This window comes from Malaclemys terrapin, chromosome 16, assembly GCF_027887155.1.
Source record: "Malaclemys terrapin pileata isolate rMalTer1 chromosome 16, rMalTer1.hap1, whole genome shotgun sequence".
NCBI classification, from domain to species: domain Eukaryota; kingdom Metazoa; phylum Chordata; order Testudines; family Emydidae; genus Malaclemys; species Malaclemys terrapin.
The window spans coordinates 31,344,117-31,624,603 of record NC_071520.1 but is presented as its reverse complement, the minus strand read 5'-3'; the positions used below and the strand labels follow the sequence as shown (position 1 = coordinate 31,624,603).

The following is a 280,487-nucleotide window of genomic DNA, read 5'->3' as shown; positions in this document are numbered from 1 at the left end:
ACTCCCTGCTGGACATTTGACATGTTCACTCCAAGCACATGCCAACCTCATATTAGTGTCATTTCCTGCTGATAGCTCGGGAGTGACCAAAGGCCCAAAATGTGGCACCTGAGCTTTGATTCAGAGGCAGCTACAACGGGTGAAATGTGCACAAAAGCAGGAGCAAGAGGCAAGGTCCAACCTTTCCTCTGTCTTCCTAGAGCTGCCCGGTCCAGTCCTGGAGCTCACTGAGCCAGCCTCGCAGCGCGAGCCACGGGGTACGTCTTGTCTCGCAGCGTGAGCCACGGGGTATGTCTTGCCTCGCAGCGCGAGCCACGCGGGTATGTCTTGCCTCGCAGCGTGAGCCACGCGGGTATGTCTTGCCTCGCAGCGTGAGCCACGCGGGTATGTCTTGCCTCGCAGCGTGAGCCACGCGGGTATGTCTTGCCTCGCAGCGCGAGCCACGCGGGTATGTCTTGCCTCGCAGCGTGAGCCACGGGGTATGTCTTGCCTCGCAGCGTGAGCCACGGGGTATGTCTTGCCTCGCAGCGTGAGCCATGGGGTATGTCTTGCCTCGCAGCGCGAGCCACGGGGTATGTCTTGCCTCGCAGCGTGAGCCACGGGGTATGTCTTGCCTCGCAGCGCGAGCCACGCGGGTATGTCTTGCCTCGCAGCGTGAGCCACGGGGTACGTCTTGCCTCGCAGCGCGAGCCACGCGGGTACGTCTTGCCTCGCAGCGTGAGCCACGGGGTACGTCTTGCCTCGCAGCGCGAGCCACGCGGGTATGTCTTGCCTCGCAGCGCGAGCCACGCGGGTATGTCTTGCCTCGCAGCGTGAGCCACGCGGGTATGTCTTGCCTCGCAGCGTGAGCCACGCGGGTATGTCTTGCCTCGCAGCGCGAGCCACGGGGTATGTCTTGCCGCGCAGCGCGAGCCACGGGGTATGTCTTGCCTCGCAGCGTGAGCCACGGGGTATGTCTTGCCTCGCAGCGCGAGCCACGGGGTATGTCTTGCCTCGCAGCGTGAGCCACGGGGTATGTCTTGTCTCGCAGCGTGAGCCACGCGGGTATGTCTTGCCTCGCAGCGTGAGCCATGGGGGATGGCTTGCCTCGCAGCGCGAGCCACGCGGGTACGTCTTGCCTCGCAGCGTGAGCCACGGGGTATGTCTTGCCTCGCAGCGTGAGCCACGCGGGTATGTCTTGCCTCGCAGCGTGAGCCACGTGGGTATGTCTTGCCTCGCAGCGTGAGCCACGCGGGTATGTCTTGCCTCGCAGCGTGAGCCACGCGGGTATGTCTTGCGCAGTAGCTGCAGGGTTTGGCCTCTGGCTGTGATGTAGGGTTTTGAACAAAGAGTGGCAGTGTTAGACCTGTCCAGTGAGTGCCTCACTCTCCGATATGCACTAGTGTAACACATGCTTGGTGCTGGCAGAGTGACTGTTTTAGGGCTCCATACACTTCCAGGATACATTGTAATGATCATTACTGATGCCATTGCTAAATAGAATTTGGAGGAAATTGAGTCCTCTTACTTCTATGAATTCTTATAAATTATAGGAAGATGAGAATATTTTAATATAAACCAGAGTATTTCAAGTACAAAGAGCTGTTCTAGAAATGTATTGAATATTTTTCACTGATGTTAGTGTCTGTAAGGTTCCTCGGGGAGCTTACAACAAGTGGAATACTTAAGGATATAGTGCCATAGGTTCTTTCAGTATTTTCTTTTCAAGGAAAGTAACCTCTGAATTATCTAGGAAGTACACGAACAACATGAAAGGAAGATTATGCACAGAAAGAAAAAAAATATGCAGAGAATTCAATTATGCAAAAAAAGTGATGTGCTTTGCTTAATTCCCCAAACACCTCCCGCGCTAGAGCCAAGACAGCAGAGCGGAATGCATGCAGACAAGGTTTTCAGGTCACCCTTCCCAGCTCTTTCTGATCATTTCTTGTTACTGTTGCTCCTCTACTGTGGGTGTAAAGAACCTGTTCTAATATCCGGGTTCGTTTCTGTTTCGTTTATTCGCTATTGCCAGGGCTGCCGACCTGTTGAGATACCAAATCCCTGAGAGAATTGCAGTGAAAACTCCTGGGCATTTTGGTGCTGTTGACCCAGAAGCACAGCACTGTTTTCAGGGCTGATGGAGACCATGAGTCCAGCATCCTCGTTCAGCGAGGAATGAAATGACTGCCGCAGCTGCCATTCATCTCCCCTGTCAGCTTCCAGCCAGCAGTGCTGCTCCATTCGCACCCAGATATGACCCTGTGTAATAGAGATATAAGAGGTTCAGATCAGCCTTGGTAACCAGGTTAAAGCGTCTTGGATCACAGGCCTTGAGGAGGTGAGAAGAGAGACACTTTAGCACTTTGGTTTCCCTTTCTAACTAACCACTTATTATTTTCCACAGACACACACTTTCCAAACCCGTCATAGGCATGTTTGCTTCTTAAAGACACTATTTACCATACAGCGAATCTACCATTTGCTCTTTAGCCTTTAATCACATTCAGTCACTGACTGTGTGTTCCCCGTAGCATACTGAAAAGTTGGATAAAACACACCACATTCTAAGATTAACTCTCTTCATCCCTTGGAGAATCTCCCTGTTAACCCATTTTCTCTGTACTCTTGTCTTGCCTGTTGGAGAAATGCTTTTCTGGAATGGTTACAAATCTCTCCTTGGACCCAAACTGATGCAGAAATTAAAGACTTTAATCTCACTGCTTTTACCCAACTTTTCACAAAATGTGAGAGGGCAAAGGAAGGATAATATAAACATGTGGTCTTCAGCAACCATTATGGGGATTCAGATGGAGGCCTTACCTGCCAGCCAGAGCCTGCTGCCTACCATTCAGGTACACCTGGAAAGTCAATGCCACCTGGGCTTTGTAGGTATGGAGACACTTCAGGTCAGATTTTCAAAAGTTTGTATGCACCTAAGGATGCAGACAGGCATGTCGGTGATTTTCAGAAGCGCCTAAGCAGGTGAGGTGCCTACGGCCTATTGATTTCAAGAAGGAAGAAGGAGACAATTCAGTTGGCCAGTTTGAATGAGTGTTGCCTGTAAGATTACATGAAATACAGGGTTTGATCCCTGACCACAACACAAATATATTCTATCTGCTAAGTTCACCTCAGGCACAATTTTAAAAAATTCCTAGTGACACCAACAATCAAGCGCAGCAAGGTTGTTTATAACCTCGAACTCTGCCTGTTGCTCCTAATTCCATTAACCTCTAAATAAATATTTCCTCAGAATTTGTTCTATGAAATTTACTATTGACTGGATTTATGAGATAGTAATTACCAGGATCTAGTTTCTGTCTGGTTTTATTTTTTCTGGCTCTTCGCCGGGTGTCAGTAAGATCATTAGCTGATGCCCGTAGTACCCTAGAACATATGTCACCTGTTCTTGATGTTCCTATGGATCAGTACTTGGTTTTAGAATGTATTCCTTTACGAATGTCTCAGACTGCTTTCCTCTCCTCGGACTGTGCGGCAGACACTGCCCCATGCAGTATTGTTGCACCGCAGCTGCTATTCCTCATCACCAAATGCAGTTCTCTCATCTGCTGTAAATGACCTAGCAGCTTAGCAGTTGTGCTAGATACCCTACATGGTATTCGCTTCTACTGGATTTCCCAGGCCACCTTGTGCAGTGGTAGTGCCCTGCATACACATGCAGTAGGCACTACCTGCACCCTCTTGCGGCTGCTGCAAATCATGGAGACCACTGACGAATGTTGCTGAATCTTTCACTCCAGCTCCACTACAAGCCTTTCCGACAGCATTGGAAGATGGTTGCTCTCTCTGCAGCGGCAAGGTCCTGCTCCAAACTCCCAGACATGGTCATCTCCTGGTGGACATAGTCTTTAATTAAGAAACTTCTGCAGCCCTAGGTCACTGGGGGGGTTGCGTTGGCTTTTCTTTTTTTTCATTTCCCTCTTTACTAGCAATAGCGACCAGGGCATTTCCTGGGGGTTAACGACCAAACGGGATTCCTCAGCTGCACGTCATGCCAACACCTCCTCTCGGCCTGTCATTGGTCCTAGGATCGCCTGTGCCAAGGAGGTTGTTGCTAACGTATTTTTCTCATCGATATAACCAAGGTTGAGCTGCAGTTGCGCCCGGCTTTTACTGTGCCACCTTGAACGTTCCAAACCAAACCACACACGCACCGCTAAACGCACCCCGTTACTCTGCAGCAAGCCCTGCGGGAGCTGTTCAGTTGAGCGGGTTGAACTGGTCATTGTAAGTGAATTATCCAAGGAGTTTAGCCCCTTTTTTCTTGATTACAAAAACGAACCCCGAGTTCTGCACATGGAAGCATTTGTCGGTACTTGCAGAATGATTTATGCCGATGTCAGACTACAAGACGTTCCCAGGCCATTCACTGCAGCTATTTGTTATTTGTGGGCTGCGACTGTTCACCGAAGTCACATGGTATCGTTTCTGTTCCTGGACTCGATAACTGAAGCTTTTCAAACAGGTGGGTATGGGAAAAAATGATTGAATGGTGACTAATGACTAGCAAATACGCTTCTTTGTGTGCCAATCCCCTTATTTGCACACACATAACACAACCAGTGCCTAACTTCCCTGCAAACACCAGCCTGCAGGTGTGTGTGTTTGCGAATCAGGAAGCAGAAGGTGCACACACGGTCCGGCAGAGCTGCCTGTTCACATAGGAAATGGTGGCGAACACCCTTTTCAGCACTCAGCCAGCTCTGCTCTTTGGTCTGAAAGTGCCTAGTTGCCATTTGTTCTTGAAGGTGTTGCCCTGTAGTTCAACACACCAGCTGTGCACATTCTGCAGTCTCCTTGTTGCCTTCAGTGCGTTTCCCCAGATGACCCCCTTGCTAGAGAGTTTAGTTTTGTAACCCTGAAGAAGACATCCTCTTTGACACTGGAGCTGGCAGAGTGCAACAAGCCACTTCTCTAAACTCAGCCCAGATTCTGTCCAATTCACATCACTACTATGTTTGTTCCTGTGAATGGCCAGAAAGTCTCTGGGGAGGCAAGTGGAGCTGGCACCACAACCGTGTCAGGGAGGGAAGATCTTCAGTTTCTCCACACACGATGAGAAGATGGTTAAAATTAGCTCATGAGAACAGCAGGAAATGCTCAGTTCAGGTTTCTCCCTCATGGATCCCTTATAGGAACATTGGTGTCGCGCAAAAAACTAAACTCCAGATTACGGAAATCAGGTGATGCACAATTAAGTTTAGCATCTGAATGCCCCGGTACACAAACTCTAGAAGAGCAGCTAGGTCATGGTATAAGATACTTTCAGAAGTAATCCCCTGGCAGTTTTATTTCTTCACGTCCGCTCCTAAAGTGTTGTGTAATCTCACTGAGCCCTGGTAAGCAGCTGTTGTGTTCCACCCCAGCAGTGGCAGATGAATTCTGTATGGATAGCACACACCATCAGCTAGCAAATGTGTTCTGTGCCTGGGCCCCCTCATGATGAAAGGCGTTAGCACATCCTGCTGCTTTTCATGTTCAGCAACTAACATGCGTGTTGCAGAGACTCCTGTGTCCAGCTCAGCACCCGTCCCTCTCAATGCTCCCTTCAGCCAGGTCTGCTTTCAACTAAATTCGGAGGCAATTCACCCCTCTGCTCTGGGCTCTGCATCTTCCCCTAGATTCATTCACTGCACAAATTGGGCTTTTTTTCTGTCTCCGCATGTCAAAAACTTTTCCATTAAAGAAATTATTTGAATGTTTCTATTATTTTGGGGGCGGGGGGAGCCATTTAATGACTTCATGGCTCTTTAGAAAACTTTTCAGACTTCTTTCACTCGGCAGCGTCTGGATCCTTTTCTGAACTACTTGTCTCCCACGTAGCTAACGACACTCCCACGGTGGCTTTCTTGTAATCTTCGGAAGCAATATTGCAAGTACAGTCCATGTCCCTGGATGCCCTGCGCTCAGACCTCATCTCCTGCAGACACCTCTCTGATGGGAGCTTCAGCTGCAGCTGCCCACATCTGGAATGCAAACCTTATCTTGACGTACTTTCTTTACCCAAAAGAGCCCATGGCTGCAACTTAGCTCACCCTGGCTAGCAGCATTTTCGCACCAATGGCGTAGATATTTACCTTCCTACAGTGCGTGCCCAGTTGCTGCCCCCAGCCCAGAAACTCTTCCCACAGCCATGCTGCCCTTGAGGTCACTAGGCTGCACTGCCAGGAGCCACGAGGCAATGGACGGCCTGGCACAAAGAGCTGCCTGGCTGCAGGAGATCATGATCCCCCAAATTCTGCCTGTGTGCGGATGCAGAAGAAAGTCAGCCCTGTCAACCACAGTCCAAAGGGAGGGGGGTCAGGGCCCAGGTGTTTATAAACAGGAAACCTGAGTCTGAAGAGTCTCGGAGAGAAATGCCAGCTCAGGTGAGAGAGGAAAATACTGACGAGATTATTGGAGGAGGCTGTTTAAAGCAGTGTCGGTCCTGCCTAGTAATAAACCCTGCCGCTGAGCAAGGCTCCAGGTCGGCCTCATTCCAGAGTCCCGCAGCTGAGACCCGGGTGAGTGGGCGTCCAGGGGAGGGGCAGAGCAGACGACTCGGGATCATATCTAGCCCCACTGCACACACGTGACTCTCCTAGAATGTGGAAGGGTTCGTGCCTGGCTGTTGGCTGCTGGCTATGGCTTTGAATCCTGGTGCAAGGCTGCCCTCACTCAGCGCTGCTGCTGACTGATTCTGCTCCACAAATGAGAGAGAGGCACCGAGTTGAGAGGCCAGGTCTGTATATTGCACGTGATACCGTATATTGCCCACAGGGCTGCTGCGACTAGTAGGCTCAGCTGAACAAACATGTGCCCTGAGAATAGCATCAATCAGCATCTCTCCACTGGAGTCAAAGGGGCCAGATCCCAGCTGGTGTAACTTGGCCGTCGCTCCATTGGAATCAAAGGGGCCAGATCCCTAACTGGCCAGACGGGCACAACTCAGCTGAAGGCAGCGGAGCCCCACAGATTGACACCAGCCGAGGCTCTATCCATTCCCTCTCTGCCCCGAGGCACGGGAGTGCCACCGGCCTTTGTGGAGATGAAGGCCCTGAGCATTCCCGCTGATGCTGCCTACGTGTGGAGAGCCGACAAGTCTGATGCCGTGGGCGGCTTGCCAGCGCTTCCTCCCAGAGCCACACTGAAGGGAGCTCCCTGCCATTAGTCGTTTTCTCATGTGGTCCCTGCAGAGGCTGGAACCCAGCGTGTTAATATTACAAGGGGAAAAGGAGTCAGCTAACCTGCTAGGCCACGGTGGATGCTTTCCCTGGGACTCGGGCTGGTCGGCGCCATTGCTACCGTTTGCAGAGATTGCTTGTTTCCCTGCACTGAGCTCACCAAACAAATCAACATTCGCCGCTTTGTTGCAAATAGTTTCAATAACGGGAGGATGCTATTTGTTTATTTATTTATTTATGTTCCCATTAGCTGATACATTTGCACTGAGTACTGGGGAAAAAAATGTGTTTTCTCTGAATTGAATGACATGAGTTATTTCGACCTAACTTACTAATTAAGACCTCATTAGCAGTCCAAATTTGTGATAGATCAGCAGTGGACTTGGCACTGTGGTTTAATTTAATGATTTCTTGCATTACTTTGTTAATCATCTTTAGTCTGATTTAATTTATGCCAATGTGACTATCCTAATTTCTAATTAAGGCACTGATGGCAGGGACACCACCATAGCATACGAATTGCAATCAGGGATAATACAAAAGCAGATCCTAGTTCTTACTTCTTGATGGATAGTAATTTGGTGGCTTGCTCTTTTCACCAAGGTTCTTGCTGCTGGCGTGGAGGCTGGTTTCCTCGCTGACAGGCACTTCTCTGCTATAAACGTACATTTCTGTGGGTTTCATCTGGAAAAGCGCTGCAGGGACTGGAGAGCTCATGGCATCGGCCGCGATGTCACATCCATCCCTGTGCTAAAGTGACCAAAAGTCATCACCATCAGATGGCTCTTTGGTGGCAAGTGTGTGAAATGAGCTCCCGGCAGACAGGTGACCAAATCACACTGGGGCGTCTCAGCAAACCGTGGAGACTGAGTGCCCTGTGCCCCTCCAGCTCTGCGCAAGGCAGCATGGGAACTGCTCGCCAAGGGGGAGCCTGCTCTGGGAATTGGGAGCGAACGTCCCGCTCCTGCGCTCTCAACCTTGCACTGAACTCACTTGTAGAAGTGGTCTCAGTGAAGGGCTTTGCACGACGATGGGGCACACTGGGAGTCTATGTTCACTCAGGCAGATTTCCTGGCCTTCCATGGAAAACCCTGGTTCAGGATTTCTGGATGGAGCCCAGATCTCAGGAGATGCCTGCTGCCAGGTGAGAGTCCTCAGCAAACCACTTAACTCCACTATGGATTCCTCCCAGGCAGCCTCAGCTGCAGGGAGAGGGACCTGGTCCCAGAGCTCATTCTGCGCTCTCTCCCTTGAGGAAAGAAGGGGTGTCTGAGATGGGAGCTGTCCAGAAGGAAGAGATGAGGTGGTGACTAGACTGGATGCAATACAACTCTATTTTACTTTGCCTTATTCTGAGTTCATTTAATCCTCTTCCACTCTTCTTCCAGAATAAGAGCATCCACACATGTAGTTAATCTGAATTAATTTCCCCTGTGTACACAAGCCCTTAGAGGAAGAGCCCTGGTGAGATGTGCTAATGAAGCTGTTTAGCATCTGGTCTGTGAATGAATGAACTCTTTGAAATGATCCCCTGGGTGTCCCTGCAGAGAGGGCTACAGACTCAGGGGCAAAAATCCTGCAGATTTTGGAAAAACGTTCATAATTTCAAAATGAAGATGCAGTAATTTGCCTTCTCTGCGTTGGACATGGGTCTGAGAGCAGAGTGGAGCCTAAAAAGCAACTAGAGTTGGCCTACAGACAGGACTCATTTCATTTCTACGTTGGAAGTCACCACCTTCTTTGTCTTGGGGTGGCACTCCAGAGATGTCACGAAAGGGGCCCCTCGGATGCCCAAGTCAGTAGCTGCTAATTCCTTCAGCACAACACATGATTCGTACTCGACTAAATGCTGTTTGATGCTGTGTGTTTGAGAAAGGAATCATCCGTCCAGAATCAGTCATGGAAAATTAGAGAGTTTGAAGGAACGTACATCTGTTAATTCCAAACATTTATGTTAGTCAATATGCATTTATTTAGCGTAATAAACGACATAATTGAATTTTTATTTCCTTAATATATTTTACTGAAATAACTAATATTTTGAGTATCCTTAGCCTACAGATGTCTTTCAGAGGAACATATTTCCTGTATTATTACTCGTGTATAAAACTGACATTTAAATAGTTTAATAAATGAGCAGTTGTTTGACTTGTTTCAGTTTCAATACATTCGGCTATATTAATAAAATATATTTCATAAGGCAGCTCAATAGACCATGCCATAAAAATTCAGTGATTTATTAGAGATACGTTTGCTATTAGTCGGGACAGATATTCAAAATGTCATTAAGGTTAAAATAATAATCAATCAAACTAATTAGACCCTATTTTTCATATGCAAATATAATTAAGCATACATTTCTCAATAACTTTAAAGAGAATTATTGAAGCTGCACAAAGTGCGTTAAGTCCTCACTTGAGCTAATGAAATGACAGTGTCTCAACTTGCATATGCAAACAAAATTGATTAGCCACTTTGTGCTTTGCCTAATAACTCAAAGCCATGCAGTGTAACTGGTGGAAAAGCCAGGCAGAAAGAGTAGCCAATAGCCGTGTGAAAATCAGCCCTCTCAAAAGACTCTTTTGTCTGTCTCAATCAGAAATGTTTGGGCTGGAACCACTAAGTTGTGTTGTCCAGCCTTGTACCTTGGGCTGGTTCTGCAGCTACCTCTAGGGCTGAACATGGACGCTGTTGCACAGTGCGCAGGGTGGAACATCACAGAGCTGTTTGGGCCCGGAAGTGATGGGTACTATATTTAATTGAGAATTTAGAGAGGCAGATGGAATTACCTGACTTAGAATTTGGTCAGCTGCTGGAATCTACCAGGGGGAAGTGCCGTGGGATTGCTAACAATAAAATAGCTTCAATCTAATTTGTATTTTAAGATTTGTAATTCGAACACCTCAGCGCCATGACAACAAGTGTAGTAGAAATGAGTAAATCCATAAATTGAGATAATTGCTCAGGGCCTTGCTTTCACACCATACCTGAAAGGTTTCTTTGCTGAAAGGGAAAATAATTGACTGGAATAGCAGAAACCCGGCATAGCAGTTCTGCTGCATGGGCATGTGGGAGGAGGGAGCATTTGTTTAAATACAACAATTACAGATAATTAGTATAAGAGTCAAAGCAGTTATGAAAAGCACTGGACAGAAATGTATTGTTATTTATTTGTATTGCAGCAGGGCCTGGAGACTGCAATAAGCAATCCCGGCCCTGTTGTGCCTGGTGCTGTAAAGTTTCACAACCCTGGTCCCATTGTTATAGGTGCTGTAGTGTTTCACAATCCCAGGCCCACTGTGCTACCACTGTGTGGTCCCACAGGCTGGACATATTTTCAAGTCTTTCTGTAATCTAGATCGCCCACTCCCCCTCCATCCCGACTTCTCAGGAATATATCAATGCAAGTCGTCTGGCAGATGGGAACAGCTACTGAAATCTTCTGTTCATTCCAGCTACAGGCAGATCCAACGAGGTAGGAGATGGATGTTTCTCACCGGGGATTGTCAGACCGTAAAAGATCTGCTCTCATTCCAGTGGAAGGATTGGAGTTGATGCAGGAATCGCTGGGTTGGGTTCTCAGGCAGGGAGGGAGGTCAGCCTGGATGTTCATAATGCTCCCTTCTTGCCTCAGAATCTATGGACCTTTGCCCAGCAGGCTCTGCGCTAGCAGGGCCAGTCTGTGATTGGGATACAGGCCACCTATTCTAACAACCAAAGCTGAGACCTTGCAACTTGTTTCACTTGTCAGCCGAACAGGAATTCACGTTGTTTTCCACTCTCACCACCCTGTTCGGCCGCCAATCTTCCCCTTCCCCCACTAGTGTGCTGAATGAAGAGGATTTTTGAGCTAACCGTTTCAGAAATGACTCTATCTTTGTGTAATTAACACGCTGGCTTTGCAGGTACTAAAACCGTTAGCTAGAAATGGTTTGTAGTTGTTTGCTGATGCTTTCTCTGGCAAATCATCGTGACTGTTCATTCCAGGAAAAAGCCCTTTTTGTTACGAGAAGGGTTAATAAGAGATGTTTATTTATGAAGTTGGCATATTACTGTTGCGTAATTTGAATACAGTGCCTATGAGCTTTTTTTATTGCATGCTATAATTTCATTTTTAAAGCTTTCCCTATGCCATACTTTAAAAATGATATCGCAAACAAGAAATAAATTCTGTTGTGCAGCTGTGCTAACTATATTTACCCAGGGGATGCACTATTTTGTCCTTGACATAAATCCCTTGGGATTTCACTCAGAATTACTTTGGCATGCCAGATTCACTACATTGGATACTGTATACCAAGGCGATCACCCGCTGAGCTCTAGTACTGGTGCTGAAGAGAAGAGGCACTTGTTTCGCACATTACCATGAAAATCAGTCAACTTGCCTATTAGTGATTGTGGAGCAATCCAGGGAAATGCAATAAGGGGAATAATCAGGGATTAAAAAACCCTGTGGAACTCCCAAGCAGTCGTGGTGTAGGTGAACCTGGAGGTCTGATCTCTCTCTGTGTCTCAGCTAGGTGTACACCAGCTAGAGGGGAGGGTATTGGTGAATTCACCAGTGCACCTCAGTGGTGATTTCTGGCTTTCAAAATAACATTGTTACCAGTTTGCATTTTTTTTAATTTTCCCTTTTTATATTTTCACCTGATCTAAGCACAGGCATGGGAGCCAAGAAGTCGTGAGGGCTCCTTCTCGCTCTGTCATGGATGGCCTTATACTGGTCTAACATTGCTTATATCAGAGAGCTTGGCAGGCAGGAGGCAAACTAATATGAACCAGGTTTGAGCCAGGACTGGAGTGTCCATACAGAGTTGTAAGCTGGGCTCAAATCACAACTTTCGTTATCCCGGTACACCTTTGTGTGTAGACAAGTCCTAGGGAGCCTTGGGCAGATCACTTAGCCATGGCCTCAGCTTCCCCTCAGTGGAAGAGCAATAATACTTCTCTGGCAGGGTGTGCGGGGGATTAGCTAGGTTAGGTATGCAGTGCAGACGGAAGATGAAAAGCACTAAGTGTGAAGCTGTCTTAGCCATCAGACAGTGGGGAGAAAGCCAGCTGAAATGAAACCCACCGGGGGGGATGAGAATGGAATGAGCCTTCGCACTGCTTCACTTCTACATCCCCAGAGCCAGCTGTTCAGAGAGCCTGGGCCAGCGCTGCTCTGCCAGGCAAGCCTATGGCAAGACAACCCCAGCAACCAAGTGTCTCCTCTGGGTGGGGGACGTTTCGCCTTCTCAGAGACGCTGGGCGCAGGGGGATGGCCTGCACTGTGTACATAATACAGCTGCTCAAAAGCTTTCTGTGCAAACTCTTTTTCAGGGGAAAATTGGGTAAAAGAAAATGTTTGTGGAAAGTGTCGGTTTTGGGGGCCCCCCCATCCCACCCCCCAGTTTTCAGCAGGAAAAAAAAATCAGTTTACAGTTGCCAAAAGGTGGGGAGGAAACACTGGTTTGCAGGTCGGGTTTTTTAATGAAAAGTCAGAATTTCCCCCAGAACCACCCCGGCCCACGCGGCTCTAGGCCACCACACTAGTGTTTGTTTTCATAGCTCAGCAAACCAACCAGTTCTGACCTGAATGGCGTGGGCCCTCCTCCCCCTGAGCAAACGCACCTGGAAAGATGGTCCCCTGGCATCAGTACCCAGCTGGGGAAGAGAGCACAAGCTGCATCCTCCTGGGATGGCGGTGCCTTTACCAGCTCCACAGAGCCCCGTTAAAAACACTGCAGGAGGAGACAGTGCCTCATTCCCTGTTCAGCTTGAAGGGCAGATGATGGTGAGGTTCTAGATCGGTCAGGAAAGTGCCGTGTGACACTGCGGTCACACTTTCTATCAAACCAAAATAGAGGAAAATGGAGACGTGTAGCTTGATTCTATGGTGGTCAACCCTCCAGGAATTAAAGATTAATCTTTAATGAAAGCTAATGTTGTGTGATGAAACCTCCAGGAATTCATCCAATCAGACCCCACTTGATCCCGAGCTCTGCTCACCTCAGGAGTACACGGCTCGGGTAGGGCCTGACCCAGAGCCTGTTGAAGTGAACGCAAAGCCCTGCACTGATGTCAGCTGCACCTTCATTCATAGAGAAGCCCTGATGGTCCCAGCCCACACCCAGGGGAACTGCAGCACCAGGAATTGCAGTGGAAATGGGAGTGCTTTGTGCCTGTCCCCAGCAGGAACTGGTGGTGGGGACGTTTCACGTCCTAGGCTCGTAAAGCTGCAAAGCAGAAAGCAGTGGCTCGGGGAGCTGGTGGCAGCAGACTCAGGCGTTCACATGAGCAGCCCATCCCGTGGCACCTTGGGATCCAGGGTGGCTGTTGCCACACCCATGATTTGCTAAAGCCATCTGTCCCCTGGTGCAGGGGGCTGCTCAAGTCTCCACAGGGTAGCACTGGTGTCTGTGTGCACCCATGTGTCCTCACTGGTAACCTTTGGGTCTTGCTGCTGGGCTGGCCTGGCTGCTGTGTGCGAAGGTTGCTTCTGGAGACGTTGCACCTACTCTGCCTGGGCAACGCTCGCTCTGCCATTTGGGCATTAGTGAGAACTTCCCGCCTTCTCCAGCAGGCCCGCCTGACTTTCCTTTGGCTGGATAAAAGGACCTTAGGACACCCCCCCCCCCCATATTGTTCCTCCTCTGTTTGGGAATGCACAAACTCTGCTCCATCATGCCCTGGGACCCACTAACTTTTCTTTCTGAGGCCCTTTGTCCTGCACATGCTGTCTGCAGGTGCTGGTCTAGTTGTCTGCTCTGAATGTGTCATACTGGAATACACAGCAAAGAGATCACCATGGGCATGTCTACAGTGCAATATAAGCCCAGGTTTGAGGTCAGGCTCAAGGCTAACCCGCCCCCCCCCCACACTTCCATCTACACCAGTGGTTCTTAACCTGGGGTGCACGCACCCCCTGGGGGGTGAGATGCCCTTTCTGGGGGTGCGAGACATGCCAGATTTTTTTAGAAGGTAAATCATCAAAAACACAAATTAAGCACAGGAACGTAAGTACAACTACTTTGTTTCATCAAACCTTTGTATTTATTAACATTATACATTTTTTAATGATTACTGTAATATACAAACAAAAAATATATCTAGGTTTAAAGAACTGACCTACTTCAATTATTTTTGAGAAGGGGTGCGAGAACATATTTTGAGAACCAAAGGGGTGCAGGCTGCAGTAAAGGTTAAGAACCACTGGTCTACATACAAATCATGCTAACCTTGGGCTCAGACCCAGGGTCCCAGGACCCCACGGGGGTGGAGGGTCTGAGCCTGAGTCAAGCCAGGGCCCAGGGTTCAAGCCCTGTTGCTTTTCAGTGTAGATGCAGCCCCACTGGACTTGTATTACACACTCCATGGGCCAATTTTCTTTGTCCACTGGACAGTCAAGTTTTCCCACACTGGACTATGAACAAAGGGCTAGAGCGGCCACATTTTGGGAGGGCGCTAGGAAGTCTGGGATATGGGTGGTTGGACTCCAAGTGCAGTGTAGACGCTGGCATCCCAGGTTGGGACCCAGGGTTCAACAATTCCTAACTTGGGGTTGCAAATGAGCGGAGATAGTCCAGGCCTGGGGAACAGACCCAGCAGCTGTTAACTCGAGTTCTGCTGACCCTAGACTGACACTGCAGTGGAAACAGCCCCCATGAGAACTCGGGGGTGGGAAAGGGTTCTCTCCATTATTCCATAGTTGCCCAATTCTTTAACTTACCACCCGGGCGGAAGCAAAGGAAGAAGGGTTGAACATATGGCTTGCTCTGTTCCCCCAATGCTCACCCCTCCGTATTGGTGCAACATTCCCATGTTTTGTGTTGCTACGTGTGACTGGTGTGCCCTGTGCATGGGGTGTGAGCTGGGGAGCTCCAGTTCGTGTGCGTATGGCTGGCCTTGTGCCAGCATTCACAGTTACTGGGCTTTTCACACCAGTGTTCACAATGCAAATAACAAGGCAGTCAAGCCCAGGATGGCTAAAGATTTGAAAATCTGAGGGAGAATCAGTAAGTAATTCAGATATCTGGCAACCCTACAAATCTGCTCTTTTACAACCCAAAGCTGCTAAAGCCACCTCTGAATAAGAATATTTCTTTTAGTTCGAGGCCTCATTGTATGCAGGTGTCAGGCTCCGGGACATCAGATTTAACGAAATTCAACTTTCTCTCTCACATATGCAGAGGCAGACACAGGGGCTGCCACGAACGAGGGCTTTGCCTTTTGCTCGTGGTGCAAATAGGGAGCGGATATGACAATGTCAGTGCCTCTCCAGGGACAAGCACATTTTTGTCGATCATGTAGCATCAGGTTCTCGTGTCACTGCATTATGGAGCTTGATGGCACTTAATGCGCCATGACAAGGTGTAACATCAAAAAATGCAACACAAAATGAGATCAAAGAGAATTGCAATCCCCAGCGGGCTCTGATCAAATCTGAGTTATGGAAATTTGAAGGAAAAAAATGCAAACTTCCCCTCCATCTTTTGAATCCCATTATTATGGGCAGCAAACAGTCAACTTGAATTTCACTTTATAAACAGTGAGTTATGGTTACTGGCAAAGCAGCCGTTTCACTGGCATCCAGTACCGGAGAGCCCCGTGCCCCAGGCCTCCAGCCCCTGCACCCCAGCGGGAATCCCTTTCTTCCCCTGCTGTCTAGCCTTTTTTGTACCTGGGAAGGGGCCACCGTGTTCTGGGGGACACTGCCATACCGAGGGGACTTGGCCTCTGCTGTCATTGCCTTTGTGAGCTTGTTTACATCACAGGGATTAGCTCACTGACTGAAAATAACAGCCCCCGAAGAGACGTCACCCTAGACCTTCCCGTCCCGTTTGCCCTCCCGGGGCTGACTGATAACAGGAAGGGGCGCAGGCAGTGCTGCCTGGCTGGTCTCCGTCCCCATCTCTCCAGAGTGAGGTGCTGAACAGCCAACTGACCTGCCACCGGAGCAGCAGTGAAGGAGATAGGGCATCGCTTTCCTTCCAGGCCCAACGGACTCTGTTCCCAGAGACCAACGATGCCTGGGGATGGGGGGTGGCTCCTGTACCTCTCAGCCCTTTGAAACGCTTGTGTGGCCTTCGTACACCAAACTTTCCTTGGAGCTTCAGGGGAGATTGGCAGGGAGGGCGGTATCCTTAATGGGAGGAGGGGTCTTGTCCTTACATTGAGTCTTTGTGTCAGGAGGTGCATGCTACAAAGCAGGAGATTGGTGAGAGTAGAAGCAACTTACAGGCCGAGGGGACAGAACTAGGAAAATGCAAGGGGCCTGCTCTACCTTATGCCCGTCACTGGGCTGCGCTTCCTTGCTACAGCCCGGCCTTCCGCCCCCACCCCAGAGTCTATCTCCCACCACCGTTTACACGAGGTGGCCCCTGACCCCGGTCCAGGAGCTCTACTTGAGAGGATTCTTTACAAGTGCGTTTTCCCCACAGAGCCTGGAGAAAACCCATCAGAAAGGAATCCGGAGCACTGAACACACCATAAAGGACACGTGAGCACTTGAATTGCACGCCCATGGCACTGGTCAGCTGGGTGTCACGCCTGACCAGCACCAGGGCTCTGCTGCGGAAACGGATCAAAACCAGAGTGGCTGTAAAGGAGACTAAGACTGATGGGGGACACTGGGAAGGAGGGGGGAGGGGGAGTGAGGATGAGTCTAATTTTACAACGATGCCATTCTAAGCGATGGAGCTGTGTGGGCCGAGGTATTTCCAACAAGAGCATCAAACAAACAGCATCACATTTATCATCCGTATCTCTGGGACCAAGACCTTTCTCCTGGGAGATGGACAGCTCCCACTCTAAGCCTTCCTAACTATTTGCAGAAATGGTTTCAGAGGCTGAAGGGTAATAAATATGCAATGTGTGGGCTGGAGGAGTGTCTAACACAATGCCGAGGAGCTGTGAGCCCCTCTTCAAGGCTGCATGCGGACGGCGTATCCATGTTACCAATGGCACTAGAAGAAAGTGCAGCAGGGCCCATCTGGAAGCTCTGGGTATACAGATCCCAGCAATATTTTAATTGTCCCACCTGGGAGCCTCCTGCCATTCACATCCTGGGTCAGCAGGCCAGCTCCTCCACTGGGGTAGATGGGTCTATCCCCAATAACTGTACACAGCAATTTCATTAGACCAGGGAATCCTCAGTAAAACTGGGTGACATTTTTTGGATGAAACTTTTTTTGCTGAAAAATGCAGATTCAAGTCAACCGAAAACTGACACAACTTTGCACCAAATTCACCTACTTGTTTCACATGGAAAACAACGAAACAATGAAACAAAACAAAAAATAATTTCAAAAAGTTTCATTTTAACAATTGACATTTTAATGTGAAGTGGATTTTTGTTTCAAAGTTTATATCACTTTTATTACAAAAAATAATGTAAAAAGTGAAAAACTGCAAAGGAAAAGAACAGGAAGGGAAAGGAAAGAACGGGAAGGGAAAGGAAAGGAAAGGAAAGAACGGGAAGGGAAAGGAAAGGAAAGAAAAGAACGGGAAGGGAAAGGAAAGGAAAGGAAAGGAAAAGGAAAGGAAAGGAAAGAAAAGAACGGGAAGGGAAAGGAAAGGAAAGGAAAGGAAAGAACGGGAAGGGAAAGGAAAGGAAAGAAAGGGAAAGGAAAGGGAAGAACGGGAAGGAAAAGGAAAGAACGGGAAGGGAAAGGGAAGAACGGGAAGGGAAGAACGGGAAGGGAAAGGAAGGGAAAGGGAAGAACGGGAAGGGAAAGGGAAGAACGGGAAGGGAAAGGAAGGGAAAGGGAAGAACGGGAAGGGAAAGGGAAGAACGGGAAGGGAAAGGAAGGGAAAGGGAAGAACGGGAAGGGAAAGGGAAGAACGGGAAGGGAAAGGAAGGGAAAGGGAAGAACGGGAAGGGAAAGGAAGGGAAAGGGAAGAACGGGAAGGGAAAGGGAAGAAAGAGAAGAACGGGAAGGGAAAGGGAAGAACGGGAAGGGAAAGGAAGGGAAAGGGAAGAACGGGAAGGGAAAGGGAAGAACGGGAAGGGAAAGGAAGGGAAAGGGAAGAACGGGAAGGGAAAGGGAAGAAAGAGAAGAACGGGAAGGGAAAGGGAAGAACGGGAAGGGAAAGGGAAGAACGGGAAGGGAAAGGGAAGAACGGGACGGGAAAGGTTTCATTCCACACAAAATGATTTGTTTTTAATTCTTCAGTTCCATGGCCAAGCTGAGTAATTGGCTCTTCTTGCAGCTCGGTGCCTTTCTGCGGGGGATTGCGGCTGCTGCTCACATGTCTGTAGACGTTTATTGGCAGGGGATACGTACGTCCCATTATAGCAAGCGGTGCAGATTCCCGGCAGATTTACTGATTGGAGATTCCTTTGTGTTTAATTGCAGGGGCAGAGGAGGCGCTTGCTGCATTCTCTTTGGCAAATGGAGGATGATTGGACTACTCCCATTGCCCTCCGCCAGCCTGCCTGTGTTTGCTGGGTCTGGATCTTTTGATAGAGAAAAATCTCTTCCCTCCCCCCAACCCCTCCGGGAGCACACACTTGTTTTCTATGGGTTTGGATATCAAGTGGACTCTCCAACCCTTCCCGCAGCCCTGGGCTCAGTTTAACCTGATCAATCATTATTGATTGTGCTGCGTTAAGCTAAGAGCAGGAGGCGGCGGCGGCGAGCGGACAGGCCTGATTTAAACCCAGCACTCCAGCGGCCTCTTGTTCTTTCCTCAGAATCAGGAAGAGTTAACACCCAGCAGCCAGGAACTGTACTTCTTCCCCAGCAGCTGCTGGTCTTGTCTCATTCCCATGGTTCAGCGGGGCCTGGGGACCGACTGACAGGGAGCGTGAGGCCTGCGCATCTGCCTAGACTAGTTCCAACTGGTTCGTTCCAGCAGCAACTTTCCAAAAGGGGAAGGGGCAGTGGGGGGGGGGCGGGGTCCAAGGCATCGCAGATTTGGTATCATTACCTTAGAAAATGCAGATAGGGGCTGAAAAGCTGCAAAGATTTTCCCACGAAGGTGATGCAGATTGGCCTATTGATCTCTGAGTTTAATAAGTTTTAATCACTTTACCTTGCCAATTAGCTGAGCAAATAAAGGCTGCGCTGGCCAGCAGAGCGGAGCTGTGCGGAGCTGGGTAACTTGCCTGCTCAGCGAGAGTCTCCTTTGCATTCTGTTTGAAAGCTCTCCAGAGCCACCCGCAAAGGGAAGGTCAGAAAACACGGCCAGAGCGACTCACCCTCCTTTTTGGGGGACTCGGGCCACAAAGGAGAAGCTTTGAGTTGCCAGGTAGATTTTAGTGATGAGTGAAACTCAACAGAACCAGAGGGTCGGGAGGCAGTGGGGTTGGCTCAGTTCAGCGCTGAGAGGTTCTGTTCATCCCCACATGAGGCTGGAGGGGTGCTTGAGATGCGTGGGTGGGAAATGCCACCAGAAGAGCCTCTCCTGCCATTTCCCCCCAGCATCCAGGAAGGACAGAGACATGGAAGTGGAGGCAAAGGGCAGAATGGGCCATGGAGCCTGAGCTCCCCCTTCCACCCCAGGGCAGTTCCTCCAGGTCAGAGCACTGCCTGTGAGTGCAGCTGTGCGTCGGCAGTGCTTAGACCCCACATGGATACATGCCTGAGAAACACCGTAGAGAGAGACTGATCCTGTCCGGCAAATGGGCCTGATTCTGAACTCACACTGGGGTGATTCTCTTGTCTCGTCACTGGCCATCAGGCCCTGTCCCAGGGTGCTTGCCTCCTTTATGGGGAAATGGGGTCACAGGTGAGGCTGTGACAAGACCAGCTCACCTCTCCAGGTGGGAAAGGATGAAATAGGTCATGCGGGGAGATAACAGAGGAAGGGGCAGAGTCCTGGGGAAGAGAGTTTGAGTAGGAGCCTCACTCCAGCCGGGCAGAGTTGGGGGTACCAGGAAGGACAGAAGCCTTCGGAAGCTGCAGCTGGTCTGAGAAAGCAGCTGCAGGGAGCAAGACCGGCTCCTGCAGGCATCAGAGGGTGTGTTTGATTATAACCCAGCTCCTCAAAGGAGGGCCGAGGCTTTGGGGCTCCTTGTTCCGGGAGAGAGGAGAGTAAGGAGCTTGAGTGACAACCAGAAGCCAAAGCAGGGCAGGCCTGGCCTTGTGTCTTCTCCAGTGGCTCAGAGAGAGTCCCTCAGGGGCTGGGCCTATCTGGACTCCAGATGGAAGAGAGAGACTTTATTTTTGAGTTTGTTTAGACTTAGACAAGATGGAAACCCAGCAGGGGGTGTCTGTCTTATACCTTTTTGATTGTGTGGCATTCTGAAAGAGCTGTAAGAAGAAGGGGAAACTGAGGCAGGGTGTTGCAAAGTCACCATTGGCCCTGAGGCAGTTGACCCTGTTAAGGCCCCATAGGCTACCGCCACACAAGAAAAGACTTGTATTTTTAACATGTATGTGGAAATGTGTTTGATAAACAGGTAGATAAAAAGATTGTGAAAAAATTTACAATGAAAATGATCAATTCTTACAAAGCTGACAGTTTTTCATGACATTTTTCATTTTTTAAAACAGACTGTATTTCAACCACAAGCAAAAACTTTTCTTTTGAAATTTTTTTGCCTGCTTTACATAAAATGAGCATCTTTAACGAATTAGTGCCCTTAATTTGTACTTAGCCCACATCCAAGGAAAGTTTGAAAACTACTGTGGGTGAAAGAGTTAACACCAAAACCCTAACCATTTATATATATATATATATAATCAATCACACACTGTGGTGAACCGCATGATTTCAAACAGATACTTGCAGTTCTCAGAAAGGGGTTTCCTTCATCCAGTCGTTGTGTTCAGGTGCCAGGCTCCTGCCCCGGGGTTCTGCTGAGGGTAATTTCACAGTTGCATCGAAAGGGTTGAAGTTCCAACACAGCCAAGCATTGACACAACACTAACAGTGCCCTGGCTGCCCACAATCCTTCTGGGCACCCCTGCTCCACCCTATTCTGCTGCACACCCAGTAAAACTGTGTTCTGACTAGCTCTGAAATGCCTGTCCAGTAAAGGACAAATTGTACATTGGCACCCTTCCACCGGGGTCCCATTGCCCCTCTATCTTACAAACCCACTCGCTCCCCTATGCTCCTCCGAGATGCATTTGGAAATGGGCCAAAGGGCACTTAGCTTTGGTTGCAAAACAAAGGGTGATTCAAATCTGGGTCCAGTTTAATCAGAACCCCCCAAAGTTTGCAGGGGTTCAAATAAAGGAATGATCCCAGTTTGGGCCCATATCTGTATAAATCTGCCCCAGGGTCCCTGTGCCACACACTGTCATTTCTGCTTTCTAATAGAAGGGTATTGGGGCCATTTTATTCTGCCAGACGCTGATCCCAAGGGCAGAATATGGGAACTAACCTGCACACAGCTCAGCGTCTCAGCCTGGACTCCCCTTTCAGTTAAACAGGACCCAGCTGCCACATATGCTCCAAGTTCACAGAAGGAAGGAGCCACAGATCTGTTAGTACACAATGAAAATCTGAATAAAGCATGTACCTTTAGTGCCAGTATCACCAACATTCATGTCATCATATTAAATGCCAGGCATGCTCACCAACAGCAAATTAACGTTGTCATATCAGCACTAAATCTTTATTACAACATGTGGGCCAAAGTCATCCAGGGAGCAATTCACTCATTGACTTCAGTGCAGTTACAGCAGGGGATACATTCTAGCTTAGCAGCAAACCTGTTTCCATTGGAATCTTACCACACAATGAATATTGCCCTGTCCCCAGGATGCATTTCATGATTACTAGACTAGAGTATTTAGCACAATATACACATCCGTTCCTTGGTCCTTTACCAGCTATTTTAAGGGGAGCTGGGCAGGGAATTGTGGAGATTCTTGGACTGGTCCATACAGTAGCTGTTCTGCAGAGAGTGGAGTTAGCAGCCCCATAGGAAGGACGTTCATAATAATTACTTTTACTTTTTCAATGTCCTCATTCCCCTTCCCCAGAGCTTCCCCAGCCCAATGTCTGTCGGATCCTGGGGGGCAGGAACTGGTTTTTATCTCTGGGGATTGCTGTGCCAAGCCCACTGCTGATGCTAGGTAAATAACAGTCCTAATCAACTCCGTTTCCTTGCAGCCCCCTTCTTGGGACACATTAGCAACTCACCCCCTTCAACCCCAGTGACATTTCTCTTGCCAGAGGGATTTAATCTAGGCCCACACCAGACTAGAGCATTTTAGTTCAAGGTAGCCTGACCTGCTCTCAGCCTGGGGCTAACCTAAGGGCTCCAGAGCTCTCAGGTGAGATTAAAGGCAGGTGATAATCAAGGCCACTGCAGATCTGTTTGCATTCAAAAGAAGAAACACCCATGTGTAGCCTAACCCAGCAGCAAGCAGCTCACTTTGGGGGGGTGTTGGAGCCAGTTAGTGGAAATTATGCAGGGAGCCCTGGAGTCTCCTCACTTTAACAGTCTCCCTCTAGTATATTTTAAGTGGCACAAACTGAATTCAATCAGAATGAAGGGGCAAGGCAGCATTGAAACAATACCCAGCATTCTGTTAGCAGGGTTAAGAACCATGGGCAAGGATCCCCGTGTCTGGCTAAATGAGGAGTTTTCAGCCTCTGGCTTCACCCAGGGCCACGAAGAACAGCAAGCACTAATAGGCTGCTAAAGGAGCGAAGCCACTCCAGAGTTTGCTGCTGGGCTGGGCCACTAACCTGTTCTCAGTAACTTCCAGAGCTGGAGCTGGGCGAGGCCTTTCGCTCCTAACAAACCTGCGACAGGAAGTGCAAAGGCTGGGCTGTAACTCTTAACCAGCTGAGATGCAAACTGGGCTGAGGGCCTCGTCTGCGTGTGAGGCTTACACAGCAATTAGCAGGCTTCAGCTGCGGAGGGGGAAGGATATTTGACTTTTCTTTAGTTAGTTAGCGAGGCTTCGGACCACAAACCAGGCGCCTACCACAGTATTTCTTTCCCTTCAGCCACATGTGGGTGATGGGGACGAAGTTGCTTTCCCCCAGCTTGTTTTCGGATGGAGCCGGCGGGCTGGGAGGCTGGACCGGCACTGGAGGGCAAGCCTCATGCAAGGAGCAGGGAAGAGAGAGGCACGGAGATGCTTGTGAGAGAAAGAACAAACCAGAAGTGGAGGCTGGCGTCCCTGGAGACCCAAAGGGGGCTGTGGGGGCAGATAGGAACCCAGTTCCGACAGGTCCTGGGTGAGGCTGGGGCCTCACAGGTGGAATTCATTAATGACAGCGGGAAGGGGCTGCAGACTGTTGGGGTTATTAAATAACATTGAAACTGAAGCGGGTGCCTGGGATCGGGCTGAGCGTCCAGCCGTGCTGATTTGAGCAGAACCAAGTTACCTTCCTTTGGGGTGCAGGCTCCACAGGACAATGCCTGTGGACAGCCCACCGTGCCCAGCCGGCTGGCATTGCTGAGAAGCCCGAGCTGCCCCGGCCTGGGCAAGCCAGGCAGCTCTCTCCTTAGACAGTTTAGCGGGGGTTGTTTAGGGACTTGCTGTTTGCCCGCCACTGCACAGACATCCAGGATGGCTCCGAAGGCTGCTGCCCTTGAGGCCAGATTGGCAGTCACCGTCCCCAGGAGAGCCATAAACCAGGAAGAGACTATTCACATTGTAACCATGTCTTCATTCGATCAATTAGACACTAAGCCTGTCCCTGAGCCTCCCTGCTGTGCTGGGAGGGTGGGGCAGTCAGCCCCTGGCTCTTGCACCTGGTGTTTGAGGAGTCCAGGCCCACCCACGCCTGCCCACCCAGACAGCAGTAGTGCCTGACCTGTGACAAAGCAGCCCCCCTGGAATGGGGGGTTACCTTTTTCATCCCTGACCTCGGCAGGCTTGAATTTCTAGTCAGCCCCCCGGTCGCTTTAGCAATGCCCCTTTCTGCAGCCACCACAGAGATTTCATCCCACAAAACAGCAGCTGGCTGTTTGACCAGCCCAGACAGCCCTTCACGGGGGTCTAGCCCTGTTCCCCCAGTACCATCTTTACCCCCTCCAGAATTCCCAGTTACCGTGCGCCTGCCCTCCTGCCTCAGGCCCTGCATTGACCCCAGCACCGTGTGAGTCTGTTTGTGAGTTTGAAAGATGTTTGTTTTCTCCCAGATAAATTCTGCCGGCCACAATACCACAGGGGCCCTGTCAGCCCAGAGCCGCACCCCTCCTGCCCCTGGGCTCTCCCTGATGGGACGGGAAGGCACACTGCTGCATCTTTTCAATGAGTGCCCAAGCTGCGTTAAGCAGCACCTGGCTCTTTGCCCCTTTTCCACCTGGCATTAATAACAATGATCTGCTCCTCATCCGAAGCTTCTGCCTCTATTCTGAGTCCCAGGTGCTGAGAAAGCCCCTCTCCTCTCACACAGCAGAGCCTCAGGACAGGCGCCTCCCGGGGTTTCCCCCCGGCCCTGCCCTCCTTTGTATCATGCTGATTAATACATCTGGATTACTGACTGCCCTTGATAGTTCCTGTTTTCTTGCCTCTCTTTTCAAACAGACAGATCCTGGCTCTGGTTCTGTCCTGGTCTGGACAAAGCACCGAAGGGGACCAGTTAGCTCTCTGGGTTCAGCTGACTGGTTCGGGAGCAGCCTCGAAGCTCCAGCGTTTATGGGAACGAGTCTGCAGAGTGGCAGTGTGGAAAGAACGGCATTCAACCCCCTGGTTATTTATGCCACTGAAAACTTGTAAAATTGCAAAGACCCCTTTGCCATGAACCAGGCCTGTTCTTGCTCCAAATCAGGGCCATTTTCTCTGGGAAATGAGCCCATTTTCAAATGATACATTTGTACCATGAAGCAAATTGTTCAGACACTTGGGACAATATTCAAATTCCTGATGAAATGTGACAAAACTCTGATTTTAGGCAGCTTCGTGTTCTGTGGCAAATATTGTATGCCCTTCCAGGAGCAAGCTAAGGAGTAAGTCGTGCTCTGCTCCCTCAGGGAAATAGGTCACTGATGGGAGAAAGGCAAATGGGATGTGGCCCTAAGTCTGAGGACTTTTCCAGCAACCCAAGAAGTAGCCTCTTGTCGGAAGCACTGCCATAGAGTCCAGTCCTACCCCCAGATCCAGGGCTGCAACTCACACTAAATCCAGTTGAGTTTGAGCCTATTGAGCTAGGGGCAGATTCCCGTGAGGAGAAGAGGAAGAGAGAAATGCTATTCATTAGAACACTATACCCGAGGAATAAATAAAGCCATCGGGTTCAGGCAACGTTAGCAGAGAGGAGAGACAGGCCTAAACTACTCTGAACATAAAGGGACTCTCAGGAAACAGTGAAAGTGCTGGACCGTTTCTAAAATGTAAATAAAACCGGCCTCTGTCTACTGGAGTATTTTATATTTGTAAATATATAACGCGGTTTTAAATCCTATTTGTCACTTTCATCTCACTGGGGTTTTATTTAACATTTTAGTTAATTCTCTGAAAGCGTTGCCAGCTGTTATCGCACTTTAAAGTCCAATTTGAATAATAAACCAGTTTCCAAGCTGCTTTAATACTGGTTTAACAGGCGGGAGAGAAACTTTATTTGGCAGCATTACGGTTCTTTCCCAAATAGTTACTGTTGGAGTGAGACGGGGGCTTCCCGTGCAGTCTGTGCCATTGCCAGGGTCAGCAAAGCAAAGCTCAGAAGTGCTAACTGTACTGAAGAACCTGAGTTCACTTGTGATGAGACGCACTCCAGACCTTCTGGGCGCGTGAGCTGCCAGGCCGAGCAGGCTCTGTGTAACTACAGCCAGCCTCGCCCGAGTTCCCATGGGGCGCCCGAGAGGGGGCAGGACTCTGAATCGGACAGGTCTGTCATCAAACAATGCTGCTGTCCCAGGGCATGCTTTGAAGGGTCCAATCCAAGCCAGTGGAGTTACCGCCATTGAGCTCAGCGCCTTGATCCAGACCCTGAGAGACCTGATTCTGGAAGTTCCCAGGATTCCTGAACTTAGTGATAGCGTCTGGGGTCAAGTGCAACATTCACAAAGCCATTGAAGTTACTGGCACCATGTGAGGGCCCTTGGCTCCCTGGGGTGACAGTTTCAGGGTGAACTGTACCTTTGACCTCTCTCTTGGCATCTCCATGGTCACAGGCCTGGCCTATACCTGCACTTCTCCCGGGGTGCAGTGCTGGGCTGCACCCCCTTACAGACTGGATCCCCAGGTGACAGCATCCCTGTTTTCCTCAGCAGGTCCAGCTGGGTTTGGCCCCTGCTATAGACTTCCCTCTGGGAGCTGTGACTGGCAGGTATACACAGTGACGCCAGACAGTTTTATTTATTTGTCCACAGGAACACAGACACCAGAGACATAAGGATTAAAACAACAAAAGACTCTGTACATATGATCTTACTTAAGCTTGGCATTTCCCTCACAACCTAGGCAGGCCTGGCAGGGCCTTGGTAACTTATCACTCCCCTGTTCTCTGGGGGACCATACAGCTTGTTACCCTGCAGACCGTGGGTCTCCCTGTCTCATTCAGAAGCTAGGCTTTCAACTGCATTCAAGCTCTTTGTTTTGGATTTCCCACCTGAATCCCTCTGAGGATACAAACTGGGACCCCCATGGTATCAGCCAGATTTATTCCACACTGGTGGAGTTTAACTTCAAAGGAATGAAGACCTACATTGTCCGTCTCTTTGGGGCTGTCTACAGCTATTGATTTTGGGTCCTGCTGACCAAAGCTACGACTGATCTAACCCTTAGTTATCCTTTAGCAAGCAGCACAATAACCACCAACTCCACAGAGATACAGATAACATTCCGTAAATTAATACGGATATCATCCATGTTTGTCACACCTGGCAACTTCGGTGCTGATGGATCCTTCAGAGGGGCAATATCAGTTCATTGAAACCAGCCACAAAAGCCTCTTCAGACTTTACTTCAGGCTGTTTGCCTTTCCTGGGCCACGTTCTGAGAAGTGACTGAACAAGCTATTGTTAGGGAGACACGTTCCACCTTTTCCCTTGTTCATGAGAGTGAGGTGCAGTTAGACACTTTGGGAGGAGGCGATTGTCTGGGCAAGCATCTGGGTTTGCTTGTCCTTTCACCAGATGGCTGCTGGAGAGCGACAATTTCTCACAGTGACTGGGCTGTGGGAATCAGAAGAGACACCTGTGAGATGAATGTCTGCTGGGGTAGGCTACGACCATCATGTGTCTCCATTTTGTCACTTAGATATGTGATTAATAAACTTAATTACACGTAAAATTGCTACAGCTGAAAAATGAGCATGACTCTTTCTTGCATTGCTCTGCATCCAGCCTGGCATGAAGATGTTCAGCTGCAGAGCTGTCATCTCACCTGGCCCATCCTCTGCTCTCCAGTCCCCATGGTGGCGAGGAGCTGTACCTTTGAGTCCAGAGCCCACAGTCCCCATGGTGGCGAGGAGCTGTACCTTTGAGTCCAGAGCCCACAGTCCCCATGGTGGCGAGGAGCTGTACCTTTGAGTCCAGAGCCCACGGGACGGACAGGCTGTCTTCACAAGGCTCATGGTATTCATGTGATATCAATACCAGCCTCTGCAAGGCACCCATTGCTGTAATTTGTGCTTAAATCCTGCAGGGGTAAGTGTCCTAGAAGCACCAAGAAGAGACTCAGCTAGAGAGACACACAATGTAAGCTTTGCAAAGTGAGCCCAGGCACTGAGTCACCCCAGCAGAATAACTGAAGCAAATCACCACGTTTCCCTGCTGTTTACAGTGTTTAGGTGAAGGCAGAGTCCAGGATTTTACTGTTAAATCATCTGGGAAGGCTCGTGAAGAGAATCATCTCACAGCTCTAGCCAAGCTTGGGAAGTAGCGAATTCCAGAGGCATAGGTCGAGCAGAGGTAATGCCCTTCCCCAGCTTCTTGTGGGGAGAGCACCTCAGCCCACCAACCCCGGGCATGTGCTGGGTTGGAGAGAGAGAGGTGGGCTATAGGCTCAGCTGGGCCTGGTCCATTTAAGGCTTTGTATATAGTGACCAGCACTTTCAGCTTCTCCCGGCATTTAAATTGCAGCCACACTCATCAGCCCAGCCCACTCAATTAGAGCCCCCTCCCGCCCCCCGGACTAGCTGGAGCTTCTACGGGGATTGCAATAGCCCAGGCAAGTGGTGCCAAAGGTTTGGGTGACGAAGATAATGCCCGTGCCGATGGGAGAGGTGCAGCCATCGGGCAAGGAGTGCTATTATAGTGACCGGTGTGCATGCCTGAGAACAACACTGAGACCAGAAGGAGCCTTGCCATCCCCGGTGGTACGAACAGCTCCCCACACCCAGGGGAGCCACCACAGTCTCCTCCAAACCCCGCCTCATTTTGAGTTTTTCTATTTATTTTTTTTTTTAAATGGTCAATACAGCAAAACCAGAACCATGGCCAGTGGGAGCCGCAATCGGCCGAACCTGCGGATGCGGCAGGTAAAAAACCGGCCCGGCCCTCCAGGGGCTTTCCCTGAACAAGCAACAGCCCTAGTTTGAGAACCACTGGTCTAAATCCATCCTCTTTGGAACCCCCTTTCATGTAGTTGAAAGCAGCTATCAAATCCCCCCTCATTCTTCTCTTCTGCAGACTAAACAATCCCAGTTCCCTCAGCCTCTCTTCATCAGGCGAGGTATTTCCAATAGAGAAAGGGAAGCGTTAGTACCATTATACAAGGCACTGGTGAGACCTCCTCTGGAATACTGTGTGTGATTCTGGTCTCCCGTGTTTAGGAAAGATTAATTCAAACTGGAACAGGTGCAGAGAAGGGCTCCTAGGATGACTCAGGGGATGGAAAACTTACCCTTGAGAGGAAACTCAAAGAACTTGGCTTGTTTGGCCTGACCAAACGCAGGCTGAGGGGAGAGATGGTTGCTCTCCATAAATACATCCAGAGAGATGCTGGGCGGAGGGGAAGGAAGGTGCTGGGGCGGGAGCACTAGCCTGGGAGTTGAGAGATTAGGGTTCAATTCCCTGCTCTGTCCCCAACCACATTGTGACCTTCGGCCCGTGACCTAGAACTCAATGGAAGACGGGACACTAAGTATCCTGGGTGTTAGTCCCTCTGCACCTCACTCCTCACCTGCAAAATGCCTGGGGGGGGGGGGTTGTAAAGACTGAGAGATGCTACGGCAGTGGGGGCCATGTGAGTACCTAGGACAGACAGACACAGGAGGGAGGAACCCTGGGGTAGACCAACGCTTGTGACCGTCATTGTGAGTCTTCTGATATTGGGTATTTTTCATAAAGTTCCAGCTCCGAGAGGCAAGATTGCCAGAGAATCTGAGCTTTCATTTTCAAACAAGTCAGTTTCTAGCCCTCCTGGCTGCAGACAGAAGCTTGAGCATATGGTGCGAGTGGCTCCCAAAGGCTCAGGAAACGGAAGGCAAAGAAAAAGAACTCCACTTTCGGGGCCTGGCTTGTGATTGGTGAACACTGACGGCTGGCAATGCCAGTGCCCACCCCTGCTGCAGCACGCGGAGGTCATTCCCAGTGACATCCTTCGACAGATTTGGATTGGAAACTCCTCCTGGTGGAAACTCATTTCCCCTCCCAAGGCTTAGGTGGACACATCACAGCTACAGCCCTACCCAAGCCTGAGAACTGAATGATCAGAACTTACGCGCCGTTTACAGCTGGATCCACACAAGGGCTTTACAGCCTGGGCCCTTCCATCACTAGCGCACACGGGCTCACACGTGTAACGTTACCCGGGGGGCTCTGTAATCAGGTCAGAGCGGGTGAGCCCCTGTGTGTGCGCACTGTCGGCAGCATCAGGGCTTTCATGTGCAATTGGGTTTAAGGTCTTCCCGCCGGATGGTCAGAACCCAGCACCATCTCCAGAACAATGAAACACTGCCTGCTCCTTGGCACCACTTCAACCCCTTTCCCGTCCGGTGCTGTAAACCCGCTGCACATTGCGTCTGTGTGTCCTGTCCGAGCCAGGAACAGGGAAAGCACTTTGTGTTACTGCCTTCATTTTAACATTGGCCTTTGCCGTGAACAAAAACCTGTTCATAACCTAATAGGAGGCACTGTGTAGGGCCCCAGGGGAGGAGCTGTTCCTGAAAGCAGGCTTAAATATTTCAAATAACATTCAGATTTTTGGCAACCCAAGATTTTTCCTTTATTTATCTGCCAAGTCCTAGACTCAGGATTCCACATTTCCCCTGCCCAAAGGTTGTCTTCGGTGGCACCTAACGCAGGTCAGGAAAGGCTGGGAAAGGCTTTGCCCAGAGAGTTGTTCCCCAGGAGCTGCTGTGGGAGGGAGGGGAACTTTGCTTATGGAAGCAGCCAGCTCTGAACAGCAAAGTGTCAATGGGCAACTTGACAACAGTTTGGCTGCAGGTGTCATGCTGGCCTGTACTGTCTCGTTGGTTCCTTGCCCCGGTCGGTCTGTCTGTATCCATCTGTTGTTTCTTGTCTCCTGTGTATATTACAAGGTCTCTGGGGCAGGGACCATCTGTGTGTGTCCAGAGCCTGACGCAGTGGGGCTCTGACCTATGACTGGTGCTCCAAGTGCTACGGTGCTACAAATCATGAATGGGTTTTCCTCCCCTATCCCATCCAGGCGCCATGCCGACTCCCAGCGCTGGATGTGCCCTGCCCAGCAGTGGCTCTACACATTGTTATGATGCCCAGAAGAGGTTGCTAGGGCGTCTTTGGGCAGTGTTCTTCCCTGCCTGTCTCAGAATAGCTTTCCTGTGACATTGCTGTCTTGTCTTTATCGCGGGCTGTGGAAAGGTGGGATCTGGCTGGTTAGTCTGCGGTCGTGGCCTCCGAAAAGTGGAAACGTTAGAGTTAATGATGTGCTCTGATTAGGGAATCCTGCGCACCCCCCGACACACCCACGCACCCACCCACCCACCCACACACACACACACACACACACCCCGACACACACACACACGTCTACTGTAGGCTGGTGTCATTACTGCAGCACATGCTTATACAGCACTCTGTCAAAATCTTCCCCCCGGGGACAGGAAGGCGGGAATGTCATTTTGGATCCATTACTAAAGCACTGAGGTGCTTACAAATGATCAACACTGTTTCCACCTCCAGTGGTGATGTCTGACCCCGGCACCCGCTGGCAGCCAGGATCCCGGGCTCTCTGCATGCTAACGAGGCTCAGACACAAGCAGGAGCGGCAACACCAATCAAATCAGCAGGACTGTATATCTGTGCCCATGGAAAAGGGTGTCTGGGGGGGGCTAGCAGACAAACCTGCAGCCTCTCTCTTCCCTTCCCCGCCGCTGATTTGAATAATTCACGGTGGCCTAGTCTCGGGGGCACCATTGTCTTCAGTGAAGGCAAATCAGCAGCCTGGACAGCCTGTTAAGAGGGCCCCAGCCCGCTGCCTTTTCCTGTAAATCAGGATTAATGAGACGGTGGAGGAAACTCAAAGCCCAGTGCATCTCTGCTGGCAGCTAGCTCTTCGCAGCAGCCAGGCTCTGAAGTGGCTGCTGCCTTGATAACCTCAGGCAGTCTTCTGCACCAGCCATCAACTTGTCGATAACTAGCTCTCACCCAGCCCTGGCTCGCACAGGCCGCTCCTCCAGATTTCCCACCTGATGGTCGCATGGAGCTGTGGATTTCCCCTGCTTTCTAGGCAGTGCAGGGCATTGGGGCTGCTCCAGACAGCCAAGTTTTATATCATCCTGTTTGATGAACGGTGCCAAGAGGCAGCAGCAGGTCCAGCCGGTGCCCCGCACCCTGCACGAATCCTGGCTTTCAGCGTCTGGCCCCGCCGCAGTCTAACAATGGCTTGTCACAGAAGCCTGCTGCCTCTGGACTAGAGGAGAGAGCGGTTCCCAATAACAGCCCCTCGCTACGCGGCAGCCTGAGACCTGCCAGGCTGCGGCTGGAACCAGCACACACAGGAGCAGGCTCCCGAGACTGCCTCCTCCAGTCGGGGCAAAGCAACAGGCAGGTCTGGGTGATGGGCCACGGCTGCTTCGCGTTGGCCCACGCTCTGCTCCGTCCTGAGTGACTCTAGCCTGCCGGGCTCCCGCAGCACGGACGCTCTCTGTCTCAATCAGGAAGCCCTGCCTGAGTTTGCATCTTCCCCTGAGCCCAGCCCCATGGCCTCGGAGCTGCCCCCAAGAGTAACCTGTCCCGTAGATCTTCCTCTGGCTGCAAGCGTCCGAATGAGCACCCCAAGAGCCCAGCTCCTGCCTCAGGCGCTCATCCCCCTGCCCTATGATGTGAGCTCCTCGGGGCAGGGACCATGCTGGGAAGTTCTGAGCGCGCAGCACAGTTTGTCACTTACCAAGCCCTAAGGGCCCTTCTGCCCAATCGCTGCGCACTTGGGGTGTTGCAGGTATTGCAGCAGGAGCAAGGCACTGAAGAAGTTATTCCCCATTGTCAGTCCCCAGGGCAATCCTACGTAGCAAAGACCAGGGCTATAGAAGAACCTTTAAGAACTTGACCTTTGATGAGGTTTTGTGGTCCTAAGAATGTACCAAATGCAGACTTTACAGCGGCCTCCCCAGCTCCAGGGAATAGGAGACAAACCTGAAAACCATGTTTTTGTGACTGAATTTACCCAAAGAGAAGAGATGTGACATTATTGGTAACATTTTTTCTCGATCTGAATTTGTGCAGCCTGTCCTCTAATCATCGTACATTATCCATCATCCTCCGTCTCCCTATCGCCCCTGTCGCACAGCTACGGGCAATCGATCCTACCATTAAAAAACCGGTCTCTTACACAGGGGGTTTCGAACAGGACAAACCGAAGGAGTAAGATCTGGTACAGAGATGCTGTGTACTGTGCGTGCTACATACAGTGCGAGTAAAAGATCCCACTAGATTGTCAGAAGTAGATCTGCAAGACTGTCAAACACCAACAGTCCCGCCCGAGCCAGGCAGGCAGAAATTAACGTTCCTTGAGAGGCAGATATCTTCTAGGGATCCAAATGGATTCTCTTCAGCTTTACTCTCTCCACTAACATGCTGCGTGGGCCTGAGCAGCAACCTTCACCTCCGTGCGTGGGTCTCAGCATCCCTGTCTTTGACGTGGGGATAACGAAGCCCTTCCCCACCTCCGCAGGCACTAAGGTGCTAAGCAGTGTTGTTTGAAACACCCTGGCCAGTACAAATGAGACATCCTGTTTCCTAGCACCCTGGTGCGGTGTTGGTGTCAGGCGCCAGCAGTGTGTGTGTGATAGTTCGCATCCTGACACTACGTACAACCAACAGGCATTTTGTGTCTTATCTCCTGGCAAGTTGCCAGTCTGGCCATAGTCTGACACCTCCACTCGGGTGCAGGCAGGAGACGACCAGGCAATCGGAATCCCATGCAGCACTTTCTCTTCAGGTCTCGTTGGGTGGTATTCATGGGACCAGGGTAACTCTTGTGTGCAGTCAGCAGCCAGGCCGGGAGCTGCAGGAAGGCCTGAATACCAGTCTGTTGTGAAAACCTGCAGACTGCCTCCCCTCCTGGACTGAATTTCAACCAGTGACCTCGAGGTGAAAGGTTCTGTTCTCCCAGGGGCCATCGCGTCCCGCTAGCTTCTATCAAACCACAGATCTTGCCTCTTTCTACTTGGCTTGCATGTTAAATGCAAACGGTTGTCGGAACAGACTGGAGAGAGGGTTTGCTCTCTCACATGCTACTTTTCTGGGGTCAGTACTGAAGCAATAATGACTGATGCACAGGACGTTTTCGGGGAGCAGCTGATGGCTCAAGGAGCAGTCCAGTAGGTGAATCCCTGGAAATACCCATTGCTCTTACAATTGCTTCCCCTCATTCCTCTAAGTTTTCCAGTCTCACCAATGACAACATTAAGCATTTTCCAAGCTGCAGACCCCAGTGATCCGCGCATTGGTGGCTGGCTAGATGCTCTCCTGCACCATGTAGATTTTTAAGACAATGTGCATGGTCTGTAAGGCTACAGAGGAGGTGATAGGGCTGGTGGGGCCAACCATAACATGGATCCACTCTCCAGGGTTAGAAGAAGGATCAGCCTAATGGAAGCTCCTTTATGAGTGGGGCATAAGACCAGCAGGACATTCCCAAAATGTGCACATGCAGGCCCAACGCTTCCAGCGTGCACGAACCAAAGAGCATGCGCTGGACTTGTGCATGCGATCAAGGTGGAGCATGTGCATAGGAGTGTGCACACGTGTCTCCTTGATTTACACACCTACCCGGGCATGGGAGAAGGCACATTTCTGGCAGTGCCCTTTTGACACTGTGTCCCATAGTGCATGCAGCCTCAGCGGAGCGTTTGCGTTTGCAGAGGACTGTCCCCGTTTGGCCGGTTGCGTGTATTGGAGGGTGGGGGTGAACAGTCGCTTTTTGTAGCTCGGTAAAGGTGATTTTTACTCTTTTCTTTTCTTTTCAGGCCAAAAACTACATTATTCCACCCATGGAAATAAAAGGATTTTGGGCTAAGAAAAACAAATCCTACAAGTTGATTTAGTGGGGCTTTATAAAGTGACTCTTCCCGGCCAGGCTGGTCACTCTGGGCCGATTCGTGGTACATGGCAATTGTGCTCATTTGAGTTATGGGTAAGGCTACGATTAGGTCACAGAGGTCAGGGAATCCGTGACGTCCATTGACCTCAGTGACATTTTCTGCTCCCCAGGTTGGAGCTCCCAGTCAGCCCCCACACCCCGCCGCAGCTCCCAGACCCAGCGGCGGCGGACGGCGGGAGACCCCCATGAGCACCCAGCCGCCCAGGGGCCGAGGCGACCCTGGAGTAGCTCAGCCCTGCGAGCAGGAGGACCCCGCAGCTCCCACTGACCACAGCGGTGGAGGACCCCAGAGCCCCAGCAGCAGTGGGTGCTGAACCCGCCTCCCTGTTCTGTCAGGGATATTTTTTGTGAAAGTCAGGGACAGGTCACGGGCTTCCATGAATGTTTATTTGTTGGCCGTGACCTGTCCCTGACTTTTACTAAAAATATCCCTGACAAAACCTTAGCCTTAGTCATGGGTTGCCGTTTTTATCCTGGTTACACTGGTTTCTATTTTGCATTTACAGCTGAGTGGGGATTTTCCCCGCCCCTCTGTTCTCCCGCTGCTGTTTTGTGCTCTCACTCGCTCTCCCTTCTGCGCCGTCGCTGTCTGGGCTCAGCTTTCCTGCACCGGCGATGATGTTGTAACGATGCTGGTTCTGGCGGGACCCAACGGAGAGTGCCAACTCAGGACAAATTGCTTAAAACAGGGCAGTTACAGCCCAAGGCTGGGGTTTTTCCACCTCTAAGGCAAACCAAACCAGCCAGACAAAGAGGACTTTGGTCTTACCACACTGGCTAACCATAAGTCACACAAGCAATTTCCTTAGACACTCCAGTTTCCCAGTATTACCACCAGTGCCACTCGTTATGGGGACAAATGGTTATGAAAACCAATACCCCAATAAAAGAAAAAAAGGGTTCTACCGATCCCAAAGGACCAAGCCCCAGACCCAGTTCAATATACAAATCAGATCTTACCCACAAATCACGCGGGTGCCAATTCTTTAGAATCTAAAATGTAAAGGTTTATTCACAAAAGGAAAAAGATATAGATGAGAGCTAGAATCGGTTAAATGGAATTAATTACATACAGTAATGCCAAAGTCTTGGTTCAGGCTTGTAGCAGTGATAGAATAAACTGCAGGTTCAAATCAAGTCTCTGGAGTACAAATCAAGTCTCTGGAGTACATCCTCAACTGGGATGGATCATTCAGTCCTTTGTGTGGAGCTTCCGTTTGTATCAGAGTTCCTCCAGAGGTAAGAAGCAGGATTGAAGACAAGATGGAGATGAGGCATCAGCCTTTTATAGTCTTTTCCAGGTGTAAGGACACCTTTTTGTTCTTACTGTGGAAAATTACAGCAAAATGGAGTCTGGAGTCACAGGGGCCAGTCCCTGCATACTTTGCTGAGTCACAAGGTGTATCTGCCTTCTCTCCATGGGTCAATTGTATAGCTGATGGTCCTTAATGGGCCATCAAGCAGGCTAGGCAGAGCTGACACCAACTTGTCTGGAATATCTTCCAGAAGCATAGCATAAGTTTGAAATACAGACAGTGTAGAGCCAATATTTATAACTTTAACTACAAAATTGATACACACATATAGACAGCATAATCATAACCAGCAAACCATAACCTTGTCTTAGACACCTCATTTGATCCCCTTTATACAAGATTTGGTGCCACTACAGGACCTTGGTTGCAACCATGTTCTATACGGTCCCAGTTTAAAGCAATAACGTGACAGATGTAGACACCTGAGGGCTCAATTGCGCGGGCGAGAGAGACCACTGGGATTTCCCACTCCGAACTTCCTGCCTGTCACTGCCCCTGCTCCCCTCGCTCAGTGGGTTCAGTGCCGGCCCTTCTGGAGGGGCAGGGCCCTCTGTGCATGGGTCCAGACCCAGGCCCTGGCCTTGCCATGCCAGCGATGATACCAAGAGCCAGCATCACAGACACGGCTTCCAAACGGCACCCAGGATTCTTTATGTTCAAGCCATTGCACTGGCAACATGCTGGTAGGAAAGACTGACTGGGCAATGTCTCCGTTTTGTGGGCTAAATGCATTTGGCCGTTGGTGCCGACTCCCTGGGTGCTCTGGGGCTGGAGCACCCACAGGAAAACAAGAGGCGGGGGAGGGGGCAGAAGGGGGTGGGAAGAGGTGGGGCGGGGGATGGAGTCAGGTCGAGCACTCCCGGGGAAATCACAGAGTCGGCGCCCTCCCCATCCTGGGGGCAGAGCGCTGGCCGCTGCCATGCACACTGACTGCACACACACACTTGAGCTGCTGCACTTACAAAAGCCTGGACACAAAGCAGCTGCCAGCTGCAGGTTGGAGTTTTGATTAAAGCCTCTTTGACAGCTTGGGCCTAAGTGAGCAGCCAACCTAAGTCCCACTCGGCCGGTGGCTTCTTTATTTAATCCTAGTGTGATTTCGGCTCAATCGCATTCCATGATTTTCTGAACTGTCCTTTCAAAACAGGCCAGATTCCACAGGACGGGGGGGCGGGAGGTCAGCTGCCACCCAAATCGCTGCACTGGTGGATAGGCTGTTTCCAGGGTCATTGTCCTAACACCCGGGGAAGAGCAGCCCGAATGCCTAAAGCTAGCCAAGCGGTGACACCGTGTGGTCAGTACAGAAGCCATGTGCATTGGTAATATTGTTGGCTATAGAGCCGCTAACTGGACTGCTTTGTAGGAAAATGGGGGGGTCTATTCATGAAATGGGCTGAAGGTTCCCTTATCAGGTCACTTTCCTTCTAGGATACAATTATTCTAATACATGTGAGTTGCTCTGGTCTGTTGCCCAGTGCCCTGAACCCATGCCCCCCTGCCCCCCATGACTCGCCGGGGTGGGATTTAGGCCAAGGAGCAAGGCACACCAAGTGTAAACCTAGCACTCAGACTCACTGGTACTTAGACCAAAATGTAAATTCCGCGGCAATCTGTGAGACTGCCGCAGCATGATACCTCCCAAGCAGCCTGGGGGCCTGATGATGCATAATCATTAATTCAATTAATTAAAGGCTTATTAAAATGCTGATGGGGACCATAAACATGCAGAAGAAATATGTGAAAACCCATTGAGAGATGGCAGCCGCACATCACGACTCCTCGGCATCCTCTCCGTCTGCATCCTGGGTTACAATTGGTTGTTGGTATTGAAATAGCACCAGAAGCTCCAAGCAACAGCATGATCCATTGTGCGAGGTGCTGTACAAATCGACACAACAACGTCCATGCAACAATGACTTTAAACCTGGCTCAAGAGTGACAGTTTTTTAATAGTCAAAGGAATTGTTGCCACCAGTTTAGCTGGCGGAAAGTCTCTTTGGGGAGGATAATGTGAGCAGTATTGTTATCTCCGGCATGAGACAGGCACCACTTCCCAAAGAGCGTGGCTCACTGGTGTTCGGAGTCTCCAAAGGACTTTCCAGTTAAACAGTTAGACTTCGGAGCCTGTGTGGATAAATATGTGCTTAAAGACGCCGCCTCTGTCTGAGCACGTTCTGAATAGCTGCAGAATTCAGATGAAATATTAAGGTTTCCTTCTGAGTTTTGTTTCTGCAGCTCCAAAGCACTCCAGGTAGCAGCCTCACAGGTAAATGGAGAGAGGTCCCCAAGTGAAATCTCCAGGGACGTTGGCACTTGGCACTCGCTGGCTGCGGGAAGGGGACGCTGCGGCTATATTGGAATGCAGAACCTTGCTTCCTTCTTTGTCCTTAATGAGACAAAATAAATTTACGTGATGTCGGATTCTCCCCCCTCCCCCCATCTCTCGCGCTCTAAAGCAAAGGCAGTTTTACACTAGGTTAGACAACCTCCAATCTCGCCTGAGCTGCAGAACTCGCAAGCTGACTGCATTTTTATGAGCTGACTTGTTATATGCAGTAGAAGTATGCAAAATATGTCAAGCCCAAGCAGAGATTTGGATCAAAATGACTCTAATTACTTGTAATAATTTTTTGCATTCCAACATAAAACAATGTTAAAAAATTCCATTACAATAGTTAAAAGACAAATCATTTAGCAAGCCCCTTATTTTATTGCTTTATTAGACAATTTACTTTGCAACATTTTGCACATTTGATTGGGTGATGGCCCAAGGCTATTCAACTGTACATTGCACTAACAGAGAGTTCATCCCTTGTCACTAGCCAAAAAGTCAAACACTATCAGTGTGAGTCCAACTGGCTTGTCAAATTACCCCTATTTCACATCCTTAGCATTGTACCAGACAGTGGCACTAGCTGGGTCTTCTTCATTTACTCCCCCCTTCTTTATACCTAACAACAGTTGTATTTCTTCTTTTCTCTAAAGCAGATGAGGAGGGAAATCCCAGAGGTTTGGCCCGTCCATTGGACAGGCCCGTATCTGCTGACATGAGTCACTTTCTCGGTTCTAATAGCAGCCGAGAAGTTCTGCAGCAATTTTATCAGCAATTGGGAAATCACGCCACTCATGCCTACCTCCTGTTGGAATTTTCCTGGGCAGTGCTGCTTTTCAGGCCGAGTCTGGGCATGTCTGGCCTCCTCTGGAGCCTGAGAGACAGGCTGGCCACGGATCCAGCCACGCTCTTGAGGGCTGAAGGTGCCCCTGTCATTGCTGTTATGGTGCAGCTAGAGGCAGATGTTTCTTTTTTATTTCCTTTGTGATCAAGGCTGTTGGGGCGCGTTTGCTCATTGACTTATTGGTTAGAAGGCCCTTTCAGGGTCGCTGAGGCCATCTCCCTGATCCCCAACAAGACGGTAACCAGTAGTATCCTGTCTGGCCTGCTGCTGTCCTAATAAACTCAGATCGCAGTTACCCTGATCCCCCGGAGCTCTGCTATGAGGCAGAGAATGCCCTGGAAGGAACCATTCAGATTCCCAGAGACTCTTCCCTGGGCAAGGTGACTGTCCAACCCTCCGCAGATACAGGCAGAGACGTGCATCTGGTCCTCCGCACTGGAGACTTGTAAAGCCCTTAACAGGGCAGTGGAGACCTGCTCCCTGGACCTCTGCTCCAGCGGCCTCCGTGCTCAGACCCCACCACTTGTCAAGGTGCCTCTCAGTGCACCTGAGGTCAGGCCCTGGCTGTGCTCGTTCGTTGGGTGCAATATGCCCCAGCCCGTGAAGTCCACCCCAGCCTGGTTCTCTGTGAGTATTTGCAAATGTTAAAGTTAGGGTTACCATATTTCAGCAAGCAAAAAAGAGGACGGGAGGAGCCCCGCCCTAGCCCCGCCCCTCCCACTTCCCGCCCCCCCAGAACCCCCAACCCTCCCCCCGTTCCTTGTCCCCTGACTGCCCCCTCCTGGGACCCCTGCCCCTAACTGCCCCCCAGGACTCCACTCCCTATCTAAGCCTCCCTGCCTCTTGTCCCCTGACTGCCCCAACCCTTATCCACACCCCCACCCCCAGACAGACCCCTGGGACTCCCACGCCCCATCCAACCACTCCCCACCCCCTGACAGCCCCCCCCCCCCGAACTCCCAACCCATCTAAACCCCTCTGCTCCCTGTCCCCTGACTGCTCCGATCCCTCTCCCCACTCCTGCCCCCTTGACAGCCCCCCCCAGAACTCCCAACCCATCTAAACCTCTCTGCTCCCTGTCCCCTGACTGCTCCGATCCCTCTCCCCACCCCTGCCACCTGACAGCCCCCCCCAGAACTCCCAGCTCCCCACCCCCCTGCTCCTTGTCCCCTGACTGCCCCTTCCTGGGACCCCTGCTCCTAACTGCCCTCCAGAACCCCACCCCTAAGCCTCCCTGTTCCTTGTCCCCTAACTGCCCCCTCCTGAGACCCCCCCCAACTGCCCCCCAGGACCCTACCCCCTACCTGTACCCTGACTGCCCAAAACTTTCTCCACCCCCCCCCCAAAAGCCCCCCCCCCCGTTTCTTGACTGCCCCCTCCAGAACCTTCCTGCCCCCGGTCCCCCTTACCCTGCTGCTCAGAACAGGGTGTTGGGCTCTGTGCAGCCGAGCCGGACACGTGGCTGAGCTCCCCAGCACAACAAAACCCGGTCCCTGACCCTGCACAACAAAACCCGGTCTGGCCCTGCACAGTGCTGCTGGACCGGGTTGTAGGAGAAGCCAACTCAGAATGCAGGGCGGCTCCGGCTCCTCTACAGCTGCTCCGGAGTCCAGCCCGGGATTTTTCTGCAGCCCTCCCAGCCGCTCGCTCTGCCGGGGGAGGGGGAAATCCCGGACATTGTGAGTGCTTTACAAATTCCCCCCGATGCTATTTTTAGAACAAAAAGGAGGACATGTCCGGGTAAATCCGGACGAATGGTAACCCTAGTTAAAGTGAAGGGTGGCGTGGGGTCCTCGGCACCCCTTCCTCTCTCTGGCTCTCCCGCAGCTTTCTGTCCTGTTTCAATCTATTCAATATTTGCTTTTGAAGTGTGTTAGCTTGTTGCAATTGGACAGACAAGTGACCTGTTTTTGTTTCTCACACTGAAGGAACACACATGCATTGTGTCACGAATACCCAGAGCTGGGCTTGCACATTTAAAATTCAGTTTGTGCAGCTAGTTATGCAGGAGACTTTGAAAATGGCCTTCTAGGCATGTTAGTGCCTGCAAAACTAGATCCCTCAATGTCTGCAGGAAACCTGAGTCCCTTGAACACTGGAGTGAATACTCATGGGGAATTTACTGCAGTATTCACTCATAAGTGAGCAGTGTTTGAACCCATAGCTTTGAAAAGGTAAGGCTACTCTATTCACCATCACCATCGCACAGACAGACGGCACTGCTATCCACCACCCCTGAAATGCTGTACATCTAAAATGGTTCTGCTGCTCTAAAGGTTTATATTTTTCCATGTGAAATTCCTCACAGCCAGTCACACTAGCTACTTGTCAGTTTCTCAACATCTTATAATAATGCTAAAGCAGAGAGCATCTCATTATCTGCATGGTGATGTACCAAAGCAGCCAGAGGAACTAAATAATGTCTAGCCACTGCAATGAAATTGTGTCCCTTACAGTCCATTAGTGTTTGGGAGTAACCCAGTAACTAGCAATGACTAATTCAGCTCTAAGTGCCAGTTGATGGCCATGGCTGTTTTCGAACAGTTCTGGGTTAATGATGCTATAAAAATAAAGCTCTATCTGTGTTCTTTCTTTCTTCTTCTTTCTAATTTTATATCACGGCACTTGACAGGCTGTTAAGTTTGCTAAAGCCCAACAACCTCGCTCTCTCTCCGGCTGTGTCCACACTAGCAAATTTGGCGCCCGGTTTCCAGCACCAGTGTAAGTGCAAACAATCAGTGGTGCTAAAACGCACTGAATGTCGCAAATACTTAAGGTTAATTTTGTTTCTTGCCTCTGGTTGGGACAGGAACGCCCAGCTTCACCGAGCCGAGGACAGAACTATGATTTACCAGGAGTGCGAGAGACACACCAACTTGGTATAAAAGGTGGCAGCTAGCATGGAATGCAACACCTAAATCTACTGGCCCCAGCTTCAATGCTCTGCTGCTTGGCTCAAGATGGAGTGTTGCATGCTGGGACAGCTAGTCTCTGTGGGTCCCATTTCCATACTGAAGATCTATATGACTCCCACCAGTCCATTGTACATCAGTAGGGTTCACACTCTGGGCATTCAGCCTTGGGCCATAAAGGTGCTTGGGAGAAGAAAACAAAGCTCATGCCTCCAATCAGTCGTGCGGGCTGTGCAGCTGCAAGGAGGCTGTGTGTGGCTGAGTGTGTTATGACAGCCAGGTGTGGCTACGCCCGTCATTATCCTTCCTTCCTGGAGCACTTGGCAATGCAGCGTGTGCCAGTCATTCTGGCAAAGGCTGGGGTGACTGAAGTGTTCAAAGAAGAAGCTCTTGCTTCCACTCCAATTAACGCTGGGCCGGATTTTTGTATCTCTGTCTCTGATAAAGTTGCTTCATGTTTAATTAGCAGGACCCTTTCTTCTTCGTGTCTCCAAAGCTTTTGCTAAACTCATGCCAGGCCTTCCGCTCTCGCCGCCTGTGCTGAGCTGTGCACACCCTCCCGACAAATCAAAGCGACATTTTTCCTTCACAACTTCCCCCCAACCCAGTTCTGATTGGCCGATGGATTTGGATCCGTGAAAATGTTGCCATCTTCCCTTAGTGCCCCGCTCTATTTTCCAGCTCATCGTCTTCCTACAGACAACGTGGATTCCACAACTGTCTCAGCTCATGGTCCTGCTCGCTGAGGTTTTTCTTTGTTGAAAAATAGAGAAATTCTTCTCTGTATTTGTTCTCGTTATAATGAATAAGAAAAGCCGGTGGATTAACTGAGCCTCCTCGTGTGAGCTGATCAAACAAAAAGTCCCCCCAAAAGCGAAGCTTGGGGGCATGTTCCCGTGCATGGTTTGCTGTCACTGAATGCTACTATCAAGCCAATGCTCCCAATGGCTACCTAATCACTAGTGTAGTCTACTGATTCGAACAGGCAGATAGGAGCCAGAGATCCCACCTCTCCTGGGAGCCGGTGTGGTCCAGCAGTTAGAACAAGGTCAGGAATTCTAGGTTTCCTTCAGCTTTTGCCACCGATTCAGGGTGTGGCTTTGGGTAGGTCACCTAGGATCAAATTTTCAAAAAGGGCCTCTAATTCTGGGTACCTCCATTCTTGGGAGATCAATTTGAGAGCCCACAGCCTGTTTTCACTAGCCTCCATTTAGAAGTGTGGATTCTCAGCAGCTCTGACAATACATACCGCACATGGTCCCGAGATATTGCTAGTTATAGAAATTCTGTCATGTCCATATGCTCTAGCCATCCTAGACTCAGCTACAACTGGCTTACAAATAATATCCTGGGAACAACAGTACAATTGAATAGAACCAGATTTCTACATGGGAAAGGGATTGTTTTTATTTCAACATAAGCCCAATATTTTAAAAAAATCTACTACAAATTTACTAACTGGTTTATTTTTGTATTATTTTCAAAACTTAATAAATTCAACATGAAGATTTTCTAGTGACTAAGTAAATATTAATGCAAACATGCCTGCAGTCGCTAGTATATTTAATTGAAAGTACAGCATAAAGCAAAAATACAACTATGCAGATTTTACATAAAATATTAATTGTTCCATGACTATTTTCTTGTATTTGTAACTAATCAGTTATTTACAGTTATGACCAAGGTTTTTTAATTCAATACTGTTGTAATTGTTTTCATGCCCCGGGCTATGACACAGTTAGCGCGTATATCTATGCATCCTGGGAGTGCTATATGTTCAGGAGACGCAGATAATTGTGTTTCCATGATAACCTGAATGTAATAGCAATGCAAACACTACATCCTACAACACTGTGTGTGCGCATTGGGCTCAGGAGTTTGTAATCATTGGTGGTCAAATGCAGTCACCTGAACTATTCTAGGCTGAGGTGGCTCAAAGACCTCATCCAAAGCCCACTGAAGTCAATGGGAATCTGCCCATATCTTCAGTGGGGTTTCGATCAGTCCCCATGTGAATACTGCACAGGAGCAGAGGGAGGAGGAAAATACAAGACAGGCTAACAGGATCTGCGCCGCTGCCATTGGGAGTCCATCCGCTAAAGCAGGAAAATACGCTGTTCAAAGGCTGGGGCACTATGAGTTCTTTACAGGCAGGACACAGTCACCTGTCTCACTTGGGTTCTAACGTTCCAGCCCCAGTCGTGACAACCCAAGAAAGCACAGGCCGGTTTCCTGAATCCATCTGGTAACATTCCGGCAGCGCTCTATGGCTTTTACATTACATGTTCTTAATTTGGGGCATTCCATAATAAAAATGAAGGTGTTTTTAGTTCTTGTACAAATAATCAGACTAGGAAAGAATGCCCCAAAGTCAGGAAAGTCATCCCCAAAGAGATTCTCCGGAGGCAGGGAAGGGAGAAGGGATTAGAAGCATAAATAGAGGGTCATTGCTGCAGCAAGGCAATACGTGTGATCCCCCAGCAGAGCCCATCTGAGGGAAACGGAATAACCCCAGCAACCCCGAACCATTCAGCCAGGGGCCCCAGTGATGTCATTGCTGGTATTTGCTGGTTTGTGGGACTATGTGGCCCCCCCTGAGAGCCTGCATGCCATCTCCTCCTTCCTTAACATCCCAATGTAACCACCTCCCCACGGCTTGGCACGCCAGCATACATACATTCTGCATTAAAGAGAACAGTTTGTATAGCACAGCACTCATTGAGGCCCCAGGGTGGGATTAATCTGTATCCCAGCAAATCCAAATGCATGTATGCTGCTTTTCCCTCTTATTCAAGAAGTGTTTAGGATGGACACTAATTATTGTAATGATCATTGTGACTCATTCCTCTCATCCACAGCACAGCCTGAAAGAGCCCAAAACAGCTCTGACCAGCTCTGCACACGAGGCTTTCAGCCCCTCAGCTCTGAAATACAGCCGTGCCACCTTCGTCAGCAGCTGCGCGGAATTCGGGAAGGAAGCAAACCACTCCTTGTGTGCAAGGGGAGATGGCTCCTGTCTGCACACCACAACGCAGAAAAAAGGTTTCAAAAAACTTGTGGCTGCCAATAGTAAACTAATAATAATTAATCATTGGGCCCGATCCCTGTCTGGTGTGGCCCAATGTAAACTCACTGAAGTTCGTTGGGCTGTAAGCGTTTCAGGGCAGGGACTGTGGTTTTGTTCAGTGTCTGGTCGGGGTCCATGATCAGGGCTCCTAGACATTATGATAATACAAATAATAATGTAATAAATATATATAATGCAAATCATAATTATATATAAATATAATCTATAATATATAGGGATATCTTAGTGGTTTGAGCATTGGCCTGCTAAGCCCAGGGTTGAGAGTTCAATCCTTGAGGGGGCCATTTAGGGACCTGGGGTAAAAATCTGTCTGGGGATTGGTCCTGCTTTGAGCAGGGGGTTGGACTAAATGACCTCCTGAGGTCCCTTCCAACCCTGAGAGTCTATGATTATTAGATACAATTATATATATAACTTATAATACAAATACTAATATACTGGCCATTAATGAGTTCAATGGAACAGATCCCCAGCTGGTGAAAATCAGCATAGCTCCATTAACTTTGGTTTATGCCCACTGGGGATCTGGCCCCATTGATTTCACTGGAGTGATACTGATTTACACCATCTGAGGGTCTGGCCCAATCTATAGCTAAATGTTGATACTCTTCAGGGCTGAGGTCTCGTCCTTTTTACTGGCTACGTCTGCCCGGCCATGAAAGGTGGGTTTTTAAAGTGACATAATGAACATAAGTAAGCTCTCTTGCTGTAAAATCCTAGTGTAGACAAGACCTCTGTAGTTTTTACCATGATGTAGCTAGGTGAGGTCAAAGCAGGGGGTATAGAGTGGACCTTGCCTAACCAGCAGCTAACCCCGTTACCACACTGTCAAACCCACTTGTTGGGCAGAGTAGACATGGTTGCTATGTGCTTTCCATGAAGTAACATTTACAAACCAGAAACGTCAGGGTCAGCTGGTTCTGAGAGCATATGCAAAGTGGAGTGCAGGTGTCTGCTCTGTCCCTATTGCCTAGAAGGGGCTGGTCAAAGAAAGATGAAAGTCATTTGCTGTGCCTGCAGCCTGCACCTGGACTCTGAGTTCAGAGCCTTGATGAACGCTGCTGAGAAGCTGAACAGCAGAAAGATGGACATGTGCAGAGCTGCGAGTGCACCCCGCACGGGGCTGGCAGAAATGTCTGTGCAAAGCGCACGCTGACATTCCAACACTCCTTGTGCACTGCCACAAGTCTGGCACCAGCACATGCGCACGGGCTAGACTTTGTGTTGGTGTCAGACTCTTCACCCCAGGCAGGGCATTTTGCGGGTGATACCCATGCGCGTACAGGGTTACACTGCTGCAGGTGCATGCAGAGGTATTAATGTTGTGTTTGAACCTGCCAGGCATTGTTGCATGTCCGAGCGTCCATAATTTTGTGAACCTGCTTGTGGGATCTGCTCTGTTCCCGTTTGTTAGGGAAATCCGTGTCGCTGCCTGGTTCCTGAGACTTCAGTATGCAACAGTGTCTTTGTTTGTCATTTCAGTCAAGCTCGGAGTTTTCCATGATGTGGCTGTGTGTTGCAAAATAGCCATTGTCAGCCTGGGAGCCAACCTGAGGCTGAGACTTAGAACAGCAGTTCAAGAAGACACCCAAGTGTCTCAGGATGAGAGGCCAGACCAATCTCGGTTCACAGCTACATTCCAGCAGCGGTTACTGGTTTTCATTATCTGAGTAACCTCATAAATGACAGCTGTGACTTGTCGGCATGCCCAGGCCTGGCTGGTGTCACAGAGAGCTAATACCCATGGTCCCTGTCTCAATGAGCTTCCAATTCTACCATTACCAGCCTCTTCTCCCAAGGCTGAGCATGCACACCCTGCCTGATGTGCAAAGCATTGCATGTACCTGTGGCAATCTGTGTGCTCGCTGCCCGCCAGGCTACAATAGCCTGGCCATATACCTGGGGCAAGACCCCTGTTCTCACCTCAAGCAACGTATTGAAGACAATATCAGCAGTGGGGCAAGACACTTCCCAAGCGTGTCGGGTGGGTGGGTGATGCGCTGCCGATGGGGAAGGGAAGGGACAGCGGTGAGGGGAGGGAGGTGATGCAGATGTGAGATCCCTGTATTGTGGCCTGTGATAAATCTTATTTAGAGGCCATTTAGTTAAGGAGGCTTGTGGAGCATTATCTCGGAGACAACTTGACAGAAAGCCCATAAATTGCCAGGTGGTTTTCTGGCCACTTCACAGCGCTGTGCGGCCTGGACAGGGGTTGTCGCCGGTTGCAGTGCCGATAATTGGGAGGAAGAGAGTGCTAAACAAGTGTCAACAGTAACCAGCCCGGCCCTTCATTTAGGCAGATGAAGCAAGTTGCTTATTGCCTGTGACATAATTTAGATGAATGGTGTGGGTAATCCATCAGTGCAGCCATGGGCTGGTGGGCCCTGGAAGGAGCCGGTGGGGGATCCCATTACCTTACATGTGTTAACAGCCAAACTCCTTTGTATAAACAACAAAGTGGCTCTCCTGAAAAGGCCGGTTTTCCCTCATTGTCTGTGAAAGGACTAGCCGGGCTGCACATGATGAATGGGCAGGAGCAGGATTGGCAGCTTCGCTGCTGGCGAGGGGATGAACCGGAGCGGAATGTAGGTGAAGAGGGACACCATGTGGGGAGGTGCAGTGCTGCTGAGAGCTGGTGGAGCCTAGCCCACCTCGGAGCTGAATGAGCCCACACCGCTGCCGCACGCAGCGTCCCATTCACACTGTGGATTAAAACACAAAAAATGAAGGAGTTCCAAATATTGTGGCACTTTCTTCCAGTCAGTGTCAGTCATTCTCCGATTTGCATAACTGAAAGCCACCATGCATCTCCCTGTACCCGCCTCTCCCTCCTTCTGGGGACAGCTCCGGGTTGGCAGGAAAGGGTGTCGTAGGGCACTGAAATGGTGCCTTGCTGCCTGGCATTGAACTCTGCCCCCAGAAACCCCCCATGCCTACAAGCCTTGGGAGGCCACCAAAACACAACAAAGTTGTCACAAAAATCAATTTGGTTTAGAAGGAAATGCCTGTCTGTTGAGAGTTTCACCAGAGGGGAAAACACTGAATTGTAGCTGCACCTTAAAAGGCATTGTCCTTCCTGGTTAACTCAACCTCCCTTCCGAACCAGCATCTTGCTCCATCCCGAATGTGATCCCACACCCCGCCTAGCTTGCATAGCAAAAATCTGGGGTACACGCCCCCTAGGATGTCACTCCCGCCAGCCTGTTCCTGCCGCCTGGTATTAGAGCTGCAGACTGGTCTCACTCTTCGGTTAGGCTCAGTTATTCTCTGGCGTGTTTACTTTTGGTTTCACTGAAGTATAACTCTAGAGTCACACCCTTTGGGGTATTAATCAGCTTTTCCACACTGGCACAGCAGAGTGACTTGAGTGGAACATTTCTAACTTGTTTAATTTAAAAGACCAAAGGAAGCATTAATGCAGCTTTCCGGGTGGAAAATCCAAGAACTGGGAAGTCAGGAAATCCCCCGTTAGAGTTTCCCAACCAATGTCAACTGGGCCATAGACATCTCCCACCCTGTCTGCTTTACAACCTGGATTAAAGTGACCGACAGAACAGAACACTACGATTTACATTTCACATGCGAAGCATATAGCGTGTGATATGTCGAGATAACAGCAAGAGAATGTTTGGAATTTCCCATTTCCTTCCATTCGGGCACTTCATTTCTCAGCCTTTCTGCTGCACTGATGCTAGATTGTGCGCTTGACTTCCCTAGATTTCGGGGTGGAGAGAGAGGAAAAATGTTCCTTCCTGCTGAATCACAGAGCGCCCATCCCTGGCACCTCCCGAGTGGAGCTGGCCTTCCCTGAAGCACCATAAATGTGCCGCTCCCTCAAGAAAGAGGCTGTAAGTGAAGTGCCCTTAGCTCAGCTGTCCTTGTTTGAGGCACCCCTCAGGGAGGTGTCTGGACCAAATGCCTCCTTCCATTGTGATCTCCGGGCACCACTACAGTAGCACCCGTGACACCTGAGTGGCTCTCGAAGAGACCCCAGTGCTGAAGCTGTCAGTGCCGCAGGGCTCAGCTCCCTCACCGCCCCGGCGTTTCATGGCAATGGTATAGCAGCTGGGCACACAAAGCGAGCCGGGGCCAGGCGCCAGTTACTGACAACTGCCCCTTCCCGCCAGCTGGCGCTGGAGCTGGGCTGTTGGACGGGGAGAGGCAGGGCACTGAGCATTCTCCCGAGATGCCTGGCTGGCTGGTTCTTGCTCACATGCTCAGGGTCTAACTGGGCGACATATGTGGGGTGGGGAAGGAACTTTCCCCCACGTCAGATTGGCAGGGACTTGGGGTGGGGGTTCGCCTTCCTCTGCAAAGTGTGGGAGTGACATACCCGTGTACAATCTAGACTAATGAGCAGCTGTGCCACCCTTGCCCGGCAGCTTTGGGTGCTTTACGATGCCTTGCTGAAGGAGTTCCCACTTGGATGGTTCACAAGCAGCCTTCCCGCATGCAAGCCACACCCTGAGTGTGTGTTGTGTAACTGCAGCCTGCCAGCCGCACTTGGGCAACACTGGCTCTCACCAACCTTGGTTATACTGCAGGGTGACCCCAACACACACCCCGGTCTTAGATTTCCCCCCCAGAAATGGGTGTCCTGTACTGCCCAGCTCTCTCCTGGGCAATACAAGTTATATGAAGTCCATTATTTCTTTAATAGAAATAATATGCACACAATTTGCTACTGCAAATGGAGTTTCCCAAACACTTCAATTTAATCACACTGGATTAGATAAAACAATAGAACAAATTTATTAACCACAAAAAGAGATATTTTAAGTGAGTACAAGCAATGAGGCATAAAAATCAGAAATGATTCCAAGGAAAATAAAGATAAAATGCAACTGGCACCTAACTTAACAAACTATGTTAAATTCCAAGCAAAGTTTTCTCACCACATACTTTCAGCCGTCTTACTGCCCAAACTTCTTAGGTCAGGACCCCTTCTCCCAGATTCCAACCAATGCTTCCTTTGTTGCTTTAGGTGCAGAGAATGTGATGAGCGGGAGGGAAGGTGCCTTGGGGTGTTTGTCCTTCCTTTTTATAGTTTATAGTGCATCTGCAGCTGAGATTCAGGAGACAAAGAATCTATATGGAAGGATGTTCCCTGCTGCTTTTTCTGCCCTCTTTGAGTTTCCTTTCTTTCCCTTCCTGCTTCATGACTCTGTTTACTTGCCTTTGTTTGATACAGACCTGTGCGCCAACCTCAGTTTGGAACATGTGTTAGTAACACCATACAATGGAATCTTATAACTTCACATACAATGTTGCCACACATATTTTATCAGGACAATGCTGATCAGCAAATTGTAAGTTTTCAAATGATACCTTACAAGGCATATTTTGTACAAAGATTATTACAAGAGTATGTAGGATGTGAATACAGGGGTACATTCTGTCACAGTGGGTGGGGTCACCTGCCAGGATTCTCTGGGTAGATTACTTAATCAATTCCCTGCCATTGTGGGGGCTTTGGGAACTGGTACACCTTGGTCCTGCCTATTCTCTCCCTGTGGCACATAACAGTTCGGTCTCCTGTGGACTGTAATACCTGGTCCAATTAGGGCGGTTGTGTTTGGTGTGTGGGATGCTGGGTGGGGGGGGGGTGGTCTGTGATGCACAGGAGGTCTGACTAGATGATCTATGACTATGACAAGACTGACAACTGCCTCTCCATGGAGAACACACCTGCTGTCCATTCTGGGTTTCTCTAGGTAGACTGGACCTGCCATACTGCTGAGTGTATTGTTGCAGGCACATTGTGATAGTCTACAGTTCTCGGGGGAATGGTGGTAGACAGTCAGCAGCATGGCAGATGCGGAGAATAAATTAGACAAGGGACTGGGGCTCCGTGCTCCTGATACAGCCTGGGGTGCTCTCATGCTTATATTTGGTCCATGCTTGGACACACTTTTCAGAGGAGGGTGCACACAGTCTTGCAGTGCTGGGTAGCCCTGGAGTGAGGGTTGAGTCTAGCAAAGCACCGTAAGCATCACAGGTATGATACTGCAGGAGGCATGCAAGACAGGCAGTCCTTCCCTCCTTGGGATGGAGCTGACATGACAATGCAAAGGAGCAGGTGCTTAGGCCATGAGCAATTGGGTTACTGCATCTTTGTGGCACAACAGAGCAGGAAAAGGCTGTGAATCCTCACAGGACTTGATACCACAGGGGCCAAATAGGTGTCCTCGTATCTCACTTCCTCCAGCGTTTCATCTGGCTCAAGCAGTTCTGCCTCCTGTAAGAGAAACAGGGTTGTTTGGAGCAATAAGGAACTGTACTATGGGGCATGTTTCCGCCTGCGAGACATGTAGGCGAAGAGGCTGCCATGTGCGGATCCAACCTTTGACGCACGTTACTCCCATTTGTTTTAATTGCTCGTGCCCTAGTTTTCTGTGTCTTTTAAAAATCTCAGTGTGTACCAGGGGTAAAGTGGCTGATGGCAGCTCAGTGGCTGAAGCCATAAAGGTCTTTTGCGGTTAAGAGTCTCTACCCTTCGCTCCAGCGTTAAAACAAGCCACAAAAATCGTTTATTGCACTTCTGCTCCCTGCCAGGAACATTATCCCTTAATTGCTGCATTTATTCAGACTTATTCTATAGATCTAACAATAATGAGTATATTATATATGTAATTATTACTGTCATAAACGTTACAGTGACAAAACAATCATTGAAATAGTGTCTATGAGGATAATTCACCATTCAGCAATTAATACTGCCCTGCTTAGTTAATATGTCATGGTTTAAAATAAATGCTGTCATTACTCCATTACTAATACTGTGGTATAATAATTATAGCAGTAATAATTAAATTTCTATAGTGATCATGTATTGCGATAGGTTGGAACAGAACTCTCAGAATATAACACTACAGAGAAATAGTCACCAGATGACTCCAATGTTAGGTGGCATATATGGGTTGTGGGAGGGGGTCTAAGAGGTAAGCTGGGATTGTTGTCAGTTGTGTGTCAGGGGGTGAAGCAGAACAGAATCTGTGTGTTCGGTTGTGTGTGGGGGGGAGATAGAGAGCAGGGCAAGGAATCCTTCCGAACCAAGCGCTCTGTACAGCCCCTGAACAGGAAATTCCTGGGACCGCTGAGACTGGCCAAGATCCTGGAGTCTGTGTTTTTAAGATTAGCAGATACATCGCTACGACGTATCCCAGGTCCCTGTCTGGTGCCAGCAGCCCAGGTGCAGAGCAGAGCACCAGGAGGAAGCCATGGTACAAGTGAGAGAGGTCGCTGGTAATTTGGAGATTCCCCTTTTTATTCTAGTAACGTCTGTTAAAACCCACCAACCCACCCACTCCAGCAGCACAATCTCCGTGCCTTCCCCCATCCCCCTGACCCAGTCAAAACTTCCCAGGTATGATCTAGGCAAGCGAGCCCAGCAGGCTTTTTCCTAGGTGGGCAGCCTCAGCGGAGCCCCCTTCCAGCTCCCTACCCGCAGCGTGGGACAGGCCACCCAGGAACCATGGGCAATGGGATCCCATCACAGACTCAGCCTGCCCCTCACGGATGCCCGGTACGAATGCAATCGGCAAGGTCTAACCCCAGTGGCAGGGCTCTGCACCGTGCTGAAGGTGGCCTGTAGGAGTCGGAGGAGCAGCAGGCCGACCAGGTCCCGTCTAGCCAGACCTCAGCCTCACCCTGGACAGCTGAGATGGGGCCTTCGTTATAGTGGCCACCTCAGGCTGCCTTTCCGTTCATGCCCCTAGGTCGCCCTTCTCCCCCAGCCCCACAAACGATTCGGTCTCTCACAACGACTGCAGCCCAGAAGCACTAGCCGCAGGCTTCCTGCGCCTCTGGCCAGCGTGGGTGGCCCATACGCCCTCCGAGACAAGGCGGTGTGTCCTCCTCTCCCGCCACCTGCCCTTGGCCAGGACACGGTCTTTGGCTGATTCTCCAGCAGAAGCTTATCACCTCTTTAAAGCAAACCTCACCTCCTCCTTCTCTCCCTCGCTAGACACGCCTGCTCTCTTCTCTCTGCCACACTAGCCCCCTTCTCTTGCGAGGAGTTGTCAAGGTAACCATATCAAATACTGTCCTCTTTGTCTGCGCTGAAGTGATGAAATTCATGAGTGGCGTCTCTGCTCAGTGACCCCTGGCGACCCCAGCATGTCAGCCATGTTGTTTGGCTGCTCCGACAGTCCAGGTTCAGCTCAGCACAACCCTAGCTCCAGGCTTCATTCTCTAATGAGACTGAACGTCCCTGTACGACAAGGATCCCATGTGTAAGAGCTCGGGGGATGGGCGGGTCTGAAGGGCTGGCCGAGATTGCTCTTTAAATACCCGTTTGCTGATTGCCCGGCGAGTGTGGATGTCCCTTTTTCCTTCATGGCATTGGCCAGCGAGAAACGGTGACTGGACCAAGTGGGACACCCGGCTGCAGCCAAGCAGAGCAGCTGGATTTCCAGTGCAGGGAACCGTGTGCTTAACGAGGACTGCCTGCTCCCCGTCTCCCACACCGGCCCCCAATGGAAAAGTAACCCTCTTGAATTCTGCTCAGGGACATGTTACATGTGGCCTCCAGCTCAGTGCAGCCACCAGCCAGAAGGGGAGACAGCCTTCCCCCCGCTCAGAGATGGAAACAAGCAGTTTGGTAAGGTCTCTAGCCCCCTGGAGAGCCAGAGCTTGTCCATGGCCAACAAAAGGAGGGGGAGGCCAGAGCAGCTTCTAACCGCAATTTCCTGCTCCTAGGGCCGGACGCCGGGATTTCCTCTCCTGCCGTATTGAGCTGCTGTTCTGAGTCACCCAGAGAATCAGCCCCTGGACCCTTCCGACTGACAGAATCAGCCCCTGTATGGCCAGCCTGTGTTTGTGACACCTTCCGAGGAGAGAGACGAGGACATCACTGCACTTAGCGCTACAGGAGTGGGGAAAGCACATAAGAAAACACGCCCCGGATTTCCAAACCCATTCGCAGCAGCCCTCAGATAGCATTTCACTACTAATACATGGCAGGAGCATTAGCAGGAATCCCAATTAACAGCTGTTAAGCCTCATGCAGCCATCAATGTTAACACAAAGAGCACAGAACATTTTGTACCAGACGTAGTATGTCCTGCAGCCATTGGCTTGGGTTACACTCCCAAACTGCATTCAGCGTGGTGCTTGCCAGCTCAGAGAGGGGTCCTGGAAGCATGATACACTCCTAGCCAAAACCTGCTGGGTAGGAAACTCAACGACCATTGGCTCAGAGTCCACACAGCTCCCTGCACTGGGGCATTCCTATTTTAGAAAGAACAGCAGCCCTCGCTGGAAATAGCTTCCACTGACATGAAGGAGTGGTTCTCGGGGAGGTGATTATGGGACACACAATGGCAGTGGCAGAAGATTCCACAGTATCGTCATCCTCTTTTCAATTATCAGAGGGCAGTTCTCATTGCCCAGATGAGATGCTGCAGGCCAGGTGAGCATGTGATCCTGAGAGCTTTTGCCAAATGCAAAGCAAATACCAGAAGAAAAGAAAAGTCCCCTGAGGATTCTTGGAATGGTTAATAAAACAGTGCAGCCTCCCTGGAAAATGTAATGGATCACCAGGTCCTCAGGAAACCCTCACTCAATGCTGGCTCCATCTCTGTCTGCACCACCCTGTTTCCAGCCTGGGCATCCCTGGGAAGAAAGTGACAACCAAACTCCAGCAGTAGATGGCATCTGCTGATGCCCTGGACTCTTCTCTATGGGGATTCAAATCAAGCACTTACAAATAAGCAGCCAGGCTTGATAAGCGGCTTATGAGGATCTTGTGGTTGGCCGTGTCCTCAGCTGCAAAGACAATGCAGTACTGTGATGGCTCCAGGACCCAGAGTTTTGATGGGGAGCTACTCAGAATCCCCTCATCCTGAAATGCCCGCGCAAGCAGAGTGCCAGCGCTGCCTCCCCAGGCAGGGCAGCAGCAGGGCAGAAAGACCTGCCATCCCCTACCTCTGGCTTTCAAGGAAACTGGGCCTTCTCCTCGCAGGGGAGGATTTGGTCCCGCTGTCACCTCCAGGCTGGGCTATTCTATCTCATTGCAGCTGATGCTGAGCGCAGGGGCAGGTTGGACAGACAGGAGCAGCCCACAGTCATGCTCCTCACCCACCTCTGTGTCCCTGCTCACTTCCAAAGCCCCTTCAAGGCCCTGAGGCTGCGTCCCAGGGCACCTGGCTGCAGTCCACTGGGACAATGTTTTATGCTGCAGAAGCAGCATCCAGGGTGAGGCTCCTCCACTGGGGACAGAGTCCTGTGCAGAGGGTCCTGCAGTGCGGAGAGAAGGCCAAGCCCTATCCTTGCTGGCCTGTGAGCAAGTCTCTTTTCAATCAGAGTAGTAAATCTATTGCAATCAAGGTGTGACGGCAGCTGAGGTAGGCATTCCTGCACCAGCACGGCTAAAACTAGCACTGAAGACACAGCCACATGGCTTTCAGCGTGGGTTAGCAATACCAATAGATACCCAGGGTCGTGGCACACCAGCACAGCGCATCCTGAAGCCTGTGCCACCACCTCTCCACTGTTATTTTTAGCAGTGCTTGCAGGGGTGACGCTAGCATGGGTGTGTCTACCCGAGCTTCAGTCCCCACACAAAGTGCGTATCTCGGCTCCTGTGTCAGGCACTTGGATCACTAGCTCAGACAGACAGACGTCAATGGATACACTCATTCTCCTTAAGAAGCGCGGCTGGTGGGAGATTGGTCACTTCTGTGGATTAGCTGACAGCTTGGCAAGTTTCCTTTGACATCTGTAAGGAGGTTTTAATACACCAAGAATTGCTGGCTCATCAGTTGCTCCACTTTAACATTTCTCTTTGGTACAGAAACTTTCACAGAGCAAAACGCTCCCCATCCATTCGCGTAATGGACGGTTCCTGGCGCGCCCATCATGTGTTACAGTTTCATACTTTATCACTCTCTCCTGCTAGCTGCATTTTCCTGAAATGCCTTTGTCAAGACAGAGCGTGTTATTTTCTAGCCATGTCGGTACTTTAGGATAACTCAACTTTACTTGAGTTCAACTCAATTTCCTCAGATTAAATAAAATTTCAAAGTGTCACTCACTAGCAAACTATCCGTTGGAAGGTGGTTGATTTTTCTAACCCTATCTCTGGTCCAATTACAATTTTTAATCTATATGTAGATAATGGTGAACAAAACCCCTGTAGAAATGTCAAGAGTGAGGAGGTTATTAGCTTAGTTTTAATTACTGTCTATCATTCTTAGCGAACGGCAGGCACCTGATAAATTAGGTGACAGCTTCTCTTGGAAGAGTTTAGGTGGGCTTTAGAGATGGCTCTTTTTTTAACCAAAAGGATCTTCTTGGAGAGGGTGTTGGGGTCTCTCGCTAATGCTGTGCCTGCTGCTCCTTCTGCAAATGAACACTCACCAAAGCTAAGGCGGCTTTGATTGCATTGCTGCTGCTCTCTTAAGTTTGCTGCAAGAAACTCACTCCACTGGCCTGAGCCAACGCCCACTGGAGTCAGGGGGAGCCTTTCCAGCGACGACTCTTTTGTCTCCCTTGGATTTGGATCAGGGCGCCAGAGAACGCTGATACACGAAGACTGTGCTTTTCGCAAGCACTCCAGCATTGCCATTTCTGTGGGTGAGCAGGCGCGACTGCCCACAATGACTCGAGTTCTCCCGAGCTGGCCTCCATGTTCACAGCTCTGTTTGGTTGTTTGCGTAGCAGGGTGGTCCTTCCGCCTGCTCTGTTTGCAGAAATCAGAGCGGTGAGCATTGTGAGCCCACAAAGGGGCTGGGCTGCTTGAAACCAAAAGAACGGGGAGTTGGTTTCAGCAGAGTTTGGCACCAACCAGGATTCTTTTGCACAGCCCCGTGGGTGAGATCAGAATCTCAGACTTTTCCACGCTGTGGGTGAAACAGAGCCCAGGACCTATGCATCCCTTGTGGCTCACTAAGTGATCAGAGCTGTGAGATTATTCAGTACCACAATGAGCACAGCTGTCGTCCTGTATGTAAGGGTGAGCTGGTACAAGGCTTCAGTGTGAACCGCTCCCTCAATGTGACCACTCACCCCCCTATTCATGTCTGGCGTCTCTCTGATGGAGAATATGGACATGGTTCTCTCTGGGGTGAGCTTTATTAAGTCCCAGAGCCCTGTGCAGCCTCCTTCTCTTTTTAGAAAGGCATCTTTTAACGACAGCTGAGGAACCAAGTTCAGCATGTCCAGAGACCCAGGGAACAATGGCTCCATAGAAGCATGTCCAATGACACCCAATAGAACCTTTACAATGCCTGCTCTGCATCACGCCCAGTCCAGTTCTTGATGTAAAGAATGAGCACTGAGAAGATCAGCCCATAACTCTCACATGTCCCTCATTTTGAGGGCTGTCTCCTCACTCCCTATGTTCCGCACCATTTTGCTGTCCTTTCACTTTTACTGTTGAAAATTATTTACAACAGAGATGCAGGACCATGGAACCGAGGTTATAGAACGCCCCATGTGCAGCAAAGCAAGGAATCCCACAGCATTTTATTTCCTGCATGAATTACTTTCTTGTGTCCCTCATTTTGAGTCTCTGTCACATACTGTGTGGCCTCCACAGGGTGAGAGTGTGTATCCACCCATCAGTAGTTCAGCCGGCTCCTCCATCGCTCTTCCATTAAGTGCTCGCTGCCTTCCTGTTTGATGTCTCTGTGGAGAAGGGTTGCCTAACACTCCGGGCCCAACAGCTATCAAATGGATGGGAAATCTCCAGGACGTTTCGCCCTGAAAACATTGGCAAGTCTGCTTATATCATTTTAGTCCAATTTTGTTTCTAAATGAGTGTGGGACTGCACCAAGAGCTCGTCTCATTGATAAACAGTGTGTCCGTTGCTTTTAAGGAGACAAGCTGCCATTTCCTTCCTCTGAAAAGCACATAATATGACAGGTGAAATGTCAGATGTGAGACTAAAGGCTTGGGGAAAATATTCTTCAGCTGTGAAGTATTCCCGCTAGGAATGTTAAATTGTAGATTAGACGTAAATGTCTCTAAAAGCCTGGAACATCTCACACTTTATCAGATTCCTCTCATCACACACACACATACTCACACGCACATGCAAATACACACGCACCAAAGCACACGCACACGCAAGCACATGCAAACATGTGTGTGAGAGATGTAAGTACAAATTTAAATATTCTTCTGATAGCTCTGTGGAAAAGCATCACTGATTTCCCTTCCACTTGCCCAGAGGATAAGGACCTTGTGACAGGGGAAAGCATCCAGGGAAGGGTTAAGGCTGCCTGCCTGTCACATGACCCAGCAGAGGACTTAAAAGAAAAAGAAAGTTTCTGGGTCCTGCAGCCCATGCTGGGCAGGGAATTGCTTTGTTTGTGTTACTTGTGAGTTTGGGGCTTAACCAATAAATTGTGCCCAGAGGCAAAGGCAGGGCCTGGGGCTGGTTCCTGCCTGGGCTTGGGAGAGAGCCCACCAGCTGCGCTGTATCAACAGGTGCAGGTGTGTCTGCTCCTGCCCTAGAAGCTGGAGAGCTGGGCGGGAATTTCTCTCAGATACGCAGCCTCTTCCCTCCCAGCTGCCATCCTTGCTCCGTCTGTCGCATGACCGCAACTCCGTCAAGTCAGTGGAGCTGCACCTGCTTACGCTGGATTTCAGTGTAACTCTCTGAGGCCGCCCACCCCCTTGGCTCTCCCTGGCTGCCAAAGACAGATCTCTGCTGCAAGACCGCTCCGCCCCGTCTCCTCTCAGCGCCCAGGGGACGGCTGCCAGCCCGAGCCCACGGAATCTCAGAGCCGCATGCTCCTGCCACTCCGCAAACAGCGGCAGGGGGGAACGGCTCGTACAGTCGTGAAGCATTTCTAATGGTGGGTTAAAATCCACCACCACCACCCCCGCGGGCCAGGCACCCCTCCCCCACTGACCTTCAGCGGTGGCCCTGCAGCCACAGAACTGCCCTCACCTCACCCGAACAGGGGCTGACCCTGCCGAACTGAGGTAGAGCAGATGTAGGGCGGGGCGCTTTGGGCCCAGTTTTGAAGGCGAATGCCTAAGAAGAAGACCCGTCTCTCAGATCTGGTAGGGCAACTGTTGTGTGCATCTATACGCCAGTTTTACACCCCAGTGTGGCCTCCATAGCCCTGGGGAGGTGCCCACACTTTTGAAGTGGGTCCTGGATAGGGCCACTGCCAGCGTCTGCCCACACTTGTATTCCAGCCACCGGCCGCTGGCCGAGATTCAGGAGAAGCCTCGTGTGACAGAGCCGGGCGACAGCAGCTGAACCAGCACTCTGAGCACGGCGGCATCACTCAGTGGCCCCACGCACACCTGAATACGGGAACTGTGCCAAGCTGGCAGAGAGGGGCTAGCCTGGGGAGAGTTCAAAGCTCGCTACCTCCTTATCTCACGGGTCCAAAGGCACAGGAAGGAAGTGGGAAGCAGGGAGAGAGAAAGAGCTGGAAGAGCCAAGGCAACAGGAGGTCTCTGCCCCGCTGAGGTCAGGAGCTCAGCACCCCAGGATGCCGTTAAAACTGCTGCCCCATCTGTAAAGGGCTGGGAATGAGCTCTGTAACTAATGACAGGTTTCAGAGTAGCAGCCGTGTTAGTCTGTATCCGCAAAAAGAAGAACAGGAGTACTTGTGGCACCTTAGAGACTAACAAATTTATTAGAGCATTAATAATAAATAATAATAAATTTGTTAGTCTCTAAGGTGCCACAAGTACTCCTGTTCTTCTTTCTCTGTAACTAAACCACTGGGTGTTTTACCCAAAGAAAGTCTCTGCACAGTGTGTCTGGAAAGAGGCAGGAGCAGAGCCCCCGCCACACCGTGTTAACTGGGAACTCGCACAATCTGAGCCGCCTCTTCCCCTCAGAACTGCACGGCACCTCCCTGCAGGTTTCCTCGAGACCGCCGCGCTCCGCCAGGCTCGCAGGCCAGCTGCAGAGCTAATGGCAGGTGCGGTTTGACAGCTCCTCACCTCGTAACCGCTGCTGGGTACCAGTCAATACAGCGCGCAGCGTTTGTTTTCCCTTTTCCAAAATGTCATATAGAGTGGAGGCAGCCTGTAACTGCAGCTACTGCTGTGGAATATTCCTATCCAGCCTTCAAGCCACTCGCAGGAAAAGTTTTAAGGTACATTGCTCTGGATTATATCGTAATCCACAGCTATTAGCAAGGTGAGGGGCTGTTAGAACCAATAGACAGTAATTCTACAAATAGTACGTGAGCATCCCAGGGTGGCCAAGCAGACCTGACGTGTGTGTGGAAGCCTGTGAATGTACAAACCTAAAAGCAGCTGAATTCATTAGCTCTGCTCTCCAAGCCAGACGCGCTATGTGGATTGAGAGGATGGCAGACCTCCGGGATTGCTGATGGGCAGAGAGCACTCTCCCACTAGGACACCACGTCCAAACCAGCCTAGAGAAAGAATGTCCATCACAGGAATGACATGGCCAAACACTCGAGTCCCGGAGTGTCACAACTTGCTGGGTGTTTCTCCCACCAGCATCTGTCTCTGCTACTCACGCTGACTGGAAAATGAGCCGTGCTCAGCATCCCTGGGTTTAATAAAGATCACGGAACAGCCACCTGCTATGCAGAAGCTGATGGAGAGAGACGTGCACTTACTTCTCACCGTCCCACTATAGCTAAGACTGTGGGAAGGGCTGCCAGAGCTCCTGGGTGATGGCAAAGGCACCATGTGCCAGGTTTCTTATGCTGCCAGAGGCCCCCAAACCATGCACCGACTTAGTCGCTCAGGCTGCAACATTCTGAGACAAAACGTCTACACCCAAAGAGAGCAGGCACTTCAGCTCAGCTACTAAGACCTCTTAGACATGAACTGGCCCATAGAAATCTGGGGGTGGTACTGAAAACCCGCGACATGTCTCCTGAATGAACAGCTCTGCAACAGGCAGAAGAATAGGGCCTGTGGCACTTCCCGGGCAGTGCATGCCTTCCGATGATACGTTATTACCTGCAACCCGGGCTGTGCAAAGTCACTACTTAGGAAGCAGGTGAGGCAGGGTTCTCTCACAGTGGATACTGGGCAGTAGCTGCAGGGCTTAGGGTGACCAGATGTCCCGATTTTATAGGGACAGTCCTGATATTTGGGGCTTTTTCCTATATAGGCTCCTATTACCCCCCACCCCCTGTCCCGATTTTTCACACTTGCTGTCTGGTCACCCTAGCAGGGCTCACCCTGTAGGACAGACGATAAACAGTTCATTGCTGCTGAAGGAATGATCTCTGCTGGCATTATTACTGGTGGGAGGCAGACAAGTACAAGCGTTGGCAATTGGTGCCCTGTAACTCCTCATTATTTCTACTGAGGAAGTAATGCTCCAGCAGACAGACACACTGACACTAACAACCCACACAGGACTGGCTCTCTGCAGCATGGCGTTCCAAGCTCAGACAGAGAAACGGGCACCAGAAAGTCCAGCAGCTGAAGGACTGGATCCAGAGCTCAGCTCTGAACGTTCATTACTGGGAACGGGGCTAAAGGCTGGTGCAGCTGATAGACAAGTGTCACTCAGTTCAGCTCTTAGATGTGAAGCTGTGAAGGCCCCTGTCTGAGCAGCGCTGGGCAGGGGGAGACTCCTAGCCTCCCTCGCTGGACTATTTGTCTCCCTTGCTAGCCAGGAGCTCGCTCACACGGGTTCTCAAACCTTGGAGCAGCAAACCTGGCAAAGAGCATTTGAGTTACAGGCCCCGGGGATGGGCCGATTGCTACAGGAGATAAGTTTGCCAGTGGCCGTGGTAAAAACACAGTTTGGTAAAAATTCTTATCGCTCGCTGCTCGCCAGAGCGGAGGGTGCTCTGCAAGCCTGAAAACTCCTGAGTGTCAGCAGGAGGCGCACATGTCCATCATCTTACCGGTGACACCTCGCTCCCCTGCCACTCTTCATCCTCGCTCTCTGGCACACAGGCACCAGCCCTTGCAGTAGTGATCCCCCAGCTTTATGTGCACAGACCCGCCCCTTGCAGTATCGCTGGGCTCCATTAACCTGGGTGACTTCCGTTTAAATCCATGCATTCTTTCACCAGGCTGCAGAGTCAAGGGAAATGGTAGCGGGTTTTGCCAGCTCCTGCAAGTGCTGCTGCTGCCTTCCTCCGAAGAAAGTTAGGGGGTGGCACCGTGCCATGCTGGAGAGGACACTATAGAAGGAGAAGGAATGGCTCGGGGCCTGACTTTCAGAAGAGTGCAGCGCCCAACTGCTCCCATGTTGGGGTCACTGTGCCTCAGGAGGTCACAGCTGAGGATGCCACATTCAGGACAGATGGCTGAGAAATAGGGCAGACACTGGTGGTTATTCTCTCATTAGATTATACCGAGCCAGTAACAAAAGTGAAGTCCTGTCTCACCACACTGGTTAACAAGAAGTCAAGAATGCAGTCTCCTTAGGCATCCCAGCCCTTGGCTCACCACCCAGACACTACACTGTAGGATGAAGTTTTATTTTCATTAAGCACTCATCAAATATAGGGTCCTTCTATCCCCAGGGATCAGCCACTTAACCAGGTCAATATATAACTCAGAGCTTACCCAATAATCACGCTGATGCCAATCCTTTAGTAACTAAAAACAAAACGTTTAATAATAAAAGAGAAGAAAAAGAGAGGTATAAATAGTTAATAGATCATATACATACAAGTGAGTTGCAAAGTCCTTCTGTCAGCTTTGAAGCCGTGATGGAATAAACTGCTAGCTTGCAAATGTCTCTTTGGAATTACCCAAACAGATTGGGGGTCATCAGTCTTTGTTTAGAGTTTCCTTGTTAGAAATCCAATCCAGAGAAATGAAGCAGGAAATGAAGACAAAATGGAGATGTCTCAGGTGCTTTTTATGTCCTCTGCCATGTGCATGGAATTTTACTGTCTCCAACAAAGCCCACAGCCCAGGTGCATGGAAAATGACAGGCTCAAGATGGAGTTCGGGGTCACATGAGCATATCACATGCCCTTACATGCTTTGATGACTCACAAGGGAGCCATTGTCCATATTCTTCCTGAGGCGTCCATGGGAAAGGCTTACTCGGCCGGATGAATTTCTTCAGTGGCCCATTGTGAGCTCAGTGTCCTTAACGGGCCATCAAGATGTATCTGTTTGGCCCTAATGTAAATTCGATCGGGGGGGGGGGGGGTGTTACCCAAAAATACCACACACGTGTAAGATACCAGTCCATGGCCAATATTCAATAACTTCAGATACAAAGATGATACGTGCATACAAACTGGATAATCAGACCTAGCAAACGATAACTTTTCTATTGACACCACACATGACATATTATACAAGAATTGTTGCAATTGTGTAATAATGGTCATATCAATTATACAAACGGTCATATTCAGTCATACAGCATCGCAGTAGGCACCCAAGTGGAGAGAGCAGCTATTCAAGGTGAGCAGCGCCGGTCAGTGAGTGCAGGAGTTGCTGCTGGGTGCTGAGTGATTTGAACATCTGGTCCACGTGTCTGTATGAATATTAGAGCCTGGGCTAGCGCTAAGCACTATGGGGAACTTGCCCCTGCTGTAATACAAAGAATAACTAACAATTATGATAACTCAGTCACCCCATCAGCAGACATGAGTGAATGTCACATTCGAGGCAATGCCCATCAAAGTCTACAGCACTGTCTGGCATTGGATATACGCATTAAAGGGAAAGAACAGTGGAGCACCGGTGACCCTACAATGTGGACAGTCACTGAAGCATAACTGCAAAACAAAACCTGTAACAAGAGAGTAAGCAACAGTTGAGTAAGTGTTAGGAGAACTTCAGCTGGCCATTGTAAAGGTAAGAATTGCTATGGAGGCATCTCAGCTGCTCCCAAGTTAAGACTGCCTGGAGATTTGCGCTGAAAGCAGAGATTACATTTAACGTCTCACTCATTAGCTGGTCAGGAATCTTCTGTTGGAAATGTGGTTTCCACAAAATTGAAAATTTCAACAGGAAATGGTTCATTTCAGGTTGGTTCAACGTTAACCTCAGCTTCACCTGAGCCACTGTGGAGCCTCATGGGAGTTGTAAATCAGGTGTCTTATGCCCCATTCTCTGCTGTTGGTCAGCTTCCCTGTTGGACTGCATTTCCCATAAGGCACTGTAGTCATAGTACTCCCAAGATGCACCATAGTGGTCCAGTTACAGGGAGAGACTGCAATGCATCATGGGAGATGTAGTCTGGCTTGTTCTTTAGGGGTGACTGGGGGCAGGAGGTACACAAATTACAGCTCCCCTGAGGCACTGCACTGGCTCAAGTAGATGCAGATTCATTTCAAACCATGCCAAAACTAAACATTTTGACATTTCCAAATTGAAATTTTTTGAAGTTTTCATTCCATGAAAAGTTTTGATATTTCAACTTTTTGCCCCAATTTAAGACAAATACAGACGCTGAAATATCAGAATTTCCCACAGGACAGAAAATTCCATTTGTTGGCCAGCTCTAGTTACTAATAACATAGAAGAGAGTCAAAGCTGAAAGGCATTTCAAGACGAATGGACATGGTGTCTTTATTTGTTTGCTCTTCATGCAGCTGGGACAGTGAAGCTAAGCGAGTCTATTCTGCTTTCTGGTTCTCAGGCACTAGCCCACTGCTGCTGAGTTGGGATGTGAATAAATAGATTCCCAGTGTCACGTCAATGCTGCTGCCAGTTTGACCAGTCTGCCTCCTCTCCTCAGTTCATGCTACGTAAGTCTGGGCCCTCAGAATAACTCACATGTTTCTTCTCTCAGTTTCCACGAACCTCACTGCTTCATCAAAATAAAACCCGCTCACACATTTAGCCCCACCCCTCTTGTGCAGGAAGACTCACTCCAGCTTGCCACTCAGAGCAAAGGCAAACGAGTTCCGAAAAACCCCGGTCGAAAAACGCACAGGTTTCAAATATCAGACTTCCTCTCCCGGAAAGTCAAGAATCTCTTACACACTTTTCAAAATTAAAATGTGCCTCTGGAATAACTTGTTATCAAAAATAGAAGCATTTTATCTATCTTTAGTGCAGAACACAGATTGCATGGAGACATTCAATTTGGAGTCAATTTAAATTTCAATTGTCTGTGAAATCTAAATCAATAGGCTATAGTTCAATGGTGCTTTAATAAAACAGGACATAACAGAGAAATCATTAGGGATTACATATGATAAGAGATTGAAAACAGTATCTGTGTAATGGTGGAGGAGCCATTAGAGAATTACCTCAAGCATTTGCAAGTAAACCAACAACCTCTTTCTCCTCCTGAGACTAAGTAGAAGACTTAATTGTGCTGCAGTGTCTAAAAATACATCTCTGTCAGCCTTTTGATTGGTAGACAATTTACAGTGACATAAAAGCATCAGGGTGCTTCATTGCTGCTCTATGCAGATAGGATCTCTCTCTCTCTCTCTCTGGAGTTGTCTGTATCTCTTTTAACTATGAGCCTCAGAATGAACCTTGTGGAATATGTGAGTAACAGTGACTAATTAATCTCTGTCATTCTTGGAGTTGCCTGTGGGGTCTTGAACAGTATGCAAGGAAATTCATCTACATCATCTTGTCTTCTGCTCCATCCAGAAGCTTGCCTAGCCTGACTGGTGGCAGAACGGATGCAGGAGCAGCTGACCTACAGAGACATGCGCAGTTGCACAAGGCAGCCAGGAAGCTGATTTAACTGGTTACCGGGTGGAATCCCTGGATGGCACATGACCCAAGGCCAGTGCTGAGCAGGGATCAGAATATGGCCCTTGATTTCTACCCCTCATGCGGCCAAACCCTCACTCTTTGACCTTGACCTTGACCCACTTGTGACCCGTGGTGCCTGGGGCAGCCCTCACTGGAAATGCCCAGGTCAGGGAAGGCTGCAAAGGGAGAGCAGATACTCCCAAAACTAGGGTAACACTGAAGTTAAGCCTCCCAACCAGTCAGACACTGGGCTTCTGGTCCCCCACACTGGTTATCATGAAGCAAAAAAGACATCACACAGCCCCCTTTATTGCATTCTAGTTCACTAGCTCCCAATCAGCACCTAGGTCCAATACAGTGAGAAGTTATTTAAAAAACTCTGCTCACATATACCAAGTGTTCTTCTGACCCCAAAGGGTCAGCCACGTTACCAGGTGAGTATAGGTTTGGATCTTACCCAAAATACCAGGCTGCCAGCCAATCCTTTAGTGTCCAAAACTAAAGGTTTATTACAGGCGAGTCTCATCTTACGTGCATTTAACATGCACGAATTCAGCTTTGTGCGGTCAGCAAAAAAAAAAAGAAGAGAAAAATAACAATTTAAATACTGTACCTGTAGTGCGGGCGATTCCGCCCTCCATTACACTCGATGGAATTTTGACTATACGCAATTTTCGCTTTACGCGCTGGCAGCAGAACGTAACCCCAGCGTGAGATGTATAAAGAAAAAAGAAAGAACAAGAAGAGAGATGCTAAATGGTAAAACTGACACATACATACAAAGACTTCAAAGTCCATATAGCAGGTTCCTAACAGTATTGGTGAGTTTGCTGGCTTGAAACTCCCTCTGGATCACATCCACAGCTTGGACGGGTCAGTCAGTCCTTTGTTCAGAGCTTCGTTTGTAGCAAGGTTCCTCCAGAGGTCAGAAGCAGGAATGGAGACAAAATGGAGAAGATGCAGCTGCCTTTTATAGTCTTTTGCCATTGGCCTGTGCTTCCTTTGTTTCCAACACAAGCTGCCCCGCACATGGCTTGGAAGCCTTTTCTGTCCATAGGCCTGTCCCTGCATATGCCTGTCCCTGCATATGCCTGGCTGAGTCACAAGGTGTATTCTCTGCCTTCTCTCAATGGGTCAGTTGTAGCTGATGGTCTGTAATGGGCCATCAGGCAGACTAGGCAGAGCTGATACCAAACTGTCTCGGGGTGTTACCCAGAAGCATAGCACAAATTTGAAATACAGACAGACAGACATATCTATAACTCATAATACAAAGGTGATACAAACACATAAAGGAGATGATCATATCTGGCAAATTATAACATTTTTGCAGATATCTTACATGGCCTATCTGGCCCACCTGATTGCAATTTTACAATATTGATATTCATACTATCCTCAAGCATCTCCCAGATTCCATACAGCATCACACCAGTTACTTACTCTCCAGACTGGGTCTCAATTTCCCCATCTGTGCAGTGGGTATAATACTGACAGGACTGTGCGAGGAAACCAGCTAGAAATGTCTCTGGAACAAGCTTTTGATGGGAGTTCCCAGGCGTACGAACTTCACCTGGGCCCTAGCTAGCCATAGCACAACCTTTCCTTGTGGGTCCTTTGTTTGATCTCACAGGAACTGCCCATCCGCACTACTGCATTGTCAAGTCACACCAGGTGGTGGGTTAGAGCACAGGCAAAGGCTCCACACAAACCAGAGTGAGAGGACATTACCCCATTAGCAAATCCCAGGAGATATCCTCAGTAACCTCAGATATGAGGCCTGAGTCCATAGTCAGCCAGACCCAGTGCACTTAGCATCTGAGAAGGGTACTGTCCCGTCTCTGCCCCCAAGGCCCACAGGTCTCTGGAAAGGCAACAGCTCATCAACATTTTGAGCACATTTGGATAATTGGCTTGAGTGCCTGGAGCAGGCAGTGTGTTTAGAAATGTATCTGAGTTCTGTAAAGGACATTAGCAAATTCCTGTCTCATTTTGGGGGTCTCCCTGCATCAGCTGTTGTGCAGTGTGTAAACCAGGCTCTAGGCAGATGAAAATTTCATGTAAACAAGATTGTGGCTTTAGGTGTGTTTTTCATTTCAGGGTCCCTCTGTGCAACTGACAGACAATTCAGCAGAGGCCACAGTGAAAGGCCCCTTGCTGGCATGATAGATAGATAGATAGATAGATAGATAGATAGATAGATAGATCCCAGTGCAGGATTTCTTCCTACGCTGTATTTTCTAGTATCTTTTCCCATTCCACAGACGAACAGAGCCCAAAGCCAGCAGGTTTTTACTTTTATTTAGCCTAATTGTCCCTTTCCTGATTTCACCCCAGTTCGTTCTCCCAGTGACATTCTCTAGCCCAGGCTGATGTTCACACTCCTCAAATACTTGCAGGTATTTCTCACGTCTCCATCTTGGTCACCTCTTGCCAAGCTATTTGTGTCTGGAGCCCTTCCTGATCACATGCCGAGCCCAGACCACACAGAACGCGCCACCAGTGCACCTGGGAGCTCATTTTGTTTCCTTGATTGGAGGCAGCAAACTCCTTAACAAGGGCACTGACTCTCGGGTCCACCCACTTTACATGTGGCTCATGCACATCAGGCAATCCAGCAGGCATGTGCTAATGGTGCACATCAGCCACTCTCCTCCCACTCTGTTGATGAGATAGATGGTAATACGAAATCAATATTTTATCTGATCAGTATCAGCTTCCAGACCAAAGGCCCCAGATCTGGTGTGTAACAGAGAAGGTGCTGGTGACTGGCAGACGGATGGGAGATGCGAGTTCTGTTCCCAGTTCTTTCACTAACCTTCTATGTGTCATTTCACTACTCGGTTTCCCCTTCCATCCTTTATCTCTCTTGTCTAATTAGCAAACTCTCTGGGGCAATGACTGCTCCTTGTGATGTGTATGTGCAGCTCCTAGCACAGTGTGCTCTGAGGGTGGCGATGGGCCTCTAGGGCCTCCATTAGTATAAGTAATAATGAGAACACACAGGCCAAGTGTTGCTAGCAAAGGTAGGGCAAAGTGCCCAGGCTCCTGTCTCGGCTGTTCTGAGCAGACGTGCAGCAGGAAGGTAAGGTGCTGTTTCTCTGATCCTTCCCATGTGCATCTTTGCCGCCTTTGCAGCAACTGCAGGGTAGCCAGGCCAGAGGGCTGACAGCAACCTGACAGCGTAGGCTGCTGTGCATTGCCCAGTAAGGAGGTGGTAGTGCCCTGTCTGTATTGTGTGTCAGAGCTGAGGTTTAACCTGTGTGTTAATTAAGATGGTTTCCAGCATGGCCTGGTCCTGTTTTTTGCCTGTGATGCTTATCTCTGCCTTTGGGATGTATTGAAAACTGAGGGCTAAGGTTTCTGCTCAGAGTCACAGGTGGAGAGCCAAGGGCATGTGTGGGAGGAGGATGGTGAGCCAGCCTGCTTACCATAGCAGATCTCTTTATGCAGCTGTAATTACTCATACACCAAGATGTCTATGGACCACACTCAGAAATTCTTCCACCAAAATCCTCACTGTCCATTGTCCCACATCCAGAGAGAAAATAACCCTCCCAGCACAAGACTGGTGGGTTTGTGTCTGGGCTGGGCCCGTCCAGGCATCTTCGGCTGGAAAATTTATTCTTTCAAGCTTCAGCCACTTAAATGATTGTACAGAACAGAGTATGTCTGCAGTGCCCGTGTCCTCCTCCCCCAGGCAGTGAGCTCCAGAGCAGGGAAAGCAATCTAGGAACCACACAAAGTGAGTGTGGATTAGGTTCAAATCAAATCAAAATGCCACTTGTTTGGATGCAGCAAACTAAGCTTCACTGTCATTTTCCAATCAGTATAATCACCCTCTCTCTATTGATGGGAAGATAATGGAGGGTCTGCGCAGCGCTCTGTGCACAGCGAAGTATTTAGACACGGTAACTACTTGCTGTGATACATTACCTGGGTTCAAATCTCTCCTCTTGACTTATGGGCTTTTTGTCATTTCGAGCGGCTCCCAAACAGCATTATTTAACTTTTATTTGCATTTAATAATAATTCACTTTGCCTTAGCTCATTGCAAATTATCACAATCAGACTGGAGGTGAGATTGAATTTCATCAGCAGTTGGTTTTCCTCTCATAGATTAGAGAATCATCTGCATAGAAATGGTGTTCTCAGGATGACAGGAGAGGACACAGATTATTCATCTACCATGCAAATAATATTGGGCCTAATGTAGCCCCTTGAGGGACCCGGAGCAGCTCGGCTACTAACTGTCTTTCAGAGAGTCCTGCCAAGAAACCCAGTGTCCAAATACGCTGCCACCCCAAGCCCCAAGAACTGTCAGGGAAAGGGTTAAAAGTAAAACACTCAAAGGAAGGGAAAGGCTACAGCTGCCTGCCTCCCATCCAGGGAGCAGGGCTGGGCCAGCTGCTGCATTAAGAGCTCCCCCCAGCCCCACCCTCCAGTTTAAGAGGGATGGTTCTCCCCACACACCCACACACACTCTTGCTGCACAAGCACACAGCTTGGCTGAGCTCCTAGTTTCTGCCCTGAGCTGGGGGTGCGTGAGCTTGCTTGGCCAGGCCAGACCTCACCTCTAAGCCCTAAACTAAAGAACTCCTCAACCCCCCCTGCTATGCTCAGCTGCTCCCTTCACTGGGTTCTGAGGAGTGCTCCCATCAATGGGCCTTTCAGAGGCATTGGCCCTGAGCCTGGCTCTTCCTGGCCTGCCTTGTTATGCTAACCTAGGGCCTGTCCAGAGGCCAGCAGAGAGCTGCCTGTTTACCCACCTATTGTTGGCTATGGTGGGGGGAAAAGGCACTCGTAGATCCTGGTCCTGGGTACAGCAGTGTTTCTGGCTGAGCCAAAACCCAGCTGGAGATGGTTTCAGGGACACACCTGTCTCCATCCCACAGCAGGAACGAGACCATGAGCTGGCTTCTGCATCGGCACTTTGAAAATCTTTGCTCTGAAGGGCAGGAAGGAGACCGGTCAAGTCACTAAGCCGTCTCTCTGCCTTTGATAACTCAGCTACTTTCTAGTCCAGAGGTAACTTAGGTGAGGGATTCTGATGATCCGTTGTAGTGCCTAGCTGAGGGGGTGTTATTCCTACAGCAGTTTTTCTGAACACACATTTACGAGATCAGATCATGTAGGAAGCTTCTAGCAATAGCCTTGGCCTGGGACTCTAACAAGAACATGCTTTCTGGTTGAACATCCCCTTCTCTGAGTCAGAAGAAGGCAGCCTTTGCTGTGGGAGTTTGGGATCTCTGCTCCATTAGGAGCAGAAACATGGGAAAATGTGCACATGTTGGAAACTCTGGGCTGGGCCTGGTTGTGTTTTCAATTAAGCGTTGAGCTGACTTTTACTTTAGCCAATCTGGCCCCTTGATCTCTAGTTCAAACCTTAAAAGAAGGGTTGAGAAAGGACTTTTAAATGCCTGAGAAATACAGTGAAACTTACTTCAGAGGAAGAACGACGAGGAGTCCTTGGGGCACCTTAGAGACTAACCCATTGATTTGGGCATTGCAGAGGGGTTTTTAAGTTCCACTGAGGGTGTCTAGCCCCTGTGGAGAGGCGTGCTTTTTAGTCTCTATACATCCAAATAAATAGTCTTTCAAGCAGGCTATAATAAAAATGAAGCATGCCTTGATTGTGGGGCTCTCCTGCAGAGCCATCTGCTCTGCTACCAGTAGGTCAGACAAATGCAAAGGGGTGAATTTACATTGGATCATTTTTTCCTCCAGACGAGATAATCAAATGAGAACAATTAAAGTGTAACTGAGTCTCTGGTAGGAATGTTAACATGCTATTCATTGAAACTGAGCGAAAAGTAGTTTTAATTGCTCCAAATCCCATTTGTGCCAATCTAGATGGGAATCGCAGGCAATAGAGGACATTTACATAATCAGGAGATGGTTTTACAGGGCTTTCAAAAAAATATCATTGATTGCCAAGGGGCCTGAAGACAGTCACAAGGGAAATGTGTGTGTGTGTGTGTGTGTGTGCGCGCGCGCACGCATGCACAAGGGAATTTATTAAACAAAATTAAGAACAAATGCAAACAGGCAGGGAATTCAAATTGTAACTGGCATGACCTTAGCTGAGTTGCACAGGGCACAGACAAGGAACAGTGCATGGGAGCGAATAGAAGAGGTCAGGCAGAGAAAGGTGTTGAGGACGTCCCAGGCAGTGGAGAACAGCATTAAGAGGTGGTGCAGAACTTTCTGACTGCAGGGCTGAGCCAGAGGGCTGCAGTTCTCCTTTAAAAGCCAGATTCAGCCCATCCTGGAATCACTTGGTATCTCAAAGCAGTAAGCTCTCTACAATGAGACTCTATAAACAGACACCGCCCTTCCCCACTTTATGTTAGTGTGATATAAAAAAAGATTCCACAAGGAAGATGAACAATTTCAGTAACAAACCAAGTGAACTTAAGTGCATTCGAAAAATGTTTTTACAACCTTTGGTTAACCTGAAGTACCGGCTGTTTGAGTGCACATGAATCAGCCTGTTCTGTGGAGGAGACAGGAAAAACTGGTTCTATTTTAAAGGACACTGTTTGGCTGCTGCACTGCACGGCTATGTGAGGAAATATTGAGTACAGTCTAACTGCATTTTGGGTTTAATACTCAGAAATGCAGCCATAGAGAGCAATACATTTGCTAACTCTTGACAGCTAAGAAGCTGGGGTGTATTTTAAAACCAGTTTCTCTCTTAGAAGGAAAATTTGGGAAAAACATATCAGAAAAGGCTCAGAACAGTAGAGATGCTCTCTGGCTGCACTGGGGGAAGTTAGGAGTCATTTTTTACAATGTACTGGGATGCAATGCAAATAAAATGAAGGGCTATTTGCAGGGCTTAAGGTGGAAATACAGCCAGGAGGTCCTGTACAAGCTTCCTGTGATGTGGCATCCCATATTCTTCATAAATATATTGTCAAAATGTGAATATGGCATAACTAAGATGTGTTTTATGCAAGATGGGTCATGTGCGGTATCATTGGAAAGGTTATGATTTACTGAATGTGATTATCCAATTTGTATGCCTGAATCATTTCTGTATCTGAAGTTAGGAATATTGACTATGTAGCAATTACAACTATGTGTGTATTTGGGGGAACGCCCACCAGACAAAATGCAATCAACCTGAATGCGCCGTTAAGAAGGACAATAGGGCTTTGAATATACTAATCACCCACCTTCCCGAGAAGCATCCTGGGATGCTGCTTTGACACTAGAAGGTCATGTGATCATGTCACCTGGTACAGGGGCCCATCTTGAGCTGGTATTTTTCCACTGGAAAGGGGCTGGGCTAGGAAACAAAGGATTCCCACCATATGTAACTCCCATTTAAGGCTGGAGAGTGAGTTAATCTGGGCTCTTCTCCACTGCCTTTCCTGCCCAAGAAGGAAGACTGCTAAACACACCTGAAGAAACAAAGGAACTACGCTGGGGGAGGGAGGGCAGGGGGCTGAGTGCAGGCAAGACAGATCAGCCTGTAAAAGGAATCCCTGGAGATTCAAGCTGCAAGTGGTGCAGTTAACCTTCAAGAAACTCTGCAACCTGCTTGAAACAACATTTAGGGTGAGAAATTACTATTTGTAGCCAATTTCTCTAATGTACCCAGCCTAGTTTGCATGTTTTGTTTTGTTTGCTCAGTAATCCGTTTTGTTCTGTTTGTTATCCCTTATAATCACTTAAAATTTACCTTTTGTAGTTAATAAACTTGTTTTTTGTTTATTCTATAACCAATTTGTGTAATTCATAACGGGGGGGGGGGAAAGCTGTGCAGATCTTCTTCCACACTGACGGAGGGGGCAGATTTCATGAGCTCACACTGTGTAGGTCTCTGTGCAGCGCAAGACGATACAATTTTGGGTTTGCACCCCAAAGGGGATGTGCACTTGAGTGCTGGGCAATCCCCGAGCTGAGTCTTCCTACACCGAGCTGATCTCAGTGTCTGTGTCTTTCTGCAGCTGGGTGTGTCATTCCCTGCTTGTGTGCTGGACGAGGCTTGAGGGCCTGGCTCAGCAGAACAGGGTGAGGGAGTCCAGGCTGGTGCAACGGGTGGGCTCAGTGGGACCCCAGTACATCAGGTGGCACCCTGGAAAGGGGGGGGCAACTTGTCACACTTCCCACACAGCTCTGATGATGACCTCATTCCTGATCTCCTGTACCCCCTACTATTCCAGTCCTAGGGTTTCCCACATAGCCCAGCCAATGCCCCACAGTCCTGGCCTGCTGCACCCCGGCTGTTCCAGCAGTGGGTGGCCATTCTCCGGCTTTACATTTTAGCTATGTACTGTAGGTAGGTATTTGAACACGTAAGGTGCTCAGATGCAATGGTGAGGGGTACAGAGTTCCAAAGGGCCTCACGTTCGTCCCCCACTGGAGTCCCTGGCCATGAGGGAATGGTGCCGACGCAGGTGTGTGCCTGAGGTGACGCTGCACGCTGCTCTCTGGCACGATTCACTGCTAGGGTTGCAGTGCAGTGCGGGGGTTCTGCAGCCAGGCAAAGGCAGCAGGGTGCCACCATGCGGCGGTGCTGTCAGAGGTGTCAGTGTCTAGGCTAAACTGCCTCTCTCCCTAGTATCAGAGGGGTAGCCGTGTTAGTCTGAATCTGTAAAAAACAACAGAGGGTCCTGTGGCACCTTTGAGACTAACAGAAGTATTGGGAGCATAAGCTTTCGTGGGTAAGAACCTCACTTCTTCACTTGCATCTGAAGAAGTGAGGTTCTTACCCACGAAAGCTTATGCTCCCAATACTTCTGTTAGTTTTAAAGGTGCCACAGGACCCTCTGTTGCTCTCTCCCTGGTGTAACTCAGGTGTGGGGCTGCCTCCAGGCTGCAGCAGCAGCGTCTGCACCCGCTCAGACACCCAGATTTGCAGTGGGCGACGCTGGTCTCCCTCCAGCTGCTGCATAATTAGGGCTAGGGAGAAAGCATTTTTCATACAGCAAGTTGGTAGCATGCCCGACGTGCCAACAGCAAGGTCAGCAGCGGTGACGCCCCTGGGGACAGAGTGTTGCTGACAGCTCTGACCCCGGCACAGCTGTGTGCTCTGTGTTTCATAAATTCCTTTCAATGCTGCGCTGGCCACAAAGAGCCCTGTGCTTTTGCAGCAGCCGGTTCCCTGGAAAGCAGGGGTCTCTGGGGGTGCTGTGGCACACTCAGCCAGAGGGGTCCAGGGCTGCTCAGCTGCGTTTACACCAGTGCCCTCCCAGCCCTTTGCTGCTGGCCCCCTCCCCTTTGCGGGGCAGGAGATGGTTCTGATTTGTACACTTTCCGCCTGTGGTTTCTAAAGCCCTTAGGTGAGATACCCAAAGCAGGTCCCCTCGGCTGCTGGGGAAAGCACTCCGCTCTAGTGCTGCAGCTCCCCCCTTTACAGACTGCCAGGCATGTTCCCCGCCAGCACCTGGACGGATCTGTCCCAGAACGGCCCAACTTCCCGTCGTTACGTGAGCAGCAGGGCTCCGTGGACCGGTCTCATCTGGTGGCCTCGAGGCAGTTCAGACCCTGGCTCTGATGTCCACTGCAGCCCAGCGGTCACTTCATGTAGGGTTATGTCCACCTGCCAGATAGCCGTACGTTTTGCTCCTTTTGGACTCTCTCGGGCACAGTTCTCAGGGATGCTTCTCTCAGAAAGCCTCAGCTCTGGGGAGCGCTGTGTCGCTGGGCTGAGAACCAGTCACCTTTGGCTCAGAAGACTGCGGCCTCTGTCTGTTGAGCTAGAGTTGCCGTTCAGCCAACGCAGTCAGGGGAGTTGTTCAGGCCTCACACGCTCCATAGACCTGGGGGCAGTGGCATCTATAAAAGTGTAAGTCAGTTTATTACAACTCCTCAGCAACTCCTTCCCACCGATCTCCTCCCACCGGCTAACCACCGTGCTGCAATGCATGCGACGGCAAAGGGACAGGCCTCTGTGGCATCTGGGCTGAAATCCACCCTCACCTCCCACCAGGTGAGATAGTCCCGCAGAATATTCCTCTCCCAGGCAGTAGGGGCTCCTGGAGCATTTCACACCAATACCCCGTGGAGCTGCCCCCATTGACTCTGTAGCATTTGCCCAGTAAATATTCACTGGAATAACTGCAGTGAAATAAAAATATTCCCCATTGCCCCTTTTGTTAGAAAAATCACCACCTGGAGTGCAACCGGGGACGTTCTTTTCTCCACCTGAAAATAAAAGTGTCACACTGTTTGCCACTTCAAATCCTAGCAGAATGGGCTCCGGAGTCCACTAAGAGGGGGATTTTAAGCCGTGCTGTTCAGAATGCCTAGAGATCTTCTGGGCAGTGCGGGAACAGAAGAAATACTACAATGCCCGTGCTAAACCCTAATGAGAAATGGAACAAGCTGAGACAGAAGCTTAACAAGAAATACTGGACAAGTCCCCCAAGAAAAACTACATGCAGTATTGGAGAGGAGCTGCCAGCCATCCGCGCAGCCTTATTGATCAGGTCCTGAGATATAAGAGGAGGCCTTTGGAAAGTAGATAAACAGGGAGATATATGGCAGGAGAGCTCCAGAACTGATGAAAAGAGGAGAAAATGCTGCTTAAATCAAAGGGCAAATACACAGAAAGAGAAAAGATAATGGGATTTGTGTTTATGGTTAAAAAGGAGCCCAGTGTGGAGGTGATCAGACATGATGGTAATTGAAAAGAGCGGGAGAAGAAATGGAAAACAGAGCACAACATAAATATCTTTTCTGGACAAGGTGGGGTGCAAACCTGAACGAAACCATTATAAATCTGAATTCTAGGCAAATTCTACAAAAGACTATGGAGTGAGGCATGCATGTTGTGGGGAGGGAACAGGGAACGTAAGAGGCTCCTGATTAAAATACACAGAGTTAGAAATTCCCTTTTCTACTTTGCCATTATTTTGCTTGCTGAGTCTGCAGGATTTGGGATTGTGGATTGTGTCCTGGCCAAACCCGTGTGACAAATCCTCCTGTTTGGTAAACTGGCATAGCTCCATGAACCCTGCCCGTGTGTGAGGATAACATCCCTTTTGATTCCCCAAGTCTCCAGAGTTTGGAGATGTTATTCGTCCAGATGAATCTGCTTCAGGGCTCAGCTGCAGGGCTGTAACGTCAGAGCTGGAGGTGGGCCCAGACTGGAGGCTGGGTGGGGGTTTTGCAAAGCCTTGTCAGATGTGTTTTTGCAAAGCAGGGTGCGGGAGAGAGGTGGTGATGGTCCCGAGAGAAGGGTTCAGCTTGGTCCCAGCTCCATAATGGGTGAACTGGTGAGGTTTGGGTTTGGAGAATAAAAGCTATTGGTGGCAGAATCCCATTTCAATCTTCTGCCCTGTGCCAGCCCCATGGAGGAGCAATGCATGTGGTGCCTATTATCCGTGTTTGATAGGAAGAATTAACGATAACATATTCATAACACTGACACTCGCCATCAGAGAACATGGCAGAATACACCCCATCCTGTCTAGTACTGTAGCCCATGCATGGTACTGTATTGCTCATGTGTAGGTGTGACATTGCCCTCTGTTGAACAGAGTCAGAGTTGTCCCTAAGCCGTACACTGCTAATGGCCAGCAGGGATTCTCCTGCCGCTTGGACTAAGGCCCTGAATTTTGAGGTGCAGGTCCGAGTTCTAGCCAAGCGCTGCCGTTCTGAATGGCCGCGGTGTGCAACAAGGGGACAGCTGGGCCCTCCCAGCTGGCCTGGATTTATACCTTGTGTCACGGTTCAGGGCATCTGCATCTGTGCTCCCCCTCTACGGTACAGCCAGAGCTTCCGCCGCCCCTGGCCACTGCCTCTCTTGGGTGGAGTCACACGTCTCCCTCCTGACCAGGGGACTCCCAGGCTGAACGGTTCCTGCCTTCACTGTGTTATTCCCCAGCCAGAGGCAAGCTGACGTTAACAGTGTGACTGCCCGCAGCTGGTAGCTACCACACAGCTCTTCCCGCGCCAGCCTGATTTATTCTTAAGGTCAATGCACTACAGAGAAAGCACATTAAAAACCATAGAAGAACCTACACGCGTGCTAAGCTGACAGAGATCAGCCCACCTCCAGTATGGGCTCTGGCAGGAGCAGGCCTTCAACCACCCAAGGGGTTCAAGTTCATCACAGCTTTTCTGCTCTTCTTGCCCTGGGGTGGAAGAGGCACAGAGCAAGGCGGAGGTGAAGATGCTCTGGGATGCAGGCTAGGAGAAGGCATTTCTCCACTTGGGGATCGCTGCTGTGGCCTTCAGGACTCCAGCCACAGAGAGAAACGGACGGAAAGGCTGGTGCTAGATGCAAGTGGAGCCCTGGACTGGGTGTCGCCCTGTGAGCATTGTGGATTTGTGGTCAGCCCCAGGAGAGTGTTTGCAGCAGCGCAGGCAGGAGGACGTGTCCCATGGAACGTCTGGCTGCCTGCGCATCGAGCAGCCATCTACAATGACACGCCATGCCGCTGACGGAGTCCTCCCAGGAGGTCCCATATTTGGCCTGGAGCAGTGGTCAGCTCAGCAGTGCTGCATGCCTCCTGCACACCCAATGCAGAGCACATCACTCCTCCAGCAGACCGGGCGTCCAGCAAGGCAGATGCGACAGTCACAGGCGTCTCACTGACAGAAGAGAACGTCATGTTCTGCACCTGACCGTGATTTGCTTAGTGCTCCGGTGACGTCATTAACCCGGGGGTAACAGCAGGGCAGCGCCCAGCCCAGCCAGAGTCGGGGAGATGAAATCGATGGATGAACGGTGACTGCCAGATTCACTCTGCCTCATGCCAGCATCTCAGGAGCTGGGCCTTGCAGGGTGGATGGAGTCACCCAACCCTCAATGTGACGATTGCTTCCTCCTGGCACATTTCACACCCCATAGCATAACCTAGGGAAACAATACACAGATTCTCTCCTTCTCGATTGCCAAATCTCCTCTGGCTCGGACTCGCTGCAGGACGTACTCTCCAGAATGCTGGCAATCTGGGCTGGCTGCAGGAATTTGTAGCCGCTTTGCTCACTCTGCCGGCGCTAGAGAAATCTCGAATCTGCCGGAGCAGACCAACAGTTCGTCAAAGTCTCAGAAGTGGAAGGGGGCCCCAGGGGTGGGGAAGTGTCCTGTGTGCGAACAGTGGGTCCCAGGCAGGAGGCACTAGGCCTGGGTTGCTCCTGGATGGCTGAGTCTAGCTATGGTTATGAATGTCCCTCACATGCTCCATGCAAATGCCCTGCCACTGTAGGAATAATGAGAGCACCTCGCGTTCTCCATTCCACACGTTAACTCCAGCGGGTAAAGAAGCACCGCTCAGATGGGGAGACGCTGGCTCCTACCAACTCCTGCAGAGACTGGGGCTGAGGGGGGATTACGGCCTGGCTTGCCGATGCATTTGCCATAAAAGCCTGGGGGTGCGTCTGCCGTGCGTTGGGGCAGCTTATCCAGCACTGGGCAGTAACGAGCCGGGCCGTGGGTCTCCCTTGCTGCCGGGCAGCCTGGCAGCGGCTTTGCCAGTGACGATAACGAGCCTGGCAGATAAACCCCCTCCCCAAATTCCAGAGCAGGGGTGGGCGAGGCTTTGAGAGGTACCGTTCCCAGCCACCCCTTCAAAGGATCTATTTCTAGGAGCCGCGGCCGGCACGCCTCTCGCTCGCACGCTATTGCTGCTCTTTCTGACAAATATTTGCTCCGTGCTGCTGTTGCCATGACAGCGAGAGAGGTTAAAGGTTAACGCTTTGTATGCACATGATGCTAAACACTGGGGAACACTCCTTCGCGTTCGGCGTGATCACGCTGGCTAGCAGCCGCCGGAATATGAATCAGCGCTAATTGTGAGGAAGCCCCAAGCAGCTGGCCCCTAAAGGAGGCCCAGGGCATAAAGAGGAAGGACCCTGATCCTCTCCCGACATGGGCAACCTGCAGGGGCTCGACCCCAGCAAGCAGCACCCCTCCGTGCTCCATGTAAGTGCAACCAGGTCTAGTCAGCGGCTCCGGGCAGGCAGAACTGAGAAGGGGGTCGCAGTGGGGTATCCACAGATCAGCCGAGCCTGGGCCCCTGCCGAGCAAGCTTCCCCTACACACTCTCCCTTGCCAACGGGCCTCAGCCCCGAGCTGGGAGGGGAGCCCAGCCTCTGTTGCTCGCCCCCTGCGCCAGAAGGGAGAGCGCCAGGGGCTCCCAGGGTGGGGGGGGTGTTCACTAGGCGCCCAGGTCACGTCACACTTGTCACTGGACAGCCACCTGCAGACCACTGAGGTCATTAGTGTCCTGAGCCATCTTCATCCCCCAAACCTCCCCCTTGCAACCAGGGCTCCTGCCTGGGAGACTGCAACAGGAACAGGGCCCGGGAAGCTGGGACTGAGCTAATGTGGCAGATGCGTTTAGCAGCCATGTCTCTTTGGACGGCGGTACTGCAGTGCAGCGGGTTCGTCGGGAGGATACTCGGGTTCACCAGAAGTTGTCTGGGTGTCCTCCAGAGAGCCAGTGCTGTGCAGCCAGCCGAGAACACGGCGTACAGGAACTTCACATCCATGACATTCCCTGAGAGTTTGGGTGGATGCCTGAGGGCATCGGCCTTTCAGACGGAAATGTCACTGTCCTTGTAACACCCAAATTCCCAGGAGATCGCTGACTCCTTAGGAAGGAGACCCCCTTCTTCAGCTGAGCACTGCCCAAGGCCATCATACAAATTAGCTTTAATCTTGAGCGGTCTGGGATTCGCTACTGCCTTTTGCACCCGCTCTCTCTCTGCCTGTCAGTAATACCCTGTCTCATTTGCAGAGGAACCTTTATCTTAACTTTACAAGAGGTCCCTCACCCAACATGGGACAATAGCAGCACTGAGACGTCAACACTCCTTCTCCATTAACCCTCTCCAATAGTTGCCTAAAAATTGCTCTTTCCACAAACATCCCAGCCCTCAAACTCATTTGTCTGCGGAAAGTGAACACAAAACAGGAGAAAACACAGGGCAAGAGAGTTTATTTAACAATTCAAACCAAGTCACTAAGACTATTTTGCAGCATTTGCCCAACTCTAATCTAGAAATAGCACAAATATGTCATCGTGTGCACACACCCGGTCCAGCCACCATGCACAGAGAATTGTTGGTGTTTGGAAAACAGACCTGCAGTCGATATCAAGAGAGGAAATGGGAAGGGGAGGGAAGTCTTTGCTATCTGAGCGTAGTCATGTGGTAAAGGGGCCCAACTTTAGAAAGAGGTGGAAAGCTAAGCCTTGCGCAGGACTATGAACATGGCAGAAGCACATCAGTCCTTTGTCAAACAGATGCCATGTACAATTATTATTGCAGGGACCATTTCATGCTGTAAGAGTTTTAAGCACTGATTACTACTGGTCTCTTGGAGCATAGCCCTGTGGAGACGCATTAGTAATGAGCAACAAACATCAGATTGTCTGGAGGCCCAAGAAGTTTGTGATTTGTGGGAGGAAATGTAGCTAAATGGAATCCCATTTAGGACAATCTCTTGGCATTGCCTAGTTATTCTAGCCCTACACACGGGACAGAATCCAAAACATTCCACATTTCCTCTTAGAGAACCTGAACTCGTTATGGTTTTGTTGGCACTTCCACATACAGGTGTGCACCCTGAATATCACCAGGAGATTAGCACTGTGATGGGATGGCACATAGGGTCTATTATTACTTATCTCATACTCCTTCTGTTGTTTCTGATCCAGTTGCAACTCTGTACTCCTAGGATATATCTCTATGTAAAAAAGAGATGATACTTCTATTCATTATATCATAGTAACAATAGAATCAATTCAATTTCTCTCTCTCTCTCTCTGCCTTATTATTATGCTTTAAAAAAATAAAATATGAACTTAAAAAAGAGGTGTTGGGTTGGAGACAGCCTGGGCAAAAGTGTGAGGGGAAGGATGAGTTAGAATGTATTGTGTCCAGACCAGATTTCCATCACTGGAGACATCCACAGTGTTTGCCAGATGATACCTAGGTCTAACAAGCATCATAAGCAACTGGCCTCACTTTGAAAGGCACAAATTACCCCTAAGCTTCTAAACTATCTGTCCAAAGCTTCTAGCTCTCAGGGAAATATATGATCATCTACCGCCTCAGAATAGCTCTTTGTGGTTTCGGGAATCCTCAGACAAACCACTGAGATGAAATTTTCCTTCAGGAGCAGGCCAAGTAGTTTCCAAATGTTTTGTTGTTACCAGGCCAGCTCTGTAAACACAGAAATGGCTTCCACCAGATTCTGTGCTTTCTAGCTAGCATGCAGTGGAAAGATCCACTGGGGGGAAAGACAGCCGCGTACAGTCCAAATAATTAATCTTCGTTTTGTTGTAATACTAGCTGCAGTTACTGAATGTGCTCAATACAATTCCACACCCAGTGATTAAAACAACAGAGGCCTCTGACTATTCATTTTGTTCACACCCACCTAAACATCGGTCAAAGTTGCCTCCTATGACGCCTTTGGAAATATCAGTCAGTGCATTTTCCGCCTCTAAATAAATTAATTAGAACCAAAAGGTCTTTCTTCTTCTTTTTTCTTTTGTTTTGTTTGTTTGTTATTCGAGCCTCAAGCTAGCAAACAGTCAAACTAAGGAAGCATTTAGCAAAGGATCAGCATGCTGGGTAGAGAATGTCTAAGGGCCCTTTCTAAAGCTGAGTTTAATACTGAATGTAAATGTTCGGGTGGGGGTGGAACTGGAGTTTGAGGAGCTGGCCAGTATATGAGATTCTTTCGAAGCATCATAAAAGTTCAGGGGGCCACAATGAATTTTTAGCAACAATTTACAGTAAGAAGGAAATTAGAGAAACCAGGTGGATGGGATAATATCTTTTATTGGCAAAAAGAAGAACAGGAGTACTTGTGGCACCTTAGAGACTAACAAATTTATTAGAGCATAAGCTTTCATGGACTACAGCCCACTTCTTCGGATGCTGGGCTGTAGTCCACGAAAGCTTATGCTCTAATAAATTTGTTAGTCTCTAAGGTGCCACAAGTACTCCTGTTCTTCTTTTTGCGGATACAGACTAACACGGCTGCTACTCTGAAACCTATCTTTTATTGGACCAGCTTCAGTTAGTGGGAGAGACAAGCTTTCGAGCCACACAGAGCTCTTCTCAGGTCTGGGAAAGGTACTCCCGGGGTGACAGCTAAATGCAAGGTGGAACAGATTGTTTAGCATAAGTAGTTAACACCTATTGTAAGGGACCATTCGAGGTAGTGTGGCCTGTTAACACTTCTGCAGTCAGAGGACAAAAGGAGGAGATTAGCTGGTTACAGATTGTTGTAATAAATTCAGTGTTCGGTCCATGATTTTTAGTGTCTAGCAGAGTTCTGAAGTTAAGCTCCCAAGCTCATCTTTAGAAAGTGTAGTGCAGGTTTCCTTTGAGGATGAGGACTGAGAGGTCAGATGTAGAGTGATCACTTTAGCCCACAGGTGATTGGGTGTTTTTGTCTTGTATTGTTTTCCGGTGTGAGTTCATTCGAGAGCGCAGTGATTGGCTGGTTTCACCCATACAGTTGTTATTGGAGCATTTAGTGCACTGGACGAGGTACAGCACGTGTTGTGATAGGCATGTGTCGGACCCATGGGTCTTGAAAGGTGTGTGCCCATGGCTATTCCCAGGGTTTCGATACAGGCTTTGTTGCTGTGGCTGAGGACGAAATGGATGAATTTGGCGATGTGTTTGGCGGGGAGGTCTGAGTGTGGTCCATTGTCTTGTAGACCTTTGAGGCAGGCAGCGAGGTCATCATTGTGCGGGACATTGGTGTTCACCTTCTAAGGACAGGTTGAGCCTGGGAGCTTAAATTCGTCACTTTGCTAGACACTGGAAATCACAGTCTTAGTAAAGACACTGGATTCATGGCTTATCACAACAATCTGTCACCCCATCTTTTTGGTACCACGACTGCAGTTAACTGGCCACTTCACCTGGAATGGTCTCGTAGAATACGTGTGAATGGCGTAGGTGAACAATCTGTTCCACCTTGCATTTAGCTGTGGCACCCTGAGTACATTTCCCAGACCTGAAGAACAGCTCTGTGTGGCTCGAAAGCTTGTCTCTCTCACCAAGCGAAGTTGGTCCAATAAAGGATATCACCTCCCGCTCCCCTGTCTTGTCTCTCTAATGTCCTGGGACCGACACAGCTACAACAAACAAAAAAGTAAAAAGGAACCTAAGTTAATATAAAGGGTCTAATGTGTGAACACCAAAGCCATATGCCTGGAGACCAAGACACACAGCTGGACGATACTGAGACATGGCAGGAGCCAATGACAAACCTATTCCCTACCCCTTGACTGGACAATGGCCAGAAATAAATTCATTGTAAGCTCACAGGTTGGGTGCTTTCTGTTCTTGTCAAATCCCACCGTACTTTGGGGAGCTCTGGCCTCCTTAGTCACTATCGCCCATCTTGTGTCTGTGTGGCAAGCTTCCTCCCGAGCAGGGAGCCGGGGCTGTGTGGTCGGAGGAGTCGCGGGGGACCTCCGAGAATGTGGGTGGAACGAAGGCCCTTCCAATGAGTAACACATGGCTGTTGGAAAGCATCTGACTTCGCCCAGTGGCACATGTTGATTTATTTCCCAGGGCGGATCTCGAGCATCGTTCCAATCCAGCCACAGCAAAAACAGCCTCCTTTAGGAAGCCAGAGCTTCTGTCCATGGATTCAGTCTGGGCGAGGGCAGGGGGTGGGGAGGAAGAAGAAGGGACTTTGAACAAAGACCTACAGAAAGGAGGACTGGAAAAATCCCGTGAGCTCTTTGAGAGAGGAAGGATGTGCTGTGGTTAGGTTCAGTGCCCCCCGCCCCCTTTCCTTGGTGGAATATTGCACCACTGGGGAAAGTTTCCTGGATTGTCCTTTGTTTTCACTCAGGAGCTGCATCAAGAGTGGGAGGAGAACATGCCCTGCTCGCAAGGGCTCTCCAGCCCTCTGTGATTGCTGACATTCAGGCTAAACCCCCCCAAGAGGCTGAGTGCCAACTTCCGGATCTCCTAGCGCGGGGAGTAAATTCAGAGTCAGAGCAGCTGCAATCCAGATCTAGGGACAGGAGAAAACAAAAACCAGTGGATTGGTTCCAAAAATACCTACATACAATCCATCAAATGCAATAGTAACTGCTTTCCAAGATGTGCCTCGTGTTTGACCCTTCATGCATGTGTGCACCCACACACGCACACACACAAGCACCCACGTGCGTGCACACAAGCATGCATACCCCTGTGTGCATACACACACACAGTGCTAACAGAGACCCCAAAGCTGCCAGCACAGTACACTTCCCATGCAACGAATGCAGTATTCACAAGGGAGGGATTTTTTTTAATAGGGCCCCATGGAGACATCAGAGCAATTTTCAAGGAGGTTTGAAGCCACTGGGAAGCTTATTAGATCTGGAGTTAATTTGATGTTGGTAATCAGTGAGCAAGTTAAGCAGTTAAGGAGATAGCTGCTGCAGAATGGTTTGTCTGTTTAGCCTGCTTGTAAGCAGTGGTTACTAATGAGCTGCTCATGAATATGAATGAGAGCTGATTACAGTGCGGAAAGGGCAGTCAGCAAACCATAAACTTAATTTTAATCTTTTTATTATCAAAGTCATGTTATTAATAATAGACATTACACCAAGACCATGCTTCATCAGCCAATTACAGCACTACCCGGCAGTCCCCCTGCGAACCTCACCTCCAAACACCAGGGCACTGGTCTGGAATGGGTTCTCTCTGTCTGTGTCGTTATGAAGTGCCACCCACTATGGTATCTGAGCAGGGCTGGCAGTCCCCCGGTTGGGCAGAGGGCGATGCTGCTTAGAAAAAGCTAAATAGAAGATTTTTCTCCAAAATAGTATTAACATGACTCTATTTTCACTTTCTGAGCAATTACAGGGTGAGTGAAGGGAAAGGGATTAATATCCAGGGAGCATTTCCATTTTGGGAACTGACATACCAGCTATGCACAGGGTTCATATGGCAGCCATCTGCTAAGATGCAGCCACTTCTGGGGAGGAACGCAGCAACTGTTTAACAGCGCATAGCAACACTACCCCAGTGTTTAGGACAGGAAGTGAAGCTACAGGACTGCACAGTACCCAACTAAGCTAGGCATCCCTGGGCTTCCCCGTCCTGCAGCGCACTTGCAGTGTGGGTAGGTTTAAGTGTCATGGCAAGCCAGCTGATCCTCAGACCCACGTGACATCCCATGAGAGGAGCTGCTGCAGGAGCCTTTCCCTCCTACCTGGGTGTTTCACGTTAAAACTTTAGGTGGCCAATGCAATAGGCATGTTCTCAGTCACGTGCGGAATAGCCCCGTCCTGCACCAGAGCAGCAAGGGGAGGGGTCCATGACTGTCTGTCTGTGCACGTCTAGTGCTCCCACCACCGAAGTGTCTGCAGAAATCAAACGCCTTGTGAGAAAGGGAAAACTAGGGCTGAGACTGGAGGAGAGGCCGGTGGGGGACCGGCGCAGGGCTCAATGCAGAGCTCCCTGCAGTCACAATGCCAGCGAGCCCAATCCCAGGGCCTCCCTTTTCTCTCCTCCCTGGCCCTCCTCTGCCAACAGCTGCAGTGGCTCCTAGCCTGGCTCCCCCTTCAGGGCATAGGTCACTCGTGGCTGGGGTCCCGCAATGGAGTGGGAAAGGAGAGGTGACTGTTAGACACAGCTCAGTCCAGAGAGGCTTGCCTGCAGCAGGATGCTGGGGGTTTGACAAGCCCGGTGCTGTCCTAGAGATAAAAGGCCCCAGGAATGTAAAATATGGATCTATCCCAAGGCTGGGGACGTGGGGACTTTCTAGCTGGTTCTGGGGGAATTACTGACTCTGAGAAGAAATCTATTTGCTGGCTAGACTTTGTGGCCACCCACATCCCTAGTAGTCTGCATGAGCAAGAGACACGTGTGCAAAGCACCCTGGACGCAGAGTAGGGGCCATCTGCACAGGCCCCTGCAGTGATCCAAGCCCCCACTGTCGACTGATGCCAGGTGAACACGAGTGTGCACAAGCTAGCCCCAAACTGCAAAACTCCAGCCTGCAGCCAGGTTTGTGCTCCTGACTGGGATGGGCAGCTCCAGCCGCCTGCCAAGGGAGAGACCGGCAGTGAAATTCAGAACCGGCCCTGGGTTCGGACTCCAAGCCCGGCCTGTCCAGCTGGTCTCTAGCACTAACCAGGCGGCTCCAATCCCCGTGGCGGGTAGCTCTTGGACAGCCATGTTTTGCAAAGTCTGCCCTGCACTCCACCCTGCAGGGTCATGGACGGAGAGGCAGCTGCAGGCCAGTGCTGTTGAAATGTGAAGCTTCCAATGTCAATGGTTTGTGCTTGCTGAATTTAACACAATTAAAATAACCCTAAGAGAGTATGCAAGGCCACAGCCCTTCCCAAAGCCCTTGTGCTTGCCAAGATGGAGGTGCAGGAATGCACCCTCCCCCCCCGCCCCCACCTCCCCAGGCTGACGGAAACTCATTCCACGGGGAGATGCTTCTGGTCTCAGTAGCCAGTGATAGCGGGAGTTGGACATTCAGATTCCTGGGCAGGGCTTTTTGGCTCATACAGTGTAGGGTTACCATATTCAAACATTTAAAAAAGAGGACAGTCCATGGGGCCCCGGTCCTGCCCCCAGCCCCGTCCCAACCCTGCCCCTTCTCCAACCCCTTCCCCAAAGTCCCTGCCCCAACTCTGCCCCCTCCTCTGAGCACCCTACATTCCCCCTCCTCCCTCCCGCTCTGATCTTGGTTGGGGGTTGCTAAGTGCTTCCCTGCTCCCCACTCGCCCCGCAGCCCCTATGCCCTTGCCTGCCCTGCTCCTCTTCACCCTGCAGCCTCTGCACCCCCCCGCCCCTGCAGCCTCTGTGCCCCCTGCTCCCCACTCGCCCTGCAGCCTCTGCACCCCCCCGCCCCTGCAGCCTCTGTGCCCCCTGCTCCCCACTCGCCCTGCAGCCCCTATGCCCCGCCTGCCCTGCTCCCCACTCGCCCTGCAGCCTCTGCACCCCCCCGCCTGCCCTGCTCCCCCGGCAGAGGGAGAGCTGCGGGCTCCACATGGACTCAAACACTGTTCTGTGCTGCTCTGCGGGAGAGGGGGAGGGACTCTGGCTGCTAGAGGCCCCAGTGGCTGTGAGTGGCTTTCAATCAGGCCCCACCATCCAATCAGTGCGCCGCACTCCGCAGGAGGGGAAGGGGGAAGTCCCGGACATTTCTACTTGATTAGAAATCCCCCCCGGACGGCCATTTAACACTGAAAAAGCCAGACATGTCCGGGGAAACCCGGACGGATGGTAACCCTAATACAGTGTCAATATTCGTCTGCAGGCAACAGCACCCTTTCCGGGGCTGAGAGCCCTCCCTGCCCAGAGCGCATGTTGTGCTCCTCCAGCAGGCTGTGCGGGGTGTAAACACCAAGGGGGCGAGGTGGTGTTTAAGGCGGTAGAAGCATGCAGAATTGGGGCAATGGGACAAGGCCGGGGGAAGGACAGTCCGGGTTCGGTTAAAAACCAGAAACGTGGCACTGTGAGTGAATGCAGCAGGCTGTGGGTGGGAACACCCCCGGTGTGCTGACTACACTGCTTTCGTGCCTTCACGCTACACGGGGCGAAGCAATAGCAAACAATGCTCCACGTTTCCAGGCCCAGGTGTGTGCCCGTACGGCACCAGCCGACCCTCACACCGGCAGGCCAGCTCACACGGCGTCCGTCGCTCAGACAAACAGCAGATATTCTCGCCCACTGGGCAAGCCTCACCAGGGAGTTGCTCTCTGCAGGCTCACTCGCATCAGGCTCGTCCGCGGTGGCACCTCGTGGCTGCAAGTCTGACCCACCGAGTCTCTTCCGTCACCAGGTTCTGGGGCGAGGGTGAGGCCACCCTGTGTGTGTGTGGGGCGGGGGACACTCCTGCCTTCCCAGGGCCCGGAACGCGAGTCAAAAGAGCATTTCCACGGTGTTTGTCCCTCCCCGCCCCACTTGCTAGCTCCACACCAGAGCCCAGGGATGGGAGTGTGTGCCGGGGAGGCCATTTCTCGGCGTTTCCGTCCCAGCTGCTGCCAGGACTAGAGCCAGTCTCCCAGAGCCGATCCCAGCTGCCACGCTAGAGGCTCCAAGGAACATTTCCTCAGCACTCCATGGGGGTCTGAGTTTTGGCTGATGATTCCTGCTGCTCACCCTCGCCTGCCCAGCCCGCTGCATGGAACGTCAACAGAGACATAATGGGAATGCCCCATTCCCAGTAAAGGGGACAATCCTATTGTCTGAGTGTCTAATTAATTGTCATTATTTTCTCATGACATTACCGACACACGCTGCTCCTGTAATGAGGCAGCAGTTAGGTGTGAAATGCTGAAGCCAGGACTGTAGAACATGTTAAAAAATATTAATCTACAAATGAAAATGATTTTAATTGGATTCTGCCTGGGGGGTCGGGTCACCATTACGTTTTCAATCAGAGTTGTCCAGTCAGCAAACCAGGCGGTGCAGCCTTTTCAAATTGAAACGGCGACTGGCTACAAGAGGTTAATAGGAATGTTGGAAAATAAATAGGTTATTGATTGATAATAACAATAAGCTGACTCCTGTTCTACCTTGGTGACCTTCCTTCACCCAATCTTACAGAAAACTCAGTTAGCATCTAATTATGGATTGCCTTACAATGCTGTGTATTAATGAGTGCGCCACCGGGCCGCGCTCAGCAAGCCATTCTCATCTGAGAACTCGCCTGCCCCGTGCGTCAGTGCTGTGATCCCCTGGCTGGGAGCAGATCACGCTCGGGCAGCATTCAGACATGCGTGGGGGCACTCTCCCTGCAGCCGTGGCTGCGCAGGGCTTGCCTTGCTCCCTGGTTCCCCTGCACACCCACCCTGACGGGAGGGCTGTGCAAAGAACTGCCTCTGGCTGCGGGGGAGACGCCCGGCCCCGGAGCTGGTGAATGGAGACATGCAGATGCATCTAGCCAGTTACTCTGCTCTAGCCGGCCCCAGAGGACATTGCCGTCAGCCGGGTACGAGCCCTGCCGGGCTGCTCGGAAGATGTCAGCCAAAAGCATCCCGTTTGGGTGGCTAAAACAAGGCTCCTGTGCAGATTTAGGCACCTAAGAAAAGCGAGTGACCCAGTGTCCAGCGCTGCTGTGCACCTGCAGCTTCCTTGGCTTCCCCAGGCCGTGCGGGGGCTCAGCGCCAAGCAGTCAGACTGGCAGCTTCCCTGGGGTGCCCAACCCTGCCAGCAGGAATTGAGTCCCCGCCACACCTAGCACGGGAGAGAGACAGGCCCACGCGCACTCAGCAGCTCACCCCACACCTGGCTCTCATCACCACAAAGCACAAACCCGACCTGCGGGCTGGTTTGCCAGCAGCACCACGTTGCAGCTTGGTGCAGGTTAGAATGGCAGACGGTCGGGTCCAGACGCAGGGCACTGGCAGGGGGGCTGCACCCCTCTGTACTGGGGCAGCCAGCAAGGTGAGGGATCAGGGCAGAAAAACGCAGCTCCAAGCTCGCCCTTCGTCCCTGGCATTCCAGGCAGATGAACAGTCCCGAGTGCCTGCTGGATGTAGGCCCAGTATAAGTGTCCTTCCAATGGAGATGAGCCCAGAAGGAGGCAGCAATGGGAAGGAAAGTTTGAATTTTCAATTACCCGATGAGTGGGGTTTTGAGTCCACTAAGGTGGGGATGCTCTGAAGTCCCCCCGCCCCCAGATGCTAGCCCCCAGGTCCTGACACACACAGCATTCAGAGAGAGAACGGCAGACTCCATCGGCTCTGGGAAGCCTCCAGCTGGAACAAAGCGGAGCAGTGCCCAGCTGGGGCAGAGCTCTGAACAGAAAGCGAAAACTCTGCCCATTCCACAGGCCCCAGCTGTTCCAGCGATGCCTCCAGATCAATGTCTGGAGTGGTGGGGAGGGTGGGCTGGGGGTTAGGGCACTGGGCTGGGACGCTGGAGCTCAGGGCTCAGCTCCACCACTGGGGACCCTTAGGCAACTCTCTCAGTGCCTCACGTCCCAGCTGTAACATGAGTGCAAAGACACCTCCCTTTGCTACTGAGAGGGTAGCTCTCTGGGGCGGGGACTGCCCCGCTCTCTGGGTGTACAGCACCCAGCACAATGGGGCCTTGAGCTCAGCTGCAGGCTTGAGGCATGCCTGCAATGCAGGGAACAGCCACAGGAGGGGCTGGCGGGGCCGTCTCAACAGCTACCGTTTAATTAACAACAGTTTAGACAAACACATTGTTAGCGCTGAAATAACCAACAAGAATTTTCTTCTTAATATACTAGGGGTCCCACATCATCCTACACAACCTCACTCCATCCTATACATGATTCTCCATCACAGGAAATCTATATGATCAAGCAGCCAACAATATTTGCTAGGATGATAGGAGGTGGGTTTTCGTTTAAATGGGCTTTTAACTAGTTAATAAACAGCCTGCTCTATAAGCCAGACAATCAGGGAGCATTGCTGATTAGGCTGAACGATCCAGGGGCTTTTCTTTTATAAAGTAACCGAGGCTAAAAGAATGGTGGTTTCTGCAAGGAGCTGTAGAAAGGGAAAACAAATCACCCACAGATGTAAGTAAATCACAACTTACTCTGCTCAGGCTGCTGTCAGCTGTGCTGCTGCATTCTTTGTTTCCGGCTACAGATAAATATTTGTTCTGGTTCCCAACCACATCACAGCCACTGTCTTCTTCCACAAAGGTAAAAGAAGAAAGGACGGTGACTCTACATGCATGGAAGTTTGGAACTGATATTTTAATTGCTTCAAGACATGCCAGAGACCTCACAGCATAAGCTTCGGCTTTATTCATTATTTCACATATGGTTTTCAACTCTGTTTGCTGCAAGATACAAAACAGTCGCAACCACCTGGAAAACAAGTGACATTTCACTAGGCCTGTGCTCCTCTCCCTTTGAATAAAGCTATTACCTCGCATGGAGATAAGCAGCCACCTAGGAGGCCAGGGGTACCAAGATATTAGTCAGGATGCTAAATGCCATGGCGCAAAACCTGCCCTCTGGGACGCCCTGTAAGTATCTTTAAAATCCATCACTGCTTCAGTGACAGCGTCCCCACTGAGTCCCAAACAGTGCAGGTTGGGGGAGCAGGCAGTTACTGGGTTACCTGTGGCACTGAAAATTCCACCCACATGCTTTGATTGAGGCTGTGGTTGGGGCAATCAGTAGCTAATAGCAGCTGCCTCCTTCACCTGTTTCCCCAGGCTTGTGGGGAGGTAGGGGGATGGACGTGTGTCAGCAGTGATGGGGGATGAGAGTCCGGGGGTGGGGAAGTGGGACGATGGGGCAGGAAGGGGCTGGGGTGGTTCTGTTTTCTTATTTAGGGTCCATGAGCACAGTCCTGCTTTGGCCCCGGTTCATGATTGTTTTAGAAACAGGTATTGGATGTAAATGTTGTTACACCATCCAGCGCGCCTGATGCAGCTAATAGTCAAGTACACAAACTAGCTAATAGATACGGAGAAAGAGAGAGCGAGGGAGAGAGAGCACGCTTGTCAGAAGTGAAGTGGACATAGTGGAAGGGAAGCCATCCCAAGACCACAGCAATGGCTGTGGATATTGTGCTCTTGGCAGGAAGGTACTTATGGTCCTACACTTGCAAGAGCCATTACCACTGACTGGAAGGACCCACACGCTTAAAGTCAAACATGTGCCTAAGTGCATTGCTGGGTCGGGGCCGGAGCACTCAGCACCGTGGGGGGGGAGAGATTGACTACTATGTCTCGACTCTTATGCAGCTGCTGCCCTAAACTGTTGCTTGCTCAGGTGTGCTGCTGCCCATCTCACCCAGCCTTGTGTAAACATGTCTGCAGCCAAACCATTGCAGCCCCCAAGGGGTGAGCTCCACGCTGCACCACGGAAATAAAAGGCCCACGTGGCCCGCAGATTAATATTTCTGCTGGCTGCTAGTCTGATAAATGTAACTGACATGTAGTGGGTGGAATGTGCTTGAGCTAATGTTACTACAAGAACCTTAACTTCGGCATTCCCGACTTCCTGTGTTTATAGATGTTGCCATGTTGCATTGCTGCAGGCCCGGGGGAGACGGCTGTATTTAATCCAACAGCTTCTTCATCTTTCATGCCTTATTGAATCCAGGGATCTCAAAGCACCTCATCAATAATGAATTAACAAATCGCCCCTGTGAGGTGAGGACTGTTGTCCCTGTTTTACAGACGGAGCTCTGAAGCAAAGTAAGGTTCAGGCCTGGTCTGCACTCAAATATTAGATCGACCTGCTCCATCGCTCAGGGCTGTGTGTAGACAGAGCTAGGTCCACAGAAGAATTCTTCTGCCTCTTGGAAGGGGGGTTAACTATAGCTGCGGATAAACCCCTCCTGCCACAGTAGAATTCATAGGATTGCCAACTTTCTAATTTTTGAAAACTGGACCCCTCCCACCTCCCGTCCCACCTCTCCCCCCGAGGCCCTATCCTGCCTCTTCCCTTGAGGCCCTGCCCCGGTCCCACCTCTTACCCCGTCACTCTGCTCCTCCCTCCCCCTTCCTCGTTGCTCAGCCCTCTCCACCTCCCTCCCTCCCCCCCCCCCCCCCCCCCCAGCTGGGCTCCCTCTGCTCTGGGGCTGGGACGGGAGCTGCAGCCCGATGCGGAGCCTGCGGCCTGCCCATGCAATGCTGGTCAGAGGCAGCCCCGGCTGAGCAGGGTCTGGCGCAGGTTGAGGACCCACACCTCCTGGGCCCACAGTAACTGGACTTTTGGTGTCCGGTCAGGACATCTGACCGGACGCTGCCCAGTCCCCTTTTTGACTGGACCTTCCAGTTGAAAACTGGACACCTGGCAACCCTAAGTAGGAAGCCTCTCGCTGGGCCGCCGTACAGCTGGATTGCAGACAGGGCCCGAGCGACTCCGCAGTAGCAGCCCCATTGTCCCACCAGGGTAAGTTTCAGCTTCCCAGCAGAGTCTGTTCCTGCTACAAACGGAGGGTCCAATCCGGGCTGAGCTTCCAATCACACGTACTATGGCCCACAGCACCAGAGAAGCCATCAAGTGACCCAGACGTGTTCAGTCACAGTCCAGCCCTCGATGGAAATGCTGCCGAAAGGGCCCAGGCCTGGAAAACGTTCCGGAAGGAGCATTCATGTCGTACTTTTCATCTTTCTTAACATTTCCAGACTGTCCAATCCCTGGAGCGTGTGCTGTGGGAGTGAGCAGAGACCCGAAGTCACTGAGTTCGGAGAGGAACGTGGCTCGGGGAGAGTTATTTCAGCCCTGTGGTGAGTTCAGCGAGAGGGGCGAGTGGTGCTCAGACTGAATATCCCCATGCCAGCCCTCCAAGGTGCTGGGTGCATTCAGCTCCCATAGACGTCAGTGAGGGCAGAGGGAGCTCAGCGGTGTTCAGGATTGTGCTCGACTAGCCTGAGAAGCACATCTTCTGATAGGAGCTTTGGCGAGTCAGAGCACACCATGCTCCCATCGCGCCACACACTGACCCAGGCCAGGTTGACTCGATGAAGGGGTGAGAGTTGGGGGGAGAGGGGAAGAAATCTCTAATGTGTCTTTAAAGCTCAGTTTGTATCTATTCTGTGACCAGAAACAGCTGAAATCCCTCTGGGCGTGGAATGGCAGCACCACAGGGCACAGGTAAATCAGGACACTCTACCTGCCCATTGCCATAGCTTAGTTTGTCTGAATTTCTTTTATGTGTAACCTACATTGTGAATTTCCTGGGTTTATAACACTTGGTTCAGGACAATTCTAACATCCCTGGGATGTATTTTACCCTAAAATTACTGATAAACACGCTTACCTCAACTCCATCGTGACATAGCTTGTGCCTGGGAATTTCTCTGCACAGTGAGAACCTCACCCGTCACGTTGACTAGGAGGCAGTTGTATATTATATGAGTACAACGACTTGACAATTTTCCAAAGAAAAGTTTTTCCATCAGTAAGAAATTTTTCGTGAAAACTTGTCGACAGTGTCACAACCTGTCATTTCGCACGACTCACGTTGTGCCGTATTTTAAAAAGTCCAGAAGTTTTATCAAAATCAAAAGTCAGGAACCAGGTCAATGTTTTAACAAAAATCCTCCCTCCCCAAAAGAAAATGCAGAAAACAAAATTAAATAAACCAAAACAAAAGCAACATCAGAATTCTGAAGTCTTGCGCAACACTCGTTTCTCCTGTTGCTAGCAGCTCTAGTGACGAGGAGTCCACGGCGTCCTGCTGCAGACCCTGGGCCAGGCACTAGCTGAGGGGTTGGAAAGAGAGTTCCCCTGGGGACAGGTCCTTTCATAAGTGCCCACTAGTGGTTTTTGCTCCTTCCTCTGAAGTCTCTGATGCCAGCGTGTGGCAATGCTGGGTCCCCATTGCAGCCAGTGGGACTCCCTGCAAGAGTAAATGGTCCTCCAGGAGATTCAGAGCAACAGGAGCTGTCCCCAGCCTTGGTGGTGGAGCTCTCCATCTGTGAGTCCCATCAAGCCTGCTCTCAGTCTGGCGCAGGGAGCCGCGCTGTTTACAGATGTTACCATAAACGCCCTGTATCAATTTCACAGAATTACTTTGTAATTTGATGCAAATAAGCAGCATTTCTCTTGCTTACACACGTTTTCTGTCAACATGTTTTTGAGGAACTTGCTGTGACATGTGAAAACGCTGCTGACTTGGGTAAAAATAAACACTGCGATTCAGATGCATCCTGTCCACAAACTGCCTGGTAAGGGGTGAGCTGCACCTAGGCCCCATTTCAGCTGGGTAGATGTTGAGCCACGTCCCGGGCTGAGTGTGCCTGGCAGGGCACATTGCATCTCACCAGGAGGAACTGCCAGCCTTCTTCCCCGAAAAGGCCAACTGCCTCCAAGAGACGGCTTCTTCCGTGCACAGAACCAGGACCACAGCCTCCACCTTCTCCTCACCCAGCGTCCTGGCCCTACAGCAGGTGCTGAGGGGGACGCAGCCACCACCCAGTAATCTAACCCTTGCCTTTCCTGGTTGGGGAAGGAAAGTCATGAGCGACCGGAGCTCCTAGGCATTGAGATGACAAAGCCAGACATCCCGAGGAGACCTTCCCTGGGGCAATGGACTTTGCCAGCTGCTGCCCAGTGTCAAATCTCCCCTAGTGAGAAGCTATGAACCGCTGTCTCCAGCCAATATCCTAGACTCCCCCCAGACAGGGCTTGGAGCAGAAACCACTCCGGTGGCTCTGCTGGGCAGTTTGTGATTTCCATGCGTAAAGGGCGCCAGTTGATGCTTGTGCCCCTGTCTGGGGAGGTCAGTCAGGCCGGTCTCAGGAGCTGCGAGAGGCAGCTGGTGCTCGGGGACCCTCTCTCGAATGGTGAGTCCTCCGGAGGAGCTCTCCCTGGAGCCTGTCTTCCCACCAGAGATTGCTCCCTGTGCACCCCAGCTCTGTTCCCTCCCTGCCTTAGTCAATATTTATGGGCAGCCTCCCGGAGAAAGGGGCTCAGCTGCCAGCATGGTGCAGATGGCACCAGGTCTATGTGTCACTCCCAAGCTGCACCTACCCCGCTGCCCGGCTGACACCAGTGTTTGGCCAGAAGTCATTCTTCCGCTCTACTCTGCTCTGGTTAGGCCTCAGCTGGAGTATTGTGTCCAGTTCTGGGCGCCGCATTTTAAAAAAGATGTGGAGAAACTGGAAAGGGTCCAAAGAAGAGCAACAAGAATGATTAAAGGTCTTGAGAACATGACCTATGAAGGAAGGCTGAAAGAATTGGGTTTGTTTAGTTTGGAAAAGAGAAGACTGAGAGGGGACATGATAGCAGTTTTCAGGTATATAAAAGGGTGTCATAAGGAGGAGGGAGAGAACTTGTTCACCTTAGCCTCTAAGGATAGAACCAGAAACAATGGGTTTAAACTGCAGCAAGGGAGGTCTAGATTGGACATTAGGAAAAAGTTCCTAACTGTCAGGGTGGTTAAACACTGGAACAAATTGCCTAGGGAGGTTGTGGAATCTCCGTCTCTGGAGATATTTAAGAGTAGGTTAGATAAATGTCTATTAGGGATGGTCTAGGCAGTATTTGGTCCTGCCATGCGGGCAGGGGACTGGACTCGATGACCTCTCGAGGTCCCTTCCAGTCCTATAATCTATGAATCAAAGAGGAGCCGAGCCGGCTGAAGTTAACCCCCGAGCAGACTGGGGGGGATGTTGGCGGGCAGAGGGAAGAGCTTCCTGTCTGCACCAGTCAGACCTAAATCTCCAGTCATAAGGACAGCCCATCATCTGGGGGCGCTGCTCGGCTCCCCACGGGCACAGAGCTCCCACGTCGTTGCATCTGCAGGGAATGCTGCACGGCCCGAGCTCTGTGCACCCGCTGGGGCTCCCCGCTGGGCAGGACGCATTGAAAATCCCATGTGGAACTCTGCTTGGGTCCCGGGGGAATTCCAACCCAAACCTCACGGAGGGACACTCCAATGTGAAGCCGGGTACTGAGGGGAGAGTCACAGTCCAGCCAAAGCCCCGTTAGTCCCGGTAGCCCACCACCATCGATGTAATATGGGAATTTGACAGTTAATTAAAATCCCAGGTGTGGCCCACCATCACTGTCAATCACCACGGTTGTTAGATGTTTGGCTGCGTGCGTGTTCTCCCGTGTGCTGTCCCAGCTCTGCGCGGACCTGGAGCGAACCACCCAATAAATGTACAGACTTGGCTCGTAGCGAAGGCACTTGGTCAGGTTTATTGCTGACAAAGCTGGGTGCGAATGCCCCGGCTCAGTGGTTACAGGTACACTAGCACATGTATGCTTGTGACAATGGACCGGCTCAGTCAGTGGCGGGACTTTCCACTATCCCCTGGGCCGGACAAAGACACTTCCTCTGAGATACATCTTTATACAGCAATACAAACAAGTGACGTATCACCCTTGATGTATCAGGGCGCCACCCACTGCCTTGTACCTGTAGGTTCGATCAAAACATCTCTGTTCATCGTGTTGTCATCCTGACCTTATCCTTAAGCTGGGTCAGCATGTTTTTGTTATTTTGGGGGAATGTGTTTATCGGGGTGTTCTGGTGCCACCCTTCTGGAATGTGCTTTGCGTGAGTGTTTTGTGCTCTTAGGAGTATGTGTTTTTGCAATATCAGTCCTATGCTTGCCAAATTCGGTGAGCAGGGTCTGCCTCTTGCTCACAACTTCCCTTTGCTTTATATTAGCAAGTTCTAACCATGATTTTAGTTGTGGCCTCAGGCCTCATACCAGGCCTCCAATACAAGGCCTTATGTTTCAGGCCCTCTTCTTACTCCCACCACCAAGCAGCAGGCTCCCACCCCCCCCCCCCACCACCACCACCTGGCAGGGTGGAGTTTGCCAGTTCCCTCTGGTTTCTGCCGCTCTGCTGTGTCACTTGTCAATATTCCATTTCCTTGCATCTCCAGAGCTGCTTGTGCTGCACGAGGGGGCTCTCCTGCGGCCACTCGCACAATCGGACACGCACACTCACTAATACACACACACCTCCTTGCAGCATTTCTGTTGGACACCCCCAGTGGGGCAGTGGTAAAGAAAATTGGTGGATAAAGTAACAAACTGAACTTGCTATGTCCCAGACGAGAAGCGGATGAACTCAGTTTACCCGAGTTGACACTATCCTGCGCCACTGGATGCCCCAAGACTTCACCCTGAAGCTCTGCGCTAGGCCCCAGCAGCTGCCCCTTCAGCCCCTTTTCATCTCTACGTAGCAGGAGAATTCAGGCATTGAAATTGCAGCCCGGGGTATTCACAAGGCTTCCCCTGCTCTCCTCCAGTCGGTCTCTCGCACCTCCCCTTGCCTGCCCGCTCCGGGCCCTGCTGAGCCTGTGCAGGGCCCAGCGCAGCAAAGCCGCTGACCTGACTTGTCTTTTGTAACTTTCACTGTCAGCTCCTTAAGGGCCTGGCAAACTCCGCTGTCAGGAGAGGGCAGCTCTGAGCAGGGTCCTGGGCCCAGAATCTCCGGCGCACCAGTCACTCCTGGCTCTGACCTTGCTCCCTTGCTCAGTGGGACTAGCACTGCTCACCCGCTGCAGGCTGGGAGGGTCCAGCCATGTTTCCAGATCACATTGCAGCAAACCAGGCTGTGGTGTGCTGAGCACAGGGCGTGTCGTGGGCAGGCCTGGCGCCCTGTACCGCTAACAGAGCAGCAGGAGCTCCTGATCTACACGCGTACGACACGATCCTGCCTGGAACGTGGGGAGGGAACCACAGTAGGCCTGACCACCCAGCCTCCCTCGCCTCCACGCCACACACACGCTCGGTTCCGCCCCATGATACCCCTTCCGTCCCGCCTGCCCCCAGCACCCTCTCCTCCTTACAGGCATTGCTTCCAGCAGGCCCTGGAGCACAGACCAGCCACACACACAAACCCTCTGCCTGGTTTCCTAGCCTGGCTCGGTCGCTGCATGTCTCTTGCAGCCCTGTCCCTCTCCCTCGCATGCATGCATGTCTGTTGAATTGGGAGTCCTGGGGCAGGGACCTTGTCTCTCACACGCCGAGCGCGCTGCAATGCTTGTGTCGCAGTTCTTGAGGTAGCTCCACCTCTGACCCCCAGTGACCCGCCAGCCTTCATAGAGCAAAGTATTGTTTATTCAGAACAAAATCATTACAGAGAAAACATATGTTAAAAACGATCAGCAGCGCACCTGTGTGTCTTAGCTCACCAGGCAGTCAGCCCTCTCCCCCAGGGAGAGTTTGGCAGGTTTCAGCGCCCACAGGGCCTGTCCCTCTTGGTCACAGCGTGATGCCGGTTGCTGTATCAGTGAGAGTGACCTCCTTTGCTAGCTCAGTTTGCACAGGTGCCTTTCTTGGTCAGTCTCTTGAACTGGGTTAAACCAGGAGATGGTGTTTGCCCTGGTGGGGGGGTGAGGCTTCTCCAGATTGGTTACCAGCCTAGAGATTTGCATTGATTACCCTCCCCTCCACCCACACACACACACACCCTCACCCCAGTGACTTTAGTTCCTTCAGGAAAGTCCTGTAACCCCCCAGAGAGCTAGAAAACAACCCCAGCCTATACAGATACATGTAACATTTACAGAGTTAATACAATACATCTCTGAATATCTCACGATTCGATAGCTCCATTCACGGGCTGCCAGCTCCTGGGTACGTCTACCCCCTCCCACCTTTGCAAGCAGAGGGTAACAATAGAAGGCGAGAGGGGAAACCGAGTCACGCATTTTGTCACAGGACTAAATCAACGTTCCCAGTTCCCCACAGCCGCTTTGCATTGGGACGTTGTGTCGTGCCATGCCAGGGGGCACAATGCTGTTAATTCTCTGGGGGCTGCATGCCTGGGGTTAGTGGCCGGGATTTTCTCAGCCAGGCCTTAGGAGGGGGCATGTGCCTGGTTCTATGTGAGCGAAGTCCATCTTGGTCCTGGCCCCTTCTTGGAGCTGCTCTCTGCTCCCTGCCTGCAGTGGGGTGCGTCCCAAAAGAGCCAGCCCCTGGCTCTGGAGAGAGACAGAATTAATGCACTAATCTCAGCACCCGCCACTTTGGAATTGTTTTCCTTGCCTGTATCTGCCCTGCCCACTGGAGAGCGAGCGCACCCCGCTCTGATCACCCCCACTGCAGGCCAGCCCCGTCACTTCCCCTGCAGATCCTGAGGGGCACTCTGTCTCTCGAGAGCTCAGCCAGCCCGTCAGCGCAGGGATGCGTCTGGGGCAGCAGGATGCCCTGAGTGCCAGGCTGCCAGCTGGCTGGTCCAGGGCAGGGCAGCGCCCAGCAGGAAGGGTCAGCACCAGCTCTGAACTTTCCCAAATGTGCTGCTGTGTCATCAGGTCTGAGCGATTCCCACGACCGGCACCTGCCACGTGTCACTACGGCCCCCACCCCCGGGGGCAGGCAACATGTCCGTGGGGAAGCACATGCTGCCAAGGCGCGGGTGCTTCCCTGGACCTCTCCCCCTTGCTGCTTCTTCCTTGTCTTCCAGCTCCCAGGAGTGGCTTCCCCAGGGCCCCTGCCGGAGACTCTCCCACAGAAGCACATGCCCTGTGGTGCACACGGGGCTGCAGCAGGCTCCGCGGTTCGGGTTAGTGTCAGTCCGGCCTGCCAGAGCCAGGCAAAGGCAGCCGGCGCTAACCAGCCTCATCTCCAGCGTCAGCACTGACGGGAGATACCGCTGCCTACATGGGCACACCTGGGACAGGGGCTTTCCTAGTGCAACAGCACCATCTGCTGCCCCCTCGCCAGAGGCCCCGCGGCCACAGCAGGCAGAGGACGAGGTGGGAGGCAGTGATGCAGGTGCTGGTAGTGATGGTCCCAGGTGATTCACAGGCCTCACCCGGTGTCACAGCGGGATAAACCCAGCACACACAGTGCAGCCAGGCTGGAGGCAGGTTCCTCTGCCAACGGGGGCGTTCGCACCAGGCAGGGAGCTGGCCAAGGCCTAGGCACCACTGACGCCCCACTTGAGCCCTATTGTGAGGGCTGCAGTGGGATGTGTGTGATGCTGGGCCCAGGGGTGAATGTCACCCAATGATCCGACTGTAGCACAACCTAGCAACACGACTGTAGCAGAGTGACGCGACTGTAGCACTCGGACACGACTGCAGCACAACCCCTGCTGTTTGAAGGCTCGCTGTTCTCGGAGGCAAATGTCTGTGTTTCTAACTGATACAAACGAGTGCCCAGGCCCGCAAACCCTCCCTGCTGGTCACAGGTTCCTGCCTTATCCTCACACTGCAGCCATGTGTGGATGGCGGGCCCCGCCATGGAGTCTCCCTGCAGTGGCTCTTAGCACGAAGCACTCTCTGTGCAGCCGGGGGCGCGAGCCGCGCACTCTCCGGTAGAAAGAAGCTGGGTTTATTGCCCTGCTTCTATGGATGGGGCAATCGGCACTGGGGGACAGGGGGCTAATGTCCCTACAATGGAAATGTTGTGGGGCTCTACCCCCACCGCATACACTTGTGCACACCCAGCGTGGTGGGGTTGGGGGTTATAGTGGGACTCAGAGGGGCAGGAACGGGCCTTGGAGGAAGTAGGAACCCCTGAGATCCTTCTGCCTAGCCTGGAGCCAGCTGCCCACCCCATTGGCTGCATCTCATACCTCCTCTCAGTCCGCCTCCTAGCCCGGCACCCCCCTGCTTCAAACCACTCTATTTTCTATCCTTACGTGCAGCCATACAGGAGGCAGTGCAGCCGGGCCTGTGTGAACCCCTGGCCTGGCGCCGGGGGGATGTTCTGTGTCTGGCCCCGGAGAGCCAAGTGCTGGGGCAGGCCGGCTCACCTGCCAGACTCTCTGTGCCTGTTTCCTGATCACAGCCACAGGCAGCCGCTGTCCCAGGGGAGCCCAGAAGAGCCCAAACCGGCAGCTGTAAATATGAGCTGCTCTGAGTGGCTTTCCGGAGGTGTTATAGCCAGTACCTTGCTGATCCTGGAGTCATGGACACTGCTGGCTTCACATGGCACCAGGGCATGGGGGCAGGCAATGGGGGCATGGGGGCAGGCAGTGAGGACATGGGGACAGGCACCGGGGATCTGGGGGCAGGCTCCAGGCATATGGGGCAGCCACAGGGGACATGAGGGCAGGCAGTGAGGACATGGGGACAGGCACTGGGGAAATGGGGACAGGCACTGGGGGCAGGCAGTGAGGACAATGGTGTCAGGCACCGGGGATCTGGGGGCAGGCTCCAGGCATATGGGGCAGCCACAGGGGACATGAGGGCAGGCAGTGAGGACATGGGGACAGGCACCGGGGATCTGGGGGCAGGCTCCAGGCATATGGGGCAGGCACAGGGGACATGAGGGCAGGCAGTGAGGACATGGGGACAGGCTCCAGGGACATGGGGACAGGCACTGGGGGCAGGCAGTGAGGACATGGGGGCAGGCACAGGGGACATGAGGGCAGGCAGTGAGGACATGGGGACAGGCAGTGAGGACATGGGGACAGCACTGGGGGCAGGCGCTGAGGACAATGGGGGCAGGCACAGGGGACATGAGGGCAGGCAGTGAGGACATGGGGACAGGCAGTGAGGACATGGGGACAGGCACTGGGGGCAGGCGGTGAGGACAATGGGGACAGGCACTGGGGATCTGGGGGCGGGCTCCAGGCGTATGGGGCAGGCAGTGAGGACATGGGGACAGGCACTGGGGGCATGAGGGCAGACTCCAGGGTATGAGGGCAGAGTCCATGCTGGTTGCAGCTCCAGTTCTAGCCCCTTACGAATTTCCCAATGCCTGGCAGAGGAGGCGGGGGGCCAGAGCCCCGTGCTGCTGGTGCTATCGCTTGGAGCCGCCGGTGCCAGGCTCTGTAAAACACTCACATCCCCTGCCAAGGGGAGCTCCCGTCTGAGAGCCAGAGCTGGGGCAGAACAGACCCTGGGGATCCGGAGAAGGGGAGTCACTTGGCATTCTGCTCTGTTTTCATGATGAGATCACCGTGCTGACCACAGCGTCTGTGTCACCAAGGCCTGGGCCCAAGAGCGGTACCTTGCGGCCAAGGCCCATGCGCCTGGGGGCTGTTCCCAGCTCTGCCGCTGCCTGGCTGGGTGATCCTGGGGCTAGGGTTGCCAACTTTCTAATCGCACAAAACCAAATACCCTAGCCCTGCCCCTTCTGTGAGACCCCGCCCCCTGCCCTTCCCCGAGGCCCCGCCCTCCACTCACTACATTCCCCCTCCCTCGGTGGCTCACTCTCCCCCACCCTCACTCACTTTCACTGGGCTGGGGCAGAGGGTTGAGGTGCAGGAGGGGGTGAGGGCTCTAACTGGGGGGGGTGCGTTCCGGAGTGGGGCCAGAAATGAGGGGTTGAGGGGGCTCCGGGCCTGGGCAGGAGGTTGGGGCTTGGGCTTGGGGCATGTGCTTTCCTCGGGCGGCTCCCAGTTAGCAGCGCAGCAGGGCTAAGGCAGGCTCCCTGCCTGTCCCGGCTCCATGCTGCTCCCCAGAAACGGCCAGCAGCAGGTCTGGCTCCTAGGCGGGGGGACCAGGAGGCTCCACGTGCTGCTCTTGCCTGCAGGCACCATCCCCCCCAGCTCCCATTGGCTGCTTTTGGCCAATAGGAGTGCGGAGCCGGTGCTCAGGGCGGGGGCAGCACGCAGAGCCCCGTGGCACCCCTGCCTAGGAGCTGGACAGGTAGGGACTAGCCTGCCTTAGCCCCGCAGCACCGCCCAGTCAATGGTGCTGACCGGAGCCGCCAGGGTCCCTTTTCGACCGGGTGTTGCAGATGAAAACCGGACACCTGGTCACTCTACCTGGGGCATCGCTGCATCTCTCAGCTCCCCGCGGCTCCACAGGGACAAAACCTTTCTGCTCTCTGTCTGGCCTCCTGGAGTGAAAGCTCTGTAGCCGGGACTGTCTCCCCCGAGTCCACCTCCTGCCCATTCCCATTCCCATTCCCATTCCCACCCCCACCCCCAGCCCGGGTCTGGCTGTCACAGACAGACCCCCTGCCCCGAGCTGTGACGGTGACTGGCAGAACTGGTGCTGTCCATGCTGGGCTATGTGCCGCCTGTCAGTGTGCAGGGGGGCACACCAGGCTGGCCTGCCTTGGTGGGTGCTCCACATTCACAGTGGCTCGCACGCTGCCCGTCCGGCAGCCGGAGGACGAGATGGTCCCTTAGCGGGTATAGATTGCACTGACCGTCTCCGCTGCCTTGGCCTCTGGGCGCATTGCGCGGCATGCTGCGCTGGGGCCGCGCACCGGGCACCCTGGGAGCTGGAGTCAGCCCCCAGCACGTGCGGAGTGCCCTTGGCTGTCACACGCTCACCCTGCCAAGGCCCCGCTCACTGCACCGGCCATAACTCAGCCGTGTCTGAGACGCTGGCCTGCCTGGTCCTGCTGCTGTCTACTGGGGCTGCACCCTCTACTCACTGTTACGGTCCTGGGCAGGTCCCAGGCCCTGGGGGGCTAGTCAGGCCCAATCTGGGCTGTTGCCCGCTCGGCCCAATCCTGCCCTGACCTCACTGGGGAGCAGGCTGTCAGACCGTGATAGCTCTGGGCTGGGGCGTGTCCAACGCCAGCCTGTTTTCTTGGTCCTGACGAGGGGTAGGCGTAGCAGGCTGGCGGGGTGGGCTGTGCCCCTCAGGACTGCGGATTCAAACCGCCCAGCAGGGCCTCAGGTTCTCTGCCCTGGACTCCCGCTGCAGCTTCCGTAAGAGAGTCATTTCTGGGGACACACAACATCTCTACAGCTGCATTGGCCTCCTGGGGCTTTCCGGTAGCCGGGCAGTCCAGGTTCCCGGGCCAGCACCTGCGCAGCGCTCGGGCTGACACAGCAACCCCGGCCTGGCTGCAGCCGCAGCTTCCTTCATTCTGCCCCTTCCAGCTGGGAGGGAACGGGCCGGCACCCACCCCGGCGCCACACAAAGACACGGGGCTGCACAGGCATTTGCAGAGTTGACATGTTTAGAGCAGACGTTACAGGCTTGAGCCAGTGGCCACAGTCCATCGGGCGCCCCAGGCACACACACAGCCAGGGCTGTTCACAGATCCGCGGCACGCCTGCTGGCACCGGTTTTACACCGCAGGCAACCCGGCGGGGCCAGGAGCCTGCTTCTCCAGAGCCGCACAAAGGTCAGTCCCAGCTGCGTGATGTTCTTGCCCCAACCCCTCTCTGCCCCCCACCAGGCAGGGCCTTGGGCTGGATGCACTGGCCTTCGGGGCCGTGCTAACTGGCCAGGCTGTTAATTCTTCTTGGTGCTGGGGGACGCTCTCACTGACTGGGCCGCAGCATTAGTATTATACAGAGCTAGCGCTCCACGAAAGTGAGATGCACAGCGAGGGGCAAATCTCCCAGGGCTGAAACTGTAGAAATACTCCAGGGCTTGGGTGCTTCTGGTGACCTGACCTGAGCTGTCCACACCCCATGCAGACGATCTCATGAAGCCAGCCTGCCATTCCAGAGCTCAAACCATTTCAGATCCAGTCCTGCCCGGAGCGCAGAGACGCAGAAGGGAAAATACTGGGAACCAAATTCTTAGACCAGTTCCAATTAAAGTTCACCTTGGGTTCAGGCAGGTTTGGGTCGGGCATTATTCTAATGGCTCCAGTTCACCCAGCCTATCAAAAGCTCTTTCCTGTTAGCTGGAAAAATTAGGGTCAGTGGGACCCACTTGATTCTTTTCCTCCGGGAACCGCAGCCCCAGCCTCTTTTCCCCAGGTCTAGCCTCTGGCCTCGCTGCTCTGCAGGCAGATGCGCCAGGGATTGTCTAGCATTTAAATAAGACAGCGTTGCATCTCATTCCCCACAACTCCCTTTGCATCGCTGCTGCTCGTCGACCTTTGTGTGGTACAACTCCTTTGAAACAGGTTCCTGACCAGTGAATAAGAACAATCGTATGTGAACCGTTCAGGCGAGCGAGCCTGCCGTCAGCAAATGCAGCCACTTCCACGGAGGCGGTCTCCATTCCCGACGGCCCGCTGCAGACCCTTCGGGGGAGTGTATATGCAGAGGAGGAGAACAAGCTAGTTCTGCTAGCAGCAGGTTTCTCTTTGCTTTGGGGTTTTTTATTATCTTCATTTTTCCCCTAGAGCCCTTCCGTCTGGAATGCTCTGGGCCTCGCTCTGCCCCCTGGCTGACCCTACCCCACGAGTGAGCCTGACTCAGAGTACAGGGGAGAGGGCCAGGCCTGGGTTGTTCCCCACTTGTCAAATGCACACCTTGCTTCTGAGATGATTCTGCTGTGCAAGAGAAAGGAGCCCTCCAATGGCCAGTGAGAGCCAGGCCCAGAACCAGCCGCATCCACCTACAGATGGGTCTGCATGAGACACAAGGACCTAGGGCAGAGGATGGATGGTCCGAGGCTTGTGATTTGATCATGCAAACACTGTCTCGAGTGGCCCAGCGCCCTCTAAAGGTGCCACTGGACAATTCAACGGACTGAAACAAACCAAACGGCCACGAGCCCCTGGTGCTGCTCCCTACCAGGACTCACCTGGGCCTTTGGCTGTGTAACAACTGTCCCCACACGGGCTGGCAGTGGCGACTGGACCTGAGGCCTCTGCACAAAAATCCCAGGCCGCTACCGCCTGGGCAGAAGGAGCAAGCTTAGCAGTGAGCGGCTTTTATCCTTCTGGAGCACCAGCCTCTAGAGGGAGACATTGCACACGCCGCAGCGGCAGGATTAGGCCCGGTGGGGGCCTGAGCACCCTGACGCTGGTGGGAGCCAGCCAGAGCTGTGAGCCAGGAGTGCAGCTACCTGGATGTGTAGCTAGCAGACGGGGCAGATGAGTTTCCGGGTCTTTGCGGACGACTTGCGGGAAGGCCTGTCACTTCCTGGGGCGGGGGCACTGCTGGGATGCACGGGTTTCCGACCTAGTGTGGTCCTAGCAGCCCAGCTGGGAGAGAACAATAACCAACCAGCCCTCGGAAAGCCAGCCTCTGCCCCACTGACCTCCCCAGAGGGGAGCTCAGGCGGCCAGCCTCCCCCGGGAGCAGGGAGGCATCGTTATCCCCATCCCACGGGGCAGCTCACACAAGGCCCCTGGCCAAGCTGGGGTGAGAGCAGGGAGTTCCCTAGTGCAGAGCCTCTCGCCCACTACGACGCCCGGTTGGCTACGGCCAGGAAAGCGCCGGGGACGGGCTCCAGCCAGGAGAGGAGCGTGCGGCTCTGGAGACTGCACATGGAGCTGGTGTTACTGGGTCCTCTGCAAGGTGCTGGCCAGGCTGTTAGTCCATGTGCTCTGGAAACCAGATCCTCCAGCGAGCCCCCGTGCAGCAACCGCCCCCAGCCCGGCATGAGCTACAGCAGACCAAGGGCAGGAACGCAGCCCCCGTCCAGCCCCACCAGCTCCGACCCCTTCCTGAGCCTCGCCAACCGCCTCTCCCCAGGGGCAACCTGCATGGGAGCAGGTCTCTCGCACAGCCCCCCGCTGACTGCAACGGAGCCCGGCTAACCAGACAGGAGAGTAACAGTCACTGTCAGCTGGGGAGCAACACACACGCACAGAGCCAGTGCGCGCACACACACACGCACAGAGCCATTGCCAACACACACACACACAGAGCCATTGCACACACACACACACACACACACACAGAGCCATTGCGCACACACACACGCACAGAGCCATTGCGCGCACACACACACACATGCACAGAGCCATTGCGCACGCATGCACAGAGCCAGAGATACACACGCAGAGCCATTGCACACACGTGCATGCATGCACATGCACACACAGCCATCAGAGACATACACAACACACACACGCACACAGAGAGCCATTGCGCGCACACACGCACAGAGCCAGAGATACACACGCAGAGCCATTGCGCACACACAGAGCCATTGCACACACAGCCATCAGAGACATACACACGCACAGAGCCATTGCACACATACACGCACACATGCACACAGAGCCAGAGATACACACCCACACATACAGAGCCGTCAGACGCGCACACACACACAGCTATCAGAGATACACGCACAGAGCCATTGCACACACACACACACACACACAGCACCATCAGAGATACACGCACACACACACACGCACAGAGCCATTGCACACACATGCACAGACACAGGGCCATCAGAGACACACGCCACACACACACACACAGGGCCTTCAGAGATACACGTGCACACACACATACGCACCGCACACACAAAGAGCCATCAGACACACACACACATGCACACGCACATACACAGGGCCATCAGAGACACACACCAGCTTGGAGAAATGGCCCAATGGCCTGGTGTGAGAGGCTACAGAACAGTCTCCCAAGGCAAGTGCTGGGTGTGCCACTGCCTGGACCACTGAGAAACCAGCGGCTGTAACGTGCAATAGGGAACAATCAGGACAGCGGGAGACGTGGCCAAACAGGCCGCTTCCGTCTCCCCTGCCTGCGAGGAGCCGTGAGCGGCTTTGGGCCCTTTGCTTGGTGCAGCTGCAAGGAAGCGAGCCATCTCCAAGCCACCCAGTCGAGGCAGTGCTGGGCCTGCATCGTCATCCCCATGATTTAGACTGCCGTTCTTACTGGTCTGTCCATCTGTCTGTCCGTCTCGCCTCGCACACCTGTTCCCCTGGCCACGGCCAGAGCTCTCTGGCTCTAGAGGAACTGGGGCGTTCCCCACTAGAGGGGCCCATTCTACCCGGGAGCTGAAACCCGAGAGCAGCAAGGCTGTGGGATGGCAGGGATCTCCCCACCCCCACCCCAGAGACTGTGGGGCAGCCCCTGGGGTGTTGGCAGCAGGGTTTGTGAAACCCGAAAGTGACAAGCTGGGGCACAAGCAGCCTGAAACTCGTCTGCAAGCTCCCTCTGTCGCCTCCTGGTCTCGCTCCCTGCAGGGAACATCAGACGCTGCTCACCCCTGGAAAGTCCCCAGCAGCCAGGCCCAGGCTCTGCCAGCCCATCGAGACAGTGTCCCGTCACCGCTCCACGAGCACCATCCGCCCTCCCCAGCCCTGGGGCCTCTGGGCCTGCCCATAGCGACTGCAGGCTATTCCGCTGGTTAGGAAAGATAGAAAATGTGGCAAAAGACCACCTTGGCTTAACCACGAGATCTTGCACGATCTAAAAAATAAAAAGGAGTCATATAAAAAATGGAAACTAGGACAGATTACAAAGGATGAATATAGGCAAACAACACAGGAATGCAGGGGCAAGATTAGAAAGGCAAAGGCACAAAATGAGCTCAAACTAGCTACGGGAATAAAAGGAAACAAGAAGACTTTGGTCTTCCTCTTGCTTCTAATGTATTGATAAAAAGACAGGGTAGGCCCACTGCTTAGTGAAGAGGGAGAAACAGTAACAGGAAACTTGGAAATGGCAGAGATGCTTAATGACTTCTTTGTTTCGGTCTTCACCGAGAAGTCTGAAGGAATGCCTAACATAGTGAATGCTAATGGGAAGGGGGTAGGTTTAGCGGATAAAATAAAAAAAGAACAAGTTAAACATCACTTAGAAAAGTTAGATGCCTGCAAGTCACCCGGGCCTGATGAAATGCATCCTAGAATACTCAAGGAGCTAATAGAGGAGGTATCTGAGCCTCTAGCTATTATCTTTGGAAAGTCATGGGAGACGGGAGAGATTCCAGAAGACTGGAAAAGGGCAAATATAGTGCCCATCTATAAAAAGGGAAATAAAAACAACCCAGGTAACTACAGACCAGTTAGTTTAACTTCTGTGCCAGGGAAGATAATGGAGCAAGTAATTAAGGAAATCGTCTGCCAACACTTGGAAGGTGGTAAGGTGATAGGGAATAGCCAGCATGGATTTGTGAAGAACAAATCATGTCAAACCAATCTGATAGCTTTCTTTGATAGGATAACGAGCCTTGTGGATAAGGGTGAAGCGGTGGATGTGGTATACCTAGACTTTAGTAAGGCATTTGATACGGTCTCGCATGATATTCTTATCGATAAACTAGGCAAATACAAATTAGATGGGGCTACTATAAGGTGGGTGCATAACTGGCTGGATAATCGTACTCAGAGAGTTGTTATTAATGGTTCCCAATCCTGCTGGAAAGGCGTAACGAGTGGGGTACCGCAGGGGTCTGTTTTGGGACCGGCTCTGTTCAATATCTTCATCAACGACTTAGATATTGGCATAGAAAGTACGCTTATTAAGTTTGCGGATGATACCAAACTGGGAGGGATTGCAACTCCTTTGGAGGACAGGGTCATAATTCAAAATGATCTGGACAAATTGGAGAAATGGTCTGAGTTAAACAGGATGAAGTTTAACAAAGACAAATGCAAAGTGCTCCACTTAGGAAGGAAAAATCAATTTCACACATACAGAATGGGAAAAGACTGTCTAGGAAGGAGTACGGCAGAAAGGGATCTAGGGGTTATAGTGGACCACAAGCTAAATATGAGTCAACAGTGTGATGCTGTTGCAAAAAAAGCAAACATGATTCTGGGATGCATTAACAGGTGTGTTGTGAGCAAGACACGAGAAGTCATTCTTCCGCTCTACTCTGCTCTGGTTAGGCCTCAGCTGGAGTATTGTGTCCAGTTCTGGGCGCCGCATTTTAAAAAAGATGTGGAGAAACTGGAAAGGGTCCAAAGAAGAGCAACAAGAATGATTAAAGGTCTTGAGAACATGACCTATGAAGGAAGGCTGAAAGAATTGGGTTTGTTTAGTTTGGAAAAGAGAAGACTGAGAGGGGACATGATAGCAGTTTTCAGGTATATAAAAGGGTGTCATAAGGAGGAGGGAGAGAACTTGTTCACCTTAGCCTCTCTGGATAGAACCAGAAACAATGGGTTTAAACTGCAGCAAGGGAGGTCTAGATTGGACATTAGGAAAAAGTTCCTAACTGTCAGGGTGGTTAAACACTGGAACAAATTGCCTAGGGAGGTTGTGGAATCTCCGTCTCTGGAGATATTTAAGAGTAGGTTAGATAAATGTCTATTAGGGATGGTCTAGGCAGTATTTGGTCCTGCCATGCGGGCAGGGGACTGGACTCGATGACCTCTCGAGGTCCCTTCCAGTCCTAGAATCTATGAATCTATGAATCTATGCAGGGCCGGGGAGAGGAGCAGTCCTGCTGTGACTCTCCTGTACCTAGGAACACAGGACTTGCCGCACACAAATGGCCCTTCTAGGCTGGTCCCCGCCTCCCTCAGCAGCCAGCGTTACCTGGCCCAAGTGCCCCCGAGGGCAGTGAGTGTGTGCGGCAGCGTCCTGCTGAGTCCCGCGCTGGCCGCACGACGTGGCGCACCGACGCAGGCTGAGGCCCAGAGAACAGGAGGAGGGGACTCCTGGGGGTCTGCCATCGCTCGCCAGAGTGACCCCGCCTTGGACTGAAAACCGGCCAGCCTCGGTACGCTGGGAGATCCCCGCTCCCCGACGCTCGAGCTGGAAGTGCTGTGAGGCCAGCTAGCCCGTCCTGAGGAAGGCCTGCCCCAGCCGGCGCTGCTGCCTGCCCCAGCTCTCCTGTCCCTCATCTCCGGGTTCCTACATGCTCCCCTGGGCCCCCTAGATCATCCCCTCCCTCCCCGCTCGCAGGGCCAACTCCTGGGGGCTCCTGCCATCCCCCCCTTTAACCTCTCCTCATACGCCAGTCCAGCTCTCCCCTCAGCTCCCTCCACGCGCTGCCCAGCATCATGCCAGAGGCCGCTCACGCCCTCATCCCCACATCCCCCAGCTCTCCGGTCTCCCTGGAAATCCATGTCGAGCCCAGCAGGCTAGAGCCCCACAGCCCCTGCAGGGAAATGGGGGACCCCAGCTTTGTGACCCGCTAAGGGGGATCGCTGCCTGCCTGGGGGCCGAGAAGCAGCGCAATGCACGACAGGAGCTGGGTCTGGAGCAGGCGGCTGCTGGTGACCCCCATGTTCCCTTGCCACGCTGGGCCCCTGGAGTCGCTGCCCCTGCCCAGCCAGAGACTGGAAGCCACCTGAACCCAAAGGGCACCTGGGCGCCGAGCAGGGAACGTGCGCAGTGACAAGGAGCAGAGCGACAGAGCCGGCCGAGCAAAGCTGCCCTCCATGTGCTCCCTGTCCCCGCCCTGCATCGCTGCCCTTGGCGGCCGAGCAGCCAGCCGTGCAGACGGGAGCATATTTCAGACTAGCAGGTGGAGTCTGCAGCCTTCCCAGCAGCTCCCACCCTCAGGCCCCAGGGTTCCAGCCTGTGCAAGCCAACAGCCCAGAAGAGCAGAGGACCCAGAGAAAGTCCGGGACGTTTCCAAATGCCGAGTCCTGCAGAGGTTGGCACAGACACGGGTTTGGCCTTTTGGGCTCCCGTGTTCCACACATCTCCTGGGATGAGCAAATCCAGCCTTGTAGCACCTGCTGCCTGGCGGACTGGTTAGCTCGTGAGCAGCGCGGGAGGCGCAGGTCACTGAAGACTGTGAAAGACACCATAAAACAACAGCGAGGGGTGGCCTGGAAGAGCTGCAGCTCCCGGGCTGGGGCATGGGCACGCTTAGAACAACACCAAGGCTGAAATGCTGGTTCCCCGGTTGCTACATTATCCTGGGCAGATTCTCGCTCACCTCCAAAACAGGAAGGTTTCACTTCTTCTGTCAGGCCTTGTGCCAGATCACCCCGACTTACCCTAGCTCGGCTTCCCCATGATCGGAGCCCACCTCGCTGTGTCCTGGCCGAGCCCGCATGCCCTCCTGCCCCTGGAGGGCCCCATCCCAGCGCTGCTTTCCACCAGCCCCTTCCCTGATCTGCTGGGCAAACCTGCATCGCTGGTCGCTCTGATCCACAGCAGGTAGGTACTCTACCCCTTGCAGTATCCCCCGAAAGGGCAAGTCGTGCTCGCTCCTTGATCTGGGGGTGCATCACAGCCCCACTCTCCAAGGAGGCACATGGAACAACGGACCCCAAACCCATTCTGAGCCCAGCCCTGAGAGAGGTTTTAGTATGTTAATAAAGCAGGGAGCAGTCAGGGCTGGGCAGCCTCCCGACTAGTTAGTGTGTTAGGTGAAAATACACCAGCCACATCACGGCCAGACACGGACCCGGAGAGATAATCGAGAGGAGGCAGCCAGGTTAGCGGCGAGATCCCCAGCAAGCCGTTAATATCAGCCTGAAAGGAACAGGTCGCGGTGGTTAGTACAGAAACACACGGGGGTTAAAGGTGGGGGGGTCTGCTACAGAAACAGGCAATAAATTGGCATAAAGACCGAGTCGCGCTGTGGGTCCTTCTCCAGCTACACGTCTCAAGGCAAAGCAGAACAGCTGTTAGTAGTTAGGCAGCAAGCCAGCCAGGGAAAGGGAGTTAGCACCAGAGCGTCTCAGGAGCGAGAGAGGTTCCCATCAGTTACAGGCCAGATCCATAAAGCACTTGGGCAGAGCTGCTCACCCCCGGAGAGCAAGCACCTGTCTGTCTGTCTGTCTAGGCAGACTCTCTCCTCCCGGGAGTTCTGCTCGCCTGAGGGTCACAGCCAGGCTGCCCCCGAGTGGGGGCAGTTCAAGGAGAGGTTCTCGTGTGTAGCCCTCGGCCACGCTGATGCACAGACCAGGCAAACTCACCCCAGGAATGTCAGTGGAGCTGACAGCGGGGGGACTGGGGACAGGGGTGCTCGGTAACCCAGTAACATGCTGCGTCTGGTCCCGCTCTGCCTATGGACTGGCGCTGTTCTCCTCTCTGCCTGCACCCCCTCCCTGTTCTCACTGTGCCCTCCTCTCACACCTGCCATCTTCCCCCCGAGCTCTCTGAGCTCTGCCCACTGGCTCTGCTCCCCTGTCACTTGTGCTGCCCCTTCTCTATGGAGTGCCCCACACTGCCCTTGAGTCACTGCGATCTCCACATCTGAACCGAGGCACCTCCCTTTGCTCCCCCGCCCATGCACGACTCTCCAGGGAACATCTCACGATGATGCCAGACACACACACACACACACACGTTACATTATCGCCGCCGCCCCAGCTCTGAGCAGCCATGTCCTGGCTCGCAGCCTCCTGCCTCTCCTGCTACCCAGGTCTCCTCTCCTGTTAGCAGCCACGGTCTGTTGGCTTGGCACCTTTCTCCCCCCGGAGCAGTGCAGGAGGGACCCACTGCCTGGCTTCATGCATAGCCTTTGGGGTGGTTAAGGGCGTCAAGTTCCCACTCCCTCTGTTATCACTGACTGATTTAGGAATCAGGCCTTTGCCCTCAGTAGTTAAGTGCAGTTAAAAGGACAGCAACCAGCATTCCTCTCCATCCATGCAGGGGCTAGGTTAGTCCTGTTAATAAGCACTGCAGGCCCCCCGAGGGGATGCTGGTTAGCTCGCGGATATTCCCGGTTTGCATGCCAAAGGCACAGTGGACGGGCCAAACCCTGTCGCCTTCACTCTGGCAAGCTCCCAGAGAAGGCAATGGGAATGCAGCCCATCCAGGCGGAGTGAAAGCTGAACAGAGACCTCGCACCTAGGCCCTGTGTTAGCGCATCATAAAGTATGTTAAACGCCTGGACAGCAGATTTCCCTCTAGACGACATGCCTGTTCCTCTCCCTGCCCCTCACCTCCCATCCTCTCGGGTTAGTGAATACAACAAGTGCCAATCAACCAAGTAGGTTCAGCCACTCGGCTCCTGGCAGTTGGGCGCTCAAGATTGGCAACTGCTTTCCACATGCATCAGTGCCAAAGGGAAACCGTGGAGATACAAGGAAACTGAGTCCTGGACCGGCACGAGCTGAAAACGCCCCATGTCCGTCCCAAAGCTCAGGAGTAACAGAGGCACTCAGGCTGATGTGAAGGCCATTCCCAATGACAGATGAACCAGCATTCCAAGCAATTCAAGAGTCTGGAGTGCAGGTGGGACTGCAGTTTCTTAATTGCTTTTTAACAAGGTCTCTCTGCAAACTCGCTTCACCGGACCTTCTGGCAAATACAAATTACCAAGTGACTGACCAGTCTGTGGGACATGCCACTTCGAGCAGTTTTATAAAGCCTGTGAATGGCATTGTTGTCTCTTAGCCTCATAAAGTTGATTGAAAAACTGAAGACCAGTGGCCTAATTTTCAAAACTCCTGGAGCATCTTCCTTTCTCATTGCACTTAATGGGAGTTAAAGATGTTCAGCTGCATTGAAAAAAAGGCCAGTGGAATAATAGAGGAGGTTGCATTAACAGGGGTCTGTTACAGGGGTGGGGGAAAGCCTGTTCGTTCATTCGTCATGGTGAATAGCATCAGAAAGTTAAGGAGCCAAAGAGTGTATGTTAGTAGCATCTAGAACCAACTAAGAAGAGATTAGTACAAGCAGTTAATAAAGAGCCACATGTCATAACCAGAGAGTGCATCTTAGTTCAGGAACAGAACATACAGACTAGGAAAGATAAATGGAGAGAAGAGCAGCAAAGGTTAGTTTGTGTAATTCCGTTTGGAAATGTGTTAGTAACAGGAGAGAGAGATCTAGTGACTTAAAAAGGAACTGAAAAGCTTTTGTCAATAAACCCAGTCTAGGATCCCTAGTCAACAGCAGAATCCACATGCAGACTTCAGCATTACAGACAGAAACACCACTGGAAAATCAGCCCTTCCTCTAGTTACCTCCCAAGACCGGCAAAGCAGAGTCTGTCTTTCCTCTGCGGGTGTTGGGAGAGTTCTAGCACTGACAGCAGAGCAGAGAGTGCGGCAAACCTCCGCTTTCTGGTGTTTCTGGAGCGCTACCCCATGTTGCTGGGGAAAGACAGAATCCTGCACTCAGGCCCTGCCAGGTACCTGGAGGAGCCGCTCCCCACACATTCCCTCGCTGTGTTTGTAATGTTTGACACTGCACATAGATTCTGTTCCTGGGACGGCAACTTGAATGACTTCTTTGCAGACGTACTTACCCAAGCTTTTCCGTTCCCTTTAAAGGCAATGTGTGCTGTCCCCGGTTAGTAGGAGATGAAACAAGACGGGTTAGTAAAGCATGCGTTACAGCCAGTTAGTGGGTTAGTTCATTCGCAAGTGACTTACTCAACATTCCAGCGTCAATAGCAGGCCTGGCTGGGGGGCAGAGTCCGTGAGAGCAGGGAGATCCTCCTGGATTAGTATGTTAATAACTTAGCACGGTAATATACATGCACAACACACCAGTTAGTCCCACTTGATGGCGGAGGATGCGCCTCCTTGGAATTTAGCCCACGCTGCTGTCATAGGCCAGGGGCAGCTCCTAGTAGCTGTAGGGAGGAGACGCCTTTGGGCTCTGCAGTGTCTATCAGGCCAGGATTTGGAATGTTGTTGGTTCACTATTCTGAGGCTAGAACTGGCCTGTGTCACCCTAAATAACCGAACTGGAGAATAAAGCACTTTGCAAACACAGCCCCTAGCACCGTCCTGGCCTAGGAGAGCGCTCGGCCCCTCCTGCTGCCACGTGCCCCTGTGCAGAACGCAGCTACGCGCTCCCCTCACGCACACCAGCTAGGAGGGTGTCACGCCCACAGCTCCAGGGCTGGCGAGAGTCAGGCTGTTCGGGTCTGTCTGCACTGCCCGCAGCAGCGTGGGTTTGCAGGGATCACACTGGCGCTCGCTGTCTAGCCAGGGCTTTGGTGGGACGTCTCAGGGTGGAGCTCGGGTTCCGAAGCCCACCCCGCTTCCTGGCCCTCAGAGCCTGAGCCCCAGGCCGCGCCGCAACCTCTGCACACAGCAGCCCAGCGCCACCAGTCTGAGCCTGTTGACTCGGTCTGGGAGGCTCGCTGCCACAGGCGGTGCAGACGGGCCCGAAGTGACCGAGCCGAGGAGCTGGCCAGCCCATCAGAGCTAAAGGTGTTAGAGCTACTGGGCAGGAGTGTGCCGGAAGAAGCGGAGGAAGGAAATGGGTAACACTAGGGTTAGGAGAACGCTGTGAAATTGCACTAAGCTGAGGGCTGGGGCGAAGGCCATTAGCTGGCAGCACATCAGCGGCAGCTGGGCTGTTGGAGAGACAAAGCTATTTCTGTCCCGGTCTGAGTAGCTGCTGTCTTGCGAGCAGGGGCCCAGTACGAAAACGAATGGAATTCCAAAGAAAAGTGAAGATCCCCCACGGCCTGACCATGAACCCGGCAGGCTCCGCGTATGGAGGATGCTTGGCTAGGGGCTTTCCCCAGCACACCCAGGGAGCAGCACAGAAGTCCAGTGAACAACCGGAAGAGGCTAACTGCAGATGTGAAGCGGGAGAAGCAGAAAGTTTTCAGCTAAGGCGGGCTCCATCTGTCACATGCGCTAGAGAATATCTCAGGGACGGGAAGTGAGGGGGAAAGGAAACCAGGGAAATAACCCCCTGGAACCAAACAGGGCTCTCTGTGCCCCACCTGGCTCCCTCGGTTCCTCTCGTCAGGAGTAGGTAGATACAGCCAGGAGATTCCATCCCCTCCTGCTCTACGGATGCTGTAGCGTTCATACTCTGTGCTGGCACACATGGGAAACAGCTGGACTCACCCGATGCAAGCTCCCTGGCACAAGGCCCTCCACACTGGCTTCTCGGAGCGTTCCTCACTGACCAGGAACACAACTGCAGCTAATTTTGCTAAAAGAATCCCACCTGCAAGTCCCACCCCAGCACCCCGCCAGCGGGAGCTGCTCTCTGACCTCCCTGGGGCGCATTCCCACCCACCTCCCAGCAGCAGGAAAGGGCTGGAGTTGTTACATTTACCGGTGATGGAGGAATGTGGCTCAGGGGAGTTCTGAGAAGTGGCATTTAATCCTGGGTGCTCCACATTGCTCTTGGAGGCTGACAGGTTTTTAAACACACAGCCCAGCAGACAGGCATCAGGGCAAGCTAATCTCCCTGTCGCACTCTCCCCTTATTACAGCTTGACACCCGCTGCACAGGACAGGCATGGCAGAGAAAAGCCCCAGAATGTCACCTACAGGTGATAGAGACAATGCACGAACAGTGGTGGAGGAGCCAGGCTGCCCAGGGACAGCCGGGTCCCTCTGAGCCCCGAGCTATCATGCTGACACGAGGAGATCAAGTCACACAAGCTCCAGGGGCTCAGGGAAATTCAGAGCAGACCCGCTGGCCCCCACCGGGCTCAGCTCCATTTACAAAAGGAACGTTTTCCGAAGGAGAGAAGTCACAGCATGAGCCGGTGACGAAAGGCCAGTAGGGTGAACTTGTTCCTTAAGCTCCTCCCACCACTACCAGTTCCCATTCAGAATTTCCAGCGCTACCACCGCGGCCAGGTGACCCCTCGGCTCCTAGCACCCCGGGCTATCACTCAGGGGGGTGGCGAACACCCCGGCAAGCCAGAAAGGCTAAGCAGCATCATTCATACCGATCGGGTGAAGGAAGTAGCCTGCACCTCTCAGCCCTGAGGATAATCTGCAGAGGGACGCTGCAAACCCAGCCCCGCCCTCCTGGCCCACTGCCCCAAGGAATCCATTCTCTTTCCAGGGGGAGGTTTCAGACAAGCATGAACTGCTTTGGCATCACCCCCATTCATAAACGTCTAGAACGTTCCCCAGCCATTAGCTCTTGTTCTCCTTCCCAGGGAATGAACTCTGTGAAAGGGCCGAGGCATCGGGATTTGCACTGGCTCGGAGAAGTGACCTGGCAAGACCCAGAGCTAACCTTAGCCACGCTCCGTCTCACAGCCCTCTCCCACTGTGAAACGGGGGATGCGCTGGGCCGCGATCTATCGGGCAGTCTACACTCACAGGCTGACACGTGGCATTTGCTACAGGTTCAGATCTTCCAGGTGTCGTCACTAAGCAATACCCTAGGCAGTGTCCTGTGCGTGCTGCTCCCACAGCTCCGTGCAGACTGCCTCATGGCTACGCTCACACGCCAGCCCAGTCAGTGTGATCCTCTCTGGAGCCACACTGGCTCCTGGGGATTTATGGCAAAGAACAGAAACCAGCAAATCATGGTGCCAGTCTGAGGTGCTGTGACTCACTGCCGCCCCTTCCTTGCCAGGGCACCTCCACGGCACTGCCATCGGGTCACCAGGACTCAGGAATCCCACCGGGGAGCGGAACGGAGCATCCCTCGGGCAGATGGTGTCTCTGCAAAGAAGGCAAACGAAGCTCTTAGATCCCCCCGGCTGCCCCGCTCCCTCGTCCCGGTCTGTGCAGCATTAGGGCTCTCTCTGCAGCCGAGCTCTGGCACTCGCTGGCCTACTCAGGAGACCTGGCGCTTTCCACTCTCAGGAAACTTTCCAGCGTTAACTAATGACTCCTCGTCTCCACTCCAATCCAAGCAGAGTCTCTGGGAGCTGCAGAATCGGAGCTCAGAGAAGATGGCCAAGGCTGCAGGGGGGAGTGAGCCTGAGAGGCAGGATTAGAGCTCAGAGGCTGCTGGGCCCCAGCCCTGTGCTCAGACCTGTCCAGGCTTTGAGTCCTGCTCAGAGCAGGTTGCAAGACCTAGGAAAGGCTGGACAAGGGCAGAGGGGGCTGCAGCAGAGCAAGGTGACTGGCTGTTAAGCTCCTGCCAGGCCAGCGGGCGTTTGGGAAGCGCAGCCCCATCCTACAAGTAAGGACGGGGAAGGCTCTCGTCCTGGGCTTCTGGGCGAATCGCCTGAGCACTGGCCCCCCACCCCAGGGCACTCAGGGGCCACTTCTCACCACCACGGGAATGTTCCTCCCCCCTCCGGCCTTTGCCAGGCTGGAGTGGGACACAAGCGGTGCCTAGGCCTGGTGCTGCCCTCTGGGAATCTGGCCACCCGCGTGCCAGTTGCATGCTAGTGCCACTGTGCATGGCTCGCCCCGTGTCCTACCTGGCACCACTGGCTACGAGAACACTGTAAAATAACCCCCCAGCTTGTCTTGCTGCTCCGGCCACGCAGGGGACTGTGTGTGAACAGACCTCAGGTCAGTCATTAGCAGCTGCAAAAGAAAGCAACCAACGCAGCAAAAGAGAACAGCATGCAGCACCTTCCGCGGCCACCCAGCTCCCCAGTCCCCGGGGCCCAGCTGGCACGGAAGGGAAGCCCCGCACTGATAAGTAACCCAGCAGGAGAGTCTCGTCTGTGATGCTCTGCCGCCCTGTGGGATACGGGGGCTCAGAGGAGACTGCCAGAGGCTCCCCGTCGCTGGGCTGGACTGGGCTGGCTGGGCAGCCATGAGTCCCTGGCATGAGGGCTATCAGCCCGTCTTCCGGACAAGGGTGCTTTCAGGGGAAGCTGCAGCGCCTCTCCTGCTACAGAGAGGTCCCCTTCACTGGCTCTGTCCCTGGGGATACAGAAACGGATGGACTGCGATCCTCTGGGGCCACCCCCACCCTAAGCTAGGAGAAAACATGACCGCAGAGACACTACTGGACTAGGAAAGGGGTGGCCAGTGGCGCCGTCCACGTCTGCATGCAAGTCCCCTCCAAAGGAGCCCCTTTGGCGTGGGCATCTCTGGAGCCAGGGTATGCAGAAGCCAAGCCCCCGGCTTTCTCCAGAGTCGCTCGCTGTCTCATTTGATCAAATCCTCTTCATTACAAATGGCTTCTGCCAGCGGCGTGTGTGCGGTGTCAGAGCGGGGCTCGCCGGGTCACTCGGGCGCTGGCTGGACTCGCTTCCATTCATGACTTAGGAAGGCGCCAGCTTTACATTCCGAAGGAGAGAGACGATGAAGGTGGAACAGGAGCTAATTGGGGCCGCAGCTCTGAGCCATGGAGTGCTGGGCGGCCGCAATGCTGTGAGCTCCCTGCTGTCCGGCTGCACAGCGAGCCCGGGGGAGGAACAGGCCTGATGGGGGTAAGGGGCAGGGCAGTGTGTCTTCAGTTCAGGAAGAGCAAAAGCCTGGCCCCCACCGTGCAGCAGGAATCACTTTGCTGACACTGCTTAAGCAAAAGGAGAAGATTCCCAGACACCAGCAGCTCTTCACGGCCAGCCCCTCATGGGGCTGGATCCCTGGCTACTTGTGCCATAATCTAGACCCCATGCTCATGGTCGTGCCTTCCTACGGGGCTACTCCCACTAACACCTGCACAGCGCCAGGCTGCGGTGAGTCACACTATCAAAGGAACCAGGCCCCTGTCCTGGAAGAGGGAGCCAGCCGTTAGTCTGGGGTGTGGAATCTGTACAAAATCTGACTCTGCAGGAAAGGGGAAGGGTGGGTCTGGAACCATTTCGAGATAGCTGTGTATCTCCATTGGCTGCTGCTGTCCGCTGCCTAGATTTCCCTTGAACTAGCTGCTTCAATACCTGATGTGTGTGTGTGTGTGTGTGTGTGCGCGCGCACCTGTGTTGTTTTCAGGGCTCACTACATTTTTTAAGTTGGTCCAAATTTTCTGATTTTCAAATTTTCAATTATATTTTTCATCAAAATTTGATTTTTGAAAAAAAAACAAAAAAATTATTTTGATGCAATCAGGTGTTTTGGCCACCTCTAACTTATATGTACATTTGCACAGTCTGTGTGTCTCTGTGTGGTGTGAACATGGGGACAGCTGGGGCAGAATGCCAAGAACCACTGAAGCATATTTTGTTACACTGTGTCCGAAGTGATGCTGGAAAAGGACCTGTTTCCTCTTTGTGTCACTAGGAGACAAAGCCACAGACACGCTCCATTGGCCACCAGCATTGAGCTCACTTGCAGAGGATGACAGGCCTCGTGCTTGTCACTTGGGGGCAGAATCTAGCTCCCAGGAAATTACCCCACCCCCCTGCAGCTTCTTCCCACCAGCAGTGCTAGAAAGGAACCCGCTTTGAGTTTCCTGGAGCCCATGCACAGCTGTCCCCGGGTCACAGTGTGTGTATGAATGACAGTGAAGGAGGCATAGAAAGTCCACACCAAACAATTACCCATTTCAAATCATAATATCCTAGCCCGCTCGGCCTCGTGCACTACTTGAAATCTTCACGCTCTCAGTAACAGCTAAAGCTACAGAGAGGTTGGGTCGGATTCTGACCTCAGTTACATGAGAGGCTTCATCTTCAATGGAGTTACTCTGGATTTACCCCAGGATATCTGTGACTGGGGTCTGGCCCCACTTTTGTATTTAGCTGAAGTACAGTCAGCTGACAGCACCACTAGAGTCAGACTTTGCTAATGATTTGTGTTCAAAAACAATATGAACATAACAACCATTGCCCTGGCTAAACCCCTCTGGAAATGGGCAGGGACGACTGTAGCACAGTCTCTGATGGGATACGGCTGTCAGCGAGGTTTATTACCTCTAACAAGTAGGCGTCTGTATGAAAATGGCTCTCCTGAGGAAGCCCCAGCATGCATGCATTTGCTGAACACCGTGCACTGAGGCTAGTCCATAGGACCTGGGGCCTTCCTTGGGAGTCCGTAGGAAGGTTGCCCGCACTGCTAGAATAGATACAGTGGATGCCCATAAGAACTGTAGCAAAGGGATTCCCTGCATGGGGCTGTAAGATGGAGGCTGGGTTCTCTAAAGGTAGGTAATGCCCCGTTAGCACACTCCCTTTGTGTGATCCTGGGAATCGAGTGGAGAGAATGAATGTTCGTTTTGTGCCCCACTGAACTGTGATTTCTGGTTGCAGTCTTGGGCTGGCTGTTGGCTTGTGTATACACTGGTTGCAGGGAGCGTTAGCTAGTGTAGCATGTGGGGATGCTGCAGATGTGAATATGCAGCCGTATTGTTCGGGTTAAGCAAGGGATAAACAGGAAGGAAGCCAGGACTGAAGCCCAGCTTTGCACTCGGTCGGAGCAGAATGCACAAAGGAACAAGAGCCCACTCTAACGAGTCATGTCACACGAGCAGCCCGTGTGATGAGCTGAGGTGAGCAGAACAGCAGAGTGGGGAGGGGGAATGGCTTTCTTCAGGGCGGAGTTAGAGTCCCGTACACACCAGGATTGCTAAGATGCAATGTCCTGGGCGTTCTGTGCTGTTCTACACTTCCCCGGTCTGGGCATTGCCCCTCACTCACTCTGCCACGGCAGGACTTCCTAGTCCTTCATTCTGATTCCTGGTGGAGTGTGAAATCGGAACTCAGTCGGACGCTACTGCACTCCAGGAGTGGCTGAGTCTGGTTCTGAAGCAAGCCTTCCTTTGCCTAGTGCACTAGCTGGGCATTCAGGAACTCGTTTGACTATGGCATTTGATGTATTTTTAAGAAGGCAGATCAGGGGCGTTCCTTAGGGTTTTGAGAAGCCGCTAGGAATTAAACAACCCATTATTTCTAGCCTTGCCTTGATTGCCAGGGTTGGGATAGATTTTCCAATGCAAAAGGTGGCAGAGCAATAATGGATGTGAAAATGGCACCCCAAAATGCTCTATGGTCGCATCAGTCAGATTAACTCTTTGCAGACAGGAACGGATGTAATAAAGTCCCCTTCATAGGCTGGACTTTCTCTGCCCTCTTCCACGTCCCTATCCCTTTCCCCCCAGCATTGCTCCTAATTCCCATATTTTAGAGGAAATGGTGGTTTAAAGGCAGAGAAGTAAACCAGCATTTTTACTGCATTCCCTTCGGGGAGCATTGGAAATGATGCAAGGTTCCATTTACCTGTCTTAAACCCTATTCTTGATGTGGATCAAAAAGATGCTTCTGGAAAGAAAATACAGACAAGTGGCATATCAGTTAATCTGAGCCCTCAGCTGCTCAGTGCTGAAAATGGAGCCCTGTCTCCGCCCAGCGCCTGCCTCGCTGTGCTATTGTTCGTGCAGACAGGGCCGGGAACGAGGTTAGGAAAAGGCAATGACAACTCACAACTGATCATTCCACTTCACAAAGGAGTCAGCGAAGGCAGAGGGTGCCCTTAGCCTCCTCACTGCGGTGAGGCTAGTGTCCGTTTCCCCACCAGGAATGACCCAGAGATCGATGGGAAATAGCAGGGCACTGATGGACATTTTTGGTGATGAACCAAGGAGCTGAAGGCCAGTCCCTGCTGGCCCCTTTCCAAGGTATGTCCCCATTTGCTAGGGAAACCCCCCTCTGGTTTCCACACCGAGTTTTATCAACACCTATTTATCGGCGTGTCTCTGTGCACACACCACACTTCAGTGCTGGTGGTGCCGAGAAGCTGGCAATGTGGGGACAGGCTGAGTCCTGGGAGAACACCCCGACAGAAGGCTGTGACCATGGGGAAGGGGACCGTTTCACCCAGACAAAAGAGAAAACCAAGATAAGAGCATCCTCACCTGATTTCCGTGAGACACCGCGGCGCAGGGACCCCGGGCTGGGCGAGATGTTGGCTGGTGTACAAGCCTCTTTGTGCTGGAGCTTTCGAGAGAAAGAGAGAGAATCCCTGGGTAAGATATTACCATGCAAACTCCACCCCATCTTCTCGACAGCAGCTCCCCACGCCCCCACCCGGCCGCCCAAGCAGCGCTGCTGGTGCTGCATACGGCCCAGGAATCTGCTGCAGCTCTCATTAAATTTTAATGCTGAAAATGCAGCCAAGTCACCTTCACTCCTCCTGCCCCTTGTGCAATGTCCCTCCCCCCGTGTCCGCGCCTCTTGCTGAGCCCCCCGACACGGGGCAGGCGTGTGCCAAGCACGGGGGGGTGCCCTGCGCTGAGCGCTCACGGGCTGGGTGCTCCGGGGTGACGGGGGCTGGGCCGCAGCTTGACAATCCTGAATCATTAATGTCTAAGTGAATAAAGGGAAACCACTGAAAAGCTCGGAATAATCCGCCCATCTGTAGGCTGCTGAATGGGCTGTGTCGGAAACCAGCTGCCGGATTATTCAAAGCGGGCACTTATTCACCTTCTGCTGGAGCCATCTGGGCTGCCATGGCAACGGCAACCATAGCAGACCTGGGGTCAGCTCACACAAAGGAGGGGGGAGAAAGATCCGACACCGGCCCCACGGCTCATTAGGGCCCCTCTTGTGGGGGGCCGGGCTGGATGGAGGCTGCCGTGCCCAGCCCCACTCTCATCGCCCGTAGCCTGACAGCTGTGCTGGCTAGGAGCTCTGCTGGGCTGGGCGGCCACAGAGGGGGTCCCTGGAGGGTGCCAACATCCTCGGATAATACCCTCGCCCAGCTCTACCTGCCAGCTCCACTGCTCCCAAAGGCTGCAGCCGTCGGCCCCTGGGGCACAGCAGGGAGGAACTCACCCTGGCAAGGGGGAACTCGGGAAGGAGTGAGGCGTGGTGCTCAGCTCCGATGCACTCACCACGGCTGGACCCTGGGCTGGCAGCACTATTAAGAGATGCCATTTCCCACCTCTGGCTTCCCCTGGCCCTCAGGCAACTTCCTTCCAGGCAAGGATTTGGTCCCCCATCACCTCCAGGTTCTTCAACCCACCGTCCCTGGGGCGAGGAGACACGTGGAAAGGTCATCTACACAGGAGCACCTTCGCACCGCCCGCTCCCAGAGCCCTGGGGTAGCGGCGGCTGGGCTCCTGCTGTGATTTAAAGGGCCAGGGGCTCCCAGCCGCAGCTACCGCAGCAGAGCCCTGGGCCCTTTAAATAGGGTTACCATATTTCAGCAAGCAAAAAAGAGGACGGGAGGAGCCCCGCCCTAGCCCTGCCCCTGCCCCTCCCACTTCCCGCCCCCCCAGAACCCCCAACCCTCCCCCCGTTCCTTGTCCCCTGACTGCCCCCTCCTGGGACCCCTGCCCCTAACTGCCCCCCGGGACTCCACTCCCTATCTAAGCCTCCCTGCCTCTTGTCCCCTGACTGCCCCAACCCTTATCCACCCCCCCACCCCCAGACAGACCCCTGGGACTCCCACGCCCCATCCAACCACTCCCCACCCCCTGACAGCCCCCCCCAGAACTCCCAACCCATCTAAACCCCTCTGCTCCCTGTCCCCTGACTGCTCCGATCCCTCTCCACACTCCTGCCCCCTGACAGCCCCCCCCCCAGAACTCCCAGCTCCCCACCCCCCCGCTCCTTGTCCCCTGACTGCCCCCTCCTGGGACCCCTGCTCCTAACTGCCCTCCAGAACCCCACCCCCTACCTAAGACTCCCTGTTCCTTGTCCCCTAACTGCCCCCTCCTAAGACCCCCCCCAACTGCCCCCCAGGACCCTACCCCCTACCTGTACCATGACTGCCCAAAACTTTCTCCACTCCCCCCAAAAAGCCCCCCCCCCGTTTCTTGACTGCCCCCTCCAGAACCTCCCTGCCCCTTCTCCTGCCCCCCTTACCCTGCTGCTCAGAACAGGGTGTTGGGCTCTGTGCAGCCGAGCCGGACACGTGGCTGCGCTCCCCAGCACAACAAAACCCGGTCCCTGGCCCTGCACAGTGCTGCCGGACCGGGCTGCAGGGGAGAGCTGCCGGCTCAGAATGCAGGGCGGATCCGGCTCCTCTACAGCTGCTCCAGAGTCCAGCCCGGGACTTTCCTGCAGCCCTCCCAGCCGCTCGCTCTGCTCTGCCGGGGGAGGGGGGAATCCCGGACATTTTGAGTGTTTTACAAATTCCCCCCGGATGCTATTTTTAGAACAAAAAGGAGGACATGTCGGGGTAAATCCGGACGAATGGTAACCCTACTTTAAATCACCGCCGGAGCCCCGGGGGCCCGGCTACCTCCGCTACCTGGGGCTTCAGCAGCAGGGCTCTGGCAGCAATTTAAAGGGCCCGGGGCGCCAGCCGCTGCTTTAAATTGCCAGCTGGGGAAGCCGTTCCAGTCCGGCGTACCAGCATACTTTCACCTCTGCATAGCAGGGTCCTCCGGGCGATGCACCGGACAAGGTGCAGGCGAGGCTCGCTGGAGGCAGGGCGTTCCGTATCACGGTGCTCAGAGGTGAGGATGAGCCCAAGCCGGAGGATTCCCAGGGAAGGCTGCCAGGCCTCCCACTCTCACCCAAGGCAGGATGCAGCAACAAGGAGTAAAACCCAGTTCAGTGTGCACCTGCCTTCCCCGCCCAGGAGAGGCCAAGCGCAGAAGGCCCATGGGCAGCTCTGGGTGCAGACAGCGCTCAGATACCGTGCTGGTGCTGGGAGTACCCGAGGATGTGCGCGATTCCCAGCTCTCGGATAAGGGGCAGGCGGGAACTGCACAGGGGGGCTGGGGCTGTTTGAAAGCGGTTTTCTCTGGTGCAGAAAGCTGCAGGCACAGGTGTGTTCTACCCCAAGAGAGTGGAGAGGAATGGAGCAGCGTGCTCACAGGTGTGCCTCTCTGCACAGTGCCTGTGGGTGGCTTCTACCATGTGCTCAGAGGTCACTGCTGTAAGGGGAGCTGCCTCTAGGGTGACCAGATGTCCCGATTTTATAGGGACAGTCCTGATATTTGGGGCTTTTTCTTACCAAGGCTCCTATTACCCCCCACCCCCATCCCGATTTTTCACACTTGCTGTCCGGTCACCCTAGCTGCCTTCCCCAGGAGAACTAACTCCCAGCTCAGTCCTGAGGGCAGGGAGGGCAGGGCACCCCGGGCAGGGAGCTGGAAAGCACCTCCCCTGCCATGTGTGTCGTTACGGGGCGGGGGCAGGATGGGAGTCTGTGGGCATGAGAGCAGCCAGGGTGGGGGCGCACGAGTGACTCTGGGCAACAGGCTGAGCCGGCTGGTCGGAGAGTTCACACACGCACTCCTGGAGAAAAGCCCTTCGTCCCCATGAAGGGCAGGTGTGCGGAGCCTGCCTTGCTGTCTAGCAGGGCTCGGACTGAGGAGCCCTGTACCAGGACTTACCCAACTCACATTGGACCCTGCGGCTGCTGCCTCAGTTTCCCCTTATTGGGCTTGTCAAAAACTGCACCCAGGCACTTGCACATCACATCACACCCCTTCCTGGGTCTGGTTTGTTAAAACAACTTCTGGCCAACCTCAGCTTAACTCTGACCAGCCTCTCCCCACCAGCTGAGCTCAAGTCTAGGCCTGCTGCCTGCTGGCTCCACCCAGAGCACTGGGGTCTGCCCCCTGCACTGGCCTGGGCGCCGGCTGGGAGAGAAGCTAGTGCTCTTTCAGACAGACCAGTGAGTAGCTCCGGAGTGCAGCAATCCTGCGGGGTGGTGCAGACCCCGAGGTGCAGCTGCCGTTCCGCAGCAGGCACTTCCCCGGAGAGCACAGCTGCCCCGCGCCAGCGCTCACGGCCCGGAATACCCTGCCCAGCGCCGGTCCCTGCCACGAGGCCTTCGCACACAACTCAGGGCTTGTCCCGCTCTCCACCTGCGCTCTCAGTGACGGGCGGAGAAGCCCAGCGGCTGCAGCGCCATCGCCTGCCCGGGAACGTCCTTAGCTCGGAACAGCATACTGTGTCTCAGGCCAGGTCTGCCCTCGAAGGTTAGGTCAACTTAGCTATGTGGCTCAGGGGAGCAACGGAGCTGAGCTGACCTGACGCCCCTGCAGACAGCGCTACGTCGGTGGACAAATTCTTTGGTCAGCCTAGCACGGCCGCTTGGGGGAGGTGGATGAACCACAGCGACAGGAGAACCCCTCCTGTTAGCCCACAGCCGCTTGCGGCCCAACCCACACACAGCTGACATCCTCTGGGCCACACAGGCCGTATCTATCAAGTGTGGCCGCGGCATAACAACGGGGACGAGCTTGCGATCCACTGGTCTCCATGGAAGCGCTCCGGCAGAACAGCTGCAGCGTTGACGAGCCCCTGCACGGCTGGGTTTAAACGCTCTCTGGCGGCTCAGCGCTGTCTTGCCTTCGCTGGCTGCCTAATGACCTGGTCTCCCGCTGTCCTGGTCTGGGAGCGGCTGGCCGGAGCTGGGCCATTTGTTTGCCAAATACATTCCCCCAGCCTGGGAGGGGGTGGGGCCACACTCGAGGGGCCTGGCGCTTCCCTAGACCTTCCTGCTCTCTTGTGTCTGGGGGCGTTGGGAGCTGTGCTTTCCATCCAGCCTGCCCTCTGCCATCGGGGAGAACCACACGCAGGTGGGTGATGCCTGACTTGGGCACTGTGCAGGGCCGGGAGGACCACCCCTCACCTGCCCGTGCAGCACAGTGACCCCCTGATGCTCTAGCGGGATTTGCCGATGGGTGCCGCTCACCCAGCACTGGGCACTGGAGGGACGCAGATGCCCACACCAAGGGCCGTGTGGCATTAAGATGGGGGCGACCGGGACCAGACAAGGCCCTGGCCAGCTCCATCAAAGCTCTGACACTGCGTTGCTAATGCTGCGAGCCTGGCTGGGCTCTGCTCTCTATGCACGTCACCCTGCTGTCCTCCTGCTCTGGCCGCTGTGCTCCTCCGGGTCCCTCCCGCACGCTCTGTGCTTCCTCCCCACCGTCACTCAGGCCTCTCTGCACGCTGACCCCTCCCTGGAGCAGCCTCACCCGAGCTTTGAGCCGTGCTCCCAGCCCGGGCGCTGGGAGGGTGGGTGCAAACCGGGCCCTGGCGCTCATGCTCTGAGCTGTCTCACCCTGAGAGCCCCTTGGCAGAACGGTGGCACCCAGGGTCTTGTGCCTACAGTGTTAGCTGACCTGGGCCAAGCTGCCGGCTGCAACTGAAATTGAGCACTGCATGCTGCGGGCTCCACATAGTCTGGCTCCGGTGCATATTAGGTGCAGCTCTTGGTCTCCTGGCAAGTACCAATGCAACCGTCAGCGCTTGCAGGCTGCTGCTGCAGTGTGCCAGTGACTGGCAGCCTGCCGTGGCGGAAGGGCCCCTGGGGGTGTTGGGGGCTGGTGCCCAGCACGTCACCACCCTTCCCAGCACTCAGCACACGTGCGGAGAGCACCAGCACCAGACACACAGAGCCCATCGTGGGAGCCAGGCAAGTGGTGTGTGACTCCGTGCAGGGTGGGATCGCATTAGCCACGCTCCAGCCAGGCAGAGATCATCCCGGGGCAGGAGTCGATCTGAATTGGGTAGCGGCTAAGTGTCAGCTTGGATCCAGTGCCTCAGCGAGATGGCCCAGCGCAGGGAGCCTTCTGGGCCACCCTCCTCTCCCCGCTGCTCCCGCTAGCGGTGTGCACAAGCAAGCAAGCAAGGGTCCCCGCCCCTGGCTAATGCTGGGCTGCGCCGGCTGAGCTGCTGGAGTGGGGAAGAAGCGGGGAGAAGGGAAAAGCCCTGGCAAGGTCCTGCTAATAGCAGAGTGGTGCTGATGGCAGCCCCGGTGCCCATCTTCCCTGATCCTGGCACACGGTGCGCCAGGGAGCAGGGCTCCCCCGTCCGCCCTGTACAGAACGGCCGCCTGGCTCTCCCCACCCCGGGACCCCCGTCCGCCTTGTACAGAACGGCCGCCTGGCTCTCCCCACCCCGGGACCCCCGTCCGCCCTGTACAGAACGGCCGCCTGGCTCTCCCCACCCCGGGACCCCCGTCCGCCCTGTACAGAACGGCCGCCTGGCTCTCCCCACCCCGGGACCCCCGTCCGCCCTGTACAGAACGGCCGCCTGGCTCTCCCCACCCCGGGGTCCCCGTCCGCCTTGTACAGAACGGCCGCCTGGCTCTCCCCACCCCGGGACCCCCGTCCGCCCTGTACAGAACGGCCGCCTGGCTCTCCCCACCCCGGGACCCCCGTCCGCCCTGTACAGAACGGCCGCCTGGCTCTCCCCACCCCGGGACCCCCGTCCGCCCTGTACAGAACGGCCGCCTGGCTCTCCCCACCCCGGGACCCCCGTCCGCCCTGTACAGAACGGCCGCCTGGCTCTCCCCACCCCGGGACCCCCGTCCGCCCTGTACAGAACGGCCGCCTGGCTCTCCCCACCCCGGGACCCCCGTCCGCCCTGTACAGAACGGCCGCCTGGCTCTCCCCACCCCGGGACCCCCGTCCGCCCTGTACAGAACGGCCGCCTGGCTCTCCCCACCCCGGGACCCCCGTCCGCCCTGTACAGAACGGCCGCCTGGCTCTCCCCACCCCGGGGTCCCCCGTCCGCCCTGTACAGAACGGCCGCCTGGCTCTCCCCACCCCGGGGTCCCCCGTCCGCCCTGTACAGAACGGCCGCCTGGCTCTCCCCACCCCGGGACCCCCGTCCGCCCTGTACAGAACGGCCGCCTGGCTCTCCCCACCCCGGGGTCCCCGTCCGCCCTGTACAGAACGGCCGCCTGGCTCCCTCCAGCCCAGGGCTCTCCCCCAGCCGTGTATAGAATGGCAGCCTGCTGCCCTCCCCCCACCCCTGCATAGAACTGGCCTGTCCCCGCCTGGGAATGGCCCTACTTCCCCCCCGCCCCCCGCCGCCCGCTGCAGCTCTGAGCAGACACATTCCCCTCAGGGCTCTGGAGCGTTGCTGTGCCCTGCTCCATAGCTACTGCATCCTCCCCGAGATGGGCCCTGGCGAGCGCGGATTCCCCTGTGGCTATGTCTACACTGCAGGGTAAGGCCAGGGTTCAAACTCAGGCTCAAACCTAACCCCCCTTCCACCTACACACCAATCACTCACCCCAGGGGCCCAGGACCCCACAGGGATGGAGGGTCTGAGTCAAGCCAGGAGCCAGGGTTCAAGCCGATTGCTTTGCAGTGCAGTGTAGACACAGCCCCACAGGACTCGTGCTCTGGGAGCCCGCCAAAAGTGTCCCACAGTCCCACGGACTGACTTGCTTTGTCATCTGGACAGTCACTTTTGGTGATGGTCAGGTTTTCCCACAGTGCCCCATGAACAAAGGGTCACACCTGGGGCGGGGGGGGGGCACTAGGAAGTCTGGGACATGGGTGGTTGGACTCGGGCTCCCACAATGCAGCGTAGGCGCTAGAGCCTCCGGATTCAACAATTCCTAGCCTGGGGTTACAAATGAGCGGAGATGCTCCAGGCCTGGGGGAACAGACCCAGCGGCTGTTCACTCGAGTTCTGCTGACCCTGGGCTGACACTGCAGTGGAAACAGCCTGTGTGTGAGAGAGGGGGAGTGCACCTCGGGGGGTGCAGGCGTGTGGGTCAGAACATGGGAGGGCGGAGGTACAGGATGAAAAGTGGAGTTGTCCATGGCCGCCTGCGGGTGCGGTTCTGTGCAGGGTAGGTGCAGGTGGGAGAGAGCGCCATCCTGTGGCCAGGGGCGGAATTGGATGGGAGACAGGAAAGCAGGAGGGAGGTCAGGGAAGAGAGGAGAAGGAGCCACCTGGGAGGGGCTTGCAGTGAGTGATTCCCCTGTTGTATCATTTCAGTCCATTCAGGGGCCTGGTACCACCGTCAGAGACCTGCAGAGCAAGCAGGCTGCCCTGTCTGGGGGACCCTGGCCCCAGTCACGGGCTCCGGCTGAGACACGTCATGGTTTCATGCTGTGCAGAGTCTAAAGCGGGGGGCCCAGCTTCATCAGCCTCAAGCCAGGGGTTTATCCCCGGCCACGAGAGCAGAAGGGGAGGGTGAGAGGTGGGGCCTCAGGCAGAAGAGGAGGGGCCAGGGGCTAGCGTCCCCCAACAGCTGGTTCACTGGCCACCCATGCTCCTTCGTGTCCTAAGGAGGGGAGGCCCCGCTCCCTAACCTACCAGCAGGTCTATGCTGGAGAGGGATCTCTACGGGGCTCACCCAGCACCATGGCACAGGCTGTCATCCGCAGGGGACTCTGCAAGCATTCATTTACCCACAGCTCCTGGGAAGGTGCCTCCATCAGGGCACAGAGGGGATGCAGAGAGTTAGGGCCAGAGCTGGGGATAGGGGGGCTGATTCACGACCCCAAACAGCAGCGAGGGCTGGCCAGGAAGCGCTGGGAAAACTTTTGAGAATTTGAAAGATTTCCCCCTCCCGAATTGGGATGAAAAGTCAAAATCTTGAAATGGAAACGTTTCATTTCAATATTGACCTTTTTGATTTTTAATTCTTGGTACTATAATTAATTTACATTTCTAAAGGAAAAGTTGTTGTGAGGCAAATGCACAGATTGTGTTATTCTGACAGTTTCCACATGCGACATTCTGACAATCTCCAAACTTACCCCCCAAACTATTTTCGTGACAAGCAATTTGTGGAACCCAGCCTTTTCCCACAAACAGCTTTGGTTCGGCCGAACCCTTCTTCCAAAACTTCCCGCCAGCTCTCAGTGCGTCCCCTCCTAGACCACCTCGGGTCTTTAGCTCTGCATACTTGTGAGACAGCCAGAGATTCCCTTGTGCCTTAAGGAACCATCTGTAAGCTCCCTGACCACCTGTACTGTGCGGAGAGGCTTTGGTGACAAACGACGCACACAGCATGCATTTGCACAGTGCTGGGACCCACTGGTGAGAGGTGCTAGAGATTCGGAGTATAGCTTGTTATTATATTATTGTTAGTGTGGGGCAAAGCACAGGGCAAGTCCCCCATGTTCATTAGCAACACACCTGCCTTGGCTTCGCTCTACCAGGGCCCCGGATGCAGTGAGGCTTTCATGACTCGCTTGGATGCTGTGCCGTAGTGTCTCGGGGCTGGCTGGTATTGCAGAGCCCACTGAGAGTGCTGGTGTGCCGCTGGAGCTGGGGTTAGTTTCCTTAGTGGCCACGTGGTGTCACCCTGGCATTGTCACAGGAGCTGCTGGTGGAGAAGCTGCTGAAGAATGAGACTGGTCCAGCGCAGATGCTGGTTTCCGGGGGTCCCACGCCCAGCTACTCTCAGCTGGATGCCCCGAAAACTCGCCCTGGTCAGGATTCCCGGCCGAGAGAGGCTGGATCAGAACTGTGGGCTGGACCCCTGAGCTCCAGGAGCATCTGCACGAGGATTTGGATCCAGAGCTGAATTTGGCAGCTGGGGTCTTTCTTTCTAGTGGGGCTGAGTCTGAGCGCGCCCTGTGGGGAACGTGTGGGTCCCAGCTTCATGGCATGGGCCCATCTCTGATTCCAGACTGCCCCTGCATTTCCCCTCCAGGAGGCCAAGCCGGCAATGCTGGACAGACTCCACGTTCGGCCCTGCACCCGCTATGGGGGAGCGCCCAGTGAAGCGCTGCCCGGACACATTCTGCCAGTCTCAGAAAGGGAGTCTCTCAGCCTGACCTCCCGGTGGGCAGCCAGCGTGTTCCCTCGCCAGGCGCTGCCCAGCAGAGGAGGGTGAGCGAAGCCATGGCATGGGCTGGCCGTTCTGCCTGGTTGGAAATCTAGACTAGCCTGTTCCCAAAGGCCTGTGGGGTTCGGTGCCTCCAGCTCTGGGATCCCGACTGGAGACACCGTACAGGGGCTGCCCTTCCGAAGGGGCCTCCCAGACACACTGCTCCGGGCAGGGAACTCCTCCTGGGCCCAGCATCCTCGCAGGGTGACTAGCAGTAAAGACACACCCTAGCTATTGCAAAGTCTTCTCTGCTTCTGCTGCGGCCTCTTCCCCTGTCCCGGGGACCCTCTCTCCTGGAAGGGGGCTCAATCCCAGAGCCCACACTAGCAATAGGTACTTGGCTCCACACGTGTGGTTTCAGTTAACGTTCCGGCTGGCTTCCCACATCCAGGTTCTCTCCTTGCAGGACCACCAGGGCGGGGTGGGGTTGACGCTGCCTTGTCATGGTCTGTTGTGCACCTCAGACAGACGTCTTGGTGGTTTCTCATAGGGCTGGATGCTGCCAATGTCCTCAGTCTCTGTTGTGTTTACCAGGAGAATTGCTTCGGGATCCAGGTGTCCAGACGGCAGGCTCCCATTTGGCTCGCCCTGGGGGGCTGCAGTTTGCTGTATTTCTGGAATACCCCTTAGTCCCCATCCCCGGCCCAGGCCAGAGAGGGGCAGGCTGCCCTTCAGTGCCCCTGAGCGGTAAGCTGGCAGTGCTGCGGGGCTGCCTAGGACTGGGGAAGGTCCGGAGCTAGGCCTGCCCCTGCTCTCGGGGGGACTGCGTTCTGCCTTGGGGCGCCTTGGGCCAGGGCAATAGGCTGTGGTGACTAGCTGGCCAGCTCTGCATCCTTGCTCACCAGCTGCCAGCCCTCCAGGCCTGTGTGCCTGCGGCTCTGGTCTGCCTGTGTTAACGAGTCCCCGGGGGACACGCTGCTCCCTGGCCGACACGTCCAGTAGCTGGAGCAAGGGACAAAGAACCAGTCGGGCTGCCCCACTACATGACCTGACGCTGGGAGGGTCTCCCGGGGCCCATGCCCTGGCTGCAGCCAGCTGCAATAAGCTGGACTTACCGGCCCTGGCTGGCTAGACAAGTGTACCTTTATTGAGCTTGGCTTTGAGCCCGGAGTGGGCCCGGAGCCGGGGGCCCCAGTGGAAGGCGGGTAGGGTAAGACGCTGAGGGGCAGAAGGGGGCGGCTGCGGCCTGGCGGTTGGCAGCACTCACTGCTGGATCCTCCGGATAGACTGAACCTGGGAGGTCTGCGCGTGGGAGCCCCACTCCCGGAAGTGCTTGTATTCGCCCGCGTGACGGTCGCACTCCAGGATGTACTGGAAGCCTCGGTACCCAGGGAACTGGGAGCAGACCCAGCTGCGGAAGAAAACAGGAGAAGCCATCGCCTTGCAGCCAGCCCCAACCCCAGGGCAGCAGGGCGGGGGTCGTGCGGACAGAGCGGTCGGGGGCCCCACAGACTACAGTACGTGGGGGGGTCTGAACTCCTGGTTCTCCGCAGCCACAGCATCACCCCGGGACCCTGCAGGGGCCTGGCAGCTTCAGTGGGTTTGGGGCTCAGCCATATGGCCCCCTCCTCCCCCCGGAGGTACTCACGCGCCAGAGTGAGCACGGAAGGAGCTCACCGCGCTGCTCCCCCAGCCCATGGCTGGCAGCGAAGGGTAGTCGTCGCTCAGCTCCCCCTTCCGCCCCAGGAAGTTCTCCCACTCGAAGATCGTCATCTTGCTGTCCCGGTGATTCTGCCGCGAGGGGACAGAGAGATTGCAGGTGGACTGGGGACACCTCCTGATGCCCCCGCAGGGCCTGCCTGCTCCACAGGGCCGCTCTGCCCCAGGCCTGCTCCTGCTTCACCCAGCGGACGAGACAGCAGAAGCGGGCCCCTGCTGCTAGGAGCCGGGGCTCAGAGCAACTCAAAGGGCACCCACAAAGCGCCTGGGGCCCTTTCTGACAGCGAGAGGCCTCGGGGAGCTCGGGGGTGGCTCTCTGTGGCTTCGCTGCAGGAGTCTCGGGCCCAGGGTGCACCCGGGGTGACTCTCACCCGGCAGTGACGGGGGGTGACTCTCACAACACCTCCTCTCTCCAGACCGGGACCTGGTCCCTGGAGTGAGATGGGCGTCAGCACACGCTGCCCAACTCCCGCCAGGCATCCCAAAGAAGGGCCGAGCCTGAGCCCAACCTTCGTGTCCCTTCCCGGGTGAGTCTAGGGGCACTGGGTCAGTCCTGGGCAGCGCCCCTCACAGACATGGGAGATGGAACCAGCCCCGTCCATGCTAACGCGCACGTCCCTACAGCCTGAGCCTGGGGCTGTGCCAGCCTCACCCCCAGGGGCTGGGGGCAGCGGGGACCTGTGTGCCAAGGCCCAGGCCATGAGAGCGGTGACTTACGTCCCCAGGGGGAGCACCGGCCACGCTTGTCTGGTCAACCCACTGCTCTGCGGGGCCAGCGAGGCTGGGCGGGAGGAATGGGGGAGCGCGGGTGGATGGGGAGGCCCGGGGGAGCAGTCGGCCCGCCCTGCAGGCAGCTCCCCAGCCCTACTCACAGCACAGGCGATGGGGCGGAAGGAGCTCATCCTCTCCACGTGGTAGGCGTGGCTGCCACTCCAGGCCTCCCAGCGAGGGTACTCGCCTTGCTCCAGAACGAACTGCTGCCCCCGGAAGCCCACGTGCTCAAAGCCTGCCCACCTGTGGGGAAAGCCAGAGCCCGGGTATCCAGGGAGATCAGGGGCCGTGAGTGCTCAGGCGACCGCATTAGCCCAGGGCCAGGGCAACAGGCTGTGGCGTATCTGCCAGCGACCTCAGCTGGGATGACTGACTGGCCAGCTCTGCATCCGTGCCCACCGCCGGCATGTGGGCTCCCTGTCTCTGCTCTGGGTCCCAGGGCCCCGCTGATCACTCCCCAGCCCGTGGCACCCGCTCGCCTGTGGGGGAGATGGGGCTCGGCACTGGCAGCCGGGCACCCATAGCTGAGCTAGAGGTGGATGCATGTGCCTGCCCCGGGAGAGCTCCGAGGGGCTGGGCTGGGCTGCGTGGCTGGGGCTGCGTGGCTAGGGCTGCGTGGCTGGGGCTGCGTGGCTGGGGCTGCGAGGCTGGGGCTGCCAGCCCCTTGGGACGTGTTGACACCACTCCGGGAAGCAGAACGATTTCTCGGGGCCAAACACCAAGCATTTCCAGGGACAAAATGTAATTGAAATCCCCAGTTTCCCAGGATGCCTTGGGGCACGTACAGCCCCCCCCAGGACGCAGCATTCTCCAGGGAGCAATGGGGTGGCAGTTTGGGAGCAGGGCAGGGCCGTCCCGGGACTCACGCGCCACTCTCAATCTTGAAGGAGCGGAGCGTCTGGAAGCCGCACGCCCTCACGTCGTAGCACTCGGCGGTGAACTCCTGCCTCCGGCCCTGGAAGAACTCCTCATCCCACACCAGGATCTGGGGGGACAGACGGGGTCAGGGGGCTGCTCTGGCATCATGGAGCGACTCTCCCTGGCTCCTGGAGGGCGCCGGGGGCATCCCACAGCCCTGGGGCAGCTCACACATTGCTGCAGGCATGTGGCTGACATCCCCTTAGGCTCCACGCCAGGGTTATCCTGCTGCAGCTTAGCCCCTGGCCAGGCAAAGTGCAGCGGGGAACGAGCAATGGACTGTGCTGTGACCTGCCCTTAGCCAGGACCGTGCAGGCAGGGGAGTGGTTTCCACGTCCAGCCACCTCCCTGCCCCTGGGTTTGGCCTCAGCCCCCGGCGGGGAGGGGCGGCTGGCTGCATGGGAGCAGGGAAGGGGTTAACTCCTCTGGTGCATGAAAGGTTTGGCTGGGTCTGGGCCAGGCAAGAGGTTCACACCTTGGGCCAGACTCTGTGAGAGCTGGGGCTGGGGGGAGTCCGGTGCTCCAGGGAGAGGGGAGTGGAGGGGAGGGCTGGGCTGGGCCTCCACTCCTGCCCCATCTCTGGCGCCTGCCTGCAGCGAGCCCCGCTACAGGGGCCTGGCCGACAGAGGCACTGAGCGCCTGCAGCTCCCAGGGAACGTGACTCCCAGTCTCTGCCCTGTCAGCAGCGGGAAGGGCACTGCACTCGGCTCACTGCCTTCCCGTGGCATGGCTGAGCCTGGCTCGCAGGCCCTGCCCCAGCCCGATGCTCTGCCGTGGAGCCCAAGCCTGCTGAGTCCAGCAGAGAGCAGCAGTGCCCACGCCCGGGCCAGACATCGCCCCACCTCAGCCAGAGCGGGGTGCAGGGAGACCGGCTCTGCATGCACCAAACACGCATGTAACACGCCCTCGGACTGAACCCCACTGCCCCTCCAGAGCCCGCTGGAGAAGACGCTGCCGCACAGAGCTGGGCTGCTCCACCAGAGCCACCTGGCTGTGCTGGGGGGGACATGTCACCGTGTGCCCACCAGTCCCCACTGCCCGTTATCCCCTGTTGTACCGAGCTGGGACGGGCCTGGTGCCCAGGGCCCAGGAAAGGGCTCTGAGACAACAGCCACGGGGCAGACCGGCTGTGCCTGGCAAGGAGTGATTTCTGGGCATTCAGCAGCCTGGGGCCTAGAGAGACACCCCCCACACACCCTCCCAGGCGTATCAGCAGCAGGGGGGCGAAGGGGGGTGTCCCTTCAACCCCCGCCCAGCTGTGTCTGAGACATTCCCCGTGCGCAGGCTCGCCATGGGACAGGCCATGGGGGACTTTCAGCTTTACCATGATCCCAGCGAGCGGGTCCTGTTGCCCAGGTCTCAGCACGGGTCCTAATGCCAAACCAGCTCCCGGCGATGCTCCCCCCAAGACCCCAGCTCACCCGACCATACCTTCCAGAGGCCAGAGAACTTAGTGCAGTGTTGGCTCATGGTGGCTCTGTCCTGGGGAGGAAACGAGAAGACCAGATGGTTAAAATCTGCTCCACACAAATCTGTGTTGTTGGCAACTGGCTGCAGGCTGAGAAACCCTCCCCAGGGGACTGGGATGGAGGGGCGAGGTCACCCCACTGAGCTGGTGCCTTCCTCTGCCATTGCTAACCCCTCCTCTAGCCCTTCCCTCCTGCAGCCACGGCCATCTGGGTCTGAGCCAGTGCCACGGCCCCATGGCCAGTTTGTGCCCTGGATCACACCCCCGTGGGGACATGGAGAGCAGCAGGAGGCCCCAGCCTAAGGCACAGTGCCACAGCTAGGGCCAGGCACCCTAGGGATACCCCACCACTCCCATTGTCTGCAGACACTGGTGCTTTCATGGGCGAGGGAGGGGCTCATCTGGAAGGCACGTGGGTGGGATGGGGGGCTGGGATCCCCCTGCTGGGGTGGGACACAGACACGAAGCACAGATGCCTCATCCCGATCACATGACCCAGTGCCTGCATCTCAGATGCAGCCCAGCCCCCAGGGAGTTAATGCTCAGGCCTGCATTTGCTCTGCTCTCTCCACTCGGGTGCTCAGGCCCCAGCACCTGTTGCTAGGTCTGACCCTAGTTAGTGTTTGCTGCTGCCTACAACATAATTGTGTCTGTCGGCTCCCTCCGGCTCACTCGCCATCCTGGCAGCTGGGACTGTAAGTGCCCTGGGGCGGCTGGCTCTTTGCAGCCAGCCCGTCAAGCCCAGACTTAGCCCCTCTCTGTGAGGATTCGGGACCTTGCCAAGGATGCTTCCTGCAGTGGCAGCCCCAGAGGGAGGTTTTACGGTGACAACCCCCTGCCCTCAGGACAAATCCCCTGGCGGGAGCCGCTGAAATCGAGTAGGAGAGAAAGCAGTACGGCTCCTAGGAGTCCATCATCCCTGGAGCCCAGCCACGCTGGCGAGCTGCTGTCCCTGCATTTCCACCACGCCCAGGGCAGTCTGAGCTCAGACACTAGCAGAGAGCACTAACCCCACAACGCTGCCACAGCTGGGAACTCTGAGCCTTTTCTGCCACCTCTTCTGTCACCGCTGGCTCCTGCGTCTGGCGTGTCCTGCAGGGTGCCGGGGCGGAGCTGTGTGAGCTCCCGAAGGGCAGGGCTCTCATCAGCATCGCTAGATGCTGCCGCCCCGTGTCCAACCTCAACCTGACCCTCAGGGCCAGCAGGTTCCTACGGGCGGACGCTCTGCTCCAGGACAGAGTCCTTGGGCCCCGTCAGCAAACTGCTGCTCCTGCCCGGTGGGACAGTCCTGCTCAGCCTCCCTGGAGAATCCCCGTCCCTTTGGGTGCCCACGTGCCCTTCCAGCCCCAAGTCAAAGAGCATCTTGAAGCGAGCGCTGGCCAATGGAGGCTGCTCCCTGCACTTACCTGGTGAGGAGCAGCTGGACTCCCGGGGAGGTGACCTGGCTAGCAGTGGCTCTGGCTGGGTTTTTATAACCTCCAGATAGAGACAGAGACAGGCAGAGCATTACAGAAACCCCTAGCTCAGCACATGGCGGGCAGGGATCTGGGGCAGAACAAAGACTGTTCTGTGGAGCAGCTAACGCACGGCCCAGCCAGCAGTGCCAGGCTCCCTGCTCAGCCAGACCCCGAATGCAGCAGAGACTGCCCTGGGCTCATCCCCGAGGGGGTCACCCTCCTTCCAGATGGCAAACAGCGGCTGTGCCTTGAGCGGCCTTCCTGGAGAACCGGGGGCCTCTGGCCTCACTCACCCCTCAGTGCCTGCTTTGCTGCCCCATCCAGTGCGGGAGAGCGTCTCGCTCTTTCCTATGGGGCTGCACCCATCTCCCAGCCAGTGCCAGCAGCCCCCCCCGGATGAGTCAGGGGGTGGGCGAGTGGGGGCGGGCAGCTGTGAGTGAGACCCTGACCGTGTCTCTCTAGCACCCTGCTCTGAAACGTCTTGTGTGTGACAGGACTGGCTGAGCGTGCCTGTACGCACTGGCGGAGGAGGTGCCTGGCTCCCTAAGCTTGTATGTTCCAGTCTATGCATCCCATGAAGTGGGCTGTGGTCCAGGAAAGCTTATGCTCAAATAAATGTGTTAGTCTCTAAGGTGCCACAAGGACACCTGTTCTTCTTTTTGCGGATACAGACTAACACGGCGGCTACTCTGAAACCTGAGCTTGTACAGGTCTCCCTCGGGGCCAGAGCCTGAGGCTGCTGCCTGTTCTGTGTGTGCACTTCTGGCACCCGGCTTTACAGCAGCTGCTCCCACAACGCTCGGGGGGCACATGCAGGGAGCACAGTGCCATGGAATGGGCGTGACCTGCCTGATTCCTGGCTGCGCTCCAACCTCACGCTGGTGAGCCACCCCCACGCCCCCACTGGCCTGCGCTTTGGTACCCCCCGGAGTGAGGCTAGCTGCCCCCCTGCGGGGAGGTGACGCTCATTTCCATGAGGGCTGCATTCACACAGCCTGGCTGTGGTGCAACCGGAGCCATGGGAGAGGATGGGAAAGCAAAGCATGGTTACAGGAACAAATACATCAGGTGGATGCATATTCTGGGCCAGCTTGGGTGGGAGCAGCCGGCTTGCTCAGCAGGGGCCCTGCGTGCTGCTCCCCTTTGTGCTCCATCAGGATGGCGGGTGGGTCTGGACCGCAGGGCCTGGGGCAAGTCCTTCTTCAGGTTTGGATTGTGCGGGGTTCAAACCAGGGCCGATATTTAACGCAAGCCTCAGGTTAAGCTGTGCTGTATGTAGCATTGGAACGGTGGGCCTTTCTTTTCAGTGCGCCAGTGCTCCCTCCTGATGAGGGTAGAGCTGAGCTGAGATAAGCAGAGAGATTTGAGAACTCGAGAGCCAGGAACAGAAGCAGCTAACAGGAGCGTTTCAAAGGGAGGTTGGAGAGGGAAAGGTCTTTCTTCTAGGTCCAACTCTACATGTGGTATCAAGATGGCCAGCGAAGGATCAGTGGAGGTGAGTTGCATCAGATGTGCCATGTTCTCTTTCCTGCCTGAAGCCTGTGTATGAAGTGCAAGTTGGTGGCTGTGCTGGAAGAAAACATCCTTGGAACTGCTAAACCTTAACTCAAAATGGGTTCCATCCAACACCGAGGAATTCTAAATTAGTCTGTGTCTTGACAGATAAAGAGGAACTGATCACAAAACTAAAAGTTAGTGGTTGCGTAGATGCAAATAATCACGACTTAATTACATTTGTGATGCACAAACAGAATAAAGTCCAAACCAGTAATGTATATATTTGGGAGCTTTAAAGGAGCCCTTTCACAAAGCTGAAAACTATTATGGGTCAAATCACTTGGGAGAGAGAATTTAAACAGAAAAATATGACTGATGCTTGGGAACTTTTTAAGGACATTTTACGAGATGCCCAAAAAGCCACAATCCCACAGTTAAGAAAGAAGATCACACTGATTAAAAAAGCAGCCTAGCTTAGAGGAGAAGTGAAAGCAGCTGTAGAAAATATAGAAACAACATATAACAAATGGAAAAAGGGACCGTTGATAGGAAAGAATATAAATTAGAAGCTAGAAATGGTAGAAAATCTTTAAGGGAAGCTAAAGGACACAAGTAAAAATCCATGGCCAGCAGGGTTAAGGACAATAAGAAGGTTTTAAGTATATTAGGAACAAAAAGAATCCTAACGGTGGTATTGGTCCATTACTAGTTGGAAATGGTAGAACTGTCAATAATAATGCAGAAAAGGCTGAAGTGTTCAATACATATTTTTGCTCTGTATCTGGGAAAAGGTCAGATGATGTAATCATACCATATGATGATAAAATACTTTCCATTCCAATAGTAAGCAAGAAGGATGTTAAGCAGAAGCTACTAACATTAGACATTTTAAAATCAGCAGATTCAGATAACTTGCATCCAAGAGTTTTTTCAAGAGTTGATTGAGGAGCTCTCTGGACCATTCATGTTGCTTTTTCATAAGTCTCGGAGCACGAGGGAAATTCCAGAAGACTAGAAGAAAGCTAATGTTGTGGCAATATTTAAAAAGGGTAAATGAAATGACGCAGATAGTCATAGGCTGCCAGCCTGACATAGATCCTGAACAAAATAATGGAACATCTGATAAAGGAGTTGAGTAATAAAGAATTAAAGGAGAGTGGTATAATCTGGAGAATATGGGAGATTTCTGCATTATTTTAATGAAACAGTATGTGTGACTCCATTTACCTGTTTAATCTTGTGCTGCCTGTTAGTGCAAGGGGTTAACTTCTTCCCCAACTCCCTCACTGGAAGTGGGGAATAGGTGATCAATGGACTAATGAGTGTGGACTATCAAGACTCATAGACATTTGAAAAGCTCTAACTGAACAGTACAATGGCTGTGACCAAACCAAGAAAACTGGTTCTGCCAAGTGAGCTAGTAACCCGGCAACAGGTCACCTGGTGTGGGACTTCGATCACCTTTGATTGGGATTTGGATGTTACAAAAGGGAGGGCTATTTGCAGACCGTGATCGGCGGCATTTCGGCGGCAGCTCTACCGTGCCGCTTCATTCTTCGGTGGCAATTTGTCAGCGGGTCCTTCCCTCCGAGAGGGAGAGCGGGACCCGACGCCGAATTGCCGCCGAAGACCCGGATGTGCCGCCCCTTTCCATTGGCCGCCCCAAGCACCTGCTTCCTTTGTTGGTGCCTGGAGCCGGCCCTGGCTATTTGGGAGAGTGGAAGGTTGCTGACTGCAGGGGTCAGAGAGAAACTCTAAGACTGGAAAAGAAGCCATGAGCTGTGAGGGGGACCCTGGACCCACTAGACGACTCTCACCAAATCCCCCAAACCACTCAGGAATGGTGAGGAAATTGAGACAAGGAAGGGCGTGTAGGTGTGTCATGCTCTGGATCTGTATATCTCTTCTGCAAGGGAAAGAAAAGGGTGATTGCGTTGGAAATATTTGTAAAGCCGTTGTCTGTTTGCTTCAGCTACCACATGTCCCTGAGGCGGTGAACTGTGACCCAGAGGGCCACAGGGCTGGAGCTCTGGAAAAGGAAATGTGCACATAGCTGGGAGATGGTGCTAATCTCAGAGGCTACGCTGTTGGACTGCAGGGTCTCAGTACTCAGAAGGGGGTGCTGGAAGGAAGATCTGCACCTGAGAGTGTGCCTGGAGACACACAGGCAGAGGCAGGGCCTGGAAGCTGAGAGAACACAAGTCCATTGTGATGGGTCCCAAACACTGCAGCCTGCTGAGCGTCCAGCTGCGGAGTTTCATCAGGTATCTGACAAGTCATCGTGAGTCTGTGGAAAAGAGCTCTTGTCAAACTAACAGCATATCTTTTTTTGACAAGATCATAAGCTGAGCAGGGAGCTTGGGTGCTCACGTGGACTGGGGAAGAGGACGCAGGGAGATGGGAGCAGTGGTCTGGAGGGCTGAGAAGAGGAAGGGGGAGCAGGGTTAATGGTTAGTTCCTCAAAAGAGACAAAATACTGTTGATGGGTCGCCTTAATAAAAGGCTTGGAAACCACTGATCTAGCAGATAAAGGTCTCACATGAGTCAGTGTCCGGAAGCTGAAGCTAGATAAATTTTGAACCGCAAGGATAATTAACCCTTGGAACAGCTCCCCAGACAATTCTCCATCACTGGCCATTTTTAAATCAAGGGATCGGATGTTTTTCTAATAGATCTGCTCTAGTTCAACCACAGCTAGTGGATGTGAAACAGGAATTAATTCAGGCAAGTTCTATGGCCTGTATTATACAGGCGCACAAACTAGATGATTATGAAGACATGGAAAAGGCCCACAGGCCTGGCCTAAGCACTCGTGACCAGGAATCAGGCCGAGAATTTGTTTTCAATACTAGCAGGAGAAAGGAAGTTCCCAGCATAACAAAGGGGTCGATCGCTCAGCAGGTGGTGATGGACAGACCCTTGTCACTGACACCCAGGTATGGACTGGTCCAGTAGGAAGGACGGCCTAGTGGATAGATCTCTGAACTCAGGACCCTGACGTTCGATCTCTGTCTCAGAGACAGGCTTCCTGTGTCACCTTGGACAGGTCAGGCAGTCTCCCTGGGCCTCCGTTCCCATCGGTACCATGGAGCTAACAGCCCTGCCCTGGCGCCCAGGGCGTGGGGCGGGTAATGTCGCTCGATGCTGCGAGGGGCTCGAGTACAACGGTGACGGGAGGGCGTAAGTACCCAGCTATCCCAGACAGACCTTGGCCACAGCCTGTGAGGCTATGGATAGAGAGGAAAGCAAAGGAAGGCTGGGCTGGGGCTAGCGTGATGGTGGGAGTGGAGCCCCGGCCCGGCCCACCTGTTCAGTGAGAGAGAGAGGCCCAGGCTGAGCCTGCAGAGGGGTTCAATGTGCCCCCTGGGAGGGGGTTTCAGGGCCTCTCCCCAACCTGTCAGTGCCCCATATCCCATTGACCCTCCCCAGGGGAGGCCCTTGCTCCCACACCGAGGCCCGTGGCCCAGCGTGTGCCAAGTCCGGCCTGGCTATTGCAATGTGAAGGCGGCAGGGAGGAGTTTCTGGGAGGGCTGGTTACTGGAGGGGTGATGGGCAGTGGGGGGGTGCAGCCCCAAGCACACCAAGCAGGGGCTGGGAGAGCCCTGGGAGGTTCCTTAGGGGCTCTGCCAGGCCCCACACCGCCCCACCCCCTCTCTGACCATCCCTGAGTGAGGTTAACTCTCTGAGTGAGGGGGCCGGAGGATTCCTGTAGGGCCATCAGCCCTAGATTGGCCCTGCCAGGCTCCTCCTGCTCCAAGCCCACCTGCGTATCTGCCCTGCAATGGAGCTGTGGCCGTTTGGGCCCCGGAGAAGCCTGGGCCTGGGGGGGAGGGCAGCAGGGCCCTGGGGACCCATGCCTCTCAGAGGAACCCAGAGCAGCAGGCCAGGCTTTTTGGGGGGCTATGAGTCTGTGGAGGTGGTGGTGTGGGGGCTGGGGCTGGGCACTGCTCTGCATGTGCCCTGGCTGGGTGTCTGCACTCCCAGCAGCAGGACTCCAATGCGGGGCCGGAAAGCAGCCCCGTCAGGCCTTCTGTTGTGCCCGGGCTCACAATGGAAAGTGCTGGGTTCAGCGGCTGTGCATGGGGCCTGACAGAGGTTTCCAGTTCATTGACTACATTGCAATATGTGATGACTGCGAGCATCAGGGCAGACACTGATGAGCTAGCACTTCCATTGTGCTCCGGCCCGGGGGTCAGTCCTTGCCAGGCTATAAAGTGGGGGCTTCACTGGACCCCAAAACACATTCCCGTTCATTCCACCGAGAAGCAGCAGCTGCCCAGGTAAGAAGACAAAGTACCCTGGGCCAATGGCCAGCAGGCCAGAGGGCCCGGCCCAGGGAGCAGGGACGGACCCTGTCGAAGGGCCGGCAGGGCAGAGGGCCCGGGCCAGGGAGCAGGGACAGACCCTGTCGAAGGGCCAGCAGGGCAGAGGGTCTGGGCCAGGGAGCAGGGACAGACCCTGGAGAAGGGCCGGCAGGGCAGAGGGCCCGGGCCAGGAAAAGGGACAGACCCTGGCGAAGGGCCAGCAGGTCGGAGGGTCTGGCCCAGGGAGCAGGGACAGACCCTGGCGAAGGGCCGGCAGGGCAGAGGGTCTGGCCCAGGGAGCAGGGATGGACCCTGGCGAAGGGCCGGCAGGGCAGAGGGTCTGGCCCAGGGAGCAGGGACAGACCCTGGCGAAGGGCCGGCAGGGCAGAGGGTCTGGCCCAGGGAGCAGGGATGGACCCTGTCGAAGGGCCGGCAGGTCAGAGGGTCTGGCCCAGGGAGCAGGGACAGACCCCGGCGAAGGGCCGGCAGGGCAGAGGGCCCGGGCCAGGGAGCAGGGACAGACCCCGGCGAAGGGCCGGCAGGGCAGAGGGCCTGGGCCAGGGAGCAGGGACAGACCCTGGCAAAGGGCCGGCAGGGCAGAGGGCCCGGGCCAGGGAGCAGGGACAGACCCCCTCTCTGGGCCATGTGCAGGGAGTGACCCCAAAGGGGCACGGGCAGGGCACAGGAATCCATTATCCCAGCACCCACCCAGCCCCAGTTATTTCTTGCCACTCAACTGCAAAAGAAGCAACCAGCTAAAGAGGGGCAAGGAGGCAGCGTGGGCCTAGGGTCGCCAGCGCGAGCCCCCCGAGGGCAGGGGGGCTGAGGCAGTCAAAGGGGATGGCAGGACTCCATTGGGTGTGGAGGACCATTGCTGGCTCGCTGGGCTAGCTGCAAGCGGACTGTGCGGTGGGCAGAGCAGCCCAAGGGAGGAGAGAACAACCCTCTGCTGGGGCCTCGGTCAGGGGAGGGGGTGTTTTGTGACATACACACTAACCTGCAAACGATGTCTCCTTTCGGTGCCCCTCTTCCACCTGAGCTGACCACAGCCATGGCGGAGACCATGAAAACTGCTGCTGCCAGCCAGGCTGCTGATGACAAGGAGAAGGGAGCTCTGGCCCCAGCCCCATATCCAGACCACACTCCTGTTTCGAACACGAAGGCTGAGCAACCTTCCAAGCAAGCTTTCAGGGTAAGCCCCCGGGATGACCCGCCCGTGCTTGGTGCGGTGGGGCGGGTACAGGCAGCAGGGAAGCGTCTCAGCAGCAAGGTGCCATGGATGGCTGGGGAATGTGTCAGGCTAAAGAGCAAGGTCTTAGCTCTCGGAGCATCATGCATGGGCCCCAGCTGCCCAGGCCTAGGACCCCACTAGGACAGGCCTTCTCCTCGCAGGGGCAGTGCTGTTCCCCTGAGCAGGCCCTGGCAAGCGGGCTCCCTGCACTGGCCCTTGCCTTGCACTTGCAGCCAACTCCTCCTCAGAGCAGCCCATAAACGATTACGTGGATTCCCACCAGGCCTTCTGTGAAGCACCAAATCCCAGTGACGAGGCGTCCGGAACAGCGGCTGCGTGAGAATCACAGAAGTTAGAGAAGGAGAAAAGCCATGAGGCAGAGGCAGAATCAGCCTGTCCAGCATGTCTTCTAGTGCTTTAGCCACCACCCCCTAAAGGCTGAGTACTGGCCTGCACAGGGAATGGTTCCAGGTGCTCTGCCGAGTCGTGGGCTTGGGGTCTGATGCTTCACACCACTCTCTCCTGCTCCTGCTGCTAGAAAAATCCAAGACAGGGGTTTAGGAGCAGGGCAGTTCTCAAGCTGGTGCTGAGGCTGTGAGCTGCAGCTGCTCTCCCCCCGCTCCAGGAGAGGCTGGGCTGGTGTCTAAACCACATGGCTCTGACACTAGGATCCTTTCCTGGAAGGGCCGATGGCAGTGGTGTGCTCTGAAAGAACCTGAGCCCTGCTGACTCCATGGGAGGAATGGGGAGGAAAGCCACCCTTACCGGTACACGCACGCCACCTCCAGACAGCAAAGGCCACAGCTTTAGATGCAGCTTCTGATTTTGCAGCTGCAAAATCCACACTGTGAAAGCGAGGGACCCGGCAGAATTGCCCGTTTCCGTGGATTGGGTGTGTCACTGCCTAGCTCCGCCCCAGTCCCCACTCTGTGGCTGTGCCACGCACCCCACACAGGCACACGCCGCTTTTCAGGTGCAAAGCTAGAGTCTGGTTTGAGGCCATTTGCAAAGTGGCTGTCAGCCGGGGACAAAAAGCAGGAAGGGGAGAAGTAACCGGGAGCTTGCTCCCACTGGGCTCACTAGAGGGGCGTATTCAAGTCAGCACTGTCCTAGAACGACTGGAGACTGGTCCTGGGGCAGCGGGTCAGAGTGAGCCGGGGTGGGATGGGGCTTCCTAACTGAGACTCACTGGAAGTCCCTCCCACCACATCTCTTCAGGTCCCTGAAATGTCACAGGATTAAGCTGAACGGTTGTAAGTAGTCAGGGAAGAAAGCAGAAGCCGTAGCCCACCCTGCGGCAAGAGAGAGCAATTCAAAACAGGACTGACACAATAGAAAATCCTTAAGCCTCTAACAACTGCCAAATGTTGCAGACACTTCCTCGCAGAGGGCACCTACTGTGCTGCTGAACTTCTCAGGGCCGTCCAGAGGGAGCGTAGTTAGGTAGTGGTGGCATGCACCTGCTCCAGGTGCTCAGTGCACAAGCTCCATCCAGGTAGAGCATGCGGGCTGTGCTGCAGCTGTTCCCGTAGGTCCTAGCATTCTGCTGACTCCAGGGGAAGCTAACACTGATGGCAACGCAGCAGCTGTGGGAGAGCCAGGCTGAACGCTATCTGCCGCTAACCCCTCCGGGGGGGGCTATTGCTCTTGCCGGTTCTGAACCCTTTTCCTCTGGCTCCCTGCAGATCGTCATCTTTGAGCAGGAGAATTTCCAGGGCAGGAAGATGGAGTTCACAAACGAGTGCCTGAACCTAGGCGACCGTGGGTTCGACCGGGTGCGCAGCGTCATTGTCAGCACTGGCCCGTAAGTGACGCAGCCGGGGCAGGAGGCACACGAGAGGCTCTCCAAGGGGTCTGGCAGGCAGAGTTAATGGCAGGGTTCAAAAGGCAGCCACTGTACTAGGAGGCACAACTCAGTGCTCACAGCCCTGCCGCTGACTTCCATTCACGTGTGTCAAGAGTCTGTACAATGTTATCGGCCACTGCTGGGAACTTGTGATCTTTGGATCCAGCGCATCAAACTACATTTAACATTGCCACAACCTGCCATTATAATTAACCTCTTAAATACACCACCATGCAATTCCTGGAGCCAGATCAGTTAGCAAGGCCAAGGCAATGCAGGACATGTAGGCCAAGCCCGTCAGAAATGGCTGGTGATTCAGGAGGCCCAGCCTGAGACACCTTGCTGGGCTTGGCCACCCAAAATGAAGGCGGTTCAGCTTTCTAGGAAGTCAGATTTGCCCTAGTCTGTAGCAGCGGAAGTGTGTGTGTGTGTGTAACAAGTGCTCCCCCAAGGAATCTTTCTTTTAACTTACATTTGAACCAGGAAATAATGTAGGAGGCAGAACCTGGACTTCGGGGCTTTCAGACACGTCTGCGTGTCTATAATCCAAACAGCTCTTGTGCAAAGAAATGAAGTTGTGCAGGATCATCCCTGGGGAATGGAGTTCCTGAGGGGCTCGGAGTTGTCTGGAGTGAGTCTGTCAGAAAAGGACACAAAATGTACCCTGCAGAAAAGAGAAATGACCCCTTCTACACAGAGAATTGTGCAACTCACCAGAGGTTGAAAGAAGCTATTCCAGAGAAAGGGGCAGGCATGCAGTACAGACCCATGGCTTTATTACCATCCATTGTATTTTAGAGGGACGGTCACGTCCTTCTGGCAAAGGTTAACCAAGACTGCAGACTGCCTCTGCCCAGCGGCATTAGGTGGTGCTTCACTTGGGGGATTCAGGCATTCAGCACCACGCCGCCTCCCCTGATGGCAGTTTTACAGCAGCACTCCGTGTCACCTGAAATGTGAGGAGTTAGGACGGGACATTACTGTGTCGTCGTTTCTGTTAATACTGCATTACCCTTTAGTATCCCTGTGAACTCCAAGAGTAGTATGAAGCTGGGTCAAGGCAAGCCGCTCGGGGAGTGGTTTGGATCAATTCCTGCAAGTGACGGACAGCCTGAACAGGAACGGTTGAGTTCCCCGGACGGGAGTCTAGTTCACAGTCACCCAGCACCTTTCTCATTTGGTAGCAGGTTACACCCGCCGGGCAGGGGGAACTGATGACACCAGGTGCAATGCTGGGGAGATCCAGGCATGGAACTGCTCCATTGCTGTGTCCTGGAGCTCTGCAAGGCATGAGCTGGCCCTCTCATCCTCTCTCCCAACAGGGAACTGGCCTCCTGGCCAGGGGGACCAGATCTTCCTGCAAGCTCAGAGGGTGCCAGAAGTGTGGGATAACATTTCTGGGCGAGAAGCACTGAGCCAGTCGAGTGGTGGTGCCAGGCTGTGCAGAGATGGTGAATTTAGCTGCCACGTTGGCAGACATTAGAGCTGCCCAGGAGCGCATGCATCTTAAAGAGAGGTTTGAATGTGGAGTGGCCTTTGTCTATGATTCCTAAGGACTAAGAAAAGGGAGTCCAACCAGACGTCTGAGAAGCTATTAGGTTCCATTTGTAAAACAAAGAGCACTGCCAACAAAGAGAAAGCAAGGGGAACATTGCCCTCAGGCGCTGGTACCGTGGGAAGATTGGCCATAAAATGAAAGAATGCTGTAAATTTAGGGCAAGCCAAGGCAAAACTACCCAAGTTCTTGGAATAGCCGCTCACCCAGCCTGTAATACAGGCAACACCAAGCTCGTGTGGGTATGAGAGGGGAAGGCCTCAGGGCAGCCCCACGTGTTGTGTTAAAAGCAGCAGTGAAGGAAGTATGAATAGGTGGAAGTCATGGGAATTGCATTATGCTAACTGTAGGTGAATGCCAGTTGCTAACTGTACAGGTGGTTGATCTTGCTATTAAAAGAGCATAGGGACTTCAGCCGACACAGTCTGTGATGACCCCAAGCAATGCCCTGGAAGGGTGTTTTGGTCTCAGTGAGGCAGTCTGGAATGTACAATATTGTACAAAAGAAAAGGAGACCCCAATAGGAGACAAGAGGCATTAGGAGTTGGTTTTTGACTGACACTGGCATGATCTTTGATTCGCGTACTTTGAATGACAGATGTAACACACCCGATGAATTTATGCCTCCTTTGAAGGTGTAAAGTGCTGTGTCAATGCTCAGTGTCGTTCTTGTTGTACTGGACAAACAGGGGAAGAAGCATTAAGATTAAGCTGTAACCTGAAACCCATGGACATTTTGGGGGTTACAAAACTCTAAGCTAAAGGAGGATTATGACTAGGTGGGATGCAGAGCAGAGGTGGAAATGTGGGTGCAGAGTTTGTGGTACACCCCAGTATTTCATGAGAATAGCAAAGGAATGCATCACTGCCGATGTGCTTGGCATTTGCTTCCGACATGGTCTTAGGAGCGATGGACCTGACCTACCGAGACGAGAGTCTGCAGCCATAGAACAATGCAAAGCCGATCACTGTACCAGTGGAGCTGGCCCGGTATCAGTTTGGTTGTCATGAATGACTCGAGATTCAGACAGTATGAAAGCAACAGTCTGTAATGGCGCCTGATGCTTTATTAAACCTGCCCTTTATCAGCTCCCTGGGGCTACAAACTCCCACCGCCCCAGCACAACCACAACCCAAAGATTTCACCAGACCCTAGGACCTGACCTACGCGAGTGCATACACCATTGCTGCCTCTGCTGCTAGTGCAGCTGGGGGAAACTTGATGAGAAATGCTGAGTTGACATGGCCTCGGGATGTAGATGGCTACATCATCCTATGGACCGCGGCCAGCATCTGCCATGTCTTTTGATGCTGTTCTGAGGAGAGTTAATGAGCAGACGGGAGTGTTGCAGCAGCTGTTATGTCTGGGCAGGAGCTGAGCAGCTCAGCAGATCTTCTGTAGGGTGCTTGGGGGGAGCAGGAGGAACAGGGGTGGGGGGAGCTATGTGCCGTGCCAGGGAAGCTGTGGATAGCTCCTCGGGTAAAATGAAGAGACTTTATGACACAAGCATCACGTGGGAAAACTCTATCACGAGGGGAATTGGTTCGAGCAGAGCCCTCAGCTGGAAAACGCACAGCCAGGCCCTGCGTATCACTGACCGACAGAGACAAAGTGCTTTGCAGACTCCAGTTAGACCAGGAGAGTCAGCTGAGGAGGTACCAAGAGCACTTTCAATTGCAACGTGCATTCCTTGGAAAGTGAAACGCAATGGTGAAAGCCAAGCGGCCAGCCTGACCACGCACCATCCACCAGGGGGGTGGAGCTGGCCAAGGGTGCGGGCTCAGGAAGCAGACTGCACAGTGAAAGCGTAAATGGTCCTTCCCAGCCTGGGAGGGGGAATCAGCCTGGGAGGACGAGCTCTAAATAAAGCAGAGCTGGGAAGGGTGAGATGGGAAGTGCGGGGGAGCCGTAAGAAAGGTATAAATGGAGCACTAGTCAGGACCAAAGGTTTATACCTTGCTGTTTGCAATTCAGCCCCCAAATCCATAGATCGGTGCCCGCGTTCGAGCATTGTGAGCCTTGAGCCCTGGGATCATGAAATGGAGACTAGCCCAGGGCACTTGTTCATGTTATTCAAAATGTGCTATTTCAGCGGAACAGGCCAGGAGCTGCTGTGTCCTGGCATCCACACACGTGCCTGATCTGACGGCCACTGGGGCAGTAAATCACGCAGGGCAGCCAGGATTACACAGCCCAAAGACACGTGGTCTCCCGTGTGGGACAGTGCGGGAGGGAGGGTGGGTAGAGACACTTGGATCGCTTACCAGCCCGCAATATGCTGATACTTCCTGCTGACTGACATGGGCTGAGTTCCACGTTCCTGGGCCAGCAGCAGCAACGGCAGCTGACATCATGGAAGAGAGGCTGTAAAGTCCCTGTCTGTAACAAAGGCTAGAGACGTGCAACAGTGAACACAACCCCTGGCAGCGGGCCCTGCGGGAGTCCCTCCCAGTTCTATCGCCGCGTGCTGCGTGTCTCTGGCGCCCTGGACATCCCGCTGGGGGCATGGCTAGTTCTCGATTGTTTTGACACCTGTGTGAGCATTTCCCTTAGGCACGCAGGGCGAGAGAAGAGACGGAGGCAGGGAAGTGGGAATGATTAGGAATTCCCAGGTGAGCTGAGCTCAGCTGCAGGCTGGCGAGCGAGTCTGAGCCCAGGCCCCACTGCAGGAGATGGGACAGTGCCGTAGCTATTTCTAACCTGTCTCGTGTGTGTAGCTCTGCGGCCTGCCCAATGCTGCCTTCCTCATGTTCTGCCCCTACCCCTCTCCTCAGCTGGGTGGCCTTTGAGCAGTCCAACCTGCGCGGAGAGATGTTCATCCTGGAGCGGGGCGAGTATCCTCGCTGGGATACCTGGTCCAGCAGCTACAGGAGCGACTGCTTCAGGTCCATGCGTCCCATCAAGATGGTAAGAGAGACTGGAGCTGGAGTCCGACCGGGCTGCTTTCAGGAGGGCAAAGTACAAGCCATAAAGGAGTAGAAAACAAGCGTGGGCTCTGGAGATGCCATGTGGGGGTGGCTGGGTCCTCACGCTGGTGAACAGGACCCCCTATCAGAGCTGTGCCCCACAGCTGTCGGGGATAACGGCTCTGCCACTGGGAGGAAAGCGTAGCCTGTGCAACCCAGCAGCCCACCTCCTGGAGGTGCACAGCCTTGAAACGCACCTGGGCCAATGAACCATGCTGCAGGGCGGGGGAGGGGGAGGACTCCTCCTGGGCCCTGCGGGTGATCAGCTGGGACCTGCAGCCAAACTGGCCTCTGGCACTTTCAGATGCACTGTTGTTTGGTGTGGTCACGAAGCTGCTCGCTTCATAAACCGTTCAACGCAGGCAGGGGCTAAAGCAAAGGAGTGTGGGAAGCACAGGTCCATCTTCTCTGCTACAAATGAAGGGAGCTCCCCCCTCTCCCCAGCTTGGGTATCAGCGCCCCCCACAGCTCCCCTCCCCAAAGCCCACCCGTCCCCCTCTGCTTCGGAGCAAGGAGGCTCCCCTTCCTGTGACTAACCCTGTGTGTTGGGCTTTGGACCACGTAAGTCATTTCTACTGCTGCTGCCTGGCTGCCAGTCCAGCTGCCCCATGCTGGGCTCTGAGCCCCCGTGGTTACGTGGCATGAGCCCACTGGTGTTTTGGCACGTGAGTGTGGATCAGCCTGCTGAGCTGGTTCTACCCCGCTGTCTTCCCCAGGCGGCTGATGGCTATAAAATCTCCCTCTTTGAATCTGCTGACTTCAAGGGCAACAAGATGGAAATCCAGGAAGACGACGTGCCCAGCCTCTGGGCTCACGGCTTCTGTGACCGGGTGGGAAGTGTGAAAGTGTCCAGTGGAACGTAAGCAGACACACTCCCCCTCTGCCCCGCACCCTATTGCCCCCCGCAGGCCCCAGGAGTGCGGCATGGGGGATCCACACCCAATCTCCCAGCCTCTGTTTGCTCATCGCATGTTAGGACCAACAGCGAAATCCTTTGACGGGTTTCCCTGCTGCCAAGAAGAGCCAGTGACTCCTCTTAGCTCTGGGGAAATCCCTGGACTACCTGGATGTGGTGCCAAGAGCAGGCCTATACCCCGCCACAGCCACAGGGACGGCCAGGTGGGAGACTGGTTCCAGAGTCAATAAGCATTCGCAATCCTGCACAGCATGCGGGGGTCCCTCAGTGCCAGGCCATGCTGGACGAGGGGCTTTCTGACAGCAGAGCCCTGTCCGGTCACAGCTGAGCCCGAGAGCAGAGGAGTCTGCTCAGGGCAGGTGCACCGGGCACCCCAGCCCTGCATTACCGAGAGCCTGACAGCCACGGTTCTCCTGCCTAGCAACAGGAGTGAGGCGTGTGAGGGGGTCCTGTAGCAGAGGGCAGTGCCCTCACATGGGCAGCGCAGGGCACTAGACTCACACAAGTGCGAGCAAAGCCCACTGGGTGGGTGAAAATTCATATGTTCGAATGCTTCATGTGAAACATGTACTACCTGTGGCCTTCGCTCACACTGGCTCCACAGCCTGGCGCTCCGTGCTGCCCACCATGCAAGGGCCAGGGGGCTACGGCCCTGATATTTTGTGGCAATAGACAGGGTCGGCGCCAGCGTTTTTGCCGCCCCAAGTGGCGGAAAAAAAAAAAAGCCGCGATTGGCGGCACTTCAGCAGCAGCTCTACCGTGCCGCTTCGTTCTTCGGCGGCTGGTCCTTCCCTTCGAGAGGGACTGAGGGACCCGCCGCCAAAGAGCCGGACGTGCCGCCCCTTTCCGTTGGCCGCCCCAAGCACCTGCCTGGAGCCGGCCCTGGCAATAGATGTACACCTGATGGCTTCTGATTTAAATACTGGCCCACTGATCCAGGTGAGCCCCAGTGCCGTGTGGCCTGTAATAGCCTACATCTCTGAGATGCTTTATTTTGGCTTTCCCTAAAGCTGGGTTGGATACCAGTATCCTGGCTACCGAGGCTACCAATATCTCTTTGAGAGAGGAGACTTCAGACACTGGAATGAATGGTCGGCCTTCCAGCCCCAGGTCCAGTCTATCCGTCGCATCAGGGACATGCAGTGGGATCAGAAAGGCTGCTTCACCGGTCCTGATGCTCCTTCGAAGTGAGCGTGCTCCCTGCTAGCTAGCAATCCTGGGCCACGTAGCACCTCGACACCCCTGCTACTTTCTGTGAACAGCCCCCATCTCACCTCTCTCTCGCATCCCCTTTCTCGGCACTTTCCTTGTATATTGCACATTTATTGGATGTCCTGTACATTGTGATGCAAAATCAATCAATACAAAAAATCAGACAACTACAGCAGCCTCGGAGTCTGTTCTGCGCTGGATTGTTCTCGGGGAAATTCCTAGCCCCTCTAACTTTCTTACCCTGTTTAAACTGCTCAATGCTCTGAGCTTCAGTGTTGGACATTTGGGGAGGGGAAGGTGGTTCTGCAGACAGTTGGGGTTTGAGGGAGGGGGGGCGATGGTTCTGCAAACAGTTGGGGTTTGCTCTGTGCTGTGGGGATGCCCAGGGTTTCTAAGTATGGCCCAAAGCTTAGAACAGGACCAAATATTTGACTTTATGGGCCATATTCATCCCCTGGTGTAAATGGTCCCTGTTATCTCCATGCAGAGAACACCCAACCCATTGGAGGCCCTGCTCTGTAAGTCTATCTACACATGCAGACAGACTCTTCTAGCTGCACTTGCTCCTCAATCCAACTACTTCACCAGAGCTAGGAAACAGGCCAGGTTCCTAAAGTGCCTCGGGCCACACGGTGACGTTTCACTGAGAAAAGCCCTGGTGATGCAGGAGTCCTGGCATGGAAGGGGTTGATGGGGTGAAGTGGGCTGTACTGGCTGCCTGTGTCCTAGGAATGGAATTCAATGGCAGATCAGGTCAGTGGAATCAGTGCAAAATGGACCATTCCGATGCAGATCAATATCTCATCGCTGTTTGATGAAATCTCACACCGCATGTTGGCAACAAGTCTGCTGTTGTGGGGCCTCAGAAGCTCCCATCAAATATATATATTGATCACCATCCTTCGGTTCTTTTGAAGAATGCAGGCCCCTGCTCTGCTACACTGGAGTGGATCAGGAATGTCGCATCCCAATCCACGGTGTTACACCAGTATGAAACAGGTAAGCGAGAGGAGAACCAGGCTCTCCTGCATCGGCACCATCAGATGACAAAGACAGAGCTCTCCCTTCTTGTCTGGTAATTATTGGTCAAAGTATTAATAATAATAATAATTAATAATAATCAAGTAAAACATTTGATTCTTGATCCAACATCAAACTGCTTCTTCAGGTGCTCCATATACAACACTACAGAACCCTCCGAGTGTGGCAGCAGGAGTGCTTTGGTGCAGATTTCTGAAAGCCAAGACTCTGCCGCCATATTTCCAGATGTCTTGAGAAGTGCTCACTGCTCAGGGCTGCAAAGACTTTTAATGTCTAGCTTGGCTTTTGAAAATTTCCACCTCTGCTTGTAAACTAGGAAGGAACAATCAGTTGCACAGATACAAAATAGGAAATGACTGCCTCGGAGGGAGTACTGCGGAAAGGGATCTGGGGGTCATAGTGGATCACAAGCTAAATATGAGTCAACAGAGTAATACTGTTGCAAAAAGAGCTAACATCATTCTGGAATGTATTAGCAGGACTGTTGTAAGCAAGACACGAGAAGTCATTCTTCCGCTCTACTCTGTGCTGATACGGCCTCAGCTGGAGTATTGTGTCCAGTTCTGGGTGCCACATTTCAGGAAAGATGTGGACAAATTGGAAAAAGTCCAGAGAAAAGCAGCAAAAATTATGGAAGGTCTAGAAAACATGAGCTGTGAGGGAAAATTGAAAAAAATTGGGTTTGTTTAGTCTGGAAAAGAGAAGACTGAGAGGGGACATGATAGCAGTTTTCAAGTACATAAAAGGTCGTTACAAGGAGGAGGGAGAAAAAAATGTCTCCTTAACCTCTGAGGCGAGGACAAGAAGCAATGGGTTTAAATTGCAGCCAGGGTGGTTTAGGTTGGACATTAGAAAACACTAGGGGGGTTGTGGAATCTCCATCGTTGGAGATGTTTAGGAGCAGGTTAGACAAACACGTGTCAGGGATGGTCTAATACTGAGTCCTGCCTTGAAGGCAGGGGACTGGACTAGATGACCTCTCAAGGTCCCTTCCAGTCCTACGAGTCTGTGATTCTGGGAAATGAGCAAAATCCCCCATAGAAACCCGAGCGTTGTAGATGTTATCATAAGTGATAATGACAGTGCTGCCTGGGCTCTAGCGATTGTTGTTTTTAATAGCGACAGGATTTCCTGTGCTCACTAAAACAAACACGAAAGACTGATTGGTCCAAAACACTCCTCCCAGACTGGCAAGCGTTAAAGAGAGCTGCCAGGTGATATGCACCTCTCACAATGCTCACCAAGTCGTGTCAGACTCACTGTGCTGGGCTTAGCTGCTGATGGCAACAACTGTTATCACTCGGCAGCTCTCTGGTCATGGCCAAATGCTGCCTGGAATGTACAATCGGTTGAACTTTTCTGGATACCCCAACCTGATGCGTTAGTGAGTTTCTCCCTCTGTGCATCACCCATAGCTGCTCCCTTCCACTGCAGCAGCACAAGCACAATTGCTAGACCCTCAGCTAACAATGCACAGCTGTAGTGAGCGCAGTGGAGCTGTGCCACTTGACACCAGCTGAGCTTCTGGCCCATAATTTGCAGTGCTGCAGTAACTGGCTGGGCTGATTCAGACTGAAACTATCAATAGTGAACTGTACCGCTAATAATTAGAATCAGCCAGAAAGCATTCTGTTCTCCAAGGTGTTTTCTTCCCCAGTACTTTTTATTTCTTCTCCAAATGTTCCCCTCCTGCCTTCTTGTGCCCCATTTCCCCTTTTCTAGGGAGCAGCAGACAGTTCCGGTTCCTCTTTTCTGATGTTTATTCTCATCTTCACCTTCCCCAACTCATGTTTAGATGGGCCCCATTCTCCTACCCATTCCCCGTCCTGTGCCTGTGTCTCTCACGTGGGTTTCTTCTGCTAAGCCAATCGATTGTTTCTTTGATTCTAAGCTCTCTCCGCTCTCCACCCCCTTACATTTCTTTGGCTTTTCTTCCAGCTTGTGTCCCTTGTGTTTCTGCTTCTCATTTCTGCGGCTCATTGCTGCCCTCGCTTCCGCCCAGTGGTGGCTGTGCAGGCTGCTGGAGCAGGATGTAGTCCTTCCTCTCCCTTGCTGAACAGCACCAGGGCTTTGTGGCTACCGAGTCTGCTTTTCCAGCATCGGCTCCTCTCCCCTTTTGGTGTGCTTTGTGTAGCGACATCTTCCTCTGCTCTCCGGAGAGCTTGTTAATGGCTGTTTATAATACTTCAAAGCACGGTGCACAGGGTAACAGCTGAATCCTCACAGTGAGTTAGCTAACTCATCCCAGAGGAGGTAGGTGAGTAGTATTACCCCCATTTTATAGAGGACAACTGAAACAAAGGCCTCGCAGTTACATAGTGAGTCAGTGGCAAAGCTGGGACTCTCACCATTTTAGCTTTTTTTCAGTTCTTGAGGGGTTTTGATCTCATCTGAGCCATACAGCGCTTTCCCCTCCTGTGTCCAAGTCCTCCTCATCAGCACGCACGCTGCATGCCAGCAGCACAAGTTTGCTTTTCTGGAAGGTCATTGCTGTCACCGCTATTGCCAGCAGAGCACTTAGAAGGTAGACACTTGGAAGCAGTTGGCAAAGATTGAATTTGTCACCGTGACACAAAAGGGACAGGCTTGCAGATGGGGAAAGGAAAACTTGTTAAATTGCTGCACTTACAGTGTATGAAATGCACTGGAGAGACACAATCCGCAGGGACAGTACCGGTGGTACAATACGCTCAGTACCTTTGGCAACCGCCACTTGGACAAGGGGATTTAGTTATCAGATGTCATTCCTCCTCCCTTCTGATTGTATGTTCCAAAGGTGAGATTTAAACCGTTGCTGTCTAGCTGGTTTGATACCAACCAAAGGCAATAACTGAGGTCGTTTTTATGTTAAACTGACCTAATTGTCTAGTGTAGACCAGGCCTAAAACGCCACTAAATGACACGTGGCTATAAGCTTCACTGATTACACCTCAACCCATTCAGCTCCGCAAGGTCCATCCCCAGGAGAAACGTAGTATAGAATACAACCCACGATTGTCTGACATAGGCTATGGCTACACTAGACAGATGCAGCTGCATCGCTGTAAGTTCTCTAGTGTAGCCGCTCTAAGCCAATGGGAGAGCGCTCTCCCGTTGGTTTAAGTAATCCACCCCCTCTGAGCAGCGGTACCTAGGTGGTGTGGACATAGGTCAGTGTAACTTATGTCGCTTATTCACCCCCCCGGAGCGATGTAAGTTATAGCAACGTCCGTGGTAGTGTAGGTCTAGCCAGAGTCTCTTCTTTGGTTGTTTCAATGCCCTGGTCAGGCATCTGGGGCACTACACAACGCAGCGTCATGGATGCTGAGATCTCGCTGTCTGTGGAATGCCTGCACTTCGAGCAGCTCGAGGAGACAGCCCTGTGCTAGCTACAGTCAGTGTGTTACAGATAATGGGCGTAGCTACCGGGGGGGGCGGTCGGAGGGGCTAGCTGCCCTGAATATGATCCTGTCTGAGATGCTAGGCACATTCTTGGGGTAGCTACCCCTTCCTGCTGCTCACCCACCACAGCAGCACTCTATCGCTAAGCATCCGAGCTGGGTCAGTGCCAGCCGTGGGGCTGTGTATTCTCCAGCTGGAGTTCACCCCTCCATCGGGGGGCTGTGTGGCAAGGCCACAACATCGGACGATAATAAGAGTCAGGTCCTGCTGGTCTACTTGATTGTGGCAGATAGGAGAGCCGGACGGGCTGTGTGGTTAGCTGCAGGGTGCTCACCGCAGGTGCTTTCCCCATCCCCTAAGGCAGCACGGGGGGGAGAACAGAACCAACGTGCGACAGAGTCCTGTGGCACCTTATAGACTAACAGACGTATTGGAACATGAGCTTTCGTGGGTGAATACCCGCTTCGTCAGGCGCAAGCACATGCCAAGACAGCCGCTGAGAGCAGTGCATGCGTGTGCCGTCCATTAGCATGCATACACGCACCACACATGCATTCACACACACACACACACACGCACCAAACGTGCATGCACACAGCTACATGCGTGTGCACGCACACGTATTGCACGTGCACACACATACACACACCTCACATCATGCACTGCCTACAAACACACACACGCGTGCACACGTGCACACACATCTACAGGTGCACACACATAGGTGCACGTGCACCACATGCACTGCGCGCACACAGCTACACGTGCGCGCACACCCAAGACTCTCGGGGGCCTGCACGCGGGCACCCACCGGCCCCCCCCCGCACGCGTACCCCCGGATGCGCGCGCACCCAGACACGGCGACGGCCCCGGGCGCAGCCCCCGCCCCTGCGGGCCCGGCCGGGGGGAGGCGGCTGTCCCGGGGATCCCGGCCCCTCGTGCGTGTGACGTCGCCGCGTCTCGCGCTGCTCCGGGCCGGCGGCTGGAGGCTCCGGGCGGCGGGAGCTGCCGGGCTGGTGAGTGAGTGAGTGAGAGGGGGGGAGCCCCCCCTGCGCGGAGCCCTGCGCCCCCCGCCCCCTCCCCTGCGCGGAGCTCCCGTGCGCCCTCCGCCCTGCGCGGAGCCCTGCGCGTCCCTGCGCCCCCTCTGCTGCGCGGAGCCCCCGTGCGCTCCCTGCCCTGCGCCCCCCCCCGCGCGCAACCCTGCGCCCCTCTGCGCCCCCTCTGCTGCGCGGAGCCCCCGTGCGCTCCCTGCCCTGCGGCCCCCCCCGGAGCCCTGCGCGTCCCTGCGCCCCCCCCATGTGGAGCCCCCGTGCGCCCGCTTCCCTGCGCCCCCCCCCCCCGGAGCCCTGTGTGTCCCTGCCCCCCCCCCCCGCACGGAGCCCTGCGCCCCCCCTGCTCTGCGCCCCCTCCCCGAACCCTGCGTGGAGCCCCCGTGTGCCCCCTGCCCGCGCCCCCTCTGCTGCCTGGAGCCCCCATGTGCCTCCTGCCCTCCGCTCCTTCTCCTGCGACCCCCCCTGCGTAGAGCCCCTATGCGCCTCCCCTCTGTGCTTCCTAGGTCAGTTTCAGTCCTGCTCTGGGTCTTGCCGGAGGGCTGCCCCTCTGCCTACCTGGCTGCCCTGGCCGCAGGGGAGATGCTGTCACCGGCTGGCGCTGCCCCTCTGATGCCCTGCCCTGGCAGGGACCCCGGCAGGCGGCTGGGCTCGGGGTACGGCCAGGCCCAGAGCCCCTGCTCAGCTCCAGGGCTGGCGTGTGGGCAGATGTGGGGGTGGGGATAACAGTTCCCCCCCCGGCTGCCAGTCACTCCTGGGCAGCCCTGGCACTGTTAAGGCCCAGCGTTAACACGCCCAGTTCATGTTCATGCAGATCAGCAACACCCAGAATAAGGGCTGGGAATGGAGAATGCTGCACAGTTCCCCTAAATCTCCAGTGCAACAGAGGCACCTTCCCTCTCCCTCCTCCCCAAAGCCAGCTATGTTCAGGTTTGTCTGAGGGGCACACAATCAAGGGCACTGGCGGGTCAGGCTGAAGTGTCTACATGCTCTCAGACAGCAGGAGAGCATACATAATGCATGCGTTTTAATATCTTGGCACGGGGAGGGAGGATGAAGGGGAGAGCCTGATTGTGAATTGACTTGGTTTTGGCTTTGAGGGTTTAAATCCATATTATAATGTTGGCATTTTTTCTGACTGACAAATTGCGGTGTGCAGCGGTGTTGTCTTTGCTGCTTTTATTAACGGCTGATGCCTAAAATGAGCAGAGGAAGGAGTAATGTAAAAAAGAGTAATGTAATCTCAAAATGTGACAACACACTTCCCATAATTCAGTTTTGGGCTATTGCCTGGTGTTTCTCTACTGCCTTCCTAGTAGCATATAGGCTGTGTGTATAGTAGCAAACGTGGTAGCCATAACCCAGAACTGGTGGTAGCAACAGTGAATACAGTAGTATAGACAAGCACCTGTGTTTTATCCGTTGTCTGACCTGACTCTTACGTAATACTCCCTTCAGTTTCATTACAATAAAGACCGTGGGTGTATGTGCTTCTCTTTGAAGCCCTAACAGTGTTCCAGTGCAAAATGCTGATTTGAACAGAAGGCTGGAGACCACTCAATCTTTTGGTGTAAATGTATTTAAAGTGCAGAGTGGTGTTGTGGTTGCCTCTTTCTCAAATTAAGTTTGCAGCCCCAGCTTCATGCATTCTTTGTGGGTCAGGCTGCAGACTGATGCATGTGCAAATGAGCAGAAAATGACTAACTTATTTTTTTAAAACAGGATGATCTATATTGGTTCACCAGGTCTCCGACCAGAAATCAACAGTCTGCCATTCCCTCCCCCGCCTTCTGCTTTCTCAAAAGAGACTGAAATTCCTTACTGACTTTAAGCTAAATTGTTATAAGCCAAGTTTAAATTAACTTCACTGTGTCCACACAGGGTTTGCTCTGGTGTAATTAAAATATTTAAAAAAAAATTAAACTGGTGTAAATTGTAATATAGAGCCAGCCCTGTACTCTCCAGTCCTGCAAACATTCTTAACTTTACTTATCTCAGGAAGGACTGCCCCTAGTGCAAAGAAAGCTCTGCCTCCCTTCCATAGGCCGGGGGAACTCCCACACCTCTTGGGATATGCTTCTAATATGGCAGGAACTGAGAAGCTGTAAGACCTGTGCCAAAAAGCCTCAGCTTTTCCTTTTCCCCCTAAGTCTGTGTTTTGGCTTGGTTTCCTTCAGTGTTCCTTCTGTACTGAAGCTTCCTGTTCTGAAGAGCAGCAGGTCGCCTCTGCCTAGAACAAGACACCGCACGCGAGACTGGAGTTGTCTGAAACTGACCAGCATCTCAGGAGACAGTAGGTAGATTCAGCCATTTAAATCTCCCATTTAAATCTCAGCTTTACACCAGGTGTCTTTGCTTCCCTAATGTCCTTGGCTGGCGTATTGACAGATACCCCCTTGTGAGTCTTTGAACCTGATTGCCAGAGCCTGGCTGGAAATCCAGTGACGGTATATTTCTGACAGGTTTCAGAGTAGCAGCCGTGTTAGTCTGTATCCACAAAAAGAACAGGAGTACTTGTGGCACCTTAGAGACGAACAAATTTATTAGAGCATAAGCTTTCGTGGACTACAGCCCACTTCTTCAGATGCATCCACGTAGTAGTCCACGAAAGTTTATGCTCTAATAAATTTGTTAGTCTCTAAGGTGCCACAAGTACTCCTGTTCTTTTTGCGGGATATTTCTGGAATGTTTTACAATCTGTGATCTAAGTGGGGGCTATTAGAATCTCGGTAGAGATGCTGGAAATTCTTACCTTAGGACTGTAGTGTGCAGATGCTGGTAGAGCAAGAGAGCTAAGAACATGAGGTGTTATTCCTCCAAATCCCTCTCCTTTCACTCTGCTGCCTACCAGCATTGCCCTATTCCACTTCAGGCTGGGGGAAGTCTCTTTGTTCTTGGGTTAGAATGATGTAAAGCATTCACCTTGTGATTTGCCCTCCTGTGATGGATATTGACTTTCTAATTAACACTGCCTTGCAGTTTGCTTCTCCCATTCCCTCCCCCTCCACCCTCACACATGTGTCTGTGTGGGCACTTCCCTCCTTTCTTGGTGGCTTTGTACAAGCAGGCATGTTAATAGCTGCGGACTGGCAAATCGGAGTCTGAAGGGCACCAGCCCTTTGTTATATAGTTTAGTTAACTAACAAGCATAGCCAATTAATGAATATAGCCTGATGCTGCTGCAAATGGGAAGGGGTGATTGGCTGGCTCTAGCAGATGATACATTCAGGTGTCATGCTCTCTGGAACTTGGCAGTGAACACACGTAACTGTAGTGGGGTAGGAGGGTTCCCAGAACGTGTGTGATGTGGTAGCCCAACCAAACCTGTCTTGCATAACTCAGGATTTTATGTAGAAAGATGTTTAGTTTTGCAATTGATGACCTGCCGGTAACCCTCAAACTTCTGTTCAGTGAAGGTAGGATGCTCGTTTCTGAGTTACCAAAAGGTGAAGGAGTAACTCCCTTTCCCTTGCTGGAGGCAGGTTATTTCACATGCTGCTTTTTTTCAGAGTATCAGTGAAAACTTCTGACAGTGACTGTTCTAACTCTCTGCTCAAGAGAGACAGGGAGGTGAAGTTTGACAACAGAAATTTGACCTTGGCGGAAGTGCCTGGCCCATCTTTTTCCTCCTAAATCTGCAGGTACAGACCACAGACCCACACCTGGAAAAATGGTACTCTGCGTACTGAGCAGAGCAGCCAAAGATGGCCCGGGCTTAAACAACTAGATCGGGCAGATCTGTGGGACATCCCCTAACTCTCTCTCGCCTAGTGCAAATTTAAGAAGCTTTCTCTGGGTTTGTGCTCACGCAGGACTATGGACCATACTGAGTTGCTCCTGTGCAACGCCTCTTCTCAAATATTTGGGCTTCTTTTTTCCTCCTGCGGTGGAGGAATGGTCTGTAGTCTCTATTTCCCTCTTTCACACGCAGATTGTTGACACAGGGCAGCTTGTGTGCTGTGCCTTCGCATGACTCAACGGTGAACATCTGAGAGGCTTTTTAACACTGAACATGCTGCTTCCCCCCCCTATTTGGAGCTCTTTCACCACCCCCAGCCACTTCCTCCCTAAACCTCTCACTAAAACTCTGCCTGCATCTGCTGCTCGCTCTCTGTGTGGGCAGCATCTTGCAATACAGGGTAGGAAGGAGGTGAGAGACAAATTCAATATATTCCCTCCACAACTTCAAATTCCTGGTGCGTGTGGCCAGAATTACAGCCCTTCTGTGCCTCCTGGGGCACATTCCCAGCTCTCTTCTCTGCTGACTGCCTGTTGGTCCCTGGGGATATTCAGACATTTGGGCCTGCACTTTGTCACAACAGTCCCTGCTGCTGTATTCATTTTCCTGTCTATTCTCTAAAAGCTGCTTCACAATTTGAGTTCCCTCTTCTTTTCCCCACTCTAAGCCGGTCACAGGTACTCAGTGCCATTTCCTAGATTTACCCCTCCCCTTCACACAACAGAGGGTTGAAACTTGTCAGAAGGGGTTTCGCACGAGAGTGGTGACTAGAATCAAGTGGAAAGTTGAGGAAGTTTCCTGACAACATCCAAATTCAAAAACAAATTTGTGGTCACTTTTTTATGACTAATGCAGCAGTCTAGCTTAACTCACATGAAATCTTGCCCAGACCAAATGTTCCATGAAAAGCCAGCTTTGACTAGCATCTTTTGAATATAATTTGCACTCTCCTGACTAGCTACATCTGTCATCCCACGAGGGAACAGAAATAGAACCGTATCGCCTGTGAAGGTGACCAGCGTGGCCCAAGTTCTGAAGTTCAGGTATTGAATATTTGCAACAAACTGCTTGTGACCCATTCATATAGGAAGCCAAGTGCCACACAGATTTGGGAGCGACTTCCCAGATAACTAATACTTACGAGAATTTCACACTCTGCTCATGAACGTTTTGTAAATGGAGGTGAAGTTCAGTTAATAAATGTGGTGTTCTGAATGATCCGCTCAGCCTCGATACTGACAATGAGTGAACTGTTTAGAGAAAATATTTAAATATTATGGGTTAGAATTTTTACTCCATGACACTTCTGATGCCTGGTAAGCTGCAGCCATTACCCCCGTACTCTGGGGGTTTTATATGCCATTGCGAGCAAGAATCTGATAAAATGAACGGCCAGTAACTGCTCTTTGGCACTGAATCTTTTTGGGTGGTTTTAGCGCTAGTGACATAGTCCTGTGGACTAGTACTGCAAGGGGGTGATCTGGGGGCATTAGAAATGGGCTGCAGCTTTCATTATATTGTCTGCAAAACTTTTTTTTTTTTTTAAACGTCTGTTCGAGGCCAAAGCATGGAGAGCAAGTAGCCCTCCTGCATAATTGGTAACTGTTAGTTATTTCTCCCACACTGATAGTAAAGGGTGGAAAGAGCTATTATCCATTTCTGGGCTGACAGCTTCTTCAATCATCTCTTCTGCTGCATTGCAAAGCTCAGATAGCCTTTGGAGCATGGGTGAGGCAAACAGACGGGGGAACGTAGTTCCTGCCTATTGCCCCATTGGTGCATCTCTCCGTCTTTGCCAAGGAGCAAGGATTAATCCAAGAGCAGAGAGAAGTGATCAGCTCTGTAAAGCCGTGGTTGTTATTGCCCTCCTCCCATTTGGAAGGTCACCTGCTTCTCTCTAACGAATGGAGGAAGCTATTCCTGCCTCATCCGTTCTTTACGAGGTGGTGGCCCCGGGTCAGGCCAGGCGCTGCTGTGGACGCAGCCCTGCTGAAAATGAACTTGTGCTGTGGGGACAGTGTTTTTCAGCTTTTTGTACAGAGCTGGGCACGTGCTCTTTGCTCCACAAACAACTTACGTCCTGGACTCTCGGGAAGTGCCTGGGGTAACTCCCAAGCTTGTGACAGCTCCTTTGTTCCCTTCCGTGTTCTCCAGCCCCCCAGGTGCGACTGCTGCATTCCCCAGGGAAATGGAGTTGAGAAGAGGGTGGGGGAGCTGAGTTCTGCTCCTCTTCTGTTTGGATTCCTCAAGGACCCGGCTTCCTTGGGACCCCTCAGTGTCTAAGCTAGTGGATTGATTCTCTTTAAGAGCTCGCTCGCCGGCTTGGTTTGAGGGCACGGAAAGGCAGCGTAGCTGTCTGATTCTGCAGCTGTGACTGAGTCCACAGAGCTCCATCAGCACCATCCTCCCCAAGACTCTTTCCGTATCCAGAAACTCTTGATTGCTTTTTTAGTTCTTAAAAATCCCTTTGGCAGGAGCCAGGCCCAGGCCGGAGACTAAAGTTCAGCAGGGTCCATGTGAGAAGTTGTGAAAGGGTAAAAATAGAGCACGTGCCCTTGTTCTGCAGACGCGGTACTAGGGCTGGTTTTCACTGAGCGCTCCTAATCTGAAGTTTGAACCTCAGGGCACCGGAGCTCCTCTTTGCTTGAGGTCGCGCCTCCTTTTAAGCATTGCCTATGTTTGTTTTGTGTGTCTCAGCTTCAGTACGTTTTTTGCCTCTCCCTCCCTCCAGCAAAGTGGGATTGTAACATCTTGAAGAACCCGTGGGTAGCTGTACTGGGGTGAAAACAACCCCCCAAAACTGCTTGCCGAGACTGAACACACGAGGCAGCTTTAGTGACAATAATTGTAATGAAGGGGGCAGGGATGGGTTGGGGGACAGGATGTGGCGCTTCGCCACCTCCAGGTTCATCAAAAGACACTGATTACTATCTGATGGGGGCTGTCTTCCTGCCGCACTGTTTCCTTTCAGGTCCTGGAACATATCTCTTGCTTGCATCTGAGTCTCTTCCTCTGCCATTATCGTTTTATGCTATAAACCATTTGCGGAGTAAATTTGGTATGAGGCTGCAGACCCAGCCGCTGCCTTACTGAGTGAGCAGGTGTTCGCCTCGTGCTAGCGGCTGTCCCCGTCGCCACCTTTGCTGGCAATTTCGGGGGAGATGCCCAGATTGAACTCCTGGCAGTGGTCCCCGCAGCACAGGGCTTGAGATACGCTGGTGAGGAAGGTGTTGCGTAGCTTGACTTGCTGCTGCCCGTGCTGCACCTGACGGTCGGTTTAAAGCATTGAACTGGGTGTTGTATCCTAAGGAGTAGCTGAGACTAGAATAGCTTCTTGTTACGGACGTGCTGAGCCTCTAGGAGGTAGATGCAGGATTACGTGAAACATTAGAAAATCCAAAAAATGTCCAGAATGTTTTTTAGAGAAAGAAAATAAGTACTCCGCAGGCAGTTTTATTTGGCACTGCACAGCTGAATCTGCAGATGGGCCCATTATTCCTTTAGGAAGCTTATTGTCAGCATTCAGGGCTTAACAGAATGTCTGTTTGTGCACGGTCCCTATTTATTTTTTACTTTAGGTGTGATAAGCCTGGAAATGTAGGTAATTGCCTACAATGCAGGACCTTTCTAGGGAGCCCGCTATTCACTGCTCGGCATGCTTTGGCTCCAGGAAAGCTTGCAGAATTGTTCTCTGCGCTTCTTTTAAACACCTGCCTCTGTTTAATTGTCTACCAGTTTGGAGAGACTCCTCCTCTGAAGCCAAAAGAAGCATAGTTCATCTTGATTGCCAATTCTAGCACTTCCGTGCCAGCCCTAACTTGTGCTTACATAACGTGGAGTGGTTTATAGCAACCAGAGTTTTGTTGTATGATAACGTGGGGTAATAGCGCAGAGGTGAGGCTACGTCTCCCTAGCCCTGGATTTGTAGAAGTGTCTCCCTTCTCCGTGTGTATCCTTTGATCCGCTTGTTCCTTGTCCCAGGCTCTTACAGCATGAATGACTGATAACAAAAGAACCTTCTGCTGCATTAAGCATTTGTGCCTAGCCCTGGGGTGCTAAGAACAAGCAGCTGGTTTCCAGGTTGTGCTCATGGCCAAGTGAGTTCAAAGCAAAACCTGAGAACCCACAAGTTGTTGTAGCACTGAGACATTTCTCAGTGGGGAGATAATTGCCAGCAATTTGGTTCAGATTTGGGTCCAGGAGAGTTACAGACCAATAACAACAACACTGTAATCCCAGAGACGGAAGGAGCTGGGATTTTTCTGGGGCTCCTGTTCCTCCGTGGCACTGGAGATGGATCTGCTGGCGAGAATGTAGCTGTGCCAGGAGCATGGGAGGAAAGGGTTTGACTGGATTAGGGCGTGTCTTGTCTTATTGGTTTTTCTGGTAAATGGAAAAATGGCAGGGGTAGGATTATAAAGATGGGCCCCTGTGGAATCCATAACTTAACTCCTCCCCTTCTCTCTGCCTGGAGAAGAAGCAGTTCTGCACATCCGGCTGATGGCTCCTGGGTGAAACCTAAACCTGGGTTCTCAGCCTTTTTCTTCCTGGGGCCCCCAACACGCTATAAAAATTCCTTGGCCCGCCTGTGCCGCAACAACTGGTTTCCTGCGTAGCCAGTAACTTAAAAGCCAGGGCCGGTGTTAGGGGGTTAGCAAGCAGGGCAACTGCCCGGGGCCCCAGGAAGATGTGTTGCTCAGGCTGGGGCTTCAGCCCTGTGCGGCGGGGCTCGGGCTTCGGCTTTCTGCCTTGGGCCCCAGCGAGTCCAACGCCGGCCCTGCTCTCTGGTTTGAATTTTGTTTTCTTCACTTGGAGGAGCAGAAAGCTGACATTGCCTTGTCTCGGAGGAGTTTGTGCCTGAGGGTTTAGAACCCCCGACTGGATTAGAAGGGGATGTGTCCATGTGGGACTGTCGTCTGTGCACAATGTTGCAGCCCCCAGTTCTGGAATATCGCTTTTTTCTTCTGGATATTCCAACTCGATCAGGACTCTTCTTCAGCAGATTTCCTAAAGCTGAGCCCGGAGGTCGGACGTTTAAACACCCTGCAATTATTCATGTTTCTCCCTAGGGCGACGTCCTGTTTTGGGTTCCTTTCAATGAATTTAGGGATGTTTTGATCTGAGATCATAGATGGCCAAAGCAGAGATCAGGACAGTTTAATGAAAATTTAGTATAGTTATTTCATAGCCTTCTGAGAAAACCAACAGTGGGTGTGTCAAACCACCGTTGTTTCATTTGCCTGAGTAACTGACAGCTCATTAAAACTGTGTTTGTAACGACAAACTCCATTCAATGAAGGGCAGTGGGTGTTATGTTAAATGTCACTCAGTTCAGAGTTCAGTAAAATTGAACAGAATGGAACAATAATGGAAGGCCTGGAAGCAAGCACATCTTTGCTAATCTGTTCCATTCACAAATCCAAATGCAGTATTTTGATCAATTGTTATTTGAACGCTTATTGCTCACTGGACACTTGCAGTGTGCTTGGTGCTGCACAGTGCTTGGAGGAGGACAAGATCCTTTTCCACAAGGGCCTTGAAATTTCATTGGACACACAAGGTCTCGGATATTTTTATTTTTTTTACCCCCAGAGGTGCTGAGCGTCCACAGCTCCTGCTAGTGAAGCTTCTTTCAGCTGTTCAGCAGCTTGGCAAATCAGGCCAGGTGTGCGGACACATGCCTGTGCATTTCTGGTGGTGGTCCATGCCCGCCCGTTGGATTCCAGGGGTAAAGGACACAGCGAAAGAGCCAGATGGCTCTCCCCACAATGACGCTTCATCCTGTTCTCGCTGATGTTCATGAGATTCCGAAAGCACTAAAACGTGATGGCGATTAGCTTTTACTAGGTAACCAAAGCTTAATCGAGCGCTAGCGTAAGGGCTCAGCCAACTTCACAATCTGTCCTGCAGAGGCCAGTTCTTTCCACTCTCGTACGCATCAATGCAGCTGCCTCTAAGGTGCTGATTAATAGCACCCAGCAGCACTGCAGCAATTTGGGGCAGACGCTGAAGAATAAACGTTTGCACACACAAGGAGGAGGAAGTCTTAGGGAGGCAGAATTCCCAAACTGCAATTTGCCAGGACCTTTTATTCCTGGCTCTGCCACTGGCTTGCTGTGTGAGATGCTTACCTTTGTCCAAGGCTCTGCAGTCCATGGATTTGAGGGGTTTACACCCCAATACTTACAAAAAATGTCAGGATTGTTTTAATGACCACAACTGTCATTGCCTTGTTTTTCCCTCTCGTTCAGTGTCCGACACCCTCGGTAACAGAGCGCCCCTGACACTGGATGTTAATAGGGTTAGGTGCATTAGCAGAACTGCAGTCCCAGGCTGTACCAGTAACTGACAAAGGGGTCTTTGAGCGGTTGCAGTTTGCTGCCTTGGGAAATAAAAGATTTTCTTGTTTTTCATTTAAATTTGTGTCTTTGGATTTTCTGGTACAAAAACAGCCCTTAGAATCATAGAATCATAGAATATCAGAGTTGGAAGGGACCTCAAGAGGTCATCTAGTCCAACCCCCTGCTCAAAGCAGGACCAATTCCCAGCTAAATCATCCCAGCCAGGGCTTTGTCAAGCCGGGCCTTAAAAACCTCCAAGGAAGGAGACTCCACCACCTCCCTAGGTAACGCATTCCAGTGTTTCACCACCCTCCTAGTGAAATAGTTTTTCCTGATATCCAACCTGGACCTCCCCCACTGCAGCTTGAGACCATTGCTCCTTGTTCTGTCATCTGCCACCACTGAGAACAGCCGAGCTCCATCCTCTTTGGAACCCCCCTTCAGGTAGTTGAAGGCTGCTATCAAATCCCCCCTCATTCTTCTCTTCTGGAGACTAAACAATCCCAGTTCTCTCAGCCTCTCCTCATAAGTCATGTGCTCCAGACCCCTAATCATTTTTGTTGCCCTCCGCTGGACTCTTTCCAATTTTTCCACATCCTTCTTGTAGTGTGGGGACCAAAACTGGACACAGTATTCCAGATGAGGCCTCACCAATGTCGAATAAAGGGGAACGATCACGTTCCTCGATCTGCTGGCAATGCCCCTACTTATACAGCCCAAAATGCCGTTAGCCTTCTTGGCAACAAGAGCACACTGTTGACTCATATCCAGCTTCTCGTCCACTGTGACCCCTAGATCCTTTTCAGCAGAACTGCTACCTAGCCATTCGGTCCCTAGTCTGTAGCAGTGCATGGGATTCTTCCGTCCTAAGTGCAGGACTCTGCACTTGTCCTTGTTGAACCTCATCAGGTTTTTTTCTGCCCAATCCTCTAATTTGTCTAGGTCCCTCTGTATCCGATCCCTACCCTCTAGTGTATCTACCACGCCTCCTAGTTTAGTGTCATCTGCAAACTTGCTGAGAGTGCAGTCCACACCATCCTCCAGATCATTAATAAAGATATTAAACAAAACCGGCCCCAGGACCGACCCTTGGGGCACTCCACTTGAAACCGGCTGCCAACTAGACATGGAGCCATTGATCACTACCCGTTGAGCCCGACGATCTAGCCAGCTTTCTATCCACCTTACAGTCCATTCATCCAGCCCATACTTCTTTAACTTGGTGGCAAGAATACTGTGGGAGACAGTATCAAAAGCTTTGCTAAAGTCAAGAAATAACACATCCACTGCTTTCCCCTCATCCACAGAGCCAGTTATCTCATCATAGAAGGCAATTAGGTTAGTCAGGCACGACTTCCCCTTCGTGAATCCATGCTGACTGTTCCTGATCACTTTCCTCTCCTCTAAATGTTTCATAATTGATTCCTTGAGGACCTGCTCCATGATTTTTCCAGGGACTGAGGTGAGGCTGACTGGCCTGTAGTTCCCCGGATCCTCCTTCTTCCCTTTTTTAAAGATGGGCACTACATTAGCCTTTTTCCAGTCATCTGGGACCTCCCCCGATCGCCATGAGTTTTCAAAAATAATGGCTAATGGCTCTGCAATCTCACCCGCCAACTCCTTTAGCACCCTCGGATGCAGCGCATCCGGCCCCATGGACTTGTGCACGTCCAGTTTTTCTAAATAGTCCCGAACCACTTCTTTCTCCACAGAGGTTTGGCCACCTTCTCCCCATGCTGTACTGCCCAGTGCAGCAATCTGGGAGCTGACCTTGTGCGTGAAGACAGAGGCAAAAAAATCATTGAGCACATTAGCTTTTTCCACATCCTCGGTCACTAGGTTGCCTCCCTCATTCAGTAAGGGGCCCACACTTTCCTTGATTTTCTTCTTGTTGCTAACATACCTGAAGAAACCCTTCTTGTTACTCTTAACATCTCTTGCTAACTGCAACTCCAAGTGTGATTTGGCCTTCCTGATTTCACTCCTGCACGCCTGAGCAATATTTTTATACTCCTCCCTGGTCATTTGCAACTGCCAACTCCTGCGTGTACAAATGAGAGAGCTGGTTCTGAACCCTTGGAATGTGGATTTGAAAAAGCTTTTGGCAGAAATTAAATGGTTTGATCTAGCACGCCCTTTGCCCCACGCAGATGCACAAGACAAACTTTAGCCTTCCAGCCGTGTGGGGAATGTGGTGAGGTTTTTGGGGGTAAGGTAGGATTTATAAAAACAAAAATTGCTAGTAAATGTGAAGACCCTTAATGCTGCATGTAAAGATGACTCAAGTGAGGCTGGTTCCAGCAGCCAGAGCTGTGTGTGATGGGTGTTTCCCGTACTTCCAGTCATTTGTTTTTTAGTGACACATACGTTGTTGGATCAGGCTCCGCCTTCATCCTAGGTTCCGTTTGCACCACAGAGGATTTTTGATGTATTCGGCTCTACACATGCACAACACTTGCTGTTCAACCTGACGGACCTTTCCAGACAGCGTAGTGCACGAATGGACTGCAGCATGTGTCTAGTACTTACTCGTACTTGGGTCACTACTCCTTCATTTCTCTCTGCTGAGTTTTTTAGGGGGGCAGGAAAGAAGAATTTTAGTGGGGGAGATTGGTTTACCCTGCTTTACTCTTGAGTAGTTATATCTTTTTCCCCTCACCCTGTCGTTACTGGGTATAAATTATTTTCCATGCACTGGGCTTGTGATTAAGTGCTTAATATGGGAACCATAGAAACAGAAGAGTCTGAGACTTTTATTTCGGTCAGCATCTTTCTTCATTATTTGTTGGGCAGTTTCCATTCAGAGAATCAAGAAGCTTGAAAAGCTGATGTATTTATTGGAGGGGGAGGAAACTATCAAGTAGGAAAAAGTTTTGATCTTTATTACTGTGTATACCTGTTTGTCAGTTCCCTAAACAGAGAGCCCAAATCCAGACCCTTAAATATAGTCAAGTTGTTCTCAAAATGGTCCGACCAAGGTCAATTTACTATTGATTAATTCCATGTTTCTTTGGCGCCCTAGCGTCTGCCCCAACTTCATCCACACGCTGTCAATTTCAGCCTGCCCTGGCTTGGTGTGTTCTCATTAGGGAGTGTAATTAAACAAGTCAACAGGTTTCCTGCCAGAGTTACTTGTCCGTCTCGGAGATGCTCTTGTTCTGGTCTGTTGGTTCTTATCATGCCTTCGTCAATATAGTATCTCAGCACCTTCCAGTCAGACATGAAGTGTTGTGGTGAACATCTGTCATGTGTGGTTTGCTGGGTCTGATGGAGAGGATTGTGTGTGCAGTGGAGTGTTCTATTTTGGTAGGATTTGGGGGGTTATTTTTAATGCCTATGCTGCAGTGTGTGTGTTAGTGAAGCCCGGCTGAAACAATGGACCTTGCACTAGGAGCAGAAGTTGTTAGGTTTGTGATGGTCTTTAATTGCTGGAGGAGTTCATTCCAGTCTTGGCGGCCCCTGAGAAAGTGCTGTGTCCTGCCCCAAGAAGCTTTACTCTGGGGCCAGAGGAACAAAAGTTGTCAACCATGGTCCTTATCCTAGAGTTTTCAGCTCGTTTAGGTATCCTGGGCCCAGATCGTTGAGCACCGTGAAGATACGATCTGAGACCTTGAAGTTGACTTTTTGTGTCTTGTATTTCTCTGTGCTGTGGTCAGTATTCTCCTTCATTATTGGCTATTCTTAATCATATAGCTGTGAAATCGCCAGTAATTACACAGAATTAAAATAGAATGAAATTGGGCTCTTAGGCCTTGGCTACACTGGCAATTCACAGCGCTGCACTTGCTGTGCTCAGGGGTGTGAAAAAACACCCCCCGCGAGTGCAGCGCTGTAAAGCGTCAGTGTAATCAGCGCCTGCAGCACTGCACGCTCGCTCGCAGCACTGCGAGCTATTCCCCTCGGAGAGGTGGAGTACATACAGCGCTGCGAGCTATTCCCCTCGGAGAGGTGGAGTACATACAGCGCTGCACGCTCGCTCGCAGCACTGCGAGCTATTCCCCTCGGAGAGGTGGAGTACATACAGCGCTGCACGCTCACTCGCAGCACTGCGAGCTATTCCCCTCGGAGAGGTGGAGTACATACAGCGCTGCACGCTCGCTCGCAGCACTGCGAGCTATTCCCCTCGGAGAGGTGGAGTACATACAGCGTTGCACGCTCGCTCGCAGCGCTGCGAGCTATTCCCCTCGGAGAGGTGGAGTACTTACAGCGCTGCGAGAGCTACACTCGTACTTCACAGCGCTGTGAATCCGCGAGGGTAGCCAAGGCCTTAGTTCTTTTCTTAAATGACTCCTGCCTCCATCTCCTCTTCCAGGGCAGCAACAGAACTGCAAGGAGTGAATGCTCCAGCTGAGTGTTATGAGGTGAACGTGTTCCTAGCATGCTGTCTCTCTTCACCTTTCTCGGTAGCTATGTGTTCAGCACTTGCTAATCCTAGAAGCATAACTCTTAGAACTGTTAATCTGAAGCTTCCATATTGGTTTGTATTTCTCATACAGCTGACTGCACTTGAATGCATTGTTTTGGCAGCGTGGGTAAAGTCTTAACATAGTTAAAGGTTCAGCAGGACTTAATAGTCGAGAAGTAATTCCCATCCCAGAAATAATTGTTCTTGTGCCACTTCTGTCAGGCTGGTGTTCAACTGCTAGGAAAGCAGATAATGGGTGCAGACGAAAGGCATGTGTATGCGACAGCGGCACATCTGTGGTGTTGTGGCTATGTGTAGACACTTCCTGTAGTGACTGAAGAGTTTTTTGGGGGGTCATTGTAGTTAATCCACCTTTGGCTAGGTCAGTGGAAGAATCCTTCCGTCCATCTAGCCTGGTCTATACTGGTCATTAGGTAACCTAACTACAGTGCTTAGAACATGAAATTTTTCACAGCTGTGAGCAATGCCGCTAGGTTAGTCTAATTTTTAAATGTAGACCAGGCTGAAGACAGAGTGAGCTCTGCAGGAGAGCTGGATGAAGTGCAAATTCTGTCTTTCTGGGGAGATTAATTGGAGCAGACTGAGTAATCCAAGGGGAGGTAAAGGCAGGGAATGGAAAAGCAATGGTATGTGGAAACATCTGTTAAACCCTGTGTAGCCTGAAAACTCAACTTGGAGGGGAGTTTGAGCAGCTTCCCCCTCACAGAGCAGAGGCTCGTTAACACTTTAAACAAACTGCAGATCAAAATAGAAGGAAACAGTTTCCCCAAACCTTAGACCTGGCCTACACTTCAAATTAAGATGGAGATCGCTCTGGTGCTCAAGGGGGTGAAAAATCCACACCCCAAGCACTGTAACTATGCTGACCTAAGGAAGAATTTGCCAGGAAGTGGAGTTTCTATAGCAAAGCCAAACCCCGTCCCTCGATGTAGTCTGTGTCACGCTGCCTGGAGTGGTTCATGGCCGGGGCAGTGCCTACTTCAGGGAAAACATCCCAAACTGGGTTTTTTTTTTTCTACAATTAAATTTCACCAAACTACAAATGTGAGTTCCTGGATTACTGTAACCAGGCATAGGTGCTGACTCCATGGGTGCTCCAGGGCTGGAGCACCCACAGGGAAAAATGAGTGGGTGCTCTGCACCCACCGGCAGCCAAGCACCTGCCTCACCTCCTCCTCCGCCTCCTTCCCTGAGCGTGGTGCGTCCCCACTCCTCCGCCTTCCTCCCAGCGCTTGCTGCCGCCAAACAGCTGTAGTAAGCTCCAGGAGGGAGGGGGGAGGAGCGGGAACGTGGGGCGCTCAGGGGAGGAGGCGGGGCAGAGGTGGAGTCGGGGCTGGGGGCAGAGGGAGGTCGAGCACCCTCTGGCGCCAGAAGAAGTCGGCGCCTATGTCACCATGGAGTCACAGACAGTCCCCTTGGGCACTGCATCTCTCTTGCCACCCAGACAAGCTGGACTTAGCGATAAACGGTCACTTACACCAAAAATGGCAAAATATTCAGGTTGTTCCCAGTCCCGAGAGAGCAGTCATTTACCCAGATCAATGTGTACCTCAGCGCTCTCACCAAAGACAATGCTGGTAGCCAGTCCTGTAATAAACCAATGAAAGATTTATTAACTAGGAAAAAGGAATCTGTGTTATTTACAGGTTAAAGCGGGCAACATCTATGTACAAATGACTTCCGAAGGGTGGCAGAAATGCACTAATCTGTCAGCACTGAATGTCTTTTCAGGGCTAACCCATTACAAGCTGCATGGGGGTCTCTTTGCTTATGTTTAGGAATCTTTGACCCTCAGAGTCCAGACAGCATGAAAGGAGACCCAGTCTTATTGTCAGGAATTTTTATCCCCTCTGCCCCCCGAGTCCAAAACTGATGGGATGAGCTCATGGTAGATCTCCCCTTCCTGGAGGGAGTTAGGAATGCAATCAACAGGGCCTCTTTCCTTTGATGCTACACAATGCCTTATCTGCCAGTTAGTGGGCCCTCTTGAGCACTTTATCTTAATTAATGCTTCTTATCATGTTTGGTGAGTTACACAATTACAGAGGTTTACAATGCAAACACTCAGTATAACTTGATACCCATGGGCGACAGAGGTTATAAATGAGATCAATATATGCAGCATTCTACAAGCATTTTATAAAGTCTAAACACACCCCTATCAACGTAACATCTAATATCTATGTTTAACGATGCTAACGCACAGGCGAGCCAGACTGGAGTCAGTGTTCAGTGAGGCCTGAGCTGGCACCTGGTCTGCCAGCATCACGGTCTCTGTGCTATGGAGTTACAGTGGCCTGGCTAAGCTCCATGGCTGTGCTATGGGGGGAGGGATAGCTCAGTGGTTTGAGCATTGGCCTGCTAAACCCAGGGTTGTGAGTTCAATCCTTGAGGGGGCCATTTAGGGATCGGGGGCAAAATCAGTACTTGGTCCTGCTAGTGAAGGCAGGGGGCTGGACTCGATGACCTTTCAGGGTCCCTTCCAGCTCTAGGAGATGGGATATCTCCATATATTTCTTATTGCCTCTGTAGTGCCAGTAGTGTAAACGGGCCTTGCTTTTTTTCAAATGCGGTCATTGCAGCTGTCGGAGTCTAACGTGCACATGTGAACTCCTGCATTTCCCTTGAGCTCAGGTTGCCTGAGCAGATAGAATTTAAAACCTGATGGGAAAAATGGGAGTAACAGGGCTGAGGACAATGTAGGAATTACCATGTTACATAAGAACGGCCACATTGGGTCAGATCAGTGGTCCATCCAGCCCAGTAGCCTGTCTTCCGATAGTAGCCATGCCTGATGCTTCAGAGGGAATGAACAGAACAGGGCAATTTGAGTGATCCATCCCCTGTTGTCCAGTCCCAGCCCCATCTTGTCCCGTCACACCAGATACCACACAGGAAGGTGCAGGACTCACAGATCTGAAGGAAGGGGGTACACAGCATTCTCCTGGGCCGAGGGGCAGAATGAAGCAAGGGCCACCTGCAGTAGATTTGTGCCTGTTTGTGTTAGTGGCTGCAGGCTCTGCTCTCTATCCCGCAGGGGTGCTGTGACAGCGTGCTGTGCTATGACATGGCGACACACCAAGACAGTGGTTAGCTGAACACAGGAGTGTGGAGAGAGAACGTGGTATTTGGATGTGTGGCATGCAGCTGCTGCAGGATAAAATGGGCATGTTCTCCCTGCCCTTCGATGGGTGTGTTCCAGGAGGTGGTGTCAGGTTTAGTCTCATGTATTAATGTTCTATTTTGTAATTGTTATTTCAAAAAGTCTAACTGTTTTAAAATAGAAGAAAAGGGAGCACTGGTAAGTCCTGGTTATTTGAAACCTGGGTTGACTGAAAGTCCTGAATTTCTCTTTAAAATCAGAGTTCCATTTTTTGCAAAATTCTGATTTTTGGAGCTAGTCCCCCCAGCCCACTTGGAGAACTGGGCTTGACTATGTAACCCAAATGCAGCAGAGTAGGTAGTCCTCAGCTAACAGATTTGCGGCTCAGTGGTGTGATAGTGTATGGGTGATGTGGCCCAACCGCTGAGTCCTGCAGACTGCACGCTGTGCTGTAGTCTCGCTGTATTCATCACATGGTAAAACACATGAGCTGCAGCTTCACTAAAATACAGTGAACCTGAAAAGCTGCAAATTCCACAAGGGATTCAGAGCAGCAGCCATTCTCTCAGAGGATGAAATGGTGCAACCTCAGTGCGTAGCTCCTGTAACTCAGGCATTTCTGTTTGTAAGGGGCCCTGTTTCTGATCGGTAATCCTGCTTAGCCCAGCATAGCACTTTACAGAACAGCTAGAGTACACTAGCAATCCACATGCCAAAATGGGAGCTTTTCTAGCAAGTGCAAAATTGGATATTGTTGCATTTGGCAGATAAGATTTTATCCTCAGAGAATTTTGCTTGGCAATTAACTGAGCTGGAGTCCTGCAGCTGGTAGGCAGGATACCAGGAGCACATCTGGAGAGGCATGATTCACGGTCGTGTCCCCACTGGCTGCTGCACAGATCAGTCACTCTTCTTGCAGCTTTTAATTCCGGCTCCAGGAGACTCATTCATAGATTAGGGTTGGAAGAGACCTCCGGAGGTCATCTAGTCCAACCCCCTGCTCAAAGCAGGACCAACCCCAACTAAATCATCCCAGCCAGGGCTTCCTCAGTTCCCGTGCACAGACTCACCGTGGGAATCACAGGAGCACTTGAAACATTGTATGGGGCCTGGTTTGCACTTAACATTTATATTGTCCTGCTGACGCTGGTCAGGGGTGTGAGAAAAACACCATTGTGCCTTCTAAAGCCCCAGTGTAGGCTCAGCTATGTTGACAAGAGAGTCCTTCTGTCAGCATAGCTGCCATCCACTGGGGAGCTGGTATCCTGCCCAGGCAGAAATACTACTTCTGCTGGTATGTACTAGGGTACTATGCCAACCTAAGCATGCTGGCACAGGCTCCTAGACGCAGACTGTGCTGACGGGAGGGAATACCACCTCCTCGAAGAAAATTAGCTACGTAGACCCAGCTGCATGTGCGCTGGGAACTAGGTCCACGAGCTACATTAATCAGTCAGAGGCATTTTTCTATGTCGACCTAACTTTTAAGTGTTCGCCAAGCCTAAGTTGTCACCACCATTGGAGCTGTGTGTGCGTTGGGGATGGACAGGGCGGTGAGTGGTCCAACGCTCCGGGTAACTAACCCGCAAAGCCTTTAACTCCAGGGGGCTGGGCTGTTTTGACATGCCGGTGGTTTTATAAAGAGAGTTTCCTTGCAGGTTATTCTGATTCTGTCCATGTCGGCTACTGGTTTTTTCCCCCAATAGGTTCCATCTGTAGGGAAGAGTTCCTTTCGTATTTTCTTTCTCTTCTGACTTCGAACTCCTTCTCATAAGGTGTCTGTGCCTCCTGCAACCTTTCTTTGCATGAGAGATGATCTTTCTAGAGTTCTGGGTGTAAGATTGTCACCTCTCCCCCTCCCCCGACAGCGGTCCATTCCTCAGGTTGGTTGCTAGACCTGTCTAGGGGATTACTGGGTCAGTGAGTGAATTTGCGTTGAAAGGGAATATGACGAACTTGAGTTTGGCATGTTGAAATCTTACTCAGTGCTGCAAGGGATGGGGAATGTCTCGAAAAAAAAACCCTACCCAAATTGCTGCCGCCTCACTCGCTTGGAGGGCAAGGCCCTGGAAGTATTCCCGGGGAGCTGGCAGGGCTCAGGATGGGTGGGGAAATTTCCCTTTGGGCTGGTCTATACTTACCGCGCTGGTTCGGCGGCAGGCAATCGAACTTCTGGGTTCGCTTTATCGCGTCTTGTCTGGACGCGATATATTGAACCCAGAAGTGCTCCCCGTCGACTCTGGTAATCCTGCTCGGCGCGAGGAGTACGCGGAGTCGACGGGGGAGCCTGCCTGCCGCGTCTGGACCGCGGTAAGTTCGAACTAAGGTACGTCGACTTCAGCTCCGTTATTCACATAGCTGAAGTTGCGTCCCTTAGTTCAAATTGGGGGGTTAGAGTAGACCAGGCCTTTGTCTTGGGCACACGATTTCTGTAACTGTGCTGGGAGGTCACTCATGTTGGCATGCATCAAGTTGAGACAGTCTCCCCGAATTTCCTGCTCCAGGAGGTTTGCTCCTTGGATCCTGTCCATAGACTAAATGCTGGAATCCCCGAAGCAGTTGGATTGACGTTTTTAAGAGTCTGTGGATGCTCCCCATCCACCAGAAGCTGGGAAAGGAAATGTTTGAGGGACCGATGCACCTTTGCCTCAGTGGGGAAGGCAACGTTCTGCTCTGAGGCTGGGTATTCGTAACCATTCCCGTAGCATGCCTCCCCTGGTAGCTGAGCATGTGTGGTGTCCGTGGTACTTTCTGGCATTCCCCGCGGGCGGTGTGAACAGCCGTGTCCCCTCTGGTGAATCGCAGGGTACTGGCAGATGTGAAGGTGCTACAGTGTCAGCATCTCCAGTGCTGCAGCAGATGCATTCTGAGTGGGGTTACAAAGTGGGTGTAGCAAGGTGGGAAACTGGGCACGATGGTGACTGCTCAGTGCTGCTGTCTGCTGAGTGTCCTGCATTATTGAATATCTAGTTCCCAAATGCACTGGTGGATGTGTCTGTCTGCTGGGACCATCCTGAGATGTACAGAGACAGCTTAAAATAAACTAAAAACCAAACTTAGCTGTATGTCCTGCTTCTCACTATGGAGAAAGCATCCAGCGCCCAATGTGAGGCCGAGCTGGTTCTTCTGGGAGCATTTCAAAAAGGAAGAGACCCCAGTGGCTGTGACCAGTGTTTCTGCAAGAAACCAATTAAATCAAACTGCTGGTTAGGTGCCACATCTAGCAGTGCTAGTCAGGTGATGTTGCCTGAGAGATGCCGGGGCAGTGATAACTGCAAGGTGATGAAGCACCTTTAAAAGAAGAAAAGGGCGGGGGAGAGTTAAAGGACATCTTACACAAATGCAGTGTTTGGTTTATTTCAGCAGAGTGGGGTATGACAGCTGATGCCAGCAGTTTGGGTCTGCTGCTCCAACAGCGGGTCTCCCGTGGGCTTTTTTAACTGTAGGTACTGTAAAATTAATAACCTGGTTTGAAAGAAGAGCATGCTTACAGTCGGCATGGTGGAGGGCAAGTGGAAATCAACATGCTGGAGCCATACTCTGAACTAGTGCCACTGTCTTCACTTGGATCAGGAGAAAATAGAATGGAAGATGCTGCAAATTGGTGGGGTTTTTATTATTTCAAAAACATTTTAGCATTGAGCAGGATAATAAAATGTTTTCTAATCACAGCAGCCCTGAGGCAATAAACAAACAGTACGCTTGTGCTATAAAATGTCTGTCAAATCTTTGTTGATTTAATTTAAAGCCTGTTACAGCAGCCTGGCTTTGTTCATGCGTCCCTGACCAGACCCTTGGGAGCTTGGATAATGCTGTAAGAGTACTCATCTGTGAACATTCTTCTTGGCTCTGGGTTTTACCTCTCACTATTTCTTAGCAACAGATTCAAGTATTTGAAACCTGCGCTCACTCTTCTGTAATCCAGAGATCAAAGCCATCAAACCTGTTCTTGCAAAGTATTTAAAAATTGAGGTAAGCCCCTCCATATGTCCCAATGTCAAAGATTGTGCTTGAGGTTTCAGATCAGTGTTCCACAGAGAAACAGTCCTAAAATCTAAAATCTCTGGAGCCTCTGCAGTTGTGAACCAATGCCCTGCATAAGCAGCAAGATGCAAGACTGTTTCAAGTGTAAAGTTAATATTGAAAAGCAGCTGAAGCATGAATACGACCAAAGGGAAATAGAACACAAGAAATATACTGAGGTTATTGCATTGTGTAGCGCCTTCTGGCCTGAAGTGGTCCAGAGCACTTCACGGATTGTGGACCCAATCCTGCAGCTGGCTATGAACAGGGACCCATCTGCCTGTGTGCAGAGCATTTGCAGGATAGGAATGTGTGGCTCCAACATCCCTGAATTGCAGCCACCTCTGGATTATCACTCTGCATTGGTTTGATTGCTGGATAGTGTTGCTATGCAGTTTAGGACAAGAACTGAAGAGGAATACCTCATTTAATGGAAGTTAAAGGGAGCGGTTTAGGTAGCTGGAATGGAATTACTTGAATTGGAATTTGGCTAGGACATCTTTGTGACGCTTTAAAGGAAAAAAGACAAAATCAGAGCCGTAAATAGATATTGTCAGCTGAAATCTGGTTAATTTTAAAGTTAGGATTTTGCGAGGGCTAAACAGGCCCTTCAGCCCTCTGATGATTTTTATGGCTTTACAATCCTATTTTTCTCTCCAGTCTGAGGTGTGAAAGATGTACACAGAGAGGAACTGTCCATGCACAAACCAGTGAGACTGACTAGCCACAAATACTGTTGAAGGTGCAAAGAAGACAATCTGGGAAAATAGAAATGCTTTGTCAACTTAAGAGGGGGCTTTTGAAGGCGAATAATACAGATAGGTGGCCAGATCCCATGTTTGTGCATCTAACTCCCTGAGGAGACTCAGGTATTACATGTAGTACGAGTGGCACCAAACATTCCGGGGACTGTGACTTTTTGTTCAAGGTGATGGCCTGAAAGTAATTTTCTTTCTGGACTATTTGAACTTCGTGGGCTTTCCTCTTTGCAGCTTGATTCTGTGTGTATGAAAGCAGCCTTGTGTCAGTGAGCGGCATCCTTACAGTCTCTGGGCTCAGTTAAATCAGAATGAAAATCTTTGTGCCTCTCTCTGGAAGTCTGTAAGAAAGTGAAAACGTAGCTAGTTGCAGTATTTGTCGGGGGTAGGCAGCAAACGTGCTCATGGTCATTAGCTGTTGGGCAGTGGAGAATTCAGAGCTAACCTCTCCATGGGTATGGAGAAGGGACTGTCCAGTCTCAAAACCAAGGTCCCAGGCCTGCCATTGACTAGACAAGGGTGCGCGTCTACGAACAATTTCACTGCTGTCCGTGGATGCCCCACAGTCAGTTGCAGACATAGGGCTGCGTCAGCATTTTCTCAACCCCTGCTTTCAAGAATAGACAGGGTAAGAGGGCATCAGCACAGCAAGCGCTCCTGTGCCCAGAGTGGTGAGGTGAGGGCATTGCTAGTTCTGCACTCCTGTGCCGGGCTCCCTGCATTTTGTATGCAGCATATGCAGGGGCCCTTTGTGAAGTCTTGCTCCTTTTCAAATCCCCTGTTGAAGTGTGTGGCTGGACTCAGATGGCCCATTGAAATCAGCACAGAGATTTGAGAACAAAACATGCGTTTCTACTCACTGCCTCTTGTGTCTCCCACTCCACCTCCCCACCTTTAATCCACTCTGCTCCCTCCCTCGTAACATCCTTTTGTCCCTTTTCTCGCTCACCTTTGCTCTCTTCTGCTCTTCCTTGTTACAAAAACCACTTCTATTTCTTCATTCAGGTCTCTTGAAACAAGCGTTATACGGTTAATCCACCAAAACACGAGGGGGCGGGGGGAACAAACCTATCTGCAGTAGTACAAGATTAGACCTTGCACTTGTGTATTGTGTGTGGGCGCCCTGGGATTGAAACAATAGATTGAGAGCTCCATGGGGCATAGACTAGTTTCCTCTATGCTGCATGCAGATAGCCCTTAATGAATTTCCCAGCATCTGAGACCCCCTCGAACAGTGCTAAACTATGCTTATTTCAAAGATTTGAGTTAAATATGTTTTAGTGGTAGTACTGCCCTTCAGAAACAAACAATAACTTCTCTATGTACACAGTGGTGGTGTAGCCATATCAGTTCCCAGAGCAGCTTTCGAGCTCTTCTTCAGGTCTGAGAAACTGTGAACTCGCAAGCTTGTCTCTCTCGCCAACAGAAGTTGGTCCAATAAAAGATATCGCCCCCACCCCACCTTTTCTCTCTAACTTATCTAGTGCTTGTCATTTTCAAAGTGGTTTACAAACACTAAAATGATACTTTCTTTTCCGACCATACAAAAACCAGATGAAATTAATAGGCACCAGGTTGAATACAAACAAGGGGAAGTAATTTTTCAAACACCACACAGTTAACCTGTGGAACTCATTGCCCTGGGATGTTGTAATGGCCTAAGTATAACTGGATTCAGAAAGAACTAGATGAGTTCATGAAGGATAGGTTAGCCAAGATGGTCAGGGATGCAACCTCAAGGTCAGTGTCACCCTAAGCCTCTGACTGCCAGAAGCTGGGAGGAGAAGCCGGGTGGCTATCTCCAGTTGCCCTGTTCTGTATGCTGTACCTGAAGCTCTGGTATGGACCACTGTCAGAGACTGGATACTGGGTTAGTTGGACCATTGGTCTGACCCAGGATGGTAGTTCTTATATTCTTATAGGGAGTGCAGGTAGCAGTGCTTATACTTAAGGTTATCTGACACTTTCCATTCTAAGACCCTGTTTTCAGTTGCTTGTAACTTTGTCAAACTATAACCATTCAGACTGAAATTTTCAATGCTGGGTGACTTCACAGTCTGAATTATTTGGGATGTTTCAGTTAAAATGGTTCAGCCTTTCCAGCGAACAAGGTTAGAGAAAAATACACTGTCTTGTCCATATTAAAAATAACAGAATGGCTGTAAGATTTTGTTTTAAATTTTATTTTGAGAAGATCTAGCACTTCCATGCTACAGAGGAGGGACTTGAAATTTGGCAGGGGGAGTCACCATGGTGCCATCTCTATAAAAATTTGCCCAAAGGTCAGCCAAGTTCTGAGCCTCCGAGTAACCACAATTTGCACATGCTCGGTAGGGATTTGTTTGACAGTGACATTCCCTGAAGATTCCCTCTGCACTGCACACGCTAGTGACTTTGAGAACTGTAATTCTCACTGGTCATAGCAACAATGGGTGACAGGGCATGAGAGATCTTGATGTGGTGATAGCTATTTCTACTGGCGGTCCTGTCTTCACTACATCCTCCACCTCTAGGGTCCCAGAAGAGCTGCATTGCTGTTGAATCACGGTTATGACGTCTGTAGATTCAGCCTCATGGATTCTAACAGTTTTCAACTTTGTAAATGGATGTTTGTCCCCTTTATTTTTTTCCGGTTCCCTCTCCTTATCGTGCAGCTCCCTTTAACCTGCAGGCCTTTGCTCAGTGGTGGCTGTGGGAGTTCCTGGAAGAATGTCTGCAGTGCACCTGTTCACCTTCCCCTGCAGAAAGCTGCTCCTTGGAGCTCCGTGGGCCTTTCAGAGACAGGCTGCAGCTCCCGCCCCAGATCTACCATTTCACTAACCGTGGAGGTGAGAGTTGAATTACAGCCCATGAAAACTGTAGGTTCCACTCCCGAGTCCCAGATCTCTGCCGCTAATTTTTGGTGCTCATGCAAATGAATGACTGGGTTAGCTTGGGCAGGTGTGGGGCAGGCCTCCGCTGAAGAGTCCCAGCCTGGTCCTGGAGCCCCATCTGCTATTCTAGTGCTGGGCTCTGGGCTACTGGAGTCTGAACACTGACCCTTCTCAGGTGATGGGGCCTGAACCCTTGTCATGTGACTTGGGACTGGACATGCAGATCGTTCTCTCCGCATCTCAGCCCTGCTCAGCCCCAGGCCCTCTTATTCTGTTTCTTTGTCAGCCAGCATGCGCCCTACATTCAAACAGTTGGAATCAGAGCAGGTCTTAGGTCAGTTTATGGAAACCCAAATGTGAGTCCCTTAGGTGCGATTTCTCTAGCTGGAATATCCTCTCTGGAGGGATTTTCTCTTGATTTGCATAGAATCTGTAATAAGCAAGGTTTCCAAGAACAGTAGATGTGTGAACAGCACTGTCTATATACCCACCTTGGCTGCAGTCCTGGGGCTTGTCTACTACACAAACGATTAGTTCATGGCAAGTTGGGGTGTGAATCTGCCCCCCACTAGCCTGCTGTGCACTAACTGTTGTGGACCCTGCTGATGCACAGTAACAGTGCGTTAATGCACTTTGATCTAGTCCTCTTTGAAACAGATTAGATCGAAGTGCATTAAGGAACTGTTAGTGCATGTCAGCCGGGTCCATGTGGACCAGTGGTTCTCAACCAGGGGTACATGTACCCCTGGGGGCACACACAGGTCTTCCAGGGGGTACATCAACTCATCTCGATAGTTGCCTGATTTTACAACAGGCCACATAAAAAGTGCTAGTGAAGTTAATACAAACTAAAATTTTATACAGACAATGACTTGTTTATATCGCTCTATAGACTATACACTGAAGTACAATATTTATATTCCAATCGATTTCTTTTATAAGTACATGGTAAAATAGAGAACGTAAGCAATTTTTCAGTAATAGTGTACTTTGATATTTTTGTATACTTATATCTGATTTTTGTAAGCAAGTAGTTTTTAAGAGAGGTGAAACTTGGGGTACACACAACAAATCAGACTCCTGAAAGGGTGCAGCAGTCTGGAAAGGTTGAGAGCCACTGATGTGGACCTCTGGTCCGTGGCAGGCTCTGGTGGATAGCTGCTCCACTCTTCATGGCTCATTGTCTGCCTCACATGACAAAACTGTCAGGCTCTTGCAGAGAGAGGCCCTCGGCTAAGTCGCTGCCTCTCTGAGAAGTTACTGGTTCTGTGTGCGAAGGGTTCTTGGCAAAGCAGCTCCCTGGTGGTGGTTTGCATGAGCAGTGTCAGGAAGGAAGTGTGTGTGTGTGTGTGTGTGTGTGCGCGCGTGTATGCACATGCCACATAAGTGCACGATTTGGGCGATTTTCATGAGGGCAGAGCGTGGGCGGTTGGCTGTGAACAGCTGCTATTTGAGCACCGATGGTACTTCAAAAATCTCTGAGGAAATGTGGTCCCTGCCCCGGGGAGCCTGCAGCCTAGTCCAGACTTGAAATCCCCCCGTTGATGGACCTGGCTCAATGCAGGGCAGTTTTGGTTGGAAAGGAATGTGTTCTAATCATCCCTGCCCCTCTGGGCAGACTGGGATTCTCTGGAGTTCCCCCCAGGCTCTTAATTCGCTCTAGAGTAGAGGCAGATCTGATTGCCTTGTTCCACTCACACATCAGTACTAATCATTAGCAGTTCTCCAGCGCTTCTGTACTGACCCAGTGCTACAGACACCGTCAGTCGGTTCTGTGAAGCAGGGGATGAAATCCCTGGTGTACAGGGGAAACTGAGGCAAACAAGGGCCTGCCTTTCAGTGGTGCTGAGCGCCCAGAACTCCAGTTGAAGTTAATGGAGCTGTGGGTGCTCATCACCTCTGACAGTCAAGTCCCAGGTCTCGAGGGCACCTGTCAATGTCCAATTGGGGAGGCGAGGTGCTGTGCCCTGACCACGAGAGCTGTGGGGAGCTGTGTATGTCATGGGTGGGGGTGTAGTGTTACCAGGTGTGCTCACCAGACTATGGATGAATGCGTCATCACCCCCAGCAGCAGACACCGAGGCCTGTCGTGTACGTGGAGTGCTTAGATCTGCAGCAGGGGGTGCTCCAGAAATACTGGGGAGAGAATCCCGTGACAGCCTCTAATCCTGGAGCCAGGTGGAAATCCCCTTCCAGCCGAATAGGCCTGGTCGCTGTGTGCAGCCAAATGGCATTTGCTGCTTTGTGCCTTTTTGCCCCCTCCTCTCCCTTCTGTCTCTGGCCCTTCACCCAAAAGGCGACTGGAGCCTGCCTTGCTGCTGCCCTGCAGGGCACCTAACTTCTTGCAGCAGTTACACTGGTAACGTTTTTATCCCTGGTTCAGAGGCATCTCCTGGAAACAGCATGAAAAAGATTCTGTGTTTTCAGAAGGCAGCTCCGTCTACTAGGCTGTTGTATGATATGCAAAGAGGGAACTTAGTTGCAGATGCAGAAGACAGGGCTCCTTGGAAATCCAGAGACAGGTGGGGAGCGGGGGGCGATTCTTAGTGGGAGGGGCGCATGTGTACCACGCGTGGGAGCCCGTTTTGTTTCAATGTTAAGATCACGTCTTGTGGATCTGCATGCTGCCGGTAGATTGCAAACACCACTGGGCCCCAGGGAGTTCCATGTGCTAAAAATCAGTTTCACAGACAGCAGGGTGAAGGAATCCACCTTGAGCAAAACGTGGAAGAGTTTGTCCTAGCCAGGGGAATCTTGCAGCTTGCTTTGCAGGGGCTCATGCAGACGTTTTCTTTTGCTCTGGGGTTCGCATCCCCTTGACTTCGCTTTGAGTGGTTTGCTCAAAGCAGAGCTTGCTCAGAATTACAGATGACCTCGGTCAAAGCCGTACACTGGGAAAAGCTGATGACCCTCTGCAGCACTTTTGCTCTTGCCTGATTTCAGAGCTTGTAATGAAACAGGAAAGCAGGTGCTGTGCAGTGTCCTCTGGAGCGGGCTGCGTGGTTCTGTTTACCTGTGGGAAATAGAAAAGCCCAGTGGGGACTCTGTAATCTATTCAGTCTGCCATCCCCTCTGGCCTCTCACATCCTTCCTGCTTCTGCCTAGCTCTTGCTCTCGCCGTCTCAGGTCTTGAAGTCAGCCTCCTACCTCATTTGAGAGATGTGTTCAATTGCTTTCTTCTTCTCTCTCAGCCGGTGCCCCCAAACTCTCCCTGAGTTTTGTTGTAATTTACCCCATGGACTTGCAAGGTTTCCTTTCCCTGGGATGAGAGGAATGTTGCTTCATGGGCTCAGGGTTGTGATGCCAGGTGTATAGTCTTATTTTTAATGCCTTGTCTGTAGCTGAGATAGCCAAGTGACACTGCCAGCGTGTTAAGATAGGCTGATTTCTGCCAGCCAGTTGCTAGGTTTGGTGGAGACAATGCATGATGAACGTAACAGTTGTATCTCGTGTCTGCATGTCGTGTGGCTCTCAGGTAAACATTAAAACATTAATGAGCTGTGTGTCGATAGACTGTTAAAACTGCAGTATTGAAAATTGAATCCTCAGAATGAGCATTTTATTTCTAACCATTCTGATGAATATCCGTTCTCTCTAAACAAATCAGCATTGTGGGTTTTTTTTCCCCATTAGGTATTCATCGGCCATCTGTATTTCTGAGCAAAGATCGGCCAACGGCAAAATGAATTTAGCAGGGAAAGGTAAGTGTATCAAAAGAGGATCTGTCAGAGCAGTGGGACCCTGCATGACATATTGGGAGTGAGTTAATGAATATTTCATGTTTGTGTCTGCACAGCCGCTTCTGTTTTATTAATATTTTACCACACTCCAAAGCCACTAGAAACAATTACAAATCTTGCTGATATGAATACCTAATCAGAATGCAAAATGGGGAAGATTTTTAATGGCAGGGATTTTTTTTTATTGATCCTTATTCCCACATCGGCCACAGCTCAGCTGTTACTCTGCATGTTGCATTTAAAGCCAGCACTAAATTCTCGGTCTGGTTGAAGATGGAGTTTCTGGCTCTCTGGATCGCACTCCATCTTCATCAATGTGTCCCAGGGGTCAGGACCCCACACGTCTGGCTGGTGCTCTATTGAGCTGGTTGTGCTCTGGTGAAGCCTTTAGCTTTTTGGTTTCTGTTGATGAACGTATGTCCTGAAGGATACAATGATTAAGTCCCTGGATCCTGTGTGGGAGGGAGGAAGCCGGGGAGAAGACAGTAGCTGAGGACTTTCTGCAGCAGAAGACTGCAGAACGCAGCTTGAGTTTAGTTGCACCTTTGACCTCGCTTTAGTGAGTAGGCTCACTTGTGCTTGTTTAGGAACTCCGAGTTTCGGGAGGTTTTAGTGACCCCCATCTAATAACAGGTAGTACTTTGGGTAGCAGTCTGGTCTTGGCAACCACCCCCTGGCTGCCCCCCCAGCAAGTATTCCCCTTGTTACTGTTGGGGAAGCAGGGAGAGAGAGAAGTGACATGTTCCAGACACAGATGGAGTCAGCATCAGATCAGGGTTGTTGTTCCCTAGTCATGTGCCCAGACAGCAGGCTGTCCGCATGTCTGTCACCCTGAAGCTGATAGACCCACTATTTTAAGAGCTCTTTTTTCTTTTTAAATGGCTAGCAGGCAAAATGAGAGGCCAAACAGTCTCTGTAAATGCTGCATAGTTACCATCTGCCTTGGCAGTAGTTGAACAAGCCCATGGATGGGCAGGAGCAGAGCTGAATAACATTTGAGATCACAGTCCCTTCAAGCGACTTTGTCCAGCACCCCCTGCTGCCTGGGCAGTGGAGGGCCCAGAACGTATGCAGCAGGTTTCACTGCAGGATTCTGACGTGTGGCACGTTCCGTCTGGTCCGTTGTCCTGGAATCCCGTGTTTGTGTGGTCAGATTCACAGCACTCGTTTCAGATGCCCAGATGAGCCATGTCCTCACCTCTAAGTGACCTTGGCAAGCGAGTGGGGCTGCCAGGGAATCCCGGGAGGAAATGTTAACCATAAACCATATTCTCCTACCCCATTTAGTACAAACGTCTATCCTCCCTTTAAAATAAATTTGTTTACCTCTGCTTAGACTTTTGAACTACATCCCATTACAGTCCGGTTAGTCTGAATTTCTGTCCATTCCAGCTATAAATGCTGTGGAGCCCAGAGGCTAGTGGGCATTTTAAATTGCTTTTTGAGATGAATATATATTAAAAAGTCAAATGACCAATTCATCACTTCAGAGACATGTAACTAGATTGTAAAGTACCGGGGCCCAGAACTGCTGCTCTTTGTACAGGACCACGCACAGTCAGTGCTGAACAAATAATGAGGTCAAGAAAAGCCGCATGCCTGACTCAGCTCCCGGGACACGGCCAGTGCCCTGCCGGGTGTGAGAATGGACTGCTCTGCGTGGTTACATGGGCCGCTGGTAAATGCTTGCTTTCATTAAGAAATTTTTGAACAGAAAATATTTTTCTTAGGCAGCGTTTTGGATTGGCAGGGAAATAAAATGCACAGCGGTGCCCTTCCCCTCTCCCACGTTCAACTTCTTCCCAAATCCAGGCATTGCAAGGAATTTACCCCAAACGCCCTCTGTGACCTCGGGGCGGGATTGCAAACCCTGCACTAGTGGGTTCGGCCGGGAAAGGGGGAGGGATGGTTGGCCAGGTTTAATAGGAGCTTTGTGGAATCAGCAGAGCAGGAGACAGACTTGCAGGAGCAACAATCCTCCTGCTGGAATCTCCTATGGAGAAGTCGCGTCTTCACGGCAGAGCCAAATGAAAGCTTCAGTGTTTCAAGGGGAAACTTTATTTAAGGTCAGTTTCTGGCAGGGGAGTATTCAGATTGGCGATGTTTGTTGCTAGTATTGACACTAAACCTTCACATACATAGTTTGTTTAATAATTAACCCAATTTGATGCTCATTGGCCATCGCTTCTGCTGAAGCAAGCCCACCAACCTCCTGGAAATCGAATGGGTAGAGTTTTCTCATGTCCTAGCTAATTCCTAATCAAAGTAAACAAATGCCAACAGGAAACGTCTTGTTTATGGAACTGATAGAAGGGTTGTGTTGTGTAGTTCAGTGAATACGTGTAATACAACAAAGGAAAACTGCCAGAAAGGATTGGGGACACATCTGGGATGGAGGGCAGTAAATCAGTCTGTCACCTTGGAGATTCATGTTTTCTTGGCCTTCCTGAGGAGGGAAAAGTCTGACTAAGCCAGAATGCCCCTGGCCATACGTACAAAAGCTCTGCCATTGAGCTAGTAAAGCAAGGCTTGTGCTTTTGCTGCACTCCGACTCTTCTAGAATTGCTCGCATGGAATCCCAGAGCTTGGAGGTTTCTATTCTGTTTTTACTTCAGTTCTTCTCTGTTTTGATGGCAGTCCTTGCTTCAAAGCAACACATATTTAATAGAAGGAAGTAATAGGATGAAGATAAGCCAAGGAAAATTTGGTCTGGATGTTCTGGAAGTACTTCCCTAAGGATTTCCTGGATACATGATTCTTAATTTTCTCTCCTAAACTGCTGCACAGCATTGCTGGTAAACAGGTACCTTCGTCCCCAGCAGCAAGAAACAATCTCTTTACGTACAGACTGAAAATCACTTTGCACTTCTTTTGGGGCTGTAAGATGGTGATAAATCACGAGGTTGATTAGACCCTGGAATGGTCTCCCAGGAGTTGTGGTGGGAGCTGGAGTTCGTTCCAAGCAGACAAGACAGATGGCTTGGCGTGTTCTCTCCAGGGCCAGTTGAGGCGATCAGTAGGTCTTTGTGTGATTTATTGGAGGCGGAGGCTGTCCTGGTGCCAGGGGGCTCAGTAGGAGACGGGCCAGGTAACCGGATGTGTGCCACTGACTTCTTTGAACATGTGCTGTTTTCTTTGCAGATGCGCACCGGCTTGGCTGCTCGCTAACCGAAAGCTGAAGGTCTCCCAGCCTATGTGCAGAGAACAGAATGCGGGTCACCATGAGGCGAGTGTTGCTGGGGCTTGGCTTTGCTGTTGCCCTGATGGTGACTGTGCACCTTGGCCAGCAGATGTTGGAGTGCCAGGCGCTGCTGGGCGAGGGCTATGGCAAGCGGACACGTGGGCTGATGAGACCAGAAAACGAAGAACTGGTTCTGGTGGACTCCAGTCGCATCGAGTACCGGTACAGCAAGGAGATGCCGCTGATATTTATCGGTGGGGTCCCGCGGAGCGGCACGACTCTCATGAGAGCCATGCTGGATGCGCATCCAGAGGTCCGCTGCGGAGAAGAGACTCGCATTATTCCCCGGGTGCTGGCCATGCGCCAGGCCTGGTCCAAATCTGGGCGCGAAAAGATGCGCTTGGATGAAGCGGGAGTGACGGACCAAGTCCTGGATGCTGCCATGCAGGCGTTTATCCTGGAAGTCATTGCCAAGCATGGGGAGCCAGCCAGATATCTATGTAACAAGGACCCCTTCACTTTAAAATCCTCTGTCTACCTTTCCAGGCTCTTTCCCAATTCCAAATTTCTGCTGATGGTTCGAGACGGCCGGGCTTCTGTCCATTCCATGATCACAAGGAAGGTGACGATTGCAGGCTTTGACTTGAACAGCTACCGAGACTGCCTCACCAAGTGGAACAAAGCCATCGAGGTGATGTATTCGCAGTGCGTAGAAATTGGGCAGTCCAGGTGCCTGCCAGTCTACTATGAGCAGCTAGTGCTGCACCCCGAGCAGTCCATGCGTGTCATCATGCAGTTCCTAGACATTTCCTGGAGCGACGCAGTGCTGCACCATGAAGAATTAATAGGGAAACCAGGCGGAGTCTCTCTTTCCAAGTGAGTGTCCGTATGGCTGCCGCTGCTTTCCAAAGAGACTCCTGACTAGACGGAGCGGGTTCTTGCCAACCTTCTTGGGGCATGCCTGGTTTTCAGGAGCAGAGGGATCGATGCACCCAACTCTGCTGCAGAGTATTTGTGTGTCTAAGTAAAGAACTGCGTGAATGTCACAATGGCGGTTAGCTGCTTAGGGGAGGATTTTTAAGAATGGTGACGTCTCCGTCATCCCACTTGTAAATAAGGGGATGATTTCAGGCTCTGCTTTGGCAGAGTCCTATTTAAGGAGCTCCAGTTTTGGGGTAATCTATGCCCCCTTTCTCTTTTTCTTCCCATTCCCAAATATTTCTTTAAACATTGGATTACGTTCCAGCTAGCACTGAATGATTTTCGGTAGCATGCAGTTGAGGTTCCCTGACTTCCCACTGCCTCTCGCCACACGTCGTTCTGACACGATCCTGGCATAAAGAAGTGTGTACGCACAGCGTGCGTCTTCGAGAGCTATTTCATATTTTGAGCTTCTTGCTGCCGTTGTTTGGCTACTTGGTAATTTTAGATTAACCTAACCCAACCTCTGACTGTAAACATGGATATATGGGAACTTGCCAGACAAGTCTGTCTTCTAACAGTCTTTTTCTGTTAGTTCTGTACATCCAGAACGGGGAGGTGGAGGAGAAAGAACCCACTGTATGGTTTTTCTCTGAGCAAGGGAAAGGGAGGACATTGTCAGGCCATACTTTCATCAACACTAAGGGTATTTCCAGGAGCGCCGCCAGCTTTTCTGCTGCCCTAGGCGGCGGAAGGTCCCGCCCCGAAATGCCGCCCCCCAGAGACAACGGAAGGTCCCGCCACCGAAATACCGCCGCGGTCGTCGCCCCCCAAATTGTAGTGCCCTAGGCGATCGCCTAGGTCGCCTAATGGGTTGCGCCGGCCCTGGGCATGTCTACACTGCAATGAGACACCCGTGGCTGGCCTGTGCCAACTGACTCGGGCTCATGGGGGCTCTGGCTGCGGGGCTGTTTAATTGTGGTGTAGACGTTCGGGATGTCCTGCGCTTCGGGACCCTCCCACCTCGCAGGATCCTAGAGCCTGGCCTCCAGACCGAGCCCCAGAGGTCTACACTGCAGTTAAACAGCCCGCAGCCCAAGCCCCATGGGCGCCGCAGGTGCCTCATTGCAGTGTAGACCTACCAGAAAAAGTTCTTCCCAAAGAGAGAGGAGCAGTGGGAGCTGACTGCACATGATCGGTGAGTCAGTACCTTGCAAAACGCTGTCTCACGCTAGTCAGCATTTTACTGGGTGTGGTTCTCTTTGAGTCACAGTTGAACCGATTCTATGCCACACTGTGTAACTGAGGCCCTGGCTACTTAGTGGGGGAGGGCGAGAGGGAGAGGCGGGAAGAGTGATTAGAGTCCCATATTATTTAAGGACCTCAGAGGGGCATTAGGGCCTCATTGTCCTGGGTGATGTACAAACAAAAGAGCACTTTATTTTCCAGAATTAGGGGCTCTAGCCCTGGTGGTCAATTCCAAGGCAAGTCACTATATTGCTGATGCTCGTGAATGGGGGGTGTTTGACCAGTAGCGGTTGTGAATCTGGAGAGCCTCTTCGAGTCTGGCTCTCCGTGAGGTGCAAGGCGTGAACATTGCAGACGTGCTGTGCAGGCACTGGGCGCAGCTGAGCAGAGGGAATGCAGAGGATGTGGAACATGCAGTTCACTCATGACTTGGGGTAGAGCTTTTCTCCTTCATGGCCTTGTCTTTCGTTAGCTCTAAACCCTCCCCAGCCAAGGAAATTGTGCTTTGTGGTAGCGAGGGAAGGGGAGAGCAGCTACTGTGGTAGATGCAGGCATATTTCTTAGGTGAACTGATGGCCTCTATTGGGCTTTGTATCTTTAAAAATCTACTGAGAGCAAATAGCCCATTAACTTACTTACTTACTAATAGCCCATTAATTTACTAATGCTGCCCAGTTCCCGAGGTCTCCTTTCCCATGATGTCCATGTGGCCGGTAGCCACAAATTCCTTTGATTTTTCTCCTGCAGTAACTGGGGTGAGAGGTTTGGCCGTAGGAAATCAGTGTCTGCTCGCCAAGGCCTGACAGGAGACAGGTCAGGGATGGGAGGTTTTCTCTCTAGAGCCTCAGGCGCCCTGGATCCTTCATGGTCTGGCGGCGCCTGCCGCACTCCTGCTGCAGCCTCTGCTCCTCGTGCGTGTGCCAGAGATTTACGGGTCCTGAATAAACAGAACTGTCTCTAGGGAGGGCTCTAATTTTCATACGAATTATGTAAATCTGCCTAATTACAGGACGGTAACTTTGCTGTCTCAAAATATAAAGGGACAGTTTGTGCAGTGATCGACTGCTGCTCTGCCTTATAAATAAATAATAATAATATATGGAGATATCCTATCTCCTAGAACTGGAAGGGACCCTGAAAGGTCATCGAGTCCAGCCCCCTGCCTTCACTAGCAGGACCAAGTACTGATTTTTGCCCCAGATCCCAAAATGGCCCCCTCAAGGATTGAACTGACAACCCTGGGTTTAGCAGGCCAATGAGCTACCCCTCCCCCCTTGACTGCAGGGTGCAGACTGTCACCGCAGACAGGCAGCGAAGCTTGGATTGCAGTGGGACACACTTCCCCTCTCTAGTGAAAACAAACTGCAGATGATCTAACACAGGAGGCCCAGCAAGGTGGGCAGGCGGACGGGAGCGTCCCTAGGCCAGACAGAGTGGGGAAGGATGCTTTGCACTTGGGTATTGAAACGCGGAACTGACCCCTTAGGTGTGCTGGTGTTGGGTCTTTGGCCCTGCAGCTCTGCCATCCTAATGAAGGCACTGGTGCTTTACCGATAGATGGATTTAAAGCCTCTGTTTTATGAGCTTTGTATCCTGAAGACGCTGACAATATCTGAGCGACATGCGTCTCTCAAATGGCAATAACCCAGCTGCAGGCCCCTATGTGTGAGCGCAACATGCATCCAAAACCCAAGTGACGGATTTCTACTCTCTTTACAGGATAGAAAGATCAACAGACCAGGTTATTAAGCCTGTAAACTTGGAAGCTTTGTCCAAATGGATCGGGCACATTCCAGGGGACGTATTGCAAGACATGGCCCAGATAGCACCAATGCTCGCTAGGCTTGGCTATGACCCATATGCAAATCCACCCAACTATGGCAACCCAGACCCCTTGGTAATCAACAACACCCAGAGGGTGAGTATTGCTACTGTCCGCTTAGAATGCAGAGTGTCACTGGAGGATGATGGGAATGACACACGTTACAAATACAAAATAGTGACAAAAATGTGGATTTACTATATGCAGTACTGACTTACATATCTCTCCAGGGGTGGAGAGGTCACTAAATCATAGCAAAGAGAACCCTTTAAAAACCACTGCCCCTGTTTAAAAGATGATAAAACTACAGAAGGGGACGTGCCAGTTACATTTTCCTTATTTTCAAAACATTGGTTCAGATGACGGATTCCGTGACGTGTGAGAGATGAAATTCCTTTTGGTCTTGTGCCTCCTCAGGGCAGATATTGCACTACTCTGTCCTGGCCAGCTAATTCTGGAAGCCTCAGGAGTGTATTGGGGTTTTTTTAATCAAGACCAAGTTAAAAGTCGCGTAAATGCAAAGCTAGAAAACTCCAGTCTCTCCCCAATGGAAGACCTAGAAACTGATGCTTCCTTCCTTAGCTCACCCCAGACTCACTCAAGCCAAGGGGAGGCTGGGGGCAGAAGAAATGCGAGGCCATGTCCTGGGACAGTGCTCCTACTCAAGCTGTGCTAAGGCCCGAGACATTCCCCAGAAGATTTACTTGTGCTGTTCTGGAAATTACAGCCCCCGCTGGGGGTGCTGCAGAGCCACGAGCCAGTTACTAAAGCAGGGGCGGGCAAACTTTTTGGCCGAGGGCTGCATTGGGTTTCGGAAATTGTATGGAGGGCCAGTTAGCGGAGGGGGCTGTGGCGCCCCCCCCGGCCCCCGGGACTCCTGCCCCATCCATACTCCCCCGCTCCCTGTCCCCTTACCATCCCCGGACTTCCACCACCCCATCCAACCCCTCATCTCATTCCTGACAGCCACCCCGGGACCCCTGCCCCATCCAACCACCCCTTCTCCCTGTCCCCTGACTGCCCCCCGCTGCCCCATCCAACCCCCCCTCCTTCCTGACTGTCCCCTGGGACCTCTGCCCCCATTCAATCCCCTGTTATCCCCGCCCCCGACTGCTCTGACCCCTATCCACACCCCACCCCGACCACCACCCCGAACTCCTCTGCCGTCTATCCAACCCCCCTGTTCCCTGCCCCCTTACCACACTGCCTGGAGCACTGGTGGTGCGGCTGGTGGTGCCACACCGACACCACGCAGCACAGAGACCGGGTCAGGCCGGGCTCTGCAGCTGCGCTGCCCCAGGAGCTCACAGCCCCGCTGCCCAGAGCATTGTGCTGGCGGCAGAGCGAGCGAGCTGAGGCTGCGGGCCAGGGGGAACAGCAGGGGAGGGGCCAGACAGGACGGTCCCGCGGACCGTAGTTTGCCCACCCCTGTACTAAAGGAAGGGAATCTTCTCATGTCCTTGTTTCTGCTTGGGCCCAGGTCAAACTCTCCTCTCTCAAAGGGAGGACTCCAAGAGGACCAGGCAACTCCTGTACTAGGAGAACTAGCCCAGGGACTGCGATGAGGTGGTGCTGGTGGTTTATTGCAGTGATGCCCAGAGGCCACAGTTATGGCACACACAGAACCACGGGCAGACTGTTTTCATGTTCTCGGAGGTTTGGTGCCTTCTCTGTGCACGATACATTGAAATCCCAGCCCCAGCCCCTGCCCCTACCCCTGGCTTGCTTGGCTGCTCTGATTGTGGCAGTGGAAAGTGGGATGAGAGACTCTCCCAGGATCTAGACCCTGCAGATTCCTGAGTTCAGTAAAGTGGAGCCCTTCAGTTTTTGTCAACGTGAACATGGAAAATGGTCATTGTTCAAAAGATCCCTTCTCAGTGCAGTTTTAAAAAAAAAAAAAAAAAACCTTGCGTGAGAAGGGAGGGAGTGTGGCGTGGCGCAGCCCAGAGAAACCACTTTTAGCAGAAGTCCTGAGGACAGCACCGCAGCCGCCGTCTGATGTCAAACGCCAGGTCCGTGCGGAAATCATACGTCGGCCCACAACGCTAGCGATCAGCCCAGCAGGGCAGAACAAAATCACTCCATGCACACGCCAGGCTATTGCTCAGGCCTTTGAGGTTTGCTTCTGGTTCAGACACGCTGTGACATGCCAGGCAGCTAATGAGGCAGAAGGGCTGTTTAAGCATCAGCTAGTCTGTACGAAGTGGAGTCACTCTGGTTTCATTCCTTCCATAGGTTATGAAGGGGGATTTTAAAACACCAGCCAATCTGAAAGGACGTCTTCAGGTGAGAGCGCCCAGTGACTCCTCTGGGCTAGACCTTCATTTCGGATGGATCTGTGGCATGTCTGGTCCCTCACATGAGGGCAGCAGCTCCGTCCTTGGGATACCTGACTCACTTGCATCTCCTGCTTCAGTCCATCCAAATCTCCACTGCACATTTGTTCCTCTCTCGTCGTGCTGATCATGTCACACCAACCCTGGATCTTTTCACTGGTGTCCTGTCTGGCTGCATGAAATTTTAGCTGCTGGTCATCGCTATCCAAGCCCTGCGTACACTCATGCCCGCCCCACCTCCCCGCCTTCCTGCTAGCGTTATTTTCTCTCGCTTCTGGCTTCTTGCTTGCACTGGGGTGTCTGTGCATTCATCTGACAAACACACTTCTGCTGCCTCTAATCCCTCTGGAGATGCTCTTCTCCCTGGGGCCCCTGACTCTTGAACTGCTGTTCTGGGTCTTGCTACATGTGGAGTGGGAAGAGGGAGGATGTCCGTCTAATCTAGAGAGTGTAAATGTCCCAGAACATGGCTTCTGGTTCTGATAGTTCTCTCAGTGTAGAACTGTTTCATGTGTCACTAAAACCGCTCCCTTTGCACGGACGTACAATCAGGAAGTACTTTACGATTTGGTGCAATCACAATGGCACTAGAGATGAAGATCAAAGAACTTTAAACCCTTATTCCCCTAGAAAATACTGCCTAAATAGATAGGACACAACAAATATAAGGAAGGACTTTTTCACACAATGCACAACCTGTGGAACTTGTTGCCAGGGGATGTTGTGAAGACCAAAAGTAAAACTGGGTTTAAAAAAAAAAAAAAAAGATAAGTTCCTGGCGGATAGGTGGATGGCTGGCTGTTAGCAGAGATGGTCATGGACACAATCCCATGCTCTGCGTGTCCCTAAACCTATTACTGCTAGAAGCTGGGGCTGGATGATGGGATGGATCACGAGATAAATTACCCTGTTCTGTTCATTCCCTCTGAAGCCCCCGGCACTGGCCACTGTCAGAAGACAGGATGCTGGCCTAGACAGACCAGCACAGGCATTCTCATGTTCTTATGACCCACAATAGCCTAATGGTCAACACACTAGGGCTGTGTCCAAGCAAGGGGCTTGGGGGAAACCAAGACTGCCTATTTAATATGGGAACTGTTAAAGTAAGCAGTGATTTCGGCTGTCACAGTAGCGTGTGGGGAGAGAGGCACCCCTCAGGTAGCCAGCATGAAAAGCATTTTGAGATTCACAAGTGGAAAACCATTGCTTTGAATTGCCAGACTCAGAAACGAGTGCAGCCTGCCGTGCACGGGTGTAATTGTGCTCCCTGCAAGAAGCACCAGCTGCCGATCCTGAATGGCTGTCAGGAGGAGTCCCATGTAGAATGCATTGCAGTGATGAAGATCTGGGTCACTGGGGAAGCCTACGTATCACAGCAGAGGTGGCGATCTCCTGGCAAAAGCGCACTCTCAACTCACTCTGAGAAGTGCGGTGGGAGAGTTTGTGTTTTGTATGTGACTTAATACTAATCATCGCTTTTCTTGGATTGTTTTAGGTGACTCAGAATACGTCTGCTTCTCACTGAAAGTTAATGATTTCCAGGTAGGTACTTGTGCCTTACTTGGAAATCCTGCAGATCTGTCTGCATTGCTCTGGGGTGGGGTTTTGCTTGCATAATTTCTAGTGCCTGTTGCTTAGAATTCAGTGGCTCTAGGTGTGCTCCTGAGACATATCAAGTCCATGTTCAGTTAATTGCTCCAATTTGCCAGAATAATGCTGTTACTTTGCCAGGTGGATTTCAAAACGTGATTTCTTGTGTTTCCTGTGAAAACAGGTTTATTTGCCCAAAATGTAAATGAACTACTCGGTAACATCACCAGTCTGTAGGATTGCTGAGAACATGGAAATGTCCAGATGAACTGAGCAGTAGTTCTGTGTTGCAGCAGGAGAAGCTCTGATAACCCTCTAGGATGTGCCATTGACCTCCATGGATTAATAACAACAAAAAGTCAGACAGACTATTTTTTAATTAACAAAACAAAACAAACAACACCTCTGTAGTTCTCGCTTTCCCCTCTTCTTCTGAAACAAAGCTTAAGGTTTTACACAATAATCCCTACACTGTGTTGTAAAAACAATTGTGAGCACTTGTAAAATCTAAGGCCACGTCTACTAGGGTTACCATATTTCAGCAAGAAAAAAAGAGGACGGGAGGAGCCCCGCCCTAGCCCCGCCCCTGCCCCTCCCACTTCCCGCCCCCCCAGAACCCCCAACCCTCCCCCCGTTCCTTGTCCCCTGACTGCCCCCTCCTGGGACCCCTGCCCCTAACTGCCCCCCAGGACTCCACTCCCTATCTAAGCCTCCCTGCCTCTTGTCCCCTGACTGCCCCAACCCTTATCCACACCCCCACCCCCAGACAGACCCCTGGGACTCCCACGCCCCATCCAACCACTCCCCACCCCCTCCCCAGAACTCCCAACCCATCTAAACCCCTCTGCTCTCTGTCCCCTGACTGCTCCGATCCATCTCCCCACCCCTGCCACCTGACAGCCCCCCCCAGAACTCCCAAACACCCCCCCCTGCTCCTTGTCCCCTGACTGCCCCCTCCTGGGACCCCTGCTCCTAACTGCCCTCCAGAACTCCACCCCCTACCTAAGACTCCCTGTTCCTTGTCCCCTAACTGCCCCCTCCTAAGACCCCCCCCCCAACTGCCCCCCAGGACCCTACCCCCTACCTGTACCCTGACTGCCCAAAACTTTCTCCACTCCCCCCAAAAAGCCCCCCCCGTTTCTTGACTGCCCCCTCCAGAACCTTCCTGCCCCCGGTCCCCCTTACCCTGCTGCTCAGAACAGAGTGTTGGGCTCTGTGCAGCCGAGCCGGACACGTGGCTGAGCTCCCCAGCACAACAAAACCCGGTCTGGCCCTGCACAACAAAACCCGGTCTGGCCCTGCACAGTGCTGCTGGACTGGGCTGCAAGGGAGCTGCTGGCTCAGAATGCAGGGCGGATCCGGCTCCTCTACAGCTGCTCCGGAGTCCAGCCCGGGACTTCCCTGCAGCCCTCCCAGCCGCTCGCTCTGCTAATCCCGGACATTGTGAGTGCTTTACAAATTCCCCCCGGACGCTATTTTTAGCACACAAAAGGAGGACATGTCCGGGTAAATCCGGACGAATGGTAACCCTAACGTCTACACTTACAAGTTGACAGCGGCACAGCTGTACCAAGACAGCTTTGCCGCTGTATGAGCGCTCGTGTAGCCGTGTTATGCTGATGGGAGAGAGCTCTCCTGTTGGCATAATAGCTACTGCCTCTTGTTGAGTTGGTTTTATGCTGGGGGAAGAGCATCTCCCGCATACATAGCACTGTGCACATGAGCACTTATGCCATCAAAATTTGTTAGTCAGTGGGGTATTTTTTCACCCTCCTGAGCGACAAAAAGTGTTGACATAAGTGCTAATGTAGACATGGCCTGACGTTTAGAATGTCCATTGAATTGGAAATGTCTTGTTCTGAGTTTGAGACACAAATGAACATCATAATGATTGTGGTAAAGGAAACAAAAGCATTGAACAGGAACAGAGGGTCTATTAGACCTGGTCTACACTTATAGCATACACTGGCATAGTGCTGTCAGTTAGGGGTTTGAATCCCTCCCCCCTCGGAAGCAGAGCTATGCTGATAACAAAAGCAGCAGTTTGAGGAGTTCCTATAATGGCGGCGCGCCTCCTGTCTGTATATGGTGCATCTACACTGGGGGAATAGGCTCTGCTGTGGAGATGTAGCACCAGTCTTGGTTCCTGGTTGAGAGTTTGTAGGTCTCTCACAAAGTCATTTGTAAGAGCCCTGGGTACAAATGATCATAGATTTGCTGTATTAGTATATAGCTCATTCCTCTGACTAAAATACCTTTCCCCCCCTGCAGGATGTTGCAAGTGGCCTTTCATTGCCCAGCAGAGAAGGAATTTGCAAATGCAGAAGTGGAAATCTGTTATCCAAGCATATTGCTTGCTACTAATATTGCCAAAATGTGACTGCTGTACCAGGAATGTATTTGCATTTATTTGCAAAGGTCAAACATTTAACACTTCAAGTACCAGTTGTCTACCTTTTCTGAACACTCTGTGGTAAAGAGAAAAATCTGTGGAAATGAATTTTCCGACTGACCCTTCGAAGTGCATTGGAAAGAGATTTTATATTCAGTTACTTGAGAACTTTTTAAAGTTGCATTAAAATTGTCTTGTAATTTTGTTCTCTCATTTGAAACCAGAAATAAGTGTAATAACCACATAGAGCCTTTGTTGTACAAGTGACAATCGGCGACCTGCCTTCTATCATTCCTTCACTCGTAACGTACAGAATCTATTGAAGAGTTAATATATGAGGCCGTTCTGTTTCAGGCGTGGCTCAGTCTGGTTTATTTCCTGTGGTGCGACTGTTGTCCGATGTGTCCTGGGGGTGCTGGGCCAAGCCCCCGGATGCTGCTCGCTCTCCTGGGGTGCCCCCGGCCTGTGAGCCCGGCTGGGGATGCGCCGAGGGGACGGGCCTGGCGGGGGGCTGCCGGACGCCTGCGAGGGGAACCAGGCCTGTGGGGCCGGGGGGCAGGGGCCCGCGGGGGTGCAGTGTCCGTGGGACCCCGGGCCTGTGGGTGCGACACCACGTGCAGTGGCCAGGTGCCCCCTGGCTCCCCTGGGGCCAAACCACCACCCTGCTGGGGGATGGGGAGCCTGGATCCCTGGGGGCAGGGCAGGGGCTGGGCCGGGCTGGCCCCGCCCCACGAGCAGTCAGCCAGCACCATCGAGAGGCGAGGCCAGGACGGGCACGGGGCGGGCCGCTCTGCCTTCATGTCTCTATGGTTAGGGGCGTGACTTGGGCAGGCGCAGTCGCGGCGCGGCCCCGGAAGTAAAGGCCACAGCTTCCTGTTTCCGGGTCAGCAGCGCAGGCCGCTCTCCAGCAGCGGAGCCGAGTGCCGGCGGCCCCGAACGGGAATCTTCCGAGGCCCGTGTGACCGCGGGCGGAGCCCGCCCTCCCCGCGCGGTGAGCGGCCGGCACCCGGGGTAGACGCGGTCCCCCTGCGCCCCCCCCCCCCGCTAGTGTTCTGTGCTCGCGCTGCCCCCGGCGAGGGCCCCTTGTCCCCCGCAGCCGCTGCTCGTAACGGGGCGTCACTAGCGCCCTGCCCCCCCCGTGTCACCGCCTCGCGCCGGCTGTGCCCCCCCCCCCGTGTCACCGCCTCGCGCCGGCTGTGCCCCCCCCCCCGTGTCACCGCCTCGCGCCGGCTGTGCCCCCCCCCGTGTCACCGCCTCTCGCCGGCTGTGCCCCCCCCCCCGTGTCACCGCCTCGCGCCGGCTGTGCCCCCCCCCCCCCGTGTCACCGCCTCGCGCCGGCTGTGCCCCCCCCCCCGTGTCACCGCCTCGCGCCGGCTGTGCCCCCCCCGTGTCACCGCCTCGCGCCACCTGTGCGCCCCCCCCGTGTCACCGCCTCGCGCCGGCTGTGCCCCCCCCCGTGTCACCGCCTCGCGCCACCTGTGCGCCCCCCCCGTGTCACCGCCTCGCGCCGGCTGTGCGCCCCCCCCCCCGTGTCACCGCCTCGCGCCACCTGTGCCCCCCCCCCGTGTCACCGCCTCGCGCCGGCTGTGCCCCCCCCCCCGTGTCACCGCCTCGCGCCGGCTGTGCCCCCCCCCCCGTGTCACCGCCTCGCGCCGGCTGTGCCCCCCCCCCCCGTGTCACCGCCTCGCGCCGGCTGTGCCCCCCCCCCCGTGTCACCGCCTCGCGCCGGCTGTGCCCCCCCCCGTGTCACCGCCTCGCGCCGGCTGTGCGCCCCCCCCCCGTGTCACCGCCTCGCGCCGCCTGTGCGCCCCCCCGTGTCACCGCCTCGCGCCACCTGTGCCCCCCCCCGTGTCACCGCCTCGCGCCGGCTGTGTGCCCCCCCCCGTGTCACCGCCTCGCGCCGGCTGTGTGCCCCCCCCCGTGTCACCGCCTCGCGCCGGCTGTGCCCCCCCCCCGTGTCACCGCCTCGCGCCGGCTGTGCCCCCCCCGTGTCACCGCCTCGCGCGCCGCCTGTGCGCCCCCCCGTGTCACCGCCTCGCGCCACCTGTGCCCCCCCCCCGTGTCACCGCCTCGCGCCGGCTGTGTGCCCCCCCCCGTGTCACCGCCTCTCGCGCCGGCTGTGCCCCCCCCCCGTGTCACCGCCTCTCGCGCCGGCTGTGCCCCCCCCCCGTGTCACCGCCTCGCGCCACCTGTGCCCCCCCCGTGTCACCGCCTCTCGCGCCGGCTGTGCCCCCCCCGTGTCGCCGCCTGTGCGCCCCCCCGTGTCACCGCCTCGCGCCACCTGTGCCCCCCCCCGTGTCACCGCCTCTCGCGCCGGCTGTGCCCCCCCCGTGTCACCGCCTCTCGCGCCGGCTGTGCCCCCCCCCGTGTCGCCGCCTGTGCGCCCCCCCGTGTCGCCGCCTCGCGCCGCCTGTGCGCCCCCCCGTGTCACCGCCTCGCGCCACCTGTGCCCCCCCCGTGTCACCGCCTCGCGCCGGCTGTGTGCCCCCCCCCGTGTCACCGCCTCTCGCGCCGGCTGTGCCCCCCCCCCGTGTCACCGCCTCTCGCGCCGGCTGTGCCCCCCCCCGTGTCACCGCCTCGCGCCACCTGTGCCCCCCCGTGTCACCGCCTCTCGCGCCGGCTGTGCCCCCCCCCGTGTCGCCGCCTGTGCGCCCCCCCGTGTCACCGCCTCGCGCCACCTGTGCCCCCCCCCGTGTCACCGCCTCTCGCGCCGGCTGTGCCCCCCCCGTGTCACCGCCTCTCGCGCCGGCTGTGCCCCCCCCCGTGTCGCCGCCTGTGCGCCCCCCCGTGTCGCCGCCTCGCGCCGCCTGTGCGCCCCCCCCCCGTGTCACCGCCTCGCGCCGGCTGTGTCCTTCTCTCTCTCTTCCCCCTTCCCTCCCCCCCCCCCGGTGTCACCGCCTCTCCCGGGCTGTGCCATGTCCGCCACCCCGTTCCCACCTCTCTCTGGCCCCCGCCCTGTTCCCAGCGGCTCGCGCTGACTCTGCCCGGTGTTGCTCTCTCCCAGGCCATCATGTCCATGTCCCATCTCTACGGCAAAGATGACGATGGTGATGTGGAGATGGAGAAATTTGAAATCACGGACTGGGACCTGCAGAACGAGTTCAACCCCAACCGCCAGCGCCACTGGCAGACCAAGGAGGAGGCCACCTATGGCGTGTGGGCTGAGCACGACTCGGACGACGAGAGGCCCAGCTTTGGAGGCAAACGGTACGGGCAGTTACCAGTGCCCTGCAAACTCCGGCAGGACTGTGAACAGACAATCGTCTCTTTGTTAGCGTAGCTGATAAGCTAAAGTAACAGTCCAAATGAGATACTGATTTCTTCGTGCAGTACCAATAGATTTCTCACTTTTAATATGCTTCTTTTCTCTGTCAGTCCCCAAAGAACTATTTGGGGGACTCCTTTATAAGTTCGATAGGATATTTGATTTTGCAAGTTTTCCTATGAATGTAAATTAATCACTTGATGTATAGAGCCTGATTCAGAAGGCGAAGCTCTCCATGAAACTCTGCTACTGTGGCCAGTTTGAGATTGCAATGGCTTTGGAGGGTATCTGTGTGGAGAGGGGTAGGGTTAATATTTAGTTCAGTGTGTTATCAAATGGACTGAATTCTTCATATATAGTTTGGTTCCAAGATTTGTTTCCTTATTGCCCAGTTAGTAAGGGGTTTGTGAGGGGGATCAACAGTGTGCTAGGTTACAACTCATTAGAGAGAGCCTTGCACACACACTCAGAACCAACATTTTCCATAATGAAATATCAGAAGTTTGAATTTAACAGCTTTTACTACTCTTTCTTAACACTGAGTTTATTTTGAAATCAGGAAAAACTGCATCAAGGTGTTTCTGAGTGTGTGCATTTCCAGTTCTGATTCAGTGGTACTGTGTTATAACAGCATGACTGTGAAATCCCTTTTTTGTGCAGCTCTCGGGACTACTCAGCCCCCGTTAATTTCATCAGTGCGGGACTAAGGAAAGCTGCAGCTGAGGAAGTGATAGAAGAAGACTCAGATGAGGATGAGAAGCCCATTAAGCAGGAAGAATTCCCTAAAGAGTTTGTACCAAAGAAGTTAAAAACAGTGAGTTATTCATAAAAGTATCAGACCTATTTAGGTTATTTACAGAGTGCCAGCCACGGTACAGTCCAGGTACTGGTTCAGTAATACAGCAGCTGAGAAGGGAGAACAGTGGCTGAGTAAAACCACTTGTGATACTGGTTTGCAGTGGAGGGAGAAGTTTCCCTTGGCTTTTTTTGTGTATTTTGATGGATTGCGTATGTTCTTGGGAGCTTCACTCCTCCCCAGGCCTCTTAAGCCGTTTCCCTTAATTGATACTCATTTTGAGTTGAATGAGGTTGAAGTAAATGAATGTCTAGGTTTTGCTTCCACCCATCAACAATAAATATTTTTTCAAATTATTTCTTTTCACAGTACTAAATGTGACTAGCATAAGCAAATTACCAATTAAATGGATTAAAAATCAAAATTCATTTTTCGACTGTTCAGATGCAAAATATCAGGAACCAATTTATTTCTGCCCACCATAGAGCCTTATAGATCAGCGCATAATGGGAACGGGGCTACAAACCCCCAACTCCAGCAGTGGGCCTAGGGGGCTCTCTGGTGGATAGTTCGGAGAGCAGCACAGAGTGCAGGCTGGTGAGGCTCCTCAGGGGAGGTCTCATCTTGAGACCGATGGCGAGGAGCTTGGTGATTAGATTATTTATCTGATATTGGTTTCTTTTCTTTTTCTTTTTAACAGGGTGGCAATTTCAAACCCAGCCAGAAAGGATTTATTGGAGGGACCAAATCTTTCATGGACTTTGGCAGCTGGGAGAGACACACCAAGGGAATAGGGCAGAAGCTTCTTCAGAAAATGGGTTATGTCCCTGGTAGAGGGCTTGGAAAGAATGCTCAAGGTACTGTGTGTTTTCCCCAAGAGCGTGGGCCTGAGATGGGGATTCTGTAAGAAAACTGCACACTTGGTTCTTGTTTGCCCATCTCTCCTTCAGACAAGTTGGATCTTCAAGATCAAATCCAGTTGTATTAGTTTTAAATAATTACAGCAGTAATTAGATGAAATTGACATGTGGTGGGAGACTGCACAATCTCTGAGTATGGAGCATGAGGAGGAGACAATAGGAGGGAGATTAAATTAAAAGGCATTCGACTTGGAACAATCCAAGGGAATGCTATTTTGTGCAGTGGTTAGAATTCATTAGCATCAATGGTCAGAGGAACATGCTACAGCAGGTTTTTAAAAGTGCCTGAAAATTTTAGGGCCACGAATAACCATATGTAACTGCAAAACACTGACACTGCTGAAGACAGAATGTCAGACTGGATGATCTGTGCCAGTTTGATAGGTCACCATAGGAAAAAGAGAGTTATTTACAGCTTTTCCTGTTCAAATGGTTAGACTCCCCATCCTAGCTGACGTTCACTGACTGTTCTGAAACTCCCCAGGTATCATCAATCCGATTGAGGCCAAGCAAAGGAAAGGCAAAGGAGCCTTGGGAGCATATGGCTCTGAACGAACCAGTCAGTCCTTGCAGGACTTCCCTGTTGTTGACTCGGAGGAAGAAGCTGAAGAGGTATGACTCTTGGTCTGTCTGTTTCACAGGGTTAAGGACTCACTCTGTGTTGAAGACTCCCATCGCAATGTGATGTGAAATCCGGCTGTAGTAGTAGGGCATTCTCCCATGTCGGGGAAGCCATTCAGTTCAGCAGCATGCAGGAAGCTGAAGTTAGATGTGTGTGTGTGTGTGTTGTGTTGTTCTCTCCCGCTATCACTTGAAAGAGAAACTTATGCTAATGGCTTTGCCCTTGCTGCTGGAATCTGACTTGCTAATGCTCCGGGACTGGAAAGCCTGTTTATTTGGCTGGGCTAATGGGAACATTTGAAGGTATTTTTCCCTCTGTCCTGGGAATAAGATCCAGAAATGTACTGGTTAGGACCATCTGTAATATGTTTGACTCAGCCACAGAATTTCAGCCAGTAACCTGCCATTCAGCTTTAATCTTTGCCTATCGTTTTTCTATACTGCATTCTTTAAGGGACCTGAGCCGAAATATTCTTGTGTAAAGAATCCTATGACAGACTTGCATGGCTGGCCAGCAACCTGCATCTCTGGTCTGACTTTGGCTTTTTATTTAGGAATTTCAGAAAGAGCTCAGTCAGTGGAGGAAGGATCCTAATGGAGGCAAGAAAAAACCCAAATATGCCTACAAGACAGTAGAAGAATTGAAGGCCAAAGGCAGGATTGGCAAGCAGCTCACAACTCCTCAAAAGGAACTATCCCAAGTTAAGGTAAGACCAATATCCACAGCAATGATATGTTTAAATCTCTGGGAGATTAGCATCTGTCTAAGGTGCATCGTCCTCATTATCATCCATACAAGATACTTAGCAGAAAATCTGCAGAGCATGTGGCAGGATCTTGTTGCCCCTCTGAGCAAAAGTGCTGGTTCTGCGAGTACTTAAGAATCATTGACGAACATAACAGAGGCGAGTCATAAGCTTTGGTTATTGACAGGCTAATGAGAACCAAATTCTCAACCCCTTGAGGGACAGTGACTGGACTTGTCCTCGGTGCAGCCAGTGAACTTCTGCTTGTCTGAAACAGGGCCGCCCAGAGGATTCAGGGGGCCTGGGGCAAAGCAATATCGGGGGCCCCTTCCATAAAAAAAAAGTTGCAATACTATAGAATGCTATATTCTCGTGGGGGCTCTTGCGGGGCCCAGGGCAAATTGCCCCATTTACTCCCTCCCCCCCCAGGCAGCCCTGGTCTGAAATCCCAGTTCTTGAGGTAATAGAATTGCTTAAGACTTTCCTGCAGACGCAGCATGCAGTTCCTTATGTTATAAGGTGACTTGTATTTACAGTCTTGTGAAATGGTAAAGGGGAAAACATAGTCCTTTCTCTCCAGATACAGGCAGATAGAAAAGACCTTTTCTCTGCTCTTATTTCTGCCCCCAGGTCCTAATTTCCTGTGACTCCAAATCCTTAGCAAGGCTATAACTGCATGGAGTGCAGTTGCTTTTGAGAGAGACCCAAAGTGCTGCATTCTCAGTTTCAGTCTTCTCGCTCAAATAACTTGGTTATGTTAATAACAACCGGAAGCTGCTGAATTACCAGGATAGCTTCCAGTCTCAATTCTGAGTAATGAACTCTGGCTGTTTAGACATACTTGTTTTTGTTTATTGGAAGGTTATAGACATGACTGGCCGGGAACAAAGGGTTTATTACAGTTACAGTCAAATCAGCCATAAGCACAATATCCCAGATGACAATCCTCAGCAGCCACTGGGCAAAGACTCCAAGCCCCAAGCATTTGCCTTGCCAGAACTGGAGCACAACTTGCAACTTCTCATCGACATCACAGAGCAGGAGATCATCCAGAATGACCGGCAGCTACAGTACGAGAGAGACATGGTTGTCAACCTGACCCATGAGATACAGAAGATGTCTGAAGTCCTCTCGCATGAGGAGACAGCAATTAGCAACCTCAGCAAGGTCCTGGAATTGGTGGAGGAATGCGAGAGGCGAATGCAGCCGAACTGTGACAATCCACTTACCTTGGATGAATGTGCAAAGATTTTTGAGACCCTCCAAGATAAGTATTATGAGGAATACAGGATGTCCGATAGAGTGGACCTGGCAGTAGCTATCGTGTTTCCTCTCATGAAAGATTACTTCAAGAACTGGGATCCCCTCAAGGTGAGTACTGGGTTTGGCTTCAGTATTTTATCAGTTAGGACTGAAAAGATTTTTGTAGTTTGCTTTGATTGAAAAGTTGACTAAACGACCATAGGAAATCATTCAGTTTGTTCATGGTCTACTGTGGTAAATGTATGCATGCAAAATGTGGGAGCACTCTTAACCTGCTAATAAAAGGAGGGCTGCTGACATAACTCACTAAAGCTGAAGGCCAAGATTTTCTAAAGTGACTGGAGATTGTGGGAGTCTCAATGTTTGGAGACCCGTTATCAAGGGGCCTGATTTTCAGAGGCTGGTAATGCTCAGAAGAAACAGTAAATGGCAAGACAAGTCCCTTTCCTTGTACTGCATGGGAAATCTGCCTTACTTGGCAATTAAAGGGTGTGCTATCCAGCAAGTCATGCCATTTAGCACGATAGATAAAACATAGAGTATCGTATCTGTAGTATGTAGCTTTAGCTTTTAAAAATCTTATTTCTCCTTGCCCTGGTATCTTTGGTTTATATTAAATCCACTCCAGGGTTATACCCTAGTGGGAGACTGTCTGCCACATCCTGTCAGCTTGCTGTTTGTCAGAGGGGAGGCAGGTCTCTCTCCCTCAGCACATTACCACCACCCCACTGCTTTACGTGCTAATGGGCAACCATGAAAGAAGTAAACGCTGCCCTGGCTCATTTTTTCTTTTCAGGACTGTATGTACGGCACAGAAATTATAGCCAAGTGGAAAAGGCTTTTAGAAAATGATCAGTTGTTATCGCACAGTGGGCAGGACCTAGCAACGGATGCTTTTCACAGGTAACCAATAAACCAATGGTTTTATGCAACACCCTCAAATGATGGTCAGTTGGGGATGGAGAAGAGTGAGTGGAAATGCACTTTCCAGATGATGCCCTTTAATGAGCTGAAGTGTTTGTTAAAATCCAGCTGTCAAATGTAAACAAAGTAGCCTTTTTGATTCCTTGAAGTCCTTTATAAAAGACAAACCAAACGTTTAACATTCACTTCTACCAGACGTAGGCTATAGCTTAATCTTGACTTTGATTTTTCCAGGCTCATGTGGGAAATGTGGATGCCCTATGTCAGAAACATAATAACACAGTGGCAGCCGAGAAACTGTGGACCAATGGTAGATTTCTTGGACAGCTGGGTGCATGTTATTCCTGTTTGGATATTGGATAATATTCTGGATCAACTTATCTTCCCCAAACTACAGAAGGAGGTAAGATGAGAAGCCACGCTCTGAACCAACGTTCAGACCACCATGAGTTACGAATATTTAATAACCTTTTCATTTTGGAGCCTCAGGGCAGCATTATTAACAGTGGGATGCTTTCATTATAATTTTGTGTGCATTTGGCAGAGAGGGGCTCAGCTGCTTAGGAGTCACTGGACAGATTTATTTCTATTGCAGTAACTTCTTGTTTGTTTCAAGGTTGAAAACTGGAACCCTCTGACAGACACTGTCCCAATCCACTCTTGGATTCACCCCTGGCTTCCACTGATGCAGTCTCGATTAGAGCCATTATATTCTCCAATCCGAAACAAGTTGGCAAATGCACTGCAGAAATGGCATCCCAGTGACTCCTCAGCCAAACTGATCCTTCAGCCCTGGAAAGAAGTGTTTACACCAGGATCTTGGGAGGCTTTCATGGTCAAAAACATTGTGCCTAAACTCGGTGAGGCAAGCCAAAGAACAGAGTCTCACACAACCCCCCTGATGCCATCCCAACTGGTTTAATGTCTCTCTAGCCTAAAGTAAAACTCAGTGTCCTGTTTTAAGATGTATGCTTCTAGCCGAGAGTAGCACCCAGTAGAGATTTAGCATACTTGCCTTTTTGGAGCCAAGGATGGCTTCTGTAGCTATTCAGATTACCCAAACAGTTTAAAGAGTTTGAACCCTGTTAGGCAGCATCTTTGATTTAAGTCCTCTTCGACCACTTAAACTGCTAGCTGAATAGGTTGAAGTACTTCCTGCAGTTTAAAGCAGCCAATGTGCCGGCAGAGCAGTTCCTGTTCTGACTTCTCTCTTCTCTCCCCAGGGATGTGTCTCAATGAGCTCGTCATTAACCCTCACCAGCAGCACATGGATGCATTTTACTGGGTGATCGACTGGGAGGGCATGGTCTCTGTGTCCAGCCTTGTTGGACTTCTGGAGAAACACTTCTTCCCCAAATGGCTGCAGGTGTGTAGTTAAGAGACTAACCAATGAACTGTTTGCTTTAAAGAACAAGCCAATGATAAGGTGGTGCTGAATGGCTGTGAGGGACTTGGCTCTCTGGCTGTTGCCCAGTGAAATATTTTATTGGTTAAACTCAGAATTCCAACTCCTGCCCAGTGTATATTGCATGGAAGAAATGGCTCGAACGTTAAATGCAGACATTTCTTAGCGATGGCTCCGTGTATATCAGATGGAGACTCTGCTTCTTTAGCAGATCAGATTTACAGTCCCTTCTTGTTAGTATAAGCAAATTTAGAATCAAACTAATTGATCCATGTTTGTGCCGCCCTATTGATGTGTGTTTTTCGATTTCTTTGCAGGTGCTGTGCTCCTGGCTAAGTAATAGCCCCAATTATGAAGAGATCACCAAGTGGTACCTTGGTTGGAAGTCTATGTTCTCAGACCAGGTGTTAGCACATCCATCGATCAAGGACAAATTTAATGAAGCTCTTGATATCATGAACCGGGCTGTCTCTTCCAATGTCGGTAAGTAACTTGTTGTAAAGGCTTCACCGTTTCTGTCCTACCTAGTGCTTCCCAATACAGCAGTACTTGATTCTTGTGTATGAGTTTCTATTCAGTCAGAACCCCTGCTAACTACAATTTCCATAGATCCTGCCACCACTCATGAAAAAATACTTTGCTTCTGTTTCACAAATGTGTGGCACTAGACTGCTGTTCTGATATCTGCAGTTGACTGAAATAAAAAAAAATTGTACAGTTGCTGTTTCCATATTTAAAGAGCAGAGGTGTAGAGATGTTAAGTGTCTTGTATCTGTGTGTTTGTATGTCAGTGATTAACATAAGAACAGACATGCTGGGTCAGACCAAAGGCCCATCTAGCCCAGTATCCTGTCTTCTGACAGTGGCCAATGCTAGGTGCTTCAGAGGGAATGAACAGAACAGGGAATCATCAAGTGATCCATCCCATTCCCAGCTTCTGGCAAACAGGGCCAGGGACACCATCCCTGAGGGGCCATTGTTCAAATACTTGGTTTCTAAAGCTACAGTCTGTGATCTTTGCTTTGTGGTGAAAATTGGTGCTCCTTCCCAGCACTATGGAAGTGTCCAGGAGGAAGCACTGTTGGGAATTAGTACAGCTTGTTAGCAGCTGACAGGATTGTGGGGGGGAGAACTAAACACATAAAAGGTGCAAAACTTAGAGAAGAATAAACTGTCTCTGAAACCCACTTCCCTGTTTTGTGTGTCCTGCCCTAGCAGTGAATCAACATCTTACCCTGCTTCTTTTAAAGTTTTATTGTATAGTCCTGTGGAAGGACTGTGGGCCCATGGCACAGTACAGAAGGTAGTCCAGAGTCAGTCTTGAAGGCTGCGTTATATTCTATAGTAAAATGATGAACCAGATACATTGTACCATACTGGGAATTTACCTCTTCTGAGACACTCCTAGCATGGTACTCAGAACAGGCACCAAGTGACACAAAGCCTCTCTCTTTGTGTGTGGAGTTGCTGAGTGATGTTGAGCTCTTTACAGCTACTGAAGTGCCTGGCTTCTCAGCAGTCACTCTGTCTAACCTGCTAGTAGACAGCTGGTCTGATTGCAGGGGCTTGGGTTTGCATGGAGCATGGCATGTTTGCCCAGCTTTCCCTCCGTTTCTAATGGCATTGCAGTGGAGCAACTTCCTCCAAGCGTCCCTGTCCAACCTGTTCTAGACACTCTGGTGAGATTCAGTGACAAAGGATTGTTTTAAATCCTGCCATTTGTCATAGCTCAAAAGAATTGATTCAGAGAATGTTTCGCCTGAATATCCTGCTATCTCTTTAACATCAAATACTGTAAAAGATGTACCGTAGCGTTTAAGACTCTGTCCCACTGGGCTAGGTGTATGCTGTACCCCCGACATTCAGCATTTAGGTTCACCACTGTATCCTGTTCAAACATGGGTTGGAACCTTGTCTTCACCTATTTCACTCTTTCCCAAACAGGTGGCTACATGCAACCAGGTGCTCGGGAAAACATTGCCTATCTCACTCACACCGAGCGGAGGAAAGACTTCCAGTATGAAGCTATGCAGGAGCGGCGAGAGGCTGAGAACATGGCCCAACGGGGCATAGGCATGGCTGCTAGCTCTGTGCCAATGAATTTTAAGGACCTCATTCAAACAAAAGCAGAAGAACACAATATCGTCTTCATGCCTGTGATCGGGAAGCGGCATGAAGGAAAACAATTGTACACATTTGGACGAATTGTGATTTACATTGACAGGGGCGTCGTGTTTGTACAAGGAGAAAAGACATGGGTGCCAACCTCTCTTCAGAGTCTCATTGATATGGCTAAATAAGGATCCTGCTCTGTGCCAGGAGCATTGTACATAGTAAGTATTGTCAAGATCCCCCTGCTGACAACTGTTTAGTGTGACTGTCTTACAATAAAGAGGTGACTCGACTTCGTAGATCTAATGGATTTTCAGCTCTGTAGGATTTTTTTGAACAGTGCTGTTCAGATAGCACACGTTGGTAAAGTTAGCGTTTAAAAGGTGCTGTTGAGTGAGATACAAGCAGTTGTCACCCTTTAAACTAGATTAGCAATCATATCAGCTATGCAAAAAAAATGTATTAATGTCTCACCTAACAATTTCCCATGAGGCAACAGCTGCACCGCTAAACCCCTCAAGAAAAATGTTTCTGTAACTTGTTTGGCTGATGAAATCATGCTTCCTGAATGCCAATTCAATGTGTGGGAATTCAGCATTTCTTTCTGGTTTTAGCTTCACCCTTGCACTAGAATCCCACAGGCCTCAGAGTGGGTGGGGGTGATGCTTCAACAAACTTAGAGGACATCTGCTTGGAAGAACTTGCTCAGTATCTCTGTACATATTAGTGATGAGTTGTTTAAGGCCTGACTCTTCCTGTCTAGAGGTACTCAAGATCTGGATCATCATGCATGAATGCAGTCAATAGCTAACTTTCCATAGCAGTGCACAGGGAAAGCTCCCCTGTAGTTCATGGCTTCTTGATACAGTATTTTTAGCTGTGTTGGAGAACCCCTTAACCTCTCCAATCCTTGAGAGAGAGCATCTCATTCTCTGTTCTGTAGCGTGTCAGACACAACTGAGAAGAACTCGCTGATACAAAATACAGATCTAAACTTCTACCTCACGGACGGCCAGCCTTGATCTGGGGAGGTTACAGAAAGTAGGCCCAGTCTTCTAGGAACTGGTCAGTTCAACACAGTCACTTTTTAAAGCACAAGATACAAGTGTTCAGCAAAATGGAAAAAGAACTAGTATGACTTTATTTAGTGAATAATAAATAGGGTAAGCTAAGGTACAGATTTAAAAAAAAAAATCACTACCTCTGAGCAAAACCTGTCACATTAAGCTCTGTTTGCAGATAGTACTGCTGCGGTCAAAATTTCTGGCTAAATATATTAGCCAGCCCCCGTGTTGTATTGATAGTTGTGGTAAGTGAGCTTAACATCCCCTTACTATAAGTGAATGTAGCCCTGTAAAAACAGGCACAAACTCCAGGGCGTAATTAAAGGTTCCATTTCAATCTGGTCCTAGCATGAAACAACTCCATTTGTCCTATTTCCTGATAATCTCCAGGTCATCACATTCCGGGTACATTGGTTCTTCCTGAAACTGCCAGGCTTCTGGTGGGAGCTCCTTGAGTTTTTGTAAAGGAAACCAGTGGATGGAGGTGTCATTAAATATATCCATATACTGAGGATGAATTGGAAATGCAGCTTCCTCTGTCCCTTTTAAAATCTAGACATGGTTGAACAGCACAATTATGCAAGATACAATAGAACATGGTTTCCATAATCAAAATCAATCTTGGTAAAATATGTGTAAACTAGAAACCTTGCATGCAATGTGTCATCCAGCCCTTAAACAGCCGAGCTAGGCTCCTGCCAGACCCCTTTAGCTCTAGCACAGTGGTTTTCTATCTCTTTCATTTACGGACCCCTAAACATTTTTTATTTGAGGTGTGAACCCCTTTGGAAACCTTAGACAGTCTGTGGACCACCACAGGTTAAAAACCACTGCTTCAGCATGCAAGAACCAACAAAAGGGATTATTACAAAAATTATGTAACTGTTCTCATTAATTTATCATCAATATCTAGAGACTAAGGTGACTATCCAATACAATATATTCATGTTTCTTAAATAGTAAACTGTACCTTTGCTATGTACAAATAATCTCGCTCTAATATTCTTGCCAACAACCTAGAAACAAAGACAAACATTAGTACTGGAACCAATTGACTTTACTGTTGATTTGTGTTTTGGAAGCTTGTTGTATTAAGAGACAAAATGAAGTTAGTTAACACACAAGGCTGAAGTTGTACAGAACATATAAAATGTCTATTCCAAGGAAAGCACAGATGAAGCCCTTAGCATCAGGCTTAGTTTAGATAGATGGAGTCTACCTCACTAATTTCTATGTGCGTGTGAAAACTAGAAAAAGCAACTGGGCCTGTACAAGGGGCAATTTTGAACGCATTTAAATATTGGTTTGAATGAACTCAGGTTATTCTGAGGTCTGCTCAGCCATTACAGGAGTATGGAGAAAAAGGACAAAGTCACAGAGAAAGGCAGAGGCTGCATGTTTAGAAAGTGACATGTCACAAGTTTACCAGAGCATGGTCTTGCTCTCCAACAGGTGATCTTCACCCATAACCTTTCCAATGTGAGGAGTAGTAAAGGAGTGGTCTAGACATCTAGCAACTCCAGTTGAGCTAATGTAATAGCAAGGATAAACAATTTCTTTATCTGCCCTTGACATGCTGCTTGTATCTTGGGGGAGGGATAGCTCAGTGGTTTGAGCATCAGCCTGATAAACCCAGGGTCATGAGTTCAATCTTTGAGGGGGCCACTTAGGGATCTGGGGCAAAATCAGTACTTGGTCCTGCTAGTGAAGGCAGGGGGCTGGACTCGATGACCTTTCAGGGTCCCTTCCAGTTCTATGAGATAGGTATATCTCCATAAATTATTATTTATATTATCTTGCAAAATAGTCAGTTTGGAGGTACAGTGTAGACACTCTCCTACTTCGATGAAGGGGCCTGGTGGCTAAAATGGGTTTAAAAGGCAACACTTCTGGTTCTGTTTTCAATCACAGATACATATATTAATCTTTCCCTGCCCACAAGCAGAAAAGTGAAATGTATAAACATTGAGAGCTGCACTGCTCGGGTGACTGAACCTTGCCCAGTCTCAAGAACAGGAAGCTAGAGGCCTCCCAAATTGTCACTGTTCTAGAGAAAAGAGCATCTCACCTCAGCAGTGTTGTAATCCCCAAAGCAGGGTGCATGGAAGTTTAATTGACTAGATCTCATCTGAAAGGCCACAGACTTGGCAGCAAGTCAAAGCTTTGTTGATAGATTGAACCTTAAAACCTTAAAGTGCAGAAGATATTTGCGCTGATGATTAAGTTCTGCATGAAAAGACAGCTCCTCCAGTGTTTGTGAAGATATCACAGAAGCAGGTAAGCATAAAGGATTACTGCTCTAATGAGTTAGTGAAAGAAATTCTGCCTTAGATGTGAGGACATTAATCGTTTTTGGGTACCTACCTTTCCTCAATCCCTTTAAAACTGTTCCCAATAATGATCATTTTGGACAGCGCATCTACAGACCAGTTACTCCAGAGCAGATTGTTATACAAAGCCTTTCCACAGTGGATCATATAAAAGACGGTGAATTCATGAATGTGGTGTTTTCCCTCCTGCAGATAAACAGCATTCCTTAAGATTACTCAATCAGCTTCCCTGGTTCTGTAAGCACTAGGGCCCACTCAGTGGCACTCAAAGGCCATTTAAAAGTGCCCAACATTGTTTAAGCCCAGCAGATTTCTTGGCTGGCTGAACGTTCCAACCCATCACCCAGGGAAAAGTTGATGCCATGGGAAACATGCCACTTTCACAGAAGTGCTACATAAAATGTGACACTTAGACCCTCTCTCAGAACCATAACAGGGCTACAGGAGAAACTTTCAATTGACCCGACTAGAATTAAGTGAAAGGCAAAAACCCTGCAATATGTCCACATCAAACGCACATGTAGGAAGGAGTGCTTTGATTTCTCTGGAGTGCTCCTTTTTTCTGTTCATCGAATAAACATGTTACTTTACATTTTAGAGATCCCAACCTTAATCCACCTTACCTCATTCTCCAGGACAACTGTTACACCGAGGTCATTCAGAACACTAATTTCCAATTCGGAAAATAAGGGATCAAAAATGTAGCACTGACTTTTGGGAATCTGCAAGAAAGAAAAAGTGTTCGAAGTTACAGGGCCAAGTATCCAGCTCTTTAAACGGAGGGTATAGTTCTTACCTGTAACTTCTCCAGTAACAGAAGCAAGAATGCTAGTTGGTAGCGAGAAATGACACAAGAGGAAAAGCTTCCGATGCCATAACACACACACCGCAGGTGACCGCTTTTGCGAGCTGGCTCTCCTGAAGGTGAACTGGGTTTCATAACTGACTGATGGGATGGTTCAAGTTGCAGGTTTTCAAATGAACACAGGACTTCGGACATAGACTCTGGTGTTTTTTCCCCTTGCTCTAAGCATTTGCTGAGGGATTCTTGGATGGCTCCTGGAGAAAGTGAATGTCAGGCAGGCGTCAGAAATGCCGAAGTATGAGATGTGCTTATATAGTTCCTGTTCTAATGTATATCTTTAAACCTCACGTTTGCTGCTGAGGCAGCACACTCGGTTCCAGAAGGAAGCCCCACTCACTGACTGCTGGGACCAGCCCAGTTCTCCCTGGTAGAAAGGATATTGATGTGATTCGCTGTCTCAGGGAGTAGGGCACAAAATAGATGGATGGGCAGCAAGTGGGGAAAACCTCTATAATTTCCCAACCCAAAACAGTTTGAGTCAGTGGGTAAGTTAGCACAGCTCTGAACATCCCTGTAAGAGTGGTTGCAGAATAGAGCCACCTGCAAGAACTTTAGAACAGTATATTTTGCAAATGGTGTATAACCCCATGGGGGGGCATTTATCATGCTTTTATTCCCTTAGACATTATGTTAAAAAGGTGGAGATGAGCAAAGCTGAACCTTATGCTTGTGATAAAGGTGATATCTCTTTGGCTTCTCAGTTGTGTCCATGTTTTATTATTATGGGGCAGCCAAAAACATGGTAAGTGCTTCACAGAAATGAGGCAAGTTACAGAACATGGCCCGAAGAGCTTGTGGTCTAAATTCAGAAGTTTAGACCCACAGATGCCAGAGTCAAACAAGAACTGCAGGGGAAAGGCACGGGCTCACTCATTCTTACGTCTAGCCCTCAAGTGCAGTCATTTCAACTGGTCCTGCTTCAGACCCGTGTCACCAGCAGGACAATCCCACACTAGCCATCTCTCATTCTCCATGAAGTGGCCAGGAGTTTGGGGCTGGAGGGAGCCTGGGCCTGGTTTAAAGTGATCTCTCTCCTGCCATCCATCTCCACCCTCTGACAGAGGCTAGGGACACCATTCCTACTTCAGCCATCAGTTCCCGCTGCAGGGGGTTCTCCCCGGCCAGCAAACCCAGCACCAGGCGCGTGAGAACCAGCCAGGCAGCAGTGACCGACTCCAGCAGGTTCTACTTACTCTGACTGCAGGCCCAGAACGGGGAGCTCAGCAACTCTTCTCTGGGGGAGAGGGAAAGTGCAGCTGTCACCCGGCGGCAGGGTGGCCATGCAGACGGGAATGGGTCTGGGGCGACCGGCGGGGTGAATGGAGAGTCAGGCTGAGATGGTGGGGCCCCCCGTATGCCTGGGGGGCCGCTCTGCGGGGAGTGTGCGGAGGAGAAGGAGCCCGTCCTGGGGCCCTGTGGCAAGGGAGGGGGGGCAGAGGAAGGGATGCATGGCAGGGGGAGGCGTCCGGGGGGGGAGCCTGGCCCGGGGCATGGCGGCGGGGCGCACGGCCCCGAGTAGGGGGGAGGTGTCGGGAGGAGCCGGGGGGGGGGAAGGTGTCGGGGGGGAGGCGGGGGCGGGAGGATGCATGGCCCGGGGGGGGGGCGGGGTGCACGGTCCGAGCACGGGGGAGCTGTCCGGGGGGAGCCTGGCTCGGGGGGGGGGGAGGTGTCGGGGGGGAGGCGGGGGCGGGAGGCTGCATGGCCCAGGGGGGGGGCGGGGTGCACGGTCCGAGCACGGGGGAGGTGTCGGGGGGGGGTTGGCCCGGGGGGGGGGCGGGGTGCACGGTCCGAACACGGGGGAGCTGTCCGGGGGGGGACTGGCCCGGGGGGGGGGCGGGGTGCACGGTCCGAGCACGGGGGAGGTGTCGGGGGGGGACTGGCCCGGGGGGGGGGGCGGGGTGCACGGTCCGAGCACGGGGGAGGTGTCGGGGGGGGACTGGCCCGGGGGGGGGGCGGGGTGCACGGTCCGAGCACGGGGGAGGTGTCGGGGGGGGGCTGGCCCGGGGGGGGAGGCGGGGTGCACGGTCCGAGCACGGGGGAGGTGTCGGGGGGGGGCTGGCCCGGGGGGGGAGGCGGGGTGCACGGTCCGAGCAGGGGGGAGGTGGCCGGGGGGAGGGGGCTGGCCCGGGGGCGGGGCGGGCGGGGTGCACGGTCCGAGCAGGGGGGAGCTGTCCGGGGGGAGCCTGGCTCGGGGGGGGGGGAGGTGTCGGCGCCGCCGATGACCCGGGTTCGGAGCGGGCGCTGGCCGCGGCCCCGCACTCACTGGGCCTCCCGGAGCCGCCGCTGCACCGCCCCGCTGTGCCCAGCCTCGGCCCCCGGCCTCGCCCGCTGCCCGCGGGCCTGGCCTCGCCTCAAGCGGCCCGCGCCGCGCCAGGGCCCGGCCTGCTCCATCCCGGCCGGCTCGAGGGGCCGGGCGCGCGCCGCGCTGTCCCCGCCCGGGACCCGTAGGGGGGGCGGTCACGTGTCGGTATCATGTGATCGGCGGGCCCAGCCCCGGAAGTGGCTGCGCTCAGGTAGGTGCTGGGGGCCGGGCTGGGCGCTCCGGGGCTCGCGGGCGGGTCCTGCGGGGGGAGCGAGAGGAACGGAGCTGGGGACGAGGGGGCCGTGGGACTCGGCGCGGCGGCGGCGGCGGCGCATCCCGGGAGCTGGGCCGGGGCCGGGCGGGGAGCGCGGGACGCGGGTGAACTTGGTTCTGCCCCCGCCGCCGGGGTGCGGAGATTGAGGCTCTAGATGAGTCGCAGCCGCGGCGGGAGCAGAGGCCGGGGTGAACTTCCCCTTTCCCGCTGGCTTCGGGACCTTTTCCTGGGAACCAGCAGCTCTCGAGACTTTTTTTCAACCACAACTCCGATTCGGCCGACGTGGCTGGGTTTGGGCCCGAGCCGTGCTTGGGGGGGAGCTCCGGGTTCGTGATTCAGTCGTCGGTGCGTCTCTCCTCTGGGCCAGTTCTGAGCAATGCCCAAGTCAGGGGTGATGGGGGAACTCGGCTCGTGGAGAGGCCCCGGCTCAGCTGAGTAGTAAAAACAGAGGTAACCAGCAGTAACTGAAGATCCTTAGCTGCTTTGCACAAGAGTTGGGGCATTAGCCCTCTTGTTCTGACCATTCCAATTTGGTTAACTCCATTCTGCTCCCTAAATTCCCTCTGCGGTTTGTTGGGTGGGTGACTGATTGTTCACTTCCTGGCCTAGTCGGGGTGTAATGCTTTTATCCTGGAGGTTGCCGACTTTCAGAGGTTGAGGGGTGAAGGGTTTGGTATACACAGTACCTCTCTTACTTGCCTCAATCGTGAGGCGAGGCATAACTTTTGATAGAGCCCTTTGAGGCCCTTGGATGAGAGGCAACAATGAAGGACAACCACTAACTAATGGGAGTTCGGAAAGAACTTCCCCTGTGAGTAGGCTTTTCTATTACAGGGGTTTTGTGCCTGTTCTGAAGAATCTGATACTGGCTACTGTTGTACACAGGATAGCAAACTAGATGGGTCATTATTGATCTGATCTGCCATAGCAATCCCTATGTTCCTGTTAATAAGATAAAAAATCAAATTTGGTTCAATTAAGTGAGCAGTGCAGCCCTTATATTAGCTGTTCCATCATTTTCCTAGCTCCTTGTAGTCCTGTTAGGAGCTTTTCTATTTGATTGTCAGCAATATGCATGATTAAGCCCAGATGTAACCAGGTAATATTCCAAACATATTAAATGTAATTTTGCTATTTAAAAGGAAGGCTTGTTTCTGTCCCATGCTTCACTCATGCACAAGTTAGTTCTGTTGAATGCTTGTTAGGTGCTCTCTGTAGGGTCACGTGTCAGTTGAACAAAGGCATCCAAGTATTAATCCATTCATTCTTTACTCTAGGATTAGAAGAGCAACATCAACACTGGAGACCACAGGAAACCATTCAGCTTTGTATCACACAAGCAAGGACTTATTCAAGGAACTGTATCTTCAGCAGAAGGTCCCTAAATGGGAGCTCTTCTGACAGTAATCTCTGTGTAGTGATGACTTTTTGCACAGATAGCCACTTAAATACAAAATAATAAACTTGAAAGAACCAGTGTAGTGTCTTGAGATCTGCCTCTTATAGCTCATTGTTTCTGATGACCATATTCATGCTTTCTGAGATTTCTCATTCACTGCAGGCACTAAGATGGTTTTCCTCCTATTTGGAACATTCTCATAAAGTAGCTTTGTTGGTTCAGTCTCAGAATTGATGAACACAAGTTTTGAAGAGACTTTAATGTTGCATAGGCTCTGCAAGGTTCCCATGTAGCTCTTGTGGGATAAACCTCCAAAATGAAGGCACTTTAGTGGATTTACTCTTCATGTAAATAAGCCACGAGGAACAGTGTTGACATCAGTATTTTAACAAAATCTCCAACATATTCATCACCTAAAGCCAAAACCCACTAAGTTTCCACTGGAGCCTTTGTGGAACAATACATTTACTGCTGAAAAAAATGAGTTGTTTGCATCAGTTGCTTTGGAGGAGAAAGTGCTCCTGAGGGCGACGAGACATGATTAAGAAAATCTGATGTAAATGGCCAGCCCCATTTTATCAGACCCTAACTCAGCTTCTTGGTGAGTAGCACTCATCATTCCTCTAGAGTTGCAAGGGAATGTTGCATGACTGATGTGGAGGCCACAATGGGCCTGTCAACAACATGCCAAGAGATGTGCGTGCACATCATCTTAGCATGTTTGAGTCATGGATAGTGCCCCCATGCTATCAGAACTGGAGAGAGACTCCCTGAGGAAGAATCCCCCAGTCTCTGGCTAGTTGCTGCAGGGTCACAAGCAATCAATTGTGGGCTCTAAGGTGCTCGTTCCAGTAATATGTGAATGCCACATAAACATTGATGAATTTTATCCTCACAGGGGCATTACTGTCATCATTATACGGGTGGGGAAACCGAGACAGAGAGATTAAATGACTGGCCTCCAGTGTCATAGGGGATCTGTGATAGAGCCAAGGATAGAATTGAGATCTGATTTCTAAAGCAATGCCTTCCCAACCTTCCCATCTCACTGGTGGGGCATTCCAGGAATGCTCTGAGAGCCCAAGTTTAGTCTCTGCTTTTTGGTGGAGAATAACTTGTGTTCTTTAGCTTCACCTTTTGAATTGCACAGTCGTCTCGTTCCAGACTTCATGTGGTTTAGTTAGCACTCTTTGTAGCACTCTTGCTTGGGGGCTGTTGTGCACAAAGTTTATGACTGGAACGTGCAGCCTACAATGAAAACAGTAGCTAAAAGACTTTGAATAAATCAGTAAGGACCCAAAACTGTTAAGACCATCACTGGTCATGAGGAACCTCCCATTTTAGTGCTTTTTTGCACATGTGGAGTTGGTTCAACATGAAGTAAGAGCCAATGAAGCTATTGGAAACCATTCCAAATACGTAGTGATAAATGCTCTGTGCTATCAGACTTGGAAAATAGGCAGGGATTTGTGATCCTTCTCCTCTAGGCTTAGCCACAGGTTTGCTGTCCTCTATTTTAAACCCAGAAAGTTGGGAGAGTTAATAGCCCAGATCCTTGGAGTCTTTCTTCTCCACCCTGATTCCATCTCCAAAATCAGTGGATGAGGCTGCATGCAGGAATGTTGCACGTTTGCCATTCCTGTTTTTTTTAAACACTTGTGTATCGCATCATAAATAGCAGAGCTCTGCTTGAGAGAACTGAGGGGTGGGAAGAAATATCAATTTGACTTGGTTGGGAACAGCAAACATCTTCCATCGAGTCAATACTTTGGTTTTGCAGGTGGAACTACTTTTTCCTTTATGATGGCTCAAAGGTAAAGGAAGAAGGGGATCCCACAAGAGCTGGCATTTGCTACTTTTATCCCTCTCAGGTAATGCCTTCTTTTTTATTTTTTCCCAAATGTCTGTCTGTAGAGTTGCAAACAATTTTATATATAAAGTATGTGCAAAGCCAACCTTCTGTTCTTGGAATGGTGGGGCTTGCAAATATCTGGGTTTGGGTAAATTTGTAACTTCGGTGTTTATAAAAAGTTTCTTTATTTTATTTGTATTTTTAAGGCCATGTATAGTGCAGCTCTGCCAACATACCTCAGTCTTGATCCACAGCACTTCTTGTTTTCCAGCCTTAGGCCCCTATGGGTTCACCTTCAGTGCAGTAAAAGACCATGGCACGGCCGCAGCTAGCCTAGGTCCCCTGACTCAGGCACATGGAGCTCAGGCTTTGGGAGTAAAAATAGCAGTGTAGAGATTGAGGCTCAGGCTGGAGCCTGGACTCCGGAACCCAGGGCCGGGGGGTGGGTCTCCGAGCCCAGGCTCCAGCCTGAGTGTCTACATGGCTGTTTTTAGCCCCGCAGTCTGAGCCAGCTCTCTCAGGATCTAAGACTCTGAGCCACTGGATTTTATCGCGGTGTAGACGTACCCTATGTGGCTCTGTGCAGCGCACCTTACGCTGTTCTTTAGCACTCTGCTATTTCGGTTATGGGCCTCTCCATAATGCCCCATTCTGTGGTGGTGATTTGGACAAATATCCCCTAGGGATAAGACTCACTAATTCTTCTTGTTCTCTTGGTAGGGTTACTTGTGCTTAAATAAGACTTCATCCTCAGTGACTGGGATGAAAAGTCAGTGCATGGTGTTATCAAGCCTTTGTTCCATATAGTATAGTAAACACCGTCAGTTACTTTATCATCACCAGTTCCATCATGCTGCTGTGTAAATGTAGTGCCTTTCCAGCTTGCCAAGAATGCTGCAAAATTCACTCTTCCCTCCTCCTCCTCTCACAGACTCTCCTTGACCAGCAGGAACTGCTGTGCGGACAGATCGCAGGAGTGGTGCGCTGTGTAACGGAGATCTCCAGTGCTCCGCCGAGTCTCATTCGGCTGAGAAAGCTCAAGTTTGCAGTAAGGGTGGATGGAGAGTATCTCTGGGTGAGTTACAACGAACAGGAGGCACGTAAGGAGCTCAAATAGTAATAGAAAGTATCTACTATTGTATCAAACTAAGTACTTGTATTGTTTGATATGTCCAGCAATGGCTATTAGCCAGGATGGGCAGGGATGGTGTCCCTAGCCTCTGTTTGCCAGAAGCTGGGAATGGGCGACAGGGGATGGATCACTTGATGATTCCCTGTTCTGTTCATTCCCTCTGGGGCACCTGGCATTGGCCACAGTCAGAAGACAGGATACTGGGCTAGATGGACCTTTGGTCTGGCCCAGTTTGGCCATTCTTATGTTCTTAGGGTGCTAGTGGCAATGGCCTGGCAGCATTCAACCGAGACCTGCAGCTGTAGGATTCGACAGCTAGATGGGGTTTGTGGGCCAGTGCAAAGATGTGAACTAGCTGAAAATAGAGTTCCATGGGATGTAGCTTACAACAAAGAGCTGGGATGCTCATTCCCTGCACAAAGCTCATTGGCGGTGATGGTGGACTTCTCATTTTAGGGGCAGATCTGGTTTCTCTGATGTGATGTGGTCACATGCTCTGAGAACTGGCTCGTTCAGTGGGCAGTTCCACTCAGGTGGGGTAAAAGCCATGCTGCAGGAAGCTCTCCTGAACAGGCAGACCCCCTGACAGTCTAGTTACTTTCATGGATTCTCAGAAGTTTGATGCACCGCGTTGCTCCCTGGCGGAAGAAGTGGAAACCCTCTTCTCGAGTTCATTATCTAGTGAACTGCGCCTCGAAGTATTCCATTTGGGGATGATGTTCTCAGCCATTTAAACATTAAACTAGTGGTCAGGCCCCTGAGATTGTGAGGGAATGGAGAGTATGTGTCTTGAGCTCTGGCTTTCTACCTCTGCTGCCAGGGACCCCCCTGGCTCTCGTGCATCGCCCCTTGCTTTTCCCCAGACATATGGCTACCTAGGGGGCTTCCCAAACTGAGTTTTGGGGAGTGCAGCAGCTGTTTGCTTCTCCTGTCACCTGGCTGCTTCAGGAAAGTTTTTTCTGTAACCTTGTGTGTTGAAGGTGCTGGGCTGTACCATCGAACTCCCTGATGTCAGCTGTGGACAATTTCTGGATCTACTGATTGGACTCTTCAGATTTTACAATGGATCTGTGTGTCATGCTTACATGGTAATTGCTAATTAACAGTGTTGAGTGTTTCTCCCTGAATAGGACGAGGGCATGGACCTCTCAGGGTACAGCTGAAGCCTGCCCAGTTATGTGGAGGTTCACATATTCCCTCTGGCCCTCCTGCCACCAGTGAAGCTCTGAGATCGCAGGCATGCGAGCTGGGAAAGTCCTTAGGTCCCATTTCCACAAGGCAAGATCAGTGCCTAGAATCTCTTTTCTATGTTGTTGTCATCGGCATTCCAAGTGATGAGGCTCCCCCCACTTCCCTTGGGAGACGACCCCACATATGACCTCATGAGAAGATTCCTCGTGTTCAGTCTGAAGTCTCCTTCTCTTGTTCCCCCATCCTGTCCCCTCACTGTCCCCACCCCAGTGTACATCATTCCTCTTGCTCCTTAGAATTTAGGCCTCTCAAATAATGTGCAGGTGCTTTCCATTCCCCTTAGCCTAGCTACGCAGATCTAACTCTTTGTTTTTCTAGCCTCACTTCACTTCTGCGTATCTTTCTGTCTCTTAGATGCCTTCAGATTTGGGAATAGTGTTCCCAGACCTGAATGCAGTATTCCTGAGGCATGTAGAGAGAGTCTGGCAACTTCCTGCCCCAGGACAAACTGCTGCTGCATGCCAAGGTGCAACCGAAAGCCACATGCGCTCATCTTGCTGCCGTCCATGTTGCACACTGGGGTCTTATGGGCTGTCCCCTTGTCACTGGGCTGCGAGGGTGAGCTGGGATGTCTGAGCTCTCTCTTCCCTCTGTCTGTCTAGTGAGGCTCTCAGCCACCCATCCCAGGTTGGAGGGTCTTTCTCCACCTGGTCTCTATTTTCAATAATGTAAAGCACAGTGCAGACAACTGAGATTGAGGTCTAAGCTGCAGGGTTTCTATGGTACCTGTCTGCCCTCTCTTGTCCAGCAACAGTAAATCCTCTCTCGGCGGGGCTTTTGCTGTTGGGCAGACTGGATTCAGTTCCTGACCTTGGTTTAGTGTTTTGGTAGAAGTTTCATTGAAGAGTTACTGCTTAGAAACACGCTTCCCTGAACTAATCATACCTAACCACCTTGGGCACTCTGGATCCTGTGTTGAGTCCAGCCATGCATTGTCTAACCATGGGGATTCTTTCTTCTTCAGGTGTTTTCTCGGGAGGAGCTGAGCACGCAGTGGGACAGGTACATCGAACATATTCAGAAAAACACCAGTGACCTGCACAAGATCTTCAATTCCCTTTGGAACTTGGACAAAACCAAGGTAGCTCTCCTGATCTCTGCAGGGCTAGCTTGTTCTCCTGAGACGTGCCCCCTCTAGTTCTGTTCGCTACTTGGATTATTCCCTGGGGTTTGATGGTTTCATTGTCTTCCTCTCCCTGCACAGGTGGACCCCCTGCTGTTACTGAAAGCAGCTCTCATCTTGCAGACCTGCCAGCGTTCACCCCAAGTGTTGGCAGGTTGCATCCTCTACAAAGGCCAGTGAGTAGCCAAGGACTTCCAAGCAGTCACCGTAATTGTCAGTTCTCAACCCGAGTCGACTGCAGGCAATCCCCTCCTCGGGCTGTACAGTCCAGGGCTACTTTCCCAAGCTCCCTCGGGGGGGAGGAAGGGCAGCGGCTGTACCTCCAGATCTGCCCTCCGGGTACTAGCGGGGACATTACTTACTATGTAGCACTCTCCATCTGGGTAGATCGTTATCCACAAATGTACTCGGGGAGGTGGAGGCCCTGAGGGGTTAAGGCTGGGGTTTCAATAGGCACCGAGCTCCCAGTGAATTTCAGTGAGATCTGAGTGCCCAACTCCCTTAGGCTCATTTGGACAGATATTCAGTGCTTCAGAGCAAGTGAGCTCTTTGAGGCAGGGACTGTCCCTGTATGTTTGGACGGCATCTGGTACAATAAGGTTCTGACCCAGCTAACGTTAGGTGTTACCACAATGTACATTTTAAATAATAAGCCATCAGTGGCATAGCTGGGAAATAAATCCAGGTGTCCTGACTCCCTGGCATGCTCTGTCCACTGGATCTAGATGCCTGTTTTATTACAAACATCGCGTGACACCGACGCCTTTCACATGCTATTCAGGGTGGCTGGGGGCCAGGCCCAGCTGAAAGCCTTTGGTGTGAACTGTTGCTGCTGCTTCCCTACTCAGTGGGTGACATGTCCCTGAGATCAATGCTTTCCAAATGCCATGGTCTGCGAGACGCTCGTTTAAAAGCCTCTTACATCTGATTAAAATGTATCAACATTATCCTTTCCCCTTTCTTAGCCTGCTCTTCCCCTGCCTTGCCAATAATGATTTTGTTTTCTTAAAATGACTGGCTTGCTGGCCAGGTGACACTATCCACACTGGAATGGATGCAGGAAAAGGGAGCCTGCATCCTCCAGGAGAAATGCTGGCTTGATTCAGCCAAAGATTATCTGTGGACAGGTGAAGACTCTACAGCTGTGCATTGTGCCAGGGCAAAGAGAGCCTCTGGGGACAGAGAACATCCTACAGAGCCAGGGGATTAGGGAGTTCAGGCATTTCCTTGTGGCAGAAGTCAGTAAGTCCTCTGGGTCGTGTGTGTCAGTGACACATCTGGCAAGAGGGGGAGACTTGCTTTGCAGTGAGTGCATCTGACCAAGTCTGATCTCAGAGCCAGGTCATCCTTTTTATAGGGGTGGCTTCACACGCACAGCAAATCACATGGGTGATGGTTTTCCCTGTAGTTCTTAGCATCCAGGCAACTTGTTGCAAGTGCAAAACCCTTATGGGAGTGGAGGTCTGGCTTGAAACTGGGCCTTACGTTCATGTGCTGTGTCCTGCAGGCATGTGTGAGTTGTGCCCTTGAACTCCCCATGTGGTCCCATCACTGACATGTGCCTCCGTCTTCTCCAGCATATTGATTTTTCTCGTGGGTAGAAACTCTTTTCTTCTGCAAAACTCCTTTAACCAGAAAGACTCTGGGCCACTAGGCCACCAAGTTCCTTGCAACATCTTCTAGAAATCCCCAAACAGACCCCTAGGAACCTGCAAGCCTCACCCCAGTGCCACAGAGAGAGAGCCTTGTGTTTGAGTTTCTTGCAGAACCTGCATCTCTGCTGGGGGTACGTGAAGAGACCAGACTGATCCTTTCTCTGGACTTGCTGGTGTGCCTGCAGGAGAGGCCAGTGTCACGACAGCGTTAGTGCTGGTTTTCCTGCTCCTTTCCTCTACCAGTGCCCAGCTCTGCAGTGGGAGTGGGGAGGGCTTTGCCTGCACAGGGTTTTCTTTGCCTTGGATCACTGTTACTCTTCACTCACCAAAACCAGGCCCCCCAACGAATGGTAAACACCCAGCAGGCAAGTTTGCTTTTGCTGATCCAGAGTGGAACTGACAGCAAACTACCCTTAAAGGGCTGTCCTGCCCATCTGTCTATAGTACTTTACATTAAACACCCCATCCTCTCACCTGCCCACCAGACAACGTGTTCCCCAAGAGCAGGCAGCCCCTGCTCTATTCTCTTGGCTGGTTTTGTCCTGAAACCTCTTTGCCATGGCCTGTCAATCCACAGGGAGTTGTCTGAAACATTTGTGTGTCATGCGATGTGAGGAGGCCCCCAGTGCAAGGGACAAAAAGACACAGGTTTGCAGCACGGGGTGCTGGGTAGGACTCTGAATGTTATTACCTAGAATGCCCTGTCAGCTCCCAGGCACATCCTAGCAGCACTGGGATCTGGGCCCTGCGCGCAGACTGTAAGGTACAGGTGTTTGTGGGTGTGCAATGAGTTCCTGTGTGCTTTGCTAGGGGAGTGTGGCTTCCCCTGACTCGTCTCCAGGAGGTGCCCTGGGACTGGCAGGAGTGTCTTAGGGCCTCGCAGATCCATGGGCCATTACTGCTGCCTGGAGGTGCTAGTTTGACCTCAGAACATACGTGTCAGTGTGTGACTCAGTTCCATGAAAGCCCTTGGGTTCAGCTGGGGTGTCCGTGTGCGAGCCGAAGGGGGTTCGGAACCTGCTGTCAGCGTGGGGCAAGAACAGGGCACAGCTCCCCCCCAGTGAGTGTACTGGGGCTGTGAGAGCAAGAACCACAGCCCTAGAGAGATCCTACTGGGACTGCATGGGCATGAAACAGATCTGAGCAGCACCTGAAACCCTGCTCGGAACATCTGTGGCTGCCCACTTTGAGTGGTACCCCGCACCTGCCTGCTCCATCAAACTAACGGGGAAGGGGGCCTGACTCTGCTCATGGCTGGTTGTGTTTGTGTTCTACCCTGCTAGGATTGTGAGCACGCAGCTTCCACCTCCTCTCACTGCCAAGGTTCTCCTTCAAGGAACAGAAGCTGCAGACAAGGTATGGTGTTAAACCCAAGCCCAGCAGCATCAGGCCCCAGTCTGCGTGTTACTTGCACCAGAGATCCAGCCAGCACTTACGGAGCTGCTTGCTGCTGATGTTAAATGGTTCTACTGTGTAACGAAATTCAAAATTCTTGTTGACGCTCAGGAGTCAAGTCAGGGCTGCTGCTCTTGGGACCTTTTTTCCTGTCAGTATTTTGGCTATTGAATTCTCTTCAAGATGCCAAAAATAATCACTCACCCTGCGATTAACCTGGCCAAAGATGGCTGTTTAGCAGCGTGCAGAACGAATGAACATAGAGATCACCACTTACATTTGCTGAAAAATTAAATGCTTATTATGTGATTTCAGTTCTTCTTCCCAAGAAACAAGGGGGAAATGCTCATAGCTGATTCAGTACTCATTGTTCTTAAAATAATAATGGGAGCGTGGAAAACGTCCCTTGCTGAATTGTAAACATGTGGCCTAACACAACTTGATCTATAAGAATATATTAAATAAATAGACCTATTACTTGTTCTGTATAGTAGCTTCTTAGGTGAGTATCCCAGCTCTTGCATCAAAATAACTCTTAACCTTAATCTGCATATTATTGATGTGTTACACTGACTGGTTAGTTGTCTTTAGCGTTTCCTATTCATGTGTAATCCCTTTGTTTACTTGTTCTGTTTGTTACTAAATTCATACAGTTTTCAAGAGGCGTCATGCTTGCAGATCTGTATGTAGTTGCATTATGCCACCGGATTGGGAAAGCATCTGTTGCATCTGCTTTGATATTGGTTCCAGGAATGAACAAGGACTGTGCCCTGCCATATTTATGCAGAGACAGTCAGGGCTAGGCTGTGATACTCTCCCTCATCTTGTGTCCTATGTTTGCTTCATGGGTAGCGCCGCTGAGCTCAACATGGCTCCCTGAGGAGTAAGTCACTGCAGACCATGAGTAGCCTTAGCACGGTATTGCCCTCAGGGCCTGATCCAGAGTCCTCTGCAGTCAGTGGGAAGATCCCCAATGATTTCAGGGGCCCTGGGATTGGGCCTGGGTGAGGGCCTGGTGGCTAATGTTTAACACAGTCTTACTGTAGGCCAGTGATAACTGTGTGCTTTACTTTCAGAGCGTTCCTGGAGGCGGGGAGGTGCTGCAGGAACATGGTAAGCCACACTAGTCGCACAGTGTAAACGGGGAGCTGCATCCCAGGAGCATGTGGCCCTTTCCGGGCCTGCTTTCCCTCAGAGAGCCCGATTTTACCCTCTACTGCCATTAAAACATCACGGGGCAGATCTTCATGCTGCTTCCATTGAAGCCCCAGCTGAAGTTCCATGTGCATCCACTTGGGTAGGAGCGTGTGACATGGGTACCACGAGGGGGATCTAGGCACTATTTCCTCATCTAAGGGCAGGTTCTCCCACAAATTCTGTGGACTCCTTAACAGCAGATGTGTGTAACTTCAGTCCCACACGGTGGTGTGTGTCAACTTGGTCAGTGATGAAAGCAGAGCTTGGGGCGTAAGGCAGGAGTTCGAGTTCTGAACAGCGACTCGTAACTTCTTGACTCTGTCCTTAGTCCCTTTGCTGAGTTAGAGCTGAGAATGTTCAGCTCGTGTCAGGCAGCTCTTCCTCCGCCCTCTCCTCGCATTCCCTGCGGGGTCTCTGGAACAGTCAGAAAAGGAACGGGGTATTTGACTGTGCCTGGCACTGTTTGCTAAGGTGATCAGGAAAAGGCTGCCTGGTTAGTCCTGTGCCATATCCCACGCACCCAGGCTGCAGCCCTTTGCCAGAGGCCTCCTTCCTCTCCTCCCCTCCCCTCCCACAGGAGGTCTTTGGTGTCTGTACAAACATTGTAATTTCTTCTCGCTGGGTCTGGGTGCGGTTTTGCTCTTGCAGATCCTCCATTGCCTCGGGATGTCTGCATCGTTCCCGTTTTCCTAACGGAAGGTGAAGCCACCGCACTCCGGGACTTTCCAGTAGCGTGGATGACTAGGTAGGACGTGAATTTCTGATGCAGCAAAGGGTCTTCTCAGCAGCTGAGCTCATCCCACTGCAGAGCCAGAGCTCACCAGCTTCTGCTGCCATCTTCCCTAAGAATAACGAGCCCCAAATAAGGGGGTACTGTCAACTTGTTAAAACTACCATCGTCTGCTTGTCGGGCCGGATAGCTCTAACTGTCCGTATTCCACCCTCCGAGGAAAGGGCTTGCGCTGCTCTCTGCTGCTGTGCTCTGTGTAAAGCAAAACCTCCTCCCCGCCTCAGACTGACTGTGCTGTCATCTCTCGGCCCACTGTGCTCTGAGTAAAGCCTTTGTGCTTGAGTGTAAGGGAGCCGCGTTCCCAGGGCAGGTGATGGGATTGTGCTATTCTGCACGTCCCTCACTCTCCACCTAACCTTACAGTGAGGATCCTAGAGGTTGGAGGTGGGCACAGCCTATGAGATCAGCCAGTCCCTCCGTTGCGGGGGCAGGATTTAATCTCCGATGGAGGGTGGATCAGGTTTTGAACAGGAGATGGTTGGTTGTTTGTTTTTCTGATCGTTCCTGGCCCCTGATTCCCCAAGTGACTGCTACTCACTGCTTAACCGAGTGTCTACTCTTGTCTCCTGTTAGGTTGCCCACATCTCCAGCAAACCCTAAAGGATCTAAGAACACCCTCCGCTCACGGGCATTCTCGGATTCGGCCCGGGTTGATGAAGTCCGAGGCCAGCATGCCCTCGTGGTGAGAGAGCCCCCCCCACAGGCCTCGGGCACTGCTAAAGGAAAAGATGCTCTGAATCCCCCAGCTGGAGCGCTGAGCCCGGTGTTGAGTTCTACCCCCCTGAAACCATCCCCTCCATTGCAGAGAGAGCTGGGAGCCTTGCCCAGCAATTCCAAACTGCCTGCTGCAGAGTGCACTCAGAACACAGGCATGGCCTCGGGGTCCTCTGACTTTCCAAAGCCTTGTGCCCTCGGGCAGGAGGGTCGAAGCACTATGGAACCTGTAACCAACTCTAACACTAGTGAGCGGATGAAGTCTGAATGCCGCAGCCTCCAGAGGCGTCACACAGCCAGTGGCAGCCTCTCCACCTGCTATCCTTCCAAAGAGACAAGGAGAAGCAGCTCAAGCGAACGCGACAATCTGTCAAGTGTAGACAGTCAAGACACCAGCAGCCAAAACAGAACCTTCAGAAGAGGAGATGGAGCAGCCAGGGATGACGCTTCTGAGCAGGAACCTCTGCCCAGTGCTGTATGGGTGGGGCAGAAGTTCCCTGCTGAAGATTGTGGTAGGAACCAGTTTCCTGTTGCTGAAGTCCAGGAGAGCCTACTCAGTGGCACTGCAGAAGGCCCAGGTTCTCCCAAGAGCAGAGAGAATGGTTTGCCTACACAAGTAACTACCGGGATGGACTGTCTAGCAGCAGTAGATTGCACAGTGTCTGGCAAGCAGGCCAAGCTGGTTAAGATGATTTTGTATGTTCACAGAATTAAAGGGTTAGTGCTCTTGCTGCTGGCGGAGGAGCAGTTTAAGGATGACCAGGGGTCCATTGAAGACGTGGTAAGTAAGAAATAGGTTGCCTTTTTAAATTAGAAAATGTTTCATATACTTCCTGTCTTGTGGCAGTGTGGGATGGTGACCAGAGCTGACTCCTGAATCCTGTTCCCAGCTCTCCCATTGGTTACTCTGTGACCTTGGAGACAAGTTCCTTTACCTCCATGTGCTTCAGCTTCCTCTAGCCTACCCCCCAAGGGTCCAGACCTTCCCTAATTAGTGTTACTAGATGAGCAAAGTATGAATGTGGCTGTGACTGAGTAGTTGTAACCTCTGACTAAATAGCCAGCCTGACTCCAGTGTTCCCAAGCAGAGATCACAAGATGGCTCGTGCAGGATTCCTGGTCTGTGTTCTGCTGGGAGGGTTTAACCACGTGCCCGGTGTTCACGCAGGCAGAGCAGCAGCAGAGAGCTAGTCCTGCTTCTGAAGTTAATTCCCACCTTCCGTGTTACAGCTTGTAACTCTAGATCAGGTCAGGCTTGACAAAGCCCTGGCTGGGATGATTTAGTTGGGGTTGGTCCTGCTTTGAGCAGGGGGTTGGACTAGATACCTCCTGAGGTCCCTTCCAACCCTGAGATTCTATGAGATACCAGTGAGTTGTGTGTCTGGCGGTGAGCCCATCTAAAAAGAAACAGTGTTTGAAATGGTGGCGGCTCAAAGCCCCATGCAGCTGGCTTCCTTACCCACGGGACCAGGCAGGTCGGTGTCATTCTGCAGGGGAGCTGTGACACACGAACAGAGGGCATCATGAGGGCACTCAGTGTCAGCAAGGTGAGGTACCAGGACCCAGTGCCAAAGCCATATACCTCTCTTGCAGGCTGTACTGTCCGATGGTGATATGCAGTGAAATGCTCTGGGCTGCTGGGGAAGGGGACACCAGCTGATGCCATCTCCCTAGGGCATTAGAGTCTGCAGAGCTAACACCCAGGCTGTGCCGCTCCCTTCCACAGAGACCTTGCGCATTAGTAACAACCTCATTTCTTTAGCTGTCAGACTCAGCCCAGACTGTTAAGCCAGCTCCCACTGTCAGTTGCTGTTTTCATTCTGAACTGGGCAGGACACTGAGTGCTCAGTAAGATGCAGGACTTGTGACCTTCTGGCTGTCACCTTGTAAACAGGGGCACCACCTCAGTGCAGTAAATGAGGGGTGACTCACCAAGAAAGGGACATGCTGCAAAACCAGCCAAGTGGTTGGCAAGGGCAGTGCTAGCGTTTAGGCCGATCCCACCCCATCCACGGCATCTGGGCCTCGCTTCTGATTCCCATTTGCTGGGGGGGCTGTGGCTCTGCAAGCTAGTACAGCAGTTCTGCAGATGGCTCTGAGGGAGTGCATGTTCACCAGCTCCACAGGTCTGCAATGCCTGATCATCTCCTGCTTGGCTGGAGACCTCTGTCTGCTCCACCCTGCCTCCTGGTCTGTTTGTCTCACTCTTCAGAGAGAGAACAGCTGAAAGGGAAATCAGGCCCAGGTAACCCTGCCCCTTTGTGCCTTTGTTTTTAAATTCCCACTTGCTGGCTGAAGAGACGCCTGGCCCACGTCTCCCCGTGGAGTCCATGCAAAAATTCCTAAGGCAAGAGATGGGGCCCGTGTGGGGTCCAAAGTGCCGTACCCACAGCATTAAAGCCTGTGGTTAAGTGGGAGGCATCGAATAATCAGTACCCCCATACGCGCTGTTTAAGCTGGGCGGGTTGCATTTCTGTTGGGCAGTGACTACGGACGAGTCCGTTTCCTTTCTGGCTCTCCTGCAGTACTACCCTGCAATTTTGGATGGGTGGCGGATGTTGTAGAGAGCTGTTTACCAAAGCTCTTCCTGTTGGAGTTGAATCATTTAAACGTTGGGTGTGATCTTATGCTTTGCAGCTGCAAGAGCTTGTTTTTACACAGCCTAAATGTTGGGCCAGATCTGACATGATGGGGTCCCTTTGGCTGGACCCTTCCTCTAGGTGCAGGATACTTGTTGGTCCCTGCTGGCAGAAATGCACCCTCCCAGCTGTTGTTTTAGGTGGGATTGGGGGACTGTCAGTCAGCACTCCTGGGTTCTAGTGTTGGCTCCATCACCCTCTCTGTCTTACGGCAAACCACTCAGTCTCTCTGTACTGTTTATCCATCTGTAAAATAGACTAACACCCAGCTCCCAGGGGCATGGAGCCTGAATGAATGAATGCGTGTATAGCTCTGTGAGGCCTTTGAATGCAGACACCAGAGAAGTCTGGAGCATTCTAATCACGGAGCTTGATAGGCACAGGAAGTGCGGACCATTCCATTTCAGGTGGGAGGGTGTTTCTGCCGCACAGACCCTCGGGGCAGAGCAGAAATTGTCATGCAAGCTCTGTCTCTGTGCAGACAATTGGAAGCGACTTTGGTTTATCCCTTAATTCTGTTGTACAGAAAAGAGAACCTGTTCTGCGACCAGCAGGTCAGGAGTAGGGTTGGTATCACCAGCATGTTGAATGGAGGCTTAATCCTCCCTGCGGCTGAGGAAAGAACAGGGACAGCCTTGGGGATTAGAAAACTAATCTTCCTAGCACTTGACAGCCAGCAGGCAGCTGACTGCAGTGGGAGATCTCATCCACCCTGCCTCATCCAGGCAGTTCAGCCTGTCGGTGCACCCCACTTAGTAAGAGACAGACCGGTTCTCCAGTGCCTTGTTGGGCAGCAGTCCCATTGGCCAATGCCCAGTCTGAGGCAGGGTGTTCTTGGGATCAGTGGTAGCCCGTGAGTTATTTGTGGAGGATCTTGGTCTGGGTGCTGTGGTTTGAATGGAATCAGGGGCAGAAGGGCTGTTTCCAGAAGCCCATCCAGCTCAGTGGGGGGGGGGGGGGGGGCGCGAGGTTAACCCCCCCGTTTGAAGCTGTGAAGAGCTCCGTTGTCTGCAGGGAGAGGGGGGGCAGTGGGACACCCAGGGACAGGGCGCATCTACCACCTGGCTTCTGCAATTAAACACAGTTCAACTGTATTGCGTTGTAACGCACGGAACACTAATTTTCAATTACAGTAGCAAGTGGCTTCTGCCATCCCAGTAATCAATAGGCTACAAAAAGTAACAGACAGTGCCTTGTGCAAATGGGTGCCCCATAGAGAAGCACTGGAAGGTAGTAAATTCACTGAGTCTTGCATCCTCCCACTGGTGAATTGCAATTGGTGCTTGAAAGGCCCTTTTCCCACGGTAGTGTCCTTTGCCAAACGCCTTGCATTACTGACTTGTGCGCCAATGAATGGACGGAGATCCACCAGTTAATACCAACAGGCCACCAAACAGCCTTGAGGTGATAATGCTTCCAGGTGTTGGCAACCTGGGCTGGATCAGACCCAGCATTTCAGTCCTTCTTGCAGTTCCTAGGGTCGTTTGTATGTCATCCATGTTTGTTGTCTGAGCGGGTTACAGTCCTCGTTAAACAGGGAAATCTGCTCTGATGCACGTTTGTGTTGCACTGTTTGCAGTATCACAGCAGTCTGGCTTCTCTCAATGGCCTGGAGGTTCACCTGAAGGAGACTTTGCCGAAAGACCATTCCTCTGCAGCCAAAGCCACCTACAGCTTTACTCACTACGACTGCATTCAGAACGTACTCACAGGTGAGGACATGCTGCTTTGCAGTACACCCAGAAGAGGAGTTAGTCGCGAGAGCGGGCTTTGCTTTAACTTTCATGTGTTAACATCTCATGCTCCAGACGTTTGCCTGAAATACTGTTTGCCGTTAGCACAGCCATGCTCCTCCTTCCTTCAGAAACAGCCTGGGCTCCTGCTGGGTTTAAGCTCCCGCTGGCAAAGGGCTGTGCCCTGCTTGTGTGGGGTGTGTTCTTCCTGTGACTTGTACGCCGTGATCACAGTCAGAAGTTCGGATTGCCGGTGATCAGCCTGTGCCAGGCTCAAGCTAAGTGCCAATGGGAGAGTGGGCAGTGTCCTTTCCAGGGCAGTAAAGATTCTGCCTGACCGTCTCCTGAGGGCTCGATCACCAAAACATCTTGAACGCATCCCTCCTCCCAGGGGTGTAACTTCTCTTCCAGCTCCTGAGGATAGCAGCACTTGTCAGCAAGTCCCTGGCTGTGAGAAGGGATGACGCTGGACGTAGGAAGCAGGGGATGGAGCAGTGATATGGGACTGACATCTCACATAGCGAGCAGCAGCCCATGGCAGCAAGGCTCAGAGCCCAGGTTGACAGACTCTGGCTTGCAGGGCTCGGGCTACCGTGCTATAAACAGCTGTGTAGCTGTTACAGCTCGGACAGGCATATGGCCCCACTCTCTAGGCTTCAGAGCCCGAGCTGCACTATCTACACAGTGTTAGTTGGCAAGCCAGGCTCCGAGACTGTAGCCCTGGGCTGTGTAGATGTCCCCTTAGGCCAATCCTAGACCACCTCTCCTCATTCCAGTCCATCCTTACCTCTCCCTTCTCCTGCCAGCCCCACAGACGCTAACCTGTGCTAGCCACACACCTTCTCTAGCCCAGGAGAGAGGGACTAGGAAAGAAAGACCCAAATGATTCTAGGCAGTCTCTGCCTGAGGATTTCCTGGTCACCTCTCCGCTCTGTCCATGCTGCTTGGATCATAGGCTCTTCGGGGAATTACTTTGGCTTTCTATTTGTGCAGTGCTTGAGCACACTGAGCCAGTAATCTGCCTTCACCGTCATGCCAGTGTTGAGTCACACGGGGTGTCCCTTTGGCTCTATTCTCCGACCGCCCCAGCAGGGTGCAGAAATCCAGCATCCTCTCCTGCTGACCCAGCTGGGGCAAATTACCCTGCACAGGCAGCTTCCTACCCTAACCCTCCTCCTTCTCTGCAGCAAACCTGCCCCAGGTCCTGGGCGCTCAGGATCAGCACTTCCTGAGAGCGGCTAGTCTGATCCACGCTGACTTCTACCAGCTCCCGACTGCTTCTGAACTGACAATCAGGTAAGGGCTGCCTGGCACCCCTCCTCTCCTCAGCCACCAGAGCCGCTTGGAGGAGAGCGGGGAGCACTTCAGAATACGCTTGCGTTTTAGATGAGGGGCTTGAAGCTACTTGTCTGCAAGAGGCACATTAGCGCCGGTTGGAAATCCCGGACCATGAGCTGTTTGTAGGACCCAGGAGAGCCAGGCAAGGCCACCTTACAAACTCTGTTCTAAGGCTCGTTGTGTTCTTCTGCATGCTCCATAATCCTAGAGCTGCCTCCCTCCAAAGACCAGTCAGCTCAGCTCATTTCCGGAGGTTCAGTAACTAAACACAGGCCCTTTGATTTGCCGCCCACAAGTTGGGCCAGGTGCTGTGTATCTAGGCCTGATCTTCCCAGCAGAGTGAGTAGTGCCAAAGGTTTGGATGAAGACGTAGTGATAGAATGTTGGCAACTCCTGGCACTGTAAGGTTCTAAGCTACAGCTTTAAATATAGCTGTTCCTAGTCAACTTGGGTCTTGGCTTAGAGCCAGAGGCGCCTGAAATTGGCAGTCTCGATTTGTTTTCTTGCACGGCTTGTTGGGGTTGGAAACAAGCTGTACTGTGTGTGGCAAACTAAATTCGGATGCTGCAAGCAAGATGGTCTTATCACAGTCAGAGCCTGTCACAGTGTCCTGGTCACTGCCTCCAGCCTGATCCCAAGGAACTGGTTCTGTTTGCATCCACCCCAGCTGCTTGGCTTCACCGCCATGCCTCCACTCCCAGGGCTACTCTGCTGCCTCGGGCGTCCTGGGAAACTCCGAGCAGCTCTCCCCAGCTGCCCGTGCCCAGAGGGGATGCACACGGTGACAGCAGCAGCACATGTGGCAGTGCATTGTGGGAAGGAGGAGGATCCAGGCAATCTGCTTACATAGGTATGGGTGGGTGGCCGGCCTGTCCACACTGCAACAAACCAACCCTTGTGTATTAGATGGTTTCAGGCAGCAAACTGTGAGCCAACCTAGGCCTCTGCCAGGGACATGCGGTGAGCTGTCATGGTTGCTACCAGTGTGGTCAGCGCGTTAAGTTGATAAACTGGTGGGGGGGTCAGAGAAGAGCCACGAGAATGATGAAAGGGTGAGAGAACCTGCCTTACAGTGACAGACCCAAGGAGCTCAGTCTGTTTAGCTTAACACAGAGAAGGTGAAGGGGTGACTTGATCAGTCTGTAATTATCTCTGGGGGCACAAATATTTAATGAAACTCTTCAGTCTAACAGAGAAAGGTAACACGATCCAGTGGCTGGAAGCTGAAGCTAGACAAAATCAGACTGGAAATAGGGTGTAAATGTTTAGCAGTGAGAGTAATTATCCACTGAACAATTCAGCAAGTGAGAGTGGAGTCTCTATCACTGGCCATGTTTAAACCATGGTTGGGTGTCTTTCTAAACGCTCTGCTCTAGGAATGACTTTGGGGCAGGTCTCTGGCCTGTGCCATACAGGAGGTCAGACTAGATGGGTCCAATGCTCCCTTCTGACCTTGGAATCCAGGACTCTGTTACTATGGGGACAGCATGCGTAGAGTGACCACCTCATTAGCTGGCTACAGAGCCCATGGAGAGACGGGCTGCCACCTAGAACTGGCTGGCTGAGCTGTCCTGCTGGAGTTTGACATGCAGGTGTGAGTCAGACCAGCCTTGGGGCGCAGTGTCCCCTGGAACAACTGGTCGACATATACATGCTGGCACTTCCCTGCTTCAGGGGTACTATGCAGGGGAGCTGCTCCTAGCCAGCAGTGGGACTCTGCCTTCTCCAGAGGAGGAGGCTGATACATGTGGGCAGTGTTTATCCATCAGCCCTTGGTGTGCTAGGTTTGCCTGCCAGCTAGCCGAACGAATGCTTCGGAGGGGTGAATATCTGGTATAGCTGTGGCATTGGAAGGGTTAATCCCAGCTGACGGGGTGGGGAGGGGAGGTGGGCCTTTTCTGGGAGGAGATCAGAACCTGTCTGATGGTGGGGCACCTTGTCAGCCTTTTGTTTTCCCAGGGTTTAGTACACAACAATTAGTACCCGCTGTCGGACATACACGCACCCTGCTCTTATGAAGTGGTCCAGCAGGAGGAGAGCCAGTCAGGGCTGCCCATGCCTCTGAGAGCACCCTTTATTCGTCCTTGGAGCTGGCTGTTTAGCGTCGCGCTCCCATGTGTTCCAATGGAACTTGCAAAGAACAATCAGGGTGCTTGCTTCTGTTTCCCAGAGCCTTGACCTTTGCTTTTCTTCTTGCCCCGATAGGAATGCCTCCACTGCCGTCTATGCCTGCCAGAACCCGGTCCAGGAAACGTACTTCCAGCAGCTGGCCACCCCACTGCGCAACTCGGGGGTTCCCAACCCTCATGACAGTGCGTTCAGCTTACCAGGCAAGGCCAAACAAAAGCTGCTGAAGCACGGGGTGAATCTACTCTGAGCGTGGTTTGACCTCCTGGAATGGCCTACCCAAATCCAAGCCAGAAGAAGCTCTGTCTCTAATAAGCTAAAACGCCAGGACTTTTATTCCATGCCAGCTGCTCTTCAAAGAACCTGGGGGCACAAAGCGTTATTTGCGTGTTGTATCCGTGGTTGGTTAAACAGTGAGTAACCCGGAGCCGCTGAGTGCTTAGCCCTTGGGTGGTGGTCTGTATTGCCAGGTAACCCAGCATGCGGTGCGCTTGCTATGGGGCCACTTTGCATTGTCGAGGGATGGTGGGAAATGTTGACTGTTACCAAAGAATTAAGGAGGCAAATTATTGCAGTGGCACAGTGCTGCTCATGACTCACCCCTGCCTCCTTTAGCGTGACGCACCTGGAGTGCCTTGACTGAAAGCCAACGATTTGCGTGCTCTCAGCTGCACGTGGTGATGGGTTGCTGTGCAATACTTGCTTTGTGAGATGTCTGTCAGGGACCGACTCTCGCTGTGGGATTCCTGTGCCTACGCTCCTAGTCAGTCAGACTTTGAATTATTTACACCTCTGGAGCTACGGAAATGATCCTGTCACCAGGTAGTGCCTCACCTTGAGTTAACAGTGCTCTGCATATTGAATGGAAGGAGAACAAACAACTCTCTCACAGTAACATGAAGCACTTAGGGTTTTATAATAGCAATGTCTGGGAGGTCTCCTAGTCCCTCCATCTGTCTTCAGCATTCCTTACTTTGGTGAGCTGCTTAACACGGTCCTTCCAAACTGCGCACCAAGAGCAGAAAACCACTGTAACCTGTAGTCTCCCCGCAGCATCGCTGCCTTCCATGAGTGCCATTACGATATCAGTTCACAGGCCTGAACACACTGCACTCACAGCCTGTGGTGCAGGGCCCAGGCTGTGCTGTACCTGCACCCAGGACTTCTGTCCGTCTGCCACTCCTCCTATGAAGACACTTTTACTGCCAAAGCTGACCTTACCTCCTTGCTTTCTTGCTACCTCCCTGAATTCAGCTCTACTGTATTTGCCGAAAAGGCGAGAGCCCATTAGCTGATCACACCAAAAAGCTTTACAGCTCCTCTGCAGCTGCCATCTTTGCTGAAACAAACTGAACTCCATTTTTGGCAACTTTTTGGATTGCATCAGATTAGCAATTACGGCAGTGTAGACCTGAGCTACGTGACTGACACCTGTCACTTCTCTGAGACCATTTTGTGTATTTCAAAGATTGCAGCTGCTCTCTGCATCAACATCTATGTGGCAGTTGAAATAAAAAAGTAAAATAAAGAGGAGTCCACGGGACTCATCCATTCACTACTAGTCAGAAATGGTAGATTCCTATTTATTGCACGATCCTCTCACCTGTGACTTGTAACACTGGGGGCTGGCTGACCAGTGGGCTCCCACAGTACCACGTGTATCCAGCGCTGCACTCTCGTTCTGTGCAAGTTACTTTGGTGCCGCTCAGTGGGGTGTGTCTGCTGCTTAGACACCCCCCGAAATCACCCTTCAGTGGCCTTTCCTCTTGACGGCGTGGCAGAGGTGTGTGGGGAGCCCAGCACTGTATGGCAGTGGGTGAGGACAGAGGAATTACTGTGCCGGACCAGAGCTGTGTTGGGAACCTTGCTCTGGCCAGTCCTGTTTGCTGTCTTCCCCTCTGAGCTAGGTCGGGAAATGCTGCCCTAGTGAATCTCATCCCAGGCTCTGGCTCTGCTAGAACAATCATGGTTTCCAGTGGGGTCCCCACCCTGTTTTCATTGTTGCCTGTTTACAGGGCATATTTGTGCAGCCCTTAGCTGGGTGGCTCAGTGAGCTCTGGGAAGATTCAGCTCCTGGCTTGCTGGGTCTGGCTTTGGCAGCAGACAAGAGGGCAGCCAGCTGACCGTGGCCAGGCTTCGCTGCTCCAACCGCTGCCAAGCTCCCCACTAATGCTGGCCCAGCCGCTGAGAGAGTTGGAGTGGAAAGTGCCCTGTGTAGAAATGTTAGCAGCTAATCTGCTGTGGTTCCTGGCATGGGCCGAAAAGCTGATCTTCCACGTGCAGCGATGACTGATGTGAGGTCGGCACAGTGCCAAGACACCGCTCCCTGCACTGCAACCAGCTTGCTTGCTGTTCGTGTCCTGGAGCCAGAAAGAGCACAGACCACCCTGCAGGTGAGCAAAGAATCCTGTCCCTGTCTCAGCCCTAGCGCAATGGGCAGCATTCCTCTGACATGCTGCTGTCCTGATGCCGCACAGACATTGGTCACTCTGTGTCTTTCCACAGCCTTGCTGCTCCCCAGCAAATTAGCCAGGTTTTCTCTGAGGCATGAGGCAGGGAAGTCTCTGAGCTGCTAGGGATTGCCAGAATACTCTCTTGTGCCCCAACATGTTAGAGAGAGATTATGCAGTCTCCCACCCTGGGAGTTTTGGTAAGTGGCTGCCTGAGATCCGTGAAGAGCAAGGGAACGACGCCCCGGTGAGGGGCTGTGTAAATGGCCCGACTAGGGACAGACAGGAGCTCTTGCACAGTAACAAGCAGAAAGTAAACACATGAATTTGCTGTCTTCAGAAATTGTCTGCTACAAGCTGCTGTGCCATCTGTCAGGCACGCTCACAACGGCAATGCCCTTGTTTTCTGTTACTCCTTACGCCTGGACAGTGAGGCCCATCCCAGACCTGTGATTATGGAGAGGACACTTGTCTCAGCAGCCACACAACGCTGGGTGTCGAGTTGGAGTTTGCTGTGCTTCGAGAAAATGAAAAAATAGTGGTGTCAAAAATGACCACTAAAAAGCGGCTGCTGCGAGGGCAGAGAGTGGTCCGAGTGCCTCCCGGCCTGCTAACGGACCTGGTGCCTCTGGAGCCGAGTGATGTGTGGGACACTTCGCCTAGTTGCCCATGTGCTTTTGATCACTTACTGTTCAGTAGCAGATGCTTGACCAGCAATGCAGCGAGCTGCTTCCTAAGACCTCCCCTACCCAAGGCCACTGATGGACTTTAAGCAGTGGAGCAGGGGGCTGGACATGCTTCCCCAAATGCTTCGGGAAACCCTTCCCTGCAAGCTGGTGGCCCTTCCTCTGAGCATAGAGAACACAAATCGGGGCAGCTGGCAAGTTCCCCCCGCCCTCTAGCTCTGCATCTGCTGCTGACTGCGTTCTGTGTGGCTATCGCTGAGATGCTCTGCACCACTTCAGGCACATGCCATGGTGTTGCTGTAAGTCACAGGCTGTGGCAGGTGGGTCCAGCCACAATTTTCTGCCTCTTGGAGTGCATTCGGGCCCTACCCAAATGGGAGCAGACTAGCTACACACCTCAGTGGCTATGTCGCTACGGGGGCCACATTGCAGGGTGAGGCGAGCCGTGGGCTCTTAGCTCTCTGTATGGTAATGTACAGTGCCCCAGCGGCCAGGCACTGATACATGGGTGTGCGTGCTCTTGGTAGAATGAGATGGGTTTGGTTTGGGTCCTTGCCCCTTGGGGAGTTGGCTGCCCTCAGGGGAGAGGGCTCGGTCTGTAGCCTTCCTCCTGGTCCCAGACACAAGGACAGTGGAACCTATCTAGGGAGCTAGGCCCATCCCTTTCCTAGTGAACTAAAATGCAAGTCCTGGGTGGTTTCAGTGGGCCAAGTGGTCAGTGATGCAGGGAGGGGATGACTTTCCAAGGTGTCACAACAGGTGGGTGGAAGTCAGATTTGGCATTCAATCCCAAACTCTAACCACTAGATCTCAGTGCCCCTCTGAGCCACCTTCTTGCTCTGCCAGTTCACAGCACAGTCCCTGAGCTGCAGTTTGCATTGACTTCAGGGTCCGTGTACCTCAAGCTGGTTTGTGACGGACATGGTGTCTGCTCTGGTCTGTACAGTTGACAGGGGACAGGCAGGGCTGGTGCACAGCTGAGTGTCATTAAAGGCACAGGCAGACTTGCCAGTGATGTCTCTAAGAAGCACGTGCATCAGCCCTGCTGGATTCCAGTTGGGTAATTACCTTCTGCCTCCCTCCGCTCTGCCTGCAGTGTCTGGTGATACTGGTACTTGTGCTGGTGACTAGCTCGGGAGAGTGGATGCTGTGCAGGGAATCCTGAAGAGCAGCGTAGTCTCATCCGACGTGCAGTCGTGCTGCTGCCGTGTTCTACGCTAGAGCTGGCTGCATTTTGGATCACAGTGATTCTCGTGGCTGTTTGGACCTTTTGGGACACAGGCGTTGGGTGACTGTTGAAGCAGAGCTGCTGTTCACCCTCCCTGTACGGCAAGGGGAAAGGTTCAGAATTCTCCATCCACTCAGCTGTTGAAGCTTCCCTTGGAGCTGCGCCGCACCTGGCCGTTTCCAGCCCTGACTGTAACGCCATGTGCCTCTGCAGAGGCTGCCGGGGGCAGCAGCGCCAGGGATGGGTCTCGTTCCTGCTGGGCATGGTAATAGCTCTCTGAGCAGGGGGGTTGCTGGACTGTACCATCGCTGCCCAGGGAGCTCACACAGCCCGAAGTCTGTGGGCACTGCTGCTTTTGGGCAGGGTGGTGGGACCTCTTAGCGGTGGCAGCCAGGTACGGGTGGGCACTCCACACTGGCAGCTGTGTCCTGAGTCCCAGGTCCTGGCACAGGCTGCCCAGCCAGTGCAAAGACGAGACATGTGAAAGCGAATACGGGGCGCTCACGGCCAGCTCATGTCTGAGGTGCCCAGCTAGGCACGAATGGCAGGGTTCCAGCTGGGCTGCGGAGTACACGCTTCCCCAGCAATTTGAGGGCTTTGGGGCAGCTGGCTGTGGGTGGGGTAATGGCGTGCAGTGGGGATGATGGGGAGGGGAGCAGGGCAGCCTCCCTGCAGCACTGCTCCTCAGGGAGCAGGTGCTCCCCAGCAGAAGAGTCTGGGGGCTCCCAGCATTTGCCCCCGAGAGTCACTGTGGCTCGCAGTGCTGGTTTGGGGAAGGCTGAGGCAGCCCCAGCCCCAGGAGTCCAGAGGGCGACACGCTGTGTGTGTGTCTGGGCTGGTGCACGTGGGGCGATCTGCTAGAGGGTAAGCAGGTGCAGATGAGCTGGGGCAGAAGCAGTGAAACAAGATTTATTTACTGCAATAGATGGAATTACTTCCTGCCCTGGGCTCTGCTGCCATTTCCCACAGCCCCCGAGGTAATTCCAGGGGCAGGCTGAGTGCTGCTGTCCTGCTTCACTTGCCCTCACGTGCCTGTCCTGGCACTTAACTAGCAGCGCACTGGGATTCACGGCCGCAGTGCTGGCAGCGGGACCTGACGCCAGCTGCTAAGCAGCAGCACCACAGCACAGGGAGGAGGAGAGCGGTGCTGGCCCTGCCCGGAACAGCAAACCCCGCCTTGTGACTGCCCGAGGGCAGGGTTCTTGCCCTCGCTGCCATCCTGCATGTGGAAGGGTTGCAGTCAAACATCAGCACTGACCGGCTTTGGGGGACGGAGGTTTTCCTGCTCCTCCAAAAACCAACTCCTCTGAAACAATTGGTGCTAGTCTGAACAGTTCAGTGGCATCTAGTCCTATCCTCAGCAGGCTGAATGGTGGCTGCTCTCACCTGGCACATCTCCGGTGTTGGCCTTACTCTGAGCTTTACAGCCCATGCTCCGCTTAGCAGTGTTCGGTATTGGACTAAATCTGTCTTTCTTCTGTCCGCTGCCTGACAGCTGCTCTGTCCCCTTTACAGCATCTCGCTATAGGTGTAGCCCTGCGTGGCGGCCTTTTCTCTGTCCTAGCCACGCCTGCTTCCCTGTAGTCTTTCCTCCTAGAGCTTCTGCTCCAAATCTGGTCTTGCTCCTCTCCTTAGTACGATACCTCCCACCTGCCAGCACCAGGTTTTCACTGCAAACCAGCCATCTCCGTGGCAAGTGGAGGAAATCCCCTCCCCCCACACGCACACACAGCCCGTTCGATTTTTCAGCACAATTGTTTATTGATAGTCTTTCTTATGTACTGGTACCAAACTGTAACACAGTTACCGAGTCAGCCTGCTTCCTTTGTAATTCTATCACAAAGTATTCAATGTGCGTAGAAATCATGCATGTCACGTATTCTTTTAAGAAGATATTTGTGTAAAAATACTTCATGTATTTGAAACTTCTACCTTATCTTGCAATTTAATCACTGAAAAATCTGTGTAGAAAACTCCTTTGAACTCAGGTGTATACTTTCCCTTGTACATCGTTCAGTAGTGAGTAATCCAGGGATCCTTGCGGATTCATTTTCCTCCTCCAGCAGTTACCCGTTATCACATTTGCTTTCCAGTCAGAACAGTAAGTACATTTGGCTGTATACATGACATGCTGTGTTACACATTATACACCTGACACACAGACAAGTAGATACTCTCCAAGAAAAACACATAGTTGAGCTGGTGGACACGACTCTTACGGGTAGGCAGAAGGCGATTTCCCTTCTGCTCTAGAACTAGAAGTTATTAAATACCCCCTGTGGAGGGCAGTTTGACACTCTACCATTCCGTGCACTGGGAGAGGAGACTGAGAACCAGACACAGACTAACTTCCTCGGGGGCTTGGGCAACTCATGCGGTTACTTGCTACTTTCATACAACTCCTCCCTTTGCCCCACCAGCTGGTGTGTCTATCCCAGCCCGGGGCGCTGAAAGCGTAAGGTAACAGCTCTAGGAGGGGTTTAGGCCAATTAACAAAAACCTTTGGTCAAACTTAAGGTTCAGGTTTTCTGTGTGACTCTCCCGGGCAGCATCTAAGTTACTCCGCTGCCTGGAGCTGAGGCCCTTGGTCACTTTCAGCTCAGCTGAAAGCACCAGAAAGGCTGTTTTGTGTGTTCCCAGCCAATCTGACCAAGCAAGGGCTTGTGGCAGCAGGCTCAGGGCCAGACACCTTCTCGAATGCACTGGAGCCGTCATCCCAGCCCGAGGCAGCCACCTGCCGTGCTATTCGCACACTGGAGGAAAATGTTTTTAAAAGCCTCTGGCCCCACAGCCCCCATGCCATGTGCTAGCACAGAGCGTGTGTTTGCAAAGCACCATCACCCTCTTCAGCTTCGGGTTTGCAATGGGTCTGAACGCGCTCTGCACAAAGGAGCAGGGAGACCACCATGCTCCTTGGCCATTTCCATCTGGCTGTCCGAGTTGTCCACCCAGTGACTGTAAACCGTGACAAAGACAGGCTGAGCACAGCACTTAGCTGACCACAAGAAATGTTACATTATTACATTCAAACAAACACCCTCGATTTTGTTACTCTAATTCTGAACACTGCAAACACAGTAGCAACATAACACATACTACAGTGGTACCGCATCTAAATCACAGAGTGAAGATAATGCACTCTCATGGCAGAAAGAAATCCCTGAAGCAATGATGGAAAGAAAGAGACTGTAAGTTAATGCAAGTTGGAAGCTTCCATTTACAGTAACCCCGGAGCGGGGAAAACCCAACACTGTATGTGCTATGAGAAAGGTTTCCAGTGAGGCAGGCTCCCACGGGTGGAGATGGAACCGCAGCGGGGCTGCATGAGGCAAAGCCCCGGCAGGCCAGCCACCTGCCCTCGAACCCACTATGGCAAAGAAGCACGATCATCGTCCTGGAGCAAAGATAAAATCAAGGGCTTGGCGCTCGGCAGCTGCAACATTCGGGTGCCACAAATCCACCATAAAGATCACACGAGGGCCCTCTTCGGGGGGACCTACACAGAACACAAGAGCCCAGCCATGAGGCACGAGCAGGGGTCCTGGCGCTCAGGCCACAGTGCTGCACTGTGCTGGCTTCAGGAACCCCCATGCACACCTCTCCCTTCTCGTGCTCAGAACAGCGAGCGGGCAGGCAGCGGGGCTCTGTTCTGACGAAGGGTGTCAGCACGCTGCCCTGCCCTGCCCTGGGACAGAAACTAGCCTGGAGCCCGCCTGGCAAGCAGTGCAATAGCACTCATGGTGCAACAGAGAGGGCTCTGCCCCGCCCCACCAGTCTGTACCACAGGGGCCCCTAGCCCCATGTGCCACCCCAGACCTTTGAGAGGGTCTTTCAGCCAGAGGGAGCCCAAGAGCTTCAAGCTGATGGTTGTACAACGGGCCCCCTTCCTCCACTCCGCAGGGGTGGGTACGTTCAGCCACGTGTACAATGCCCAGCGGTGCCACAGAACCATTGGGAACAGGATGTAAAACTCTGCCTGTCCATGGAACTGCATAAGGCATTTGAATGAGGCAGCATGATGGCCAGAACAGTAAGGGGAGGAGGGGGTCTATTCCCCTGAGGCTCCAGGTCTGTGCCCCACTGGCTATCTGTCCAACCCAAAGGGACAGGAGTTATTTACCGACCATTGGCCAGGCTCTCCTCTGAAACAGAGCCCTGCCAGCAGCACAGTGCCCCCCTCCCGCCCCAGGTGGTGGAACTGGTTCAGTACTGACTGGGTGGGAGAGGTGCCCCCTACTGAGTCACCAGCACCACAGCAAATGTCCTTGGAGGTTTCCCAGCCAAACACTGAGTGCACCTGGTGCTGCTTAGCATGCAAATGCCAAGACTCTTGCGTTTGTCCCATAAACTGAGCAATGCCCTGGGAACCTCAGAGTGCTAATCTGCCCTTGGCAATCCCCCAGGTCTCTGGGAATGGGCTGTTTTCCCATTCCTGCAGGAGAGTTTATGTGGGGAGCAGCACCCGCTTTCCCCAGAGTACTCCCTGTGTAAACCAGCATGACAGCTGCTCCTAGGCCATCACCCACTCATGCAGGTTCATTCAGCAGAGCTCCCATAAGTGAACCAGTAATGAGAAGCAGCTCTACCCAAGTGAAGGGAAAGGGACATAAAACAGGTACAGGGCTCCCATCCCTTCCCCTGGGGCCGTGAGCAGCACGAGAGCACACACCAGGCCTGAGCAAGGGAAAGAGAGCTGCAGCAGCAGACCCAGCCATATTTCCTGCTGCACCACAAGGAAACTGTGCTTCCTGCTACCAAGCGTGAGTACTTGGGAAATGGCAGACGATCTGGATAACTGGGTGGGGAAGAGCGTTCACTGAGGCTGGGGGGGAGGTAGTGGGTAGAGTCTGAGCTTCCCTCCCTGTATTGAGGCAAAGAGACTCGCACCGTTTGCCACATCTTGACTTGTCAGTGATGCTGTCTGTTACTGTTACTTGCCATAAAAGCGGCTTGTGTGGCCCTGGGTGGCTCCCAGGCAAGGAACCTTGCTCTGGGGAAGTGGGGAATCAGGACACAGCTGCCCTTTGCATTTCTATTATAGCAGCTTTGCAAAACGTCTACCCACCTGCGGAGCAGGTTTTCATGCTCCCTGTCACCATGGGAAAGGCAGACAAGGAGGTCTCAGGCCTGGGCTGGCAAATGCTTGTGACAATTTTGCAAGGCTGAAATAAAGTCACAAACACAAGTCAGGCCAAGCAGCTGACTGCTGAGGTGGAGTGGGCCCCGGGCTCTTCGGAAGCTGTGTGTGCCGACCCTCTCCAGGAGCAGCTGGGGGTTAGTGATGTGCAAGCCCCAAAAGGCTTGGGTTGGATAAATACCTAACACCTCTCTGCAGGAGGGGGCTGGGTGCAGAATCTGGAAGGAAGAGGCCTCATTGAGATTCCTAGCCCCTTCTGGTTATTGGCTGGGACCGACCTCCTGCCTTTTCTCAGGGTTTTGAGTGCTAGGAGTGCAGGGAGACCAAGGGAAAGCCAAACCATTGATCTAACCCTTTCCAGGCCTTGGAGGAGGGTCTGCTGTACCTGCCCCAGCTTATCCCTCCCTTACTGGGTTGGAGGAGCCTGAATGTAAACCTGTTTTAAAGGCTGCCGATAGCTGAGTGAGGTGAGGCGGCAGGGGTGTCTAGAAGCAGTGAGCCTGGCAGGAGCTGGGCATGCTGTACTTGCCTTCGTGAAATGCAGTGTGCAGAAAGGAATCGTCAAACAGGAGGCATCGGCCTTCAGCCCAGCACTGGGGCTCGCCACCCACCACCAGCTCGCAGTTGCTGGGAGTCTTCAGACCTTCAGGTACGAAACACAGGAGAGAAAAGAGGACAGATGTGGGTCAGGGGAGCTGTGTCTAGGTGGCTAAACCCTCCCTTTTCTTTAGGGACCAGGTGAACCCTTTGTCTGAGCCGTGGGCTGAGAGGTGGCAATACGGGGCCAAGCCCGGGAGCTTGCATCTCCAACCCCCTATTGCATCACTTTCCCATCATGCTGAGCTTCACCAGCCTGAAGCCAGAGCTGCGAGGTGCAGTACGTAGCCACAAGCAGCTGCTCAGGGCAGCCTGCCCTGGCGGTTAATGGCCATGTTAGCGAACCACGTTTCAGGAGAGCTTGTGATGTTTTTAATGGGGGAACTGACTCTCACCCCCAGGAATGAAATGCAAGCAGTGAGCTGCATGTGGGTGGTGAATGGTGATGTGGCTTGTACTGCAGTGAGGGCTGGAGAGTAAGGAGCCGCTTCCGTCTGTGTCCCAAACGTGTATGGCTCTTAGCAGGGCTGGCACTGAGCCAGAATTCGGATTGACAGAAATGCTGCACTCCATCTGCAGTGCTTGGAACTCGGGCAGGTGCTCAGTGCCCGTGTGGGCCTCCAGCTCAGCCAATGCACTTCGGTCCTGGCCTGCACCCACACCCAGCTCAGCAAGGGCGCCCCTCAAGCCAGTGCCTGACCGCCATACAACCCTGTGTGGTAACTGAAGGCTGGTTGTATTCAATGCCTGCCATGAACGAGCACGATACCACAGACTCCTTTCTTTGGGGGGAGCCTGGAGGCGCAAGGTGCCCAAAGCAAAGGCCCAGGAATCCTGAGGCATGTCTCTGGCTTTGGATCTGAAGTCTGAGGGAAGCAGAGATGTTCTGCCCTGGTCTGATGGGGAGGGCGCTGGACTGGGGCTCTCGAGAGACCTGGATTCAGTTCCTGGCTCAACCACAGACTCCCTGCGTGCCCTTGGCCGAGTCATTTAATCTGCCTGGTGGCTTGGATCCCTTCTGTACCATGGGGCTAGCAGTGCCCCACCTCCCAGGGGTGCCATGAGGACAACATCCAGTCATGATTGCCAGGTGCTCAGATACTATGGTGACAGTGGCCTTACATATACCTAGATGGGTAGAAATCCAGGCAGCCCCAGCTAAACCGGCTATTATGGACTGACCAATGCCATTGAGAACATTGTACTTTTATTGAGCTATTAATACACCAAGGACCCCCAGCAAGCAGCTGACTCCTTGAGGATACCTTCTGGTTTGTGAAAGTAACGTCCCTCATTACAGCCTGGGGATCACGCTGCTACAATGGGGCCAAGAGACTGTGTATAACTGGGGGGAGACACAGGGATCCATGCACTCCTGAGTCTCGAATGGTAACATATGGCATATGTTCCGCTGCTGCTCGGAGCCCCAGGCATTCAGAACACCCACAGCAGGAGACTGACTTTGGTGCCAAAAACACGTGGGCCCAGCAGGGGCTCCCAGCCGCCCGGGAGAGCCAGGCTTGTTTATGTTTCTTTGATGTACGTTTCAGAGACTGCAAAACAAAACCTGGTTCCCTCCACACACGCTGTCCTGAGCTGCAGAAGCTCCGTTCTAGAAGATGGGCATGAGGAAGAGCGTTGGGCTCTGGCTTAGCAATGTCTAGCCGACCCCCTCAGGGCTTGAAGCCTGAAGAAAGCACCGCTCATGGCATTGGGCATCCAGGGACGGGAGCCGGGGAACCTGAGCCTAGAGATGGTGCCACAAGCTCACTCTAAACAGAGGTTTAGCTACTCCGTGGCAGGGCACACCGGGGAGCTGCAGCAAGTTGACCAACAAACAAAAGCAAGGTAGGGTCTCCTAGGGGGCTTTAAACACACATAAGTCTCTGTTCTCCGCTGGGGAGCTGGGACCCTCGCACTAAAGCAGGGAAAGAGCACTCCGGGGTGCCCTGTCACCAGACCTCCGAGCACGTGGAGTGGGAGTCTGGGAAATGCCAAAGGGAAGGGGTAGAACGGCCCAGCCCTACCGGCGCAATCTTCCCCACTGTTCAGCTCCACCTGGAGGGGAGACGCTAGCGAGCCCACAACCCAGGCTGTGCTGCTCTGCTCATTGTTTCCCGGTGTCAGAGCTAGCCCGTTCCCTGCTGGGCTACTCCCCTTCCCTGAGTGGCTCTGGGCAGACCGGCTTACACTGCAAATGGCCCTTGGCTTGTGCACAAGTCAGATGAGCTGAAGTTCAGAAGCCTGGAGGCCAGCCCAAGGCAGTGCTGGGCACGTGGCTCCCACCCTGGGGGCACAATGAGGCCTGGAGTCCAGGGGCGAGGCCTGACAAAAGTAGGTTCTGTATTGCCAATAGCCGGGGCCCTTGCTGTGACCCTGACTTTATGGGAGGGGATAAACAGCCAGCAAGGCTGAGCAGGTGGGAGCCTTGGCAGGTGGTGTCTAATAGTTGCATTGCTCCTTCCATCCCGCTCCTAGGTGCCTCGGCCTGTCCCTTCCAGAGGAGAGGAGATGGGGAAGTTGATGGGGAGCTCTACTTGTTCCTCCTCTCCCGGCCAGACTCAGCCAGCTCCCCAGCTAGCCTAGGGAAGGGGGAAGGGGAGCATGGCTCTAGCTGACCTGGTGAAGCTCTGGGGCTAGAGAGCTGCTTCGAAGCTTGCCTCTAGCTTAAAAACAACAAGCAAGTGCCAGTGTGTGTGCGCCTGGCAGAGGTGGCTGACCAGTCGTGTGGGGTGTGCCAGCAGGGCCACAAGCAGATTCTTCCCCCACCACAAAGGATTATTGCTTTCTATGTTCCAGAATCCTGGCTGTGCGCAGCAGAGACACTTTCCCAGCCAGGCTCTCCCAAGGACTGTCAGCAATCCAGGCTTTTAGCTCCTTGAGCTGTAAGTACTGGGCTCTGCTCGGAGACAAATCTGCAGAGGCCAGATGCTGTCTGGGCCTCTCCTCCCTTTGCTTTTCAAAGGGCTGGCTGATGTGCACAAAAACAGGCTCCTGCAGCTTCCGTTAGAGCTGCCCCCGCTGAGGCTGCTGCTTGGAGGCAGACCCTTCTGCGCGACAGTCGTCTTGCAGCAGCAAACCTGAGTCACTAACAGCAGCCCCACTCCAGATGATGAAGCTGCAGGAGGAGGGGCACAGGCTCTGAAGCAACTAAGATCCTGTTCTCGTGCACATGGCCCGGGGGGGGTGGTATGTAGGCGATGGTTTGCCAGTTTCCCTGCCAGTTCAGCGTTCCCTCGTGGTTCAGGTGGAAGTAGCTGGAGTGTCTGGGGCAGCCCAGAAAGGCCCCATCACTTCAGCGCCTCCCAGGCAGTGAGCATGTCGTCCCCACCCCCTGCCTGCAGTCAAGCTAAGCGTTGTCTATCCATACCATTTTAAAAGGGCTGAGGAGAAACGTGGTGGGGGAGAGGAGGAGAAATCCCCCTGGTTGCTGAGCTAGAGGCCATGGAGAGTTCTTGGCAGAGTGGGGCGGCTGGAGCCCTTCCTGCATTTCGAAGGGAAGGTGCGGCACCCAGTGGGAGCTCTGGCCTACATAACGTTCCTATTGTGCTAATAAAAACCCTAGCAAAACACCAGGATCAGCTCCTGGAGACACAAATACCAATGTCTGGCTCCTCGGTGGCTTTGGGTATCGTGTGCAATCTGAGAGCAGGCTCAGAGCTAGTAAAGAGAGAGGCGCCTCGTGCAGGACCCTTCCATCCATCCTAACAGTTAATCTCACTGGTTCGGGAGTGTTTGCAGTGACGCTCCCTCACCCAGAGAGTCACTTCATTGCCCAGTTTCTCTGACTCCAGTTTCCTAAAATCTGAGCTTACATTTCCTTCCTTAGCTCTGGGCCACTGTGCCTTGAGCAGCATCTTCCGAGACTGAATTATTCCCTCCTTTCCCTTTACGCTGCGATCATGACCCCTCTGTGACTATCCTAGTTTAGGGTAATCCTTATTATTATACAAATCTAATCCTTGTATAATGTTTTTACCCTTCATCGGATGGTCTCTAAATCCTCCTTAAACTCTGATGAGAACAGACTAAACCTGTCAGGATTTGAACTCAGTACCTTGAAAATACAGCAGACTCTTCACTAAGTTCCACAGCCTTAGAAGAACTAACATCAGTTTTAGCAACAAAGAAGGAAGAAAAATACCTGTAGCTCTTCTCTGCTTCTGCTGGATACATACCTAAATGGCATCGTATGCGGATGTTGGTTGGCCCATAGTGCTCCCCAATGACCGTGCCAGGGGTCAGCACAGAGATGCACGCGTTCCCAAAGACATTGTTGCCAATGCAGGTGCGGAGGCTCCCAAGTAAGCGATACGTCCGTGGGCATTTCCTGCAGTTCTTGGGAACGCACGTGCCCTGGTTCACCAGGTAAAAGGTAAACCACTCCCCGCTGGGGGTGCTGTTCATTTTCCATCCTTGCGGGAGGCTGCAGTTTGAGAAAGCTTTATAGAGGGTCTCGAATTCACACAGGATGGTCTGGAAGTTGCGTTCCAGTAACTCCACGTCGTGTTTTTGAGCGTCCCGTGAGAAATAGGGCATTGTTGGTAAGTCTGGTAAGAAGAAGACTTCTGGCTTCTGGATGGATGGTCGGCTGTTCAGGTAACGCCCTTGCTCTCGGATGCCCTTGTGGATCCTGCCCATGCCAGACCAGGAGTAACGCTTGGCGTATTCCTGCAGATTGTGATAGAGTTTCTGGTTAAGCCCATCGTTTCGTGCGCAGCGCACACACTCGGGGGAGTGGCAGTATGCGTACCCATTCTGTAAGCCATTGGCATCGGAGCTCTGCATGAGGGAATTCACAGTGACATACGTGCGGGGCTGCTCCCTGCCAACGTGGTAACAGTACCAAACAAACAGGACCAAGAGGCAAGCGACAGCAGTGAGTGCAGTGGTGTCACAGTCCCGGAAGGACTGGATCCCTGTAGCTATAAAGTCCCGGAGTCCATCCAGTGACCAGCTCCAGTCCGTCAGCCACTCCAAAGACATTTTTGTAAAGCTGTTCTTAGAGGTGTATAAAAGGGCCAGGTGATCAGTCCTCGTGGATCTGAAAGGCACCCACACCATGCAGGTTAGTAGGGGCACGGAGGGAAGGGCTTGCCATGGAGAAGCATAGTTGTACCTGTTCCCTGGACACCTGTAAGCACTGCATTAGTGAGTGGCAGGTTGTTAGTGTTCACATCTACATGTTTGATGAGGCCTGTGCCTCAGTATCAGGAAGTCCTACGGTGCTGTTATCGTTAGTGAAGCATCAGCTGTGGCATCCCTGCCAACGTTCTGAGGTTATTTGTTCTCAAACGCAGCGCAGACAGGCAGGATCTGAAAAAAACAAAAACCCAGATGGGCATTAGGGCTTTTTCAGTCTGGAATTACTCACCGTGTGTCAGATTCAGCATCTTCTTGCAGTTCTGAGGAGATCCGGATCCCATTCCACAAGCTGCAGGAACTAAGCAAAGGGGTGGGGGGGGGGGGTCATTTAAGTGAAAGTATTTGGACCAATAAAGATAGAACAGGAAATGAGGCCCCTACCCAACCCTGCCAAGTATCTTAACCAGATGATGGACATTGTCTTGTGCTGGGTTTCCTCCATCCCTCCCACATTTTATTCCATGAATATCAAACAGGATGTGAACCCGGTTGGGGGAGCATCAAGTGATTACCCAGACAAGCCTCTGTCCCTTGCTACTGGTGCACATTCTTCCATTCTCTCCTCGAGCGCTGTCGCCAGTGCTGCTCCCCCTGATCCGTTCCTCCTGCCTGCTACAGCATCACTTCTAAAATCTGGTTGATGCATAGCCAGGAGAGAAGCTGGGAATGTTCTTTTAACAGATGTATCTTGTACCACATCACAGATTAAACCTTGATCTAAATGCTCTGAAATGACTCTCCTTTTAGGGAATAGAGCGCTTTCCACTGAGAACAGATGATACCGCTCAGGTGGTTACTAACAACAGAATCCATGTTGGTGGAATGCCAGCTTTTCTCGTTTTAGACACACAAAGTGGAAATGAGTGCCCCCTGTAGGGCGGCAGGGAGAGGGATGCCCTGGAGCATACCGCGCTCCTTGGCTCTGCATAGCAAAGCAGTGGGATTGAAGTTACCAGACAGGTGAGCTCCTCAAGGATCAGAGGGTCTGTTCAGACAAGGCTCCTGACGTCTATGCTCTTCAGGAAGTATCCAAAGCTGTAATCTGCAGAAGTCATGAGGCTCTTTCACAGGATCCCAATACTGCCTGCTTTGAGTGGGCTAGAAATGTCATAGGAACAGTCACTCTCTGACAGAGCTGGGCACTGCTGTGACCAGGGGACACCAGAAAGGGCAGAAGAATAAATTGCTGAGTGTGGGTGTGTGAGAGGGGTGGAGGTTTTTTTTCTTTTTTCTTTCTTTTCATCTAATTAACCAAACTTATCTAAGTCCCAACGAGGTGTCGGGTTTGCTGTGCACCCTGAGCAAGGGTTCACACCAGCTCTTGTTCTATCAGAACTGGGTCATAGGAACCTCATTCCCACCTGCTTGGTAATCAGACTTGAGATCTAGTTTGTTTATATCTTATCATTTTAAAAATCTCAATTTCATTTAATTTCTCTGAAGCCATCCTGCTGTGTGCGCCCATAGCACGTCTCTGCCGCCATCTATACTTACTCCCATTCTTCCTTCCCCATTTCCTCTATCTGTTACTCACTTGTTGCATTGTCTTTAATTAGACTGTAGGCTCTTTGTGGCAGGGCCTGTCATCTTATACACAATATTTTACATAGCACCCCACACTGTGGGGTAGTGATCTTGACTGGGGCCTCTGGGAGTTGCCACAATATACATAATCCTGGCCTGGGGTTCTCTGCACTTTGGGGTTAGGGCAAATCTAGGGCCCACTGTGCCAGACTGCCCCCAAAGTCCAACCATTCCGCCAAGCAAAAGGTGCTTTTCCACTCAGTAACTCTCTCCACCATAACACACAGTTACTGGCTTAGGGGGCCGATCACCTATAAAGCAAATCACAGTTCCCTGCCCTTTGAACATCCTGTGGGGCTGCAGCCCCTGTTCAGTAAATGGAAGCTGAAAAGGTGCCTAGGTGCATTCATGGAAGGCTATGCCCCTTCATACTATCAGACCGAGGGAGAGGGGCAGCTGAGAATGATTTTGGCAAACCAACAAAGAACCAATGTTTTTAAAGGTCAGTACCTACAAAGTTCCAGTCCAGATGGCTGCTCTGTTCCTGCACTTTTGTCAAGGGTCTTTTGAAAGCACCTGATAGAAAAATGGAATGGGGAATTTACAAAGTGGATCTGAGTGTAAGTGTTCCCTTTAACCGGAGAGAGCTTCTCTGACTATCGCATTGGTTTGCTCTGAATTCTCTCCCTGTGAATCTTGGAGCAGGAAGGGGAGGGGGGGAATGAAGGCAAAAGCACAACTGGGGTTTTCAAATATGTGGATGTTTTCAAAAATGTAACTCCTATTAGTGGGAAAGGAAGTGCACTACCAGAGCAGAGAATGGACATGTGTATCCACTGCAATTAGCCATTTAGATGCCATAAAGCAGTTGGAGGATAAAGTGGCTGATAACTTTACTCAACTATACAGAGATGATTTATCTTGTAATAGTATTTTCTGTACAAACTATATCCTCCAAAAGCTTCAACCAAATGTAATAGCTACCAGCAGAGGTACATAATGAGAAAGAGAGAGAGATGGGCTGTCTGAAAATATTTTAAAGTAGATGGAGAGAGAGAGTCTGGCAAACGTTGCAGGGGAGAAGGTTCTTGCACCAGCAGTGGTGAGACAGTACAGAGGAGCAGGAGGGTGTTTGTGCTGTTATGTTCCAAAGCAAGTTATATGTAAGGCACAAACTGCTTAGCCCCTGGTGAAAGGGCCTAGCAGGCTAAGTGCTTTGGCTGCCCGGTGATGCTGTTGCTGTGGTCCTGGCAGGTTGGGGCACAAGGCTGAGGCAGCTCTATGCCAAACTAGAAAAAGGCACTTTTAGAACAACTACATTTGCAAAACTAACTTCCTCCCATTCTGTTTCCCAGTTTTCACACTGTGTGCAGCCAGGGGCTTTAATGGGAATTCCTCAAAGTGCATATGGCACCTCTGTAGTGTCTGCAAAGGAACTGTGCATTGTGATGGGCTGGAGCAGGCACCTGTTGTCTCCCTTTCAAATACTGACTCCTTGAACACAGGTCTTGGCCTTAAATCAGTACTTGTGTTCAGGGGCTGCCTGGGGTGTGTGGTGAGCAGGTGCACTTGGCAGAGGAGGGATTTGTACTGAAAGCATTTTTGTTATGTTTCAAGGTGACATCTGCAGAAGTTGCTGGTTAAAGGTGACTGCAAAGCTTTCCCTTAACAAATGGGTTGATAAAGTTAATATCCCAAAGGAGGCAAAGGGAGGAGGTGTCCATCTGACTGCTACAGGGTGATCACCTGGCACACTTGTGCCACTGGCAGCATATCCCCACCCATGCCCACTAACTGTCACAGTCTGATCAACTGGGGAAGGTCAATAGAATTAAAAACACACCTCTCCCTGGACTGGTACAAGTGCCTGCTCCAGCTATCACAATGCACTACCCCTGTGCAGACACCACCCAAACCGGAACCCATGGGCATCGCTCTCACCACAGAGAAAAGTCACCTCTAGCCCTGCCCCTCAAGGATAACTCTTCAGCCACGCCCCCAACAGAGCTTCCTGCTCAGCAGGAAATGCCTTCAGAAGCATGTGTGCCACTGGCAAGCCAGGAGAACCCCCTTTCCACTTCAGAACAGGATTTGGGACCACTGAAGCGGGGTGACCACACAGGAACCACTGCCTAAGGGGCAGGTGTATTTGCAAGGGTTTAGTCAGCTTGGCTGGATGCATCCAATGAAACTGCAAGTTCTTTACCTTAATACTGAGTCTCAGTCTATTAATTAAAGGCACCTGGTGGCCTGGGATCCAGAAGCTTCAGCATCAGTTAATAATAAACTGCAGAATCAGTTCAAAATAGAGACAATTTAAAATTACATGGAAGCTGCACACGTAAAATGTAGCTTTGCTGTCTACGACAGCAACGATGTTACATAACGAATCAAGGCAGGATTAGAGGCTGCAGAAAGTTAAACTAAAGGATTCTTACTGGAGCGATAGGCAGTTTTCAAACAGACCGGCCTTTGCACCAAGCATGGTCTCAACCTTGGTGGGTTCTGGATCTGATCGCCATGAAGCAAAGAGCATTTTGTTGTCATTTGCTATGCTGTCCCAGGCCCCGCATTCGAGGAATCTTCTGTTCTCACTGCGAGGAGGGAACCTCCTCACCATAAACAAGTGTTGGGGTGAGGCAGGGAAGGCTGTCTGTTACCACAGTGCTGGAAACACTAGGGTTGTTTTTCAAAACGTCTCTATTGTGCTGGTGTCATGAAGTGCCCAGCCAAGCATGGGATGATAGGCCTCAGCAAGACATATGCTGACGGCAGCCACATTCACAGCTCTCCAGCCTCAAGAACAGCAGCTCAAAGGAACTCTCTTCTGGGTTTTCCTCTGATTTACATCTGCAGGACCTATATTAAGGCCCCGTTAACATCCTGCGTCTACTGCAGAAAAGCAGATTGACACCTGTCTTGTGAGCTGCTAGTCTCAGGCACCCACAGCTCTGAGGGAGGAATGCATGACACGGATTCACTAGTGTCACCCCCAGCCCCAGGCATGAAGATGCTCCGGTACAATGCAGGGTTACAGCAGCCACCTGCCTGCGTGTGGCTGCTTGCCACAAGGCGGGTCATGACCCTGCCCCTGGCACCCTGTTAGCAGACAATGCAGCCTTCCTTCCCCGTGGGAATCTGAAACCACAGCCTGGGTGTGAGGCACAGCCTTCTCCTTTGCTCTGTGGCACTTGTCGGCCAATCTGCTGCCCCATTTGCCTGCGTCTCTCACTTGAGGCACAAGGGGTAAGGAGGTAAAAACAACCAGGGCAGCACCTATGGTATCGGCAGCCCCAGCTCCCCACTTCTCCCCCTGCCTCAGGCAGGGCACTGGCACCCCTAGGTTAACGCCCGGACAGGACGAGCCACCCCTTGGCATTGCTGGGTATCCCTTGGCAGTCCTGACCCCCTGCTTCAGAGCCGCCTGACTGCCGGGGCTCCCTGCCCTAGGCACCATGCCGGAGACCCTGGGGGCACAAGCACCCACTTCCAGCGGGTGCCCCTGCCCTAGGCCGGGGACCCCAGGGGGCATGGACATCTTCCTCCAGCCAATGCCCCTCCCCTAGGCCAGGGACCCTAGGGGGCATGGACATCTTCCTCCAGCCAGCGCCCCCTGCCCTAGGCCAGGGACCCTAGGGGGCATGGACATCTTCCTCCAGCCAGTGCCCCCTGCCCTAGACACTGTGCCGGGGGGAATTGGGGCACAGCCCCCCCTCCAGCCAGCGCCCCCTGCCCTAGACAATGTTGGGGGGCAGGGTCTCCCTCCAGCCAGCGCCCCCTGCCCTAGACACTGTGCCGGGGGGAATTGGGGTGCAGCCCCCCCTCCAGCCAGCGCCCCCTGCCCTAGACAATGTTGGGGGGCAGGGTCTCCCTCCAGCCAGCGCCCCCTGCCCTAGACAATGTTGGGGGGCAGGGTCTCCCTCCAGCCAGCGCCCCCTGCCCTAGACAGTGTGGGGGCAGCCCCCCCCCTCCAGCCAGGCTCCGGGGGGGGTGACCGGGGGGCGCTGCCCGAGCCCCACATCTGGGCGCCCCGCGAGGGCGCCGCCGCCTGCCCGACCGGCCCGGGAGGGAGGCGCGGCTCGGCTCGGCTCGGCTCGGCTCGGCGGGCTCCGCTCCGCAGCGGGGCCGGGCCCGGCTCCCCGGCCGCCCCCCGGGCTCCCCGCGCCGCCCGCCACCAACCTGCCGCCCGCGGCCTCTCCCGGGCGGGGGCTGCGGCTCGGCTCGCTCCGGCCCCCGGCTCCGGCTCCAGCCCGAGCCCGAGCCCGCTCCGCCGGCAGCGCGGACCACAACTCCCGGCAGCCCGAGCGGGCGGGGCCGGCAGCGCCGCCGCCTCAGCCCCGCCTCAGCCCGCCCCGGGCCCGCCTCGCCTCGGCTCGGCTCGGCTCCGGCTCCGGCTCCGGGCAGCGCCCTCGGGGCAGCCGCTGTGACCCGGCCCGGGCGGAGCTCGGCCCCCCATTGCCCCCAGCCGCCCCATTGTCCCTATCCCCCCCCCGGACAGAGCTTCCCCCCCATTGTCCCTATCCCCCCCCCGGACAGAGCTTCCCCCCCATTGTCCCTATCCCCCCCCCCGGACAGAGCTTCCCCCCCATTGTCCCTGCCCCCCCCGAGACAGAGCTTCCCCCCCAATTGCCCCTGCCCCCCCCCGAGACAGAGCTTCCCCCCCATTGTCCCTATCCCCCCCCCCCGGACAGAGCTTCCCCCCCATTGTCCTTATCCCCCCCCCCCGGACAGAGCTTCCCCCCCATTGTCCCTATCCCCCCCCCGGACAGAGCTTCCCCCCCATTGTCCCTATCCCCCCCCCGGACAGAGCTTCCCCCCCATTGTCCCTATCCCCCCCCGACAGAGCTTGGCCCCCAATTGCCCCTGCCCCCCCCCGAGACAGAGCTTCCCCCCCATTGTCCCTATCCCCCCCCCGGACAGAGCTTGGCCCCCAATTGCCCCTGCCCCCCCCGAGACAGAGCTTCCCCCCCATTGTCCCTATCACCCCCCCGGGACAGAGCCCCCCCCATTGTCCCTATCCCCCCCCCCGGACAGAGCTTCCCCCCCATTGTCCCTATCCCCCCCCGACAGAGCTTGGCCCCCAATTGCCCCTGCCCCCCCCCCCCCCGAGACAGAGCTTCCCCCCCATTGTCCCTATCCCCCCCCCGGACAGAGCTTGGCCCCCAATTGCCCCTGCCCCCCCCGAGACAGAGCTTCCCCCCCATTGTCCCTATCCCCCCCCCCCCGGACAGAGCTTTCCCCCCATTGTCCCTATCTCCCCCCCCCGGACAGAGCTTCCCCCCCATTGTCCCTATCCCCCCCCCCCGGACAGAGCTTTCCCCCCATTGTCCCTATCTCCCCCCCGGACAGAGCTTTCCCCCCATTGTCCCTATCTCCCCCCCGGACAGAGCTTTCCCCCCATTGTCCCTATCCCCCCCCCCGGACAGAGCCCCCCCCATTGTCCCTATCCCCCCCCCGGACAGAGCTTTCCCCCCATTGTCCCTATCCCCCCCCCGGACAGAGCTTCCCCCCCCTTGTCCCTATCCCCCCCCCCCGGACAGAGCCCCCCCCATTGTCCCTATCCCCCCCCCGGACAGAGCTTTCCCCCCATTGTCCCTATCCCCCCCCCCGGACAGAGCTTCCCCCCCATTGTCCCTATCCCCCCCCCCGGACAGAGCTTCCCCCCCATTGTCCCTATCCCCCCCCCCCGACAGAGCTTTCCCCCCATTGTCCCTATCCCCCCCCCCCGACAGAGCTTTCCCCCCATTGTCCCTATCTCCCCCCCCCGGACAGAGCTTCCCCCCCATTGTCCCTATCCCCCCCCCCCGGACAGAGCTTTCCCCCCATTGTCCCTATCTCCCCCCCGGACAGAGCTTTCCCCCCATTGTCCCTATCCCCCCCCCCCGGACAGAGCCCCCCCCATTGTCCCTATCCCCCCCCCGGACAGAGCTTTCCCCCCATTGTCCCTATCCCCCCCCCGGACAGAGCTTCCCCCCCCTTGTCCCTATCCCCCCCCCCCCGGACAGAGCCCCCCCCATTGTCCCTATCCCCCCCCCCGGACAGAGCTTTCCCCCCATTGTCCCTATCCCCCCCCCCGGACAGAGCTTTCCCCCCCCATTGTCCCTATCCCCCCCCCCGGGGCAGAGATTGGCCCCCCATTGTCCCTATCCCCCCCCCGGACAGAGCTTCCCCCCCATTGTCCCTATCCCCCCCCCGGGGCAGAGATTGGCCCCCCATTGTCCCTATCCCCCCCCCGGACAGAACTTCCCCCCATTGTCCCTATCCCCCCCCCCCCCGGACAGAGCTTCCCCCCCATTGTCCCTATCCCCCCCCCCCCGGACAGAGCTTCCCCCCCATTGTCCCTATCCCCCCCCCCCGGACAGAGCTTTCCCCCCATTGTCCCTATCCCCCCCCGGACAGAGCTTTCCCCCCATTGTCCCTATCCCCCCCCCGGGACAGAGCTTGTCCCCCCCCCTTGTCCCTATCCCCCCCCGGGACAGAGCTTGTCCCCCCCCCTTGTCCCTATCCCCCCCCGGACAGAGCTTCCCCCCCATTGTCCCTATCCCCCCCGGGGCAGAGATTGCCCCCCCCCCTTGTCCCTATCCCCCCCGGACAGAGCTTCCCCCCCATTGTCCCTATCCCCCCCGGGGCAGAGATTGGCCCCCAATTGCCCCTGCCCCCCCCGAGACAGAGCTTCCCCCCCATTGTCCCTATCCCCCCCCCGGACAGAGCTTGGCCCCCAATTGCCCCTGCCCCCCCCGAGACAGAGCTTCCCCCCCATTGTCCCTATCACCCCCCCGGGACAAAGCCCCCCCCCATTGTCCCTATCCCCCCCCCGGACAGAGCTTGGCCCCCAATTGCCCCTGCCCCCCCGAGACAGAGCTTCCCCCCCATTGTCCCTATCACCCCCCCGGGACAGAGCCCCCCCCATTTTTCCTATCCCCCCCCGACAGAGCTTGGCCCCCAATTGCCCCTGCCCCCCCCGAGACAGAGCTTGTCCCCCCCATTGTCCCTATCCCCCCCCGGCACGGAGCTTGTCCCCCCCCATTGTCCCTATCCCCCCCCCGGGGCAGAGATTGGCCCCCCATTGTCTCTATCCCCCCCCGACAGAGCTTGGCCCCCAATTGCCCCTGCCCCCCCCGAGACAGAGCTTGTCCCCCCCATTGTCCCTATCCCCCCCCCCGGCACAGAGCTTGTCCCCCCCCATTGTCCCTATCCCCCCCCCCGGGGCAGAGATTGGCCCCCCATTGTCTCTATCCCCCCCCCGGGACAGAGCTTGGCCCCCAATTGCCCTTGTCCCCCCAGGGGCAGAGCTTGGCCCCCCAGGCCTCCCCATTGCCCCCAGCTCCCCCAGGGACAGAGCTCGGCCACCCCATTGCCCCTGCCCCCCAACAGAGCTCAGCATCCCCATTCCCTCCATCCCACCCCCTGGGAGCAGAGCTGCCCCCCCCCCATCTCCTCCCTGGGGGCAGAGCTCGGTTTGCATCCCCCGCAGTCACCTGCGGGGTAGAGATCAGCCACATTTTCCTATTCTCCGACCCTCCCATGGGACAGCCCCTGTAGGGCAGGCCAAGCTGCTGGGCTCCCCCTGTGACTCTCCTTGCCCATGACAGCGAGTCCCCCAGGAGAGCAGGAGTCCGGCCCCATGTAGGGGGACCCCCACAATAGCTTTTACAGCGAGTGGGTTCCCTTCCCTCAGGGATACAACCCCAGCCTCCTGCCTCCAGCCCATCCCCTGGCTGCAAGGCGCTGTCCCCTCTGGGGCTGCAGGGAGCCATGGGAGGGGAGCACCACAGCATCCAGGGAGGAGTCGCTGTGGGAATCCCCAACACAAAGCTGTGGGTATGAAGATCCAGCAGGACCTGGGCATGTGGCTTGGCAGGCCTGGGCAGAACAGTGAACAACAGCCATGTCCTGTATCAATCATGGCCTGAGCCCCCGGCTGGAAATGGACAGGAACAGGTCGCAGCAACGGCTTGTCGGAATGAATTCTTCCGCAGCTGACTGCATAAGGGGACCTGAGCGACGGGCGCTGGGAGCCAGATGGCCACAGCGGTTACTGGGCTCTTGGTCTCACCACATCATGGGCAGCATTTGATGTTCCTGAGAGTAGTAGGGCCCAGCCTGGGAGTCCACTTGCCCTGCATATGTAATGCACTGGGGAGGTCTTTCTAGTGCCTGCCCCACCTAGCATGTAAGAGCTGGCAGGGGATGTTCAATTGAACGAAAAGGCAGCAAATTCAAAACCGATGAAAGGAAATACTTTCACTTAGTGTGTGATTCCACTGTGGAACTCTCTGCCACAGGACATAGTCAAGGTCAAGAATTTTGCTAGATTCAAAGAGGGACTGGAGGCTATCAAGAATATTCTGTATTGTAACAGCTAATTCTAAATTATAAATCCTGCTTTAGGGAGTAAGCCTATCTCTAATTATTAGGGGCTAGAAGGGGACTTCCCTAGTGAGTAAATAATCCCACATGTATCTACTGCGGGGTTCCTTGCTCCTTCCTCTAAAGCACTTCATGCCAGTCACTGTTGGAGACAAGATACAGGAGTAGATGGACAATAGGTCTGATCCATTCTGGCAATTTTTATGTTCCTGGTAGCTAATGTGCTTCCTCCTTTATCTCACTTCTCAGGTGACAGAGGTCTGTGCTGAAAGGCCTGAGTTCAAACTCTATGGACGATGCATGGTGGGTGGGGGATGTTATGCATTCACTGACAATATAGAAATATTCTGACTTCTGAGTCCTTCACTTATAGGAAATTCTAGCTCCTAAAGGGTATGATTCCAATCCCAAGTACCTATCAGAATCTGGTGCTTCAACATGGGACCAACCAAGCCAGTCCATACAGGAGCTGACCCCACTCTGGCAGTTGGGTAACATGAGGTAGGAAAAAGGTGAAAGACAAGGTGTTGCCTGAATCATGAATGGACAATCCTGGTACTTTTCTAGTTGAGTTTTCCCCAGACGTGCCAACCCCCCTCTGTCCCAGTTACAGGGCTAGCTGCACCTCTGCCTGTCTCTGGTCTCTGAGTGCACTCCCTCAGGTGTCAAGCCTGGGGCCTTCACTTCTCCTGGGCTGGAATTCCGGCCTTCTCCCACCCTTAGACCAGGCCCTGGAGTACAGCACCCTGTGTATCCACCATGCTTACCCAGCCCTCCCACGGCATTCTGGCACCTGCAGTTCTTGGGTGGCTGGGACCAGTGGTGTTTATGGTCACTAGACAGTTGCCTTACACCAAAAGCACTGTATAGTTTAGCAGTAGGACCAAAGCACTAGAGAAAAAAGGATTTTAAAACAACAAACAGCCTATACGCAGGTCTATCGTACGTAATGGTCTACCTTCTCCCGACATAACCTAGCTTCTTCAGATGTGCCAGCAGGTGCCTGTGTCCTACTCTGGTTCTCCCAAACAACTCCCCTGGAACAGCTATCCTCTCTTCCTCTCTTAAACTGCCCTAGTCCTTTTCATCTTGACTGTTCCCAGGCTTTGGCCCTTCTGGAAAAAATAGTTTTGCAGGTTGGCTAGGGAGGAAGTAAAATCATCACACAGCTAAGGGTCTGGGCATTGTTGCTTAACAACCCTTAAGAGTTTGTGGAGAAGTAGCCTTTCTTTGTCCTTCCTGTTTGTTTTTCCTTACAGCCCCCATTAAACTAAACCATTGTGCTCATACAATAAACATCCCAATAGCCAGCACAGCAGACAATATTCATAAATCACAGAGCAGATCGAATTCTGGGGCACCCTCTCTCAGTGAGTCACTTGGATGAAAGTTACATAGCACCCTGAAGAACACTTGTGACATCTAGCAATGCAATCTACAGCCTTGCTCCGTGGCAGAATGACTCACACATGCTGAGGCTGCCAAAGGAGACAGGGTTGGGGAAGATCTTATTTAAATCTTGCAACAAGCTAATGCATGGACTCTGAGGCTGGGTGATGGTGCCCTCCAGTGGACCAGCCAGAGATGATAAGGAACTTGCTACTAGCATCTATAAAGGAGCTTTACTGTAGCTAGAGGGGTAGCAGCATGTGTTTTTTAGAGCTAGGTTCTCATCTCAGTTTCCTGGGTGTGATGTATTAGTACTTAGGAGACTGTTGTTTGCATGGATTCGTTACCGCACACTCCCCTCTTTCTTTCAAAGGAGTGTACCATGACGTAGCCAGGACTTAAACCCTCCTCAGCCCCATCTCTTGTGCAGTCACTGCCGTAGTGCACCTCACCCCCACCTGCCGCTGTTTTAGGCCCTGTTTGCTGGTGGCTGTTATTCATTAAGCTGCCCGGGAACTATGGGGGAACAAGTTCTCCCTATGAGACACATCTGCAGCCACTGTCTGAAAAGTAGCCCCAGGGTTTGGAGCCTCTGTTTTGGGGAACCCAACTTGAGACCCCTTGGACCTGCTCTTCAGCGGTGCCGAGCACCCATAACTCCTGCTAAAGTCAGCGGGAGCCACAGGTGCTCACTGCAGCACCTTGGAAAAACAGGCCTAACGCCAGGGTGAATCACGGCCTCCCTCAGTGGCTGGGAGCAGTACTGGCCCCTGCCCTGCTGAAAGTGGCTGGCAGCTGAGTTCAGTTAGTAACTCATGGCTGCTAGATCACTCAGGTGCACTTGGTTAGCCTGAGCAGCACTGCCAGCCATTCAGGCTCCAGTGGGGAGGGGCCTTGGAAAGAAAATCCAATTCCTGCAGGCAGAATGTAGCTGTGGGAGGGTGGCTAGGCTTGGCTCCCCGAGACTGCCTTCTTTTAGTTAGAAATGGAGCTAGCCCTGCCCACTGAGTACCACCTGAGCAATGCTTGCTGGGGAATGAGCTGATCTGGGAGGAATGGGGGGGAGGTGCCCACTCACAGGGGCTGGCAGTCACAGGGCTGGTTGTAGCTTCTCCCCTGTGCTTGGGGTGTGGGGATTACTTTGGATCTACGTGTTTGTACTTTTATTTCTATTTGGGGGTGCTGGGCAGAAGGGGGAAAGAATTAAATGCTCCAGTGTCAGCCCCTGAGCTGTAATGAGGCCGTGCATTCGGTTCTGGGCACCGAGGTACTGACAGACGAGAGGGTGCTTGCAGAAGAGTGACAGCAACGCTCCAGGGGCTGTGTTGCGAGGGAATGACTGGAAAAGCTGAATACATGTCACTTGGCTGGATGATGCCTAGGCAAAGCAACTGACAGTCCAAGTTACACCAAGTTGGGGGGGGATAGCTCAGTGGTTTGAGCATTGGCCTGCTTAAACCCAGGGTTGTGAGTTCAATCCTTGAAGGGGCCACTTAGGGATCTGGGGCAAAATCAGTACTTGGTCCTGCTAATGAAGGCAGAGGGCTGGACTCAATGACCTTTCAAGGTCCCTTCCAGTTCTAGGAGATAGGATATCTCCATCATTTAATTTCACCACGGTGGGGGTAGTGGGATTGCTGACTATGGCAGTGCATTGGGGGAGAGTAATTAGGAATAACTGGATGAATTTAAGAAAAGGGGGGGCCTTTAGGCAGTCTATCAGGAAAAGCTTTGTGAGCATGTGGAAGATTATTCCATTGACTGATCTCCTGGTGGAGTGGTGGGTGCCCCATGCTTGTCTCATACTCATTACAGCAAGTGGGGTTTTCAAAGTACACCTGCTAAAGACAGCGACAGCTCTTCTGCAGAGCTGCCCAAGCCCCAGGCAGTCTATCCAGGACACCCAGTCTCTTGCATGGCAGGATCTGGTTTTTGGTCAGGAGGCAAACAGCTGCCAAAAATTAATAAGGGGTAAAGCCACAAGGTGTCCGACATGCAGGAGACAATGAACTGCCCTCAGCCCCGGCTAAGGGGGAGCTGGTTAAAGCAAAGGAATTGTACGGGGTAGCATCTGCTGAATGCCTCTCTGCAGTAAACAGGGAAGGTGTCCTTCTAAGCCACGGCTTTTGCTGACATGGCTGACAAAACCAGCCACCTGCCAGTCGCGTCTCTTTACTCCTTCTGTTTCCCTCAGCTCCCCACAAAGGGTTTCCGCCTGGTGCCTTTCGGGATGTCTCTGTGGGCCAGCATCTTGCTGCTTCTATGCCAGGTTCTGCTTTCTCTGTGGAAACCCCAGGCAGAGGAGGACGGGCACCACTTGCTCTAGGTAGAGCAGCTGGGTCCAGCCTGGTGCAACTGAATTCCAGGGGTTATAAGCAGTTAGTTATCAGTTGCCATAGGTATACAGAGCAGATATAGCTGAGACCTTACGTAGCTTACCATGACCTCTGTACCAATGCAACACAACCCTTTTGGGGGACACGAGGTCCCAGGAGATCTCCCATCACCACCAGGCCTGCGGGGGACTCCTGTAGTCATGCAGTCGCTGCTCCTGGACCCAGCACAGAGCCCCATTGCCTACAAGATTGCTGGCAGATAAATGCTCTGAGATTCTCCACTTCAGGTGAAGTGTGATAGAGAAGGAGAATCCAGAGGCCAATCCCCGTTTTTGCTGGTGTCAGAACAAAGGCTAAGCCATGGCACAAAGCAGAAGGCAGGAGATTAGCTCCTGTTTCACGTCACCCAGGAGAAGTGAGAACATCGATATTTATTTTTTTCCTTATTCCCCTCCACCACAATCTGTGAGTAAAAATAACCCTAATTTGCCTCCCCAGGGAGCGTTCCATGTTTGAGCATCAGTGTCATTTCCCCCTCCAGCACATTAGTCTGACAGCTGTTAAATGAGGCTATCATCTTATTTCACATTACAGCCTACTTGAAATGCACAGCTCCAGCATGCAGGATTATTGTATTAGACTCGTGTGTGGGCGGCACGTTGGGATGCAGGCAGCCTCAGGTTCGCTTGGCAGCAGGGCTGGCGCAACCCATTAGGCGATCTAGGCGGTTGCCTAGGGCGCTACAATTTGGGGGGGCGGCGACCACGGCGGTATTTTGGTGGCGGGACCTTCCGCCGCCTCTGTGGGGGGCGGCATTTCGGGGCGGGACCTTCTGCTGCCTAGGGCGGCAGAAAAGCTGGTGGCGCTCCTGCTTGGCAGTTTCACTGCCAGCACTTGCCTCTGTTCTGTGCTCGTCTGGTGTTGCCCCTTGGCTGTGACCAAAGCCTGGAGTGCTCTGTGTTTCAAGGTCCTCTGCCTGTTCTTCCCTGGGTGGGCAAGTGTTGAGAGAAGGACCAAAGATGGGGCCTGTCCCTCGGTCAATAACCTAGCCCCTTCTCTTCTGTAGCAGTGAAAGAGGCCAGACTGGGCCAGCTCCCCCAAGGAGCTCGCCTCCCGCCTGTCACTAGCACTTTGGGAAATCAGGCCCCAAAGCTTTCCCTCAGAAAGAGGCTTATCTTGTCACCGTGGACACCAGCAAAGCTGTGCCGGGCAGCATGTGGCAGAGTTGTGTAGGTCCCTGCCCACCCCATTCCTGTGCCAGTCAGCGTGAGCCGGCATGTGGCTGTCTCAGCCTGGCCTTTGTGGCGTGACAAACGCAGGGCGGTCACAGAACCACACTTTCCCCTCTTCATGCCTATGGGGGGGGGAAGTGGGGTCTAGTGGTTAGAGCACAGGCCCATGGTCCAGGACGCCTGGGTTCTATTCGCTGACTCCCTGTGTCATCGGACAGGTTGCCTAACCTCTTTCAGACTGGGATTGCTTGTTTATATGCTAGGGACGCTAAAGATATCCTGGTTCTCCCAGCCTGAATGACTGGTTAGATAGAAAGTGCACTGAAATCCTCCGGCAGCCTGCTGGCACTGGCACCTGGTGGGTGGGTAAAGTGTCTCACTGGGTGTTGCAGAGGAGGCATTACTGAGTCCCAAGGCTTTCTGCTTGGAACATCCCATCCTTTGCACTCGGTTGGGGACCTGTCTGGGCTTGGCCCAGAGTGACTGTGGATTGTGCTGTCACTGAGCTGGACTTCATCAGGGTGTGCAGGTGAAGTGACACTGCCTCCTCCCGTCACATAGGCAGCTCCAGATCCCACCTGGAGCTCTGCTGGTATTTCGCAAACAGGCCCGTTTTGCTCTCAGACTTTTCCAACATCCACAAAACTCCTTTCCTCTGCCTGACTCACCTTATGAGTCAGCGGCAATAGCATCAGGCCCTTTCCCCTCCCAGCACCTGTGTGTCACCTGCCATCCCAGAGAGCGTTCTGCAAGGCCCCATGCTGCTCGCAGGCTTCTGGAGGTGGTTGCTAACCTCGAAGGTGTCAGACTCCTTGCCCCAGCCACGGAGGGTGGTTTTCAGTTTACAGTTTAAAAGTCACTAACTCCTGAGTTTCCTAGGTCACATTGTCAGGGCCCAGCCATTCTCTGAGGTGCCATCTCAGAAGGTAATTGACTGAGCACCAGGGGCATTTCTGAATTAGTGCTAGCAGAGCTTCTGAACTGCATGCAGACTCTTCCAGCGGCATCTGGTGTTTTACCACCTCTTCCCTCTCCCAGGTTGTCTTGTACACAGGGGCGGCTCCAGGCACCAAGCGTGTGCCTGGGGCGGCAAGCTGCTGGGGGCGGCCTGCTGGTCGGTGTGGGGGCGGCAGTCAGGCTGCCTTTGGCGGCGTGCCTGCGGGAGGTCCGCTGGTCCCGCGGGCTTTGGCGGCAATTGGGCGGTGGGTACGCCGAAGGCGCGGGACCAGGGGACCTCCCGCAGGCATGACGCCGAATCGGCGTGACCAGCAGACATCCCGCAGGTGCGCCACCGAAAGCCGCCTGACTGCCGTGCTTGGGGCGGCAAAATACATAGAGCCGCCCCTGCTTGTACAGTCTAGTCTAGGCCTGGTGGGGTACAGAATTGCAGAATTCATTGTCCAGTCCGCTCGTCAGGTCTAGATCAGCTCATTATTTGTGTTCAAGTAGCGTTCATGGGGCTCCAAGCTGGATCAGGACCCCGCTGGGTACTGTATAGATCAAGGTTCTCAAGCTCTTTATCATTGTGGGCTGCAGATGCAGCTCTCTGTGTGTTATGTGGGCAGCATCCACACTTTAGATATACTGCCTTTATGGCCCTGAGGATGTCACATGGGCCACCACTGTGTGCTGATTGGGCCGCAAGTGGCCCGTGGGTTGAGTACTACTGGTATAGATACATGGGAAGATACTGAGCCTGAAGACCTTACGGTCTTATTTAAGCCAAGACACAAGAAGTAGTCTTAAAAAACAAGAGGAGAGGTAGCGGTGATAAGGCCACATGGGGACAGAGACAAACAATGCACGCGACCTGATGAGTCTGAGCCAATTTATGCTGCTTTGTAGCTACAGCATATAAATAAATCTCATCAAAGCACCACTCAGCCTCATCTTCCCAAGTGGCCTTCATGCCTCATGGGAATGTCACCGCCATAGACTTTGAGGCGATCCACCCCAGGTGGGACTCAGCTATGGACCTTGGCACTGCTGCATGGAAGAAGAGCAAAGCGCAGGTTGCAGAATTGGTAGCTAATGATGCTACATCCTTCCAGCACCGTCATCAGAGCAGGGCGAGGAGGAAATAGGTCTCCCCTAGAACGCTATCATTTTGTAAATTCCAGATAAAACGTGCAGATTGTGTTATGTGTAAGTATCCGTTCCCAGCTCAGGAGATTGCTGGGGGGTCAGGATTGAGGGGCAGCAGCAGAGGTGTGGGCATCCAAGACCGGAATAGCAAGGGGGCTGTGGGTTGGGATTGAGGTGCATTGGTATAATCGTGTGTGGAAGCCCAGGGCTGGAATAGGGGGAGGTTTGCAGAGCGTGCGAGTTGGGAGTGAGATGCATCAGCAGAGCTCTGTGTGGGAGGCTCCTGACTGGACTAGTGGGGACTGTGTATCAGGATGGTGACACATCAGCAGAGCTGTGGGTGTGGGAGCCCCAGGACTGGAATAGCAGGGATGGCCCTGCCTGGGGAATGAGCTGCATCGTCAGAGCTGTGTGTGGGAGCCCGTCTCTGGCATGGCAGTGGGGGCTGTGGGTCAGGACTGAGATGCACGGGCACAGATGGACTCTTGCAGCTGATTGGTCAGCACATTAGAGCTGAGGGGCTGGGTGAGCAGAAGAATGTGCCTCATACCAGGTTGGCGAGTGACAGAGCAATATGCTGCCCCTTTGCAGATTAGCACTAAATACCCAACAACTCGGAGGGTTGTAAACGCTGGAAGAGGATTATGAGTAATTATAAATGGACTCATTTGGCCAGTACTGCTTTGATGCTGTATGTAAATCCAAATAAATAAAGCTCCTGCCAGGCAGCTCTGACTTGGTGTCAGCCCCTCTCGCGGGCTGGGAAGAACGGCCCAGACAAGGCTGTGATTCCTTAGGCCCCACTGATGTAAGAATCCCACCTACTCAGCTACACTCGCTGCTGGGCCCTGCACACAGATCCCTCCCCCATCTTCCTGGCTTGCAGCACACACAATGCAAGGAGCCCACGCCTGCGAGCTTGCTTGGCACAGACGCCCCCGGGTGCTGGGGAGTATCCAGCCACTTCGTACGGCCAGGGCCCAGGGCGTGAGCCGACATGAAGAGCGGCAGGAAAGCAGTTAGCTAGAAGGTAAAGGCAGGAATCTGAGCAAGAATGAGCCAGCAATGCTTTAAGTCCCTGAGTGGAAAGGGGAGAACCTGAGAGCTGGCTGAGGACTAATGGGGTGAGCAGTGAGCTCCCTGCGGTGTGGGGCACTGGGAGGTGTAGCACTCCCGGGTTAGATCCAGGTTCTCAGTTCATGGGACCCTGTGCAGCACCCAGCGGACTATGGGGGCTAGGAGACGATTCGACTAGCCACAGCTCATCAGGCAGGAGCAGCGTATGGCCCCGGGGTGAGCAGATCACCTGCAATCTCAATCCCTCCGACTCCCCCAAGGGGTGCAGAGCCGTGCAGAGGTGGCTGCAGGAGCTGGTGTGTCGGCTCCCACCCCCTTATGGCCACACAGCCTCCGCCTGGCTGGGCTCATTTGTACCAATGATAAGGTCAATAGATTTCCATCTGAGTCACAGTCACTCACAGCAGAAAGTGGCTCCACAGGCTCTAATGTGGCAGCTCAAGCCAGCAGGGGACGTGAGCTGCCTGACAAACCGATCACATGGCCGGGGAGCACTGGCTGTGTGCTCTCTGCACTGCAGCACTGGCAGGCAGATCTCCCGCCTGGGAGTGGGGCAGCCACTCCCCGCACGACCCAGCCACGGGCGGTCAGATGTCAGACCTCCAGCACCTGCTCAGGCTGCACCCAGCTTGCTGCAGGAACATCTGCCCTTCCTGCCCACACATGGACCATGTCATCAACTCCACAGAGTCTGGGGCAGTTCAGGGCAGGGGGAGCCAGCTCTGGGGGCAGCAAGCCAGCGATGCGGCTCTGGGGCTGACGCTACACATTGCCCACCCATAACTCCATGTGCGCCACGTCTCAGGGCTCTGCAGAGAGGTAGACAGGCGAGTGCCCCACTCTGCACTCGGAACAGTGGCTTGTGTTTCTGAGACTGGTTCTCTCTCGCCCAACATTTGATACGTTGGGGCACTTTGTGCAGAGGGAGAAATAACAGCAACCCCCTCCCTTCCCAGCTGCAGCACTGCCGCAAGGGGCTGGAGACTGAGCAGGAGCGGTGGGAGAGCTGCTCGCTTGGCTGCATAGGGGCAGGATGGGAATCGCAGGCAGTGACTTTACCCGAGGAATTTTAGTGCCACTCCAGAATAGGGGGAAAGGCCCTTCTGCAGCACGTGGGTGAGAGACGCCGTGGGCAGCAGGCACTGTCCGAGCTGTGCCTCAGAGAGCAGCGGCTTGTGTCACCTCAGTGCCTCCGGCTGGATTTGGGAGTCAGAGCGATCCCTGGAATTCCGCCCTGGGCAGCTGTTGCCCCAACAGATCATTCTCGGGAGAAAGCTCCCAGCTAAACCTGCTGAGGAGCGGTCGGGGCCAGGCCGGGGCTCTGGCAAGCCAAGGTGACGCTGAGGTGTAATGGAGAGCTCACTGCCTTGTTCTGGCTGCCTGGAGGCCTCCGAGCCAGGCTGCTTTACTGGTGGGGAAGAGGAAAAGCCTCTGCAGTTGAGACACCCACACCCCTTAGAATCATAGAATCATAGAATATCAGAGTTGGAAGGGACCTCAAGAGGTCATCTAGTCCAACCCCCTGCTCAAAGCAGGACCAATTCCCAGCTAAATCATCCCAGCCAGGGCTTTGTCAAGCTGGGCCTTAAAAACCTCCAAGGAAGGAGACTCCACCACCTCCCTAGGTAACGCATTCCAGTGTTTCACCACCCTCCTAGTGAAATAGTTTTTCCTGATATCCAACCTGGACCTCCCCCACTGCAACTTGAGACCATTGCTCCTTGTTTTGTCATCTGCCACCACTGAGAACAGCCGAGCTCCATCCTCTTTGGAACCCCCCTTCAGGTAGTTGAAGGCTGCTATCAAATCCCCCCCTCATTCTTCTCTTCTGGAGACTAAACAATCCCAGTTCCCTCAGCCTCTCCTCATAAGTCTCCAGGTGCAATGGGATTTCCCTCCCACTCCAAAGAGCCTCTCTGACTGACCAGGCCCTGCCCCTCGTTCCATGGCCATGTTCGATAGCGCCTTCCCCCGGGGGTCAACCAGCCACTGCGGAGCCCGGTACCGCTCAGCCTGGGGAAGGGTGGCAGGATCTGGCGAGCAGTGACTGGCAGAAATTACGGACAGTGCGAGAGTCGGGAGAAACCCAGCATGTGAGAAGGGGGGATCCTAGCCCGAGGGCCGCCGGAGGGGGAGGAATCGAGCCACACAGCCCTGGAATCCCACTCACGTGGGCGGGATGGGCCAGGGCTCAGGGCCTCCTAGGCTGAGCTGCTGAAGACATTTGGTGGCTGTAAGGACAGCGCTTGTCGGGTTCCCTCATCCCTCATGTGGGTTCTGTGTGCATGAGAGCTCCCCCCCCCCCCGAGTTATCAGAGCCGTAGCCACCCCAGGCTCAGCCCCAATGGCTGGGCCATTGCTGGGGGAGAGGGGTCTAAAGGGAGGGCCCCTCCTGCTGGGGAGGGACGTGTGCATCTGGCCAGGCCCGTTTGTTCTCGTTTGTCTGAGATCCCGGGACCCAAACGCTGGTGCCCCATCGATTTCCCTTGATGGTCTCACTGACAGGACACAGCGGCTCCCTGCCAGCTTTAAGCCAGTCAGCTCCGCCATCCAGCCCCTCAGCTGAAGCTGCCGTTGGGATGAACCCGTTGTCGTGATCCTTGGGACCAGCATAGCTGCCTGGCTGCGGCGTTCTGCACTGGGGATGAACGCTCTCCCTTCCCCCAGCAGGAACCACCCTTCGGCCTCCCCGTAACAAGCCAAGCCCCCTCCTGCTGCCCTGCACTGAGCGCTGGGACATGTTCACTCTCTGGGGCAGGGGCTTCCCTGACACCAGACACGCTTCCCCGCTCTCCTCCTTCCCAAGGGACCCACCTCCCTCCGCTGGCTGGGAGCTCGTGACAGGGCACAAGCCCTGTGGGAGCTCAGGCCAGGGGTTTGGGGGGAACCCCAACAGAAAGCAGCCAGAAACCCTCCCTGGCCTGGCTCCCTGGCAGACTCCACCAAATCCTCAGCCTTTGGCCAGGCCCCAGATGTCTGTGGCCTGGGAATTAGCCAGGGTCCAGAGAGCCAAGGGCCAGAGTTCTCCTCCCCGGCACTCTGATTGCTCTAATCCTGCTCTTGTGAGTGTGAGGACTCTGGAACCCGGCTACCGACATTACCTGACCAATCCCCCCTCAGCCCCCCACTCCTTCCAAACCATGCCAAGCACTGTGGGGCAGGGGCTGTCTGTATTCGGTCCTGTACTGTGTCACGCACATCCATGTGTAATGAACGCTAATAACCTTCAGCTGCACAACGTCCCTTTCCTCTGTCCCAAATCCCCTGGGCCTCCTGCCCTCCCACACTGGTAATTCGGCCAGGTTAGTGGTGATTGCAGTCTGGGGGCAATGCAGTCAGACATGTCAGGTTTGGGAGATAGATTATAAAGCCAGAAGGGATCATTGTGATCACCTAAATCCGACCTTCTGCATAACCCAGGCCATAGGACTTCCCTGGGCTCATTCCTGTTTGAACTAGAGCAGATCTTTTAGAAAAACAGCCAATCTGGCTTTGAGCTATTGCCAGTGATGGATGGAGACTCTACCACGAACCTTGGTAGCCAATGATTAATTACACTCACTGCACTGTATTTCTAATCTCAGTGTCAACATTCAACTTCCAGTCACTGGATCTCGTTATATCTTTATCTGCTGGCTTGAGAGCCCTCTATTTTCAAATGTTGGTTCCCTGTGGAGGTACTTATAGACTGGATCAAGTGACCCCTTAACCTTTTCTTTGTTGAACTAAATCGATTGAGCTGTTTGAGTCTATCACTGTAAGGCAGGTTTTCTAATCCTTTAATCATTCTTGTGACCCTTCTCTGAACCCTGTTCCAATTGATCTGCATCCTCCTTGAACTGCCGATGCTAGAACTGGACACAGTATTCCAGCAGCCGTCTCACCAGTGCCATATAGAGAGTTAATAGAACTGTCCTACTCCTACTCAAGATTCCCGTTTATACATCCAAGGATCGCATTAGCCCTTTTGGCCACAAACGGCTGATGTTTAGCTGATTATCCACCATGACCCCCAAGTCCTTTCAGAGTCCCTGCTTCCCAGGAGAGAGTCCCGCATCCTGTCAGTATGGTGTACATTCTTAGTTCCAGATTAAAACACATTTGTTTGCTTGTGCCCAGCTTACTAGCCGAGCCAGATTGCTTTGTATCCATGAGCTGTTCTCTTCATTATTTGTCATTGCTCCGATCTTTTGTGTCACCTGCAAACATTACCATGGATCAAAGCATTAACCAGCGGAGGGCCAAGAGTCAATCCCTGTGGGACGCCGCTTGATGATGATTTCCCATTTACAATTACATTTTGAGGCCTATCAATTAGCCAGTTTTTAAACCATTTCACATGTACTATATTGAGTTTGCATCGTTCTAGTAATCAGAATGCCACGTGGTACCTAGTCAAATCCTTACAGAAATCTATTACATCAACACTATTATCTTTATCAACCAAACTTTGTCATCTCATTAAAAAAGATATCAAATTAGATTGACAAGATCTCTTTTCCATAAGCCCATTAACTATATTACTCTCCTTTAATTCTTTGTTACTCAAGTCCCGTATCAGCCATTCAGTTATTCTGCCTGCCAAGTTGCAGGGCCATCTCCCACAAGGCTCATTATTTTTCAGGGTGTAGGGCTGAGTATTTTTACCAAACCTGGAAGCCAGCCAACAATAAAGAAGTCACAAAGCACCAACTTACAAAAGCGGCGACAACACTCCTATTGTCCACACTTATTAGAAGCTATAGGATGAATTCCAGTGCCTAGTTATCAGAG

The 280,487-nt window shown here is 52.6% G+C and overlaps 7 protein-coding genes and 1 long non-coding RNA gene across 20 annotated transcripts; 4 read left to right on the top strand and 4 right to left on the bottom strand.

Moving 5' to 3' along the window:
• Positions 1-110,298: 110,298 nt before the first annotated feature.
• LOC128824455 (uncharacterized) lies at positions 110,299-124,025 on the bottom strand. Its single transcript, XR_008442476.1, has 4 exons — positions 123,821-124,025; positions 123,186-123,227; positions 119,496-119,604; positions 110,299-118,785 (listed from the first exon to the last, which is right to left on the bottom strand). It is a non-coding gene; the product is annotated as an uncharacterized LOC128824455 (long non-coding RNA).
• A 10,501-nt stretch (positions 124,026-134,526) lies between these two features.
• CRYBA4 (crystallin beta A4) lies at positions 134,527-146,591 on the bottom strand. Of its 2 annotated transcripts, XM_054006479.1 has the most exons (6): positions 146,533-146,591; positions 138,241-138,291; positions 136,758-136,876; positions 135,993-136,134; positions 135,050-135,192; positions 134,527-134,812 (listed from the first exon to the last, which is right to left on the bottom strand). In XM_054006479.1, exons 2-6 carry the CDS (start codon positions 138,277-138,279, stop codon positions 134,665-134,667), a joined length of 591 nt encoding a protein of 196 aa, XP_053862454.1. In that variant the 5' UTR covers positions 138,280-138,291; positions 146,533-146,591; the 3' UTR covers positions 134,527-134,664. The 2 variants fall into 2 exon arrangements, with proteins under 2 accessions (XP_053862454.1, XP_053862453.1); XM_054006478.1 differs by lacking the exon at positions 146,533-146,591 and having other exon boundaries at positions 138,134-138,330.
• On the top strand, positions 143,106-155,432 carry CRYBB1 (crystallin beta B1). Of its 3 annotated transcripts, none has more exons than XM_054006474.1 (6): positions 143,106-143,495; positions 146,575-146,727; positions 148,452-148,570; positions 152,943-153,075; positions 153,851-153,993; positions 155,061-155,432. In XM_054006474.1, exons 1-6 carry the CDS (start codon positions 143,292-143,294, stop codon positions 155,239-155,241), a joined length of 933 nt encoding a protein of 310 aa, XP_053862449.1. In that variant the 5' UTR covers positions 143,106-143,291; the 3' UTR covers positions 155,242-155,432. The 3 variants fall into 3 exon arrangements, with proteins under 3 accessions (XP_053862449.1, XP_053862451.1, XP_053862450.1); XM_054006476.1 differs by having other exon boundaries at positions 143,106-145,511; positions 146,585-146,727; XM_054006475.1 differs by having other exon boundaries at positions 143,106-146,727.
• A 5,118-nt stretch (positions 155,433-160,550) lies between these two features.
• Positions 160,551-203,579, top strand: TPST2 (tyrosylprotein sulfotransferase 2). 8 transcript variants are annotated; one of them, XR_008442525.1, is made up of 10 exons: positions 160,551-160,700; positions 162,911-163,030; positions 185,795-185,951; positions 189,630-189,697; positions 192,878-193,793; positions 196,806-197,004; positions 199,144-199,194; positions 200,740-200,786; positions 201,019-201,283; positions 203,106-203,579. XR_008442525.1 is itself a non-coding variant. In XM_054006468.1 (9 exons), the coding sequence occupies exons 5-8, from the start codon at positions 192,946-192,948 to the stop codon at positions 200,767-200,769; spliced, it is 1,128 nt and encodes a 375-aa protein (XP_053862443.1). In that variant the 5' UTR covers positions 160,551-160,700; positions 162,911-163,026; positions 185,795-185,951; positions 189,630-189,697; positions 192,878-192,945; the 3' UTR covers positions 200,770-200,786; positions 203,106-203,579. The 8 variants fall into 8 exon arrangements, 7 of the variants coding, with proteins under 7 accessions (XP_053862443.1, XP_053862442.1, XP_053862444.1 ...); XM_054006468.1 differs by lacking the exon at positions 201,019-201,283 and having other exon boundaries at positions 162,911-163,026; XM_054006467.1 differs by lacking the exon at positions 201,019-201,283.
• A 544-nt stretch (positions 203,580-204,123) lies between these two features.
• Positions 204,124-215,584, top strand: TFIP11 (tuftelin interacting protein 11). Its single transcript, XM_054006540.1, has 13 exons — positions 204,124-204,217; positions 206,231-206,433; positions 207,152-207,305; positions 207,988-208,144; positions 208,692-208,819; positions 209,383-209,535; positions 210,436-210,945; positions 211,634-211,740; positions 211,996-212,164; positions 212,378-212,621; positions 212,985-213,127; positions 213,484-213,649; positions 215,111-215,584. The coding sequence occupies exons 2-13, from the start codon at positions 206,237-206,239 to the stop codon at positions 215,464-215,466; spliced, it is 2,484 nt and encodes an 827-aa protein (XP_053862515.1). The 5' UTR covers positions 204,124-204,217; positions 206,231-206,236; the 3' UTR covers positions 215,467-215,584.
• Positions 215,585-216,396: 812 nt separating this feature from the next.
• Positions 216,397-221,953, bottom strand: SRRD (SRR1 domain containing). The gene is made up of 7 exons (XM_054006541.1): positions 221,801-221,953; positions 220,731-220,771; positions 219,469-219,731; positions 219,296-219,394; positions 218,707-218,858; positions 217,313-217,358; positions 216,397-216,894 (listed from the first exon to the last, which is right to left on the bottom strand). The coding sequence occupies exons 1-7, from the start codon at positions 221,926-221,928 to the stop codon at positions 216,712-216,714; spliced, it is 912 nt and encodes a 303-aa protein (XP_053862516.1). The 5' UTR covers positions 221,929-221,953; the 3' UTR covers positions 216,397-216,711.
• Positions 221,954-221,987: 34 nt separating this feature from the next.
• On the top strand, positions 221,988-244,019 carry HPS4 (HPS4 biogenesis of lysosomal organelles complex 3 subunit 2). Of its 2 annotated transcripts, none has more exons than XM_054006539.1 (14): positions 221,988-222,050; positions 223,391-224,113; positions 225,293-225,383; positions 226,296-226,439; positions 227,477-227,584; positions 228,712-228,828; positions 228,952-229,046; positions 231,809-231,881; positions 232,997-233,033; positions 233,766-233,862; positions 234,481-235,402; positions 238,840-238,972; positions 240,181-240,289; positions 242,537-244,019. In XM_054006539.1, exons 2-14 carry the CDS (start codon positions 224,073-224,075, stop codon positions 242,706-242,708), a joined length of 2,139 nt encoding a protein of 712 aa, XP_053862514.1. In that variant the 5' UTR covers positions 221,988-222,050; positions 223,391-224,072; the 3' UTR covers positions 242,709-244,019. The 2 variants fall into 2 exon arrangements, with proteins under 2 accessions (XP_053862514.1, XP_053862513.1); XM_054006538.1 differs by lacking the exon at positions 221,988-222,050 and adding an exon at positions 222,197-222,563.
• A 4,144-nt stretch (positions 244,020-248,163) lies between these two features.
• Positions 248,164-257,885, bottom strand: ASPHD2 (aspartate beta-hydroxylase domain containing 2). 2 transcript variants are annotated; one of them, XM_054006535.1, is made up of 3 exons: positions 256,735-257,885; positions 252,489-252,602; positions 248,164-250,318 (listed from the first exon to the last, which is right to left on the bottom strand). In XM_054006535.1, the coding sequence occupies exons 1-3, from the start codon at positions 257,618-257,620 to the stop codon at positions 250,209-250,211; spliced, it is 1,110 nt and encodes a 369-aa protein (XP_053862510.1). In that variant the 5' UTR covers positions 257,621-257,885; the 3' UTR covers positions 248,164-250,208. The 2 variants fall into 2 exon arrangements, with proteins under 2 accessions (XP_053862510.1, XP_053862511.1); XM_054006536.1 differs by having other exon boundaries at positions 248,164-250,216.
• Between the last annotated feature and the right edge of the window lie 22,602 nt (positions 257,886-280,487).

What these genes read in the sequence shown, in the direction of transcription:
- ASPHD2 (XM_054006535.1), bottom strand. Translation starts at nt 257,620, where the DNA reads ATGGTGTGGGTGCCTTTCAGATCCACGAGGACTGATCACCTGGCCCTT. An exon ending in CCGCATACGATGCCATTTAG is followed by an intron (nt 252,603 to 256,734) that starts GTATGTATCCAG and finishes TCGTACCTGAAG; the next exon opens with GTCTGAAGACTCCCAGCAAC. An exon ending in GCACACTGCATTTCACGAAG is followed by an intron (nt 250,319 to 252,488) that starts GCAAGTACAGCA and finishes TGTTCTGTGTAG; the next exon opens with GTCCCCCCGAAGAGGGCCCT.
- SRRD (XM_054006541.1), bottom strand. Translation starts at nt 221,928, where the DNA reads ATGGAGCAGGCCGGGCCCTGGCGCGGCGCGGGCCGCTTGAGGCGAGGC. An exon ending in GTTCTGGGCCTGCAGTCAGA is followed by an intron (nt 219,732 to 220,730) that starts GTAAGTAGAACC and finishes CACTTTCTCCAG; the next exon opens with GAGCCATCCAAGAATCCCTC. An exon ending in TTTAAAGGGATTGAGGAAAG is followed by an intron (nt 217,359 to 218,706) that starts GTAGGTACCCAA and finishes CTTTGTTTCTAG; the next exon opens with GTTGTTGGCAAGAATATTAG.
- TPST2 (XM_054006472.1), top strand. Translation starts at nt 192,946, where the DNA reads ATGCGGGTCACCATGAGGCGAGTGTTGCTGGGGCTTGGCTTTGCTGTT. An exon ending in GGCGGAGTCTCTCTTTCCAA is followed by an intron (nt 193,794 to 196,805) that starts GTGAGTGTCCGT and finishes CTCTCTTTACAG; the next exon opens with GATAGAAAGATCAACAGACC. An exon ending in ATCTGAAAGGACGTCTTCAG is followed by an intron (nt 199,195 to 200,739) that starts GTGAGAGCGCCC and finishes GGATTGTTTTAG; the next exon opens with GTGACTCAGAATACGTCTGC.
- HPS4 (XM_054006539.1), top strand. Translation starts at nt 224,073, where the DNA reads ATGGCCAGCCCCATTTTATCAGACCCTAACTCAGCTTCTTG. An exon ending in CCAGTAGCGTGGATGACTAG is followed by an intron (nt 233,863 to 234,480) that starts GTAGGACGTGAA and finishes GTCTCCTGTTAG; the next exon opens with GTTGCCCACATCTCCAGCAA. An exon ending in AGGGGTCCATTGAAGACGTG is followed by an intron (nt 235,403 to 238,839) that starts GTAAGTAAGAAA and finishes CACTGTTTGCAG; the next exon opens with TATCACAGCAGTCTGGCTTC.
- CRYBA4 (XM_054006479.1), bottom strand. Translation starts at nt 138,279, where the DNA reads ATGAGCCAACACTGCACTAAGTTCTCTGGCCTCTGGAAG. An exon ending in TTCAAGATTGAGAGTGGCGC is followed by an intron (nt 136,135 to 136,757) that starts GTGAGTCCCGGG and finishes CTTTCCCCACAG; the next exon opens with GTGGGCAGGCTTTGAGCACG. An exon ending in TCCGCCCCATCGCCTGTGCT is followed by an intron (nt 135,193 to 135,992) that starts GTGAGTAGGGCT and finishes CCCTCGCGGCAG; the next exon opens with AATCACCGGGACAGCAAGAT.
- TFIP11 (XM_054006540.1), top strand. Translation starts at nt 206,237, where the DNA reads ATGTCCATGTCCCATCTCTACGGCAAAGATGACGATGGTGATGTGGAG. An exon ending in GCAACGGATGCTTTTCACAG is followed by an intron (nt 211,741 to 211,995) that starts GTAACCAATAAA and finishes TGATTTTTCCAG; the next exon opens with GCTCATGTGGGAAATGTGGA. An exon ending in GGCTGTCTCTTCCAATGTCG is followed by an intron (nt 213,650 to 215,110) that starts GTAAGTAACTTG and finishes TTTCCCAAACAG; the next exon opens with GTGGCTACATGCAACCAGGT.
- CRYBB1 (XM_054006474.1), top strand. Translation starts at nt 143,292, where the DNA reads ATGGTGCTAATCTCAGAGGCTACGCTGTTGGACTGCAGGGTCTCAGTA. An exon ending in GTCATTGTCAGCACTGGCCC is followed by an intron (nt 148,571 to 152,942) that starts GTAAGTGACGCA and finishes CCCTCTCCTCAG; the next exon opens with CTGGGTGGCCTTTGAGCAGT. An exon ending in GTGAAAGTGTCCAGTGGAAC is followed by an intron (nt 153,994 to 155,060) that starts GTAAGCAGACAC and finishes CTTTCCCTAAAG; the next exon opens with CTGGGTTGGATACCAGTATC.